The 213,324-nt window shown below is 44.0% G+C and overlaps 4 protein-coding genes, 1 long non-coding RNA gene and 1 other non-coding gene across 17 annotated transcripts; 4 read left to right on the plus strand and 2 right to left on the minus strand.

Annotated features, from left to right (window-relative positions):
- Window positions 1-7,312: 7,312 nt before the first annotated feature.
- CF2H8orf76 (chromosome F2 C8orf76 homolog) lies at window positions 7,313-33,187 on the plus strand. Of its 4 annotated transcripts, none has more exons than XM_030304123.1 (6): window positions 7,313-7,491; window positions 10,855-10,950; window positions 11,682-11,825; window positions 17,755-18,212; window positions 22,075-22,207; window positions 33,030-33,187. In XM_030304123.1, exons 1-6 carry the CDS (start codon window positions 7,375-7,377, stop codon window positions 33,078-33,080), a joined length of 999 nt encoding a protein of 332 aa, XP_030159983.1. In that variant the 5' UTR covers window positions 7,313-7,374; the 3' UTR covers window positions 33,081-33,187. The 4 variants fall into 4 exon arrangements, with proteins under 4 accessions (XP_030159983.1, XP_030159981.1, XP_030159987.1 ...); XM_030304121.1 differs by lacking the exon at window positions 33,030-33,187 and adding an exon at window positions 28,001-28,334; XM_030304127.1 differs by lacking the exon at window positions 33,030-33,187 and adding an exon at window positions 27,638-27,994.
- A 5,982-nt stretch (window positions 33,188-39,169) lies between these two features.
- Window positions 39,170-57,693, minus strand: FAM83A (family with sequence similarity 83 member A). Its single transcript, XM_030304120.1, has 4 exons — window positions 57,214-57,693; window positions 49,357-49,524; window positions 47,045-47,169; window positions 39,170-39,956 (listed from the first exon to the last, which is right to left on the minus strand). The coding sequence occupies exons 1-4, from the start codon at window positions 57,691-57,693 to the stop codon at window positions 39,422-39,424; spliced, it is 1,308 nt and encodes a 435-aa protein (XP_030159980.1). The 3' UTR covers window positions 39,170-39,421.
- Window positions 57,694-75,062: 17,369 nt separating this feature from the next.
- LOC115506166 lies at window positions 75,063-85,864 on the plus strand. The gene is made up of 3 exons (XR_003966260.1): window positions 75,063-75,175; window positions 75,973-76,130; window positions 85,834-85,864. It is a non-coding gene; the product is annotated as an uncharacterized LOC115506166 (long non-coding RNA).
- TRNAM-CAU lies at window positions 76,974-77,046 on the plus strand. Its single transcript has one exon. It is a non-coding gene; the product is annotated as a tRNA-Met (tRNA).
- TBC1D31 (TBC1 domain family member 31) lies at window positions 82,416-158,358 on the minus strand. Of its 6 annotated transcripts, XM_030304033.1 has the most exons (22): window positions 158,181-158,356; window positions 153,657-153,803; window positions 148,957-149,072; window positions 144,860-145,038; window positions 135,414-135,565; window positions 130,996-131,155; window positions 127,588-127,788; window positions 123,054-123,230; window positions 119,749-119,828; window positions 119,524-119,670; window positions 117,225-117,358; window positions 111,294-111,427; window positions 110,774-110,953; window positions 109,544-109,776; window positions 108,720-108,872; window positions 107,302-107,437; window positions 102,230-102,322; window positions 96,439-96,579; window positions 94,646-94,840; window positions 92,461-92,599; window positions 85,596-85,688; window positions 82,416-82,761 (listed from the first exon to the last, which is right to left on the minus strand). In XM_030304033.1, the coding sequence occupies exons 1-22, from the start codon at window positions 158,255-158,257 to the stop codon at window positions 82,628-82,630; spliced, it is 3,201 nt and encodes a 1,066-aa protein (XP_030159893.1). In that variant the 5' UTR covers window positions 158,258-158,356; the 3' UTR covers window positions 82,416-82,627. The 6 variants fall into 6 exon arrangements, with proteins under 6 accessions (XP_030159893.1, XP_030159895.1, XP_030159894.1 ...); XM_030304035.1 differs by lacking the exon at window positions 96,439-96,579 and having other exon boundaries at window positions 158,181-158,357; XM_030304034.1 differs by lacking the exon at window positions 85,596-85,688 and having other exon boundaries at window positions 158,181-158,357.
- A 23,538-nt stretch (window positions 158,359-181,896) lies between these two features.
- Window positions 181,897-209,775, plus strand: DERL1 (derlin 1). Of its 4 annotated transcripts, none has more exons than XM_030303834.1 (8): window positions 181,899-182,252; window positions 192,705-192,816; window positions 198,033-198,097; window positions 199,145-199,171; window positions 199,989-200,084; window positions 201,239-201,291; window positions 203,064-203,174; window positions 207,507-209,775. In XM_030303834.1, exons 1-8 carry the CDS (start codon window positions 182,100-182,102, stop codon window positions 207,643-207,645), a joined length of 756 nt encoding a protein of 251 aa, XP_030159694.1. In that variant the 5' UTR covers window positions 181,899-182,099; the 3' UTR covers window positions 207,646-209,775. The 4 variants fall into 4 exon arrangements, with proteins under 4 accessions (XP_030159695.1, XP_030159694.1, XP_030159696.1 ...); XM_030303836.1 differs by lacking the exon at window positions 181,899-182,252 and adding an exon at window positions 185,569-186,247; XM_030303837.1 differs by lacking the exons at window positions 181,899-182,252; window positions 192,705-192,816 and adding an exon at window positions 193,279-193,303.
- Window positions 209,776-213,324: the final 3,549 nt, after the last annotated feature.

A 213,324-nucleotide genomic window follows, 5' to 3' on the forward strand; every position in this document is an offset into this window, starting at 1 on the left:
AAGGTGTCTTTAAACAAAAGCACATGAAACAAGGTTATGTATTGACCAGTTTATGAAAAGGTTATGATCAGAAGCTCCCAGGTTCTTACCCCTAGGAGCATTTGTTCAGTATTCACTAATTCAGTGTTCATGGTGACTTTATAGAACATAACTAACTATTGTAGGAGAAACGAGAATTGCCTATATTTTCTCCCTTCTGTAGATTGTATTTTCACTTTCTTGATAGTGTCCTTTGATGCACAGAACATTTTCAGTTTTGGTGAAGTTCAGTTTATTATTATTATTGTTGTTGCTCATGCTTTTGATGTTGCTTAAGCCCCACATTGGGCATAAAGATTACCTAATAAGAAAAATTCCATTGCCAAATCCAAGGTCATGAAGATTTACTCCTACATTTTCTTCTAAGGGTTTTATGGTTACAGCTCTTGTATTTAGGTCATTAATCCATTTTTTTTAATGATTATTTTTGAGAGAGAGAGAGAGAGAGGGAGGGGCACTGGGAGAAGGGGAAGAGGATCCGAAAGGGGCTCTGTGCTGAAAGCAGAGAGCCTAATGTGGGGCTTGAACTCATGAACTATGAGATCATAACCTGAACCAAAATCGGCTAGTAACTGACCGAGCCACCCAATCACCCTGGTCATTAATCCATTTTGAGTAAATTTTTGTGTATGATGAGACAGAGGTTGAACTTCATTCTTTTGCATGTGGTAATCCAGTTATCCCAGCACCATCTGTTCAAACAACTATCCTTCCCTCATTGAATGGACTTAGCACCCTTGTCAAAAATCAGTTGGCTAGGGGCTCCTGGGTGGCTCAGTTGGTTAAGTACCTGACTCTTGATTTCAGCTCAGGTCATGATCTCCCAATTCATGGGATTGAGCCCTGTGTTAGGCTCTGCACTGACAGCACGGAGCCTGCTTGGGCTTCACTCCCTCCCTCTGCCCCTCCTCCACTCATTCTCTCTCTCCCTCTCTCTCTGAAAATAAACTTAAAAAAAACCAGTTGGCTGTATATGTGAAGGTTTATTTCTGGACTCTCACTTATATTCCCTTGGTCTGTATATCTATCCTTTTGCCCATGCCACACTATTTTGATTCTTTTAGATTTCCCGTAAGTTTTCAAATCAGGAGTATGAGTCCTTAACTTTCTTCTTTTTCAAGATTGTTTTGTCTCTTTGGGGCGCCTTGCAATTCCAAATGAATTTGAGGATTGGCTTTTCCATTTCTGAAAAAGTTATTGGAAGTTTGAATTATGAACTATGGAAGCAATTATGCTGAATCTTTAGATTGTTTTGGGTAGTGTTGACATCTTGACAATATTGTATATTCCTATCTATGAACATGAGATTCCTTTCCATTTATTTATGTCTTATTTAATTTCTTTCAGCAAGTTTTATACTTTTCAGTGTACAAGATATTCTTTTAGATGCCATTGTTATTGGAATTGCTTTTTAAAAAATTTTTTTAAATGTTTATTTACTTTGGAGAAAGACAGAAAGAGCACAAGCAGGGGAGGGCAGAGAGGGAGGGAAACACAGAATCTGAAGCAGGCTCCAGACTCTGAGCTGTCAGCACAGAGTCCAACACGGGGCTCAAACCCCCAAACCATGAATGAGATCATGACCTGAACCGAAGTCAGATGCTTAACTGAGCCACCCAGAGGCCCCTGGAATTGCTTCCTTAATTTGTTCTTCAGATTGTTTATTGCTGGTATATAGAAACAACTATTGTTTTTTAAGTTTTATTTATTTATTTTGAGAGAGAGTGGGGAAGAGAGAGCACAAGCAGGGGAAGGGCAGAGAGAGAGGGAGAGAGACAATCCCAAGCAGGCTCTGCACCAGCAGCACAGAGCCCGACACAGGGCTCAAACTCACAAACCATGAGATCGTGGCCTGGGCCGAAACCAAGAGTCAGACTGAGCCACCCAGGTGCCCCACAGAAACAACTAATTTTTGTTTGTTGATCTTGTAAACTGAAATTTTGCTGAATTCATTCATTAGCTCTAGTAGTTTTCTTGTGGAATCTTTAGGATTTTCTATATATGGGATCATGTCCTCCTTAAAGAGTTATAGTTTTACTCTCTTTCAATTTGGATGCCTAGTGTTCTCGTTCTCATCTAATTACTCTGGCTAGAACTTCTAATACTGTGTTGAATAACCTGGTGAGAGAGGGCATCCTTGTCTTGTTCCTGATCATAAAGCTTTCAGTCTTGCCATCAAATATTATCTGGGGGTTTTTCATGAATGTCTTTTTATCATGTTGAGGAAGTTGTAGTCTTAGTGTTCTGACAGGTTTTATCGTAAGAGGGTGTTGGATTTTGTCAAAGGTCTTTTCTGGCGTCAGTTGGGATGATTGTTTGGCTTTTTTCCCCTTCATTCTGTTAACATGATGTATTACGTTGATTAATTTTCTTATGTTGAACCACTCGTATTCCTAGGATAAATCCCACTTGGTTATAGTGGGAGGGCCCTGGGAGGGGCTTTCCTGACGAAGGAAATGGTGAGCTGAGACCTGGGAGGGGCAGGGAAGGTTGCAGCATGAAGGAAGGACTTGAGGGGAGAGGCGGGGAGGCCCATTCTGGAGAGGACCAGCCTGGTTGCAGAGCAGGATTCAATTGAAGCAATGAGGTAGGGGAGGGATAAAACCTTTAGAGGTGATGGATGTGTTCATCACCTCGAGTAGAGGGTAAGTTTCACAGAATATATACTTAGGTCGAAATTCATTTTAAATGTGTGCAGTTAATTGTCCAGTATACCTCAATGAAGTTGTAGAAACAAAAACACTAAAAAATAAATACATACATAAAAGAGTATGAGTTGGTTTGGTAACAAACTGTAGATGGTTTTGAATGCTTGAGTAAGGATGTGTAGTTAGTAAGGTGTCAGGCTTTTTCAAAGCACCTCCAACATCTCCATTGGGCCAGGAAGGAAAGTGGTAACCTCAGACATGCATCTTGGAGTGCTGGATAAAACTTTCTCTGGCTTCACAGAACGTCTGCATTTCTGGGTAATTCTGAAAACAATTTGAAAACAACCGGTCTCCTCATCTTTGGTTGAAACCTGTGGTCAAAGACAATATTTTGGTGTTCTGGACGGGAGTATCTCTGAGAGGTAGAAATAGAAATTGAGCAGGGCTCAAGACTGAGAGGGGTGTGGAGGTGTGTAATTTCTAAGTACAGTGAGAAAAGTCTTGTACTCTGGAAGCACCCCTGGGTCTGCAGGATGATGTATGCAAGAGGCTAGACCCTAGACCAGGGTTTCCAGACAAGACCAAAGCAAAGACCCCACACTGCCTGGCACAGTGACTGCAAATCCCACAGACTACACATATATGTCAAGTTTGCTCCCTGCCACCTCCCGGTCCCACAGCCACCCCTGAGCCACCAGCAGAGCACCAGAATCTTCAGCCTTCAGCTCTTTGAAACAGCGAGGGCTTCTCACTCTTTGGCCAGTAGGGTCTCTTGGCAGGTGACCTGGAATTGGACACATAGTGATGCTTCTGGGGGCTTGAATTGCCCAGGTTTCAGAGGTCATGTTGGAATGTGCACAAGCAGGGCAGAGAAAGCCATTCTGCAGAGACACACAAAGAAATGAAGAGTCCCCAAGCCTCCAGAACATGAGGCAGGCAGAGCCAGCCAGTGACAGATTCAGTTCTCCAGGTCTTTCTGAAACCCTGCTATTTTGGTTTCGGGAGATAGTTCAGAACACAGACTTTGATGTCAGATAAAGTTGATTTTTAATCCGGTTTCTTTTACTCAGTATCTGAGACTCTGGGCAAGTTACCTGTCAGGTCCTATTTCCTTGTCTACAAAAAATGGAAATAGTAATGTCTAATTCTGAGGGAGATATTTTGAGAGTTAATTACAAGGAAGTTAATAGAGTGTTCATAGCACAACCTAGTGCATAATAGATGCTCATAAATGTTGGCTCCTTCCCTCCCCCTCAGAAAGGACCTGACTATGTGACTTAGAACTGAGAAGTGGGCGCCTGGGTGGTTCAGTCAGTTAAGTGTCCGACTTCAGCTCAGGTCATGATCCCGAGGTTCCTGAGTTCGAGCCTCGCATCATCTGTGCTACCGGCACAGAACCCACTTCGGATCCTCTGTCTCCCTTTCTCTTCCCCAACTTGCTCTCTTTAAACAATTAAACAAATTTTAAAAAGAAAAAAAAAAGCAAGCTGAGAAATGCTTCTGTCTGCTCCTTCTGCTATTTCCCGTCCATTCAACAAGCATTGATTGAGCAGCCCTGGGCCAAACCCTGTCTGAGGGCCGAGTTTCCAAGAGTGAAAAAGACACCATCTCTAACCTCCAACAGTCCACAGCGTCATAAATGCCACAACGGATAAAAGCATGGAGGAATTACAGGAAAGAGGAAGGACGGCTGCCTGGAGTAAGTGATCTCTACCTTGCAGTGGGGAACTCAATCACGCCCTCAGTCAAAAATCAGATTTTTAGGGGCGCCTGGGTGGCGCAGTCGGTTAAGCGTCCGACATCAGCCAGGTCACGATCTCGCGGTCCGTGAGTTCGAGCCCTGCGTCGGGCTCTGGGCTGATGGCTCGGAGCCTGGAGCCTGTTTCCGATTCTGTGTCTCCCTCTCTCTCTGCCCCTCCCCCGTTCATGCTCTGTCTCTCTCTGTCCCAAAAATAAAAAAAAAAAAACGTTAAAAAAAATCAGATTTTTATAAATAAAAATCTATAAACACAGATTTTTATCGCAACCCACACAATCTTAAACTCTTGCAAAATTCCCTTTTACTCCCTAACAGTGCCTAACATCTGGCATTTCCTAAGTATGTAAATTGTATTCAATAGTTACAAAGTGCCCTTCTCTCTTCCTGGTTTACTCTCCTCTTTTTATTTATTTTTATTTTTTTCAAGTAGGCTCCACACCCAATGTGGGGCTTGAACGCACAACTCTGAGATCAAGAGTCACGTGCTTTACCCACTGAGCTAGTCATGTGCCCCTCTCCTCTTTTTAAAAATGACATTATCCAGGGGCACCTGGCTGGCTCTGTCAGTAGAACATGTGACTCGATCTCAGAGTTGTGAGTTCAAGCCCCACGTCGAGTGTAGAGGTCACTTTAAAAAATTAAATTAAAAAAATCTTTACGGGGTGCCTGGGTGGCTCAGTCCGTTGAGTGTCCAACTCTTGATTTAGGCTCAGGTCATGATCCCAGAGTTCTGGGATCAAGCCCACTTTGGACTGGGAATCATAAAGCCCCCTGCTTACGATTCTCTCTCTCTCTCTCCCTCTGCACATTCCCCTGTGCTCTCTCTTCTAAAAGATAAATAAATAAAAAAAATCCTCTCTATCAGTGAGGCAGTGGTTTAAAATTGGGGTCCAGATACTGAGTCCTCAATAGTGATAGGGGCCTTTGTGCTGTTTTCATTGTTAACAAAGGCCCGATGTTAATCATGTTTAACCTTTCACCAGGCCTTCTGCAGTCCCTCACTGCTACTTCTTTCCTTTCAACTAAAATCCTAACTCACAATGAGGCAATGCCAGTAGGCTCAGGCTGGGCAGAGGCTTGTATTGGCTGTTATATAGGAACTTGGATTCAAATTTTTAAAGGAAAACAAAGCAATTACTAATTAACGCAGTTTTATTGTGTGCACAAATCCTCCACAACTTTGAGGAAAAATAACTGAAAGGGTTCTTAGTGGTGAAAATGCTGGAATCCCCTGAGCTCAGAAATCTTGAGTTCAAAGGGCAAAGAACTCTCTCTTACTCATAAGCAGCAATTCTGTGGCTTCTTTACCATTGCAGCAGAAGATTTAGCTCAGGTGGTTGTTGGGCCAGGAGGAGGCGGGGGCAGGGTGGGGATGTGGGGGGTGTGAACTGGGGGCACAGAAACCAAGAGGATTGGATGTGCCAAAACTAAATAGCCTTTAAAAAGAAAAGGCTGAAAAAAATGATCTCTGCCTGCCTTTGCTTTGTTCTTACTTTGCTCCTGAAACAGGAATTTTGAATGAATGTGTATTACTCATTTGCTATCTGATAGGCACTTTACATGCATTATTTTAATCAATGCCCATTTGACAAATTGGGTCACACTGCTAGTGAATAACTGAACCAGGATCATGAGCGCAGAGAAATCTGGTGTATGAGGCTGTTTCAACACTATGCTGTATTGCTTATTCTGCTAGAACAGGACTTATTAACATTAGGACAAATACGCTTACCTTTTTTAGACTCTCCATTGCCTCTGGATGATGATATTATGGGTATCTTTTTTTCTGCTATTTTTCTATAATTTCCAAATTTTTCCTAATTAGTACTATAACATCTCTGATAAGAAAACATTTTCTTCTTCTTCTTCTTTTTTTTTTTAACAGCCCTTCTATGGATGAATACATCAGTAGCTAATGTCTGCAGCCTGTCCTGATAAAGCCTTCCACTCAAGGTTGTTGGATATATGGACTGACTCTAGATTTGAGGACTGATCAGCAGAGAGATGGATTTTGAAACCTTGGGGAGTGGATTAGGTTCCCCCAGGTTAAGTTTGTGGAATAGGAAATTGGGTTGAAGATAGAACCTTGTAAGACAAATGGTGGAAGAGGAACAGGTGAGTGGGGAGAAATAGGAAAACTTGCTGTGTAATATGTCACAGTAATACTGAGCTGTAGCATATTGGCCAGTATTTTGTCAGTAATTTTGATTTTCTAGTCTCAAGGAGTATCTTGAAAGTATAAGAACTCTAGTAAATGTTAGTTTTATACTTCTGGGATTTGGTGTTTTTTCTCCAGATAAAATTAATGGTCCTTGATCGAGCATCGAGTAAACTTCTGTCCTCCATTCTATAAATGCGTGAATTACTCTGGTCTTTGTTATTGGTGGTGTCCCTTTTCTGGAAACATGGGGACTAGAGGTTCCTTTCTGTCTTTCCCAGCTCTTAGCCACGTAAAAATTGATCCTAAGCAACTTCTCTCTAAGCCCCAACAGCTTCATTTGCAAAGTGGGAATCATTGCGCCTTTCGTAAGTTGTTAAGAGAGGATGTAAAGTGCAAAAACTGTGCTTAACACAGTGCCACAAATATCTTGAGTGGTGAAAAAAATACTACCTTTGAATTTTAAAAAGCTACCCTGGAGCCTGCTTTTTGATGCGTGCAGATGAGGATCTCTGTCCATCTCCTGAAACGGATAAGTCAAACACTCCGTTCCCGACTTCGGTCAGTTTGTGAGTCAGATAAAAATCCTAGTTCCACCGGGACTCCATGCCAGCAGCGGGCCAATTCCCGCTTTGGGCCCCTCCTCCTCCAGAGACTACAAGCCCCAGCATGCCGCTCTCTGGCCTCTGGCGGCTCCGCCCCTTCCGCATTGGCCCGCACGTGGGCGCCGCTCTAGACTCCTACTCCCGAAACCCGGCGGCTGGCGAGGGATGGAGACTGGGTGCTGGTTGCTGGGGGGCGAGTTCGAGGACTCGGTGTTCGAAGAGAGGCGGGAGCGGCGGCCTGGACTGCCGGCGTCCTATCGCGCCAAGCGCTGCGAGCCGCAGGTGAGAAGGCGGGGCCTGCTGGCCTCTGTCCGGTCCGCCGGCCTCGGCCTCCGCGGGTGCCAGGCGGGGAGCTCCTGGCAGCAGTAACGCCCTCCGCCTCGCCGGGCCTCCCCTCCCGCTGCGCTGCCCCTGTCCTCACGAGACCGGTGCGTTTCCCGAGCCCCACCGGTGGGCTCGGTCCGGCGGCCCCGCGCTGGCAGCGATTATCTCGTACCGGGCGTTTAGCGGGTCTCTCCAAAGGCTCGCTGATCTCACGTCGCCCCTTGCCCTGAAATCTTCAGGAACTCCGTGTGCCCACACTGATTCTGCAGCCGGGACCCTCAGAATCCCGTTCCCGCCCACTTTCCAAAACTGAACTCTTGGCCGCTCTGCAAACGGCGACGTCCCGCCCACCGGCCTGCCCATGGTCAGTGAATTCCTCCAGCCCGCGTCAGCCTCGCTCGCAGGGTCAAATCGCTCAATTATAGCCATTTCTTAGAGTGCACCTTGAATGCTGCCTCTTCCAGGAAGTCTTTTCTGATTTCCTCCTTCCAAGGAAATACGTTTGCCTTTGACTACTTTCCCCCTCCATTCAGTTTGTGTTACATCCCTTGTCAGGAGCGTCAAGCTCTTGGAGTGCTAAATGATCTCAGCAGAGTGGGTGCTTGACTTTGTGTCCTCTACAGTGCCTGGCAGTTTTTGTTCATAATAGCAACTCCGTGAATGTTTTGACTTCGTAGAATATTACTTTGTGTTACTCAATGGGTGTAAATCTCACCTCACGTATAAGAACTACTGTACTATTTATCAAAAACTTAACCTGTTCCCGGCACTGTGCTAGGTTCCTTTATATGTATTGTCTTCATTTTTCTTTGAAACCGTTGTAGAGATCTCAGGCGCTCAGTAATTACGGAAATATGTTTGTTTTATTTCACTTTCCTTTTCTCCTTATCTGTACATTCTTTCAGCGTTACCTGTAGTAGTTGATCGCAGTGTAGACTGAAAACAGGAACGGGCTTGGGAAGTCATAGTGGTGCAGCATCAAAAGCTACATACGGATAGTTATGAGATAGGATCCTGAATTCCAGCCTGGGCTTTACCACTTGCCTTTCAAGGTGTCGGTTCCTTTGTCATTTGGGGAAAATGTCATTTGCTGGCTCCCAGGGCTGTTGTGGAGTGAAGGGGGCGAGAGACCGGCAGGTGTGATGTGCTGTATGCTTAGAAAAGTCAAAACCAGGGGCGCCTGGGTGGCTCAGTCGGTTGAGCGTCCGACTTCGGCTCAGGTCACGATCTCGCGGTCCGTGAGTTAGAGCCCCGCGTCAGGCTCTGGGCTGATGGCTCGGAGCCTGGATCCTGCTTCCGATTCTGTGTCTCCCTCTCTCTCTGCCCCTCCCCCATTCATGCTCTGTCTCTCTCTGTCTCAAAAATAAATAAACGTAAAAAAAAAGAAGTTGAAAAAAAAAAAAAAAAGAAAAGTCAAAACCAAAAATCGCTGGTCTTTAGGACTTGTTTGGTACGTGATACTGCTCGTGAAGCCAGAAAGGCCTTCCTCAAGTCTTGTTGGTTTCTTTGGGTGTAACACCAGGAATTTGGGTTAGAGGATTTGTTGTCCCTGCTCAGGTTCGGTGTGGGACGGAGGTGGGACGGAGGTGGGCCGCATCCAGCGCTTCACCTCTTAGGGCCACCCTTGTTCACAGATCTCCCTTCCTTCCTCTCACCAGAAAAGGGTGTTTGAAGCCATCCCTGTTGTGAATTGTTGCGGGCCTGCAGGTTACGGGGGAGCATAAAGACAATCATTTGAAAGCCAGTTTTTGCGTGATCGTTTCCCAGTGGGATCATGAAAATTGGATGAAGGTTTGCAGTGAGGCAGTTGGGATTGGCGCTGTGACTGGAGAGCAGCAGAGCGCAGAGGAATTGTGGGTTCAGTACACGGACTGTTGTTGACTTTCGCAGCCCTCCGGGGACAACAGAAAAACAGCAGTTGCCAGCTTTCTTCGCTGTGATGGGTGAGGCTAAGGAGAGAAACGATTTTACTGAGATAATAGGAGGGCAGGGATACCCCGGGCAACTCTTTTAGAAATGGAACCAAGTGGGGCGCCTGGGTGGCGCAGTCGGTTAAGCGTCCGACTCCAGCCAGGTCACGATCTCGAGGTCCAGGAGTTTGAGCCCCGCGTCAGGCTCTGGGCTGATGGCTCAGAGCCTGGAGCCTGTTTCCGATTCTGTGTCTCCCTCTCTCTCTGCCCCTCCCCCGTTCATGCTCTGTCTCTCTCTGTCCCAAAAATAAATAAACGTTGAAAAAAAAAAATTTTTTTTAAAAAGAAATGGAACCAAGCAATTTGGACGTGATGGTAGAACCATCACAAATGCAGTTGGCGTTTTAATAGCACTTACCTGGGGATAGACTACATTCAGACTCGGTATGTTTTTCTGTGAGGAAAAGGGAGGTTGACTTACTGCCTTGGAGCTGGAAAAACTGGCATACAGACTGCTTTTTGTTACACCTGTTTTCTCATCTTCATGTTCTTGATTCACTAACCAAAAATTCCCAGTTCACTTTCCTTCCTCTCCGTAAGGTTTAAATCAGTAGAAAAGGGAATAAAATATGCCAGATGGGCATTTACTCAGACTTCCTTTCTACAGGTCTTTGGCATTTGATTGCATGGAAACCTACTTTCAGCCTTAATTTCTGTCTCTTTGGTTAGATTCTACCTTCTGCTTTTACAACATTTTCAAAATAAGTACTATAAAGATAATTCTTCTTCCCTATGTCCTTTCCATAAAGAGTTGTCAATACCTGTTCTGACCACTCTAAAAATGTCTCTACAGAGAAACATGTCAGCCTAAAGAAGCATTCAAGGGACACCTGGATGGCTCAGTCAACTTAAGCGTCTGACTCTTGATTTTGACTCAGGCCATGATCTCATGGTTTGTGAGTTCAAGCCTGGCGTAGGGCTCTGTGCTGACAGTGTGGAGCCAGCTTGGGATTCTCTCTCTTTCTCTCTCTCTATTTCTTTCTCTCAAAATAAGTAAATAAACTTAAAAAAACAACAACAACATTTGAACTGTCCTAATTAAAATGTAGCTTCCCAGGCACCATAACCCCACTTTGAAATGCTATAGATACAACCAAATAGGCCTGTGCTTCTTTTTCAGTTGAGAGGTTCCATGTGATGAGTACGTTTGTTACTTAATGATAAGTTTAATAAAAACTGAGCCATCACTAAAATCGTCGTTCTCGTCATAGGTTTTCCTGTGAGTCTCATCCTAAAAAAGGATCTTTTTTTGAGGTCTAATCAATAATATATGGGAAATTACTTCTACTTGAGTATGAGGTGGAAAAGTATCACTTAATTCTCTGTAATGTGCTATTTTCACAATTTCTAGTGGTTTTATGAAGAAACGGGGAGCAGTGATGAAGTTGAAGCTCTAACTCTGAAGAAATTCAAAGGGGACCTCGCCTACAGACGGCAAGAGTATCAGGTAGAATTGAACATATCTAAGGTTGCACTGCCTGAAATAGGTTCTTGTTCTATCAGTTATAGCATATCAGTTATGAGTGTGTTGTTTGTGAGGATGAATTTAGTCTTTTGTGGTAAGGGTCTGTAATCTCAGAATCCCAAATTTCTGTCCTTTTCTACATGGCTCTCTGCCATTTGTTTTGTTTCCTGTAACTACAATATAGGGATCTTCTTGGGATCCTTGCAGGTCTGTTTCCCCAGGCTGTGTGTCTCCTCATTCTGTGACCCTCTAGTGCAGATGCCTCATGGGGTCAGAGGAGCAAAGCACCCCAAAATGTGTAAGAAAAAGAAAGAACTAACAGGTCCCAGCTTGCTTTACATATAAAATCTCATTTCTTCTTCACAAGAGTCCCTTTGTTATTTTGCTGATGAGAAAAGGAAGGCTATATAGCAAGTTAGTGGCAGAACCAGGATTCAAACCCTGGTCTGTTTGGCCCCAGAATGCTTTCCAACCATACGGTGATATTTTCCATGGTAGTAGTGGTTATATTCTCCAGCCATCTCTTTTCTACTTCTTAGAAAATAGTACTGACAAATGCTCAAGCCCTCCTTAGTTCATTGTAGAGTCCATTATAATATTACCTTCTGCCAAGAAAAAAATCATCCCTATAACTAAATCCTTTTTTCTACTATAGTTTCACCTCTTTTTTCATCCCTTCTTTTCATTTCCTTTATTTAACAAATAATATGCAGAAAGCACTGCAGGAGTACTTGAGTATCTCTGAAAAACTGCCATCTACAAATTTTGCCATGAAAAGGGATGTCCAGGAAGGCCAGGCGCGGTGTCTGGTTCACCTGGGAAGGCACACAGAAGCCCTGGAGATCGCTGCAAACTTGGTAAGTGGTTTCATTGCTTATTTTCCATTTGTTGTCCGCGGATTGTTGAATAGTTTATTTTCTAAAAAACAAAACAAAAAACAACTTCTTGCTTGCAGCAAAATCTTTGGGTTTGGATAAGTAGATGAAAATTGTCAATGGTGTAAGAACTTTATGATGATGAACAGTTCAGAGCTCTAGACAATCACTTTCTTGTAATATTTTTTCTTCCTGTGTTAGGCTCAAAATTCTTCATTGCCTGAAAATCTCATTTGTAAAGGTTTTACTCTTGTTAGGAGTAAATATTCAGAGTAGAGGGATCATCAGTGACTTTTTTTCAGTTTTTTTTTTAGATTTTATTTCTCAAAATTTTTACAATGAACATGGATTACTTTTGTAAACAGGAAAAAAAGTTACCAAAAAAACCTAAATATAAACTGAGCCAAGCCTAACAGCCTTTTTTATTCTTTTTTTTTTTTTTTTTTTTTTGCAGCCTTTTAGAATCCCTTTTTAAGGGATAAAGAAAAGCAGTTATTTGCAGTTCTAGATTCTGCTTGTTTTTGTTTTCAGGTGATGGCATTTTTGGTTTACTTCTGTTTTGTGTGGGTGTGTAAATTTTATATGGGATTGGTCTAAGTTGACCAATCTTAGTTTATAGATGGCCAGTTTACCTCCTCAGAGGGAATTAATGAGGCACTAGGGCACTGATCTTGAACCCTGTGGATCAAGCCAAACAGAGGTCAGCCTAAAGTATGCACGAAATTGAGCTCGTCTCTTCCATGTCATTAACTAAGAGAAATCCCTAAATTTGCTTGCCGATGGGGTTCATTGCCTAGTACTTCAGCCTCTTGCGGTGAGAGGAAACCTTGAAAATTGTGTGTAGAATGTGGAAAACAGCTGTCTTGCTCTTCTGTTCTCCTAAGTGTGGGTTAATTCTGAAGCTGGAAGGTAAAATTACCTCGTTGAGGAAGTAGACGGCACAGTGAGCTTGGTGGAATTTAACAGTGTTCATTCTCAGTCTCCCGGGTCTACAAATTAACAACAGCTTTGGCCCTTTTAGTACTTTTTCTAGACATCAGTCACCCGTCCTTCATTCCTGTTCCGTGCTCTCCTGTCACCTCTCTCTTCCTGACATCTCCTGCACATTTCTGTTGTGCTTGTTGTCCCCGCCTAACCCACTGAAGGCAGTGGCGGTGGCTTTAGCGTCTGGGTTATTTTTGTGGTTCCCTCCAGCTTAGTTAGTCTGTTTCTGTGGCTCAGAGAAAGATCTTTTGCCAGTCAGCAGATGCAAGGTCTCCGGAGCTTGGGATGTTACCGGGCAGGGGAAAGGACCAGGCAGAAGACCTTCAGGTCTCCTGCCAGGACTTTGGGAACTATTCATCAGGCTTCTGGGCATCCTGTTGGGGAAGGAACCAGCAGTGCAGGCCAGGGGCCTTACCCTTCCTTTGGGTCTCTTCACATGATCTCAGTGGACCCTACCGATTCATATAGTTTCTCATTTCCTGGTACCTTGTATTTTATTTTTTAAATTTCTTCCCTATTTATAGACCCTTCTCTTTTGCTATTAACTCTGGTCTATTTCTGTTTGTGTCTTGGTGGCTGTTGTCCTTTCCTGTTCTGTAGGGGAACAGGCCAGAATACAGCATTGAACAAAGTAGACAGCTAGTCTTGGAGTGCCCATCAGGATATGAACATTTTATGCTCACAACTTTTTTTTTTTAATGTTTATTTATTTTTGAGAGAGAGAGAGAGAGAGAGAGAGAGAGAATGTCAGAGCGCAAGCTGGGGAGGGGCAGAGAGAAAGGGAGACACAGAGTCTGAAGTCAGGCTCCAGGCTCTGAGCTGTCAACACAGAGCCCGACACAGGGCTCAAACTCATGAACCATGAGATCATGACCTGAGCCGAAGTTGGATGCTTAAGCAACTGAGCCACCTAGGCGCCCTTCATGCTCACAACTTCTAATTCACTTCTCTTCTTAATGATTTTTGGACGGAATTTGTAATGGATTTTATTTATATTTTCTTATTTCTTATTTAAATAATTTAAACATTTTAGAATAGCTGATGTACTCATGTGATAAGCTGTGGTAAGGACATTGCTTTCTGATGGTAAATGACTCTTTTTAAAATTTATGCACTCTTGGGCACCTGGGTGGCTTAGTCAGTTAAGTGTCCAACTTCGGCTCAGGTCATGACCTCACAACTTGGAGTTCGAGTCTCATGTCAGGCTCTGTGCTGACAGTGCAGAGCTTGGAGCCTGCTTCCAATTCTGTGTCTCCCATTCTCTCTGCCCCTCCCCTGCTCATGCTATCTCTTTTTCAAAAATGACTAAACATTAAAAATAAATAAATAAATTTCTGCACTCTACAAACATGTATTTCAGTCCCACCCTGTGCCCGGCTCTAGGTTCAATGCTAAGGTGACAGATGGAGCATATAAATACCTTGTACATATACTGTTCACCAAGTAAACACATGTCTGCTCTTGGAAAGTACCCTTGAGGCACCTGGGTGGCTTAGTCAGTTAAACATCCAACTCTTGATCCAGCTCAGGTCTTGATCTCAGGGTCGTGAGCTCAAGCCTTGCATTGGGCTCCATGCTGGGCATGAAGTCTACTTTAGATAAATAGAAAGAGAGAGGGAAAGGGCCCTTTATTCTGTGACTTCTAGTGTGACTTGTAGCTCTGCTGCTTACTAGCTGGGTGACTTCAGGTAGGTTCTCTAACTTTTCTGTTGGGACTCAGTTGCCTCATCTATAAAATGGGGATAATAATGGAATCTATTTATTTAAAATTTTTTTTTGCAACGTTTATTTATTTTTGGGACAGAGAGAGACAGAGCATGAACGGGGGAGGGGCAGAGAGAGAGGGAGACACAAAATCGGAAACAGGCTCCAGGCTCTGAGCCATCAGCCCAGAGCCTGACTCGGGGCTCGAACTCACAGATCGTGAGATAGTGACCTGGCTGAAGTCGGACGCTTAACCGACTGCACCACCCAGGCACCCCTAATGGAATGTATTTTAAAGGATCATCATGTGGGGCGCCTGGGTGGCTCATTCAGTTGAGCATCCGACTTTGGCTCAGGTCATGATCTCGCGGTTTGTGAGTTCGGGCCCCGCGTTGGGCTCTGTGCTGACAGCTCGGAGCCTGGAGCCCGCTTCGGATTCTGTGTCTCCTTCTCTCTCTGCCTCTCTCCTGTTCATACTCTGCCTCTCTCTGTCTCTCAAAAATAAATAAATGTTAAAAAAAAAAAATTTAAAGGATCATCATGAGGATTAAATGACTAAAGCACTTAGAATAGTACCTGGTACATGTTAGGACTCAATAAATATTAACTGTCTTCATCATTATTGCATTTCAGAAGGAGTTGCATAATTCTGGAAAAATCACACAAAGTCATTTATTTTTATTTAATTAATTAATTAATTAATTTAAAGCAGGTTTCACGCCCAGGTGGGCCTGGGCAGCCCAGTCAAACATCCAACTCTTGATTTCGGCTGAGATCATGATCTCGCGGTTTGTGAGATCGAGCCCTGAGTCAGTCTCCATGCTGAGTGTGGAGCTTGCTTGGGATCCTCTCTTACTGTGTGTCTCTCTCTCTCTAAAAAAAAAAAAAAAAAATAGACTTTATACCCAGCTTGTATGGAGCCCAGTGTGGGGCTCAGGACCCTGAAATCAAGACCTGAGCTGACAGGGCACCTGAGTGGCTTAGTCAGTTAAGCGTCTGACTTCAGATCAGGTCACAATTTCATAGTTTGTGAGTTCAAGCCCCACATCGGGCTCTGTTCTGACAGCTCAGAGCCTGGAGTCTGCTTCGGATTCTGTGTCTCCCTCTCTCTTTGCCCCTCCCCTGCTCTCGCTCTCTCGTGTTCTCTCTCAAAAATAAATAAACATTTAAAAAAATAAATAAACATTTAAAAAAAAAAAAAAAGGACCTGAGTTGAGATGAAAAGTTGGACACTTAACCGACTGAGCCACGCAGGTACCCCCATACAGTCATTTAAATGGAATTTAATTTCCAGAGAGTTATTTACTACCTGTGCTATAAAAACTCTCCTATCAAAATCATGGTTTGTATGTAACAGCCTCTACCCCAACATACATTCTTTTTTTTTAAAAAAAAAATTTTTTTTTCAACGTTTTTTATTTATTTTTGGGACAGAGAGAGACAGAGCATGAACGGGGGAGGGGCAGAGAGAGAGGGAGACACAGAATCGGAAACAGGCTCCAGGCTCTGAGCCATCAGCCCAGAGCCTGACTCGGGGCTCGAACTCACGGACCGCGAGATCATGACCTGGCTGATTTAATGTTATTAAACAGCATAAAGCACTTAGACTACTTGTAGAAGAAAGGTAGCTTCTCTCAAAGTCTGTTGCTCTCCTTATACATAGAAGACATGAAGACGTATTACTTAGTTAAAACATCTGTTAGTTCCGAGGTGCTATGTTCTCTGTTAGGAATTCAGCATTGAACACTAAAACCTTTTGGGGGAGAAAAAAAGAGTCAAAACAAAAACCAGACTCTTAATTATAGAGAACAATCTGATAGTTATCAGAGGGGAGGGGTGGGTGATGGGTGAGATAGATGAAGGGGATTAAGGAATGCACTTGTGATGAGCACAGGGTGATGTACTCCTGAAACTAATACAACACTGTATGTTAACCAACTGGAATTAAAATAAAGCTTACAGTAAAAAAAGGCAAAGAAAATTGTAGAAGCTTCTGAAGGAAAAACTTTAGGAAAGAATTTTATGTGTGGTCAGGACTAAGGTTGAAATAGATGAGTTTTAAAAAGTAAAAAAAAAAAAATGGAACCTAATGTTTAGGAAGGACAGAATACTAAACAATGGTAATAAAACCAGATGTATTCTGTCATCGAGAAGGTGCAGTATCACTAAATACGTTGCATGGAGCTTTATTTTCTATATTCTCACATAATGTGTAAATATTTGGAATCCTCCCGAAGCTTTCCCTCTCTGGCCTGTTTCTTCAGTCTGCATACTGGGTAGTTTTACTTGTATTTCTTGCTCAGTGTAATTCTTTGCAGGAGCTTGATCCGGAGGCTAGTAGGACCAGGTTTTCTTTAGACTTAAAGTTAACTGAAAGGTAATTTTAGTCTGCCATCTGCTCTTTATAGACTTTAACTTAGAAAAAGAAGCCTGTTTTCCCTAACCCACAGGGCTTTTGCCATATGGCAAGTTAGGCAAGAGGTGGTAACTCTGGTTAAAGAGACTTGAAAAGGATTTTCTGATCAGAAGGAAACCAAGCAACCCCTTCTGGCCAAAAATAATTGACCTTCGTAATAGTTACCAGGGACGGCATTTGGATTCAATTATGACGCATCATGAAGCACTGAGAGCTTCAGGGCTATCCTGTTTAAGATGTCTAAGCCAAGTCAGATTTGGAAATGGAATCCATTCGAATCCTCAAGGAAATTACCATTTGGAGTTTTAGAAAGCCTGGAATATTAAAATGGAACCATTAGCCCAGGGTACAAAAAAGTTGGCTTGGGTCTTTCAGCTACCTGGCTGAAGACAATAAAGATTACAATAAAACTGGAAGATCAACTGACATTTATGTTTTTGATGCTGAATTTTGTCAGGACATTGTCCTGGGAATTATGTTATGGTTATGACAAGAATGTTTGGGAATTTCTCATGGTTATTGGTAGGTAGTATATGTTTCTCTACGTTTACAACCTCAAACTTCGTTCTCTCTCCTTCTGTAGCTGCTGAAAGATAATTCTGATTTATAACATATGCACCTTGGGTTTTTAGGCATCTCCATTTTCACATGGAAAAGATTCTGCTGTTTCAAGTTTTTAACTTTGGGGGCACCTGGCTGGCTCAGTCAGTGGAGCTTGTGGTTCGGGCCTCACATGGGGTGTAGAGATTACTTAAAAATAGAATGTTAAAAAAATAATAAAGTTTTTAACTTTTTTTTTCTCCCTAGGAAAATAAAGCAACTAATACAGACCATTTAACCACTGTGCTCTACCTCCAATTTGCTATTTGTTCAAGTCTGCAGAACTTGGAGAAAACAATCCTCTGCCTACAGAAACTGATTTCTTTGCATCCTTTTGATCCTTGGAACTGGGGCAAATTGGCGGAGGCTTACCTGAGTCTGGGGCCAGCTCTGTCAACATTGTGTGCGTCATCTCAAAAACAGAACAGTTTTACCTCCAGTGACAAAACCATCAAATCCTCCTTTACACACTCAGGAAAAGACTGTCTTTTGTGTTTTCCTGAAACGTTGCCTGAGAGCCCTGTGTTTTCTGTGGAAGCAAGCAGCAGTAATAACCAGAAGAATGAGAAAGCTATGAAAAATATTCAGAATTGTGTGGCAGAAAAGAGAGAAGCAGTGTTGCTAGAGACTCAGATGAAAGCGTGTGCCTCCTTTATACGAACCAGGTAAAGGAAGAATAGATTAAACACCACATGGTACTAAGCCTAGAGTAAAGGTATTATTTTTTTAATTTTAAGCTTCAGAAAGTTCTAGGCGGGGCATTTGGTAGATTTTTGAGATTTTTTTCCTATAGTCTAGGTGAATCTTTTGAACTTGTCCTTTTAGTATGTAAGATTTAGATACAAACCTATATTTGCTCGAGAATATGATTTGTATCATTACTCAAGATAAAATGTTAAAGCTATAAAACAGTAAAATTAAGAAAAGAAAATTAAATGTATAAAACATTGACAAAGGGGAAGAGGTCTTTTAAACCAGGAATTTTTCACCGGTAGGTTCCACAGAAATCTGCAGACAAAAAAATCTGCTCTAGTGTTTGAATCACTATTAATAATATGAATAAACAATATTTAACTCATTCTACAGAGAATTCCCATGGTTTAGGTACTCTGAACACTTTAAATCCATAGTAATAAGAAAAAGAGAAAGGGGAGCATACACTTTACCAATTCTGTAATTTATGAGAGAAACAGATTTGCTGAAGTCTCAAACGGTGCCAAAAAACAGAGTGGTGTGGTTGTTGTTGTTATTTTTAACTCTGGAGAATTCAAGAAATACTGATTAACAGTGAGGCTTACTGAGAAGTGTATCTGTTTGGCAGATTTTAAACTTTATTCAGCAGATTTATGGTCTTGACTATGTTACTTTTAATTCAGAAGTGCATTGAATGGCAGTGGTGTGCCAGGCACCTGCCTGAGTCTGGGCTCATAAAGATTGTTAAAGAAAGAGGCCCTTTCTTTCCACCACTCGCTGTGTGCTGTGCTGAGGGAAACACTGTATCGTCAGTGACAGGTGGCACAGGCGCTGACGGGGTGTCAGTAGTGTGAGCAGAACCTTGCGGGCCGGTGACGGGAGCGGTTCGGTGTAGCAGGAAGAAGGAAGCCTTTGCAGGGGCAGTGACGCCTCTGCTGAATGTTTCTGGGCACCTCGGTCAGCTGTACAGAGAAATGGGTACCACGTGGTTCGCATACGCCGTTTCCCGTCCGTGCGCACCACTGCCCAGGGTGGGTATTGGATTCCCACCCTGGAGACTAGGAGACTAACGTAGAATTCTGCCCAGAGTGGCACAGCTATGAAGTGCTGCCGTGACCTTGACCCAGGCCTCTGACCCCAGAGCTTGTGTTCTTTCCAGGGTATCTTGCCGACTCCGTGCAATATTCCCCAGCTGAGAAGAGGCACGCTGGGTAAAGAGAAAGAAAGGGGGGTCCATGGGGTGGAAGCACTGTGTGGCACAGTGTGGTCACGCGGTCTGCTGCGGTGACAGAGCATTGATGGTGGAGCCAGAGAGGCAGGCTGGAGACCGCGAGCCCGGGATGGCATAGTGAGGAGGGGGAGGAGGAGGAGGAGGAGGAGGAGGGGTTTTGGGGGCAGAGCTCATTGTAAGGACCTAATAAATTGTTACTGAGTGAACGAATCTGGACTCCTCTACTTGTTAGCTGTCTGACCTTGCACAAATTAAACTCTCGAACCTCCGGTTTCTTCATCTTCACCTTCGTGGAGAAATGGGGAAATGCCTTCTTCGTTGTGAGAAGTGAGTGTCTGAAGGACTTGGTATAGTGCACACTGTGTGGTGAGCATTTGGTAAAGGCTGTACTTCTACTGGCATAAGATGTTAAATGTCATCTTAAAGAATTTGGTTCTTAAGCTGAAGGCCTGAGTAGTATTTGAAAGTTTTAAATGTCCCAAGTGGTGTGACAAGAGCTGTGATTTCAAGAGCGAATCTGGTGGCTGGAGGATGTATTAGAAGAAGGAGTTGGGATCCTGGGATGCCATGAAGGAGCTGTGGCGTCATCAGTGGGTGGCAGTGAGGACCTGACCTGGGACAGTACAGTGGTAAGAAGAGGAAATGAGCATCACTGCAGGAAGGAATAGACAGGACTTGGGGACCAGCTGAGGCTGTGGGAAAGACAGGGAGGGAAGAGGGGAGCGGAGGAGTCCAAGACGAGTCAAGACTCTACCTTGGGTAGATGGGTAGGTGGTGGCACCTTCTGCTGAGACATAACACACAGGAGGAAGAGCAGAGCAGACTGAGGGTGGAATTAAGATTTTGGTTTAATGTGCTGAGATTCAGGTGCCCGTAGGACACCCAACTGGAGCTTTTCGCCAGGAGGAGTTGAGCTCAGAAGAAGGGAGCTAGAGATGAAGGAGATTAGCAACCGGATGATGGTGAGGAGTCAGGTCTGAATGCCTCTAAGGAGATTTGACACTGAGGAGGTCATTTGTGGCCTTTGAGAAGGCAGCTTCAGTAGTGATGGGTGACAAGGCAGATGGCAGGGGGCTAAACAAACATGACACGAAGGAGCGAACGTAAGTTGTGTTTTCGAGTACTTTCAGGCGCAAGAGGGAGAAAGCAAGTACATAAGAGATCAAAGGAGTCACAAACGTCCATGCTTCCAGAGGCCAGTAAGCAGGTTTGAGTGAGTCAGGGGAATGTCGGTCAAGGCATGCTCTTTACCACACTCTCCAGTGACCTCCTGCTGCACCTACGTAAATGCTGTGGTGCTTTCCACGGGCTGCGAAATGTTATGGAATTGGCCTTGCCTTTCTTCTCCTCATTCACTAGTTTTCTTCTCTCTGGTCTAGCCACGGTGATCTCCAAGGTTTTCAAACATGTCAAGCTAATGCATGTGTCAGGGCTCCTTCCCCCAGATATTCTTGTGGCTGGCTCATTATTTGGGTCTTAGCTTGAGTGGTAACTCAGAAAAGCCTTCCTTCACTGCCTAAAATCGTCTTATTTATTTGTGATCTCTCGTCTTCCATTCCATGGAACGGGCACCTGTCCGTCTGTTGTGCTCACCAATTTCTCCTAATGCTTAGAGTAGTGAGCGGTCCATTCTTTAAGACATGAAATGAACAAACAGGAGAGCTGAATGCTTCTGGGAATAGCAGTAGGGACCAGTCAGGCTTGAGGGGAACTGGAAAAATCTACACATTCAATATTTAAAAAAAACAATGAAGCGGGGCGCCTGGGTGGCTCAGTGGAGCCTGGCTCTTGATTTTGGCTCAGGTCATGATCTCTCAGTTCGTGAGATCAGGCTCTGCTTTAGGCTCTGTGCTGACAGTGTAGAACCTGCTTGGGATTCTGTCTCTTTCTCTCTCTCTCTTTGTCTCTCTCTGCTCCTCCCCTGCTTGTGCTCTCTTTCTCTCAAAATAAGTAATAAACATAAAAGCAATTTTTTAAAGAAGAGGAGATATGTTGTCTAAAAAAATTTAAATAAATAAATAATAAAAAACAATGAAGAGAAGGGGCCACGTGAGAGGACAGGAGGGAGGAGGAAAGAGAAGACCAGGTTATGATCATGATGGGAAAGTTAGCAGTGAGACAGTTGCAAAGTGGTCACCAGAGGCTCATCAGAGATTTGACCCTGCTTTGGGTAATTGAAGTACACTGGAGAATCTAATTAGTCCTTGAGGTCAAGTTGCTGTGGGTTCTGGGAGATTGAAGGGTCACAGAACACTGACTTCAAAGGAACACATCCCAGCACTTTGTGGGGAGGAGCCTTTGATTGGGAAGCTTGTCCTTTTCACTCCAAATTGTTTGTGCTTTCAATCACTTGACTCCTACAGGAAGCCCTTTGAGGTTTTGCTTTCTAAAGATTTCTTTGAGAAGCTTTAGTCTGTGAATTTTAGAAAAGATGACTCTCCAAGGCAGTTTGCTCAAGTAAGAAGCTTTAGGGATTCAAATGAAGGCGAGTGCATTCCAAGCCTGGTAGGACTCCCATCCAGCAGCATGCCTGTGCTCCCTGGGAACATTCCCTCACTGCTTTCCCTTACCTGTGCCCACACGTTGGGACTTCTGTTTTTCAGGCTTTTGCTTCAGCTCACCCAGTCTCAGCAAACCTCGTTTGCTTTGGAGAGGAATTTAAGGACTCAGCAGGAAATTGCAGATAAAATGAAAGAGTTCGGCTTCAAAGAAGACACTTTGCTGTTGATAGCTGAGGTGAGTGTTCGCATAAACCCCTAGGGCTTTATGTGAACCGAGGCATCAGAGGTATTTTTCCTGGCTCTGGTACCGTTTTTCAAAAAAACAGCCAAATCTCATCTACTAAAAGGACCCTTTCTCCCTGCTTTACATGCCGTTTGATCACTTAATCCCCGAAAGCGGCCTCTTCGTCATCTTTCTCCTGCAGCATGCTAGAAGCAAGGGCTCAGTTTCATTTTCTTGTTGGTGCTTGTTAGTACATGCCTGCCTGAACACCATAAATGCCCCCAAATTGTTTTTTGAGTGCTGTTTAAACGAATGAATATTGACATTCTTGCAGCATTTCTGCGCATTTTTACCTCCGTTTGTTCTCCTGACACTCTTAACGGCTTATGGGACAGGTGGAGCTGGGAGTGACACCTGTTGGGACAGGTTGGGACCTGCCTAAGGCCAGATTTTAAGCGGCAGAGCTAGACTGAAACCCATCCGGCTACAGGTCCATTTTCTTTCTGCTCCACCTTCCTACTACCTCGATGGTTGAGAAATTCAAATGTCAGGGTTGTTTTTTTTTTTTTTAACCTTCATTAGCTTTTTAAAAATATGATGTTGAAATTTCTTAAGATAGAATTTGGAGATTATCTGTGTTTGTATTCAAGTTATTCACACTAGTTCCCTTTAGTATGAAATTGAAATTGACAGTTCAGGTACGTATCCCATGAAAGACCTTCTATCCATATCCATCCTAATGTCTTTCTTTCAAGAAACACTTACTGCATATCTAGATTGCCAGGCTCCCTCCTTCTCCAAGCTAAGCCCCCACTTGGACCCTGTTTTCCCTCTGGTGGGACCACGCCCCTCCATCTGTTCTCTCTGAGCCTTTTTCAACCTTTCCCCTTCCATGGGCCCTTTTCCTTGAGTCCACAGATGTGTGCAGACAGCCTGTCCCTCCTAAGTTTACTGTAGCCTTTCCTTGCTCTTTGTTTTCCTTCATCTTTCTGGGGTATTTATACCTACTGACCACTCACTTTTTGTTCCCTCTTCTCTTTACTTCCAGAGGCCACACCAGTCTGGTTTTCTCCTGAATTCTTGATATTCCTCTGCCTCTTGGGACTTCTGGTTTCCTTTGTGTCTTAAGTAACAACATTCTCTGAGGTTCCACTTAGGTTCTCTTTCCTCTCTGCCTGTCTCCCACAGAAGTCCTAACCCCACTCACGGTTTTAGCTGTCGCCTCCTGGTTGATTACCCTCCACTCTGTCCCTGGTCCCATCTTAAACACTCAGACTAGTTACCTACTGAGTATTAATCTGAAATTGCTGATATCCTCCTGTCATTTCAAGTACAAAGTGTCTAAAGTGGAGCTGCTCATCAAAACACTTTCCAGTCAGTCTTCTGTCAGTACCAAGCAGAGAGGAGTTGGAGAGAACCATGTCTGCGTTCTAGACTTCATTCTTTTCATCAGTCCTGTCTGTCATTCTTCTTTTACCCAGACCTGGGACCTCACCAGCTGTGGGCCTCGTCTTCTCCAGTCTCATCTCTAGGGGGCACTCAGCCCACCCTTCCTTCAGGTCACCTTTCATTTCTCTGGCACCGCCAGCACCCTCATCCTTGTCACCTCATGCTTGGCTCGCAGTGACCTCCTGGTTCATCCCTCCTCGCTTCTTTGCTTTCTCCCCTCAGATCTGTCTTAAACGTTGCTGCCACCAGGTTTATCTCACAGCATTGCTTCGAACGTGTTACCAGATGCCCCAAAACTAAAGTTGTCTCCACCATCACCTCAGAGGTCAGGTCTAATTTAGGCACCTTCCAGAGAGTAGCCCCAAACTTAGGATCTAGTAATTCCTTACGCAGATCTCGTACATCCTTTAGACTGATCTGCACATCTAACAAACTTGTCATGGGTGTTCTCATCTCCACCAATTTACTATATTCCCATCCTCAAAGACCCCACCGAAGTCCCGCATCCTCTAGGAAGCTTTCCCTGAATGTCCCTGTCTGTGGCAATGGCTCCCTCTGAGCTCAGGTAGAGTGAATCCTTGAATAGATAGCTCTTTGCCCCCCTCCCCCCCAAAAAAACCAAACAAGAATATATCTTATCTTTTCAACTAGGTTTTAGATTTCCTTATAAGGAAAAATATAAGGCATCTTTACAAGATGTCTTAAACATCTTCATATTCTTTGCGGTGCTTGATGTATCTGTGGACTGAGTGGAATGGTCGTTCTCCATCTGCACAACGCATATGAAGTATCTGTGGAGCTTTTTAAAAAAGACAAGTGTCTGGGCTCTCATTGGGATTATAATGTACATTTCACTATGTGCCTTTTAATTTTACTTTGTGACATGAGTAGGATCCTGTGTCCTTAAATGTCCTTTCATTTCATACTTTTTTCTCCTTTTTAGAGTTGTTTTATTTGAATTAGGATCCATATAAGGTCCACAGACTGTATTTGGTCTTCTGTCTCTTATGTCTCTTTCGTTCTGTAGTAGCTCCCCTTCTCTGCTTTTTTAAGATAAAAAAAATATACGTGACCTAAAATTTACCATCTTAATCATTGTTTAGTATACAATTCAGTACTTACATGCACAGTGTTGTGCAACCATCACCACTATTTCCAAAACTTTTTCGTCATTCCAAAGAGAAATTCTGTAACCATTGAGCAGGAATTCCCATTCCCCCTCCCTTCGACAGCTGGTGACCTCTAATCTACTTTCTGTGTCTATGATTTGCCTGTTCTAGATGTTTCAAATAGTGGAATCATATAATATTTGCCCTTTTATATCTGGCTTATTTCACTTAACATAATGTTTTCAAGGTTCATCCATTCGTAGCAGGTGTCAGAACTTCATTCCTTTTTGTGGCTGAATCATACTCCATTGTGTGCACATATGTGCCATGTTTTGTTTATCCGTTCAGCTGTTGATGGGCATTTGCATCATTTCCACCTTTTGGCTCTTGTGAATAATACTGCCATGAACATTGGCATACAAGTATCTGTTTGAGTTCCTGACTTAAAATCTTTTGGATATATACCTAGGAGTGGAATTTGCTAAGTCATGTGGTGATTCTGTGTTTAACTTTTTGAGGAACTGCCAAACTGTACTTTTCACTTTATATTCTGTTATTTTTACCTAACATTGTGACATAATCATGACCCCGTGTCTGTAAATACTGTTTGAGTATGTACTTTTTGATGGCCGGATAGTAGTCTAACTAGCTTTTGATGAGCTATCATTTATTTAAGTCCTCTATATTGAGCATTTTTAACAAATATCAAGTACCTATTTTAATAAGTCTTAGCAAAATAAATCATTGTATGTATTTGTCCCTTTTAGAATAGATTACTGGAAACAGAATCACTAGGCTAAAGTATAGTTTAAAGACTTGAAGCTCATTTCCAAATTGTGATTCAGAAAGGTTAGTTCACTTTATATATCCTGTATGAGAATACTGATTTCCCTTCTCCAGTCCTAGATACTAGGTTGCACCATGTGAGATTGTCAGTAGTTGATCCTTTATACCTCTAAAGACAATTCTGTAGCATTTATTACTTTTTGAAATTTTCAATTTGGTAAAAATGGCATGTTTTAGTATTACTTGTTTGATTACTATTTTTTTGTTTTTAACGTTTTATTTATTTTTGAGAGAGAAACCGAGCATGAGCCGGGGAAGGGCAGAGGGAGAGGGAGACACAGAATCTGAAGCAGGCTCCAGGCTCTGAGCTGTTAGCACAGAGCCCGATGCGGGGCTTGAACCCATGATCCATGAGATCATGACCTGAGCCGAAGTCGATGTTTAACCGACTGAGCCACCAGGTGCCCCTCTTGTTTGATTACTATTAAGATAAACAGTTTTTCATATGTTTCATATGTTTGGCCATTTCTATTTTGTGAAATACCAGTCATGCTTTTTCTTCATTATTCTACTTCTGTGTTTCTGTTTTTCTTACTAATTTTTAAGAGCTCGCTCTCTATCCTAGGCTTACTACATTTTATATGTTGCAGTATTTTCTTTTCTTTTTTAGTGTTTATTTATTTATTTTGAGAGAGAGCGTATGAGTAGGGGAGGGACAGAGAGGGAGAGAGAATCCCAAGCAGGCTCTGCACAAACCCCAAAGCAGGGCTTGGTCCCATGAATCATGAGATCACAACCTGAGCTGAAATCAAGAGTCAGATGCTTAACTGACTGAGCCACCCAGGTGCCCCTTTTGCAGTATTTTCTGAAGTGTATGATGTTTTTCTGGTATATAGAAGTTTAAATTTTTTTATATGGTCAAATATTTTTAAAAAAATTTTTTTTAACGTTTATTTATTTTTGAGACAGAGAGAGACAGAGCATGAATGGGGGAGGGGCAGAGAGGGAGACACAGAATCGGAAGCAGGCTCCAGGCTCTGAGCCATCAGCCCAGGGGCTCGAACTCACGGACCACGAGATCGTGACCTGAGCTGAAGTCGGACGCTTAACCGACTGAGCCACCCAGGCGCCCCTGGTCAAATATTTTTGCAGATATTTTGAACCTGTGAATGATGTACCTGCTAATCCCTTTTTTTTTGGAATATTGCACATTTGGGTATTACTATTATTCAAATCTCTTTTTTTTTAATTAAAAAAAAAAAGATGTTTGGTGTTATATCCCAGATTTTAAAGTTCTACGTTTCGTTGAGTCCAAGAAGTCACCAATTGTAAGCCACATTGTTGACGGGTCACCAAAAGAAAAGCAAGATGCCGCTTATACTATGACACACCTGTGTTTTAAGATACCTCTTGATGTCAGAAACGTTAAAATACAAAAACAGAAATTGTCTTAGAATGAATGAAAATATCATGCTTTAATAAATGTGGACAGTTGCCTGGTTAAACTGTTCATCTCATTAGCTCTTGCCTCAAATAATAAGTAGCCCTTGAAGATTTAAAGCCAGAGGAAACGATTCTTTGAATGTGCTTCTAATCCATTGTAATTTGCGTTATTCATCAACACACTGGGTCTCAGGGTTTACAGGAAACTTAGTCATCATCTAGTCCAAATCCCAAGTGACTTAAATTCCTTCTGTAGCATCCCTGCCAGGTGGCTCCCCAGCCTGTTATGCCACTGGTATGAAATGTATTGGGACATAGTTTTAGTTCACTGTCCTTACTGAAGATGGGCTGATCACTTAGTGGGTTCAGGTGCCGGCTTTCCACAACTTTTGCTTGTCTTACCGGAGAAGCGAACACCAGATCTGGGCCTGACTCTGACCAGTAGGGAGCAGTATTGTGCCTTCAGAGGGCATGTGCAGCAATTCCAGAGGGTTGAGTCTTTCTGGGTCAGGAAAGGGTAGGCCCAGCTGCTTGCTACTTGACTGTTCACAGTCTTTGACTTTTTTGGACAACTTCTAAGAGGAAGAGTCTGTGCCCTCACCCCACCCCCAGCAGCTGTATTCTGCCCCAGCTCTGTTTTCTGGTTATTTTACAGTGAGGGAGAAGGACTTGCAGATGCGGTCTTGCCAACAGAAGATGCTCTTTGATTTAAGAAGGTTGACCGGGCGCTCTCTCTAGGCTGATAGCTGCCACATCAGTAGTTCAGTGATTTGTTCACCCGGGAAGACAAGAGGAGAAATACAGGGTATTTTACACATGTGGTCCTTGGATCACTACTTCTAAACAAACAGCTTTTCAATATGTTGGAATTGTTGGAATTGTCCCCTGGCTGCTAAAGTATCCTGCTTTTTTTGGTATGAAATCCTTTACTCTTGACGAATAGCATAGTCTTCCATTCTGCGCACGCTGCTCCTTTTATTGGGACAGGTTTTTGTTTTTTTTTTCCCTCCTGCTACAGGTTATGGGAGAAGATATCGTCCCAGAAAAAATAAAAGATGAGGTTCACACAGAGGTGAAGTGTGTTGGCCCTACAGCCCTGACTGCCTTGGTGATTGCATCTTCGAAAGAATTTGAAGACAAATGGTTCAGAAAGATCAAAGACCACTTCTGTCCCTTTGAAAATCAGTTCCATACAGAGATACAAATCTTGGTTTAGTGGTCCCTTTAAAAAAAAAAATCCTGTACTGTTTTAATTGTTCTTGTTTATTTCAGATAGAATGCACTGCCATTCATTGAATATAATGGATTTGAAATAATTATTTGTTTTATAAAAACAGCTTCTCTTCAGATTATTTCTTCTGTGTTCAGTTTCTTGATTTTTTGTTTTCTTTGTAGATTTTTGCCATTCACTTATCTTAGACCTACTACCCCTTTAGAAGATATCTGTTGGAAGTGTATAAAAGAGCCTTTTAGGTATTACAGTCTTTTAAAAACAGGAACTGTGTTATAATCAGCAGTAAAAGTGGCCACATTGTTTAGGTAAATTCAGGAAAGAACAAGAATGTTGAGATGTAGCAGTAAACCGTTTCTAAGAAGGGTGTGTCAAGATCTGCGATTTTGCGTGTGGGCCTAAACAAAAGAGTACACATGGGGTGGGCTGTATTACAGGGGAAGAGCCCTGAGCTGAGGAAACACAGGTCTTCTCTAACAGGCAGTAGTCAGCATGCTTGCCTCCCGCTCCAGAGGACGATACGGTCTCTTTTGTAAGGCTGTTTGCTTTGCAGACATCATTGAAAAGATGGTCTGGAATGAAGGGCATTTGGTGCCTTGCTCATGAGATGGCACAGAATCACGAGGCCCACAGAGCACCGTCTCGCAGGGTGATGGTCCTGTCCTTCCAGCCACACGGATTACAGTCACAGTCTCTAACATCTTCGATACATCTTACCCGAATCATCTGAGATACAAGAGCTCCCTTATGAGGAGTGGAATTTAATAGGAAACCAAAACATCATCAAATGTTGTCCCGCACAACTTTTTATTCTCAGCAGAGGGAAAAGAATCCCAGCCCTGGGTCAAGAGGTGGAGTCATCAGGATTTCCCTTCCACCTGCTGCTTCTCCCCTTTCCAGGCCCCTTTCCAAAACAGACAAACATCTCATTGTGTTTCTATTTTGGCTGCTCTTTTAGTAGGTACAATAGCCTGACTAGCAACTGCAAGTGGTCATTTTTCTCTAGTGTGAGACCAAAGATTGGTATGATTAGTAGACATTTCGATTTTTAGGAACCATTAGAAAGTATGGAAACCTCTCAGCAGCTCCCCACTGGCCTCCATCTATTCGTGGAGTCATGAACCATCACTGTGTTATGTGTTACGTGACAATCATGCTAAGGTTGCCGTGGAGACCCTGGCTTTCAGGGAGTTAGCGGTCTAGCTGTGACCGGCCCTCCGGATAGAGCCCAAGCTGAGCTGTGGTTTGGCAAACCCTTCATCATAGTCTTTGGCTCCCAGGCTCCCTCCTTCCTTGCTCCCCAGCTGTGCCTTAGCTTTCGCCTTTAGGCCTTCACGCTGGCAGTTTGGTCTGGTACCCCTCCACACCCCCCATCATGGGGCTACTTCTGTTCACCTTTCAGGTCTCCACCTCCTTACAGCTTCCCAGGACTCTTGACCGCCAGGTGGCTGTAGGTTTCCCTCTTTCCTGCTCCTTTACTGTTTCACTCCCATACTGATTCTTCCTGCTCTGTTGTCACGATAGACTTCAGGACTGTCTTTTTTACATTGATATCCTCAGGGCAGAATACCCGGCATTTCATTAAATATTGGTTGAATTTCTGAATTAACTGGAGAGCATCTTACTTTGTTTGCACCCCAAAGATCCAGCACAGTGCTGAGGCCGTCAGAGCACCCTGCCTGTTTCTCTCAATGGAGCTAAACGCCTTCCTCCTGTTAGTCTGGGCCTCCTAGAGATGCCCTTTTCGGGGCGCCTGAGTGGTTCAGTCAGTTAAGCGTCTGACTCTTGATTTCGGCTCAGGTCCTGATCTCATGGCTCATGGGATCTGTGCTGACAACATGAAACCTACTTGGGATTCTCTCTCCCTCTGTGCCCCTCCCCCTCCCTCAAATAAACTTCTTTTTTTTATTGCCCTCTTCCCTGCCTGGCTTGGCTTCCTGTTTCCATCCTAGTGTCCTTCTAACTCTGTCCATGCTGTTAGCTTTCAGCCCTCTGGCTGTCCTCCCAGATCCACTGTCTGTGCTGTTCTGAACTGCCTGAGTGGTCTTCGTGAATCCGCCCACATTCTCACTCCTGCCTCACCTCACGTGCCCGGCAGCAACATGGTGATGTGTGTGAGAAGCCAGCTTCCCGCACTATGATGCTTGGCTGTAATACAGGGCAGGAAAGGGCAATACCGGCCACCTCAGAGTTTCATCACGCCCCAGTCATCTTGATCATTTCCAGCACAGATGGTGAAGGGTAGGGTTAACTGAGCAACGATTGTGCTAAAGAAAAATCTCAGGCCTGCCTATTTAGACACCCCACCCTCTTGTCAGTGAATGAATCACTCGGAAGGTGAGCAAATGTGAACCACAGAGGTGACTGCACTCCAGGTGGGTGGGGTGGGACCCAATGGTGATTCTTGTCTCCTGTGATTCCCAAAAGGCCTGTCTTCAACATTTTCTCCCAAGGGGGGGGTTTATACCTGGTATTCGAGCTGGTGAGAGTCCTTTATCCTTGACACTCTTAACACCTCTGCAGTCTTCATACAGAGCCAAAGGATCTTATAAAGATTGTTTTCAGTCATCCAGTGATTTCCCAACTGCTTCACAAAGCCCGTGTGTGAGGCTCTGTGTGGTCTGGCCTGGCCCACTTCGCCCTGGCTCACTGGTTTTTCTCATGTCCTTGGACTCTTCAAGCATCTTCGCACCCAAGCCCTATGTCATCCAGTTATCTCCACTTGGAACATTCTTCCCTGCAATCTCGTAACCCTGCCATAAGCTTCCCCTTCCTACAGATCTCAGCTCGGGTCCTTCTCTGGCCAGATGGTCCCGATCCCAGACTTGCTCAGGTTCCTTTAAACGTCATGGTACCTGTGCTTTCCCCCCGCAGAGTGTTTAATAGGATTATAATTGAATTTTTGTTGTCTGAAACTTTGCTGGGTCATAAGCTCTAGCACTGTGTCTCTGGTTTGCCCATTTATGGCAGAGCCCAGCTTACCGGACACCGTGACTTCTGCCCATTGCTGCCTCGCTGGAGGCCCAGGCCTTGCAGAGGCCACCAAAGGCCTGGGGAGCCAGAAGCCCGTGTGGCCCATTCCCACTGAGATCCACTGTCAGCGCCACAGGCCCCCTGCCTGCCAGCACGGTACTGCATTTCAACAAAGATGTGCCTCATGTTAGAAAATCTTGGGTAGAAATGTCTATGAAACAAACGCAAGGCCGCTATTTACAAAAACAGATTGTTTTAAATTGCAGTTTTCTAATACTTCTGCAATTTCATCTGTAAAAGTAGTTTATACACTGATTTCCAAGGTCTTAATCACAAAAACAATACACAAACAAGCACAAACCAAGGAGGATTGTACAAAACCACCAAAGCTTGTGAAACAAGTCCTGATGAGGGGCAGACGAGGCCTGGCTCCAATCTAATCTGAGTGTGTCCACCGGGAGGCATTGGTAAAGAGGTCAGGAAAAACAGAGGGCAGGCGTTTGTCTATTTGGGGCTCACACTTGTCCTTTTCTCCCTCCTTGGCAGAGTGGCTTCATCACCTAAAGCTTCAGTGTTGTGTCTGCTCAGCCCTTGAGCTAACAACCACCCCGCCCCCTGTCTCTGGGAAGTGCCCTCTCACCCACACCGGTGGCAGCCATATTTATACTCAATGACCCTAACTAATTGGAGAGAGGAAGGAGGGTTTACCTGATTGAAGCTGGACCAATCAGACTCTCAAGAGATTTAGAAATGAAAGATTCTTCTCCTGCGTCTGAAACCAGTAAGGGCAAAACCTGGGGCTGGTTTTGTTCTTCCAAGTGGACTGAGGAGCAGAGAGCAAGTCTACAGAGAAAAGGAGGAAAATGAAGGAGATGCCCAACTATTTCCTCATTGCAAACCCTTCCTGTTCTCTAGCCCTAGCCACATTCTTGGCCAAGGTCTCCATGAAACACCTGGAGTGTGGTAGGCAGAATAATGGCTCCCCAAAGATATACACGCCTTAAATCCCGGAAACTGTGAATACGTTAGGTTACGTGGCAAAGGGGAATTAAGGTTGCTAATCAGCTGACTTTAAAATAGGGAGAATATCCTGGATTATCCAGGTGGACCCAGTGTAATCACTGGAATGTTTCCAAATGGAAGACGGAGTATATTAGGGCTCTCCAGAGAAGCAGAACTAACAGGAGATAGGTAGGTAGGTAGATAGATAGATAGATAGATAGATAGATAGATAGATAATATGCAGATATGTAGATGTATGTGGGTATTGTGTACGTATGTATATGTATATTTGTGTATGTATGTATATGTGTATATACACACATAGAGATTTATTATGGGGGTTGGTTCATATGGTTATGGAGGCTGAGAAGTCTAATGGCCTGAAAATCAGGGGGCCAATGGTGTATGTCCTGATCTGAGTCCAAAGCCAGAGAATCAGGAGTGCCAATCTCCAAGGGCACAATATGAATGTCCTAGCTCAAGCAGAGAGAGCAAATTTGCCCCCTCTGCCTTTTTTTTCCATTCGGGCTTTCATGAGGATAGATGATGCCCATCTGCATTGGGGAGGGTGATCTTCTTTACCCAGTTTGTCAGTTCAAATGCTAATCTCTACCAGAAACTCTCAAGACACACCCAGAATAATGTTCTACCAGCCATCTGGGCATCCCCTAGTCCAGTCAAGTTGACACATAAAATTAGCTATCATCTGGAGGCAGAAGAAGTGGGTGAGGGTCAGAAAGATGCTATACTACTGGCTTTGAGGATGGAGAACAGAGCCATGAGCCAAGGAATGTGGGTGGCATATGGAAACTAGAAAAGATAAGAAAATATTCTCTCCTAGGGTGTCCAGGAAGGAACACACCCCGCTGACACCTTGACTTTAGCCCAGTGAGACCTGTGTTGGAGTTCTAACTAGAGAACCATAAGGTAATACATTTGTGTTGTTTTAAGCGATGATGTTTGTGGTCCTAAGTTGGCTGCTTAAGCTAGTTTCAGCTTCTGTTATTGTAACCAAAGAATCCTAACAGAGGCCACTTGGGCCCTTTCTTTTTTTTTTTTTTTTTTTTTTACTTTTTTTTTTTATTACTTGGGCCCTTTCAGTCATGGTTGTACTGTAAGATTTTGTTTCTCAGAAGACTTTCTTTTACACAGGAATTTGTTTTGTGAAAGCTTGATAGAGATTATTGTAGATCTCAAAGGCGCCGCACCTGATTTTGGGATCTTCCATTCTCCAGCAGAGGTGATAGGACATCCACATCAGTAGTAAATAAGGGGTAGGAGGGAGGTCTGGACATGGCAGAAGTGCAGAGGAAGGCTGGGCTCTCAAATAAATTTCATGAAGGGAGCGCCTGGGTGGCTCAGTCAGTTAAGCGTCCAACTCTTGGTTTCAGATTAAGTCATGATCTCACAGTTGTGAGTTCGAGCCCCGCATCGGGTTCTGTGCTGACAGTGCAAAGCCTGCTTGGGATTCTCTTTCTCTCTCTCTCTCTCTCAAAATAAATAAATAAACTTTAAAAATGTTTTTAAAAATTAATTTAAAAAATAAGTGAAAGAAGTTTCATGAAGGTGGTAACATCTGAGTTGGACCTTGGGAAGGGGAGAGTTTGTAGCAGGCTCTGTGGAGAATGAAAGGCAGGCATGTTGGGTTTCTCAGCAGCGGGATGAAAGGAGCCACCACGTGGAGGACATGAAGACTGGTTGTCCAGGTTAGTGGGCATGAAGGGATGTGGGTGATGAGACAGGGCAGGTAACCCAGCATCAAATTATGGAGGGTTGTCAATGCTGGGGTAAGAAGGTTGACTGTAGGGACGCCTGGGTGGCTCAGTCGGTTTTTTTAAGCCTCCAACTCTTGATTTCAACTCAGATCATGGTCTCATGTTTTGTAAGTTCGAACCCCGCGATAGACTCAGCACTTGCAGAGCCTGCTTGGGATCCTCTGTCCTCCCCCCTCTCTCTCTCTCTGCCTCTTCCCCACTCTTGCTCTCTCTCAAAAATAAATAAACGTTATGGGGCGCCTGGGTGGCGCAGTCGGTTAAGCGTCCGACTTCAGCCAGGTCACGATCTCGCGGTCCGTGAGTTCGAGCCCCGCGTCGGGCTCTGGGCTGATGGCTCAGAGCCTGGAGCCTGTTTCCGATTCTGTGTCTCCCTCTCTCTCTGCCCCTCCCCCGTTCATGCTCTGTCTCTCTCTGTCCCAAAAATAAATAAATGTTGGAAAAAAAAAAATTAAAAAAAAAAAAAAAAAGAAGAAGAAAAAAAAATAAATAAACGTTAAAAAAAAAAAAAAGGCTTTGAGCTTCAGGCAGTATGTGTTTTCTGGGTCTAGGAAAGCCCCAGATATTCGCACTAACATGGAGGGTGGAGGTGGGCTCAAGACACCCAAGGCGTCCGAGCACCTTACGGAATTTACATTATCGTAGTCTGTTACTCCCCAGGGCTTCCCGTTACACTTAGAATAAGGCAGACTCCAGCCAGCCTTTGCCTGCTGTCCTGCACACTCTTCCTGCCTCTTGCATGGCTGACTGCTTCTCGTGTTCCAGTCTCCGCTCCTGTCTCCCCTCACACGGGCCTTCCCTGCCCCCTGTCACTCTCAGACCCAACAAACCGCCCATTAGCAAGGAGCAAACCCCGGAGGCAGGGAGGCTCTTGATGCTGTGATGTAAACTGGGAGCACATCTGCTTCCATCTGTATTGACCACCCAGCTCTTGGCACACGGGTTGGGGCGGGAGGCGAATGTGTGATTAGATACACGAGTCCAGGCCCTTTTGGCGTGGAAGCCAAGACTGGCCTCGCAGGGCCTGGGATAGAGTAATTCCTCAAGGAGACGTGAACTGGACGTTTCTTCACGCTGTGCCTGAGGGGAGGGTTCCCAGAACAGCAGTGCTGGGCTTGCCCCTCAACAGCAGGCTGCGCTGCCTGCCGAGGCCTCTGCGAGGAGCAGACACGTGTGTATGTCTGGAAGAAAAGTCAGGAAGTGCCGTTCTCGAAGAGCGGCCGCCAGAAGCAAGCCTCTGACCCTGCTGGCCAAGAAACACAGTTTGAAGGGAGAACAGCCATTTCCAGACACTGGCTGAACTGACTCAGCTGTTGGGTGTTCCACAGCAAAGCAGGCGACGAATGTCGTGGGGACAGAGGGAGAGCGAGCAGCGGGGGTCGAAGGAGCAGCCCAGATGTACAGACCGGGCCCCTTCGGCCACGTGGACCCACAGGGGAGGCCTGCCTGTCAGGGCTGGACTATGTCTCCCCACTGAGAAATTGCCTGTTGAAACCCTAACCCAGAATGGGACTCTATTTGGGGATAAGGCCTTTAAGAAAGGTTTTTTTTTTTTTTTTAATGTTTATTTATTTTTGAAAGAGAGAGAGAGAGAGAGAGAGACAGAGAGTGAGCAGGAGAAGGGCAGAGAGAGAGGGAGACACAGAATCGGAAGCAGGCTCCAGGCTCTGGGCTGTCAGCACAGGGTCCGACACGGGGCTCGAAGCCACGAACTGTGAGATCATGACCTGAGCCGAAGTCAGACGTCTAACCCACTGAGCCACTCAGGCGCCCCTGGAGATAAGGCCTTTAACCTCCTGGCACCAAAATCTGTATCGGTCAGGATTCTCTAGAGCAACAGGACCAGTAGGATGTGCATATCTACACCTGTATCTCTATCTACAGCTCTAACTATCTGTCTAACAGAGAGAGATTTATTACATGGGTTGGCTTAGGTGATTATAGAAGCTGACAAGATCCACAGGGCGAGCTGGCAAGCTAGAGACCCGGAGAGCCCATGGTGTGGTTCCAGCCCAAAGGCCAACAGGCTGAAGACCCAGGGAAAACCGCTGTTTCAGTTGGGAGTCTGATGGCAGGAAAAGCCTATGGCCCAGTTCAAAGGCAGCGAGGCAGGAGGAATACTGTCTGACTCAGGGGAGGGTCAGCCTTTTCGTTCTCTTCAGGCTGTCCAGTCAGCATGACACAGCACCGTGGGGACACCCTCACTCGCCACACCCTGCCGAGGGAAGAAGGACGGAGCACCTCCGGAAGCCACATGTCTGGCTCGGTCAAAACACAGGGAACAACGAGAAAAAGGAGTTTGTGTTTATGCTCGTACATGTGTGTCTGCGATATTTATATACCCTGGTAACAGTTTTTCTGACACACATACGCTCTTCAGGAAGAAGCTGAGAAAGTGAATGACAGTTTCTCTGTGTCCCAACACTTCTTGGACCAAGTCCAGAAAATGAAGCATTTGGAGATGCGGCTCTGGCATCTCTGTGACGGGCCAGCAGGGCAAGCAGGGAGGAGGCAGGGAGCCCAGGTCAAGGTGAGAGCAGGAACGGGAAGAGTACAAGTCGTCCTGCAGTGTCTGAGTGTTCGTGTCCCCTGCAGGAGCAGAGAGAGCTCTTTGACCAGCCAGTCGGCACTCATAGTGCACTGGGACCAGCCAAGGCACTCAGGTTAGGGTCCCTTGGGCCTGCAAAGACACCCTTGGCCTCTGGGCTCTTACAGTGCAGATAGGAGGATCAGTGTCTGGTGAGGACCAAATGAATAGTACAGATAATTCCTAGGGGAGGCTTGGGGAACCAACACTTCCGGTCCTGGCTGATAATGGTACAGGTGGATAATGTGACCCCTAATCCCTGGTATGGGGTGTGCATGTGGCCATAAGTGGACCCCCCCCCATCTCTGCCATGCCCCCTGGATGAACACTATTGAACTATTTCTCTCATTCTCTCATGTTCTTCATGGTGGTGGTTCATGTAGGTGCCACCTCTCAGCTGACTTGGGAGTTCTCCAGGACAGATGTGAGTCTGAGTCTCTGCCTGGCACCAGAATGGTGCCCGGCACACCCACGGGGGGTGCTCCATTGCTGGGGTTGAGTTTCGCGCTGCAGTAGAGACGCCATGTTTGGGACGGCCCGCAGCAAGCAGGCCTGCAAGGCAGGTGCAGGTGTGATTCTAGTCCAGAGCAGAATTAAAGATGGGGCAAAGTGAGCTCGGGAGCATTGGAAACTCCAATAAGGGTTTATTTTGATCTTCGGCCATGCCCTTGCCATGGGTGTAAAACCCTCCCAGTCTCTGGTGGAAATAGTGTCTCGGAATGAGAGCTCAGGGCTGGGGGCCCTTGGAAATGCAGTCCCACAAAGGAAAGGCCCGGCCTCACGTGAGTGGGTCCCAACCTTGTATCAGGCTAGGCTGGATCATGGTGCAGGAAGAAATAACCCTCAATCTCAGTGGCTTACACACAAAGGTTTATTTCTGGCTCACGCTGCTTATCCACTGAGGGTCGGGTAGGAGTGGGAGGTCCTGCTCACCAGGGTCTCAGGAATCTGGGCTGGCGGGGGCGGGGGGGGGGGCTCCATCTGAGGCGTGCTCGTGCATAGCCAGCTGCACCCAGGCTCTTCAAACTTCTGCCGGGAAGTGATCCTCAACATTTCTCGTATTGCGCCAGCCACGGCTAATTTCCCAGCAGGCAGGGGTCACACGTGGCAAAGGTGTCCAGAGGAGGAGAAACAATATTTGTGAACCCCTAAGATGACAGGCCGGTGGAGAGTGACGGGGGGCAAGAGGGTTTGCTCCTCTCCACTCAGGCCAAGCCAGACACAGACAGAGGCAGGAGCGGTCCTTTGGGGCTGTTGGCCCCCAGAAGTCTTTACCTTCCTGAAACTTCCTCAGCAGACTGTGGAACTCACTTTAGAACCTTCTGCAGCCCCTGATTGTTCTAGCCTCGTCACCGCGGTCAGTAGGAAGACAGCACATCGGGACTGGGGTTTAAAGAAACTTAAGGAACCAAAGGGGTTTTGGGTTGGACTTTCAGGGAACTAAGGAGAAAAAAAGTAAAATGAGGACAGGAATGCTATTTAAAAGAAAACAGAAGCAAAGGTGCCTTTGCCAGGAGTACTGGACAAACAGGGATGGGCTGAAGGGGGGTTCTCTCTGTGGAGCGTAACTTGGGGCGCCATGAGCTGTCGGGGTTCAGGAGCCAGCGGGAGGAAGGGCTCTGTCCTCCCAGCCCTCCACGACAAAAGCAAAGCTTCTGAGCCAGAAACAGGCAACAGCAAGACATTTGCTGAGATGAGCTGGTGGCAGGAGGGCGTGGAAACAGGAAGTTGCCTGCGCGTCTCTGTGGCTGCTTCTGTCAGGCTAGAATAGCCTGGGTTCCATCCCTCCCCCCAGCTATAACACCCTTGTTCATTGGGTCTCGTTACCTGTCACCTCCCTCCCACGTGTCCCCTGAGGTCCCCAAAGTGGGCTGCCTGGCCCTCCCAGTGCTCCCTCAGCTTGCTGTATGTATTCTTTGTACCCCAGCTAGGCTGTGCCCTCGAGATCTGGTACCACCTCAGGAACAAAGGACGTGCTGTGACTCTGATAATGAATGAACGATGGGGTTTGTGAGGGCCCAGCACCCTTTCTCAAGATGTCAATGAGCCAGACAGAGGCTCCTGGGTCTGTCTGTGAGGGGGCTGCAGGATCAATGCTGAGCCCTCCATGGTTGCTCAAGGCCATGCTGGACACTGACAACTCAAGCCCCAGGGACTGGCCCGGACCGGGGGGACTCTAGGCCAGCCCAAGGCTCCCTGATGCCAGAAGCTGAGCTGCAGAACTTCATCCCCTCGTCACCTTGGCTCACCCCATCCCTGGTGGCTACAGTTTCAGCTGGCCCCACACTGCTTACAGCCGCACGTTCTGGGGCCTAATTCATCGGGCCAGGGATACTTTCCCAGAAACATTCAGAATGTTCCCATACCTGTGGAATCTCTGTAGAGTGGGCCATTCCCGAGCACTGGGAAACAGGAGTACCTTGGTCCCACCCTCAGCATACCTTTAGTGCCTCAGTTTACCCCTATGTCAAACTGGGGCTGCATCCGCCCCTTCTTACGTCTCAGAGATTCAGGAAACATTATTATTAAAGGACTGGCTGCTCTCTGGAGGAAAAGGACTCTATTTTCATGATTTTGTTCTCTAGCTCCCCACCCCACCCCCCAACCCGGAACTTTCTGGAATGTGCTCCACAGGCCAAACTAGAGAGGGAAGCCCAGGATCTGGTGGGTGTCGGCCAGTGAATGGTCTCAGGCCTGGGAACATTCAAACACAGAGGACAATGTTGTCTAAGCACTTTCAGCTCAAAGGGATGCACGTTCAAAGCTGCTAGTATTGAGGTGGGGTCCTTGGGCCAGACAGCCCAGGAATGCCCGGCCCCGGCCCTGGGTGGCGGCGTGTGGGGGGGAGGGTGTGCTGCTGGAGGAAGCGACCCTTCAGAAATGAGGGGAGGCCTGTAGAAACGGCCTCCAGATGTGGGCCGCCCTGGGCACCAAGCCCAGCTGCTCGAGCTGCAGCCGAGTGGGCCTGTAGGCGTTGAGGTTGCTGTAGGGAGCCGGCGTGCTGTCGTGGGGCCTCGGGCAGAAGTGGGTCTGTGGGCTCGGGGCCCCCCAGGGGCCGTGGTGGGGCTGAGGCCTGGGGGGCGGAGGTGGGTTTGGAGCCAGGGGACTGCCTGGCCCCGACGACGCCGACAGAGTCCGGTTCTGGGGGTTGCTGCCCGTCGAGGGGCTGCTGAAGGGGTTGGAGGACGTGTGGTCGCTGGCGGAGCAGCTACCGCCACTGAGGCAGCCGGGCGGGGGGCTGTGGCCGGCTCTGGGCTGGAGGGGGGCCGTCAGCCTGGGAGACTTTGGGCCCATCACGGGCTTGGAGGAGGCGTAGAGGTGGCGGAACTCCTCGTCAAACAGCTCCACCGCCGGGCCCGTGAACTTGGAGAGGATGTTCCGGTGGACGTGGCCACAGAGCCAGGTGAAGCTGCAGGGGAAGAGGAGCGTGAGGGGTGGGAGTGGGAAGGTGGGCTGACCGCCGGGCTGTGGGAAGGACCCCATTTCATCCTGGCAGCACCCGTGCAGGGTGGCCGTAGGAGCCCCCTCACCGACGGCAAGACCGAAGCTCAGAAACCAGCAAACGTTTGCAGGTGAACGGTAAAGACACCAGGTTGAATCCCGGTGCTCAGATGCTGGCCATCCCTGCAGAAGCACAAAAGGGCTAACAGCGGAGTCTCAGTGTCCCCAGCTCTGTGCCGATGAGTCGGTCCCCTAGCTGCTGAGGCCACTTGTGAAATGTGGGAACGCCTGCCTCTTCTGAACGAAGAGGCGTCTGGGGAAGGCACCGCAAGAAAGCGGCCGCTCCTTAGAAGGCAGGGGCTGTGTTCTCTTGAAAGCCTTAAGGGTGTGGGCCCCGCTCAAGCACCTGGACCCAAAGGGGTGGGAGGGGAGGGAGGATCACATGCTGTTCAGGAGGTGGGAGGTGGAAGGGAGAACACAAGGCGGGCCCACAAGCACCAGAATGACACAACTTGGGCACGCTTCGCCCGGACCCCCAGGGAGGACACCCTCCAGCAGGGACCGTGGCCCTCCCTCTGTGTACTGGTATTAAATGAAAATAAAATTCTGAAGGCATTTATGGATTACTTTTCACGATCCCGTGATTGAACCAAATTCCTTTTTATCTCTGATGGAAAAGCCCCCACATTATCTCTCCCTGCCCCACATCCACACCCCCTTCTGTGCCTGGTGACAGCACAGAAGACCCACCAGAAGGGTCAGGTTAGAGATTTCTGGGTCCCTAATAATGGGAACCCAGGTGTGGGGAGCAAAGGTGGCAGGATGGTCACAGGGAGACATGGTTGCTGGGGGGGGGGGACAGGATTGACCCCCACCAATGGTCTCAGCCACCCCCCCACCAGCCTAGCCCAGCCTGCAGAGTCCCTTCCCGGTGAGGCAGGGCAGGGCCCAAGCGGGCTGCAGCAATCCTGGGAGGAACAAGGAGGCTTTGTTTAAACCCCGCCTCCCACCGGGGAGGGGCCTCCCACACACCCCAGAGAGGTGAGCAGCTGATGCTGGGCTAGGGCCAGCCAGGTGACAGGGAAGGCGGCAAATATGGGGACAGGGGACCCTTGGCTATGCTAAGAAATCAACCGCCCTGTGTAGTTTGAAATCAGACTAGATTAGGCCAAGCTACTGCATGCTTTACGCAACAAAACACGTGCAAAGGTGCCTTAGCAACTCTTCGGACCCCCACGGCCCCTGCACCCCACACTCAGGTCCCTTGTGGGTCGCTGTAGCCCCTGCGTGCCTGCGCACTGTGCTGGGGTCCCCCTCCCGCACACCCCACATGGCCATTCGTCCTGTGCTCTAGTTTTTACTCTTTTCCTATCACCACCCATGGTAAGAAATACACTTCATTTCTATTGCTTTTTGGCACTTCATACATGGAAATGACTTTCACAATCTTTGGCTCAAGAGCAACTCTCATGACTGGTCTATTCTTGGCCCATTTTAATTTATGTGGCTATTTACTTGGTTATTTTAAATAATGTAATAAGCACCAACGAACCCACCACCTAAAATAAAAAGCTAGCATCTTGGCAACAACCAGCATCTAATCATAAGGGTCCCTCCCAGCAACCCATTTTCCAGGGCCCCCCAAAAGAAGGAATCATCATCCTGAATCCTGTGGCATAGCTCCTATACTTTCTTTTCTCTATTACAAAAAACAAAAAAAGTTTTATGTGTTCTGGAAAGAAAATGTCTTAGTTGTTTTTAAAGTATATGTAATATTTGGGGATTTTTTTCACTTAATATTATATTGCTAAGATTTAGCCATGTTATCTGTTTCAGTACTCCATTCATTTTTGATTGCTGTATAATATTCCACTAGTGGCTAGATGATGGTTTATTTCTCCATTCTCCCACTGACAGGCATTTGGATTGCTTCTGCTATATTTCTGTTGTGACCGGTGCTCTAATGAACATTCTTACATATGTCTTTTACTGTACCATGGGCTCATTCTCTTGGAAACATACCTAGGAGGAATTGCTGGATTATAAACCAGGTGAATAGTCAGCTTTAGGAGAAAACTCCTAACTCTGTTGAAAGTCACTGTCTAGATTTACAGTCCCATCAGCAATGTAGAAAAGATCCTGTACATCCAGCATTTGGTATTGTCGGTCTTATCTTTTTTGCTTGTTGAAAAGGAATAAAATGGCAACTCATTCTAGCCTTGATTTGCACTTTCCTGGTCACTGATGATGCGGAACACCTCATCATGTTTTCACACATGTTTGCTCCTGGCCGAAACGCCCGCTCATGCCTCTTGCCCACTTTTCCTTGCCCTGCTCTGCTCTTGTGATTCCTAGGAGTTCTTTGTGGTTCTCGACACAAATCTTCTCAGGGCATCGTGAAAACCTGCTCTCACTTTGTAATCTGACTTTTCACTTTCCTCCAGATATCTTTCAATGAACCAAAGTTCTTGATTGTAATATAGTCCGATTTAGCAATCTTTTATAGGCAAGGCTCTTTTGTGTTCTGCTTAACACAAAAGAGGGGTGTCTGTATTAAAATACTTAATCTTTGGGGGCACCTGGGTGGCTCAGTTGGGTAAGCGTCTGACTTCAGCTCAAGTCATAATCTCGCAGTTCGTGGGGATGAGCCCTGCATTGGGCTCTGTGCTGACAGCTCAGAGCCTGGAGCCTGCTTCAGATTCTGTCTCCCTCTCTCTAACCCTCCCCCGCTTGTGCTTTGTCTCTCTCTCTCTCTTCATGCTTTGTCTCTCTCTGTCTCAAAAATGAGTAAACATTAAAACTTTTTTTAAATAAAATTAAAAAAAAAAGACACGTAATCCTTATCCTAAGGGCTAAATGATATTCACGTATTCTTTTCTACTAAGAGTTTTAAAGTTTGTTTTTGACATTTAAGGCCTTTTAATCTATTGGAGGGTGATTTTTTTTTTTTTTTGTATATGTGTTTGGTATATATACTTTCTGTATGGAGATTTTTTTTCCTTTCCCCATGCCCTGACATGCCCCATCATGTGCAGGTCTCTCTCTGGGCTTTCTGCTCTGTTCCACTTGTCAGTCTGCTCCTCCAGAGTCACATCGTCTTCATCACTCGAGCTCCATGACAAGTGTTGATCTCTGGCAGGGCAAGTCCTCCCTGCCTCTCCTTCAGACTTATCTCAGCTAATCTTGGAGAAATACATTTTACGTCATGACCTACTCACGCATACAAACACATACATGCCCCTGCAACAGTTTCCAGAACATCCCTTACCTTGGTCTGCTCTCATTATGTTTATTCTATCCTATTTCACTATTAAGAAAATTTCCAGGCATCCTCCACTAAACTGACTTCCTATCCTGCTAATGGATTGATGATGCACACAGTTTGAAAAACTTTGTTCCTCTAGCTACACTGGATGACCAGGACCTAATGTGGACATTCATTCGTTCATTCGTTCAACAGATATTTATGGTCATATATGAAACTCAGGCACCTGATTAACTGTACTTCACACCAGGAATGCGATTGAGAAGAAAACAGACCCAATCCAGGTTCTGACATCATGTTTCCATCTTGGCTAAACAAGCCCACAGAGAAGCTCTCTAGGGGATGATCTGGAAGCTATAAGATAAAGAATTAGCAGGATAAAGACAGCAGGAATGACCTCTCCAGCAGAGTAAATAATCAGCAAGTGCAAAGGCCCTGAGGTGTGAAAGAGCATGAAAGACCTGGAGGAAAACAGTGTGGCCACAGCACAGTGGAGGGGAAGGAAAATCCTGCTGAGACAGAGGCCATGGTAAGAATGAATTTTTTTTTTTTTTTCATTTCTAGGAGCAGTGACAAGTCTGGAAGGATTTTCAGGATGCAAGTGATTTGATCTGGTTTGAATTTATTTTTTTTTTTCAACGTTTTTTTTTTTTTGTTTGTTTGTTTTTTTTTTATTTTGGGACAGAGAGAGACAGAGCATGAACGGGGGAGGGGCAGAGAGAGAGGGAGACACAGAATCGGAAACAGGCTCCAGGCTCCGAGCCATCAGCCCAGAGCCTGACGCGGGGCTTGAACTCACGGACCGCGAGATCGTGACCTGGCTGAAGTCGGACGCTTAACCGACTGCGCCACCCAGGCGCCCCGATCTGGTTTGAATTTAAAAATCTTTCTGTTCCTGGTGAAGAAAGTCCAGAGGTGGAAGGGCGGCTCGGGGCAGGAATGGAATCAGGGCCAGTTAGGTTCTCATGCTGTGCCCACCAAGGCCCCACCCCTGGACCTGCCATTAGGAAGTGGGAGCTTCCTCCTGGTTGACCCCCCGAGCACCTTCTTAGCTCATGCTGATCTTACAGCACATATCACACCGCTCTACAGCCATTTATCCATATTTTTTGATGACAGAGAAGAGCTCTGTGTCCCCAGACCTGGCACAGTGCCTGTGCTGGGGTAAGACTTTCTACAAGAGCTTAAATGTTGAAATACATACGAGCCCCCCAACCTCACCCCCACCCCTCGGCTGAAGATGCGGACAGAGCTCTTCAGTTTGAACTGGGTGCAACCAGGGCCAAAATATCTGAAGTCCAGGGATAGCTGGATTGAAAGAATGAAATAGAGACTGCTTTAACTGTGTTTTAACTGGAGACAACTCTGAGAGTCCCAAGGAAAAGGATTTTCGGAAAGCCTGGCAAAGAGGTCCCCCTTGAGAGCTGAGTGCAAAACAAGTGATAGTTGCCGCCCTGCACTCTCCCCAGATTCTTCAGTTCTCAGGAACGGCCTTGCATGTCTTCAAGCCCACTGCCACCCTCCTCCTGACACCTCCCGTATCCGGAGGACAAGCCCAGTAGCAGAGAGGACAAGCTCTCTCTAGGAGAGCCAGAGATCCTAGCCAAGGAAACTGGTGACCCTGGGCCAATCACCCACCCTCTCTGTGCCTCAGCTCCCCCATCTGTCAACTGGAGGAATAATGCCTCCTTCAAAGGCTTGTCAATCCTTACGAAATGTCTGACCACACCTGGCCAAGGGTCTGGCACAAAGCTCAACAAGGTTGGCTCTGCTTCCTTCTGCCCCTACCAAGGGCAAGGGCCGCCCCTGCGTGCTGAGCCCTGTGAGAGCAAATACAAATGAAAACAGGCTTAACTCTCCCTATTTAGAATAAGAGGAGAGACTTTTCCTCCTCTTCATTTTCTCTTTCAGAATTTCTTTCTCTGTCCCTGAAGTCAGCAGAAGAATCGAATGAAGAGGCCTTTTGCTACATTTCCCCAGTAACTACCTGGAGCTTTATACCCTTTTGTTCTACCACAATTTCCACGACTTTCCAGGACTTTCTACTCTTCATCAAACCTCATATAAAAAATGCTCAGGCTCAACCATGTCTTAGGATCATTTCTTTATGGAGGCTACATATGCCACATAAAACTTATAAACAAGTCCATATGCTTTTCTCTTATTACCTTATCTTGTTTAATTTACAGGCCCCAGGCAAAAAACCTAGAAGGGTAATAGGAAAAAGAAGTTTTTCCTCCCCATATAGTGGGTATGGGTTTTTTCTGGAGGTGATAACAATATTTTGGAACTAGACAATGGTAATGGTTGCACACACAGTGAATGTACTAAATGCCACTGAATTACACATTTAAAGTGGCTAATTTTATGTTATGTGAATTTCCCTGTAAAAAAAAAAAAAAAAAGAGGGAGGGAGGGAGAGAGAGAGAAAACTCCTCAGCTATGGTGGGCCCCTGCTTCCAGGCTTGGCTCCTTGGGTCTGGGGCAGCTGCCCAGATAGAGATCTGACCCTTCCCATCCGGGTGGCAAAACAGGTCTAGTGGCAGCTTGGTCAAGGTCAGAGGCCAAGGTCAGAAGCCTCAAGTCCTGATGTGGGGTGTGAGGCCAAACTGGGTCCCAGCCAGAGCTTTATGCCTTGATGGACAAAAGCTGCGAAGCTGGTTTTGGCCACTTGGGGAGGGTAGCTCAGCCCCACCTCAGCCTCTTAGGGAACAACCGAGTGCCGGATGCAGGGCCCAAGGATCAGAAGCAGGTGGCCTTCCTTTTGCACAATGCGCCGCGGAGAGAAGCTGTGGGTAGAAATGCCCTTGGGGCTCAGTGACCCCCGGACGCTGGAGGTGGTCCCTGAGGACTGCCTCTCGTCAGAGCCCTTCCCGGTATAGAAGCCATGAAACAACCACGTCCCCCTGCAGACGGACCACACTGCATTCAGCTCCGGTGCTGCACGGCTGAGGAAAACAAGACCCAGAAAAGGTGGAGAGAGAGAGGCCCAGAGGAGAGCAAAGGGGAACCTCAGCCCACCCCAGCCACCTCTTCCCAGGCTCCCATCACTCTCTATGTGCTGCTTTTTTTTTTTTTTTTTTAAGTAATTTCTATGCCTAACATGGGGCTTGAACTTACAACCCCAAGATCAAGAGGCACATGCTCTACTGACTGAGCCAGTCTGGTGCCTCTGATCTGGCTGTTGTTTATCTCCTTGGGGTTACTGGGAGCTCCAGAAGGGTACCCCAGCCCGGAGCGTGCCTGGTATGTACCCAGGAGGGCTTTACGTAGCTGTCCGATGAATGAAGGAACAGAGCGGTGTGGTGCCTTGCCCAAGGTCACCCAGCCAGGAAGCTACAAAGCTGGGAATTGAACCTCTGTCGTCTGACTTCCAGTCCGGGCTGCTGCCACTCCCTGTCCCTAGCACCAGCCTTAGATCCCATGGAATTTGGACACACTTCTGAAAATAAACTAGGACACACACACATACACACAGCTCAAAGCAAATTGCATAGTTTTACAATCGTGCCTGAGAGAGCTGAGGAGGCAAAAAGAAAATTCTATGTCCTATGGCAATCCGAAGGGAAACTGGAAGTGCCTCTGGAGCCTGAAGCTCCACCAGGAAGCGTCCAGATTTCCCTCTTCTGCCCAGACTGGTACTGCCTCCCGCCTCATGTATGTGATAAAGTCCCAGTCCTGCCGGGCACAGGACTGGTAGGGGTGTGTGGGCCCGAGTGGCAGGGGCTGCCGTGTATCGCGCTCAGCCTGGGCCTCCTCCAAGCCTTCGATAGGTGAAACCCAGCACGCACCTGTACGATCCAGACAGCACGTATCTCCAGTCCGAGATGATAAACTTCTCCTGGATTTGGCCGGCGAACTTCCGGCCTGATTTGGCACAGTATACCTCTCCTTCCACACTCCGGATGGAAATGTTCTGTCACAAGGAGAATCAAGCTGTCATTCACTATGTATACATACATGTTTCTCTAGGAAAACATCTGGAAGGATGCTCACTAAGACATCAACAGGAGGGGTTATCTTTAATCGGTAGGATCATAGGCCATTTTTATTTTTCCCTTGGCTGAATTTTCTAAATTCTTTTCATTGTCCTGATATTATGTGAGTAATGGGAAAGACAAAAAAAAAAAAAAAAAAAAAGGAAAGGGGAGATGGTAGAATTTAAACAAAGCAGAAAATAGAAGAAAGATGAGGGCCTAATGCCCATACAACCCTTAGTCTAGGCTCCTATGGACTCCAGAGGCCTGGCAAGCCCAGCCTTGCCTTGTAAGTGACATGAGTCCCCGACCCCAAGCTAGTCAGAGGGAAGTGCAGCCAGAAGGGGTGGCTCTGTTTGTCCCTTTCTCCCCCAGGAACACCTGCTCCCCCGGCCATCAGCCAGAACCCTTGGGAGGCTGGAGTAATGAAAAGACGGGCAAATCACAGGGGTCTCCAAGGAAGGTGGGATACTGGTGGGGTCCCATGAATGTCTTTAGTGGCTGTGCGGGCTCTGGGAAGGGGATGCCTAATGCCTCCAACAGTGACTCCCAGCCTCTCCGTAAGCTCTATGACATGTTGACGGGAGGACCACATCCCACTGTCCCTTGGTGGTCAGAGGACTGTTACGTGTAGCTGATGTGGGCCATGGAGGCAAGGCCTGTGCTGACTCTCTAGGCCTGTTTTGATGACCTCATGTCGAGGAGGTGTGATCCAGGTAACGTCAAGCAGACGCAGTAATCAGAGGACCCTGAGGCCTGCTGGTCCAGGAGGTGGCTGAACTCAGCAGCATCCCAGGTAGTGAGGAGGGGAGGTGAGGAGAGCAGGGTCTCTCTCCCGGAGGCTGGCCTTGCCTGAGCTAGAGGAGAGTCGCCAGAGGAACTACCCATGTGCTGCTGTTCAGCTGGGTCTGCTTATAAAAACTGGGTGGTTTTACATTTGACCTTGAATTTACATTTGGCCTTAATATGGGCCGCAATGTCCTTCTCTATGTTTTTTGTGTTTTTTTTCTTCACTTCTCCAACAGATTTATTTTTGAAAGGAATGGATTTTGAGGAGGAAAAACATGGGGTAGAGATATGGAATAGAAAATAAATACAAATGGAAGCTGTTTTGCTAATTGTTTTATAACCACAACAAATTCGTACAGAGAATGCCCTGTACAAAACAACACAATAAAGGTTCAAAGATCGAGGTGTTCCCCTAGGCAAGGCTGAAGATTTCAGTCTCTGGTATTTGGAATTTGGGCTGCAGTCCTTGTTTTTGGATGGATCACTGGGTGTGTGACACAGTCCATGCGATTAACCAGATATGAACAGAAGAATGGCCACTTGGCCCAGGTAGAAGTAGATGAAGCCCTAAATGTGACATGACTAAATGAACTCTCATCTCTGGGTTTCTTTTCTGATTGCCAGAAGAAGGAAGTGGGGAGTTGGGTTCAGTCCAAGAGGATCAGCTTTCTGGTGGGGCTGGGGAGTCCTAGACATGCACCAAGCAGGACTGGATGTTGTCGCCCTGGCCTATGACGTGTGGCCACTGGGTGTCAGCCAAGGGGAGAAAAAGCATCTGCAGAGATTGCTGCCCACGGGATATCCATGGGCTCCTTGCAGTTCCCAGCCCCCGTGTATCTGTGTGAGTTCAAAGGGCTATATGTGGGAGTGATGGAGTCCGTTCGCGGTCAAGTGCTGCGGGGGTCCTCCTGTTCTCTCTCTCCTTGTCGCTGCCATCTTGGAGGCCAGGTATTCCTTATGGCGTAGCTACAAGATGGGGAGGGCGGTCTGTCCTACACTGGACTTTGAGCAAGAAATAAACCTTTATTACGTTAAGCCATTGAGATGGGGGGATCTGTTAGCGTGGCATAAGCTATACTATCCCTTTTTTAAAAAATTTTAATGTTTATTTATATTTGAGGTGGGGGAGGGGCAGAGAGAGAGCCGGAGGCAGAATCCGAAGCCGACTCCAGGCTCTGAGCTGTCAGCACAGAGCCCCTTGCGGTGGTCAAACTCACCAGCTGTGAGATCATGACCTGAGCCAAAGTCAGGCACTTAACCGACCAAGCCACCCAGGCACCCCCAGCTATACTACCCCAATACAAAATACCTTTTGGATTCTCATTGGGAGCCCCTACCTTGAGGTGGCTGTCAGAGATCTGGACTTTGTCACACATCTCTTGGAAGAGCTTTACACCTCCCTGGTCCAGCAGCACACAGACAAACACCCCGCGCTTGTTTGCAGCCTCTAGAATGTCACAGAAGATCTCTACATCCGTGAACACATCCATCAGGATGGCCAAGACCTGGGCCAGGGCGGAAAGGTGGAAACAAAAAGAGTCAGGGGCCCCGTGCTAAATGGTTGCAGCCAAACTTCCTGAATCCCAGTGGGGCTAAGAGAGCCCTTCTCACTTCTGTGGGGCTGCAGGAAAAAGAAACAGGGACGGGGGGGGGGGGGGGATGCTCTGCCAGGGCAGCATTCAAGGGAAAGAGCCGTTGTGGAGGCCTCTGTGCTAATTCCATCTCTCCAGTCCAACCACACACCCTGTGGCCACTTGGTCCACTGTTGGTGCAGCAGGCACAGGAGGAAGGAGAGAAAGGTAGAGACCGAACGCAAGGAGGGGACGAGAAGAACAAGAGGAGGCGGCCAGGCAGGTTTTGGGCAGAGAGATAGATTTAACGACATGGTTGCTCAGTCATGTGGAGCTCGAAGGCGCTCCAAGGCCACTGGCCTTCAAATGGCGGTAAGCCACACAATCCTCGCCTCAAACAAAATCCCCGTGGAGACCCTATTATAGACTAGACTAGGCTGAGCTGCCCCAGTAGGATGAAGAAGGGAGTCCTGCTCAGCCAGCAGTTTACTGCCTCCTCTGTCATAACGGAATCCTGGGGAGGAGGGAGCTCGAGACATCCAGCAAAGCGGGGGACACGAGTGTGTGCCTGCCGGGCCAAGCAACCATTCCTCCTCCAGCCAGCAGGACCGAACCTTCGCTTTAAGGAATCCCCTCTGCTCCACAAGCAATGTGGTTTGGGTGGGGCCATTGCCTTGCGCTGGATTGGGCACAGGGAGGGCACATCACCAAGGCCAGACCAGTGAGAGCACTGCATCCCCTGCTGGCCACAGTGATTGGCCCGGGGCCGCTCACATGATCTAAGTTATTCTAAGAAGAGCCGGTTCAGGACTTCAGGACTTCTGGGGGAAAGGAGGCGTTCTTGCTACTGGGTGGCTCGGCTAACCGATTCTGAGCTAGATTCTGAGCTACTGCTGCTAGCGGCCAGCTCGCCATCACGTGGGAACAGTCTGCCCGAAAATGAAGCCAGTCCTACCCTTCACTTTCCCACCGTAGATGTCAGTACATGTTCCCTTCTTAAACTTGCTTGGGGTTGTTTTCCACAGTAATGTGATTTATAAAAAGAAATGTATGGTCTCTGACCCTGTTTCTGGCACCAGAAACACTTGGAATTTCCTAAGTGGTGAGAGCTGAAGGAGAGAGATCCTTTGTTCTGTTAATGAGGTGGCTTTTGGATGGGAACTGGTTGCCAGGGGAACCAACTCAGTGATTAGAGGGTTGGAGTTTTCTGTCCCTCCCACCACCCTCCCCCCAGGGAAAGAGAGAGGGGCTGGAGGTTGAATCAACCCCCAATGCCGATGATGCAATCAATTATGCCTGTGTAATGAAGCCCACTAAACACCCCAAAAGGACAGGTTTAGAGAGTTTCTGGGTTGGTGATTTGGGCAGAGCAGAGTGCTCAGAGAAGGCATGGAAGTTCTGTGCCCTTCCCCATACCTTGCCCTGTATCTTCCATCTGACTGTACCTGAGTTCTATCCATTATAATAAACTGGTAGTCTAGAAAGTGAAAAGTTTCTTTGTTTTGAGCCACTCTAGCCTGCTGATCAAGTCCAAGGAGGGGGTTGTTGGAGTGTCCAGTCTGAGCTGATTGGTCAGAATGGTCAGAAGCACAGATGACAATCTTGGCTCGGGACTGGTGTGTGCTGGGTTGCAAGACACCCAGCTGGTGTCAGAGAATTGCTGAATGATGGGAGAGTCCCCCACAGTGGGACTGGAGCAGAATCAGATGTCTGTCACCCTATTAAAAGTCTGTCCCAATACCCAAATCATGGCATATTGACAAGTGGGTCATTAGGCAGCCATTAAAAATGATAATTATAATGGTTACACGAAAACTGTAAGACAGGGTGAAATGCGGAGGTAAAACTTGCTGTGTAATCCATGCTCAACACGTGTATTGGCAAATAATTAATTCAGTTAAAAAAGGAAAACAGAGAACAAAATGATAGTATGTCCAGTAGGATTGCCAGTGAGGGACAGTAGTATGTAGACACATCAGCCAGCACAAAGCCAAAACTACCAGTCAAGTTTGGACTGGGCACTAGGGCAGTTTTCAGCATTACCTGTAATAACGTTCCACCATTTTTCTAATAATATATATAGTATATTATTATATATTAATGTATAATAATATGCTATATAGTATATATGCTATATATAGTGTATATATAGTATACTCTAGATATATAGAGAGTATACTCTGTGTCTCTCTATAGTATATATAGAGATATAGAGATTTGTTGGCCATCAACATCTGGGAAGTAGTAAGGACAAGAAGAAGGTCACTGAAACAGGTGAAGGAGATGTCTGGTACCACTTGGAGCTGACTTCCTGCTCAGATGATGTGGGTCTCTGGACAGGGGAAGGAACTGCCCAGGTTAGAAATCAGAAAAGATGCTCTAATAGGGAGGCCACACTCCTTTAGAGCCATGGATGGCCCCGTTATCATAGGATTGTCTGTACATATTTAAACTTATGGTACCAAGGACAACTGAGACCCTCTCTGCCAAAAGATAAATGCCTCCTCCTTGAGGGACGTATTGACAAAAGGGACAGTTCTCTCTCCCCAGGAGATCAGTAAATCCTCCCATTGTGTTCCAGTGAGCCCTTGTTTCCCAGAGATGAGGTTGGTGACAGATTGAATAGAGAAGGGAGCAGCTTTGCAAATAACCCCACGTAGTGATTTAAGGGATGCTTGGAAATACAGGCTCACAACATCTAGGTTTATCCTGTTTGCCTCCTGTTGGGATTGTTTCCCAGCTGGATTGATTCAAGGCCAATACCCTCTTCAGTCCCCTGCGTGGATGTGCTACCTTACATGGCATAGCAGGATGAATGAGGAACTCCAGAAAGATATGTCCACATCCTAACCACCAGAACCTATGGACGTGACCTCACTTGGAAGAAGTCTTCGCGGGTGCAATTAAGACTCTCAAGATTAGATCATCCAGGATATCTAGTAGGTCCTAAATCCAGTGGCACATGTCCTTATAAAAGACACCCAGGAGAGAGACAGAGAGAAGAGGAGGAGTCCAGGTGAAAATGGAGGCGGACGCTGGAGTGAAGTGGCCACAAGCTGAGGAATGCCTGCAGCCACCAGAAGCTGGGAGAGGAAGGCAGGACCCTCCCTTAGAGACTTCAGAGGAAGTAGGGCCCAAGTGACAGCTTCATTTATGTATGTATGTATGTATGTATGTATGTTTATTTATTTTGAGAGAGAGAGAGAGTTGGGAGAGGGGCAGAGAGAGAAGAGAGAGAATCCGAAGCAGGCTCTGTGCTGCCCTACCTCATGACCTTGAGATCATAACCTGAGCCAAAATCGAAGAGTCAGATGCTTAACGGACTGAACCAGCCAGACGCCCCTGACAGCTCCCGTCCTACTGGAGATGAGGTGACTGCTTTGGACAAGCCACATACCCTCTCTGGGCCTCAGTTTCTTTACTGATAAAACGCTGCTCAAAAATAGAGCATCAGCTATCATTCAAGGTGCATCCAACCCTAAGCCCAGATAATAGAAATGAAACCATGTGCAAAAAGCATAGGTTTTTATTCTAGCTTATAGTTTAAATATGACTATGATTTTTATATGCATTCTGAGCAAGTATGAATACTGTTAGAATAACATGCAAAAACGTTTTAGTCCAGATTATGGGAGAGGATTAAAATTAGTGCCTACACCTCTACGGACATAAAAAAGAAATAAAGTAGGCCAATCAGCTGGACCAGCACATCGGGGTGTGGTTGGCTGAGAAGAAGGAAGCACTTTGATGACATCTTGTAAGGGAGGAAGTGCCGTGTGGCAGGCCAGCTCTGGGTATCTGAGCCGCAGTGAGACCAAGGAACCCCACCAGGGGGCTGCTGGGCTGCTGGGGCAATACCCACACGCAAGGGTCATCCTGCGGGGACCTCAAATCCTGGCTGAGAATCTCTCACAACCTGCCAGACAGATGTGAGCTCCTCCTGGGCTGAAAATCCTGATGCTTCGGGAAGGGCAGGGTGTAGACCGGGAAATGGGATTTGGGTCCTGGCGGCGCCCAGGCATGTTGGGGACAGTTGTTGGGAACACTTACCCCCCCCCCCCCCCCACTCAATGCTTCTGTTTCTATTCTTTCCTCTTTCTCTTCTATCTGCTGATGCTCCTTTGTTTTCCAAAAACAACAACAGCCACACGCAGCGAGCGGAGTGGCATTCCTTTACAGTTTTGCAAGTCTCTGTGGTATCTGACTTAATGGAAGACAGCTGGCTTCTCGTATCTGCTTCTGCAGCAATCTGTTGTGCTGTGTTGTGTGGGTGGAAGCATATGAAGATAATCTGGCCTCACACGGATAAGTGATTAGAGAGGGCATGGCCTCCCAGGCCCACTGACAGGATCTTGGAACCCTCAGGGATCCTGACCACACTTGGAGGATGTATTATTAATCACGGTTTTTCCAGGGCGCCTGGGTGGCTCAGTTGGTTAAGTGTCCGACCTTGGCTTAGGTCATGATCTCAAGGGTGGCTCAGTCTGTTAAGTGTCTGACTTCAGCTCTTGCAATCTCATGGGTGGCTCAGCCGGTTAACTGTCCAACTTTGGCTAAGGTCTTGATGTCAGGGTTCATGAGTTCAAGCCCCACGTAGGGCTCTCTGCTGTCAGCCCAGAGCTTGCATCAGATCCTCTGTCCTCCTCTCTCTCTGCCCTTTCCCTGTTCGTGTTCTCTCTCTCTCTCAAAAATAAATAAACATTTTTTTTAAAATCATGCTTTTTCCATATTTTATGATGCTTTGCCATCCAGGGTTAATTGATTCCTGAAGACTAGCAAAAACACCTTGCCTAGGAGCCTTTGAAACCCACACCAAGCAACCCCAACCCCCTCCTTTACCTAACACACACCAAGCCAACAGTCCCCCTGCCTTACGTGACCCCAGGGCTGGGTCCCGGACAGCGAGGGACCACCTGCAGCCCAGAGCCCACTGAGATGGCCCCAGCTACACTGCCTGCCCACCCCTTTCTTGCAGAAGCACAGTAAGGGCCTGTGCCCATGCATTCCCCTGGCTCTGTCTGCCTCCCGACGGACCCGGGTGCTTCCTGTGGGGTCCTGCGTGGCGTCCTGCTCCTAGGGAACTGTGAGTAAAAACTTCTTGATTCGTGCCGGTCATTTCTGTGCCTGCGTGCCTTCCCACCCCTGGGACACCCAACCCCTCCCCACTCCCGACCTTTGCCCGGAATCCTTTCCCCTTCCCTCTCTGCCTGACGACTCCTTACTCAGCCTCTGAGACTCAACTCAGAGGTCACCTCTTCCGTGAAGCTTGCCTTAGTCACCCTCCCAGCCCCTCCCGGGCACAGAGGGCTGCTCACACCAATGTCTTCTCCTCTAGCGGGCAGGCAGAGGCAGGAAGGCCTCTTGTTCTGCTCTGCCAACTGGTTGCAGGGCCTGGCCGTGAATTAGGCTTCATGGGATAAAGGAGTGTGAGCATGGAGGGAAAGGGGGATGGTTCCCTCTAGTTGGTGCAAACTGGTCTGGAAAACACAGAGCGGGCTCTGTCTGTTCTTTCAGAAGGCTGAAACCACAGGAGGAGAATGCAAACCCGACCACCTCCAGTTCTGAGCGGCGAGGCAGGGGGCACAGCCTGTGACTGGGTTCCAGGCCCCCTGGGCTCTCTGTGGGCCCAGGACAGCCCCGAGCCTGTGTGTGTGTGTGTGTGTGTGTGTGTGTGTGTTGATGGGCAACAAAATGGGTGAAGCTCATGAAGGCCATGAGCGTAGCCTGGGACAAGAGGGTGTGGTGGGGACTGTGGCAAAGGGAACTCACCCAAAGAGGTGGCTGCCACTTAGCACCACAGAGCCAGCCCTTCCCACGAGCTAAGTGGAGGTGGAAAGTCTTACTTTCAGGTGACATCTTCAGATTGTTAAGTGTTGTCTTAAATGCATAACATGCTATATTGGTGAAACAAAGGACATCAGGAGCCTCAGGGCCACAGGGGAGGGAAGCCTTGCTGGGTGGGGAGGAGGGGGAAGAAGAGGGACTCAGCCAGGGGATTGCTTCACAAGCCCTAACCTGGCTTCTTTCCAGGGAGCCTCACTCCCTAGAGCTGTGGTTGACAATCTCCCTAATACCACTGGTCCCCATGCACCAGGAGGGCACTGAACTTCACACGCAGAGAGACCAGAGCTAGCGCACTTAGGAACAGGCCCTGGGAGCTAGAAGAGACCTTAGTCCAGCCTGGAATCTGAAGCCTGGGGAGGTCAAGGGACTTGCCCTAGGTCACACAGCCAGCCCCAGGCCGTGTCAGACCTCCTGGCTGCCTGCCTGGGCCCATCTGTCAATTTCTAATGCTGACATGTCACTGAAACATGAAATACTGCTCTGAAGCAGCATTGCGACTTGAAAAGCCGATGCTCCACCCACTGTAACCTTACTTAACTTTTCAGAACTCCACTCCCTCCCTCCCCCATCCACCCACAGCCTCTCCACGTTATGTGGGCTTTTTCCCAACCCCCCCCCCCCCCGGAGCCTTCAGATCTCACACAGTACTGAACTTCAGAGGGGATTCAGTCATGAGACTGGGGATCCTAGCAGAAAATGAGCTTAAATATCAGCTTGTTCTTTTTTGAGCCTATTCTTGCCCCTCTGCAGCTTCAGGAGGGAGGGGTGGGCATCTGAAGCTCTATTCAGAATGGTTATTTTACACACCGTAGAATGAGTTACTGTCCATTCCCCAGCTGCAGCAGATAGCCAGTGTGGCCTGTGATTCTGGGGCATAGGGAGAACTGACCACATGCCAGTCACCGTGCCTGAAATTCTATCAGCCAACCTCTGGTCTTGAAATATTTTTTCTTCTTCTAAAGTCACGCATTAAAATGTAAATACCCTGGGGAGAGAGAAGCCTTCTCTCTGCCTATTCGGTCCCCTATCTGACCACCAGCTGGATTCAGGTGCTGCACAGTCCTTTGTGGGCAGGCAGGTCTAATAGGGGACAGGGGACAAGTGTATGCTGCAGTGGACGGGCCCCTTCATTCGGAAGCACAGAGGGGAGGCACCTGGCCCAGCCGGGGGAGTTCAGGAGAGCCTTCCTGAGAAAAGGACTTGGGTGCTGAGTCCTGAGGAAGGAGTAGGCATCAGCTGGGTGACAAGCAGGGAAGGTGAGAGGGTCCCAGGCAGAGGGAACAGCACATGCAACGCCCTGGAGACAGAGCACCTTGGGCTGGAGAATCTGCGTGTCCCTCAGTTTTGAGCGGCAAGAGCTGGGAGAGGAGCTGGAGAGGGTTGTGAGCTATAAGGAGCTTGCTCTTCTCACTCTGGGCAACTGGGAGCCATGGAGGGCTCTAAGCAGGGAAGGGACCAAGTTAGACTTGAAGTATAGAAAAAGTGCTCTACTGCCACATGGCGACTGGGTGGGTGGTTGGGGGGAGTCAAGATGGAAGAGGAGGGGCAGGCGGGAATCTATCACAGGAGTTCCAGTGATGGGTGGTGGTGGCCTGGACCCAGACTGTGACAGGTGGGATCAGAAAGTCAGTGATCCGGGGTGAGACAGAGAACAACATCCCTGACTCCATCCTAAACCCCAGTCTTCTGAACTCCATCCCTTAAAGCAGGAGGCACCCCTCTTCCCTTCTTCCAGAACCCACCCCATGGCCACGGAGACTCAGGCCCCACCACCGATACCTGGCTGGTCCGGGTGATGCAGCGGCGAATGAGGTCTCTGATGTTGTTGTGCTTGTCCGTCTGGAAATACACGGTGGCGCTGGACTTTTCCTTCAGGTAGGGCTTCTGGGCTGAGGTCCAGCTGTGCAACAGGGTCGGCTCGCTGCCCTCGGAGGCCACGGGGAAGTAGGTACCGGACTGCAGGGAGCAGGAGTCGAGTCCCTTGGGACCCGCCTCTGCCCCTCCTGGGGGCTCCGGGGCACAAGGAGGCTGCTTGGCCTGGGCCTGAATGTACTGGGCCTCCACCGAGGACAAGAAGTCTACCTCACCTTCCCGGCCCAGTGCCTGCCAGTAGGCCTCGGGACCCCCATCCAGGAGGGCGTCTGTGGCCAGCCGGGCACTCTCATTGTCGCTGAAGTCAGCCCTGGCCGGCCGGACCCACTGGCTCTTGACATCTTCCAGGCGTTTCCGGATCTTGCCCACATGCCTTGACCGGCTCATGCTGCCCTGTCCCTGGGCCGTGGTGGGGAGGCCGGCGCCTGAGCTCCTCCTGATGGCAGGGCTCGTGAGCCACGGAGCGGGGTTGGGGAGCCCTCAGCACTCCTGGGAAGCACCTAGCATCCACCTGCCACCCCTCACACCCGCTCCGAGGAAGTGATTTAACGTTGTCCTGAGTAACACTTCACAGCCAGGCCTTGGCTTATCTCTGGGCGACTCCGCCCTGCCCGCGGGCTGCAGGGCCGGCTCAGTCACGCCCTGGCACACTCAGCCCTGGGAGCCGGCCTCTCCTTCCAGCAGCCTGCCTCCGCTCATTGCACAACGCTCCAGATCCCCCGGCCGGCCGCTGGTGCAGAGCGGGGAGGCTCTCCCTGCACCCCTGGGCCTCGGCTCCTCCCGTGCTCTCGGTTCAAATGCCATTGGTTCAAGACGAGAACTCCCCTGTGCGGCAAGATGCTGCCCCTGAGATTGCGCCAGCGTGGGGAGGGAGGCTGGACGCGGGCCACCAGAACTGTCCCCCAGGCACTTCTCTCTCCCAGTGACACCCGAGTCCCCAGCCTCCGGTCCTCTGAAAAAAAGCTTTTCTCTGCTTCCTCCCTCCCCTATTGTCTGTCAAAGTCATGTTTGAACAGATCGCCCAGAGAAGCTCCAGTCTGGGGGCCAGCACTGACCTGCTGCACGACCCGCTTGGAGTACCGCCTGGAGAGGAGGCTGCGGCTGAGTCTGGGCCGATGGGACTGGCCGTCTGTGAGCTGGAGCGGCAGGTGCGGCAGGTGCAGCAGGTGTGTTTGAAGTGTAGGAACAGCTAAGGGAGAAGCCACATTTTCTTTCCAGGTCAGGTCACGGTCAAGTCCATGTCGATGGCATGCAACGTACGTCTTTGGGTTCTGCCAGAAACAGACTGAGACAGGATTGGAGTACAAGTACGAGGGGGCCGCCACGGGCACGTTAACGAGGGACATCTGGGGTCAGTCCTGCCGGGCCCCCTGGGAGATGGTATCCAATACATCTTGGAGGTTTCCTACGCAAAGGGTGAGAATTTATCTACCAACCTCCATTTGTCACTGGCGGAGGGCTGCTCCTGGGCCCACATTAAGCCCCCTGTGGCCGGCCTGCCCTGTGCGCTCACCAGGCACAGCCCTGAAGTCAGAGGAGGCACGTGGTCAGACTCTCAGGTGCACGGTCAGAGATTCACGGGAGTGGTGAGTGCTGACGGTCGGGAGTAGGACCCTGACAATGTCTGCTCAGGGAACTAAAAAACTGGGACTGTGTGGTCTCACAGCTGGCAGATAGGGAGAGCCAGAAGCCTGTGGCATATCTATTCTTTGGAGGAGAATTGCTGTTACATCTGTAACCCACCAAAGCTGTGGCCCAAGTGGCTCAGTCCAGTAGGAGAATAGTATTTTTTTTTTAATGTTTATTTATTTTTCAGAGAGACAGAGACAGAGCATGAGCGGGGGAGGGGCAGAGAGAGAGAGAGAGAGGGAGGGAAACACAGAATCTGAAGCTCCAGGCTCCAGCTGTCAGCACAGAGCCTGATGTGGGGCTTGAACCCACAACCTGAGAGATCATGACCTGAGCCGAAGTCGGACACTTAACCAACTGAGCCACCCGGGTGCCCCAGGAGAATAGTATTTTTGAAAGCACAGTCCAGGGGGACCTGGGTGGCTCAGTCGGTTAAGTGTCCGACTTCGGCTCAGGTCATGATCTCGCGGTTTGTGAGTTTGAACCCCACATCAGGCTCGCTGCTGTCAGCACAGAGCCTGCTTCGGATCCTCTGCCCCTTCTCTTTCTGCCCCTCCCCCACTTGCACTCTCTCAAAAATAAAACATTTAAAAAATAATAATAAAAGCATAGTCCAAAGAAGACAAAAAGAAATTTCCTCTCTACTTTTGAAGGTTGTTGAAAAAAATCCAATTCATGCCCTCAGGCAGCCCTCCCTTTATTAGACTTTATCTCTCCCCCCTCAATCCCTGGAACGTTGAGGACAAAAAAACCCAACAAACTCTCCCCCTATTGCCTTTGTGCCTCCGTGCCCTTCTTCCTCTCTGTTTGGCCAACTCTTGCTTGTGCACATTGACTTAACCTCTTTCCCACATTCTCCTCTGAGCTTGTCTCCTCTCTGGCCCTCCTCAGTGCCTTCTCTCATTGCCTAAGTCCAGTGACCAGTCTGGCTAGACCAACCTGGGGAGGGAAGTACTAATCCCTGGGATTTGTTCTGGTTCACGCCAGGGCTCAATAGTTGTCTGCAACTCTCCATTGTCCGCCATGTTGAGTACCCATTCCTGAGTCTCGAGTTTGAGGTCCTGCATGTTTGGGACCTGTGTGAACATTCCATTCCTCTCCTATACTTGGCCATAATTGAGTGCTCACTGCATGCTGGCCATCTGTGCTGAGGGAGACACAGATTAGTGGACTTCATTACACAGATGAGGAAACTAAGGCTCAGAGAGGTTGAGTGACTTGTCCAAGGTCACACAGCGAGTGAGTGGCATAGCCTGGGCACTGTTGCCCTAAAGCCCATGTGTTTTCCACTCTGCCAAGTGTCACCCTTTCCCTTCCCCTCCCCTTTCCCCTCTATCCTCAGAGCAATCCCCATCATCTTATGAGTTCCAGAATGTATACAGGAGAGAATGGAAGAAGTGGGTGGACATGATGGGGTTCTCTTCTCACCCAGGCCCAATTCTCTTTGTTAGATTAGTCAATGACTGAGGGACGCCTGAAGCAGTGGTAGGTCTCCAGGGCCGGTAAGGACTATTTTTTTTTTTAATGTTTTTTTTTTTTTTTTTTTTTTTTTTGGGGGGGCGGGGGGGGGGGGCGGGGGGTGGATGGCATAGAGAGAGAGAGGGAATCCAAAGCCCAATGTGGGGCTCGAACTCATGAACCATGAGATCATGACCTGAGCTAAAATGGGATGCCTAATTGACAGCTTGGAGCCTGGAGCCTGCCTCGGATTCTGTGTCTCCCTCTCTCTTTGCCCCTTCCTTGCTCTCTCTCTCTCAAAAATAAATAAATGTTAAAAAAAAATGAAAGAATAACACAGACATGTCAAAAATATGAAGAAACCAGCTTGGAGTTCCCACTGGCTAAACTTGGCACAATTTGAGTATCAAAATAATGGTAAAAAAGGATTGTCATACATGAAATAAAGTAGAAAACCATGAGTCCATACGAACAAAAATATACATACTGAAGTTTGAGCAAGAACAAATGTTTGTTTTTTCTTAAGATTTTATTTTTCTAAAGTAATCTCTACACTCAACGTGGGGCTCAAACTCACAACCCTGAGATCAAGAGTCACATGCTCCACCAACGAAGTCAGCCAGGTGCCCCAAGAACAGGTATTTAAACAGTTTCAAATAAATTCTCCATGAAATACTTAGTAAGTACAAAGAGGGAATAAGAAACTTTGTGGCAACAGACCCCATCAGCCACACCCTAACCACGTGATCAAAGTGACTCTCATCAATAATGGGACAAATCAAAACCTGGAACCAGTTGATAGGATGCAGTGAGAAAAACCCAGCATCGCTCTCATGATATTCTTGCCAAAAATACATCACCTGAATTTTGGCTGGGTTTTTAAAAATGTGTTTATGTGAGGGGCACCTGGGTGGCTCAGTCAGTTAACCTTCCGACTCAATGTCGGCTCAGGTCATGATCTCGCTGTTTATGAGATCGAGCCCTATGTCAGGCTCTGTGTGGAGCCTGCTTGGGATTCTCTCTTTCTCTCTCTCTCTGCCCCTCCCCTGCTTGTGCTCTCTCTCTCAAAATAAATAAACATTAAAAAAATGTGTTTAGGTGATCCCGCAAGGAGGAAACAATCAGATAAATCCAGACCATGAAGCATTCTAGGAGACCAGCAGGTGGGAGAATGGGGGAGAGGACTGGGACCTGGGGAAGGGGGTGTGGAGAGTCCTGTCACATACATAGTAAATTGCCCAATGGCCCAACAGCAGAGCCTCCAAAGCCCTTGCTCCAATCTGCAGCCGGATTCTGTAATTACTGGTTTAGGTGAGGCTCTCCTCCTTTAGGCTGTGAGCAATTGTGGGTGGGGGACGGGGGTCTAGCAAGGCCTGACTTAGCTTCTTGGCACCCCCGGTGCCTATGCCCCTTGGGGGCTGGCACATAGTAGGCATTTAATAAATGCCTATTAGGCAAATGAGTGGCTCAGTGCTCCTGGGACAGAGGCCGGTCACTCAGGATGTCACAAAGAGGATTCCAGAACTTGTCTCGGAGAGGCCCGGGGCTGAGAGCCTGGGCCTTGGGCCCAGGACCCGGGAGGAACAGGATGCCTGTTTGACCTTAAGGAGCAGCTGCCGCCTTCTCTCCAACACCTCTCCATCAAGGCCTGCAGCAGCATGAAAACTGTACGGTCTCATTACCCAGTGACCCAAGAAGTGCAATTAAGTTGAAAAGTAGTTGGCATAATTAATTAGACGGGTAAATAGCTCCCTGTCAACACCAATCAATCCATTCTGCATCTAATCAGCCCCGAGAAGGCAGGCTGGGAGCCCTGGCAGCTGTGCCTTCCGCTGGCAGGCAAGGGCCTGGGGCAGGAGCAGAAACGGGCAGAGTATCCAGCCGGGCACCCCAAACCCCACGCACATGCCCTTCTACATTCACTTTTCGTGGGAGCGGCCTCTCCGGGGCTGTCTTCAGGGATTCCATCCTGGGCACCCAGCAAAAGCACAGCTTAACTCCCAGGGACCCTCAGCTGCACAGTCCCTTCGCCTCCTTCAGGGTCCTATTGGAGTTTGAGTTCTCAGTTTGGGGCTCGAGATTTCCGATGTGCATTAAAACCATTACAAACGTGCATAAAAACTGTGGGAGCTCCCAGTTTTGGAGCTAGTAAATTTGCAGATGCTTTTGTTTTTAAATTAAGGTATAACTGAGAGGCAGTAAAATTTGCCCTTGTTAGTGTTCGCCTCTATGAATTTTGAGAAATGCACACAATCATATAACCACACCACAGCCAAGATCTAGAACATTTCTATCACCCACACTCTCCTGTAGTCAACTGCTCCCCACACCCAACCCCTGGCAACCACTGATCAATGATCTCTCCCAAAAGCTTTGCCTATTCCAGAATTTCCTATGAATGGAATCATACAGGGTGAGCCTTTTGGGTGTGGCTTGTTTTCACTTAGCATAATGCATTTGGGATTGATCCATATTGGGCATGTGTCTCAGTGGTTAGCTACTTTTTAAAAAAAATTTTTTTTAACGTTTATTATTGAGAGACAGCATGAGCAGGGGAGGGGTAGAGAGAGGCGGAAACACAGAATCCGGAAGTAGGCTCCAGGCTCTGAGCTGTCAGCACAGAGCCCAACACAGGGCTCGAACTCACAAACTGTGAGATCATGACCCAAGTCGAAGTCGGTTGCTCAACCAACTGAGCCACCCAGGCGCCCCAGTGGTTAGCTACTTTTTATTGCTGAGTAGTGTCTTATAATACAGATGTACCAGTGTATCTGTTTCTCAGGTGAAGGACATGGGGTTGTTTCTAGTTACGAGTGTTTATGAATAAAGCCACTATAAATATACATCGATAAGCTTTTTAAAAAATGTTTTTTTTGAGTGATAGAGTGCGAGGTGGGGAGAGGCAGAGAGAAAAGGAGACACAGAATCTGAAGCAGGCTCCAGGCTCTGAGCTGTCAGCATAGAGCCCAACATGGGGCTTGAACCCATGAACCGCTAGATCATGACCTGAACTGAAGTTGGATGCTTAACCAAGTGAGCCACCCAGGCACTCCTATCTATAAGCTTTTGAATGAACTTAAGTTTTCACTCACTTAAATACCTAGGGGTGAGGTTGCTGGGTCTTATAAATTATAAATTTCTTATAAATTTCTTTATAAGAAATTGCCAAACTCTTTCCTAAAGTCCTGTACCATTTTGCGTCCCACCAGCAATGTATGAGACTTTCAGGAACTTTGCATTTATGCCAGGGTATAGACTTCAAAAAACAATCATATCCCATTGCTGCTGACAGCAAGGCCAGCCATATAACTTTTCGGGGCCCCGTGCAAAATGAAAACATGGGGTCTCGCGGAGCCAAACAAAAGGAAAAAACTGCCATTAATGGCATTAAAATAGAAAGATTTTTCCTTTCTACCACAGAGTCTTTCTCTCTCGACTTCTCGTGGTGTTTTTTTTAACTTGCTATTTCATGTTTTAAGTAAAGAAATACTAAAATTCAAAATTATTAGCATGAATTTTACCTTTCATCTTCATATGGTGCAATGCCTTTATGTACGTATGTATGTATGTATTTATTTATTGTTTAATTTACATCCAAGTTAGTTAGCGTATGGTGCAACAATGATTTCAGGAGTAGATTCCTTAAGCCCCTTACCCATTTAGCCCATCCCACCCCCGATCCCTGGTGCAATGCCATTTTAAATGCAACTACGACAGCATTTACCGTGTATGTAGAATCACTGAAATTATACAATGCGTATTTTGTTTGTGCATGCGTATGTATTTTCTTCTTCCCAGAGAGTGGAAATGCTGCAGAAAATGAGCTCACCTGTTTTTATTTCACTTCTTGCTATGTGCATATTCTACTAACAGTCTCTACCTCTGGCTTACCGGTGAATATGGAAGGGCAGAAAGAAGGAAGTATTTCTTTCTCTTCCCTTCCGTAAGCATATGTAAAATCCCTTGGTTGTTTTTTGGGACATGATTGCCCTTTGCTGCATTCGACGCAAATTCTGGTTCCAACAGAAAGCGTGACCTCTCGGGTCTCGTCTTGCCTCTCTCAGTCACAGATGTAAGGCATGTACCCGGTCTTCACTGGGAGTCTCACTGACTTCCCACGCGTCATGGACCCACCGGAGTTCAGTGCTCACGGGGCACTGTGAATGCTCTGTGCCAGTGGGTCAGCAAGGAACTGCAGGCAAGCACAGTACACACGTCTGTTCTGCTCACTCCGCCATTGGACTTGACTTACAACCCCCCAGCTCAGGGGTGCCTGGGTGGCTCGGACAGTTAAGTGTCTGACTCTCGGTTTTGTCTCAGGTCACGATCTCGTGGTTCATGGATTTGAACCCCCCATCGGGCTTGCCACTGGTAGCGTGGAGCCTGCTTGGGATTCTCTCTCTCCCCCTCTCTCTCTGCTCTCCCCTGTTTGCGTGCTCTCTCTCAAAATAAATCACTTAAAAAAATAAATTAACAAAAAACCCACAGCTCAATGATAAAATTATTAAGAATTTCAGGATGGTGACGGCAGAGTATTAAACCGAGTGCAGGGTCCTTCTGAGCCTGGGACCTGTGTGAGCAAATTAAATATTTGTGATACCACTAAAATACTTTTATAATATTAAAAAAAAATCAATCCCTGAGATTCTAGCTAATTACATTATTTGGGGTATTATGCTTTGTTTCTCTAGTGAAATTGTTCCTTTTTCTAGAATAAAGAACACAACTTCTGGGGGCGCCTGGGTGGCTCAGTTCGTTAAGTATCCGACTTCGGCTCAGGTCATGATTTCATGGTTCGTGGGTTCAAACCCCTCGTCAGGCAGCTCAGAGTCTGGAGCCTGCTTCAGATTCTGTGTCTCCCTCTCTCTCTCTGCCCCTCCCCCGCTCATGTTCTCTCTCTCTCTCTCTCTCTCTCTCTCAAAAATAAACATTAAAAAAAAAAAAAAAAGAACACAACTTCTGCTCTTTCGTTACAGCACAGCCCCTGGCCTGGCCAGGACTCCTATGGGCACTCAGAAAGTTCTAGCTGGTTTTCAGAGAAACCCACTGCAGTGGATAAGCTCCGGCACCACTCTGGCTCTGTGTGGAAGCAGGAGTGGGGACGAGCACCGAGGCTCCCCCGTTACTCCCCTCTACACACGGCTGGGAGTGGCTGCGGTAGGAAGGTTGGGGATATCAGATGGTAAAGGAAGGAATGTATGAGTAGGTCAGCCCAGCAGCATCTCAATGACTTCGAAATGATTATCAGGAATTTCACATAGTGCCTGGTGCAGGTCAGCAAATGGTCAGAACCTGCCCAAGGTGCCCATCGGCCTGGTGTGGGTTGTCAGAGGGACCCTCCCTCCAAGCTGGGCGGGGAAACTCTCTGGGACTCCACCCTGTCTCTTTGCTTTGGAAAATAATTCTGGTGGCTTTGCCCTTTGTTTTGTGAATATTACATGTTCATTATAAAAGTTTGTGAAAAAACCGTGGCGCCTGGGTGGCTCGGTCGGTTGCACGTTTGATTCTTGATTTCAGCTCAGGTCATGATCCTAGGGTCGTGGGATGGAGCCCCGAGTCGGGCTCAGTGCTGAGCTTGGAGCCTATTTAAGATTCTCTCTCTCTCTCTCTCTCTCTCTCTCTCTCTCTCTTTCCCTCTGCCCCCTCACCCATTCTTGTGGTGCTCTCTCTCTAGAATAAAAAATTTAATTAAAGAAATAAAAAATTGGTGAAAAAACAGGCAAAAATAAGTAAAATGCATTAAAATGAAACAAACAAACAAACACCCTATTTTCCATAGCCACGTCACTGACATACTTTTTAACATTTGTTGTGTGTGTGACAACAGTGTAGATTAGACCTCTCAGGATCCACTGCAAACTCCCTCTAGTGTGTGCATCTCCCTTTTTCCCCAGGCCTCCCAAAAGCCAGAGCTCTGCATGGGACCCAAGCTCTGTGGGACAGGGGCCATCCTCCTGGGACAGGAGCACCCTCATGGGACAGGGCCATCCTCACGGGACTTGGAAGGCGCTAGTGAGCAAATCGGAGCCACCAGGACCATGCTGGGGGTTCGGCTCTTCTGCAGCTGCAGCTGAGGCAGGAATGAGTGCAGGCTCCAGTCCGGTGTCAGAGGTGGAGAGCGCCGGTACCGAATTTCCACTGGAACCATCCGTGGTGTGGCCGGGCATCTTCCTGGGGTTGCCCTTGCCTCTGTAGCGTCCAAGCATGGTTCCCCAGCCCTCCTGGAAATTCTGTAATGAGCTAACTCTGCAACAAATACCCTCCTGCTTAACCAGCTAGAGTAGATTCTGTCGTCAGCAGTGAAGAACTCTCTCCTGGGGTCTCAGCTTCACTCTGCCCAACCTCCTTCAGAGCACTTACCATAAAATGGAATGGCCTTGTGTATGTATTCCTTTACCACTTAATGTGTCTTCATGAGGGAGGAACCAGTTCTGTCTCATTCACCACTTGGATCCCAGTGGCTGTCTCAGGGCAGCGCTTGGTTAGTATCTGTCCGGTGAAATATTTGGTCACCTTCCAGCAGCACTTAGCCCAGCACCAGCCACTCCTGTGGATCAAGTCAGGGGGTATTCTTTCTACATGTGTTCCCTCCCCGCCAACATTTGCTGACTGCCTCTTCTGCAGAGAAAAGCAATGAATTGGAAGATACCAACTTGCACCCCTCTGAGTCTAGTGACTTAAGGTTGGACAGATGAATGAGCTCACTGTGGCCAATTCCTTGCGTTCCTTCAATGAGCAAAGACCTGCTCTGTGATGAGCATGTGTGTGTCTGCAGGTGTTAAGTGGGGACAGATTTTCTGAATAAAAAGACCCACAGACTCAGAATACCAAATTCATTCATTCACTCACTCATTCATTCATTCATTCATTCCACAAACACTGATTGAGGGTCTGCTCTGATGTATGTATGCATGAAGTGCAGAAGGAGGCCTGGACCTCCCAGTCAAATCCACTTTGTAATCAGACTTTCTCCCTTTGGCTATCAGACTGTCACCTAAATCACTTCCAGCCTCTAAGCCTTAAATTAAGAGCCAGATGATGCAACCTTTCCATTATGTGGTTGTGCAATTTCAGGCACAAACTCTATGTTTGAAATACAGGTGCGGGAGTAGATTTTAGTGATATGCTTTGAAAGCATCAATATTTGAGCAGGCCAGTCCCTGGATACCTACTGCAGGTAGGAGCCATGACACCCATTGGCCCTGTGACGAAGGTGGCTTCATGCCTGTGTGTCTCAGGGCTGTGCCAGGACACACAGTGTGACCTCTGTCATTGCCATTGTATCTGTTGGAACCATAGGCAAAACCATTGTCTTCTTCCAGGTCTGAACCTGGAAGGGGCAGGCCCACCTCCTTGGGGCCCCAGGGCTGCTGGAACCACACCCATCACCACCTGTCTCACCTGAGGAGTGGGGAGGCCCTGAGAAGTGAGTGCTGTAACCCTTTCCTCTCCTCTGGCTAAGGGACCTCGCTGTCCTCTCCGCCCCGTATGTGAAGTGGGCAATGGATCTTCGAGTCCATTCCTGGCCAGGTCATGGAAAGGCCTACTTGGTTATTAAATCAGATCCTGCACGTGTTTGGAACTAACAAATGGGTTTTTGATCAGACTAAAATTTGGGGATATAGAAATGAACCAACAGCAGTCCCTGCTCTCCAGGAAAGACAAGCAATTACAGTAGAATATGAGAAGCTTCCTCTCCTAAGCAAACGTTGGAAGGTCCACCATGGGTTCTACAGAGCCTACAGCAGACCCCTGTTGTGGTGGTGCCTACCTTTCCACGGGAAAGACGGCAAATGAACAGTCACAACATCTGCTCATTTGAAGTGTTAAGGTCAGGGGAGCTAAGAGAGAGAGCTATGTTCTCTGCAGAACAGAGAGGCCTGACCCAGCCCCAGCCAGGAGGCCTCTCTCAGGTCATGACACGTAGGCCGTGACCAGCAGGGTGCTAGGAATGAGCTGGGAGAGGTGGGAGGGAATGGGCACCCCCTTCCCATTGTGTCAAGGTTGTGCAGAGGGTGGTGGGGGGAGGGTGGGGAAGAGATGAACTCCAAAGCTCAGGCCTCTGAGGGCACAGAATGACTTCCCACAGAGGAAGTCTGAGGAAAAGCCCCCTCTGGCCCGATGTTCTGCCTCTCGCAGTCTCTCCTCGACCTGCCCAGCTGGCTGTGCCCTCGCTCCTGGCCTGTCACAGCCAGAATAATGAGATGGGACACGTGGGCCTGCAGCCAGTTACCAAGTCCTGGCTGGGAAGGGACCAGGCCTGGGAAGTCCCTGCTGCTTCCCAAAGTGCCGCAGGCGAACTTACACCATAAATGGGGCCTTTCTCCCCAACCCCTTCCCTTCCCCGATAGCCCTTCCCCTCGCTCAGCCCTCTATATTTCATTTTTGTTAATATGTGTACATTAAATGTAGTATATATAATTATATGGTATATAATTATAAAATATAATTTTACATGTATATATATGATATATTATATGTATATATAAAGCAGAGAGAGCTGGAAAGGAGATGAGAATCGCAGTGAGCTTGGGCCCCACGACCTGCTCACCCGGACTTCTGCCCAACTAGATCAGTGACAGCAGGGAGCTGTTTGAGGAAAGACAGGCTGTGGGCTGTGGTCAGGTCAGATGCGGCCCACAGCGTGGTGGTGACCCTGCCAGGCAGATGGAGTCAGCGGCCCCGTGGGTGGGCTGGAAGTGCAGGGAGAGGTCAGGGTGGAAAGCGAAGTCCCAGCTCTTCACAGCTGGGAATGCCTCCACACAGACAAATCCTGGAGCTTCTGGTCTTCGCCTTCAGGTACGTGGAAAATTCTGTACGTGCTCCCTTGGGAGCGAAACAGCAAATCCACCAGAAGCCAGGACAGAACAAATGTTTTGGCGGTCCCTCCACAAGTGTGTCAAACACAGGCACAAGAATGGTTCGCGGCAGCATTGGTTACTGACTGGGAAGAATGAGATGTTCCAGAATCAGAAGACCCAGGGCAGCTGGGGCTGTCACAACAAAGCGCCACAGACTGGGTGGCTGAAACAACGGAAACGCATCCTCTCACAGTGCTGGAGGCTGCAAGTCTGAGAGCAAGGTATTGGCAGAGTACGTCTCTGAGGCCTCTCTCCTCTGCTGGTAGGTGGCCATCTTCTCCTGTGTCCTCATACAGTCTCCCCCTTGTGGGTGCATGGCCTGATCCTCTCTTCTCTGCTGTGGTTACAAAGAACAGGAAGATCTATATGTATTGGCAGAAAAAGAGTTCCAAGCTTACTATTAGTGGACAAAGTCAGTCACAGAACAATAGGATACTGGTATCAATGGTTCCCTCTGGAAGGGAACAGATTAGGGGCCAGGATGGGACAAGGGGGATTTTATTTACTTCTGTATGTAGGTATGTATGTATGTGACAGACTGAATGATTGTTCTCACCTCTTCACTCCCTCCCTTGCCCTGGTTTTGCGCCTCTCTGGCTGGGAGCTGAGTATATTTCCCTATCCCATGGATGTTGAGCTTGGCCAGGTGACTTGGTTTGCCCAGTGGAATTTTGATGGATGCACCCAGAGCAGAGGCCTTAAATGTGCTTGCTTGGCATAGCTTGGCCTCTTGGGCTGCCATGACCTTCAGTGAGAAGAATATACCCCCAGGGAAAGGCTGGTGTCAGGAGAAGGTGGGGACAACAATGAGCAGAGCTGAATTCAACCTCAGCCTAGAGCAAGCCCAGCAACCCACATACCTGCGAGCAAGAAAAATACATCCTTACCTTGAAAATGTTATGCTGAGTGAAATAAGCCAGACACAGAGGGACAAATATTGTATGATTCCATGTACATGAACTATCTCGAATAGGCAAATCCATTCAGACTAGATGAGAGGCTACCGGGAACAAGGGGGTGGGGGAAAGAGGGAGTTATTGTTTAATGGGTACGGTTTCTGCTTGGGGTGACACGAAGGTTTTGGAAATTGATAGTTCTAACAGTTGCCTGACATTGTAAATGTACCTGGTGCCATTGAATTGCTCACTTAAAATGGTTAAAATAGTAAATTTGGTGTATCTATCTTCTGCCACAATTAAAAAAAATAATGTAGGGGCGCCTCTGTGGCTCAATCAGTTAAGCATCCGACTTCAGCTCAGGTCACGATCTCGTGGTTCGTGGGTTTGAACCCCACATCCAGCTCTGTACTGACAGCCCAGAGCCTGGAGCCTGCTTCAGATTCTGTGTCTCCCCACCCCCCTCTCTGCCCCTCTTCCACTTGTGCACACACTCTCTTTCTCTGGAAGAAAGCAAGCAAGCAAGCAAGCCAGCAAGCAAGCAAGCAAAATCGTTGAATTTAGCACAATGGGTAGTGAATTGGATGGTGTGTGAATTACATTTCAATAAAGCTATTTTTGAAAAAGAAAAATACATGCTTGCCATTTAAGCCATTGAGTTTTGAAGAATTTGTTAAGTAGTACTAATAAGGCAATTTTAGATGGAGAGAGTAGGTGTGTAGGTATGTAGTCTATAATGAGCATGTCTTATTTGTGTAATATAAAATATGCAAAGTCAGCATCTATTGGGTTCCCCTAACCAGGCCCCTCTTTCTTGTTTTCCTGCCTGTTGATGGCACCAGGACTTTTCTGGACATTGTTCATCCTAATTTCGAGTGCCTCTTGGCTTCTCTCTCTATCCTTGGCAGTTAGCCAGACCCCAAGTCCTGGCTGTTCCTAGAGTACGTGTCTCCACTGGCTCCCTAATCTTAGTCTCCATAGCCATCCCCTGGTAGGGCTTTTGTCGCCCTGGGCCTGGATTGTGTCGTGGGTTTCCCGGGTGGCCTCTCTGCCTGGGTCCATCCAGGCCCGGGGAGAGCAATAATTTGAATATGTTTCCATGAAGTGGAACCCTGTTCAGCTGGCCCTGAGGCCTTCTCTCAAAACACACGCACTCAAGCACACACACTTTCCACTCTGTAAAATGGATTCACAACAGTCTCTGTTGCCTGTCAGTACACCCATGGGTATATGAGGAGGTCCTAAAATTGATCAGCTGGATGGTGGGGGGCAGGGGTGGGTTAGGCCACTGCTCCTTCTCCATCCCTTGTTTCCCATCTGCTCTTACTGCACTTTTGGGGTTGTAACATATGGGTGTGGAAGCCTCTGGCACCTCCAGTAAGGGGACTGTTCGATTCAACATTACTTAGAAGTTGAGAAAACTAGGGGCACCTGGGTGGCTCAGTTGGTTAAGCTCCGCTCACGATCTCATGGCTCATGGGTTGGAGCCCCTTATCAGGCTCTGTGCTGACAGCTCAGAGCCGGGAGCCTGCTTCAGATTCTGTGTTTCTCTGTCTGCCCCTCCCCCAGTCATGCTCTGTCTCCCTCTCTCTCAACAGTAAATAAAAAACATTAAAAAAAGAAAAGTTGAGAGAGCTAAAGATTCTAATGACTAATTATTGTGGCTTTCAATTCAAAACTGAAAGAGGACCAACCAAGCTGCTAAATGGATGAAAATGATTTTTGAAGTATTTGTTAGGCTATAACTTGAAACATGCTTAAGGAATTGAGTTTTAGTGCTGAAATGAAACCCTTTCCACCTTTTTTCCTTCTTTATGTGAACAGTTTGTATGGATTCCATACAAACAATAAGCTGTTTTATTAATTTTTTAAAAAGAGGTGGGGTTTTTTTTGTTTGTGATATGAAAAACAGGAATAAAATTAATGTTGAAACCCATCTTATTCTGGCAAAAAGTAAGAGTCATACACTCTATGAACTACAGAGGATTAGAATGTTGCATCCATCTCTTGGATATTTGTTTTGGATTAAGTTTTACACTTTTTTTCATTTAATAATTATTCTTCAAATCTAGATATTTTTTTGATTCACCGGTACTAATAAAAATAGCAATATGTCAATTTAGAAGAAATTTTTGGCCCTTAGAGCCTTACGGTCATGAAGAAACAAGAAGACTGCAGTTTATGTACCTATTTTTGTTGCTGAGAGACATGTTAAGGCGATCGACTACAGTTATTAATCAGAATATGTATTATATGGGGTCAAAACTCTAGGAGGCAGGGAATAAAATGGAAATAGAAGTTAGGGGCAGGGAGGTGAAATAAATGCAAACTTAACCAGCGCTAAAAGGGAGCTTGTCCATATGTATTTAAAATAGACTATGGGGGGCAGAGTGCACCCGGGTGGTTAGTGGGTTGAGCGTCCAACTCTTAGTTTTCAGCTCAGGTCACGATCCCAGGGTCGTGGGATGGACACCCGCCTCGGGCTTGTGCTCCGTGTGGAGCATGGAGATTTTCTCTCTCTTTCTCTCCTTCTGCTCCTCCCCTCACTCTTTCTTTCTCTAAAATTAAAAACAAAAAAACAAAAAAACCCCACCTCTTAAAAAGAAAACAAAATAGCTTATTATTTGTATGGAATTCATATGATATTTTGATTTCACTGGATATATGTTTAAAAAACAGTATTATTTTTAGAAAATTTGCATACACTGAAAATTACATCTTTCGTGACTGCAATTACAATGAAAAAGTTTAGACATCAACATTCTTCAAGGAGGTGCCTGAATGTTTCCAATTTATTTTAGGGGGCGCACGTGAAGAAACACGTTCGCCAGTTGCTGCTGGGGGTGGGGGGAGAGAGGCCCAGCGTTGTCTGACGCCTTGCCCCCGCCCGGGCCCTGCTACCAGCGGTTCCAACTTAAGCCGGTCGTCTAATCGCCTTGAATTTGAGTTTGCGCACCTGTAGCTGCAGAACAGGGGTGGTGCTGACCCCTTCAGGTTGTTCCCGGAGTAAATGCGCCGCCTCAGGAAAAGTGTTCGCTGGGAGGAAGAAGCGCTAGAATCCACCCAAGGGAGCGGCGCAGGGAGCGGGGGAAGAAACAGATGGGCAAGGAAAGGGGGGATCAGATTTTTGCAGAGGGAGTGACTTTTTGCTTGGCTGAAGAAAGGCAAGGAAGAGGTCCCTGTCACAAGGTGCTTGACGGTGGGAAAAGCATGCGAGCCTGGAGAACAGCCCGTCTAAGGGCCAGGAGGTGGAAAGGGCTTGTTTGGGGGTTCCCCCCCACCCCCACCTCCACCTCCGGCGCTGGCACAACCTGAGGTCCTGCCAGGCCTCCGCCATCTGTCACCCACTACCAGCCAGGCCTGGGCGGGCTGAGTCTGCGACCCTGGTGGGCAGGTGACACTGACCACCCCTTCCTCCGGACTCAATCAGAACACAGCCGGTGGCATCCAAGAGGTGCCAAGTGGGGACCCGGCGCCTGCCCAGGTTCTGCAAGAGCGTGGGCCTTGTGGAGGCAGGGAGGAAGCACGTGTGTGTCTCAGTACAGGGACTCGCTCGGAAAAGTCTTTGAGAACTGGTGACACACGTATTTGAAAGATGGAGACACTTTTTTTAGTGGAATATTTGTACCTCCTCCCCCCGCCCCGCCCAACTCCTGCGATCTACTATCCGTAAGTACGTTTGGGTGATGATGTGGGGTCCCCTGTGTAGGGGCCTAGCCTGGTTCCCCGCACGCAGTCGTGGCGCAGTGTCCCCAGCAAGATCGAGTGGCCGCACCCCCAGACCATCCCCGCGTCCGCTCCCCTTTCCCCGCCCCTGTGCCCCGGCCAAGGGCCCGAAGAAGTTCTAGAACCAAACGGACCGCCCCGCCTCCCTTATCCCGCCTTCCGGCGCGAGGCAAACCGAAGCCCCGCTGGGTGAGGGCGGAGAGGGTTGGGCAAAGCTCCCCCTCGCGGCCATCGGGCTCGGCCAAGACTGGGTGCCCCGTGCAAACACGCCCCCCACCCCAGGCCTCCCCTCCTTCTTTTCTCCCTCCTTTCTCTCCTCTTCACCTTGTCGCCCCCCCACCTCCCGCCTTCCTTTCCTCTTTCCCTTCTCCTTCTCCCTCTTTCCCCTCCCTCCTCCTCCTGCCTTCTCCTCCTCCTCCTTCCTAGTTCCTGCAGTTTGGGTCTCTTTTAGGTTTGTTGATTCATAATTTTAAATAGGCAATAGATTAACACACTTCAAGTATTTTATTTTCAACTATTCAAAGGTATACAGTGAAAAGCCTTCACCCCAGAAGAACATCAGACAAGTCCCCTAACTGAGGAACCATCTACAAAGTATCTGACCAGTCCTCAAAACTGTCAAGGCCACCAAAAACAAGGCAAGACTGAGAAACTGCCACAGCCAGGAGGAGCCTGAGGAGACATGACCATTAACTGTGATATGGGAGCCTGCATGGGATCCTGGAACAGAAAAAGGACATTTGGGGAAAACTAAGGAAATCCGAGGCAAGATGGACTTCAGGCAATAATATATCAATGCTGGTTCATTAACTGTAACCAAAGTACCACACTAACGTAAGATGTTGGTAATAGGGGAAACTGGGGGTGGGCTTTATGGGAACTCTGCTAATTTCTCCATAAATCTAAAACTGTTAAAAAGTAACAGTTTACTTAAAAAAAAAAAGTCTTTATCCTATCCTTGCCTCTAACCATCATTTCCACCCACCCCCAATACATAAAAATCATTGATCTTAGTTTTCTGTGTATCCGTTCAGAGATGTAGGGTGCAAATACTAGCAAATATGAATATTCTTACCCCCACTTCATACTGTAACGACGGCACACCCCACACCCAGTTCTGCCCTTGCTTTCTTCACCTGTTTCGTATCAGGCATAGAGCGTTCTGTGTTCTTGTTTTCAGCCTGGAAAGACCCTCATTCCTGTGGCCAGTTCCCTGTTCATGGACTTGGGCTCTGCGATGTCTTGCAGTCCTAACACGACTTGAGGACAAACCGAGGGCATAACCCTGGCAAACAGTGGGTGAGTTTATCTGTTGGCCTGCGGGACCCAGGAGCGACTCAGTTTGTAACAGTGGTAGACAGGGACCCCACAAGGGTTCCTATGAGGGTGTGTGTTGGGGGTTTCCCTCTCCAGTCACTCTGCCCCCGGCCTCGAGCTCCTGCACCCGCGGGTTGGGGGGTGGGGGGAGAGGGGTTGTGCAGCGATCTCACCTCGAGCACCGCCCCTGTGTTGGATCCCCCCACTCCCACGGAGCGTGGGTGGTAGAGCTGCCCCGAGGATTGGGTAGTCGTGGGGCTCCCACCCGCCACAGTGAGTGTGGGGAACTCCCCTAGGATTGGGTGGAACCCCTCCGCGAGTCCTGGGTCCAGACTGCCTGCACGACCCGCGACTCCCCCTAAAGAGACTCGATGCCCTTAAGAGCCCACCCCTGTCCCCCGGCCTCATCTGCCCTGGAGCTCGCTCGCAGTCTTTCCCCGTGTGGGTCTCGCTGATCTCCCGCACTCCAGGGGTCTCTCTCCAAAATATAGAGATCTGCCACCCACCCCACCCCCGACTCTCTTTCCCCCAACTCTCAGGAGTTCTGGTGCCTGGTCTGAAGACGAAAGTATTTTCTCCACCTCCTCACACCCACCTTGCCATTCGCGCCCCTAACATCCCACGTATCTCCCAAATTCTGGGTGATTAAAAAAAAAACTCCTCCCGCAACATTTTATAATGACAAGTTTCAGAAAAATAGAAAACCTTGAAAGACTTGTAGAGTGAGTGTCAGTATGCCCACCACCAAGATCTACATTAACATCCCTCTGCTCCAGCAGACTTCGAATCTCTACCTCGCTGTCCTTGAAGTTGGCCCGCCAGCAAACTGCCTGAGTTTTTGAAGCACTTCAAACTTCCAACCGTCAGTGCATGCCCCCAAAGCCCTTCTGCACGCCGGTCGTCGGCTGGAGTTCATTCTTAATTTACGTTTTTAAAGGTAAAATTCACATACAGCGAAATATACAGATTTTAAGTGTGCCGTAATGGTAAGTGTGCCAGATGGTACATGGAAAAGTATTTACTAGTTTAATAGTTATGTATTTATTTTAAAGTGTATTAAAAAAAAAACAGTCGCTTTCCATGTATGATAGGGACATAGTTTCCTTTAACAATGAATATAGTATGTAAAGGGCTAGGGGGAGGGGAGGGCAAAGGAAGAGAGGGGACTTCCAAGAAGCTGAGGCTGTGGCGAGGTGTCGTTTCCTGAGCTACTGTCGCTTCTAAGAGTGGCGCAGCCGGCGAGCTCCGGGCCGCGGTGCAATCCTGGGGCGCCTGGAGGGGCTGGGCAGGCTGGATCGGGGATCTGCGGTGGGGCCGGAAAGGTGTGCATGTGTGCTTGCCTGTAAGTGTGTGTTTTCAAATCGTTATGCATCTGCGCTTCCACTCCCAAGTTTGAGGCTGGGAGTCCCTATGAACGCAGCACTCAGCACAGGGCCGGGAATACAGTAGGTGCCCAGTAAGTGTTTCACTTGATCACAAGTGTGCAAACACTTTGTAAGCACTGTACAAAAATAAGGTAGTACAGCAGCAGGAAGAATCCCACTCCTTCGTGTCCTCACTACTCAGCGCAGTGGGGTGTTTGTTGATTGACAAACAGCGGAGCAGGCGGAGGAAAACTCAGCGCGGGTGGTTGGTTGCCAAGGACGCGGGTCTGGCGCCAGCGTCGGCTGTGGGGTCTCACAACCCATTGCAGACAGAAATAAAGCCACAACTTTCTGGGCATGCGCGCCCCGTCCCCGCACTAGCCTCATTACCCTACGGCCGCGAACAGCCTGTAGGTGCCTCGTTAGCGCAGTAGGTAGCGCGTCAGTCTCATAATCTGAAGGTCGTGAGTTCGATCCTCACACGGGGCACAATACTTTTGTTCTCTTCCCGTCTCCACTCCTGCCAGCACGAAGGGTTTTATTTGCTTGTCTGAGGACAGAAAGACCCCCGGCGTCCGCGCTTTTCCGCAAAGAGGTCTCCAGTGTGTCGTTAGGCTCGGTCTTGCCTCCCCGAAGTACCGGCGCAGGGACGCTGTGTTAAGTGCAAAGCCTCCCTTCTCTGTTCGGGTCCGGGACCGAGGACGGGAAGGCGGAGGCACGATGACCCGGGGGCACCCTAGTAGACTGGTCCGCGCCGGGTGGGCCGAGACCTCGTAAGCCCTGGAGAAAGAACCGCACCCCTCCGCCCCCTGTGCGCGGCGGCGCGGAGGGGCCCCCGGAGGCAGCGTCCCAGCCGTGCCACTCTCCCCCGTCCTCCTGTCCTGGCCCCGGAGCACCCGCAGTCGCCGGCGGGGCGCACGGTCTGGGGTTCGGCGGCACCGGTGCTCGGGGTCCAGCAGCGCGTTGCGGGCGCCGCGGGCGCAAGGCTCGCTCGGGGAGGCGCCGGAACAGGTGGTCCCGGGAGGGGGCTGGTCCTTTTCGCTCGACAGCAGGGAAGGGTGGGCCTGTGAGCTGGCCAGCCTGCGCGGGGCACCGAGCACCGCCGTGCAGTGTGGGCTGCGGAGCTGGGAGGGGGCAGCGCCCGAGAGGGGAGGGAGAGGGGTCTTAGGGAGTTGGTGCCGGTGGCCGCTGCAGTGGCGTAGCGGGACGGGGGCCGTGTTGCGACTGCGTCCGAAACACGTGCTACAATCGCAGCCGTCACCAGCTAAGTTTCTGATAACTCTGTCGTGCCGCACAGGTCAAATAGCCACTTAGATGGAGATGTGATAGCTGGTATCTCCCCTTCACCTTTCAAGTTTTTGACGGCGGCACTAACCTCCTGCAATTTCCCCCATCAGGGATGTGGTAATACTTTTGGTTTACTATCCTGAGAGGAAGCACCTTCCAGAGGCTTTCACTTAGCTCTTTTTACCGTAAGGACCCTTGGTCAGCGAGTCGTAGTGCCACTGCGGAGATTCTGCCATTTGTAGAATGTGTTTATTCCGAGTATGCATTCAGGTACTCAGAAAAGAACCACAGTTGGCTTCATGGCCCTACTGCCTCCGCTGGGATTCAAGACTTGTCCCAAGACCCTATCACCTGCCACCATTAGCTCTAACTTTGGTGGACACAGGAATTGGTGTCAATTTAGAGCCAATGTCTAGGGACCCCTGAAAGGGCTGGGTGCTTTCTTTTCCCTACTACCAATCCTTCAAGTAAATGGCAACAGGCCCCTTTGGAAAAGCTTGGGGGGTTATTTATAGCATAATATGTGGCCCTCACTCCTGCAGGACTCTTCCTCAAGGGGGCCTGCCCCACCCCCCTTCAGTCAGATGGCTTTGGATCTGGAAATGAGTGTAGGTCTGGAAAGGGTGACAGGCATGGGTCTCCACTGTGACGGCTCAAGTCAGGTTTTCAGACACCAGGTCTGAAGTTTCCCTGTTACATATATCAAGCAAGCAACATTTTCGTAGGCTGGCAACTATTTCATTCTTCTTTGGCAACTATTTCATTCTTTTTTTTAATTTTTGTTTTTAGTGTTTGAGAAAGAGACAGAGTGTGAGTGGGGGGGAGGGACAGAATGTGAGTAGGGGAGGAGCAGAGAGAGAGGGAGACACAGAAGCCAAAGCAGGCTCCAGGCTCTGAGCTGTCAGCACAGAGCCCGATGCAGGCCTCCAACTCATGAACCTGGAGATCATGACCTGAACCGAAGTCAGGCGTTTAACTTACTGAGCCACCTAGGTGCCCCGATGTTTATTTATTTTTGAGAGAGAGAGAGAGAGAAAGAGAGAGAGAGAGAATGAAGGGGAAGGGGCAGACAGAGAGGGAGACACAGAATCCAAAGCAGGCTCCAGGCTCTGAGCTGTAAGCACAGAGCCCGATGCAGGCTCGAACTCACGAACTGAGAGATCATGACCAGAGCTGAAGTCGGGGGCTTCCCGACTGAGCCACCCAGGCGCCCCGCAACTATTTCCTTCTTAGGGACAAGGGAATCCATTACCAAGAGCCCAAATCCGCTATCACTGCAGCTTCTGTGCTGCCCACTGCTCTAAATGGTTGCCTCTGGTAGCTGAATGCCGCCACTTAGCCTCTGCTACTACGGAATCCCGTCACCTGCACTGAAATCAGGGAGCATATCAACAATGGCATCTCTCACCCTCCCCCATCACCCACAGAATGCCACCACAGAGCTTTTCAAGTTCACAGATACTCCCTTCACTCGGTGCCTTAACGAAGGGAGCGTCTTCGGGGCTGAGCATGTGGTTGGGCAGTGAGCCGGAAGTTCGTATGTAATAAATCCACTCCTACATTCCTACCTTCCTGAGCTTTTGGATTCTGCCGTCCACATCATGCCAGGCAAACCCTGGCATCTTAATTTGATTTAAAAAAGGCAAACATTGAGTCCACATTGCTGTCAACCAATGAAGTCAAGTGTGAGAACCACTTTTAATTGCATGGGAATGCCAGTTACCAGTTTATCGCCTCTCAGCTCCAGCGTCACCCTTCCTTACCTGCCCTGCAATAACCCCCTGGATTCCAGCCCTTCTACAGCGTGCGTGCAGGACAGCAAGCTGTCGGCAGGGGGTGCTGGAGGAAGTGGCAGGAGGAATGGGCCTCCTTTTAGTTCCCAGGTGCTGTGCTGCTTATTCTTGCCCCGCTTCTCATAACCAGTGAGAGTGTGTGGGAATGGCCGGGGTACTCCGCCACAGCCGTGTGCCCTGAATGCACAATCTCCCAGTGACTCCAGGGCCTCGGCCCGATGACCACTTTGCCACAATCCTCCCAACACGGAGAGGGCCTGTTCCAGGTCTGGAGCCAGAAAGCAGCCCCTGACACGCTCTCGGCACTTGCCTTCCAGCCTCGGTTTGCTGTGTCCCGGAGGGTGGTTTCCCGTGGCCCTCTCAACATGCACAGTGCAGAGGGGGCACACCCCCCCCCCCCCAGACAACACTCCAGGGAGTAAGAGGAGCCTCCTTTCCGAGTTAGTCCTTCATTTACTCTCCCCTGATCAGTCCTGGGTACCCTTTACATCTATACATCTTTAAGTTAGCTACTCGCTTATAGTTTAATAACTCATTGTATCTTAAAGTTTTCCTGTTAAGATCACCATGCCGTGTGTCTCCTAACTGGGTCCAGATAGTAACTCCAGAAGCTGTGCCGGATGCACTCCTACTAATAAATCAACCTGCTCGCAGTCCTTATAGTGGCTCTTGCTGCTGTGACGGTCGGGGGCGGTGGTGACTGTGCAAGGGCCTTTAGCAAATGCTCAAGTCTTGCTCAACATCAGAGAGCTCGTACTAGACAAGAACCATATGAATGTAATAAACGTTAAACGGGTTAATTTATTTGACACCACTGAATTCATATTGCAGAGAAGTGCTTAAGTGTAGCGTATGTGGAGAATTTAGCTGAAGCCCCGAATTTATCCAACACTGAACCATTTACACCAGAGAGAAACCTTATGAATGTAATAAATATGAAAAGGCCTTTAGAAACTGCTCTGCTTTCACAAATTCAAGGATTCAAGGGAGTACCAGAGAGAAGATACCAGGAGTGGGAAGAATTTTTGCTAAGCTCAACCTTTATTCAATTCCCAGAGAATTTACATTATAAAGAATCTGGGGGTAAGTTGAAGCTATGCCAAGAAGCAGAAAGAGATAATCAGAAATGTGTTTATGTATTTTATGAAGTGTGATAGCCTTTGAAATGCCAACCAAGCACATATGACCGGAGAGTCAAGCAAATATCTGAAATCTGCTAAGGCAGTGACGTTAGCAAGAGTATTACTGGGAGAACTGTAGATTCAGAGAAAATTAAGAATGTGGTAAGAACTTCATTTGGGTGTTAGTATGCATAACTCACTTTCACTGGATAAAGGGAAGTTTTTTTTAAATGAAATACTGTAATACTATAAAAGAGATGTGGGTAGTTGCAAAACCAGTCTGAGTAGGTTTAAGTTTTCACAGAAGGGGACCTGAAATAGAGGTAAAAATGGGCCTTATACAGCTGATTCTGGCTGGCAGGATCGGGAATATTCAAAAATTTCTTAATGTTTATTTTTGAGAGAGAGCGAGAGAGACAGCACAAACAGGGGAGGGGTAGAGAGAGAGGGAGACACAGAATCTGCAGCAGGCTCCAGGCTCTGGGCTTGTCAGCACAGGGCCTGATGAGGGGCTCAAACTCACAACTGTGAGATCATGACCTGAGCCAAAGTCGGACGCTTAATGACTGAGCCACGCAGGCGCCCCAGGATTGGGAATATTTTAGAATTTGAATGCTTTTAAGTGACCAATTTCTAGTTCACCCAAGTTCCCATCATTATACATTTTATATTCTGTGACTTCCCTATTGCCAAACACACACCAGCCTGGCCCTTGAAGGCACGTTTGTGATGACCTGCAAATGAACAAAAAAGTAGACTGAAGAAAGTGCTCTTGGGAAACCAATGCCTTGCCTCAGGACCTTGCCTATTAGCCAAGAGAGCATTTTGCTTACTGAAGTATTTGGTTTACTATAAGATTATGCTTTATGACCACAGAAACAAGAATTACTATTACGTATTACATGCTTACTATATGTCAAGCACAATACCAGAACTTTACATTATCTTAATCCTCACCTCAAGTCCCTGAGCTATTTCTATCTTTCCTTTTATTTTTTTAAGATTTTAAGTAATCTCTACACCCAACATGGGGCTTGAATTCACAACCCCAATATTAAGAGTCACATGCTCTACCAACTGAGCAGGGCAGGTGCCCCTTTACCTTCCTTTTATAAAGGGGTTCACGGGGGCACCTGGCTGGCTCAGTCGGTTAAGTATTTGATTTTGGCTCAAGTTATGATCCCAAGGTTGTGGGATTGAGCCTTGGGATTCTCGTTCCCTCTCCCTCTGCCCCTCCCAACTTGCACACGCACATGCACTCTCTCAGAATAAATAAACTTTAAAAAAAAGAAAAAGAAATGGTTCAGGGAAGGTTCCAGAAGTAATCTGCCCTAGATGATGAAGTTGTGAGGAGCCCTGTTATGGAGCTTAGGGCCCAAGTGAGAGAGCGGCCAGTGCTGTCCGGAGAAGGAGAGACGGAGACCCCAGGGTGGGCTCGCTAGCAAAGAGGAGACCCCCGCCGCCGGGGGACAGCACGCTGTGGTGCACACTGTCGGTGCCCTAAATTTCCTGCTGCCTTCCCCCTCAGTTCTGGTCGGACAGTTGTTGAGATGGTTTCCTGTTCTTTACTTTTCTGTTTATCTTTAAAATAAACTCTCATCAACTAAAGTTAGAGGTTTATGCTGGTCCTTGTGACCTGAAAGATCCTAATACGAGCTTTAATAGCCTCACAAATTTTATTATGAAAAGTACAAGAAGACATTTACAAGCCCAAAAGCATCAGAATGAAATAGTCCACATAATTTTTATACATACATTTTTCTATACAAAAAGTTGATTTCTGTAGGGATATAAAATAAATAATGTAAAAATCAGTGCCACTGATTGCCAAGTAGGTATCTCTCTCTCCACCTCAAGGTGACCAGCCTCCTACGTGGCCAAAAGATGAGGTGTTCGGCATCTGTTACGAGCCTGGGCCGTGAGCCTCTGGCGAAGATTTCTCACTCTCTCCATAAGATCCTGTTCCATGGTGTCCCACTGTACTCTTCTTTGATTTAAAGAAACTTGAAAACAAAATTTTAAGATAACAATAGTTTAATGTTCTGATATTAGCAACGATACAGCATGGATTTTAAAGGTAAACATGTTGCAAAAAATCAGTAATGAAATGATATTTGAAAAACCAAATTTCTTTAACAAAAAACTTAATGTGTTGTTCCCTATACTGTTCCATTTACAAGCCAAGTATTTATTTGTTGAATTGAATGAATGTTATCAGAGAAAGAGAACTCATCTACTTTTGGTTATTTACCATTTGTTTTTTATTTGGGGGAGATAGACAATCTTTATTAACAATAATTTTTTTAGTATTTTTTAATTTTTAATTATTTAATATATTTTAATTATTTAATAATATAAATAATTTTATTTTTGAGACAGAGAGCGGGGGAGGGACAGCGAGAGGGAGACACAGAATCCCAAGCAGGTTCCAGGCTCTGGGCCATCAGCACAGAGCCCGATGCAGGGCTTAAACCTGAGCCGAAGTTGGATGCTTAACCGACTGAGCCACCCAGGCACCCCGTCAATCTTTTAAATTAGGAACAAATCTTGTCCAAGAGAGGATGAGTGAGTTCTTTGCAACAGTAAGTTTCCTCACTATGATGCTTAATGGTATTGAAACAAAGCATTCTGAGTTGCCAAAATTAATATTTAGAAATGTATACCAAGACTACTTTCCCAATGACTAAATACAAATAAATCAAATGGTTTTAATAGTGGCCAACACAGGGAGAGTCAAATTAAAATATTACAGTGTGTCTAACCAAGTGTAACAGCCATTTCATACTGAGTTGGGGCGGCGGCTAGTAAACACTGGAATCTGAAGAAAAAAAAAAGCCCCTTAAAAATACACTTCTCTCAGGGTACCTGGGTGGCACGGTGGGTTAAGTGTCTGACTTCGGCTCAGGTCATGATCCCATGGTTCATGGGTTTGAGTCCCACGTGGGCTCTGTGCTGACAGTGTGGAGCCTGCTTGGGATTCTCTCTCTCCTCTCTGACCCTCCCCCACATGCATGCTCTCGCTCTCAAAATAAATAAACTTAAAAAAAAAACCCACTTCTCTTAAATGTAGTTACATATTCAGTCAGCTCCAATTCCAGAAAACTATATTTTCCTCCAAAGGAATACAATGTTTATGGTCTTATTTTGCTGCTAAATAACCTAAACTTACCAAATGTCTTGAACTTGATTTTCTAATTTAGAATTATCTAACTAAAAATTTAAGTTCTGACATGTCAGCATAGAGAACAATTGAGAATCTCGTGTACTTTCATTTGACTGATGCATGGCTTTTCTGACACAGAATTTACAGATACAGGTAAAGTATGAGTTAACAAAAATATACAGTACTAGAGTCTCATGACTTGTTATTTATTAGGTATATTTCTTATAAAGCTTGTTTGTCTTTAGAGGGCACTGTATAAAAATCTGTTCTTTTTTTTTTAACGTTTATTTTTGAGAGACACAGAGAGACACAGAGCGTGAGTGAGGGAAGGGCAGAGAGAGAGGGAGACACAGAATCCAAAGCAGGCTCCAGGCTCTGAACTGTCAGCACAGAGCCCAACACTGGGCTCGAACTCACAGACTGCGAGATCATGACCCGAACCGAAGTCGGATGCCCAACCGACTGAACCACTCAGGTGCCCCTAAAAATCTGTTCTTCTAAAAGAACTCAAAAGATCTTGTTAAATTCTGCTTCTTCTATATGACAGTTTTATTGAAAAAGTCGGTGGAAATCAAAGTCTAACAGAGTTTCTTGTTCCTTCCCCCATTTTAAAAAGAAATCAAATACTTTATTGGGAAAACTGTCAGCTCCTTTATGAGTTAATGACCATATTTCTGACCCACCCTGTCCCTTCCAAAAATAAAAACTTCAGTGGATCAAGTGGAGGGATCAAAGGTTGGCTAATCAGGGCGCCTGGGTGACTCCTGACTTCCGCTCAGGTCATGATCTCACAGTTCAGGAGTTTGAGCCCCATATCGGGATCTGTGCTGATGGTGCAGAGCCTGCCTGGGATGCTCTCTCTCCCTCTCTCTCTGCCCTTCCCCTGCTCCTCTTCTCACTTGCTCTCAACAAAAGAGTTCAGCTCATCAGCATGAAGCCGATGGTCTCCAGCAGTTCCAACACCAGTGGCCTCAGCGGTCCATCACGGTGCCGAGAGCAAATAACACATTTTCAGTGGCTGCTGGATGGAGCCCAGCCCAGAAGAAGAGAGTCAGAAAATTTCAAATACGTAATAGCTTTGAAAACTAATGCTCAGATTTTCTTTCCAGAAGGATGTAAAAAACAGTTACGAATGTCATTAATGTACTGAGTAACAGACTTCTGTAGCAGCCCGCAACCGTTTCTGGACAATGAAATTCATTCTGGTGCTAATGAAATCGCATCGATATCTGGCAAACCCTCCTGACTTGGTTTCGGTCTGATCTCTTTTTAACTCCCCATTAGAAATTTGAGAATTTTGCTCCCTCCATTTCAGGATTGCCATTATCCATGCCCTGGGAAAATGGCGTCAATATGCTGTACATATAATTCAAGCCACAATCTTGCTTAAATTAATGCTAAATTTTAAATGGCAGAAGAGGGGCACCTGGGTGGCCCAGTAGGCTGGGCGTCCAACTCTTGATCTCAGCTCAGGTCATGATGTCACGGTTCACGAGATCGAGCCCGGAGTTGGGCTCTGTGCTGACAGCAAGGAGCCTGCTTGGGATTCTCTCCCTTTCTCTCTGCCCCTCCCCAGCTCATGTGATCTTTCTCTCTCTCAAATAATAAAACTTTAAATAAATAAGTGAATGAATGATAAATGATAGAAGAAATATTTATTGCTTATCAACTTACTGTGTGTTGAGGAATCCACTTCAGAACTGTCCTTTAATTGTGAGGTTCTAGGCACATAGCCTGAGGCAGCCTGTCCACTTTGGCATCTGGGCACTGTCACAGCAGTGAGGAGATAGAGAAGACATGTGGGAGCGAGTAGGAAGCCTTTCTTTTTTATTTATTTATTTATTTATTTATTTATTTATTTATTTATTTATTATTTTTTTTTTTCTTCAACGTTTATTTATTTTTGGGACAGAGAGAGACAGAGCATGAACAGGGGAGGGGCAGAGAGAGAGGGAGACACAGAATTGGAAACAGGCTCCAGGCTCCGAGCCATCAGCCCAGAGCCCGAGGCGGGGCTCGAACTCACGGACCGCGAGATCGTGACCTGGCCGAAGTCGGACGCTTAACCGACTGCGCCACCCAGGCGCCCAGGAAGCCTTTCTTTTTTTTTAATTTTATTTTATTTTTGGGACAGAGAGAGACAGAGCATGAACCGGGGGAGGGGCAGAGAGAGAGGGAGACACAGAATCGGAAACAGGCTCCAGGCTCTGGGCCATCAGCCCAGAGCCCGACGCGGGGCTCGAACTCCCGGACCGCGAGATCGTGACCTGGCCGAAGTCGGACGCTTAACCGACTGCGCCACCCAGGCGCCCCAGGAAGCCTTTCTTATTTGCAAACGGTCCCTAGGAAATTACAACTGCCAAGGATGAAAGCCCCTAATGTTTCTATCGAGAGGAGCCGCCATCACCATCCTGGAGGCAGGGTAAGTGCCGCGAAGGCTGAAGTTCTGGGGACGTATTTTACTTATTTATTTTTAATTGATTTATTCTTTTTTTTTTTAAATTTTTTTTTCAACGTTTTTATTTATTATTGGGACAGAGAGAGACAGAGCATGAACGGGGGAGGGGCAGAGAGAGAGGGAGACACAGAATCGGAAACAGGCTCCAGGCTCCGAGCCATCAGCCCAGAGCCTGACGCGGGGCTCGAACTCACTGAGCGCGAGATCGTGACCTGGCTGAAGTCGGACGCTTAACCGACTGCGCCACCCAGGCGCCCCATTTAATTGATTTATTCTTGAGAGAGGGAGAGAGCACATAAGCAGGAGAGGGGCAGAGACAGAGGAAGAGAGAGAGAGAGAATCCCACTGGCACGGCAGCTAGGCGCCGCTAGCTAAAGGTGTTTTTAAAATATGTCCCCAAGGGGCACCTGGGTGGCTCAGTCTGTTAAGCGTCCGACGCTTGATTTCAGCTCCGGTCATGATCTCGCGGGTTGTGGGCTCGAGCCCCTGTTGGGCTCTGCTTGCACAGGGCCTGCTTGGGATTCTCCCTCTGCCCCTCCCCCACTCTCTCAAAATAAATACATTAAAAAAACCTCCACCTTTAGCTAAAACAAAAAGCCAACAAACAATTCAAAAGTAGCGACGTTAGGACAGAGATCCCAAACATTTCTTGGAAAAGATCATCAACTGTGATGAGCAAGCCCTCCCCGAGGACTACTGGGAGCCCACCTCTGGCAGCTTCCTGCACGCGGGGCCTAATCTCAGCAGCAGAGAGCAAACGAGAAGCTGCGAGAGGCAGGCGCCCCTGAGACCTTCCGGAGCAGCTGGCACAGCAGTGTTCCAGAACCGATCTGGGGCCTCCCCTGGTTTGAATCACTCTCATCTCAAAAGTTATACTTGCCCCTCAGCTGTGTCTTCTCTGTTCTCCAACTCCTACAGCCTTTCATCCAGTAAGACACCAAGGTCTTTTTTTGATTTTTCATCCTCACAAGAGTCATGACTGTTCCTTCCTTTCTACTCCCATTACTAGGGTCCAAGCTTCCAGGAGTCAGGCCCACTGGAGTTACACTGACTCATTAAGATGCCTGCCTTTTACCCGGTCTCAAGGGCTTTAGCTAATGGTTCAATGAGTCATTAAGACTATTTGGGGCTAATTATCAAATGACTAATTTGAACTGGTGTGGGGAAATGGAATGTAAGCCTCGTCTTCAAAATATCTGAAGGGCTGTCATGTGGCAGAGGTAATAGATGTAATCTGCATTTGCTCCAAAGAACGGTTTCTGATGAGAGAATTTACTAACACACACACACACACACACACACACACACACCCCTATTCAACTTTACAGAAGGAAGACATAGCTTTTAAATAAAATACTGGCAGAAATAGAATCAGGTAGTGAGCTCGCCAGCTCCGTAATATTCTGGCATAAGCTAGGTACGCACTATTCGCTACCGTAGTGTCGCAGAGAGGATTCACACGGCAGGCCCTGGTTCTTCAGATCCTTCCATGTCTGAGACCCCACTGTGCCTTGTCTCGCATCCGTCCTCTAAAACCCATCGTGCCCATGGCTGTTTACGTCCCCTTCACAAAGGGCCACGGTGTAAACATGAGGTACCTGTTCCAGTGCCGAATGGTCCCCTCTGCCTACAGCCATGTTTCACACACTGCTGAGCAGATTCACCTATGAAATTGTACAACAAAAATCCAGCTTTCTAGCTTCTATCCCAATTCTCCCTAATTCAATCACTGTAGGTGAGGTCCTGAGTATGTATTTTTTTAATCTGTAATTTACCAAAAAAAAAAAAAAAAGAAAAGAAAAAAAAAGCTAATTATAACAAATTTGAACGTATAAAGTAAAAAGCCAAAAAGTTCCTTTCATCTACTTTTTGTACAATTTATTCTTTTTCTTCACTTAATGTAATATATTTTAAAGCCCCAAAGGTGATTCATATTAGTTTAAATCAGTATTTATGTACTGATTTTGTATTATGAGTATCACAAAATCCAAAAGGAATAAAAGGTACGTACTACAATTCCTTCCTTTTCGTAACCCTGCGCACCAAGTTCCTTCCCCAGGAGGTAAGCCCTACACTAGTGTTTCCAGGTCATTCTGCTGTGTATCCAGGTTGGCAAACAGGATGTGGCCCGATTCCTGAGCCTGGCACTGATGGTCCCTGTCTTCTTCAGTGGTCTCGATAACTACTCTGCTCCAGCTGGTCTAACTTCTGTCACCACCACAGGCAACTTTCTCCAATGGATTCATTGCATCCAACATGTTCTATCATGTATGAGTGGAGTTCATGGAGGCTTTGGTTGGTGAATCCACAAAAATTATAAGGGAAGACACTCTGTGTGTGTGTGCGCATGTTCCTGGGAAGATTCTCAGAGGGGCCTATGGACCGTACATGGTTTTGCCATAGACAATGGTGTACCGCCATGCTAGAGCCGTAACAAAATGGAAGATCACCCAGTCTCTACGTTCTCATTTTACAAATGAGCAAAGTGAAGACCAGTCAACATTTCTGAACAAATCCAAATGAAGAAACACAAGTGGCTAAATAAACTGCCCCGAGGTCTACAGCTTAGTGACTCCGGCCAAGTTTCACGGACCATAAAGCTGGGACTAGGAACCAGTGCGCCTGCCGCCCAGGCCGGGGTCTTGCGCCACACGGTGAAACCCTCCCTCTGAGTGTGTTCCTGTGGCACCAGGCCTGTCCTCTTTTTAAAGGCCCACTAATTTAAAACCTGGTCAAACGGCCCCACCTGTTACCACCTGGGAACAGCACTTACTAACGTCTTTTTTGAAAATAACGGTTCACTGACATATAATCCACATACCAGAAAATTGATCCTGGTGAAGTGTACGATTCAGCGTTCTTTGTATATTCCCAGAGTTGTACAACCATTAGTTGTACAACCATCACCACTAATCTAGAACATTTTCATCATCCCAACTCCCCGCAGCCATTTGTGGTCACCCTCCCGATCCCCCTGAAACCACCAATCGACTTTCTGTCTCTATGGATCTGCCTGTTCTAAACATTTCACATGAATAAAATCATAGGATATGTGTACTTCCGTGTCTGGCTCCTTAAACATAGCATAAGGTTTTTAAGGTTCACCCACATTTTTATTGCTATGGAAGTTTCCATCGTATGGATATACTATATTCTGTTGGCCGATTCCTGGTCTGATGGATATCCAGGTTGTTTATACTTTTTGGCTATTATGAATAATGATGCTATGCACATTCACGTACAGGTTTTTGTGTGGACGTGTTTCCGAATCTCCCGGGCACATGCCTACGAATGGAACTGCCGCATCACACAGCTACCCTACACTTACCCCTCCGAGAAGCTGCCAGACTGTCTCCCAAAGTACACCACGTTACATCCCCTCTAGCACTGTTCCAATTATTCTCTGACCCTCGTCAGCACGTGTGATTATTGTCTAATTACGGTCATGCTAATGGGTGTGAAATAGTATCTCACTGTGTTTTGTATTTAAAAAATGTTTTCCTCATGTGGTTTTGGTTTGTATTTCCCTGATGACTAATGAAGTTAAACAGCTTTTCATGTGTGTATTGTGGTCATGTGTATCTTCTTTGGAGAACTGTAAATTCGTATCTTTTGCCCGCTTAAAACTCTGGACTAAAAAAAAATAAAAATAAAAAAATAAAACTCTGGACTAATACGGTTTTACAGGACGTGCCTATTCAGCTACAATGTAAGTTTATGGACCTGGGATTTTAGGGGTAGCAAGGGCCATTCACATTGTCCAGAAGGTTGTGTTTTCTAGAAAATAATAAGAATTTCCTCCCCCACTGCTAATAAAGATTTGACACTAAGCAAAAATTTGAAATAAATGACCCGTCACTGGCACACTCTTATCTGGTTCCTACTGCATACTCCTCTATTCTAGGCCCTGAGTGACAGACCAATGCTGAGCGCCTCCAATCAAAATGCCATTTTCCTAATTACAGCTGATTATCTTCCAGTGTTAAGATCAAATGACTGATTTCATTTATACACCCTGATTAAGAAAATGACAAATCCTTACACATTTGCCTTTTGAAAAATGGATGATTCTTAACCAAATGGTCTCTCGTTGGTGAAATTTAGGCAAGTTCAAAAAAAGTTAGGTAGCATGGCGGGAAGAGCCCACGGAGGCAGAGGGGCCAATACGCAAGACTACTGATTTCTGATGAGGGAAGCGGAAGAAGCTCTTTACAGTTTCTTCCTTTTTTGTACTTCTAAATCCATAGCTTCTCTAAAAGCCACATGAATTGTCTCTTCCTAGAGGAGGGGTGAGTGTGAGAGGGTTAGTGACAGGTCGCGGCTCCACTGGTTACTGTCTTCTGTAGGCCGGTTGTAAATATTTACTTTTTTTTTTTAATTTTTTTTTTAACGTTTATTCATATTTTGAGAGACAGAGCATGAGTGGGGGAGGGGCAGAGAGAGGGGGAGACAGAATCCGAAGAAGGCTCCAGCCTCTGAACTGACAGCACAGAGCCCGACGCGGGGCTCAAACTCACAGACTGTGAGATCATGACCTGAGATGAAGTCAGACGCTTAACCAACTGAGCCACCTAGCCCTGTAAATATTTACTTTGTGCAACGAGTGACACTCTTCTCTCCCTGCTTCTTCATGGGCTGGGGTGCTATCTGGGACCTAAATCTAAAGTATGACAGCTTGGGTGCCTGGGTGGCTCAGTCAGTTGAGCATCCAACTCTTGATTTTGGCTCAGGTCATGATCTCATGGTTGTGGGATGGAGTCCCACATTGGGCTGTGCTGACAGCACAAGCCTACTTTACATTCTCTCTCTCCCCCTGCCCCCCTCCGCCCCATGCTCATTCGCATTCTCTCTCAAAATAAATACACACGAAAAAAAGTACGAGGGCTAATGAGGAGTTTTAAAAGTAGGCATAATTAGATGATGATGCACCTGACCTACATTTCTACTTTTCAAATTTGTGAATTTTAAAAGTTGCACACATAGTGACATTATTCATAAAAGCCAAGAAGTGGACACAATCTAAATGGATAAATGAAGTGTGGAATACCTACACAACGCAATACAGGCCATAAAAAGGAATGAAATCCTAATGCATGCTGCAACATGGCTGAACCTTAAAACATTATGCGAAGTGAAAGAAGTCAGACACAAAAGACCATAGATCACTGGACTCCATTTATATGAAGCTTCCTAAACAGACAAATCTATGGTGGAACAGGAAGTTTATTAGTGGGAGCTAGGGGCTGGGCGGGGAGTGAGGGGAAATGGGCCGTGAATGCAAATGGGTACAGGGCTTATTTGGGGGCACCAAAAAAAAAAAAAAAAAAAAAAAAAATATATATATATATATATATATATATATATATTTTAATGTTTATTATTGAGAGAGAGAGAGAAAGACAGCGAGTGCACAAGTGGGGTGGGGCAGAGAGAGGGAAACAGAATCTGAAGCAGGCCCCAGGCACTGAGCTGTCAGCACAGAGCCCGATGTGAGGTTTGAACTCAGGAGCTGTGAGATGTGAGATCATGACCTGAGCCGAAGTCCAATGCTCAACTGACAACCGACTGAGCCACCCAGGCGCCCCTACTTTAGAATTCTAAGTACAGTAATTTAGCTTTTCAGTTGATGCCACTGCAAGCCTGTAAACCCAAACCTAACGTTTGGTTTTAACAAGTTTCCTTGTGCTACTTTACTACACTGTTGTTCTGAGGACCGGCTATTGGCAAAGCACAATTTCTACCAAAATAAACTAGAAATAGCATTTTGGGAACAAATCATATCCTGACAGATGAAGGGGATACCAAGGACCATGAAACCATGGAATAAAACAGAATTCTACAGGACGGTTGAGAGATTTTTCTTGACTGGAGCTGGGTTTTTTTGTTTGTTTGCCTGTTTTGTTTGTTTTAATAAGCCCCAGCAACCCCCAAAATGATGACTAGTGATCACCTGTTAGTTGAGCAATCATTTGAATAAAGTGCCAAAATACAGCTCAGGGATTTGCTCACGACAGCAAACAGCCTACCTGTGATGGATGAATGTGTACTGTCATGAAGAGAAAGGCACTCATGGACACGCACCTGTATTATACGGATGTTCAGCATGTTCTAAAGCATCATCTAGCTCTTTCTCCAGAAACCACTTTCGAGATGCATCTGAGAGAGCCGAAGCTTTCTTTTCTGACTTCAGATGAAAGTCTTTTTCTTTAGCTTCTTCCCACTACATGCAAATAAATGAAAGAAAACAAAAATCACCTAAAAATTGAGGTAATGTCAGTTCCTACAGTGGAATAACTCCCTTCTGTCTCCTCTATTCCACTTCCTTCGGGATTCCCATGGTGCGTGGGATCTGTTTGGTTTTAGGGTAATTTGGGTGCCAGTCTTGGCCCAAGGCTGCTGAGGAAACTTCAAGGTGCAGGCACGTGTGATGTACCACTCAGTACCTCCAAGTGCTACAAGCACACACACAGGTGCCCACTGTCTTTGCAATAACAAGTCGTTTCAACACATTTCACATGTCAAACCTTGCAGGATGTAGTTTTCAGAATTAATGATAATTTTCTTATTTAATTTGCATGCTATCGCTTAATAGTAAGATCTGCAAAGTTCAGAGAATGAATTCTTTGCCCAGCTCTGCCGTGGAAGTCAAGGAATTTCTATTAACCCCTACTTTCTTCTTCCTACAGTGAGAAAACAATTATCTTAAAATTAGCTCAAGGGTAACTAAAAATAACACGTTTAAGATATTCTACAACTCCTAAAGTTCATCAATGTTCTATGCTGTAGCGTTTATATGCAAACATATAGTTTTTTAAATTTAAACCCAGTTAGTTAACATATAGTATAATTTGTTATAGAAATGCTAATGCATTAAATATGTGTGAAATGACACAATTTTAAGGAATCATTAGGGGCCAAGAAATCCAGGCCTTTCCCATTACTGATAAGGAGGCCGAGTTTTAGTGATTTCCCAAGGCCTCTCAGTAATCAGGCTGGCTTTAGAAGCCAGCACACCAGATACAAAGGAGGAAAGCCCTTACAGTGATCCCGAGTCTACCCTCAAACACTCTGTTTCACCCAAACTACAGCAGCACCTAACAGTGTGCAGTCCAGCGCTAAGGTCAGCAATCCTCGAAGACGTGGGCTCCCACCATAACGTTCCTGAGAACAGCCTCAGTGGGCATCATTCCCGCCCCTCCCTGTCCTTGACCGAAAGTGTTCTCACACAGGGCCACGTTATATGGGGTAGGAGGAAAATGAATAGGAACAGTCACTTGAAGGAAATACATTATGAAAAGCTTTCAGAATAGACATCACGACAGAGCAGCATGAAGAGGAGTGAACTACAGCCAGCCCTCTGGTTCCTGACCTCTCCCTAGCTCCGCAGTGCCCTCGGGGAAGTCCGCTCTGTCTGCGATAATATCGACAGAGCACGGGTGCCAGAGCTGCTGGTGGGATCCACCAAAGGATTCGTCTGTGTGACATGCTCTTCGTTGCCTCCTTGAAATCCATTCTCTGACTCTTCTTGAGGAATAGAATTCTACTTTTATTTCGGATGATAATGCTCCCTGCTAAAAATGCTACATGTCCCAACATCCTCTGCAGACAAATGTGGCCAGAATGTGATGTGGGACTTCTAGAAAGGAGTTACAGAGTTGTCTCAGCCGGGAGTGGGCCCTTTTCTACTTCTGCCCTACCTTCTTCCTGCTGTCTGGAATGTATATGTGATGGCTGGAAAGCCAGCAGTCATCTTGGGTGGTAAGCTGTCCCCAAGAACGAAAGCCATGCACCAAGAAGTAGCACAGAAAGACTGAAGGAGGCACTTTCCCTAATGACCTTGGAGCCAGGAAACCAGCCCTGGGTTTCCTACCCCTGGACTTCTTTCACATGAAAAAGAAAAACACTTACATCTTGCTCATTGTCACTATTATTTCAGGTTTTGTTAGTAGTAGCTACATATAATTCCTAACCGTTTAAAGCTGTCTACATTGTAAGAATCAAAAATTAGGTAAAATTAAATAGTAATATTATCCAATCAGCCAGAACAAACCCAATCCAGGAAGCTGAGAACTTGAGAGGCACTAATGTCATTGAGAAAGATGCCTTGTCATTTTTAGGTATTGTATTAGATTCCTTCTCTGTATATACCTATTAAAATTAGATTCGCTTTTCCAAGAGGAATTATCTGGTTTGATGCTTCTGTTGTTTGATTATATTTCAAAATTTATACGATGAATAACAAAAAAATCTGTAACCCCATTCTTACCTTTTTAGCTCCCTCCCCCACCATTGCATTCAATACTTCTGTTTCTTTCCTTCTGTTTTCCCGAAGGAGTTTGGCCACTTCCTGGTAACATGCGTTCCGCTGTAGATCATCACATCTTTGTTTATGTAAAGCTTGAATTCGCCAGTCGGCATTTAGACATGCTTGTTCAGCTTCTGCCAAATTTTCTTCAATTAACTAAGAAATATTTGTAAATTTCAGAAACAAGGTCAGACTATATATAAAATATGGTATATCTGTTCAATGTAACCAAGTTTCGAGGGTAGCTGTTTGTAACCTAACGGTGTTTACTTTCACTTTTTATTTTATTTTTTTTTACATTTATTTATTTTGGAGAGACAGAGTGAGACAGAGTACAAGCAGCGGAGGGGCAGAGAAAGAGGGAGACACAGAATCTGAAGCAGGCTCCAGGCTCCGAGCAAGCGTTCAGTACAGAGCCCGATGTGGGGCTCGAACCCACGAACCGTGAGATCATGACCTCCGCTGAAGTCGGTCACTTAACCGACTGAGCCACCCAACCCAGGCGCCCCAACCTAACGGTATTTAAAACAAACTGGTGTCCAGGACCCAGCACAAACCAATTACATCAGCTTCTGGGGTGGCGAGATGTTGGAACTTTTACAAAGGTGATTCTAATACATAGCCAAGTCTGAGAATTTCTAGGCTCAGGAATGGGTAGGATTAAACAATTTCCATATTTCAACCCGTGAAAAGGAGTCAGAAGAGCCCATTCTTACAGACTGAACAAAAGCCTATACGGAAAAATCAATGGTGGGCTATGCTGATGGGATCCGCTAAGGGATGGTTGTTGAACAGAAGACAGGGAAGTCTTATATCGTTGCTGGCTTTTGGACCAGGGCCAGGCCTGGCCACAGACCTACTCAGCATTTTGTTGACTGGATGATACAGAAAGTTCTTTCTTGAAGTTCTCAAATTCTATTTCAATTCACTTGAGCCAGCATTTCTGAAAGGGTACTCCACAGAAATTGTACAAAATAAGTTTGGAAAATTTTCTTAAAGCCTCACAATGTACCATATCCTCAAATTTGGCATGAAAAATCCTAACTTCTTTTTTTAAAGTTTATTTATTCAGAGAGAGAGAGAGAGAGAGAGAGAGAGAGAGAGAGAAAGAGCAAGGGAGAAACAAAGAGGGAGAGAGAGAATCCCAAGCAGGCTCAGCACTGTCAACACGGATACAGCCCAATGTGGGACTTACTCCCACGAACCGTGAGATCATGACCTGAGAAAATCAAGAGTCAGATGCTAAACTGACCGAGCCACCCAGGTGCCCTGAAAAATCCCAACTTTAAACAGCACTTCCAATACTTAGTTGCCACATATTTTACTGAATAATAGTTACGAATATTCTACAGAATATACTTTGGAAACCCTGGCTTATATACCAGGCAAAGACCTGATGTTTTGCAACTAATCTGCTCAGGGATAACTTCTGAGACATAAGACAGTAGGTTAGTATTTATGAAGTTATTATTTCCCTTGTATCTTCTAGATCTTAAAATTCTCAAAATATAAAAGATACTTGTATATGTCTGGCAGTGAAGTAAGTAGCCTATAAATAAAATAATGTGAGATTCTAAGAGCTGTGATAACTGAAGCAAAGAAATGAATTAACTCCTTTGCAGAGTTCAATTTTGAATTTTCTCCTTTGAGAGGATGACAGATGGGGGAGGCAGGGCAGGAAAAATAAACACAGAAAAGGATGACAGATGGAAACTTCCCCCTCTCTATGTGCACTAAGTTTACCATATTTTTACCTTCTGAGTTTTTTGGTTCTGAGTTTGACCTGCTTCTATCAGTTTATGGAACATGTGTTCTTCAAGATCCACTTTTCGTCTATAGGTATCTGAATCTTCTCTCATTTCTTTTGCAACAGCTTCCTGATTTCTAATAAGATTCTGTTAAAAAAATTTTTGTAAAAAAAAAAAAAGAGAGAAAACACAAATCTATATAGTAATGCTAGAACACAAAATGACTCCCCCCCCCCCCCCCCAATACTAGCACACAAATAAGAATTGTGGTCATCTAATTTTCAAAGTAGAAAGCAAATAGCAGTGACATCAGTGAAAATAAAAGTAGGGACCTGTGAAAATACTCTCATCCAAAAAAGCACTGAGAACACTTGCAAAACCAACTCTTTCAGAACTCTGGAAATTAACCAAAGGCTTGAAGCAATTTGAGGATCATTTACTCATAAAAATGGCTCCATCTTGGTAAGAACAGAAAGCATTAGGGCATTTTTAACTTGCCTCATCTCTAGTCCCACCCTACCCTTAAGCTCTGCATTAGCCTTTAAGACCAGCAACCTGGCAGCCAAAGGAGGGGGCAGAATGGAGGTGGGACTCCTGCAAACTCCCACTGTCCAGTAACGGTCCCCATTGACCAATACGGTGGTTCTGGAAGAACGTACTCCCAAAGCTGTCTTTATTTGCCATGACTCAGAACTCACTACCTTGAACCGCCTTTTCCCTGGGGACATTTGCTGAAATACATGAGAGGACCCTGGTGAATATCTTGGCTGCTGGAGAGAGCCTATTGCAGTGCAAACCACAAGCTAACCAAAAAGTATTCACAGAAAACAATGAAGAATTAGATGTCTGCAGGGCACTTTGAAAAGCTGATAGATTCCCGGAGACCTAAAAGTCCATGTGCACGTGGAAAGCTGTACACATGCGCAGGGCTATGTGAATGCTCAGATCTGAGGAAGCGCAGGGCTCTTAAGTCTGGTGAATGGGGGTTCTGCATAGTCAGGAAGGGAACTCTGGAGTTGTAAGCTGCGAAGCGAAGCGTTGAAGGCAGGCCCCAACACGATGCACACAGAGCCTCTGGGCAAAGACCTAGAGGCTTTACTGGTACAAGGCCACTTAAGGAAATCGCTGTCCAGTCGCTAAACCCAAGTGAAGACTTTAATTTAGTTCTCTGTAAATTCAACTTTACCAAATCAACTCAGTGAAGTCACCAAGAAACAAGAAATGCTGAGGAGGGAGGAGAATCTGATTTTCAGAACTGTCATATCACATGATTTAAAATATCTAATTTTCTTTCTTTTTTTAATGTTTGTTTATTTTTGAGAGAGAGAGACAGAGCACGAGCGGGGCAGGGGCAGAGAGAGAGGGAGACACAGAATCAGAAGCAGGCTCCAGGCTCTGAGCTGTCAGCACAGAGCCCAATGCAGGGCTTGAACCCACAAACTGTGAGATGACCTGAGCTGAAGGTGGGCGCTCAACAGACCGAGCCACCTAGGCACCCCTAAAATATCTAGTTTTCAATAAAAATGACAGGAGATATTAAAAACCAAAAGCATGGCTGTGCGGACTCTGAATAGACATTAGCCACACGTTCTCCAGAGAAGATATAAAAATGGCCAATATACACATGAAAAGATGCCCAGAATCACCAGTCCTTGGAAAAATGAAAATCCAAACTGCAAGACACCACTTCATACCCACTGGTGAGGCTAGAATCAAGAGGACGGATGGTAACAACTGTTCACAAGAATGTAGAGAAAGGAGAACTCTACACTCCTGGGTATAGATCTAAGGGAACTGAAAATACATGTTCGAACAAAAAGCTGTACATGAATTTTCAGAGCAGCACTACTCATCACAGCCCAAAGCAGAAACAACCCAAATATCCACCAATTGACAAATGGATAAACATTTATCATACAACGGAATATTATTCAGCCATAAAAAGGAATGGAGTACTAACTCACACCACAACGTGAACAAACCTTGAAAACTTTTGTGTGAAAGAAGCCAGTCACAAAAGACTATACATTGTATGGTTTCACTTGTATGAAATGTCACAACAGGCAAATCTATAGAGACAGAAAGTAAATAAGTGCCTGCCAGGGTCAGGGGGCTGGGGAGGGAGTGCTAACAAGTAGTGCTGGGAAGGACAGCAAACAGAATTCATGAAGATTTAAGTTAAAAAGACGTGTAATAGCAACTGTATGTACCAAATAATCTCACTTATCCTTACTGATGATATTAGCAGTTATTTCCTAATTCAGGAATTTATTCCTGCTTTTCTAATTATCCACTGGCAACACAATTACCTTCATAATTAAAAATAAAAATGTGGGGCACCTGGGTGGCTCAGTTGGTTAAGCATTTGACTTCGGCTCAGGTCATGATCTCACAGTCTGTGAGTTCGAGCCCTGTGTCAGGCTCTGTGCTGATAGCTCAGACCCTGGAGCCTGCTTCGGATTCTGTGTCTCCCTCTCGCTCTGACCCCCCCCCCCCCATTCATCTTTTGTATCTCTCTGTCTCAAAAATAAACGTTAAAAAAAATTAAAAATAAATAAATAAAAATAAAAATGTTTTCCAATTATATGCAGAGAAGATATATGTATGAAGAAGTTTATTGCCAAAATTGTAAACCACTTAAACATCCAACAACAGAAAAAAAGTTATTTTTTTATTTAGCTTATTTAAAGTTATTTAAAACTTATTCGAAGTTATGGTTCATCACTATGACAAATGACAATATGAAGATATGCAGTCATTTAGAAAAAGGATTTTAGTAAGTAAAAATGAAAAGCAGAATATAGAATCTTAGATACTCCATAAAGAAGCAAAACAATGTATGTGTAGAGACTAGGGATTAGGAGGAAAACAACAGCAAAGAGGAAAGACGACAGGGTGGTGGTTTAAAGAAGCAGGTGGGGGAAGAACGCTGTCAATTCATTTTGTAAAATGAGCATTTTAGGCCAGGGGGAATGAGGGGAAACTAATACCTACCCGGCATGTGCCAATATCAGACACTGAGCAGTAAAGGGTGACTCAGAAGCCTGAGCTATTCAAATTCTACACACTCCGAAGCAAAGATTAACCCTTGACCAGCTCTAAACCCCTGGAATATGGTGCCTGAAGAGTGTGTCTGTATACCTGGGGCCTTGGGCTCCCCCAGACAGTTTATGCTAATAATGGTGCATGGCAGCAGCCTTGGGACACACTAGATCAGCCTGAGCTCTGCAGAGTAAGTATCCAGGTTCAGCCACATGACGCTCCATGCCTATGTGACTGACTCCCAGTAAAACCCTGGATATCAAGACTCGAGTGAGCTTGCCTGTTGGCAGTACTCTACATGTGTTGTCATACATCTTTGCTGGCAAAATTAAGCACTGTCTGTATGACTCCACTGGCAGAGGATGACTGGAAGCATGTGCCTGGTCTCTCCCGGACTCTACACTGTGTGCCTTTTACTTTTGCTGAGGTTTTTGTTTTTTTTTTTAAGTAATCTCGACACCCAATGTGGGGCTCAAACTGATGACGACCCTGAGATCAAGAGTTGCATGCTCCATCAACTGAGCCAGCCAGGCATCTCCTACCTTTGCTGAGTTTCATCTGTATCCTTCCACTGTAATAAACCATGATTACGAGTGTAACAACTTTTCCAAGTTCTGTGAGTCCCTCTAGCAAATCACTGAACCTGAGGTAGTCTTGGAGACTCCTATCGCTGACATCTAGATATAACTCATTTCATCATCACAGCAATGTTGACAAGGGTGGGCCTATGCCAAGGAGAAGGTACATATGCATGAGAAAGAGACCACGGCAGAGGCAGAAAATGGATTTGACGTAACAAGGTCCTAAGAGATGAAGGGGACGGAATCTGGATCAGAGGTCAGTATTCATTTGTTTGTGCTTTTATTCTTCTGTTAAAAAATTTTTTATTCAAAGTAGATATATATGGAATATTGAGCATGAATTTTCCAGCAGAGGGCAACACAATATTGTCTGTTTTCTAGGATAGAATTGGTTTAGAAATACACATAGCTAATCTGAATGTCTGAATCTAACGGACCAGATAAAATTCAAGATACAGTTTTGATGAGTAGGTTCAGTATTTTCTAACTCTATTAATAGTTTGCTTAATAAATACTTCCTTCAAAAGAGGGCAGAAATGGTATGGATACGTTGATGTGGGGAAAGAAACTCAGCATCATTTCTGAGGCATTCCTGCCAAAAGTGTGTAAGTTGAACCTTGGATGAGGAAGCAACAAACAATAATTGAGGGACATTCTATAAAATATCTGGTCAAATGCTTCAAAAACATCATTGCTATAAAATATAAAGAAGTAAAGAAGAACTCAGGAATGGTGCCGTAGGAGACTAATGAGACAGGACAACTGAAAAAATGGATTATCTTAGATTTTCTTTTGCTCTAAAGGACATTTTTTTTTAATGGTTATTTTTGAGTGACAGAGCATGAGTGGGGGAGGGGCAGAGACAGAGGGAGACACAGAATCTGAAGCGGCCTCCGGGCTCTGAGCTGTCTGCACAGAACCCGACGTGGGGCTCGAATTCATGAACCACGAGGTCATGACCTGAGCTGAAGTCAGGACACTCAACTGACTGAGCAACCCAGGTGCCCCTGCTCTAAAGGACATTTTTAGGATGATTGATAAAATCTGAATAAGGCTTATACAACAGATAATGATATGTTCATTTCCCGATTTTGATAAGTGTTCTGTGGTCATGTATTAAGGATTCCTTGGTTTTAGGAAATAATACGCTGAAGTATTTAAGGGTGAAAGGGCATCATGTTTGCAACTTTCTCTTAAAAAGTTTAGAAAAAAAAATGTATCTACGTGTGTATTAGTATACAGATAGAAAGAGAAGGATAATACCAACTTAGCAAAATGTTAATATTTGAGAATGAGAGAAACAGACTTGGAAATTCTTAGTGTTTTACTTGCAAATTTTCTGTTAATTCAGAAATCATGCCCCCGTGGTGTCATCACCACTTCCCCCAAAGGAAAGACAGTAAAAAGTAAATTTAGGTTTGGTCCAAATGAATTCAAAATCATAGGAGACTCAGCCAAAGTGTGAATCCCAGGCTCAGTTCTAGAAGTAGTTCAGTGTGGTAATTAAAAGTGTTGCAGATATGAATGGATGCCATATGTTTTAAATCTTATTTAATGTGAATAACAGTCAATTTACCTGTTACATATTTGCAGTTATCACTAATTTCAAACTCAAAGTCTCACTTTAAGAGGCTGAGGGAAGTGAAAACTTATGGTTTCAACATTAAATAAATGAATAACAAAATGCTTTTCCCAAATGATAAATATTTATATTAACAAAATTCCTTTTTCCAGTGTCGTGGAAACTAAATTATATACTCTAAGTAGATACTTGACAATTTGATTCCAGAAGATTCAAATTTAAAGTACTGTACAGCTCTTGTCTGATTTACCTCGTAAAACCCTTGTGAAGCACCAGGATAATTCTGTAGTCACTATTATACAGATAGAGGGAAACTCAGTACATCGATAGAAAATCCTGAGGCAAAATCTGGGGCTTACATCTGGTGCTTCAGACCCTAGACTAAGTTGCTAAGAGAAAGGTGAATTAAAGAATTACAACAAACTGTACATTCAGACATTCTGGCTACAGACATTCTGGCTATCTTAACAATCCTGGGTGACATTATATTCTGCTTAAAAAAAAACAATAAACATTAAAAAATCATGAATAAATACAATCTAAAAAGAGTATAAACCCTGCTGCTCTTACGGTGAAAACAGATGATTTATACCTTCTCATAAAGTCTTTTCTGTGATTCCAGTTCCAGATGTCTCATTTCTAGGTCTTTCGCTGTAGTAGCAATTTCTTGATCTCTCATATGTACCTATGGCCAAACAACAAACTGAACACCAAAAGGAATTTACAAGATAATTTCTGTTTAACAGACCTGGTAATCTTGAAATCCAAACAACCCATTAAACGTATTTACAATAAGAAGTACTGGGCTTTTGATACCAGAGTAATTGACAGTATATTAACACTCACTGTAGAGTCTAGGAATAATGTTTGAGTTAAAGTTAAGCTTAATTTTCTAAAAAGCAAAGTACAATTACCATATGCTCATCTACCCAGACTGGGAGAACAGATGGGAGCTCTTACCATATTATATCAGCCAATATTATGTGTTAGAAAAACTTGAGCAATATAAATTTGCGGTGGCTAAAAATATAGAATGTTTAATCTTATTAAATATAATATTATTTAATGTTCTTTTTGATTAAATGTCTATACTTTTGTAAATTCACTTTGGAACTCCAAGTTTAAATGTGCCCTGCTTGGACTTAGTTAATTTTTTTTTTCATGTTTGTTTATTTTTGAGAGAGAGAGAGAGACAGATAGTGTGAGCAGGAGAGGGGCAGAGACAGAGACACAGAATCCAAAACAGCTGTCCAGGCTCTGAGCTGCCAGCACCGAGCCCGATGTGGAGCTCGAACCCACGAACCATGAGATAATGACCTGAGCTGAAGTCTGATGCTTCACTGACTGAGCCACCCAGGTGCCCCTTGGACTTAGTTAATTTTAAGTTTACCTTTCCCCAAATTTTGATTACTTGGAAGCTTTTCACTCCTCTACACTAGAGGGTTTGAATAAGGCCTTCTTGAGGTAGACAGAGAAACTGAGGAGCTCTCTTAATACAATACTTGGCTTCCCAAAGTCCCCATTTCTTAGGCATGACACATGTTTCAGAAAGAAAACCAAACAAACTACCCATCAGTCATCTCAGCCCACTCATTTATTCAGTAAACATTTAATGACCGCATCACTAGTTGTATCCCTGAGTTTTAGACATTGGAAAGATAAAAGACACACCATCAAATACCTCTCATCGGAGAAACAAAGGGTAAAAATGAAAATATGGTGGGGTGTACAAGAAGGATATACACCTGAGAAGCAAATAAACCACTGACTGGCAAGCAGTTCAACTTAAGGAGGTTCCTGAGAAAACAGCTGGCTCAAAGGTGGAGATGCTTGAGTTTATGAAACAAGAGTAGTAAAAATGCCAATAGGTGGAGGAGAGGTTTGGCACAGTTAATAATGCCTTTTAGGACTTTCAATTAGAAAAGCTCTTCTGTTTATGAATTTTTAGACACACACCTAGCTCTGTGCCAGAGCAAACGCACATCCACTCTGCTTACTGCTAACGAACGTGCAGTCACTTGTACGTGTCGCACTGGACCCAGTCTTCCTCCTGGTGCCTGAACTCTGAGTAGGAAAGTTCTGGCAGGTTAGCAGGGTCAGAGCTTGCTATCGGAATAAGGAGATGAGGGACAGAAGGCTGGAAGGGTGGGCAGAGGCCAGATCATGCAACCTGAAAGAACTTTCCAGGATTCTTTGACAAAAAATTGCCTTCACCATCTCAAAGAGTTTGGAATAAAGAAGGCAGAGTTTTAAGCCTGTATTACTTTTGGAGAACATAGACACTTTTAGAATAATGTATATCAACCTCATTTGCTAGATGAGATAAAAGGAATGATAGCTTTCAAAAACCAATTTAAAATTAATTGGCTTTAAACAAAACAAAAACTATCTGATGCTATAAAAAAAGAGATGACAGATTTCTAATATATGAATCCAAATATTTTCAGAGGCATGTGAGTGGCTCAGTTGGTTAAGCGCCCGATTCTTGATTTTGGCTCAGGTAATGATCTCCTGGTTCATGGGACTTAGCCCCGCGTTGGAGTCTGTGCTGACAGCATGGAGCCTGCTTGGGATTCTCTCTCTCTCTCTCTCTCTCTCTCTCTCTGCCACCCCCGCTCATGCTCTCTCTCTCTCTCTCTCTCTCTGCCACCCCCGCTCATGCTCTCTCTCTCTCTCTCTCTCTCTCTCAAAAATAAATAAAAAAAAATACTTTCAAAGACTGGAAAATATTTAGTATTTTACTAAAATTAGGTTTAAAACTCCCTAAATCAGTCTATACATTCAACGCAATCCTAATAAAAATGCTGTTAGGATCAGGGGAGGTAAGGATTCAGAAAGAAAGAGTGGTAAAATTCTCAAAGTCTATTTGAAATGATACACATTTGAGAATATGGAAGAAAACTATGAAAAGGCAGACTAATAGTGGGAATTAGGTCCGCTAGTCAGAAAAACGTTATAAAGCTGCCATTCAGTGTGGTGTTGGAGGGGATAAAGCGCGTGCGGGGATAGAACATTTAGTAACCATCCGCTGGCAAGTGACTCTGCTAATCAAAGAGTGGGTGTGACTGTGTGCCAAGAAAACTGTATTTGGGGATACTGAAGTATCAATTTCATTGTTTTTAAGATGTCATATAATTTTCATGTCAAGAAATTATTATTTACTTGAGTTCTTTTAACCATTTAAAAAGTTAAAACCATTCTTACTCAGGGTCCTTACAAAATAGGTAGCAGGCCAGATTAGTTGGTGCTTTATAATTTGCTGACCTTTGTGACACATCAAAGATCAAAACCAACAAACAAACCCACCACAGAGGGGTGCCTGGGTGGCTCAGTCGGTTAAGCGTCTGACTTCAGCTCAGGTCATGATCTCGCAGTTCATGGGTTCGAGGCCCGTGTTGGGCTCTGTGCTGACAGCTCGGAGCCTGAAGCCTGCTTCAGATTCTCTGTCTCCCTCTCTCTCTGCCCTGTCCCCCACCTGGCTCACGCTCTGCCTCTCTCCCTCAAAATGAATAAACATTTAAAAAAACCCAAAAAACAAAAAATGTAAAATTTGAAAAAATATGAATAAATGGTAATGTAATCTTAGAATGGCAAGGCCTTTCTAAATAGGACACAGGGGGTGCCTGGCTGACTTAGTCAGTAGAGCATCCAACTCTTGATCCCAGGGTCATGAGTTCAAGCCCCACACTGGGCATGGAGCCTACTTAAAAAAATAAAAATAAGTAAGTAAATAAATAAATAGGACATGAAACCTAGAAATCATAAAAATTAATAAAAAGTTATTCAAAAATTAAAGTATTTTGCATGATTAAAAAAAGACATGATAGCCACTCTTAAGAGACAAGCAACACTGACGTGAGGAAAACATTTGCAATGAACAAAAGGGTTACTGTCCTAACTCTAAGCTGTATGCAGCCATTAGTTACATATGTCTGTTGAGCGCTAAAATGTGACCAGTCCAAATTGAGGTGTCCTATAAGCTGACTACTGGATTTCAAAGATTTAGTTAAAAAAATTTTTTTAGTGTTTATTTTGCGAGAGAGAGACAGAGAGTGAGCAGGGGAGGGGCAGAGAGAGAAGGAGACACAGAATCGGAAGCAGCCTTCAGGCTCTGAGCTGTCAGCACAGAGCCACCCAACATGGGCTTGAACCCACGAACTGTGTGGTCATGACCTGAACTGAAGCTGGACACTTAACCAACTGAGCCACCCAGGCACCCCTCAAAGATAAAGTAAAACAGCTCATTAACCATGTCTTTATACTAATTACATATTAAAATAATTTGCAAATATCTGGAGTTAAATAAAGTGTTGTTAAAATTAATTTCATCTGTTTCTTCTTACTTTTTTAATGTGGCTATTAGAAAACAAAATTGCCGATGTGGCTCACATTGTATTTCTACTGCATAGTGCTGCCCCAAATGGCACAAACAGCCCATGTAAATTGATAAGAGAAAACTTGATAGAAAAGTGGACAAATGATAATGGATATACAATTTATATTTCTTCCACAAATGGAAGACAAGTAACTGGAGAGATATTTAACCTCACTAGCAAGAAAAAAGAGGCAAATTAGAATATATAATTTCCACCCAGCAGATTGGCAAATGTTAAGACTGATGCACTCCAAATTGACTAGGGTATAGGCACTCTTACATATACACTTAAAATAACAGAGGTGGGTTCATTTTTGGAGGATAATTTGGTATGCCTTGGAATTTACTCAACAAAACTGTATCTGCAACTCAAGGTTTGTACTGAGAACATACAACCTAGCACCATCTTGGAGAGCAAAGCACTGCAAACAATATCAATGTCCAATAGCAAAGGATTAGTTAAATAAATTATGACGGTCACACAATGGAATACTATGCAACCATAAAAAAGGGAAAAGATAAGGGGTGCCTGGCTGGCTCAGTCAGTGGAGTATGAGACTCTTGGTCTCAGGGTTTGTGAGTCTGAGCTCCGTGTTGGGTATAGCGATTACTTAAAAATAAAATTTTGGGGCGCCTGGATGGCTCAGTTGATTGGGTGTCTGACTTCGGCTCAGGTCATGATCTCACTACTCGGGAGTTTGAGCCCCATATCAGATTCTGTGCTGACAGCTCAGAGCCTGGAGCCTGCTTCAGATTTTGTCTCTGTCCTCCTCTGCCCCTCTCTTTCTCGCTGTTTCTGTCTCTCTCTCTCTCAAATATAAAAAATAAAACATAAAAAAAAAAATTAAAAAAAAATCTTTAAAAGAAAAAGATATATATCCATTTTCTCATTTTATTTCTGGGGACAAAATGAGAGAAAGTAGGAAAGGTCTATTTTTGACTCCATGTATTTAATAATGGAAATTTTCTTATACTGGCCATGTGTACATTTTTATATTAAAAAAGAGTACTTCCCCTACTTCAGTTAGTGGTTAACTGATTCTTCTATTTTTAGAGAAAGAGTCATCAAGGACACCAGTCAAATTGACTAATTTTCTTGACATTTCTGAAAACTTAAACCATTAATGAAAGAGATCAGGAAAAGCTGAGGGAAAAAGTAAATAAAACCAAAGGGTCTATTTAGTATTCATTGTGGATCCTGGCAATAACCTTTAACTTGAAGGTGGTCATGACATTTGAGTGAGAGTGAATGGAGATCATATGTGGGTACTAAGAGAAGAATCATGAACCTTTCTCTCGATTTCATCGTTCAGTCTTCTTAGTTCCATTTCACACTGATCTTGCTGAAGCTTCAGAAAGCGCCTTCTTGTAGCATCTTGTAAGTGCATTTCCTTCGCTCTCAGCTCTCTTTTCACAGAAGCTAGTCTTAAACACAAAATACGTCAAGAGGAAAGCATGAAAACATTTCCCAATGTGGATTTAAATGGAAAAATGCTACGTTTTGCAACAATGAAAGGCCTGGCCCACATCCCCAGCTTAGCTGCTGTTGTACCACACACAGCTGTAGGAGTAACACACACACACACACACACACACACACACACACACACACACACACACAGAACGAACGACGCCCGTGTCTGCATTTGTGAAAATGACAAGCGGTCCAAACACAACTGGTTATTCTTTTCATATTTAAAAGTTCCTAACAGGTCTACTCAGATCATCTCAATATAATCGATATCCTTTATCTGAAGGAAGAATGCCAAAAAACGCTCCAGTGTTACCAAAGATTATGTATGCTTATTCTTTCAGAATTTTAGGAACAGGTTACTGCTCAGTTCAGTCATTCTTTTTAACCCACACGTGAAATCGGTTTCATGAAGTCCCAATCAAAAGTAAAAATAAGTAAACACTTACAGAAGTGAGTTTCCCCACAATTTGGCATAGTCTTAATGCTCATCCCATAATCTTAATTTGAACATTTTGTTTTATGAATATACTTTTGAATAAGCATTTAATACATCTTCCTCTGGCCTCCAACGCATGAAATGCATAATGAGATAATCCTTTTATGTTCCAATTTTTTTTTTTTTTTAAAGATTTTTTTTTTTTTTTCAACGTTTATTTATTTTTGGGACAGAGAGAGACAGAGCATGAACGGGGGAGGGGCAGAGAGAGAGAGGGAGACACAGAATCGGAAACAGGCTCCAGGCTCTGAGCCATCAGCCCAGAGCCTGACGCGGGGCTCGAACTCACGGACCGCGAGATCGTGACCTGGCTGAAGTCGGACGCTTAACCGACTGCGCCACCCAGGCGCCCCTATGTTCCAATTTTCAAGTCACACAGATATGTTTAAAACATAATTTTCAAAATTATACTCCCCTAAAGGTGATTTATCCAGCGCTGTATTACAAAGCATTTCTGCGTACAGTACAATGATGTTTCTAATAATGTCCTCCAAGGAACATTAGATCTTGTATTACTTCTGAATAATCAGTGCAAAGTTATATTCAATGTAGTTTTAGAATTACATTTCACTATATGCCAATTTTTTGCAATGTGGTATATGCAGATATCTTTTTACTAACTTAAATATTTGCTTACTGGGCATGCCATGGCTGGGTAATGTTGTATATAGAAAAAAGAAAGTAAAAATCATCCAACTGACTCACATGTCCAGAGTTTTTCGAAATGATCAACACACCTCTGTCTCTGCTGTGCCATCTTCTCCTCCTCCTGTAAGAGCATTTCTCTCCTTGTCTCCTCAGCTTTACGAAGTAGTTCTTGTTTTTGGTACCAAGCTTCATCTTCAACTCTTTGCTGGTCTACTTCAGCTTGCATATCTTCAACCATCTGCCTTAAATAGATAATATTATTATATCAAGATGCAAACAAGACCCCAATATGCATGTGTGGTTATGAAAGGGTAAATTACTATTTCCCTTTGAGACCTTGAATTACTGCCTTTCACTTTTACAAATAAAATTTTACCTCATTAAAGTAGTAGAAAACATGGAAAAGGGGGCGCCTGGGTGGCTCGACTGGCTGATTGACTCTTGATTTCGGCTCAGGTCATGATCTCACAGTTTATGAGTTCGAGCCTCACATCAGGCTCCACGCTGACAGAGCAGAGCCTGCTTGGGATTCTCTCTTCCTCTCTCCCTGCCCTTCCCCTACTCTCTCTTGCATGCATACACGCTCTCTCTCTCTCAAAATAAATAAACTTAAAAAAAAAAAAGCATTGAAAAGGATGCCCTACACAAGTCTCACAAAAAAATGCAAACAAAGAAAACTGAGTAACTTAAAATCCAAGAACAACTAAAACACAAAATGTATACCAGATCAAAATGTCATTATTTTACTTCTATATGCAAGAATTAAATATCTTTAAAGATATTTCTAGCCTTCAAACTCTGATTTTACACAAATACTTAATAATTTACCTGTGTTTCTTACAAAAAATTTTCTTGTCTGTATTTTTAACAGATTTTGCTTCTATCACACAAAGAACAACTGTTCTATGATTACCTCTCCCTTAAGAAGTCCAACTCATCATTCCTTATTCGTTCTCGCTCCTGTGTCTGATAGTCCACAATAAACTTTGGATACTGGTTAAATACTGGATATTGCCCTTTCGTCAACGCCACAAAAGCATCAAGCTTGTCGTTCGGATGAATATCGGTAGGAGTGGTATCCATGAGATGATAAACTTCTCTAATCACAACACTTATATCCAGGTTATTCCGATGATGAAAAAAATACTGTAAGAAAATTTTGTGTTTAAGTTGAGATTTACCTAACACAGCCATTATGAGGTAGAATTAAAACCAGAGTTTAAAAAGTAAATGTGAATTTATCTTTAGGAGGATTTCCTCCTTCCTCCCTTCCTACTGCCTTTCTTTCTTTTTTGGCAAATTCACTGAAGCTTTTCTTAACCTAAGTTTTAAAATGAAGATCCAATTTCATATTTTCAAAGTCAAATAAAATTTCAAAACCAAACATCTGAAATAATACTTTGAAAATGTGAACTCAAACCAAAGGCTTCCTTTGTATCAGAAGAAGAATGCTTCACCCAACAATGGAATAAACTTTTCTGCTTGCATTCTTTTCCCTTCAAAATCCAAAATAAATAAAACTGAAAATAAATTAGCTTGATTCATTAAACACATCTGAACTGTTTCCACATTAACTTGTTCTGCTGGCAGGTCCGAACTCATACATATATGGATGTATCCTGCGAACATTAAGTAAAAATAAAGTTTGACGGGAACCATAAAATAAGTAACAAACAAACCCAATTCATCCCGTCTACCAAAAAAACCTCCCCCTTTAAAAACCTCCTCTAATGCTGTCAAGTAACTTTCCGGCCAAGTCTCAGAATTCTCCTAGTTACCACTTTGTATGTGTGTGTAATAAGCATGCAGATTGTCACGGACCAGATGGATCGCTGATAAAACCACGCACAGAATTAACAACGACCCAACTGTTAAACATCCTTTCCGTAGGCAACAAGCACTAAATTCCAGTGTTACCAAGTTTGTTTTCTAAAGGGATGATTTTAAGACAGTTAGTCTGCTGTAACTGTCTGTTGAATTATCTACCAACGACGTCAGGGTAAGGATGTGATCTAACTTGCTCTCCACTGTTTACCACGTTCCACGGGCGCCGGACGTGCAACAGGTACTCAATAAGCGAATGGAGTTTTCAACTGAAATACATGAAAGTTGAGAACTGCTCCTTGAGAACAAGGATATTTACCTCAAAATCATCTCTGAGACTGCAGTTGAGCAGAGGAGCCCTGGAACATGTGTTGTAGGCCACGACAGTCATCAGGAGGAATGAAGGATGGTTGGAAAAGACATTATCAAATAATTTTAGCCACTCCTCTCTTGTTAGTACTTCTGAAAAAACGGTTTCAAGAAGAGGCCATGCATACAGCTACAATCAATAAGGAAAAATTGATCAGTCTTCTACAGAAAAGCCGTAAGTCATTCATTGCTAATACTCTCTTACATTTGATGTAGCTATTAAAATCGTTATATCAAAAACAATTATGAAAAGAACTACCTCACTATGGACCCTTCTTTATAGATTTTTAGGAGAGCAGTTTAATGGAGAAAAAGAATGGAATACTTTTTATTCCATTCTTTATTCCAAAATATAAAAGGTGACCGGTCTTTTATTATATACTTTCAAGAAAATACTGCTATATTTATATCAGAACCAATGTGAGCTTCCAAAATAAGTCATGTTATTCTAAAAACCTTTTACTTCTTACCTGGGAAGTTATATCATGATCTATGAAATGCTGCAGTAGTTCTTTGTCGTGAAATGCCAGAACATTTTCTATCAGACTGAGAATATTGATAGGAGGATTAGGAAAATATTCAAACCAGTGTTGACACCAATTGACTATGAAGAAAAAAATGGGAAATTTATCTTTACCATTCTGTATTATCAAAGGACTTTGTAATTCTTAAATGTATCCACTCTTTATGTCCTTAATATGCCCATTCATAAAGAAAACATGATAACTCTTTAAATTCTAGAATAATCGATTTTAAAGTTCCATCATGTTAACTTAGTATTTTAGGTCTGTAGAACTGGCCAATTTCTCCAAATGAGAGCGGTCAATGACAAAGTGTCCATTAAAACAAACAAAACTTCCCAAAGTATTCCTGATCCTCACCGCAGGGCACTCTGCTTCCTGCTTCTCCTGGTTAACAAAATGACCCTTCGAAGAAAGGTTCCTTTTTAAGTCTTCATTAAATGTGATGAATGTTAAGTGCTAATCTCCTGAAATCTACTCAAGTTCATACCTAATGAAAATTAGAAAAGTTCACGGGAAATGTTAAAAATTACATTCTTATGCATCAGTAGCAATACATTAAAAAAATGGGCATGTATCAAATCCCTATTCTTGAAATGTTATAGGAGAATAAACACGTCTCCATTACTAGGACAAGAATGACTGTTCCACAGCCATGGTAACAAGTAACCACCAGAATTGTTTTCATTTTTATATTTTAATTAAAAAAAATTTTTTTTAATGTTTATTTATTTTTGAGAAAGAGAGAGAGACAGAGACAGAGAGAGAGTCAGGGAGCAGCAGAGAGAGAGAGAGGGAGACACACAAACTGAAGAAGGTTCCAGTCTCTGAGCTGTCAGCACAGTGCTTGACACAGGGCTCGAACCCACAAACTGTGAGATCATGACCTAAGCTGAAGTCGGAGGCTTAACCGACTGAGCCACCCAGGCGCACCACAGCCCCCAGCATTGTTCTTAAATCTATGTCATCAATGACAACCTATTCAGTTGACCTATCTTTGAAAACCAAACAGTGACAGCGGTATCCTCTGAAAGTCAGCCAGTGGAAAGCATTCTGCTAAAGATGCTTCTAAAGCTGACTTTAGGGGCACCTGGGTGGCTCAGTCGGTTGAGCGGCCGACTTTGGCTCAGGTCATGATCTCGCGGTCCGTGAGTTCAAGCCCCGCATCGGGCTCTGTGCTGACAGCTCAGAGCCTGGAGCCTGCTTCTGATTCTGTGTCTCCCTCTCTCTGACCCTCACCTGTTCATGCTCTGTCTCTCCCTCTCTCAAAAATAAATAAAACGTGGGGCGCCTGGGTGGCGCAGTCGGTTAAGCGTCCGACTTCAGCCAGGTCACGATCTCGCGGTCCGTGAGTTCGAGCCCCGCGTCAGGCTCTGGGCTGATGGCTCGGAGCCTGGAGCCTGTTTCCGATTCTGTGTCTCCCTCTCTCTCTGCCCCTCCCCCGTTCATGCTCTGTCTCTCTCTGTCCCAAAAATAAATAAACGTTGAAAAAAAAAAAAAAATTTAAAAAAAAAAAAAAAATAAATAAAACGTTAAAAAAAAAAAAAAACTAACATAAAGCTGACTTTAACTCACTGAGTAACCACTGCAACCCCCAAAACATTCTCCTCAAAAACCCTGGTAAGATCAGTATGTTTCACTCAGTGAACTGTATCTAACCACCACAGTGCTCCTTAATTATTAAATTCAGATTTTTTTACTTTAAGCATTGAGTTGGGATTTCATCCTATGATGATAAGATCTCCTTCTTATATTAGCAAAAGAAGGCTTCGATCAGCAGAATTTTGGATACATATGGTTTATAAAGGGCTCACTAATGCCAGAAGTCAATTATTTATTAGAAAGTAAATTTGAGTTAATAATTAAGGCATTAATAAACTCTTGCAAAGACTAAACTTTAAAAGACATTATTTCAACTTCTTTAACTGCTGCTTTTAAGTTAACTTTAAAAGAAAAATCCAGTTCAGGGGCGCCTGGGTGGCTCAGTAGGTTAAGCGTCCAACTCTGGATTTTGGCTCAGGTCACGATCCCACGATTTGTGGGCTCAAACCCCGTGCTGTTAGTGTAGAGCCTGCTTGGGGTTCTTTCTCCCTCTCTCCTCCTCCCCTGCTCATGAGCTCTCTCTCTCCCTCATAAATAAATTTAAAAAAAAAAGAAAAAAATGCAGTTCAGCAACATGTACTAAGTACCTACCATGTCTCAGACACTGCTAGTGCTAGGAATTTTAACACACACACACACACACACACACACACACACACACACACAGCCCTGATTCCTGTATCTAAATCTTCATCAACAGAACAGTGTTCTCATTTAGGCATGAGGGAAACCCCGCTTTACACGGAAACTGTTTGCCTTCTCTTCTTTCATTCTGCTCGGTGTCACCACAACAGAGTGTGCGTAGAGGACCCGGTGACAGAACGGGGAGCAGGATAAAGAGAAATACCTGCGTGGAGATCCCTGACCAAACCACAACAACTTTCTCTTGGTCATAAAAGACCATAAAGAATGCCTACAGAAGACTCATAAACATTCCAAATTCTACATCAAAGTGACCGTGTTCCATCAAACTTTCCCCTAGGTCCCAAGTAGACTGTGAACCTAAAAAGCCAGAACAACGGCATATTGCAAGCAGCACTAACATTTAGTTGGAGCTCAGTAAATGTTTACTTGCAAGAAAGTTAGTTTGAAACCCTTGATGAAAAGTCACAGCTACTCATGCTGATCATGATGGATCTTCTAGATTTAGATTTCAGGTTTAGAAGAGAAAATCAATTTCCCTAGCACACAATCATACTCCAGGGATGTAACAAGATTTTACTGGAAATATAAATTAGTTTTGCACGCTTACCTAGATATAATAAGCCTTTCTTATGGTAAAACATAATGTGCCACTTTAACCATTTTTAAGTGCACGATTCAGTGCCATCAACTATATTCACAGTGCTGTGTAACCATCACTATTTGCAAAATCCTTTTCCAAAAAGAAACTGTACCTATTCAGCACTAACTTCCTATTTCCACCTCCCACAGCCCCTGGTAAGCTCTAATCTACTTTCTACGTCTATAAATTTTCCTATTTGAGATATTTCACATAAATTTGTCCTTTTATGCCTAGCTTATTTCACTAAGCATAATGCTTTCAAGGTTCATCCATGTTGTACCATGTATCAGAATTTCATTCCTTTAGATGATGGAATAATATTCCATTGACTATAGATAGATAGATAGATAGATAGAAAGATATAGTTTATCCATTCATCTGTTAACAACAATGATGTTAACATGATGAGGATGGTGATGGTGACACTCAGGCTGTTTCTATCTTTTGGCTGTTTGGAATAATGCTGCCATGAACATTCACATACAAGTATCTGCTCGGGGCTCTGTTTCCAGTTTGTTTGGGTATATCCCTAAGAGTGCAATTGTTGGGTTATATGGTAGTTTCATGTTTAACTTTCTGAAGAACTGCCAATTTTCCACAGTGAACGTACATTTTACATTTCCAGCAGTGTATGAAGGTTCCAATTTTTCTCCATTCTCGCCAACACTTGTGCTTTTTTCTGTTTTCTAATTATAGCCATCCTAGTAGGTATAAAGTGGTATCCTGGTGTAGAGGATCCTTTCATGTACTCGTTAGCCATTTGTGTATCTTCTAAGGAGAAATGTTTAATCAAGTCCTTTGCCCATATAAAAATTGGATTGTCTTTTTGTTGTTGAGTTGCTTCTTTTCCTTTTAAAACTCTAAGTGTTATTGCCAGAGTAAACTAGGAAAACCCTTCTGAGGAATCAGTTGGAATACTCATATTTTATGACCTAATAATACCAATTGTAGGAATCTGACCAAGAGAAAATACTGTAAATATTTATATGTGAAGATCATTATAACACTGCTTCTTTAACTAGGTAAAAATTAAAAATAACCTAAATGTTCAACAACAGATCAGGCTAGTACACTCACATTAGAGAATATTATAATCATGTGGGAAAAAAAAAGAATATTACAGTCACTAAAATATTTATAAAGTTTATAAAAAGAAATATACATATTAAATAAAATAGCATAATTGTAAAAATATAAAAATTAAAAACCTGCTTTTAAGTATGGAAAAATTATCAGAAAAACTAAAAGTCTAGCACAGTTGGCACTAAACTATGATATACCTGTATAATGAAATATTACATTATGCAGGGAATAAACTATGTTTTTCAAGAATATTTAATGATTTGGGGGAAATGCTCTTACAAGAAATTCATCAAGGGGTGCCTGGGTGGCTCGTCATTTGAGCTCCAGCTCTTGATTTCAGCTCAGGTCATGATCTCATGGTTTGTGAGATTGAGCCCTGCATTTGGCTGTGCTGACAGGGTAGAGCCTGCTTGGGATTATCTCTCTCTCTCTCTCTCTCTCTCTTTCTCTCTGCCTCTTCCCTGCTTGTACTCTGTCTCTCTCAAAAATAAATTAAAAACTTAAAAAAATTCATCAGTGTATGGGGGTGCCTGCCTGGGTGGCTCAGTCAGTTAAGCGTCCGGCTTTGGCCCAGGTCATGATCTTGTGGTCTGTGAGTTTGAGCCCTGCGTCGGGCTCTGTGCTGACAGCTCAGAGCCTGGAGCCTGCTTTGGATTCTGTGTCTCCCTCTCTCTCTCTGCCCTCCCTCTCCTGCTCATGCTCTGTCTCTCAAAAATAAATAAAACATTAAAAAGAAATTCATCAATGTATTATCAAAGATTATACATGGGGAGGAGGAACACTGGTGAATTTTCTTTTGTATATTTTCCTATATTTTCTCCAATGATCAGGAAAAAGTTATCAAATCAAATGCAATGTAATTAAATGAACAAAAAACCATAAAGTATACTAAAATATTCACAATATATATGCTTGAATCTTTTTATTTCTACTCTTCAGAATTTTACTGTTATAGTTAAGTGCTTATCTCCTTTGTACAAGAAAACCTTTTTAAATAATTTAAAATACAAATGAAACTGGTGATTTTTGTTAAACCAATGTAAATTGGATCTGGTTTATCAACTGTTTAGCTGACCCAATTATATTAAGATGAAGAAAGGATTCAGTTTTCAGTGTAGACGAGCTGGTAACACAATGGTTGGGAGCACAGGCTAGAGTCTGACTGCCTGGGTTCACATCCCTGTTCTGCTACTAACCTACCCTGGGGAACTTAAGCTATCTGTGCCTCAGTTTCCTCAACTATAAGAAGGATATAATAACACCTACCTCATAGGACTGTTGCAAGATTTAAAGAAGTTAATAAAGGCAAAATAATAAGAATGCTACCTGTTAAAGAGAAAGTTCTCAATAAATGCGCACTACGAATAATGAGAATGAGGATAGCAGCCAGAACTTGCCACATTAGGCACTGTGTGCTAAATGCTTTACGTTCTCACTAAAATCCTATGAATAATAACTGACTTTCAGTAAGTGAAGCACCTGCTTCCTTCTGACCACCAAAATCTGGCCTATAACATTATCTTCTAAAATGCAACTATCCTGAGTCCCCTCAGTGGCTCAAACAGTTGAGCATCTGACTCTTGATTTTGGCTCAGGTCATGAACACAGGGTCATAAGATTGAGGCCCGCGTCAGGCTCCACATTCACTGTGGAGCCTGCTTGGGATTCTCTCTTTCCTTCTGTCCCCCTGCTCCTCCCTGCCAATAAAAAATAAAATGTAACTATCCAAATTCTCTTGTAAATTAAAAAAAAAAAAAAAGGTTTATGTATAAATGTCCAAACCGTCCATTTTGTGCTCTAAGTCTGTTTGCTTCCCACTAGAATTGTTGAATGTTGCAAAGTGGCAAAGACATCAGAAAAACACACAGGAATCCACTCTTGGTTTCATTATTACATACTTATTTACTTACTTATGAGAGTAGCAACAACTTCAAAACAGATGAGTTGGTTGTTCTGGAATAATTTTACAAATGGAAATGCCAAGAGTGGAAGATACGGTGTGTCGCTAAAGATGGCAGACCAGTGAGCTAATGCGGAGAGCGTTCTGTGGATCAGAAAAGAAATACAGGCCAGGAAACAGTTTGCTACTAAAATTCATCTATGTAATATATTAACATGATAAAAAATTGGATACAGGGGCGCCTGGGTGGCTCAGTCGGTTGAGCGTCCGACTTCCGCTCAGGTCATGATCTCGCGGTCCATGGGTTCGAGCCCCGCGTCGGGCTCTGTGCTAACAGCTCAGAGCCTGGAGTCTGTTTCAGATTCTGTGTCTCCCTCTCTCTCTGACCCTCCTCCATTCATGCTCTGTCTCTCTCTGTCTCAAAAATAAATAAACGTTAAAAAAAAATTAAAAAAAAAATTGGATACAGAAGGGATATTTGGTGAAAGTTCTCCCTCCTACTTTTATCATCTAGTTTACCTCCCCAGAACCACTGTTAAAAGTATAGTGATTTTACTTTACAAAAAGTATAGTGATTTTACTTTACAAAAAAATATTGTGATTTTAAAAATCACAAACGTAAATGTTGTTTTGCACCTTGCATTTTTTGCTTAAATAGTATCTTGGAAATAGTTCATTATCAGTATATGTGGAGCTTTGATACACAAGACAGTTCTGTATAAATATACCCTAATTTCTTTAACGTGGCCTTACTGGGCATTTGTTTCTAATCCTTTATAACCAATGCCATGCTTACTGTTGTATTTACATCATTCTTAATGTGGGAATATAGATTTGGATAAATTCCTAGAAATGGAATTGCTGAGTCAAAGGACATGTGCATTAATTTCAATAGCCAGTGCCAAATTATTCTCTGCAAAAATAGTGTCAGTTCACATTCTCATTAGCAGAGTTAAGGGGATGCCCATTCTCTCACTCTAGCCAACATGTTTTATTATCAACCTACTTTTTATACCTTTAGTCTAGACGCAAAATGGTATTTCAATATGGTTGTATATATATATATATATATACACACACACACACACACATACATATACATACATATATATATATATACACATATACACATTTTTTCCAATGTAATTTTACTTTTGTTAAAAAAATTTTTTTTGTAATGTTTATTTATTATTGAGAGACAGAGAGAGACAGAGCATGAGCATGGGAGGGGCACAGAGAGGAGGAGGAATCTGAAGCAGGCTCCAGGCTCTGAGCTGTTAGGCTTGAACTCACAAACCACGAGATCATGACCTGAGCCAAAGTTAGATGCTTAACCGACTGAGCCACCCAGGCATCCCTCCAATGTAATTTTGATTAGCATTTATTATAAGGGAGGTATAGCATCTTTACATGTTTAAGAACCATATCCCCAGCTATGAACTATACATTCAATCCTTTTTGTTTTTTATTGGTTGGTCCTTTCCATGTTCATTTACACGAATACATCGTATAGAAATTAGCCTTTCATTTATCTGATGTTTTGTATATATACGTATTTTCTCGGCTTCATATATGTCTCTGGGGAGTTTTTTTACATGTAGAGATTTCTGTTCATATCAAGCTCTTCTAGATATGTCATGCTCAAAAAAGGCCTGCCTTACTCTATGACTGCAATTCTCCCATATTTACTTCTGATACTTTTAAAGTTTGTCTGTCTTTTTTTTTTTTTTTTAAACCTTTCATTTTGAAATAGTTTCAGGTTTATGAAAAGTTGCAGAAACAGTAGAGCGTTCCTGTATATCTCACTCAAATTCTTCTCATGTTAACATCCTGCATAAACACAGTAGTTATCAACACTTAGGATTTAACATCGGTACTATGCTAGTAACTAAATCAGACTCATTCAGATTTTATCATTGTTCCCATTTTCCTGTGTGCTGGGTTTTCACCTCGCCAGTCTAGGATATAACACTGCATTCATTCGCTAAGTCACCATAGGTTCTTCCAGTGCGGGAGCTCCCCAGTCTCTTATTTTTTGGACACTGACATTGTTGAGGAATACCAGTTATTTTATAGATTGGCCCCCAACGTTTTCTCATGATTTGGACGGACGTTATAAATGTTTGGCAAGAATATCAAGAAAGTTATGGGCAACATACTGATGTGTGTTACTACTGGTGACTTTAAATTTGACTACTTGGCTAAGGTGGTACCTGCTGAGTTTCTCTACTATAAAATTACTATCTTCCCTTTGTAATTAATAAATATCTCGAGGAAGATTCCATATTGCTGCAATATACTGAGCATACCTCTGTAATACTCTGAGTAGTTTCCTGCTTTTGATGGGGTATTTCTTCTGAAGGTTGAGAAATGCCACGTGAACACCTTTATCCACCAGGCTACTAAATGCAGTATGATTTTCAGGCAGTTGTAGCAGAGAGCGCCAAATGAACATTCTGAAATAAAAATAGAATTTTAACCAAGAGAAGTTTGGGGGGTGCAACTGATTTAACATAAAAGAATATAAATTTTACCTGTATTTCGTTGGATATTCACCATAGCCTTTTAATAAGATTTGTAAACGCTTTTTGTTTAATCCATCTGACGCCTCATTCTTAAAGAAAAAAAATAATGTCGATAAATGACGTAATCACAAAACTGAAAAGGTAACACAGCCCACAGTGGCTTTCCAACTTCAGAACACAACACACAGTAAAAAAAATGTTTTTTACATCTGAGACTTTCTATTCTCTCTCTCTCCAGTGTGCGTACCGTGTGCAGATAAAGTTCCTGACATATTACCCTAGGTCCAATTCTGACAAACTTTTCTGTAAATGGTCAGTCGATTTCTTCCCTCTCCCTCTTTTTTTCCATCTTCTTGCTTTTTTTTTTTTTTAATGGAAATCTGAAGGTCTTTTTTAAAGTTTATTTATTTTGAAACAGAGCGTGAGCAGGAGAGGGGCAGAGAGAGAGAGAGAGAGAGAGAGAGAGAGAGTATCCCAAGGAGGCTCCACATTGTCAGCATAAAGTCTGACACAGGGCTCGATCCCATGAACCATGAAATTATGACCTGAGCTGAAATCAAGAGTCAGACACTCAATTGACTGAGCCATCCAGGTGCCCCTCCCCGCCTTACTTTTAAGTCAATTTTTATCTTGATGGAAAAATACTTCATAAATTTTTGGATTATAAAGCCAGTTTCACAGATTACTTCATTTGATACTAACAACTCAATGAAACGGATGGGATGCTGTTTTCTTTTCTTTGAGAAAATGGGAAGGTCAGCGCTCAGTGCCAGGAACCTGTGAGTTCAGGTCACTAACTTGCTGAATAAGTCTCAGCTAAAGACTCAAAGCCAGGTTTTCTGACTTAGTTCAATGCCAGTGTGAGAGGCGTGAAGGGAAAACCCAAGATGATAGCGAATGAAGATCCTCATTTGAGAGCCATGCACCAGACACTGAGGGCAACTGGGCGAGACTGGGGCAGTGTGATCTATGAAACAGATATATTCATTTTTGTCATCTGCAGGACACCTGGTGCCACTGCAACCTCTTTTTAAACAAAGATAAAATGCCCGGGTGAGTTTGGCCTGAGTTTGATCTGTTCTCATCTGGACCATCTATGGGTAAAGATCCCACTTCCCCTTCCAGGTCCTGACACTGATCGTTGAAGAGATGCATCTCACCGTGCACAAGGGCTCTCCTTCGCCCTACTCTTAGCGCTGGCTGAGGGTTGCTCAGAAGCAGACTGCTCCCTGATGTATTTCTGTGGGATTTCCAAATTTCACTAATACTAGAGCTCTGCCAGATGCCCTGACTGTGATGTCTCTTTTATTTCCCAGAAGTCAACTGGGATCATGGCCACAGTTTTCCCAGAAAAGGCTCCTGTAAATTCTCAGGAAAGCTGTAGTCAGACCACGTCTCAGAGCTCACATTCAGCTTATTCTCTCATTAGAGCATCAACTAATAGGAACAACATTGTCCAATCTTTACACAGCTAGATTTGTGCCTGCTACTTAGCATTTTAAAACTAAACCCTGGGGCACTTGGGTGGTTCAGTCGGTTAAGTGTCCAACTGTGGCAGGTTTGAGCTCTGCATCGGGCTCAGTGCTGACAGCTCAGAGCCTGGAGCCTGCTTCGGATTCTGTGTCTCCCTCTCTCTGCCCCTTCCCTGCTCATGCTCTGTCTCTCTCTCTCTCAAAAATAAATCAACATTAAAAAAATTTTTTTAAGTAAAAAAAATAACAAATAAACCCTAAACAATATTTTGTTTAGGGTTACAGGTAGAGATGATAAAACTATAAAGATAATCAAGGACATAATTAGCACAAAAGCAAGGACAATAGTTACATCTCTGGGACAGGGAGAGAGATACGGGTGGGGATAAGCACACAGGAGCTTCAAAGCCATGGGTAACATGCTCTTAATGAGGATCTGGGTATGCCCAGAAAAGTGTTAACATGTCAGGTCTGAGAATGCTACCCTTAGAAAGGCATACTTACAAGGTTTGGCCTTGTCTAGTGCCTAGAAACCTGGATTTTGAGAAAGTTCCCACTATCCCCAGAACCAGTAAGAGCGGCTCACTGTGCCTGAATTGTTTGTATGCTATGATGTATGCTGAATACCTAATTTCCATGTAGACTCTGGGATTTTGACATGTACTAAACAGAGAATGCCTACATAGCCAGCCTCCACTAAAAGCTCCAGGCACTGGCTCTCTAATGAATTTCCCTGTAGACAACACATTATATTTTTTACACGAGTTTCACAATTTTCAAATGCTCAGAGAAAAAAAGGGGTTATTAAAATTAACGTGAAAAATGTCAAGTGCTGATGAGACCATGGAGCACCGGAGTTCTCAAATACTAGAGCTCTTGGTGGGAATACGCATGGTTTCAATCAACTTCTTGGGAAAACTGACAACTTACTACAGATGAATAAGCGCATTGCTAATAAGCCAGTAATTCCATTGCTAGGTTTATATCCGGCATAAATGTGTCCTATGTCACAGACAGAGATGTAGTAGAATGTACTAGAATAGTGGCAGCCCTATTTCTAATAGCACAAAAAAATTAGAAAACTACCCGAATGCTTACTGACTACAGAATGGATAAAATATGGTTTATTCACATGATGGAATTTTGCACAGCTACAAGTGAATGATTTACAACTACACGGATTTCTCAAACATAAATCGAACTTAGTGTTGAATGAAGGAAGCCAGACGCAAAAGAGTACAAACTGAATGACCTGATTTATGTAAGTACAAAAAAGGCAGAACTGACCTATGGTGTTACAAGTCAGAAGAGTAGTGATCCTTGGGGTAAGGGGGGCAAAGGTCTGGAGGGGAGAAGAAGGGGGTCTTCTGGGGGTGCTGGTAATAGTCTATTTAAAAAAAATGTTTTTTAAATGTTTATTTACTTTTGAGAGAGAGAGAGAGAGAGAGAGAGAGACAGAGCACGAGCAGGGGAGGGGCAGAGAGAGAGGGAGACACAGAATCCAAAGCAGGCTCCAGGCTCTGAGCTGTCAGCACGGAGCGCGATGCGGGGCTTCAACTCGTGAACCACAAGATCATGACCGGAACTGAAGTCGGATGCTTAGCTGACTAAGCCACCCAGGCGCCCCTGTATTGTTTGACTTTTTTCAAAACCATAAACATGTACTAACTGTATCCTTAAAAGTTTAGAAAGCACATTATAATTTCAGTTATTCAGTTCTTCTCTTCATATCTTTCTTAAAAACTTCTAAGAGAGGGAAGAGTGATGATGGCCTAAGTATCATAAATCTTGTCCCCAAGCAGAGTCATGACAAACAAAAACATAATTATAACATATTCTTACCTCTTTATTTTCAAAATTACCAGTCAGGTCTTGTTTTAATATTCTGGCTTGTATTTTGTTTTCCCTTGATTTTGCTGGCCGCTGAACTCTTCCTGATGTGACTTTCATCTTAAGGCCACCAGAATTCAGTTTACTCTTAGGCAAATCTTCAATCACTTTCACTAAGGGAGGAGGTGGCTAAAAGGGGGAAAAAATAAAATCCAGTGGCTATCCTTGGAAAACAGACCTGTTCACATAGGATTTCCAAGACATGTTTTGAACAGTTTCATAATGTGCCTTAACATACATCCTTATTCTTCAAGCAAAAGTGTAAATAAAATATTCAAGAAATGCTTCCTGGTTGTCAAATCCAATTTCTGCGAAATTCCTTAGAAGAACACAATAAAGATACACAATTAATAGCAACAATAAATAGAATTTAATTATCCCTTGAAAACTGGCCTTAAATCGTAGTATATCAGTCCATTCTTTGCATGATAAAGTTAGTAGTTTGGTGCATGATAAAGTTAGTAGTTTGCATGATAAAGTTCTTTGCATGATAAAGTTAGTAGTTTGGTGATAACTTGTAGCAGAGAAGCCACAGTTAGACACAGGGCCCTCTAGAATGCTGAGAGAAGCACCCTAATATTCTTCGGGCTCAAGTGAACTTTCTCTGAAGGAGCTGTCAAATGACTTCCCTCTGGAAGCCTGGGACACCTGCCTCTCTGTCCTTGGTTACATTTTTTAATCTGCAGAGAGATGGCTGTTAGTCCCCTACCGCGTCCACAGCTTGCGAGGCAGTTCAGACAGCACAACTTAAATTCTAAACCTTCATTTTTATGGGAAAATAAACCCCAATAACTTCAATTTACTTAGGGGAAAATGATTCACTGAAACAGTTTCTCTATGAATAATACCTGTTTGTAATCAAAAGATCTTCCCTGAGTTCAAAGGAAATGAGGAGATACGATAACTCAGCTTCCTGAGATCATTTAAATGTTTGAGGTGAGGGCACCTGGGCGGCTCTGTCAGATAAGCATCTGACTCTTGGTTTTGCCTCAGGTCACGGTCTCATGGGTTCATGAGTTCAAGCCCCACATCGGGCTCTATGCTGATGGTACAGAGCCTGCTTGGGATTCTCTCTCTATGCCTCTCTGCCCCTCCCCCATTCAGCTTGCTCTCTCTCTCTCTCTCTCTCCCAAAATAAATAAATAAGCTTAAAAAAAATAAATGCTTGAGGCCATTATTGCTAAAGACAAGGTGGATTTGTGATTTTAAAAATGTTTTTCTGGAAGCCAAAGTGCCAATTCCTTTCATATGAGAACAGAGAACAAGAACACAGGGAATACCCCACATGTTCAAATGAACACATTAGATTTCAGAAAAACACAATTTATACACATTAGCTTGCGTTTAAACTGTCATGAAGGCCAGAACAGTGTTCTTCCAAGATCATGTATAATGAAAATGAAGCATCACTCCTCAAGAAAGCTCTTTGAAGAGGAAACCAAACTTTTAAAAATATTTACTTACTTACCTGAGAGAGAGAGAGAGAGCGCGCACAAGCAGGGGAGAGGGGGAGAAAGAGAGAATCCTAAGTAGGTTCCACTCTCAGCATGGAGTCCAATGCAGGGCTCAATCCCATGACCCTGGAATCATGACCTGAGCTGAAATCAAGAGTCGGACGCTAAACTGACTGAGCTACCCAGGTGCCCTGAGGAAATCAAACTTTTTGACCTCCTCCCCTCTCATCTCTGAAAGAAAAAAACAGAATAAAGCAAACATCTTGACCCTTTTTTATAACATAGACGACTAAAAGACCGCTTTGAGGTTTCAAAGATTTTTCTCATTTTATCTTCATACGTTTAGGACTTCTGCTTTTGAAACCTGCAGCCTACTGTAAGTGTCCAAAAAATTTTTCCCTATTGTCAGCTGCAGTATGATGAATACATAACACTGTGAAATGTGTCGAGTAGGTAATGAAATGATGTACATGTATGTATAGATACAGCATTTTTGTCCTAAAATTATTATAAGAAACTTTTAAAGTTGTCACTGTATCTATAAGGCTTTTTAAATAGTATTTTTCTAGGATACCTTGTTATTTATTCACATCTATAAAGAATACAAGGGTAATACAAAATGTAACAATAGCTCTGCTAAAAAAAAAAAAAGTAAAATGGCCACCTATTCTATGACTTAATTTTTCAATTCTTTCTCTATGAAATATAATTAAAAATAGTCTGGGGGTACCTGGGTGGCTCAGCTGGTTAAACGTTGAACTCTTGACCTCAACTCAGGTCATGATCTCACAGTTGGAGAGATCAAGCCCTATAATCAAGCTCTGTGCTGTCAGCACAGAGCCTGCTTGGGATTCTTTCTCTCTCCCTCTCTCTCTGCCTCTTCCCTGCTTAGGTGCTCTCTCTCTCAAAATAAATAAATAAACTTAAAAAAAAAACTGTCTGACTTCTGGGGTGCCTGGGTGGCTCAGTCAGTTAAGCATCTGACTCTTGATTTTGGCTCATGATCTCAGTCGAGAGATTGAACCCCACGTTGGGCTTTGCACTGGGCTTGAAGCCTGCTTAGGATTCTTTCTCCCTCTCTCTCTGCATCTCTCCCTTGCTTGTGCTCTCTCAAAAAAAGAAAAAAAATTTGAAAAGGTCTCACTTCGGAATATTGCCCATCTTTAATATCCTTGAATGATCTTCTCTCTAACCTCAACCCATTCTTCCAAATCTTTATTAACATTGTTATTCTAGTGCCACATTTTCTCCTTTTGAACTCCATGTGCTTCCACGAAATACAGTCTCCTGAAGGTTAGAGCCTGAGATATGACCTGAATTGCCATACCATAGTAGTGTTCAAACTTCAACACATTAAGTAGGAATTAGAGTACTTATTAGAATAATACTGGAAATTCTCCAGTGCCCAATAAACAGGACTTGAAGGAATGGGACGTGGGTGGGGTTTATAGAGACCACAGACTGGAGCGTTTGTGTAAGCCTAGAATAGCCATAAAGACACTAGTGGTGTTGGTAATGTGTCAAAAAAAAAAAAAAAAAAAAAAAAAAAAAAGAAAGATTTCCTACTTCTATTATAGGTTAGTTTTCTGGTCAATATGATCTTAATTGAATGCTTAACAAATACCAGAGAGGAAGTCAATGACTTATTCTGATTTTTCTCAGATCTTTCCCTGCTTCCATTAGTAACATTTCCCTAGCTTTTGTAAAGTTCAGCTAAGCTAAAAACTCTAAGAGCAAATAATATGTTATTAAAATGTTTAAAGTTTACAAGAACAGTAGAGTGTAACTCCATATGGTTGAAGAAAATGTATGCGTGTCATATGCGTGCACACACACGTACACACACACACACACACACACACACACACACAGAGTAGATCCTCACTATTCATGGTAGTTCTGTTCTATAAAGAAGCTGCAAATACCAAGTTAGTGAATACTGAATCATTGCTCCTAGGAGAAATAGTTAGGTCCCTGTGAGCCAGAGATCACAATATGTCAACCAATCAACATATAACTATGTTTAGTGTGTGTTTCTGTTTAGCAACACTTTTTAAAAAATATTTATTTTTAGGAGAGCGCAAGCAGGGGAGGGACACAGAGAGGGGGACAGAGGATCCTAAGCGGGCTCCACGCTGACAAGTTGACAGTAGTGAGCCTGACATGGGGCTTGAACTCATGAACTGCGAGATCATGACCTGAGCCAGAGTCAGATGCTCAACCAACTGAGCCACCCAGGTGCCCATTTAAAAACACTTATTTCATCTATATTGTTGATTCACTAATATTGAACTCATGCCAACAGCACTATAACTTGTACCTGAATTAGGTTTATCACAACCTTCTTATGCTTAGGAATGTTAGACAGCACTTGAGCATTATGTCTGGGGGCCATTTAAAAGAGCAAAATCAACAACAAAAAGCACAAAACTAAAGAATGCAGCACTAACTAGACCACGGAAAGGACACTTGTCACGGGAGCTGAAGTAAGAAGGCCACGCGCTGCCCTGTCTGGCCTCAGCTGGGAGCCTGCACGACGGGCAGCCCACGGTTTGCACTGCTATGCACATACGAATCCCTGTGAATAGGCACCAAGTACGGATTCGAGTTGCAAGTATATTTTTAGCAGTGGCAAGTTCACATTTAAAGAATCCATGAATAATGAGGATTATAAATCCAGGATAATCTGGATTTAAAAAATTAAAAAAAAAAAAAAAAGATACAGATAAGCAAACAGTTGAGAATCAGTCTCTTTTCTCAGATGATTCTGAAGTGTGTATTTTCCCAGTCTTTTTTTCTGTTTGTAAATGTATAGAGTCAATCCTCATTATTCATGTATGTATACATATATGTATGTATATATGTGTGTGTGTGTGTGTGTGTGTATACACACACACACATACATACCCAGAAGTATGAATAAGCAATCCAGGATAATCTGAATTTAGAAAACTGGAGCATAAAGATTTTATTTTTGATGATACAACATTTAAATCTTGAAAAAACTTGATGTTCTTTACTTGAAAACATACCTTATTTATTTCTTGTGTTAGAGCTTGAACTGAATATATGTTCAGACTTCCATTTTCCATAATGGATGCAATGTACCGTCCATGTGGGCTAATTACTGATGAGCTAATTCCTTCATCAAGGCTCCCAATTTCAAAGAGAAGTTTGCAAGTCTGTATATTAACAAATCTCATGATACCATCTTGACTTAGCACTCCAAGAACCTAAGAGTAGAGAGAAATAATATGAGTTCCAAAAACATACTTATTTTAACCTCCCTCCCTCCCTCCCTGCCTCCCTGCCTTCCTTCCTAAGAGAGAAAGAGAGAATGCCCAAGCAGGGTAGAGAAGCAGAGGGAGAAAGAGAATCTTAAGTAGGCTGCACGCTCAGTGCAGAGCTAGACATGGTGCTCCATCCCCTGACTCGGGATCATGACCTGAGCCGAAATCAAGAGTCAGATGCTCAAATGACTGAGTCATGCAGGCCCCCCAAAACACATTTAAAAGTCAAATGTCTCTTGGGGCACCTGGGTGGCTCAGTTGGTTAAGCATCCAACTCTTGATTTTGGCTCAGGTCATGATCTCGTGGTTGTGGGATCGAGCCCTGAATCAGGCTCTGTTCTGACGGCGTGGAGCCTGCTTGGGATTCTCTCTCTCCCTCTCTTTGCCCCTACCCCACTTGCTCTCTCTCGGTCTCTCTCTCATAATAAATAAAAAACACTTAAAAAAGTCAAATGTCTCAGATGTTAACTAGACTTATTATAGAGATCATTTCACAATCGAAATGATCGAATATCGCAATTTCACAATCAAAATATCGAATCATCATGGGGCGCCTGGGTGGCTCAGTCGGTTGAGCGGCCGACTTCGGCTCAGGTCATGATCTCGCGGTCTGTGAGTTCGAGCCCCGCGTCGGGCTCTGTGCTGACAGCTTGGAGCCTGAAGCCTGCTTTCGGATTCTGTGTCTCCCTCTCTCTGACCCTCCCCCATTCATGCTCTGTCTCTCTGTCTCAAAAATAAATAAACATTAAAGGAGTATACAAAGTATACTTATAAAAAAAAAATATCGAATCATCATGAAGCTAATCTTTTATGCCAATTATACATCAATTTTTTAAAAAGTCAACTCTCTGAAAGTCAAACTATACACACTTACATGTACACATATGTATGTATTTATATACGGGGTTTGGTTATTTTTGTTTTGAGGGGAGGACAGTCAGAGATTATATTCACAAAGGGCCATGATATATATCAAAATTGCTAATTATGGCTCATGTAGATTTGCCCTATTCAGGTCCAGGTAAGCCTGGCTCTGACCAAAACCAGTAAGGTGCCCGTGCTGGGAGACTATGGCAAATGATCAGCCAGGCCTTCACCTGGACCCCCACACTGGTTGTCAGAGGCAAGGAGGGGAGGGCTTGCTCTCGCTCACCACACCCACAGCTTGATGAGAACTGGCATCTGTCCCTCATGCACCCAGCTCTGGGCAGTGGTAACAAACATTTGGGGGAAGAAAGAAAGTCTGTGGGCTGCACAGACAGTAGAAGGGTAAGAAGGAAACTAGTCTTTTAAGGGGAAAAATTTAGTCTTAAGTCACACAATTTGAAAAATTAAAAACATGTATTAAAAAAGCATAAACAAATACACAATAAACTCCTCTACTGCCTGATCTATGCACAGGCTCTTTTCCCAGTGCCGCTGGCTGGTAAGCAGTGCCACCATGTGACTACATGAAATGCTCATGTCACTTGTTATATGGAAGATGACAGTAGCTGGAGACGGTTTGAAGGTGACAATCTCTTCTGTTGGGTCAGGTTGTGGGAAACCCCCTCATTCACAGCTGATGCAACCTCTCTGGGGGGCAATTTGGCAAGATCTCTCAAAGTTACAGATGTACCTGAGTCTGAGAACCACTGCTTCAGCTCTGGGATTTTATCCTACAGACAGGATGTATGAAATGGTACATGCAAAAAGTTATTCAGTTATTCTATTTATTTACTCACTCACTAACTCAGGCAATCTTTATACCCAATGTGGGGCTTGAACTCATGACCTTGAGGCCAACAGTAGCACGCTCTTCCAACTGAGCCAGCCCCAGGCAACCCTGGTGCAGCGTTATTTGTAATAAAGAAGGACTAAAAACAAGTTAGGTGCCCAATAACAAAGGACTGGTTAAAAACCTATAAAATACTATGCAGCTGTTAAAAAAAAAAAAAAAAAGAAGCTCTGTACTGACATAGAATAAACCATCTTCGAGGGCAGTGAAGAAAACAAAAACAAAAAAACAACAAAAGTGAAGAAAAGCAATGTGCAAAGCTGCATTTTTTATATGGCAGAGGGGCAGTTCATGAGATTGAGCCCTGCGTCCTCTGTGTGGACAGTGCAGAGCCCATTTGGTTTCTGTCTCTTTCTCTCCCTGCTTGTGCTCGCTTGCTCTCTCTCAAAATAAATAAATAAACTTTAGGAAAAAAAGTGGCAGAAACAGTGGACTATTATAACAGTAGCAGTTATGGAGAATAACTGGACAAATGGAAAAGAAGAGATTTCACTTTACTGTCTTTTTTTTTATGTTTTCCACCTTGGGAATGCATTATCTATTCAAAAACTTAAGTTGGAGGCAGCCACCTGGCTCAGTCAGTAGAGCATGCAACTCTGAATCGCAGGGTCATGAGTTATATATAACTTGTTAAAGTACAAGACTCAAAATAGTCAATTTACAATAAGAACGTTAAGGTTTAACTACTCAACCATTAAAAAGAAAAATGGTGTGGGGGCATCTGGCTGGTTCAGGCAGTAGAGCATGTGATACTTGATCTCAGGGTCATGAGTTCAAGCCCTATGTTGGGCATGGAGCCTACTTAAAAAAAAAGATGAAAAAGATAAAATAAAATACATAAGCAAAGAAAAAAAATTTTTAAATGGTGTGTAGAGGGGGAAGTACTTTGCAAATTAAGGCAAGATACAAAGAAAACACGTTTCCTAAAACTAAGGCAACCAGTTATGGTAGGTAGAACACAGTACAACAAGGAGAAAAATTTTAATCTTAGCTCCCCCTTTTTAATCCTTACAATCAATAGGAATGTTGACAAGTCCCTTAATGTTTCTAAGCTTTAATGTCAGTCTATGTAACGGAGAGAGTACCTTCCATGCCTGTGTGCAAATAGAAAATAATATGTTAAAACACCCTGTAAGTCATAAAGTATGACATAAATTTAAAGTATATAGATTTTAGAAAAAGGTTAAATTGTCAGTAATACACAAAACCTAATATTTTAAAACTTTTTCAATTTTAGACTCTTCGCAATATCAGCAATTTCAAGTCTTTGTAACAACGAGGGTACAAGTTAACTAGGAGAGCTAATATAGTTCAGAAATTGATATGCTCTTTCTCAGAAAGTATAATGTCCTACATTTATTTATATTACTAACCTGATTAGAACCAGCATCAAAACTATCAGGAAGAAATTCTAGATGGCGAATGGCTCGAACTTTAGTAGGCATCTGAATAATTCTAAATAGCTGTTTAGCTTCCAAGCACCACAAGTGAAGGTGATTTGATTTACCCCCAGCAGCCAGGATTCGACCATCTCTGTATAACAAAAGGTGAGAAATTAGGACTACGTGAATAGTTTTTAAATTTTTTTTAATATTTATTTCTGAGAGAGAGAGAGAGAGAGAGAGAGAGAGAGAGAGAGAGAGAGACAGTAAGCAGGAGAGGGGCACAGAGAGAGAGAGAGACATAGTATCCGAAGTAGGCTCCAGGCTCTGAGCTGTCAGCACAGAGCCCAACCTGGGGCTGGAACTCACGAACCGTGAGATCATGACCTGAGCCAAAATCACACGCCTAACCGACTGAGGCACCCAGGCACCCCTAACGTGAATTGCCTATGGTAGCAATGTCCAGTATGATCCAACATGATAGAAATATTCTGTATCTATACTGCTCAATATGGTCACTACTGGCCACATGTGAATGAGAACTTGAAATGTAGCTAATGCTTCTGAAGAAATAAATTCTTAATTTTATTTACTTATTTTTTAAAGTTTATTTATTTTGAGAGGGAGACTGACAGAGCACAAGCAGGGGAGGGGCAGAAAGAGAGGGAAAGAGAGACTCCCAAGCAGGCTCTGGGCTGTCAGTGCAGGGCCAGTTGCAGGGCTTGATCTCACAAACCATGAGATCATGACCTAAGCCGAGATGAAGAGTCAGAGGTTTAACTGACTGAGCCACCCAGGTACCCCATATTTAATTTTTATGAACTAGTTCATGCACCCAGTAGCTACCACATAGGAAAGCTCAGGTTTATAGCATATATTTTTTTTACCTATTGTATTAAGACACCAGCTTAACATGTTTGTTCGATGACTTGATTGAGAATTTCTGAGTAACATTTATCTTTTATAGCATAATCTCAAAGTTAACACCCTCCAACTTCCTATATTTCACACATGACTATACTGAACTGGTACAACACTGCTACACGAAAACTCAAGAAGCCCAAACTTTTTTTCCTGCTCAAAGAAAGCTACTTTTAGAAAGGTACAAAAAGAATAAGCTGTATTAACTTGCAAGGCTGTTGCCCATTCATTCACCAAGGACTTGTAGTGTCTAATACAAGCCAGGTATCATTTCAGGCACCAGGGACACAATGGTGAACAAGGCAGGGAAGATTCCTGCTCTTGGGGATTTTCAGTTGAAAGAAAGGCAAACAAATAAATGAACTTGATCTCAGCTGATAAGTTCTATAAAGAACTATACAATGAGATGGGAGTTACAGAGCTGGGAAAGGAGAAAGGTCTACTCCCTAAAAAATGAATGAGCCAGGGGCACCTGGGTGGCTCAGCTGGTTAAACGTCTGACTTCGACTTAGATCATGAGATCAAGGTTCATGAGTTTGAGCCGTGCATTGGGCTCTCTGCTGTGAGCACAGAGCCCACTTCAGATCCTCTGTCCTGCTCTCTCTCTGCCCCTCTCCTGCTTATGCTCTCTCAAAACTAAATAAACATTAAAAAAACATTTTAAAAAATGTGAATGAGCCAGTCACGGGATGATTTGGAGGAAGAATTCCATGCTGGTCGGTATTCCAGACTGCAGTGCACAGTGTGAGAAAGGAATAAGGTTGTACCTAAGGAAGAGTGAGAAGCCTCACTCAAGTGTGGTCCTAACCATGTTAGGGAAAGGAAATAGGACAAAGGAGAGGGAGACGAAGGCCAGAAAACAGAGGTCTCAGGAATATTATGGGAAGTTTGGATTTTATTCTAAATATCAGGGAAAGCCTTTCAAGGGAGTTCAACAGGGAAATGACATGATTTGACTTATTTGACTAATGGTTTAAAAAGACCACTCTATCTGCTATGTAGAGACAGACTTTAGGAAATGAAATTGAAAACATTGAGACCAAATAAGGAGACTATTACAGGAACCTGAAAGAGACTAGGATAGTTGGAGGTAGGTGATACTGTGCAAAACACAAAAGATCAGACCAATTCAAGATATAATTTGGTGGAATTGATGGGATTTACTCATGACTTAGAAGTGGGTAAGAGCAAATGAGGAAATAATATGTATTTTCTAGCACTTTCCACTGAAAAGGCCTAGAGACATTGACCAAATCAGTCACAAGGAGTGTCCCCTAGCATCCAGATTGGGTCTTGAAATATCATTACCCACACAAATGAAACCAGGTTTGGGGCACCTGGGTGGCTTTGTGGGTTAGGGGTTGGACTCGATTTCAGCACAGGTCATCATCTCATGGTTTGTGCGATCGAGCCCCACATGGGGCTCTGCACTCACAGCCCAGAGCCGGCTTTGGATTCTCTCTCCCTCCCTCCCTCCCCCCCCCCTCCCCTGCTCATGCTCTCTCTCAAAATAAATAAATAAACTTAAGAAAAAAACAAAAACAAACCCAGGCTCTTTAGAAAAGTGGCTGATACCAGGTTTGGGACAGAAAATATACAAGATAAGCCTGGAACATTTTGTTAGATTAGAAACAATGAGAGCTTTCAAAACAAACAACTGCAGTTGTATCAAAAGGGTTCAAAGCCAACTTGAAGAGGATCCCAGTGGTCGACAATGAGAGAACTGCAGCATCACTAAGAGTAATGTTAATGGATTAGATCACGTTGACTATTTAAATCCATTCATTCACAAAGATTAAGGGCAAAAGCCTTCACTGGCTACCCTGGGAAGATGCCAATGAACAATTCATTATTTTTCATAACAATTTTTTTTAAAAGAAGGGAAATTAAGCATTTATCCTGCGTTTCATTAAAACCTATAAAGTAACCAGAGAGTTAATGAGAGGAAGTTTTTTCTTTAGAAAGATTCTGGTTAATAAGGGAAGAAGGAATGACAGAATGAGCATAGCACCATTTTGCTAACCTCAAATGCAATACTGGATCTAGGTCATGACCATCGATGGCCACTAATATCACAAGAGAAACGTTCCTCCTGATGAAAGTACACAAACCACCTATCATACTTCTTGCCCCCAAATCAAGTCTGAATCAGACCAAGCCTCCAATTTACAAAAAATATAGGTGTAAGCAATTTACAGGAAATACAGATGAGAGAGAGTCACATTCAAACACCACCACAGGGATGCAAAAAGCAAATCTGGAAATACAGAAAATGCTATAGGACAAATGACCAGTTCCTTAAATTAGCTGCAAAGAAAAAATTTAAAAAGGGATATATTAACCAAGACACTGTGTGAACCTTGATTCCTGATTTGAACAAAGATTAGATACGTGAGACTATTAAGAAATTATTCATTTTTAAAAGTGTGGTAATAGGTTAACTAACTGAAATTTAAATAAAAACTTGGGGGAGAAAAGTGGTAATAGTACTGCGGTTATGTTCGAAAAGGACTCTTTCCTTTAGAGATACACACTGGAATACTACGGATAAAATGATATGCATGGGCTTTGCTTTAAGGCAACGAGGTAGGTAGCAGGAGGCAGTAATGGGTGGAGTTACAGATAAAATAGAGGTGGCTATTAGTTGATTATTACAACTAATAAGAATACTCTAGTTAGGGGGGCACCTGGGTGGCTCAGTCGGTTAAGCGTCTGACTTCGGCTCAGGTCATGATCTCACAGTCTGTGAGTTCGAGCCCCGCGTCGGACTCTGTGCTGACAGCTCAGAGCCTGGAGCCTGCTTCCGATTCTGTGTTTCCCTCTCTCTCTGTCCCTTCCCCACTTGTGCTCTGTCTCTCTCAAAAATAAATAAACATTAAAAAAAATTTTTTTAAATAAAAAATATAAAAAGAATAATTAGGGCTTCATGTATTTTTATATTTTTCTGTAGATTTGAAATTTGCCACAATACAGTAAAAAGTTTTACAGATCATATGTCAGTTTGAAGGAAACTTTTCTCATATGACCGTAAGATAATGAAAACGGAATGAAAATTTGTAAAATTTTACTGGAAGCTAGATTTCTTAAAAATTCTCAGTGTTGGGGCGCCTGGGTGGCTCAGTCGGTTAAGCGACCGACTTCAGCTCAGGTCATGATCTCACAGTCCATGAGTTCAAGCCCCGCGTCAGGCTCTGGGCTGATGGCTCAGAGCCTGGAACCTGCTTCAGATTCTGTGTCTCCCTCTCTCTCTGACCCTCCCTCATTCGTGCTCTGTCTCTCTCTGTCTCAAGAATAAACAAACATTAAAAAAAATTTAAAAAAAAAATTCTCAGTGTTGTGGGGGAGGAGGAGCTAAGTCAAAGGAGCGTGTGACTCTTTATTTCAGGGTCATGAGTTTGAGCTCCATGTTGGGTGTAGAGATTACAAAAACAAAAAAACAAACAAAAAAACCCCCAAAAAACTTAATAAAAAGGTAAAATGCACATTACCTGGTCACGGCAAACACTTTGTATAATACACTAGAGCTTTCAGGTGGAGCTGGCAGTTGATATTTGCAAGAAAGAGTATCACATTCCCAGGCGAAGATGGAATTATCTTTAAAACAGCTGAGGATGGTATTACTTAATGGTAAAAAGAAAACCTAAAGAAGGAGAAAAACAATTATTGTTCACATAATGATCATATAGCCCACAGCCCTCTTTAAATTTAAAATTATCCAAGTTGGGGCGCCTGGGTGGCTCAGTCGGTTAAGCGTCCGACTTCAGCCAGGTCACGATCTCGCGGTCCGTGAGTTCGAGCCCCGCGTCGGGCTCTGGGCTGATGGCTCAGAGCCTGGAGCCTGTTTCCGATTCTGTGTCTCCCTCTCTCTCTGCCCCTCCCCCGTTCGTGCTCTGTCTCTCTCTGCCTCAAGAATAAATAAAACGTTAAAAAAAATTTTTTTTTTAAATTAAAAAAAATAAAACTATCCAAGTTGTCGGGGCTTCTGGGTGGCTCAGTCAGTTGAGCATCCGACTCTTGAATTCTGTTCAGTTCGTAATCCCAGGGTTGTGGGACCGAGCCCCGTGTCTGGCTCCACACTGTGAAGCCTGCTTAAGCTTCTTTCTCTCTCTCTCTCTCTCTCTCCCCCTCTTTCCCTCCTGCATGCTCTCTCTCTCTGTAAAAATAAGATAAAATAAAGTAATACAAGTAGTCAATTTTTCTTTTAAAAAGTTACTTTTTCTTGGGGTGCCTGGGTGGCTCATTTGGTTAAGCGTCTGACTTCGACTCAGGTCACGATCTCACCATTCATGAGTTCGAGCCCCACATAGTGCTCTCAGTGCAGAGCCCACTTTGGATCCTCTGTCCCGCCTCTCTCTCAAAAATAAATGAACATTAAAAAAAATTGTTTTTAAGATTCTTTTTTTAGTGTTTATTTATTTTTGAGAGAGAGAGCGAGAGAGTGAGTAAGCAGGGGAGGGGTGGATAGAGACAGAGACATAGAATCCAAAGTGGGCTCCTGGCTCTAAGCTGTCAGCACAGAGCCCAACACAGGGTTCGAACCCATGAGCTATGAGATCATGACCTGGGCCGAAGTTGGGCACTCATCCGATTGAGCCACCCAGGTGCCCCTAAAAAAAAAAAAAAAAAAAAAAAAAAAAAAAAAAAAAACCTTAAAAAAAAAGTTACTTTTCCTTAAACTGGAAAAAAAATACATTTACAACATATGATGGGATAATACTGATATCTCATATACTATCATAAACTAAAAGGAAAAGTTTCTTAAATAAAAAATAGGGGACTAAAATAACTAGGCAATTCATAAAATACTAAGTAAAAATTTTAAAACATTTAACCTTACAAAAGATTGAAATGAAAACAATGATAGCATTTTATGAGTATCAAATTTACTATAAAAATAACACACACATATACATGCACACAAACTACATATGCTAACATATGTATTTTATTTACAAACTATATGCCAATATAAACACAATGAAATACTGGCTACTCATAAATGTTAAAAATACTAAACGTTGGTGACAGTATAGGAAACAGGCACTGTTATACATGGCTGCTGGTAATAAAAATTGGTTACAGATATTGTACAACACATTTCAACAGCCTTGAAAATACACATCACTCCTAAACTAGTCAGTCGGCTTCTAAAAGTTAATCCTTTGGAAAAAAAAATCAGCAAAGTGCTTTGAGATAAATGTACATAAATGTTTGTTGAGCATTATTTATAAAAGTAAAAAGTTGAAAACAAAAACATGGTATTTTATTCATGACTATTTAATGGACAATTGAGATTGAACTTAATAGCAAATCTGAAAATACCATTTATTGCTAGTTTCTATACATAAACACTAAATGATGCTTACTTTTTAAAAAAATTTCTTTACTGTTTGTTTATTTTTGAGAGAGAGAGAGAGAGAGACAGAGAGACAGAGAATGAGCAGGAGAGGGAAGAGAGAGATGGAGACACAGAATCCAAAGCAGGCTCTAGGCTCTGAGCTGTCAGAGCCCGACACGGGGCTTGAACTCATGAATGATGAGATCATGACCGAAGCTGAAGTCAGACACCCAACGGAATGAGCCACCCAGGTGCCCCAACACTGCTTAATTTTGATAATATAAAATTTTAGTTAAAATTCACCATTTTCTCATAAGACTTTCAATGGCCTCTAATAAAATTTTGTGTCATTTGTGTAAAGCACACAAAGGGAGGGAGGGAGGGAAGGAAGGAAAAGAAAGAAGTAAAGAAAATGGAAGAAACCAATACCTTAAGAACAAAATATTCCTGCCCATCTTCTCAAAATACATCTCCTCAAATAGCCTGAGATATTTCCCATGGTTTAATCCTTAGCTACATCTCTAGCTCTTTATTCTTTCATTCCCATCTAGAATAGACTTCACTACATCCAAGCTTATTGTAATACTTTGTATTTGAACATAGGATTTGTTCTTGTGTTGGACAGGAACAGGGATTCACCGAGAAGGCAGAACCCCTTGGACAATCTGTAGACTCTTTTCTGACCCCTGATTTGTCACACACCTTCAGAATTTACTAGTGTCAGAGGGAGGCCTATTTTCTCTTGAAATGCTACATTCTTCGGGGAGGAAGCACTCAACGTTTTTAACGCTGGATTGGAGTGTCTCTTGAGTATTTACAATCAGGATATGGCTGTCATCACAATAATGAGAGGGAGCAGGCCAAAAAGGTCCAGGGGAAAAGCAGGGTCAACGTCACATCTACTGTGGCTGTTTCCAGTGTTACAAAAATAACAAATCAATAAGGCACCTGTATGAAATACTTCTGCAACTTTCCATGTAATTTATGTTTTCACCTAAGCTATTATATATACACAGTTAAGAAATGATTCTAATAGTTAATGATATTACTATAAAAATTTCAGGGAATGGAAACCTGTTATTTTTATAACAATAGTTGAAGGCTGTTATCATGAACTGTTCTGTCTGATATACATATAATAGTATCTTTTTTCAAAAGCAAATAGTGATAAAAAAACACAGCCCTTACACACATACATACATAGTACACTACGGGACATACTGGTTAATTAAAACAATCTACTCAGTGTTAATGCTAATAAGACACAATAAAAAATGCTAATTTGATTGCTGCCCTTGCCTGATTCAACCCTCACTTTAGTCCTTGGCCCACTTTATCAAAGACAATCACTGGTACATCATTCGCCAACAGATTCAGGAAGATTTATAACTGGAAGTTCTTACTGAAAGCATGTGCACTGAATACCCTGTGATCAGTAATGAAGGCTGAGACACTGTTTCAAAACCAATGTGGAAAAAAGTAACTTAAGATTTTTATTATAATTAGCAATATTTTTCTAGAAAAGTAATAAAGTTTATTCCTTCTGGGAGAAGCAAAAGCTTTAAAGTTAATGAGCACCAACTGCTATTTTAGGGGAAGAGCTGTGATAGATTATTGCCTACATGATTATTCATTACTAGATTTGTGATTTTAATTGCCAGATTTTAATGATTATAAAATTGTTCCTAATGAATCATGTCATTATTTAGATAGTGTCATGTCTTGACAATCATAAAAAGCTTAGAAAAAACTTCAAAAGGACTAGCAAAACATAGTTTTTGGAGGGTTGGGCATCAGGGCGGGGCTGCAGTTTTCCTTGTAAAATAGGAAAATCCAGGCTTTCCAACTCACTTTTGAATTAAAAAAATTTTTTTAATGTTTATTTATTTTTGAGAGAGAGAGGGAGAGAGAGTGCGAGTGGCAGGGCGGTGGGGGGGGAGGGGCGATGAACAGAGAGAGAGGGAGACACAGAATCCAAAGTGGGCTCTGGGCTCCAAGCTGTCAGCACAGAGCCCGATGCGGGGCTCGAACCCACGTCCAACTCACTTTTGAGAGGCCTGTGAGCTCTTTTGAAAGTTAAGAGTTCAGGATGGTAATAAGAGCAAATGTACAATTAAGTCAAACGTACAATTGAGGAAAAATTTAGCAAGCGCCAACTGTGCACAAAAAGTGAATTAAGTTTGGCAACACATTCTTTGTCAAATGTTTTCTTACATCCATCAGAAAACATTCTCTGACATATACTGAACCACAGTAATCAGAAATCCTAGGATTTATTCAAAAATCCCAAACTAAATATTTAATTTAAATATTCTACCTCAAACATCAACAAAATAATCAAAATCTACTAATAGGAAGAGGTATGACTGGCTTACCTGAGAGGCAGTATGGTATCCTGGAATGACTTTGGGGTAAGACGGGCCTACAGTCAAACCACGCGTCTTTGGTAAGCTATGTGACCCAGGGCACATTACTTCGTGTTTCTGAACTTCCGATTCCCCATTTGTAAAATGAGAATGGTATCTACTTTTAGAATTATTTAAGTTTAAAAATAACTAAATGAAGTGTAAGGTACACAGTGAATACTCAACAATGGGTTATCTATTGTTATTGGTATTGATTACTTCTACTGCCAGGTACAAAAACCCAGTGGAAAGATGTTGGAATGACAGGTTCTATCTATCTATCTACTTATTTATTTATTTTGAAGTTTATTTACTTATTTTGAGAGACAAAGAGAGCTAGCGGGGGAGGGGCAGAGAGAGACAGAGAGAAAGGCAGAGAGAATCCCAAGTGGGCTCTGTACTGACAGCAGAGGTTCGAACCCACGAACCGTTAGATCATGACCCAAACCAAAACCAAGAGTTGGACGCTCAGCTGATGGAGCCACCTGGGTGCCCCAGAATGACAGGTTCTTTAAAAACATTTTGAAATCAAAGGTCCACGGTTATTTATCTGAAACCCTTGGTGCCAGATATGTTCCAGAATTCAGAATTACTTCCACTTTAAGAAAGGTAATATGATGCGTATTTTGTAACATTACGTGTGGAACCCCTGGGTGACCTGGGGCAATACTCCATACTCAAACATATTAATATTTCAGCCTCATGTCAATTCAGTTCAGATTTTGCTGCCAAATGAATTTATGCAAGATCGGATTTTGCTGCCAAGTAAGTTATTTAAAAACTTTCGGGTTTCTGAGTTGCTGATGAGGTATCGTTCATCCATTTCATGTAGTTCGAAAGAAATACAACACAGTTACCTTGCGGCTTTATAAACAGGCATCTGATTGGACTGAGATAATCCCGTAACAGAACCAGATAACGGGTAAGAATAACAGACAACAGAAACAGCAGCAGCTGCAGCTGACTTGTACTGTGCTCTGTGTGCACCATCCCCCTCCCTCCTGAAGCCAACACTAAGGCGAATGCTGCTACTGTTTGCATCCTACTCGTAAGGTTAGTGGCTCGGCTCATTGAAAATGTTGAACATGAATCTAGTCAAGCCTTTAGTTTACAAGAAATACAAATGAGAGAATAAGTTAAATGAAATAATGAAGAAGAGTGAAAACAAATCCAGAATTTGGGGCATTTTCCAGGACAGCTGTCCTGGTTGCTCTCAAAATAAATAAATGAGAGGTGTCCGGGTGGCTCAGTCGGTTGAGCATCCGACTTCGGCTCAGGTCATGATCTCACGGTCCAGGGGTTCAAGCACCGCATCAGGCTCTGTGTGGACTGCTCAGAGCCTGAAGCCTGCTTGGGATTGTGTCTCCCTCTCTCTCTGCCCCTCCCCAACTTGCACTCTGTCTCCGTCTCTCAAAAATAAATAAACGTTAAAATAAATAAATAAATCGGGGCACCTGGGTGGCTCAGTCGGTTAAGCATCCGACTTCGGCTCAGGTCATGACTTCGCAGTTGGGGAGTTCGAGCCCTGTGTCGGGCTCTGTGCTGACAGCTTGGAGCCTGGAGCATGCTTCCGATTCTGTGCCTCCCACTCTCTCTGCCCCTCCTCCTCCCCTGCTCATGCTGTTTCTCTCTCCTTCAAAAATAAATAAACATGAAAAAAAATTTTTTAAACAAATAAATAATAATAATGTCATAGGACAAAAATGGCAGAAGGCTATTTTAGATTAAAAAGAGCCATCAGGGGCGCCTGGGTGGCGCAGTCGGTTAAGCGTCCGACTTCAGCCAGGTCACTATCTCGCGGTCCGTGAGTTCGAGCCCTGCTTCAGGCTCTGGGCTGACGGCTCAGAGCCTGGAGCCTGTTTCCGATTCTGTGTCTCCCTCTCTCTCTGCCCCTCCCCCGTTCATGCTCTGTCTCTCTCTGTCTCAAAAATAAATAAAAACGTTGGAAAAAAAAAAAAATTTAAAAAAAATTTAAAAAAGAGCCATCATAGGGGTGCCTGGGTGGCTCAGTCAGTTGAGTGTCCAATTCCTGATTTCAGCTTGGGTCATGATCTCACAGTCTGCAGGTTCAAGCCTTGAGTTGGGCTCTGCATGACAGCTCGGAGCCTGCTTGGGACTCTCTATCTCCTCTCTCTGCCCTGCTCACATGCTCTTCTCTCTCTCTCTCTCTCTCTCTCTCTCTCTCTCTCTCTCAAAGACAAATAAACATTAAGAAAAAAAAAAGGGCCATCATAAAATGAAACTCACAGCATCATTTGTCACCATGTATCACCAAAAAAAAAAGCCACAAAAGTTCTACTTATTTATTTACTTTTGAGAGAGGGAGAGCACACATGCACTCCTAAGACAGTCTTAAGCAGGTTCCACACCCAGCACAGAGCCTGACTCAGGGCTTGGCCTCATGACTGTGAGATCATGACCTGAGCCGAAATCAAGAGTTGGAAGCTTAACTGACTGAGCCACCCAGGCACCCCAAAAGTTGTTCTATTTGAAATACAGAATCAGAAACTGGAATAAATACATAGACTTAGTAAACACTTGGTAAGAATAAAAGTTTTACTTTTTTTTTTCTTAATTTATTTACTTATTTTGAGAGTGAGTGAAAGAGCAGGGGAGAGGCAGAAAGAGAGAAAGAGAGAGAGAGAGAGAGAGAGAGAGAGAGAGAGAATGAATCCCAAGCAGGTTCTGCGCTGTCAGCACAGAGCCTGATGTGGGGCTCGAACTCACGAACCATGAGATCATGACCTGAACGGAAACCAAGAGTAGACGCTTAACCAGCTGAGCCACCCGCTTAACCAGCTGAGCCACCCGGGTGCCCCTAAAAGTTTTACTTTAAGATTAGCTTACAACTACTTCCTGTTTTCAACAGAATAAGCCAGGAGTGGCAACAATCGGGCCCTCCTTCGGTTCTTGTTTTGGACCTAAGAATGTTTCTTTTTTACCTTTTAAAAATTATTTCACTGTAGGCAGTCATGTAAATATATACATAATATCTTCAATTTTGCTCTTGGTCTGCAGAATCAAAAATATTTACTATCTGGTCCTTTGAGAAAACGTTTGCAGGTAACATATAGACTATAATGTCCTATTATTTTAGAACAATACTTACATGCATACTGCATATTATACGTATGTTTTCTAAATCTTATTCTCCTATCACTAACTTCTGGAGTCCTATCTGTTAAACTAAAATATCTAAATGACAATGCAAGGTTAGAATTGGCAACTATCCAGCATCTACTAGTTTTAATTTCATGGTAAAAAGAACAGATGGTTTTTGTGTCATTGTTTCATAACTGTTTCCATTGTGGGTTCGATTCCAAGGCACTCTTCTTTAGAATTTAAAATTCAAGTTAAGCACTAAAGCAATTAAACAAGAAAAGACCTACTAAGATATTTGGCCTAAATCCCTGATGAATAAGCTGGCTACAACTTTTATCTTTTTTTAATTATTAAAGGCAATCTAAAGAACTCTGACATGTCCAGGGAGACTACAAAATAAATTTCTGGTTGACATGCCCTGCTAGCTGTTCATGTTAATGACCAAGAAATTAAAAGCAATATTGCACATATAATATAACCTAAAGCAATCTCATAGGAGACTCAGACAATCTTGAAAATAGTATTTAGCTAATCAAATGGGGGAAAAAAAATTAAGTCATAAAAGCAAAAGAATTGGATATTCTTTTAAAAAGTGATTTATGCATAGAAAGGAATACTGATCAACAATAAAAAGGAATGGGGCACCTGGGTGGCTCAGTCGGTTGAGCGTCCAACTCTTGATTTCAGCTCAAGTCATGATCTCACGGTTCGTGGGACTGAGCCCCACATTGGGCTCTGAGCTGACAGCTTAGAGCCTGCTTGGAAATTCTCTCTCTCCCTCTCTCTGCACCTGCCCTGCATGTGCTCTGCCCTCTCTCCCCAAATAAATAAATACACTAAAAATAAATAAGTAAATACATAAACAGGAATGAACTGCTGGTACATACAACAACATGGGTGAATCTCAAAATCATGCTGAAGAAGAAAAGCTTCATACATACCAACAGTGACTGGTTGTAATATTTATTTGAAATTTTATTTTAGGGGCGCCTGGGTGGCGCAGTCGGTTAAGCGTCCGACTTCAGCCAGGTCACGATCTCGCGGTCCGTGAGTTCGAGCCCCGCGTCAGGCTCTGGGCTGATGGCTCAGAGCCTGGAGCCTGTTTCCGATTCTGTGTCTCCCTCTCTCTCTGCCCCTCCCCTGTTCATGCTCTGTCTCTCTCTGTCCCAAAAATAAATAAACGTTGAAAAAAAAAATGAAATTTTATTTTATTATTTTTTAGAGAGAGAGAGAGAGAGCATGAGCAGGGGAGAGGAACAGAGGGAGACAGAGAATCTCAAGCAGGCTCCACGCTCAGCATGGAGACTGATGGCAGGGCTTGATCCCACAACCCTGGGGGTCATGACCTGAGCAGAAATCAAGAGTCGGACGCTCAACTGAGTCATCCAGGCGCCCCTTATTTGAAATTTTAGAACAGACAAAACTAATCTACGGTAAAAAAACATTAGAATAGTGCTTACCCGGGAAGGGATATATGGGAACTTTCTGGGATGATGGTAATAATAGGATTACACAGGTTACAAAGGTATATGTATTTGACAAAACTTAACAAATGAATACAAACATCTGTGCATTTCATTATATGTAAGTTTCACATCAACAGATACTGAGCCATAGTCAATTAAATTCAGTCTTAAGTATTTACAGGCAAATACATTAATGTCTGCAACTCACTTTAAAATGAAAAGCAAGAAAAGAATGAACAGTGGGACAGAAAGATGGATAGAACCTTAATACGGTGTTATAACAACATAATAACGTAATAACGAAAGTACAGTACAGGATAGTATAGGAACATGTTAACCGTAGAATCTACATGGTGTTCGTACATGTATTCACTGTGAAATTCTTACAAATCTGCTCCGTGTTTGAACTTTTTCAAAAACAAAAACCCAGTAAGTTAGAAATTGTAGCCACAAGTAACATCTTTCATCGCATGGGCCACTCTGCTTCAGTTGTTGCTGACTTATAAGAACACGGCTATGTGGGACAAAGTACATCGTTCCTCTCACATCATCTATAAATCCTGCTAACCGAGAAACGAGTCAGAGAAGCACGACAGACCAAGATGTGCCCCGCACTCACTGACCTTCTGTATTCCCACAGACTGTAGAATATTCAGCTTTCTTTTTCTCTGAAAGGTGTCCAAGTCCCACAGCTGTGCCGTATCAGAAGAAGTAGTGATGGCATATCTCCCTGATGCGTGCACAGAGATTGAAAATACTGATGATTCGTGTCCTCTCATCCAGCTAACTAGCTCCTTGGTAACTGTGGTAAAAAGTAAAAGAGTCATACAGGGAAAACACTATGTATCATCCAAGGACTGATTCAACTGATAGGTGGGTATTTATACGAGACACCTTCGTTAACACCTACAACAATGGAAGCTGGCCAGTTGATAAAATGCACAATGGAACAGGTTAGTAACGCAAACATCATGGACATGTGAGGAGATGAGGCCAAATGAAAAAGAGTTTAAGAACAGCTTTAGATGTGGTGGTAGGGAGTTTGGGCTTTCTCTTGTAATAGTTTTACACAGAAGAGTATCATATCTGTTGTGTATTTCAGAGAGAGCACTCTGAAGATACATGAGAGATACGGTGGAAAGAAGGAAGAGACTAGACAACTAATTTATCTGCTGCTATAATAATCCGAGGAGGCGATAAGGAAGGTTTAAAATACAAATGTGGCAATGGAGAAAGGAAGAAAGTCAAGAGTTATGAAGGAGAAATTCAAAGGGCTTTGTGATCAACTAGATGTATTGAAATAAAAGACGAGTTAAGACTTCAACGGTGCTAGTTTAGTTATATAACTAGATGGCGATACTATTAGCTGATTTAAGAAACACATAAGGAGAAACAGATTTACAAGTGTGGGAAGAAGAGATCATGAATTTGATTTTTTTTTTTAATTTTTTTTTTTTTCAACGTTTATTTATTTTTGGGACAGAGAGAGACAGAGCATGAACGGGGGAGGGGCAGAGAGAGAGGGAGACACAGAATCGGAAACAGGCTCCAGGCTCTGAGCCATCAGCCCAGAGCCCGACGCGGGGCTCGAACTCACGGACCGCGAGATCGTGACCTGGCTGAAGTCGGACGCTTAACCGACTGCGCCACCCAGGCGCCCCGCTGAATTTGATTTTTAAAATGGATCCTGAGGTGCGTGTGTGCATGTGAGAGAAGCACAGAAAACAGCCCGGCAGAGAAAATACCAAAAACTTCATTACAATTATCACTGGGTCATAGAATTATAAGTGATTTTTATGTTCTCTCTTACATTTTCCTGTGTTTCCAGTTTGCTGCGGTGAACATATTTTACTGTTATGAACAGAATTTTTTCTTTCAGAAAGATGAAACTGAGGAGAATAATCAGAAAGCAAGATGTAAATCTGGGAAGCATTAAGACACAAAGTAGGTCAAAACTGAAAACAGAGGAACAGAGGAACAGAGAAACCCTTGGGGAGAGAGTAGTAGTTTCCAAACACCGGTCTGAAGTCTGGCATTAGTTAATGATCAATTTTTCATTGGTCTTCAGTGAAATGAGAAAAATAAGGACAATGACATGAGTTTTTCATAAAGCTAAACTGAAAGTACTACCTTTTAATCTAGCATTCTATCCTTCTAAGTTTCTTTATGTTAAAAACAATTTCTCGTTTTATGAAATGAAGTTCTATCGTTTTTTTTCCTATGTCTTTTAAAAGTTGACAACCCATGTGGGTTGTTGTTCCTCTACTTTCTTTTTAATTGGGTAAAAACTCCCTAAGTCTAGGGACCACTGAAAGAACACAGGAAAGACTACTGAGAAGCAGTCAGAATGGTAGGAGGAAAACCAAGAGAGAGAAGAGTATGAAAACTAAGGTCTTAATGTAAAGCAAAGTGTTAAATGCTACTGAGGGGTAGGGTGAAAATTATAAAGAGAGCTTAAACAAACAGAGGTTATTGGGGCACCTGGGTGGCTCAGTCAGGTAAGCGTCCAACTCTTGGTTTTGGCTCAGGTCATGATCCCAGGGTCGTGGGATCGAGCCCTATGTCAGGCTCTTTGCTGAGTGTGGAGCCTGCTTGGGATTCTTTCTCTTCCTCTTTTTCTGCCCCTTTCCCACTCGTGCACGCACACACTCTCCCCCTCTCTCAAAATAAAGAAAACATTTAAACAATCAGAGGTTACTAATGGCCTTAGAGAAGTCTCAACAGCGTGGAGTGGGGAAAGCAAAAATCAGAATCCACCAACGGGTGCCGTGAAGAAGCAAGATTTAGCAGTGAAAAGGGAGGTAGCTGGGGAGGTGGAGAAAACATCTTAAAGAAGGGGCTTCATTGGTAGGGGTGGGGCGTTCAACAGACAGAACAGATTGTAAACAGATGGAACTAAGAGAGAAGAAGAGAATGGGTGGAATCCAAGGGAAGCAATCACAGATGAGTATAAACATTTGGTTTTTTAGAACTTCTGTGACAGTAGTGTTTTTTTAACACCAAAAATTGGAGACAGTTTAAAGGCCACTGACAGGTAACAGGTTTAATAATTATGGTGCTGCAAACATCTGTAGAGTAGAATATTCTGTACTGATTTTAAAATTCTGTATGAATATTTTTAATGAAGTAAAGGAAATGACTCCACACGACAGTAGAGATAGGATCATATATTTGTTAGAACGGAAAAGAGGCATATGTAGAGAAAACAGACTAGAAAGAGAAGTCCCTGCTGTACAAACACAGACTGTGTCTGGGCATCACTGAAGGACGACTGGTTTGTCTTCGCACGTGCACAGTGACAGTGTAGTAGTGATTAAGAGCAGGGACCCTGGAGCTAGGCTTCCAGGTTAGGAATTCTGGCTCCACTGCTTACAAGCCGTGAGAGACCTTGGTTAAGTTACTTCTGTGCCTCAGCTTCCTCATCTGTAAATGGAGTTAACAATATCGATGTCTGTGGGTTTTATGATGATTAAAGTTAACATACATAAAGTCATAGAACAGTACCTGGCAAAGAGTAAACACTATGTGTTAACTATCACTGTTATTACTATTGTTATTACTATCTTTTAAAATATTCTATCAATTACTTTATTTACTTTTTTAATGTTTATTTATTTTTGAGAGAGAGAGCATGAGTCGGGGAGGGGCAGAGATAAGGGAGTACAAAGGATACAAAGAGAGCTCTGTGTAAAGAGCCCGATCCGGAACTCGAACTCCCGAACCGCAAGATCATGACCTGAGCCCAAGTTGGACACTCAACCGAGCCACCCAGCTGTCCTTCTATCAAGAAAAAAACAATACAGTTGAGATATCTTTTCTCTTAATAAGAGGTTCAGTTTACAGAACTCTAAATGTTCTAAAAATACACAATGTAGTATAAAACACATAGGTTATATTAAGAAAGTTATTATTCTTGTTCCTACATAGTAAGGAGTTGGGGCTTCAAAGAGAGGTATGGCCTTTGTCTAGGTTCCTGGGAGACAATCTATAAATCCCTTAAATTTCCCCAGTGATAGGGTGTCTCTGTTATTCACGGCAGGTCCCTCAGACAACACCCGATGGCTTATCTAAGAAGAGAACCTCAGAGACTGGGCTGGCCACGCGGGAAAGATCAATCATGTGAGTGACTAAAAGGTTAGGGCGTTCAGCCACGTGATATCCGCCCAACCTCCAGAGAGAGGAGGAAGGCTGGAAATTTGAGTTCAAACAGGTGGGCAATAACCCAATCGGTCATAAATCTGTGTAACGGAGCCTCAATAAAAGTCCTGGACATCAAAGCTTAGGTATATGTTTGGTTTGGCAATACTCAGTGCGGAGGGCCACATATTGATGCTGGGAGGGGACTACGTCCCTAGGGATAACCGCAGCTTCTCCTTTCGGAGCCTCCCACTTTCTACCCTGTGTGTCCCACCTTTGGCTGGTTCTAATTTATATCCTTCCGCTGCATTAAACTATTATCATAAGTGGAGTGTGTTCCTGAGTTCTGTTGAGTCATTCTAGTGAATATCAAACCCGAAGGTAGCTGTGGGGAACCCTGAATTTGTAGCCAGCTGATCTGATGTGAGGGTGGTCCCGGGACCCCCAAACTTGTTGCTAATGTCTGAGGTGAGTGCTGTCTTGTGGGGACTACCCCCTCAGATGATACAGATTGGCAAATTCCTTGCAGTGCTTCAGTCTAAATTCTACTCATATTCAGAAGATAAACAGGAGGATTTCTTACCTGAATCAAAACATTTAATAGAGTAATCAGCTAACGCCACAAGGAACTCAGACTTCCTACGGAGATTAAAGGCCAGAGCTGTGCAAGCTTGTGCCGTTCGCTGAACAAGATTAAACCTATTAAGAGATTACTGCATTAGTATCAGAAATTCCTCCAACAATCATAAATTTTACGCTGGAGGAGTCCTTAGAGATGAAGAAAATGAAATGCAGAAAAATGAATGCCCATTGTGGTAGGCCAAAAATAGATTATGAAGAGTGCTGTATGCATGTAAAGGAATCTGGATTTTACTTACCAGGTTTTAAGCATAGCAGAATTATGACGAGATATGTCTTTTAGGAAGAGGATTCTGGCAGCAATGGCAAATGGATAGAGGGACAAGAAGAGACCATGAAGAAAGTTACTAAGGAGGCGCCTGGGTGGCTCAGTCGGTTGAACGTTGGACTCTTGGTTTCAGACCGTGATCTCACAGTTCGTGAGTTCAAGCCCCAACTGACAGTGTGCAGCCTGCTCGGGATTGTCTCTCCCTCTCTCTGCCCCTCTTGCATACTCTCTCTCTCTCCAAATAAAGAAATAAACTTTACAATAGAATAAAATAAAAACAAAAAAGAAGGAAGCCACTACAGAGCATCTCAATCGGAGTTACGGGTATAAATGGAAAGGACAAACAGGACAAGTGTCAGGTGTTAAGCGGGAGAGAGGCTTGGTGATGCAGCAAACATGAGGTGAAGAGGAAGGAATCAGGAATTCCTCACGTGCAAAATGAGGGTGAGAAAAGACATCTCATAAGCTTGTTGTGATGATTAAGTGAGAGAATATGTTGATTGAATGAAATAACATATGCTAAGTGCCTAGCAGAGTACTTGGCACATAGCTAGAGTTTAATTTACTAAAAAAAATCAAGTTTTCAAGATTGAGCAAAAGAGGGACAAGTCTGGGGGTAGGAAATAGGCCTGGTTTTAAATATGTCGAGTTTAAGGCCTTTGCAAAACATTTAGAGCTGTGCTGTCCAAGAAATGTAATGCAGGCCATTTAGGTGTAACTTAGAATGTTCTAGGAGCCACAGTGAAAAAGGTGGAAAAAGGTAAAGTTAATCTTCATAACATATTTTATTTAATTAATATATAATTATCATATCAACATTTAATCAATAAAAATTATTGAGATATTTTACGTTATTTTTTTCATACTAACAATACATCTCAGTTTGAACTGGCCAATTTTCTTTTATCTTTTTAATGTTTATTTAGTTATTTTGAGAGAGAGACAGGGGTGAGGGGCAGAGAGAGGGGGAGAGAGAATTACAAGCAGGCTCCCTGATGTCCGCGCAGAGCCTGACACAGGGCTCGATCTCACGAACTGTGAGATCGTGAATTGAGCCTAAATCAAGAGTCGGACGCTTAACTGACCGAGCCACCCAAGTGCCCCCGGAGTAGCCAACTTTCAAGGGCTCCAGGGCTCGATGCAGCTCGTGGCTCCTGCACGCGACAGCCTAACATAGAAGACATCCAGCAGGTAGTAGAAGCAGATCTGGGTTAACAGTATTTGCACAGCAGCTGAAAGCTTAGGCGTGCTGCTGATGAGATTATGAATGAGAATATGGGGAACATGGAAGGGAGCAGCCCAAGGACAGATGCCTGAGCAGCACAATTAAGGGGTAGGCACTGGCAGAAGAGTCAGCAAAACCAGGGGAAAAATGATCAGACGAGTAGAAAAATCAGGAAAGAGCTGTACCTTGAAGCAAAAGAAAAAAATTCCAGGGAGGAGGGGAAAATGAGTATTTAGTAAGATGAGAGGGGCGCCTGGCTGGTGACTCTTGATTTCAGGGTCATGAGTTTGAGCCCCATGCTGGGTGTAGAAATTACTTAAAAATAAAGTCTTAAAAAAAAAGTACATAGTATGATGAAAATTGAAAAGAGACCAGTAGATTAGGCAAGTAAGATTTCTGAGGGAACCCCACGTAGTGGGTGTTAGAATCAGACAAGCCCGATTTCAAGTCTCAGTTCTACCACTTAACCTCTCTGCTTTATAGACGGAGAGAAAAGGGACAGTGAACAAAATAAAAGAGAGGAACACTCATGGTGCAAAGTCTCAGGGTCGGCTATAGAAGATCAAGATTAGCACTGGAAGAAGTTAGGATCACTTATTTTTATGAATAAACTGACAAAGAGATATGGATGGTTATATATCTGAGGCTGCTCTGGGGAGGAGGAAAGGAAGCTTAAAAGTGTCTGTTTTCTAATGAGTAGGAGGCCACGTAGTTAAGTAAGAGTGGGGTCAAACACAAGGAGACAAGGAAGCAGGCAAAGGTTTGGAATGCTGGAGGAGAGTGGGAGAAGTAATAACTATTGATGAGCAAATGAAATGAAAGCATCATTAACGTTGAAGTCCATTATTCTGTAACGGCATCAATCAACAGTTATTTTTGTTTTCTTTAACAGTGGGAGCAAAGAAGAGACAGTTGTATTGATTTAAGATTGAGAATTGGCAGGGTAGGTAGGTTAGGCAAGAGTAAAGGGTGAGAGAATTGTGACTGTTACTTTTTTGGTAAAGAGCAGAAACAATGATTAACAGATTTCTACCTAATAAATCACAGATAAATTAATTATATAAGACCTCTTCCTTTCCTGAACGATTTGAGAGTAAGTTACCATGATCATGTTTCCTACAAACAAGGAAATTCTCCCATATAATCACAATACAACTGTACGAAAATTACATTTATATGTTACCACCACCCAATCCTCAGACCCCATTCAATTTTGCCAGTTGTCCCCAGTAATGTCCTTAACAGCAAAAGGATCAGTCCAGATTCACGCCTTTACTTGTCATGTCTCTAGTCTCTCCCAGACTGGAACAATCTTCTGGTCTTTCTACAACTTTCATGACCTTGACCCTTGGGAAGATTATAGGCCATCTTGTTACACACTCCCTTAATTTAGCTTTGTCTGACTCCACTGATTAGATGCAGGTTACACTTCTTCGGCAGGAATACCACAGAAGTGAGACTGTTGTTTTCCCCGCGCCCCATCAGTGATTGGTCCCTCCACTCATTGACTTTAATCATTTGATACTAGTGTGGTGTTTGCTAGACTTCTTCAGTGTAAAATTAATCTTTTTCTCCTCTATAATTAGTAAGCATTTTGTGGGGAGGTGCTTTGTGACTATGTGAATATCCCCTCTCATGAAACAGTTTATTGATTACAGCATGAATTTATAGATTTCTATTTTACTCAATGGGTTATGTCCCATTACTATCATTTTTTATTTTGATACTCAAAGTGTCTCCAATATGGAAAGAAGGAGCTCTTTTAAGCTGACATTTATGTCCTTTTGATACTTTTTCTTTAAATAATTCCTTCTTTCTGGCTACATAACGTTCCAGGCTCACCTTGTACTTTCCCTGCCTCCATCCTGAAACTGGCCATTTCTGCAAGGATCCAATTACTTTGAGCAGAAAGTGATATTTAGAAAACAAATGGGCACTGGGTACATTCATTGCTACCAGGGTGCTGTTGCTCCCAGGTCCTATAAGCAGGCAAAGCTAGGAAAGAGCTATAATCCATTCACTCTTGGGGTGCTGAGTGGCTCAGTCAGTTAAGCATCTGACTCTTGATTTTGGCTCAGGTCATGATCTCATGGTCCTGGGATCAAGCCCCTCATCTGGCTCCATGCTCAGCATGAATTCTCTCTCTTGCTCACTCTATAGGCCCCCCTCCCATCTCTCAAAAAACATATTAAAGAAATAATAATAATGCAGGGGCGCCTGGGTGGCTCAGTCAGTTAAGCGTCCAATTCTTGCTTTCATCTCTGGTCACAATCTCACAGTTTGTGAGCTCAAGTCCCAGGTCGGGTTCTGTGCTGACAGCATGGAGCCTGCTTGGGATTCTCTCTCTCCTCTCTATGCCCCTCCCTCACACACATCCCTCCCCTCAAAAAAAGAAAATTCCTTCACTCTCTCATATACATTTCTATTTATTTCTATGTCTATATATTCAAAACCAGCAGTACAGACAGATACATCCAATATCAATCCAGTGCCATGGCGTTCATTCTAGTTTTCTACTTTTCCATATTTGTAACTCCCCTTTCCGATTGTTAGAAACCCGGCCCCGTTATCCTCAACATATTTACTCACTCCGTCAAAGCCCTCTGCCTAAGCCCTCTGCCTTGCCCGTGATTGCCCCAACCCCCATGCAGGTACCTTCTGACTCTGGCCAGGCAGACAGGTCTCCCTCCCACCTACCCCCCTTGCAGGGATGACTCCCTCCATCAATCGCACCTAACTGCTTCTGTACTAAATTGTTCAGCAAAGGAAGAGGCAGAAGAGTGAGGAACACTTCTTTAAAACTGCTACACGTGTAAACTGTGACAATAACGTACAAAGTAAAGTTCTTTCTAAATTGCCCAATAAAGTACCAGATGTTGATAAGTTAGCAACAGTAAATTTTTAAACTTAAGGAAACACATGCTACTAGAGATACTGTTCCAACCGGAACTTTAATTCTCTAAAAAAAATCTAAACATATTTCCCATGCCTTCCCACTTTCTCCTGTCAGCACTTGTGACAGTGTTTTACAAGTTACCTGAAATACAGTCAGAACTTAATGAATCTTGCTGAATGAATAATTAATAGCAGGTACTAAAACTGGCAGTGAATAACTTGTTAAATAAAGTATATATCAAAAGTATCTGCTCACCTGTTTCCATACAAGTCAAAAACATAGATATTTCCTTGATGGTCCCCGGCAATTAAGCAATCACCTGAGCTATCAAAAGCCACGTTCAAAAATCGCAAGACTTTGGGCAGGTGATCAGAAGAGCTGTGAATGATGTTCACTATAATTCTGTCAAAAACAAACAGACATTTAATTCTATGTCAAGCATTACTTGTTACTATGAAAAATACGGGTTTTATAATATACTTCACTGACTTTGAAGTTTCCTGCCTACCCGCTCTTCCCTCTCCTCCCGCTGCTCTCCTAGAAGCAATCCGACAGTGATTTCTTTTTTTAAATTTTTTTTTTAACATTTATTTATTTTTGAGACAGAGCATGAACGGGGGAGGGGCAGAGAGAGAGGGAGACACAGAATCGGAAGCAGGCTCCAGGCTCTGAGCCATCAGCCCAGAGCCTGACGCGGGGCTCGAACTCACAGACTGCAAGATCGTGGCCTGAGCTGAAGTCGGACGCTCAACCGACTGAGCCACCCAGGCGCACCCCGACAGTGATTTCTAAAAGCAGTTCAGAAAGTTATTTGTTATCAAAATGGCTGCTGTTCATATATTCATCAAATACTTGGAAATTCACTATGTGTCAGACATTGAACAAGCCGGGACCTAAAAGTAGTTGATGGACATGGGCCCTGCCCTCATGGAGCTTTTGGTTTAGAAGTAAAAAAAATTTCAGGGGCGCCTGGGTGGCTCAGTCAGTTCAGCGTTCGACTGCGGTTCAGGTCATGATCTCACGGTTCACGGGTTCAAACTCTGTGCTGACAGCTCACAGCCTGGAGCCTGCTTCAGATTTTGTGTCTCCCTCTCCCTCTACCCTTCCCCTGCTTGTGCTCTGTCTCTCTGCCTCTCAAAAATGAATAAATGATAAATTAAAAAAAAATTTTTAGGGGCACCTGGGCGGCTCAGTCGGTTAAGCGGCCGACTTCAGCTCAGGTCATGATCTCTCGGTCCGTGAGTTCGAGCCCCGCGTCGGGCTCTGTGCTGACAGCTCGGAGCCTGGAGCCTGTTTTGGATTCTGTGTCTCCCTCTCTCTGGCCCTCCCCCGTTCATGCTCTGTCTCTCTCTGTCTCAAAAAAAAATTTTTTTTTAAATAAGCACACTTATGAACAGATTCATAAATCGTGATTAACTGACAGACAATAACAAGATATAAGACACTGTATTTTTGATTGAATAGTCAATTGTTACATTAAGCAATAAACACATGTAATGCAATCATGTAATTAGCGAAAGGTAGTTTCATATAAATCACAAGCTACCACATGTAAGAAAAATTTCAATATCTTAAAGATATCTTAATGAGATTGTTTCTGTACTATAAAGTGAAGTGTTCCAAAGTGAATTAAGCATAAATGAGTTTTATTTTCAGCTATATTTGTTTATTTTTGAGACAGAGAGAGACAGAATATGAACGGGGGAGGGTCAGAGAGAGAGGGAGACACTCAGGGGCACTCCTCCATCTGTGTGCTTCCTTGTAAAATCTAATTTTAGCAAGAATCCTGCTCAGCCCATTTAATTAGAACCCCTGGGCGCGCCTGGGTGGCTTAGTCAGTTAAGCGACCAACTTCAGCTCAGGTCATGATCTCAAGGTTTGTTGAGTTCGAGCCCTGCGTTGGGCTCTGTGCTGACAGCTCAGAGCCTGGAGCCTGCTTTACATTCTGTGTCTCCCTCTCTCTCTCTGCCCCTCTCCCACTTGTACTCTCTGTCAAAAATAAATAAAATGTAAAAAAAAAAAAAAAAAAAAAATTAGAACCCCTGACCCTTTGGGGTGCTTGGGTGGTTCAGTAGTTGGGCGTCTGACTGGATTTCAGCCCAGGTCACAATCTTGTGGTTCATGGATTTGAGCTCATCAGGCTCTGTGCTGACAGTGCAGAGCAGGCTTGGGATTCTCTCTCCCCCTCTCTCTGCCCCTTCCCTCATTACATTCTCTCTTAAAATAAAATAAAATAACCCCTGACCCTCAAAACCTGATCATCCTTGATAACTGATCAATCTGATCACCCTGGCCTATCTTCATCAAGAATCTCCTTAGAGGCTGGTTTAGGCAGAAACCCATTATCCTAGATGTTTCATCTTAATAATTTTCTACCCACTGACTCCCACCCTGCTCCTTGGCTGTACATTCTCACTTGCCCAGGCTGTATTCAGAGCTGAGACCATTTCTATACTGAGGTCTCCTCTCTTCTATTGCAATAGTTCCTGAATAAAATCTGTTTTTACCACTTTAACTACTGTCCAGATTTGGTTTTCCTTTGACATCCCCAAAGGGGAGAGGGGGAGAATAAATGTGTAATAACATCAAAATGTTCCCCAGCAATTAAAATCAGACAGAGCCAACGACTTTTCCCTCCACTCTTTTTTCTGTAACATTTTATTATGGGTTGGGATCACAAAGTTACAGGATCATTGTTCAAAATAAGGAAGGTAAAGAAAAACACTAATAAATAAATAAATCTGATTATAACCCTACCACCTAGATATAATCATAATTAATAGCAACATTCTGCCCTTTTGGATTTTCATATAACTCAAGCATTTATTTTGGAACAACTGCCTTTCAATTGCTCATAGGTTGCCTGACAGGTTCTCAGTCCTTAAACATAATTAAAAAATCAAATATTTACCAAACACCAAGATGCTTGAGATACTACTTTAAAGTCTTTATAACGTGCTAAGACAACCCTGTCTGGTAGGCATTATTAGCTTCACTTAAAGTCTTAGTGATTAACCTGCCCAAGGTCACAGAGTTAGTAAATGGACATTTACTTCAACTAAAGTCCATCTGACTCCATGCGATAACAATGAGCTTTAATGAACAAAAAGAAAGCTACATTTTCATGGAAGCAGCAAATAACATTTGCATAAAACTTGTTTCTTTTCTGTTTTTGAATCTTGCATGTATATCCAGATATTTTTTTAACAGCAAGAAATAGAATTACTGTGGGCTGGCAATAACTTTCAGACCATTTAGAAAATATCAGAAGAAGGGGAGTATTTATACAAACTCCATGTTTGGAAATGAAAATCCCTGCTGAAGAATCCCTACTCTAAACAAAAATTTTTATTCAATTTTTATTCAGAGTTGATGGGAAAGCAGCATTGCTAGGAGGCTGACAGCAATTGGAAACCAAACAAGCAGCCAGTGGGACGTCCAGCACCAGGCTTTGAGCAAACATAGCTGGCACTTAAAGTCTGTTGATTTGTTGAGGAGCAACCAAAGGGTCGACAGCAAAGTTACTAGAACAAGAAACATGAATCCAAGGGATGCAATAAAGGCTATGAAATTCTGGGAAATTAAAAGCAATAAGATCAATCTGTGTGCCACCATTGGAACCAAGATGGCACCACTTGGGGCAAAGGTTTCCATTAAAGTCACACCGGAGTGGCTAAGACTCAAACAGTTTAAGTATCTGGGACCAAAATGAAAAGAAAAGCTGAGGAGGGAGGGAAAAACAGGCAGAGCAGAGGATTTTTAGGGCAGTGAAAATACTTTCTGTGATTCTATAATGGTAGAGACAGGTCCTTGTACAGTTGCCCAAACCCATAGAAATACAACACCAGGAGTGAATCCTAGCATAAACTGTGGCCTTTGGGTGATAATGATGTGTCAACCTAGGTTCATCCACTGCAACATATATACGTCTCTGATGGGGGATATGGATAATGGGGGAGACTATGCATGTGTGAGTGCAGAGGGTATACGGGAAATCTCTGTCCCTTCCTCTCAATTTGGCTGTGAACCTAAAACTGTCCTAAGAAAATGAAAGTCTATTAAAAAACAAACAAAAACCCAGCAGCAGGGCTGGCCGTACTAGGAGGCCACCTTGCACTGGTAGTTTGTAACCCCCTGTCATCCCTGCCATACACACTAACGTGTAAGCTCCAGAAAACCGGAAGTTTGTTTTGTTCCCATGCCGTCCCCCAGAGCTTCCAAGCTTGGGAGAGAGTTGGTGCTCAACAAATAGCTGATGGATGCATGGCTGTCTGAATACATACAATGATACAAGATGGGTAACTTGGGGCACTTGGAAGGGGTCGAAGTGCACTGTTCCCCTTCCCCTGCATCATTCCTCGTGAGTTCTTTTCCAGCTGCAATAGTTAACAAATATTTACTGAGCATCTACAGCGCACCGGGAATACTACAGGGCCATTATGGTAATTAGGCAGAGTCCTGGCACAAAGTCTCGCCCACATCACCAACCACCTGCCTCCTGCCCCACGCTAATCTTGTCCAGACCCCCGCCCCCAGGACCGGGAAGAGATCTCTGATGAGACCTCGGCTTCCGGGGCACAGCGAGACTCAAGCTACCAGCCTTTCAACAGATCACCCAGGCCAGGGATCTGGGGCAGGGTCAGAGGCAGAACCCGCCCTTCTACCCGGCGCCATACCCCCCTTCCGAAGACCATCCCCAACAGCTCCTCCAACGCCTCTCCAAGGACGCGGACCCGCCCCTCGCGGCCTCCAGGCCCCTCCGCAGCCCATCGCCTTTACCCGTCCCGAGCGGCCGGGGAGGGCTTGCGGTGCCACAACTTGCCGCTCTCCTTGTTGCCCAGGTCTGTGCTCTGCATGGCGAAGCCCCCCGCGGCCGCCGCCGCCCGCCTGATACACAACCGACCCGGCGCCTTCCCAGCAGGCCCCGCGCTCCGGGCCCGGGAAATTTGAGCTCGGGCCCTGGCGTCCTGGATCCCCGCCACCCGACCAACCGAGCGCTAAACACCGCCCTTTTTATTCCCAGCCAATATGGAGGCGCGTTTCCTCCCAACTCCGCCCAAGCGACCCCTGCCGCTCTGGACGATGGAACCGGCCAACGACCTTCTCTTAGATTCCACCCCTTTTAGAGGTTCACCCCACCAGCCCCGGGGCCCAAAGCCTTCTGGGAATTGTAGTTTTCTGCGTGTGGAACCGGGGTATCAGCGATCGGCTTGAGAACTCTGCACTCCGAGGGCGCCGTGGGGTTTTAGGCTCCCGGTGGAAGCAATAAAAATGGTTTTCTCCTGTGGTCTGTACATTCCTTTCTACACTGCGTTTAGGGATTAAGGGGTTGTAGAGACAACTAAAGAGAAGGATCCAAATACATTGAGACTTGAAGTGTTTCTCTTATAGAGTGTTCCTTTGAAAAGAACCTCTATAGTGTACGTTCTTGGCCTTTTCACCATCGTCGTGATTAGTTTTTCAATTCCGTAATCTAACAAGGTGCACCAGTATCATGGAATCCAGCCCACCAGTCACGGACCAGAAAAGCGATGTCATCAACAATCAGCTGCATTGACGCCAGAGTTCTTTTTTGTAAAAACTCAGCACTTCTATCGTGCCTGCGAGGTATCAAGCATTCTTCTAAGTGCTCATTTAATCCTCATAGCAAACCTACAATGCTGGTAGTACTATTCCCATTTTTTTGTGCTCTGTGAGTTAATGTATTGGTTTTCTGAGGCTGCAGTAATAAATTACCACAAATTAGTTTTTTTTTAAAAAAAAAGGTACTCTCTCATGGTTCTGGAGGCCACAGTCAGAAATCAAGGTGTAGGCAGAACGCTCAATCCAGCGGATCCAGGGAAGATTCCATTCCCTTCCAGCTACTGGTTTCCTTGACTTGGGACCACATTGTTCCATTTCATCCCTCCATTCTCTGCCTCCATTTTCACATTGCCTTATCTTTTCCCCCTCAGTCTCCAATCTCTCTTGCTTTTCTCTTACAAGAACACCTGTCATTGGATTTAGGGCCCACCCAGATAATCCAGGATGATTTCCTCATTCCAAGATCCTTAATTTTACCTACAGAGACTGTTTTCCCGAATAAGGTAACATTCACATTTTCTGGGGATTAGGTCATAGATATGTATTTTGGGGGCCCACTGTTCAAACCTACTACAGGTAGGTGCTTCTTGTATCTCTGTTTTGCAGACAAGGAAATTGAGTTCATAGGAGAGCCAGGATTAGATTTTTAGTCTTTTCATTCTTGGTCCCAACAGAAAAATAAATTTTTACAAAATTATATGACCATCATATTTGAAAAGCTCAAACTTTACCAGAAAAGCAAAACTCTCACAAAAATTTTCCAATGCAGATTTTAAAACTTTTTGTGTTGTTACTAAGGGGTGGCTCTGAGAGACCACACAACTTAAAAAAATTTTTTTTGTTAATGTTTATTTATTTTTGATAGACACACACACACACACACACACACAGCATGAGTTGGGGAGGGGCAGACAGAGACAGAGACACAGAATCCAAAGCAGGCTCCAGGCTCTGAGCTGTCAGCACAGAGCCTGACCCAGGGCTTGAACTCACAAACTGTGAGATCATGACCTGAGCTGAAGTGGGATGCTTAAGTGACTGAGCCACCCACGTGCCCTAAGACCATACAACTTTTAATAACCTTTTGCAGAAGAGACAATCACATTCCTCATTTTTATTTATTGGATTTGAGATGATAATAAGTTATGTGTATGAATGTTTGCATTATTATTCAAGAAACTTAGGGTGCTAAACTTATGGGTGCTTAACTTGAAATAAAGGTTTTTTTCTATCCCATGCAGGTAGCCAAGCAACATTTTTATCAGTAGCAGAGACAAATGTGCTGAATGATTTCCTGAACTACTTTGGTTTAACCTGTCTGCAGTCAAGCTCATATCGGCTGTCACAGCCCATGCGACCATCCTACTCAATTTCAGGTATGTGACAAAGAGGTTTCTATATTACAGATCTTCTGCACTCCCACTTTGCACTTGTCTTTGGATTTAGTTGAGCCAAATCTGAAGGTCAGGCTGGCAACTGAAGAAACATGCACCCATAGCTGCCAACCTTCTACTTACTGTAATTTCCCAATGTTTATAACCCAAGTTGGCAGACCATTTGGTAGTTCCTTCCTGAATCATTACTCAGTCAATAACTGATGCATTCTATACATATATTTTTCAGCTAAATTGAGGTGTAATTGACATTTAATAAACTGTACATATTTAAGTTGTATAATTTTATGATTTGACATAAATAGACTCCTATGAAACCATCATCATAATCAAGATAATGAACATAGCCATCACCCCCCCAAAGTTTCCCCTTGCCTGTTTGGAATTCAATTTCTTTTTATCCCCACCCACCTTGCCTACAGGCAACCACTAATCAGCTTTCTGTATCTTAGTTAATATTTTCTAGAAATTGATGTAAATAGGTCCTAAACTATGTACTCCTTTTTTTTTTCTTTTGGCCTGGCTTCTTTCAATTAGCATAATTATTTTCAGAATCAACTATGTTGTTGGGTATATCAACAGTTCGTATGTTTTTATCATTGATATTCTATGGTATTGATATACCACAATTAATGTATCCAGTCACCTTTGATGAACATTTGGATTGTTTCCAGTTTGGGGCTATTACAAAGACAGCTGTTATGAACGTTCCTGTACAAGTCTTTGTGTAAACATATGTTCTCAGTTCTGTTGGGTAAATTCTTAGAAGTGGAATGACTGGGCCATATGGTAGGTGTAGGCTTAACTTTTTAAGAAAGCATCAAATGTTTTCAGAGTAGTTGTGCCATTTTACATTCTCACCAACAATGTAGGATAGTTCCAGGTGTTCCACATCTATGATGAGTCTTTGTGATTACAGCCGTACTAGGAGTATTGTGGTACCCTCCTGGTGATTTCAATTTCCCTTTCTGGAATGACAAATGATATGTCCAGCATCTTTTCTTGTGATTATTTGCCTTCTGCATATATCTTTGGTGAAGTATATGTTCAAATATTTTATCCATTGTTTAACTGGTCTTTTTTTTTATTGAGTTTTGAGAGTTCTTTACATATTGTGGATACAAGCCGTTTATCATACATGCACTTTGCATGTATTTTCTCCCAGTTTGTGGCTTGTTTTTTCATTCTCTTAACAATGTCTTTCGATGAGTAGATGATGTTAGTGTTCAAGATCAACCCAACAGTGTTTTGGAGTTTTTGGTGTGATATCTAAGAAATCTTTACCTAACTGAAGGTCACAAAGATTTCTTCCGGTTTTCTTCTTTGTATGTATTTCAACTACTTTCTCAAAGGAATGGAAAGTTGTGCATGTCCAAGGGATTTTTGGGTTTTGCTTTACAAAGTCCTTCCTCTTTGTCCTCTTGCCTATCCCACTTCCATTGTTGAAGGAAGCCTTCTTTTTTGCTGTGATAATATATAATCTAGAAAGAGAAGAACTTCCACTGTGTCTACTTTTTTTTTTAAGTTTATTTATTTATTTGGAGAGAGACAGAGACAGCGTGAGCAGGGGAGGGGCAGAGACAAGGGGAGGATTCCAAGGAGGCTCTGAGCATGGTAAGCACAGAGTCTGATGTGGGGCTCAAACCCATGAAACTGTGGGATCATGACCTGAGCCTAGATCAAGAGTTGGACACTCAACTGAGCCACCCAGGCGCCCTCACTTCATCTGCCTTGCTAGAGGGAATTTAGTGGACATTTGGAATGCTCAACATCTGAAAACCTTTTCTGTTTGGGAAAAATCCCAAGATATTTAGAAGGTGAGGGGCAGCTATTCTCTTTCCCAATTTCTTGGCAACCAGTTCTCTAATATGCCCAAACCTAAGCCAGTCAAGGAGTGAGCAAGCAAATCAAACCAGGATGATAACCAAGAACAACTGAAAATAGGGGCGCCTGGGTGCCTGGGTGGCTCAGTCGGTAAAGCGGCCGACTTCGGCTCAGGTCACGATCTCGCGGTCTGTGAGTTCGAGCCCCGCGTCGGGCTCTGTGCTGACAGCTCAGAGCCTGGAGCCTGTTTCGGATTCTGTGTCTCCCTCTCTCTGACCCTCCCCCGTTCATGCTCTGTCTCTCTCTGTCTCAAAAATAAATAAACGTTAAAAAAAAATTAAAAAAAAAAAAGAACAACTGAAAATACAATTCAAACATTTATTGCAATTTCTCAAAGAGCACCAAGTAGAAAGCAATAGATAACCTTTAGCAAAGTTCTTCAAATACCCTTTCTCACCTCACTCAGTTAGGTTAGATTAAGTTATGCCACAGTAGCTAGCCACTCCAAAAGTCAGTGGCTTAAAACAACTCAGTGGTGTGTTTAGCTCATATTGTCTCTAAGGGAGCTAGGCCGATGGAGTAGCCACCATTACAAAAGTTTAGGTTGCTGTCCAGGGGGTGGAAAGAGAGTTCTAGAGGGTCTCATACCACCAATTGAATGCTCTAGCCCAGAAATGTCACTATAACCTTTACTCTCAACTCACTACCAGAACTGTGGCTTCATCCAAACACAAGGGGCCGGAAGTGCAATCCTATTAAGTTAGTTATCTGTAGCTGCAATGATGCTGTGAAAAAGCAACCACCAAAACTCGGTGGCATGCAACAATAAACATTTACTGCTCACTCATCTGGGATCGGCCAGGCTGTTAACTGCAGCATAAAGTTAACTAATAGAGTTAGTTAATGGTTCAGAACCATTGGTGTGGTTCTGAATTCTTCCAAAAGACCTATTGCATGCACCAGAAAATAATTTATTGCTAGCTTGGGTTAAAAAACTCTGGGAACTGGGGCGCCTGGGTGGCTCAGTCGGTTAAGCGTCCGACTTCAGCTCAGGTCACGTTCTCGCGGTCCGTGAGTTCGAGCCCCGCGTTGGGCTCTGGGCTGATGGCTCAGAGCCTGGAGCCTGCTTCAGATTCTGTGTCTCCCTCTCTCTCTGCCCCTCCCCCGTTCATGCTCTGTCTCTCTCTGTCTCAAAAATAAAACAAAAACATTAAAAAAAACCCCAAAACTCTGGGAACTATTATAACAAGATTCTGTTTTATCTCCTTGGAAAAAGGGTTTATTTGCACATTAAAAGGAGTGTTGGTAAACAAAGATGTTGACAGCACTTAAAAAACAATAAAGTACTGAGTGGGGTTGGGGAAGGGTACGGTAAGACTGTAGACATGGATATCCATGTCTATCCAGCACTGTCCCTACCCCTGTCCCCCACCGCCTCCAAGCTCCTCAAATGCAGTATGACACACACTTCTGAGAAATGCTTCTAGCCCACCCCTCACTGGTCAAATGATTGGCTCAGGGGTGGGGCCTGACTCAGCTGAGCCAACCAGAGCCCTTTTGGGGGGGGGTTTAAAGTTGAGACCAAGGCCAGCAAGTTTCCTCCCTCTCTGGTAGACTGGGAGCTGCCAGAGACAGTACCTCCAACTTTGTGGTGAGAGCCAGTCTCAGAGAGAGGGTAGCTAAAACTCAAAAAAAAAAAAAAAGGGGGGGGGGGAGGGGCAAGAAAACCAGAAATAGTAAAAGAACATTCTGGCAGCATTTATGTCCCTTGTTCTAACTGTCCCAGAAGCTAATCTGGACTCCTGTCCTTCCTATACTCTGGTTATTTGAGCAAAAACATTGCCTTCTATTTTCTAAAGTAGAGGTAATTGGAAGAAAAACAAGTCAGGGAAGGCTTCAGGAGGTGGTGATACTTGAGCTGAGTCTGGAAGAATAAATAGGGGTTATAAGGCAGAGAAGTTAGGGAAGGAAACAGCATCTGCAGAAAGGCAGGGGCATTTGTGAAACAACATGGAACCTTCCAGAAACTAGAAATGCTGAGTGCAATCAAAGCACAGATGCACAAGGAGTTATTATGCATGTAACATGCTTAGCACCTACAAAGCTCTCAATAATAATAGCAATAACTATTATTATAATTATAATTATAATAATAATAATAATTATTATTATTATTATTGTGGGGGTGAGAGGCAGAAGACTGAGACACATGTAAAACTAAGAATATAAAAGTCCCATATTGCCATGCTAAGGAGGTTGGATCTTATTCTAAAAGGTTCTAGGGAAACTGGTGGTTTCTAGACATATCCCTCTGTAGTAGAAAGATCATTTAAGAGTTTAAAGCTTGAGGGGCACCTGGGTGGCTTAGTCTGTTAAGCATCTTACTTTGGCTCAGGTCATGATCTCGCAGTTCATGGATTCAAACCCCACATTGGGCTCTGTGCTGACAGCTCAGAGCCTGGAGCCTGCTTCAGATTCTGCGATTCCCTTTCTCTCTGTCCCTCCCCCACTCACACTCTGTCTCTCTCTCTCTCTCTGTCTCTCTCTCTCTCTCAAAAATAAATAAACATAAAAAAAAAGAATTTGAAGCTTGAGGCAGAAGGAGGGTGAGACAAAAGTGATGAAGGGTTGACCAAGGCAGCCACCGTAAAAGGAATCCAAGCAGGCAATAGTTAAATGACAAGGGTACATTGACATATTGTGTGGGTAAGCTGACACTGCAAAGAAAGAGTTCTGTTTCATCGGTAACACAGGGATGCGTGTCATACTGCTAACTGATGCAAACCCAGGCAATGTTTTCCATTTCCCAGACGGCTCAGCTGTTTGGCGTGGTAGGGATGGGGGGTGGGGGCGGGCAGTAAGGCAAAAACCATAACAGGTTAGCTACGACATGGTGCACCTGCCCCACCCTTTTAACATGACTCAGAACAGAAGAAGAAAATCAAAGAGACATGCTCCAAGTTGCTTAAATAAATATTCATGTCTAGGTGTCCTCATAAAACATACATGAAAGCAACCAAGGGCAGTGTTTCATGTGTAATCAAAAGGATTTGACAACTACAGCTGGAATTGTATAGTATCAAAGTGTGTGGGGGGGGTGTGGTGTTGATTTTGACAGGCAGCAAGATCATTCCCACGTACGATGAGAAACTGCTGCCATAGACTGTGGTTTTTTTAAAAGACCTCCTGCAAGCCAAAGGAAGGAGGAGACCATAACATGACAGAATGGGCAGTGGCTGCAAGTTTCCAGTCTTTGCAGCCTTTCCACGTGGCCAGGAGAGGAGGAGCGTGTGGAAATCTCGGCCCCCATCATGTCCACAACTGTCCTAAGAAGGACAGCCTATAGCTACCTCTGTCTTAGCGACAACTGCATGATATCCCACCTTATGGACGTGTGGTGTGGCATGAGTTTATAATCCCTCTGTTGTTGACAGTTGGGTTTAAAAAATTGTTTGCAAACTTGATGCTAGAGAAATTAATACCTCAGCGTGCTATTGCAAACTTTATGGTGGAGAAATTAATACCTAAGTGCACTATTGTACTCTTGTAGGCGCTAGTTTAAGGTCGGTTGGAAAGGTTCTATTGGAAGCTTAAACCTTTCAAATTATGCTCTGTCAGTGGTGGCCTGTTCCAAAGGCCTCCCTGGGCAGAGGACTGTGGAGTCAGGGAATGCTGGGAATATCTCCCACAGGACTGAATAACAGCTTTGATTCACAGGCTCCTAAAAACATTTATGGGCTCAGAGGACAGGCTATCAATCAAGTGTGACAGGACGCCATAAACCGTGAGTAAAATACCTCTAATTGCTGTAAGGGAGGAAGGCAGACTGAGCAAAGCATTTATTGTCCATTTAAGTATTCGAGGGCAGCGTGGCTTCTTTTGTCCAGTGCCCACTCTGGGTAGCATGTGGAAAGAGGCCATAGAGCCGAGTGAGGATGACTGGTAAGGAATCCACACCTAACAGACCAGGCACTTCGGTCTCTTCTGGTTTTTATGTGGCCTTACTGAATAGTAAAAACCATCTCCCCTAAATATATTTTTTTAAGGAATTTTTTTTTTTTAGGGGAGCGTGGGTGGCTCAGTAGGTTAAGCGTCTGACTTCAGCTCAGGTCATGATCTCGTGGTTTGAGCCCCACATCGGGCTCCGTGCTGACAGCATGGAGACTGGAGCCTGCTTCAGATTCTGTCTCTCTTGCTCTCTGCCCCTCCCCCACTCGCAGTCTGTGTGTGTGTGTGTGTGTGTGTGTGTGTGTGTCTCTCTCTCTCAAAAAAAAAAATTTAAAAAAATTAAAGAATTTTTTTAGAGCAGTTTTAAGATCACAGAAAAATTAAAGGAAAGGTATAGAGATTTCCCCACATACCTCCTGCCCCCACCCGTGCACAGCCTCCCCATTATCAGCATCCCCACCAGAGTGATACCTTTGTTACAACTGATGAACCTACATGGACACATCATAATTTCCCAGAGCCCCTGGTTCACACTATGGTTCACTCTTGGTGTTGTACATTCTGTGGCTTTGGACATTATAATATCATCCAGAGTACTTTCTTTGCCCTAAAAATCCTCTGTGCTCTGCTCATCCATCCCTCCCTTCTCCCCTTTACCCAAGTAGTTTGGGTTTTATTATATTGATGGCTTTGAAAAATACTGCAAGCAACTTTCTTTCTTTAAAAATTTTTTTCCCAAAGATTTTATTTTTAAGTAATCTCTACACCCTATGTGGGGCTCAGACTCACAACCCCAAGATCAAGAATCATATGTTCTACCAGCCGAGCCAGCCAAGCATCCCTGTGCAAGCAATTTTCTACATGAGCAAAGAGAAAGATAAGATAGGGTATGCACAATGGGATTACCACCTTCACCTGTAGACCTTAGAAGGGTGTTACTCTGCCCAAACAGGCCTATTACAAAGGCCTTGCTGGGCAGAGGGCTGTGGAGTCAGAGAATGCTGGGAATATCTCCCATAGGAGTAAATAAATTTGACTCTAACTCATGAGTACTGTGAACACGGAGTCCTAATTTCACATATTCCACCCTGTTCTCCCCATAAGTATGTTGCCTGAGTCCACTGCTTACTAGTACTCTAACCCTGGGCATAATATTGAACTTCTCCGTGCCTTGATTTCTCCATCTGTAAAATTGGGATAAAAATAGGAGCAACCCCAAAATTGTTTAGAGTTTAGAACAACTTTGGCACACAGAAGTCCTCAGTGAATGCTAGCTGTTATTACTACTATTATTATTTCTTGTATCTTTCTTTATTAAACCGTCCAGAATGCCAGACTTTGCTGATTTTTACCCACAGACAAGAAATAGGCAACCACATTATGCTTTTCTCACTGGCAGCACAGCACACAGCAATTACTTGGAAGGCTCCATGACCATCACTTAACGCTGTAGATATACAAAAAAACAATAGTCCAGTAAAAACTTGTACGCCCAGAATGTCTCTGGTGCTGCCTTCATCTGTATTCTCATAGCATATCCTGCTAAGCTATGAAGGGAATTCATTATTTGCATGATAATCCTGTTTATTCCCCATTAACACACCACACACACACACACACACACACACCCTAAATATTGTATTATTGCTATTATTTAAGCCCCTCTAAGGAGAGTACCAGTGATGTGCTGATAAATTTAACAACTGGCTCTCTGGACAAAAATAAAGCCCTGGTTTGTAGCATTTGGTAATTTCTGTGGTATAAGTACTCCTACTATTCAAGGCCAATTTCAAGCTACCAATGTGATGCCATTGGAAAGAGGTGAGCAATAGTACACTATTACATAGTATGTTCACCATACAGATACGATGGACATAGAAAACCTCAAGAGCATCAATAATAGTAAAATATGGTATAGGAATTAACAAATGATATGTTTTATTTTTCATTTTTTAAAATGTTTTATTTATTTTTGACAGAGAGAGAGACAGAGCATGAGCAGGGGAGGGGCAGAGAGAGAGGGAGACACAGAATCCGAAGCAGGCTCCAGGCTCTGAGCTGTCAGCACAGAGCCCGACGCGGGGCTCGAACTCACAGACTGCGAGATCATGACCTGAGCCGAAGTCGGACGCTCAACTGACTGAGCCACCCAGGCGCCCCAAATGATATGTTTTTCAAGAAATGATATGTTTTGAGTATTTGAGTATTTCCTTTGAGTATTTCCTTGAGTAATAAAATATAATTTATTTCCATCTAAGTTTATATAATTCAATTTTTGATAAAGGCTGTATTTAATTATCGTCTCAGAAAATCCTGAAAATTTAACAGTTGGCTCTTGCGAGCTAATACGAGCCTGCTCTAGCACTGCACCGCTTCCTTCTCATTTCAACGACTTAGACATTTGATGTTTCAGTTGTATGTTGCTGTGTAAAAATTACCTCAAAATTTATTGGCTTCAAGCAAACATGATTTCCTAAATTTCACCATTCTGTGAGTTGACTGGGCCCAGCTGATATACCACGATATAGCCTGACTCACCACGATACAGCCGTGGTCACTCGTGGTTGCGTGCAGCTGAAGGCTCACCTGGGGCTGAAACATCCAAGATGGCTTCTCACCTACCTGTGCCTCTGTCCACGAGGCCTCTCATCATTCAGTAGTCTAGCTTGAGCTTCTTTACATGGCCCTGGGCTCTTAGAAAGGAATGTTTCAGTAGGACAAGCCTGAGTGTGGAAGTGTTTCACAAGCTGTTGCATGCATCACCATGCCAGCCAATGTCCCATTGGCTAACGCAAGTCACATGGTCAAGTCTAGCCTCAATATAGAACGGAACTAGACACTGTCATGACCTTAAGAGATGTGTTTTGTTAGAGGCTTCTAATGTCATGGTTGACCACGGATGACCTCAGGAAGTCCCAGAGGCACATTCGGTGGGAGAACATATAGGAATAAATCATCCTTTGAGGAGAGGGAGGTGGGAGGGTTGTTTCACTGTGTGTGTGTGTGTGTGTGTGTGTGTGTGTGTGTGTTGGGGGCATAAGGGGGAGTTGCCAAGGAAGGAGGGGGAGTGGACAAGCATCACATGTAACTCAGTGGTTCTCAACCAAGGGTGACTGCCCCCAGAGGACTTTTGGCCATGTCTGCAGATGTTTTTGGTTTGGGTGCTACTGTCACATGGTACCAAAGATGCTGATAATCATCCTCCCACACACAGGGAAGCCCCTCACCAACAAATAACTGTTTGAGCTGAAGTGTCTACAGTGCCGAAGCTGTGACCCCTGCATGTAACCTAATGCACGCACGAACTCGGCTGGTTAGTATGTACTGTCCCTTGCCAACACATTTTTTTCCTACTGCCTTTGACAGCACGTACCAGATATAAAATGCTTTCAGAGCTCTCTAAACGCATGTTCAGCCTACTTGGACTGGCTTCAGACAAGCGTGACAGCTGTAGCTTTTTTGGCTCCAATGCCTTGCCAGTCAAGCATATGCATGTTTGCACATTACATCTGCGGCATCAGCAATCACATCCCGTGATCAAAAGAGGTTGTATATCCAACTTTCACTAAAACATTTGAATTACTTTTCCTCCAAGTCTTCCAGCTCTCAGGTGCTTTGCTATGTCTCTTTGCTTTCTCCAGGTAAGCTATTCTGTTCTATTCCTCATTATATTAAGATTGCATTTGTCCTCTCTCTGCAAAGGAGATCCTCATTTGCTAGTTCAATAAATGTCAGTGGAGCTCCTGTGTGGGAAAGGGTTGTTCCGGGTGCTGGGGAATGGCAGTGAACAAGACAAAATTGCCCTTTCCTGGAACTTGCATTCTAGTTGGGAAGACAGACAATGACTAAGAAAATAAATAAAGTATATCGTGTCAGGTAATGAAAAATGAAGAAAAATTTAAGCAGGGTAAAGGAATGAGCAGGATGGGCGGGTGATACCTGGATTAAGGTGTTCGGGGAAGGCACTGCTGGCAGGTATTATCTGAGAAGAGATCTGGGCACTGTGCAGGAAGGAGGCACAAAGACAGGTTTTCAACAGTGTCTTCATTGTGCTATGTAAGACATTTATATTGGTTTCCCAGAGACGCGGTAACAAAGTATTGCAAACTGGGTGGCTTAAAATAGTGAAATTCATTCTCTCATGGTTCCAGGGGTCAGAAGTCTGAAATCAAAGTCTGGAGGCTTTGAGGGAGAGTCTGTCATGCTTCTCTCCTAGTTCCTGGTACCGGTCGGCAATCCTTGGCTTAGAGATGCATCACTCTGATCTCTGCCCTTGTCTTTGCATGGCCTTCTCCCCCTGTGTCTGTGTCTACATTTTCTCCTTTTATAAGTATATCAAGTCACTGTTAATCCAATGGACTAGCTCACCCTAATCAACTATGACCTCATTTAAGCTTGATTACATCTGCAAATACTGTTTTCAAATAACATCACATTCACCGGGACCAGGGGTTAGGATTTTAATATATCTATTTGGGGAACACAATTCAACTCATAACATGATTGTTTTGGGTTATCACAATAACTAAGGGCACAACAGGAATTTAGGAAAGGGGGTCAGGGATGTTAGGCAGACATCCTACAATGTATAAAATGGTCCCGCATCCTTTTGAACATTTCCAATACATTCCTGTAAGTAAAAATCCCATTTGTAATAGCTGAACTAGTACCTAATTCTGTTTTACATATAAACATGAAGAATATTTACAGGGATTTAATATACTCTAAATTTTCCTGGAATGTAGCTACTGTATTAATTGAGACATGATTGTACTTGTTTTTTTGTTTGACTTGGTTTTTTAATTTAAATACATTTGACATATATCATTGTGGAAATTTAAGGTGTATATACTTACTGTTTCTTTAAAATTTTTTTTAATTTTAAAATTTTAAATTTTTTAAAAATTTAAAAATTTTAATTTTTTTTAGGGGCGCCTGTTGGTTAAGCATCCCACTTCAGCTCAGGTCATGATCTCACAGTTTGTGAATTCGAGCCCCGCGTTGGACTCTTTGCTGACAGCTCAGAGCCTGAAGCCTGCTTCGGTTTCTATGTCTCCCTTTCTCTCTCTCTCTGCCCCTCCCCCACTCTGGCGCGCTCTCTCTCTCTCTCTCTCTCTCTCTCTCTCTCTCAAGAATAAATAAACATAAAACAAAAGCAAAAACAGCGCAAGACTGGGGAGGGGCAGAGAGAGAGGGAGACACCGAATCTGAAGCAGGCTCCAGGCTCTGAGCTGTCAGCAAAGAGTCCAATGCGGGGCTAGAACTCACAAACTGTGAGATCATGACCTGAGCTGAAACCGAGTTGCACGCTTAACCAACTGAGCCACCCAGTCACCCCTCCCCTCATTTCTAAGAAAGTTAGGCAAGAGCCTTGGAAGTGCCCAAGTAAGCGAGGACCCCTGTAGCCTAAATCTGACTAGCCAGTCTCTGGGAGTGATAGTAATAAAGATGCTCACATCCTTTCACGTCAGAATCCCCCTCCTGGAAATCTGTTCAGTAGAATTATTATTATTTTTTAAAAGATTTATTTATTTTTGTTGTTTTTTTTTTTTTTAATTTTTTTTTTCAACGTTTATTTATTTTTGGGACAGAGAGAGACAGAGCATGAACGGGGGAGGGGCAGAGAGAGAGGGAGACACAGAATCGGAAACAGGCTCCAGGCTCTGAGCCATCAGCCCAGAGCCCGACGCGGGGCTCGAACTCACGGACCGCGAGATCGTGACCTGGCTGAAGTCGGACTGCGCCACACAGGCGCCCCTATTTTTGAGAGAGAGAGAGAGAGCGCGCGCAAGTGGGGAAGGGGCAGAGACTCGGGGGACAGAAGATCTGAAGCAGGCTCTGCACTAACAGCAGTGAGCCCGATGTGGGGCTCAAACTCATGAACTGTGAGATCATGATCTGAGCTGAAGTCGGATGCTCGACCGACTGAGCCACCCAGGCGCCCCTGTCCAGTAGAATTATTGAGAGGCAATGTGGTGGAGTGGTTAAGAGCAGAATAGAGGCGCCTGGCTGGCTCAGTCAGTGGAGCATGTGACTCTTGATCTCAGGGTTGTGAGTTCAAGCCCTAAGTTGGGTGTAGAGATGACTTAAAAATAAAATCTTTAAAAAAAAAAAAAGAACGGAATAGAATGCAACGTCCTTTCCGTAACCTACAATGTCCTGCCTGATTCTAAGTACCCCTCCTTCCTTGCTCTCTCTGACCACCCCCCGCCCCCGACTTTCTCCACTCAGCCACGTTGGGCTTGGCGCTGTGAGGCCTCCCTGCCAGGCACGCTTCCACTCAGGGCCTTTGCCAGCCCTGCTGCCTGAATGGTTCTGGCCCAGCTGTCCGCATTGCTTGCTCTTTCACCTCCTTAAGATCTTTACTCAAGCGTCCCTTGAGATCACAGTGAGGCCTTCCCTGACCAACCCAAATCTCCTTCGCTTTATTTTGGCTCCAGGCACGTGTCAAGGGTTCATCTACTGTGCATCTAACTTCTGCCCCTTTCGATAGTCTTCCTGCCTCCTCTAGAATGTAAGCTCTAAGAGGCCACGGATATTCGTCAGTTTGGTTCACTGCTGCATCCACATTGCCAGGAAGAGTACCTGGTACCTCACAAGTTGCTGTGGGCTGATTGTGTCTCCCCAAATTCTCCCCACAATGTCAAAATCCTAACGCCTAATGTGATGGTATCAGGAGGTGGGGCCTTGGGGAGGCTCTGCCCTAATGAATGAAGTTAATGCCCTTATAAGAGAGACCTGAAAGACCACTCTTCTCCCTTCTACCGTGTGAGGATAGAAATGCAAGATGGAAGGGGACACTCACCAGAGCCTGACCGTGCTGGTGCCCTGATCTTGCACTTCTAGTCTCCAGACCTGCGAGAAATAAATTTCTGTTGTTTATAAACCACCCAGACTATGGTACTTTGTTGGATGACTGAATTAGAGAGTACCACCTTTGGCTCTAGACAGACCTGGGTTTGAGTCTTACCTTTGCACTTACTAGCAAGTGGCAAGTGACTTAACTTTTCTGAGGCTGTTTCTTCAATTATAAATAAAAATAAAAGTACCTCATAGGGTTGAAGTGTTCTTGTGAAGACTTATTAAGACCATACCCACAAAGTTTCAATTTATTAATATTCAACACGTATTATTAGTAAAAAGAAGCTAGCTATCCATATACAAAAATGTATACACATGAAGATGTTCAAGCTGTATTAGGTATTGCAAAACAGGCATCCGAAATAGGAAAATGGTCAAAGGATTATGCTATATCGCTAGTAGAATATTATTTAGTCAACAGAATGATAATTATGAAAACTTTGTAGAAACAGGGAAAGCCTCTTTTTTCTTTTTAAATTGTATTTTATTTTTTATTTTTATTTTTTAAAATTTTTTTTTCAACGTTTTTATTTATTTTTGGGACAGAGAGAGACAGAGCATGAACGGGCGAGGGGCAGAGAGAGAGGGAGACACAGAATCGGAAACAGGCTCCAGGCTCTGAGCCATCAGCCCAGAGCCCGACGCGGGGCTCGAACTCACGGACCGCGAGATCGTGACCTGGCTGAAGTCGGACGCTTAACCGACTGCACCACCCAGGCGCCCCAATTGTATTTTATTTTTAAGTAATCTCTATACTCATCGTGAGGCTCAAACTCATGACCCTGAGATCAAGAGTCATATGCTCTACCGATCGAGCCAGCCTGGCAACCCAGGAAAGACTCTTTTTGTGAAAAGGTAAATGAAGGGGCGCCTGGGTGGCTCAGTCGGTTAAGCGTCTGACTTCGGCTCAGGTCACGATCTTGCAGTCTATGAGTTCAAGCCCCACGTCGGGCTCTGTGCTGACTTCTCAGAGCCTGGAGCCTGTTTCAGATTCTGTGTCTCCCTCTCTCTCTGCCCCTCCCCTGTTCATGCTCTGTCTCTCTCTGTCTCAAAAATAAAATAAAAACGTTAAAAAAAAATTAAAAAAAAAGTAAATGAGAAGAACAGTATGATATGGAAAAAAAACAAACTAGAAGATAGTAAATTTTTATATCTCCCCCCTTCTTTTATTTTTTTAAAGCTTATTTATTTATTTTGAGAGAGAGTGGGGGAGGAGAAGAAAGAGGGAGAAAGAATCCCAAGATGGCTCCAATGGTCCACACAGAGTGCGACGTGGGGCTTGAACTCAGAAACTGTGAGGTCATGACATGAGCTGATATCAAGAGTCCCATGCTTAACTGACTGAGCCACCCAGGCGCCTCTCTCTCTCTTTTTTCAATAAGCATCCTCCCTCCCCTACCTCCTGTTCTACTTACTCTATTCTTTCCTAGTAAAACAACCTACCCTTAAAATTTTTAGTTGCAAAACTCATAGTCTTAGTTACATTTTGGTTAACAGCTGCATGATACTGTGGTACAATGGGAAACATCTATTTGTTTTTTGTCCCTGTTCCTGGCACAGAACTTCATTTCCTGAGTGCTAGGATGCAAGGAGCACCTTTTGTTATCCATAATCATTTTCTATCAGACCTGAGTTTATGCTATTGTGGTGACTCTAGGAGGATGGGGGCCTGGTTGCAGAACCTACCTGTGGTTGGAGGGAACTTTCTTTTTTTTTTTTTTTTTGTTTTTGAGGATGGGGGCCTGGTTGCAGAACCTACCTGTGGTTGGAGGGAACTTTCTTTTTTTTTTTTTTTTTTTTTTTTTTTAATTTTTTTTTTAATGTTTATTTATTTTTGAGACAGAGAGAGACAGAGCATGAATGGGGGGAGGGGCAGAGAGAGAGGGAGACACAGAATCAGAAACAGGCTCCAGGCTCTGAGCCATCAGCCCAGAGCCTGACGCGGGGCTCGAACTCACGGACCGCGAGATCGTGACCTGGCTGAAGTCGGACGCTTAACCAACTGCGCCACCCAGGCGCCCCTTGGAGGGAACTTTCAGCCACACCCCTCTGACCTTCCAGGGAGGAGGAAGGGGCTGGGAATTTAGTTCATCACCAATGGCTAATGATTTAATCAATCCGGCCTAGGTAATGGAACATCCATAAAAACCCAAGACGAAGGGATTCCGAGAGCGTCCAGGTTGGTGAACACACCAAGGTGCTGGGGGGGTGGTGCACCCAGAGAAGGCATGGGGGCTCTGAATACTTTCTCCCTTCCTTGCCCTGTGCATTTCTTCCATTTGGCTTTTCTTGAGTTGTGTCCTTTATAACAAACTGGTAATAAGCTGTTTCCTGATAGTGATGGAAACAGGCCTCAAGTCTTTGCAATAGCTCAGGATTCTGGTTAATATGCCTTTCTCTGGATGTGTCTCCAATTAAAGGCTTTTGGGAGTTTTGCTTGAGTCTTAATTCTAGTGGAATGTCTACACCATGGGTGATGACTTGGATCCAAAGCCAACTGATAAGAATCCTGTATTTAAATATTACTCACATTCTAACACGGACATTAGCTTGAGGAGTTTTTTCTTTGATTTAGAAGGAAGGTATGTCAGATCCTTGAAGGCCTTCCCCAAGGCATATCTTGAATGAGTATCATTTACTATTGTTCTGATTATGAATATAAACTATGACTGATGAATATAAGTTATCAATAGCTGTAATCATTGCTTGGATTACTGTTCTCTGATGATTTTGGCATGTGGAGTTGTTACTTAAGAGAAGTCTGATATTAAAGGGATTATTTTATTCCAAATACTTCTTGCATAAACTTTGGTTCAGCCAGCCTGCTTTACTCATCTATACAACATTAATTGCCTCCCATGTGCTGGTCCTTTGTGTTAGTTACTAGAGTAAAACTAGTATCTGTGAGATGCTTTGGAGTTTATAAGGAACTTTTACATTTGTCACAGAGGTAGAGCAGAGCAGTTAAAAGATGGACTCAGGTCAGACAGCCCTGGATTGGAATCACCACTTACAGTTATGGGACCTTGGATGAGTTAGATGATAATCTGTTTCTCAGTGTCCATAATAATGATAATGATAATAATAATAATAATAATAATAATAATTCTGTACCTATCTATGGGGGTTAGTGTGCCCATTAAGGGCATGCATGGAAACTTCAAGCCCAGAGCTTGGTTAACAGCAGGCTGTCAGTTCAAACGGACAACAAACAACTTTGCTGTAGTGTCAGGTAATATTGTTATTGTTTTTAGTGACCTGCCCATGGTCACATACAATCAGCAAAGGTCACACAATCAGCAAAAGACAGAGGCAAGCCTGGAATCCAGATTCGTTCCTTATGGTATGTAAAAGGCTGACTTTATTTTTATGTATTTATTTTCTACTTTTTTATTTTAAGAGAGAGAGAGAACGAATAAGCAGGGGAGAGGCAGAAAGAGAGGACAGAAGATCCAAAGCAGGCTCTGTGCTGACAGCAGACAGCCCAACAAGGTGTTTGAACCCACAAACTGTGAGATCATGATCTGAGCTGAAGGTGGGCGCTTAACCGAATGAGCCACCCAAGCGCCCCTAAGGCTGACTTTTTAGTACACACACACACACACACACACACACACACGCACGCATCAAAATAACAAATGGGGAATAATCTATCCAGTGTTTAGTAACTGCCTTGTTTCCCAGCCCAGTGTGCCAAAATCTTTAAAATTTCCCAGACTTAGGACTAAAAATATAGGACAGGTTCTGCCAGGCATGACAAAAGAGAAATTATTATTCTTGCCATAGCTTCACCTGCATGATGGGGCTAATGAAACTGCCTACTAGTTAATGTAAGAATTAATTACATCTTTGCAATGTGCTTTGAATTTCTGAAGATGCCACTTATGTGGCAGGCAACCCATTAGGATGGTGTTCCTGCATGACTGTTGTGACAGATGATATTTGAGTCGTCAGCCCCCCCCCCCCCCCCCCCAACGTCTGTCAGCATTACTCTGAGGCGCAGTGCCAATTTTCAGCGCTATAGGCAATATTGTGCTCTCAATGGCGGTCTCTCCCAAGCGCCCCGCCCCCCCCCCCCCCCACCGTTTCCTTAACATCCTTTTTTAACAGAAACAATAGGAGATATACATCAATATGGCAGGAAAGACAGAGTTAAGGTCTTTTCTAACTATCTTTCTAAAGTTTTTGGCATTGAACCTGTTCCTTTCTGAACAAACCGCCTTTCTACATATTTTGAAAATTAATTTTAGAATATGTAGTACACATAGTTGGGACAAAATTTAAAAGGATAAAAGAACATGTAATAACATGTCTCCTTCCCACTCCTGTCTCCCATCCTCTGAGTTTCCATTTCCAGAGACAACCACTATTTCAAGCAAATATTGTGTGTGTGTTTGTGTGTGTGCTTTCTGTACAACTGTATAATAGCATAGTGTGAACTTTGTACTGTAACTCTTGTGTCCTTGATGCTATATGTTATTAGCATTCTATTTTATAGTGTACAAAGTTATTTTTTTCTAATGAAGGTTGATAGTATTTGACCATATGGATAAGCCATCGTTTAATCAGTTTCATATTGATACTTATTCAGCTATTTCCAATCTCTTGCTATTTAAAAAAATGTGGCAATGACTCTCCTTGTGCATTTTTAAAAAGTTGGAGTCTATCTAAAGCTTAAATTCCTACAAATGTATTTGAATATTACCAAATTGCTTGCTGGAGAGGTTGTACCGATGTATATTCTTGTCAATAATTCATGAGATCACCTATTTCCCCTACACCTCCACAATTTTTCCTAGAACTTAGCCCAATCATTACCTGCATGTTTTAAATGATGACGAGTGTTGATGGCAGTAACACAGGGACTTCCTTACAAGCCAAGCAATTAAATTCTAGAGCAAGCTATTTGGGAGCATTGGGGGAAGTCCTCTATTGAAGATGGCTAAGAATAAGCCACCTTTGTGTTTTATGCCCAGAATAATTTATCACAATATATAGTGATTTTATAAAGATAAACAGAAAAATCCTGAATGTCCATCTAGTCTGATGGTTCTCAAAGAATGGTCGGCAGATAACTTGGATCAGAATCACATGGTGGGAGGGATAGGGTTTGTTGAAAATCCAGATTTCTATTTCTAAAAGCGATATGCTTTCATTGTAAAACATTTCAAAAAGAGAAGCAAAAAGAGAAGAGTAATAATGCTGATGCTGCTTTAAGTGCTAAACCTGAATTTATCTGATTTAAATCTTCACAATCCTCTGAAAGCAGTTTTGCTGTTACTTTTTCCTCTCACATTTTATAGGTGAAGAAACTGAGGCACCATGAGGTTGTCATTTTTACAACATGATAGTGCTAATAAGTGGTGTAACCACAACTTAAACTTTAGTATTTCTAAAGCCTGAAGTTGAATTCCAGAGCATGCACTCTGAATTTTATTTTATTTTATTTATTTATTTTTTAAAGAAATAGAAAACTTTTCTTCGATGATAAATATTTTCTGTTCCAAAAATAAATTAATCTAAAAAGGCAACATTTTGGTTGGTAAGACATTGAGACCGTTAACAAATCCGTGAGTCAAATGGATACGCGGAGCAGTTTCCTTCTGTACTTTTGACAGTTAGTTTGATTTCATTTAGATTTTTGACTTCTCCTAGGATTACCGCTTCATAAGTCAAACTCAGGGAAACCAATCCACCTAGTCTAAAATAAAATGACGTTAATTCTCAATTTTTCTAAGAACTTCATTCCTTCTCACATCTTTTCTTTGTCAGCCCCAGGACTGTTAGCCAATGCTCATTGAAAGGAAATTTTTATCATTTATGGCTGGCAGTATCTGTCTCTCTTTATTGGGTTATAACAAATCAACCTGGCTACAGTTTTGCATTGGGATTCTTTAAAAGATAATACACACGTACTTTTTCATCCAAATTTAGAAATTACATTTGATCAATTAGAACAAAATCTGTAGACAAAGTTGATACCATAATGCTTTTGTTTGCATTAAACTAGAGCAAGACCCCAGCATCCAGAAAGTTTCTGGTCAGTGATAAAGTAGAGCACTGTACCTTGGAACCAGAGAAAATTGATGTCCCAAGTATACAGCTGACCCAAGGCCCTTCCAAATACTTCCCCATTTGGAATTTTCTCCTCTGGTCTCTCTTCCCAGCTCTGCTCATGAAGGTACTGTCTGTTCCTGACAGTCCCATGTAGACATGATTCCTAGGGAGTCTTTTGTTCAGCCGATGGCAATCCTTCTGTGGACTTCTATTACTTGTGTTGGCCCTTCTGTGTTATTTGCCTAGCATTCAGTTCTCTCAAGCTTGTGCACTCTGAATTTTAGAGCACAACCTAGAAATAAATATTGCCAAACATTATGTGTTGTTTTGTTCTTGGTAGATTTTTTTTTGGGGGGGGGGCAGAACCTGTACTTAGTTTCATCAGAGAAACCTTCCTTAGCTTTCCACCTAAACTAGATAACACATTTCCTCTTATTGTATCTTGGATATAATGTGTAGTGGGTACAAGAAGATAGGGAGATGCAGAGAATGGAGCTCAGGCAATATCTCCAAATATTATGTTATTTATACAATGCTCTAGCTTTTAATTAATTAATTAACTAATTAATTAATTAAATTTTTTAAATGTTTATTTATTTTTGAGAGAGACAGAGACAGAATGCGAGTGGGTTAGGGGCAGAGAGACAGGGAGACACAGAATCCAAAGCAGGCTCCAGGCTCTGAGCTGTCAGCACAGAGCCCGATGCAGGGATCGAACTCGTGAAGTGTGAGATCATGACCTGAGCTGTAGTCAGAAGCTCAACCGACTGAGCCACCCAGGCGCCCCTATTTTATTTTTAAATCTTCATTTATTTATTTTGAGTGAGAGAGAGAGAGAGAAAGAAATGGGTGGGAGAGAAAGGGAGAGAGAGAGAGAATACCAAGCAGGCTCCGTACTGTCAGCACAGAGCCCAACTCAGGGCTCAAACTCACAAACCATGAGATCATGACCTGAGCCGAAATCAAGAGTCAGTCGCTTAACTGACTGAGCCACCCAGGGGCCCCTCTAGCTTTTATATCAATATTATTTTATAAGGTTGTACTAATTTATATTCCCACCAGCTTTGTATGAATGAGGGGTTTCTTTATATATTCTTTATGCCTGATACTGATTAGGTCTCCAAATGTATACTTTTATCAGTCTGTGGAATACTTAGTGCCTTTTTATTCTGTAAATACGGTTTCTGTTAATGAACATCAGGGATGTTGTGCTGAAAAATCTTCTTTAAAATAATACATTGTTGTACACACTTCACGGTTTGAAATTTTTTTTTGGTGTGGATGGAAAATCCCATTCTTGCCTGAAGGATCTGAGCTATATGGGTCATCCTGACACACGATTTTCAATCTAGTTGCAAAACTTTAAATAAGGAGTTTTCAGACCCAACATTCCACGTCTAACCTAAATTTGAGATTTCAAAGGGAAGAGGACCCTGAACTTGCTTCTAAGCTCAGGCCTAGGCTTTTTTTTTTTTTTTTTTTTTAACTGGAATTTAACCTAAGCCTATTTTTTTTTTTTTTATATTTATTTTTCGAGAGAGCGCTAGCAGGGGAGGGGCAGCAAGAGGGGGACGGAGGATCTGAAGTGGGCTCTGCACAGACAGGCTGACACCAGTGAGCCCAATGTGGGGCTCGAACTCACAAACTGCGAGATCATGACCTGAGTGGAAGTTGGAGGCTCAACTTACTGAGCCACCCAGGTGCCCCTCAGGCCTAGGCTTGATGTTAACACTTTTACACACAGCATTGCTTTGCTTTGAGCCTATCAAAACACTGCTTCATTTAAATTTCACCAAAATTTTACTTCACCTTTCCTCGCAATCCAATAATGACCCTATTCTTTTTTTGCTTGATGAGATGGTCCAGGTTCCTCTGGAGTCCAGTATCCCTTGCTGCAGAAAGTAAATAAAACTAACTCTGGGCTACAGGCTTGTTTCTAGTGGTCTTTACTGGATGGCTTAATCAATCTTTTTTTTTTTCCCCCTTTTGGCTTAATCAGTCTTAAACTGCAGGACTTACATCTGAAAATAACAGGAACAGTTTTATCTCCCTTTTTACAGATTAAGAATAAGGTGGATTCTCATCTACTTGTAATTAAATCCTGCTTGAGGAATTATATTCATAGTTAAGAATATAACTTTTCTTTCAGTTCCTCTAACATTCCAAGCTAACAGGAGTGGCTGTTTTCTCTGCAAGGAAAACTCCCCAGTTCTTGCCTGGGGGGTGGGGGTAGTTCAGCTCAAAGGACACTTCATCCAGGTTCTCCTTGACCATTCTCATGTAAAGTAGTCATCTTTCCCCACGTTTCCCCGCTCCCACCCCGTCACTCTACTGCATCATCCTATTTTATATTCCTTTTTTTCCCCACTCTCTGAAATTATCTTTCGCACTTATTAGTAGTTGTCTAACCCCTCAGAATGTAAGCTCTAGGAGAGAAGGTACCACAACAGCTCTGATAGTCGCAGGATCCTCGGTGTCTAGAACCCTACCTAGAACCCTGGCACTTAGCCCTCAACAAACATTTGTCAAATGAAAGAACAGATGAGGAACTATGTACTTTATTTTCCTCCTTCCTTTTTAAACACCATCCAAGAGCACCCACCTGGATTACAACTCCGGCTTGAACTAGGTAGTAGGCGTTAAGCCTCGCCATTGGCTGGAGTATTTGCCGTTGTCCCTGGCAACCACTGTTTCCCACCAGTTGTGCCTTCGCCCCGCTTGGCCCCGCCCCGTACCGTCCTTCCCCCGTACCGCGGAGCCGCGGCCCTGTGGTAAAATCGGTACTTGCCCTTTAAGCGGCGGGACTTCTGGTCAACGTCTTCCGCGGCCGCCGGAAGGGGAAGTTTCGCCGCCGAACGCTCCCTCGCTCGTCCGAATTCGGTGGCGCCACGTCCGCCGATCTCCGCCTTCTTATCGGCGGCTTGGGCGGCTTCCGCCTCGACACCTTCCACTCGCTGAACGGGCCGTGTCGTGAGGGGCCAGGGACTGGGAGTCGGCGGCTGTGCGCATCCTGGCCACCTAAAAGGTGAAGATGTCGGACATCGGGGACTGGTTCAGAAGCATCCCGGCCATCACTCGCTACTGGTTCGCCGCCACTGTCGCGGTGCCCTTGGTCGGCAAACTCGGTCTCATCAGCCCGGCCTACTTCTTCCTCTGGCCTGAAGCCTTCCTCTATCGCTTCCAGGTACTGACCAGCGCGGAGGGGCGTGGAGACTACAGGTCCCAGGAGGCCCGGCGGTGGCGGAGCGTAGACCGGCATGTCGTGGGCGCGCGGTGCCTGGTGGGATTTGTAGTGCGACGGCTCCGGCGGTTTAGGGCGAGGTCCTGTGGTTTGGGGGCGGGGTGGAGGCTAAAAGGGTCTGGAGCTAGGGCACGTATGGTTGGAGAAGTGGCTTTGGCCCATTGGGAAGGGACTGATTTTGCTCTTCTATTAAGATTATGCTCCCTGCCCTCTGCATTCAGAGAAGGAGCCAGTGGGAAGGTAATTCTGTGATCGTCCACCTTTTGGACGCCGGTGATTAGCACCCTGGTTCTACCCGGAGCAGGTGCCCTCTGACCTTCCTCTGCCACTCACGTGGGTGCCATGAGGATGTCGATTTACTCAACATTCAGCCGAGTATTTCTTATGTTAATAGAGGCTTTTTTTTTTTTTTTTCTTTGCGGGAATGGTTGGTGGTCAGATGCAAAGAGTGGGTTTGTTTATCTGCGTTCCACCTAGCCCCGACCTAGTATGTGACATGTAGTAGTAAAATGTATGAAGGGACGAGTAAAGAGGAAATTGTTCCCAAAATAGAAGGCCTTGCTATTTAAGCATGAAGGAAACTTTCCAGGGTATTTCTGGCAAGGGAATATTAGTTTCCCGGAGATGATCTTTATTCACTGGATTCTGTGATTTAGATCTTTACTCAGTGGCAGGTCAGGTACTAAGATTTGACATTAATTTGAGCACATTAATTGGCATGTGGATAACCTGCCTTGTCTCCCCCCAATTTACTGTTTCTTAGTCTCTGCTGCTTGTTCCTCATCATCCTGACCTTTAAATGTTGTGATGTGCCCCAGGGATCAGTTATAGGCCCTTTTCTCTACCGGTCCCCAGCTATAGGAGATCTCATTTAGCTTCATGAGTTTAAATACTTTCTATAAACTGAGGACTCTCAAATACAAATATACATATTTTCAGTCCAGATCTGTCTCCTGATATCCAACTGTCTGTTTGAAATTACCACTCGGATGACTAATAGGCATCTCACATTTAACATGTCCCAAACTGGTTACCCTTTTCCTTTGCCCTAGAAGTAAAGAGCAATTTCATTATTGCAGGAGCTCAAGCTACCAGTTATGGAGTCATCGTCGACTTGTCTTTCTCCCACATCCCATAATTTGCCAGCTACTAGTTTGCTCTACTTTAGACATACGTCCAGAGTAACAGGTCCCTTTTCATTCTCCATTGCAAGCCATTATCATTCCAGCTCAGGTCCTTTCCGTCTTTTCTGTAGACAGCTGGAGTGATCCTTTTGAAATATAAATCAAGCCTGTCTGTCCTCTATCCTGAACCTTCCGTGTCTTCTCAAATAGATGTATAAAATGCAAGTCCTTCTAGTGGCCTGCAAAGCCCCCTACTGCCACTCTGGCCTTAACTGCTGCTCCTGTCCACCTTGCACCTTAGGCTCCGCAGTGGAATCCTTGCTCTTCCCTCAGCAGCTGACGCCCTCTCCTCAGGTTGCTAGCATGTGTTGTTTCTCTGTTTGAGGACGATAACCTTGATTTACCTCCTTACCTTCTTCAAGTCTCTTCCCGGTGCCACCTTATTGGCAAGGTGTTATGGATTGCCCTTCATGAATTAATACCCCTCCTTCACTCCATCTCCTTTATGCTTAATTTTACTTGCTACATATCACCTGTTGGCATTGGTTAGTCAGCTTCCCTTCAGAAAAGAAGGCGCCACGAGAACCAGATCCCTGACTTGTTTACCACCGTCTTTGTTACCTAGAATAGGGCCTGGCACATAGCAGGTGCTTTCATGTTGGTTGAATGCATGGAAATAGTTGGCACTTGCCAGTGCTGGGCACTGGAGCTACAATAGTGAATAGGACAGAAAGTCCCAGCTCCCATGAAGAAAATAAGAGAGAGGCATATGATCGAGGGTGACTTAAGGCATATAACATTGGATAGAGTGTTCCAGAAAGGCTTCGGAGAAGATGCCTGAACTGAAATCCGAATGCCGAGGCGCCAGCTTTGGGAAGATCCGGCTCTGGGGACAGCCTTCTAAGAACAAGGGTTAGCAAGAGGAAGGCTGGGAGGCAGGCCCCAGAAACGGAAGGAAGACCGGATAGGTGGTTACAAGTCAGCTGTAGGGATGAGGATTGGCAGATGCAGACAGAGATAACCAGGGGTGAGTACGAAAAAGCACGGATGGAAAGGTGGGCTGGGCTTGGGTTGTACAGGACTTTGTGCTTTGAACTTTATTTATTTACTAAAGAATTTTTTTTAATGTTTTATCTATTTTTTGGGAGAGAGAGAGAGCATGTGAATGGGTGAGGGGCAGAGAGAGGAGAGCAAGATCCGAAGCGGGCCCTGTGCTGACAGGCTGACAGCAGCTAGCCCCTTGTGGGGCTTGAACTCACAAACTGTGAGATCATGACCTGAGCCAGAGTCAGACGCTCAACTGACTAAGCCATCCAGGTGCCTCTGACCTTTATTTTGAAGACACCAGGAAGGCTTTGGAGCATTTTGAACAGAGAACTGGCAAGATTGCTTGACCGCTCTGTGGGACGGACTTAGCACCCGGGATGGGGGAGAGAGAGAAATCCAGTTAGAAGGCAAGAGAGATGATGTTTTGGGTCAGGGTGACTGCAGAGGTAGAAGTAGGTAGATTTTGGAGTAGCGTGGACAAGGTTGCTGCTGAATGAATGTGGCAGGGGAGTAGCCGAAGGAAGCAGGACTCAAAGATGCCGCTGTTTCCACAGTGGATGGTGGAGTCCTTTACCAAGTGGGAAATGTCTAGGATGTTGCAGGTTTGGGGGCCAGGGGAGGGTGTGGATGAAGAGTTTCTGTGTTGGCCATGTTACGTCTAGAGATGTTTCTTAGGCATCTGAGTGCAGAAGTTAAGCAGGCAGTTGGAGATTAGAAAATGATGTGGGCCTGCTGCCAGCTCTGGTTATTATTTGTGACCTAGTGGCTGTTGTGCACTTTGTGCCTGGTGGGCGGCATGCTGGGTAATATGTGTGCGGGAGGAGCGGTGGTTGTAAGTCATTTTGTGAGAAGGATCTGGTCGAAACTGGCTCTTTGACCCTCCTTGCAAAATCTTGCTCACTTGTGTTGTCAGACTGGTAAAATAAGAAAGCCTTTCTAATAGACTGCAGGTGAATGCTGACAGATGTGCCTTGATTAGAAGAGTCATCATTCGTGTCCCCCCTCCCGTGCTTTTCCCATCTTCCTTACATTGTTTCATCGTCCTGAGAGCTGGGAGAAGCAGTGGGGGGCAGGACAGTGCGCTGGTTGTCCAGATGGGAAAAGGCCAGTATCTAGACCTTCTCTCTGCTACTCTGGCTCGTGCCCATTCTGGACAAATTTAGCTTTCAGACCCACCTAGAGGAACTCATTTGCAAATGAAGCAGCTGAAAGAAAACCTGCATCTGAGAGGTCGGGTGTGTGACAAACAGCATACGGTGTGCTTTCTGCTGGAGGCTCATCTTTTCCTTCGAAGCTGAGCCTTGAACAGCTTAAAAAAAATTGGGGATGATTGATTTAGAATTGCGGATTCATGTTGGAAGAGATGAAAGTCCCTTTTCCTCCTTATCTTTAGGCTTCATCTGACTAGCTTGTTGGTTTGGAACTGCAGAGTTTAAAGTGTTATTTTTCTTAGTTTGGATGGGATGTTAAGACTCACTGTGCCGTTATCCAAAGTTCCTAGTCCCTCACGTTCAACACGCATTGATCAGATAGCTACTTCATAATGATGAAATAAATGTCTTCCTGCTGGTCCTTGATGACCTAGTCCTGCAGCCCTCGTGCTTTCTGAGCTCGTGTCTCCCAGGGCTGTCTATTTCTCTGGACAGAGGCACCGCACCTCCTTGCATCTCTGTTGTACTTCCACGCCACCTCATTCAGCTCCCACGGGCATCCTGAGACCAGTATCATTCCAGTTTGTAATCATCTCCAGTTCCGGTTTCTACTTTGGTGAGTCAGATAGTTTTGAGCTGCCTCTGTCAACTCCTTCACATCGTATCTACCAAAACACACAGTTAAGTGTTCAGCAGACATTTTTGAGGGTGATTTCTTCCAAGTCAGTTATCTACTTTCTCTTAAAATAGAAAGACCAGGGGATTTCAAGGAGTTGAGTCATGGTTCCCCAAGACCTGGCTCAGCCCCGTACTCATTATATTATATGCCCTCAGGCAAGTTACTTAGTACTCTTTCTGAGCCTCAGTTTCGTTACCTAAAAGTGGGGGTCATTTAATACCGTATGAACTCTGATCTAACTCCATAGATTATAAGATGCACCATCAATTTAATACAACTTTTTGGAGGGGAGGGAGAGTAGAAATTCCATTAAATGAATGTATTGGATTGTAAGCCACGTACTAATTTTAGAAACACAAAAATGAGTATCTTCAAATTGAAGAAGTATGTTATCTATTCCATGCCTCTGTCATGTAAAATTCATAGCAAAATGTAAAGTTCCCAGTATATAGTCTGGTAATAAGCTATGCAAAAATAGTGAATATTTTTTATTATTTTCTAGTGAATAGTAATTCCTTCCATTACTGCCTTTTCTCTCTGGGCAGTAAGAGTCTAATTTTTTTTATTTTTTAGTAAAAAAATTCTTTTAGTGTTTATTTATTTTTGAGAGAGAGAGAGAGACAGAGACAGAGTGTGAGTGGGAGGGGTAGGGGTAGAGAGGGAGGGAGACCTAGAGTCCAAAGCAGGCTCCAGACTCTGAGCTGTCAGCACAGAGCCCAATGCGGGGCTCAAACTCACAAACCGTGAGATCATGACCTGAGCTGAAGTCGGACACTTAACCGACTGAGCCATCCAGGGGCCCCAAGATTCTAATTTTAATTTGTAACTGAAATTGAAATGTGACTGCTGGATGATCATACTGTATTTTGCCCCCTTAAAAGCATCCTGACTTCAAGTGGGAAGAGATGAACTCTCAATTTCCCTCATTTGTTTTCAGGAATCAGAAGAAATGGCACCCGCCAAATCTGTGATTTGGGCCTTGTGCTTGTATTTGCCAAGGTTTTGCTTTATGTCATTTACCTTTAACCCGATGATAGCAACCCTAGCAGATTGAATTAAGAGTGTATCGGGGAAGGGGCACCTGGGTGGCTCAGTTGGTTAAGTGTCGACTCTTGATTTTGGCTCAGGTCATGATCTCACGGTTTGTGAGATTGGGCCCTGCCCTGGGCTCTGTGCTGGCAGCAGGGAGCTTGCTTGGGATTCTCTCTCTCCCTCTCTTTGCCCCTCCCCCGCTCACATTTGTTCACTCTCTCTCTTTCTCTCAAAATAAATAAACTTAAAAAAAAAAAAGCACACTGGGGAAGAGAAACCTATACATTGCATAACCAGAAGGGAGATGAACTTGGTCTCTAGGCTGAGCATGGAAGTAGCCTCAAGGTTTGGATTAGAACTTTAGTGGCTAGTGTTTTGGTATGTGTAGCTTTAATGTCTTTCCTTAGCAGTCCTGTCCACTTCAGTCCGCTTTATACATTTACAAGTTGTTGAATTTTTAAAAACTGAATACCTGTGTATAACCAGCACCCAGATCAAGAAGCAGAACATACCAGTAAACCTTCCTGTAGCTCCCTTCTGGTAACTGCCCCCTCCAAGGGTAACTACTATCTTACCTTTTAGTATCATAGATTGCGTTTGCCAATTAGTTTACTTTCTATGAATGAAATCTTACGGTATGTATTCTATTGTGTCTGGTCTCTTTTTAACAGTGCACTTGAGTCACTAGTACTGTTGCTCATGGGTATAGATTGTTCCTCCTCATATTGGTCCATCGTGTGACTAGATCACCATCTCTTTACCCCATTCTGCTGATGATGGGTCTTTTGGATAGTGTCTGGTTTTGGCTGTAATGAATAGTGCTGTGAACATTCTGGTACATGTCTTGGTGAACACAGGTATGCGTTTCTGTTGAGTACATACCCAGGGGTAGGATAGATGGCTTCCAATAGCTCTTTTACAGTCCACAGTTGAGCCTCGGTGCCTTTCATTTTTCATTCGTTTTTCTTGCCTACCTAGGATGTCAAAAAAAAAAGAAAAGAAAAAGCCACACTTTGCTAACATCAGCATTTGGCACATGGATGCTCCTCTGCTTTCTTGTTTGGTGACCTGTGTAGAGTTTCTTACTTCCAAAGCAATCAATTTGTACCGTTTCAGAAAAAAAAAAGTCTGTTTTTGGTACTTTAAAACTCCCCCCACTTTAGACTCTGGGTGGCGTTTGTCATTATTTCAGCAGCAGATTGTTTGGGAGAATTTTAGTTCAAGGCTGGCTGCCACCCACTCTCTCAGCAGAAGCTGTGGGACTAGTAAGTAAAGAACGATGTCTTACCCCTTTTCAGAGGCCTTAGATGCCAGTGCAGATGTGGGCCTCCTTCTAAGTGAGGGACTCTGTGCAGATCACCTAAACTCTCATGAGGGCCCAGCTTTCCTCAAGAAAAAGCTGGGGGTGATGATGGTTCCTACCTTGGGAGGCTGTGGGGATAAAATGAGCTGCTCCCCTCCCCTCCCCTCTGCCTGCCGGTCCTGTGCCCTCGGTGCTGCACCTGGCTCCCCATTGTGGGGTGGGGGCAGGCTCCCCAGGGCGGAAAGCATGTCTGCACTCCCAGCCCTGAAAATCCATTTTCTTATTCTAACTATTTGCGTGTCAGAGGAAAGGAGGGAATTTAGCTGGGCCCCTTCATTGGGGATTCCAGAAAGACATTACATTGTGTTTTTCTGAAGAGATAAGTTCTCTCCTGGTGTTTTCAAATTATCATTTTAAAGTAATACAAAAATAATATCAAGTCTCTTAGATCAATGAGAGCCAAGTATAACTCAAGGGTAAGCTTAATGAACGGGGAAAAGAAGTGAGATATTTTGACAGACACTGATTTCCAAAGCACAGGTGCACACAGGGGCTAAAAATAGCATGGTGGCGTCAGCGTTAGGGGAAAATGTAGTCGGAAAAAAACAGGGTTTCTTTTCCAAAATCAGGTCCTGAGTAATTTGCAGGGATATGGAGGTAGCTTAAAATGGGAATTTGTAAAAACTATGTCAGTGTGTGTCTTCTAAGAGATTGTAATCATCATACACCTACACGTACAATTTTTTTTTTCAAAGCACCTTTGTAATCCGTTTTCTTAATTCCAACGTTTTATAAAATCTGTGAGCTAAGGAGGGCAGAGTCATAGGACAGACATCACCGGGTAGATGAAGATATACACTCAGAGGTCTAGACTTTTCCAAGGCCCTGCGGCTACTTAAGAGCCAAGGCCAGGGCTAGCTTGCTTCTGGTCTTTGCCCCCAGTGCTTTTCGTAAGCAGGGAGAATCAGGATTATACAAGTATAGGAGGACTTAAAATTTTTACTAGTTGTAATTATAGCTCATAGTAATGATGCCACTTGTGAGAGACATTGTAAAAACAGGGGTTTTGTGTCATAAACTCTGGAGTCAAGCTGTCTGGGATAAAATTCTACCTCCCCCACCTGCTAGCTATTATTTAACCTTTTCTCATTTCTGTTCTTCATCTGTAAAATCCGCCCCCTGAGTCAGTGCATGTAAATGAGCAGAATAGCACACTTTTTTTTTTTTAAACCACCCATCAGAATAGGGCAAGTATTAGTCTATCATTCCCCTTTTACAGATGGAAATTGAGGCCCGGAAGTGATAGCTTGTAAGCCCAAACACTTAACATCTTGGTGTTCTCAAATCACTTCTGGTGAGAACTCACTCACAGTCCTCAAATCTTTTCTGTTAAATGATGTGTCTATGTTAAAAGTTGTAAATAAATCCACATGAGTTTTAACTTACTTTGTTTTACTGGTTTAATAGAGGGTTCTTGCAAAGTCACTCTTCTGGGTGTTTTTATAAAGCGCGTTTTCTTCCGCAGGGAACGGAGCCTTGAGGGCTACATTCCTGTACTCGGAGGATGTAACGTGGCAGCTCTGTGTCCGGCCAGGCGCCACCGCCAGTGTCCCCCATTCCAGCCACACCCACACTGTCAGCAGTACCTGTTCAGTGCTCTTGTAGTTCTCTCGGACTTTAGTCGTTTTCCCAAGACCAGACCACCCCTCCCTCGTGCTCACTCTTTGCTTCTTCACATGACCCACTACCGAGAACATCTGGATGCTGGGGGGGGGGGGGTCTTACATGCTTGCCAAGCGAGACGCACAGCTCTCCAGGCAAAAGCCAGCATTATGCTGGCATTTCCGAAGGACTGGGAAGGTCGTCTACTTCAACCACTATTATTATTTAAGGTTGTTTGGGGGGTACTAGCCAGTGAATTAGACCAGAATGGAATGAGATACAAAATTTTATTTACAGATAGAGTTGTATACTTTGAAAGCCCAAGAGGCTCAGTTTTCAAATCTATTACAAACAAGAAAGTAATCCAGTTAATACTACAAACAGTAAGGTAATTCGGCTTTGGTGGTTTGGTATTAGAGCTAGAAAGCATAGCTCAATAGAAAACTTCTAAAAGCTGTGAAAGACTTCTTCCTGGCTGGGAATGGTTATCACATTGATATAATAAAGATGCTGATTCTAGTTCTTTTGAGAAAATGAAATGTTGAGACCAGCAGAGAAAAACATGACAAATGTGGAAGAAAAACAGGAGGGGGATTATTTAAATCATATCACTTTACCAGATATTGTTACATATTATAAAACTAGACATTAAAATAGCTTGATATTGATAGGGGAATTCAGTTCCAAACAGGATAGCATTTTAATATAATAATAGATTTTAATATAAAAGGAAATAAATAGATAATGAAAATAGCTTTTCGGAACACCTGGGTGGCTCGATTGGTTAAGTGTCTGACTTCAGCTTAAGGTCATAATCTCGTGGTTCACGATTTCGAGCCCCATGTCAGGCTCTGTGCTGACAGCTCCGAGCCTGGAGCCTGCTTCGGATTCTGTGTCTCCCTCTCTCTCTACCCCTGCCTGGCTCGCACTCTGTCTCTCTCTCAAAAATAAACATTAAAAAATATTTAAAAAAAAACAAGAAAGAAAGTAGCGTTTCAAATGAATGGAGAAAGTATGGGTTACTCTGTAAATGGGATTGGGAAAGCTGAGTGAGCACCTAGAAAAATAAGTAGGTTATCTTCCTTACTCCTGAGACGAACATGAACGTGCCACGAACATGAATGTGCCACGGTAGGACTGTGAACATTTTGATACTCTTAAGTGGAGACGTAGCTTGTGAGCTACATGAGCATCCAAGTACACCCAACGGATACATTTGCCTACCTTAAATTACACTTTTACATGTCAAAATATGGCAAGCATACCGTAAAAGCATAGATGAATGGCCAGAAAATATTTGCAACAATGAGAAAGGGGAATTTCCATAATATATAAAGAAATGCAAATCTGGCAGGAAAATGAAGAAAGGAAGTGCTAAAGTTTTAAAAACAGTTCGTAAATACACACTAAATGGTGACGGCGTGGAGAGAAGACGGGCATTAATGTACATTTTAGGAGTAAGTATAGGAGTTGGTTAAACATTTTTGTAGGCATTTGGCAATGTCTACCAAAATTAAATGCAGAAGTCTGTTAATTAGCAGATTAACTCACAGGATTTGATCCTATATGTAAGTGTATAAAGAGGATATTCGAGAATATTCAACCGTGGCCTTGTAACGGTTTAAACAAATTTTGGACCTTCACATAAAAGGAATACTTTACAGCCAATAAAAATATTTTGTCAAGGGACTTAAACAAGGCATGGAACCATGCAATACAAGGTAGGATGAAAAAGAATGAACAGTAGTAACACATAATGTTATTGAAAGAAATACAAGAAACTGATTGTTGTTGATGGAAAGGGAATCAGGAGATGAAGGTCAGGCGAAGACTTCCTTCTCATTGTAGACTTTTTGGTAAGTGTGTGTGTGTGTGTGTGTGTGTGTGTGTGTGTGTTGAGGGGATGGGACAGTTGTAAATTCATATATCCATATTGCCTAAATAGCACAGTGATTTGAATAAAAACATTTCTATTTTACTTCTACCTTTTGAAAATGACATTTTTTGGTAAGGTTTGTCACCCCTTCTTTCTCCCACAAGGAGATATTACTGTGCTGTTGGAGCCTGTCTTTATAATTCATTTTTGACAGGCTTCACTATGGCCCTTCTCCCAGTAAAGACTAACCATATATTTCCTTAGTATTGATTTTTTTCAACTTGATTAGGAATATTTATTGCTTATATTACATGATTTTATTCCATCGCTTTGCAGATTGGTATGATGGTAGCTGATGAGAGCTTTTCTTCAGTGTTCTTGAATTATATTGGTGGTATCCCTTTGGTTGCTTTCATCACAGAGGAGAATGTTTTGCAAGGGTGAATTTTGTTGAGTTAAAAAAAAAAAAAATTAACCAGGCTTGGAGAAACTAACCACTGTGTCTGTTTTGATCTGGACAGATTTGGAGGCCAATCACTGCCACCTTTTATTTCCCTGTGGGTCCAGGAACTGGATTTCTTTATTTGGTCAATTTATATTTCTTATATCAGTATTCTACGCGTCTTGAAACAGGTATGTTGTCCATAGTTGTCTTAAGATTTGTTTCTAATTCACCAGTTCTAATTTACCAGTTACTTACTGGAAGAATTCTGAGGGCAGTTAGCTTGTAAGGAAATGGCATAATGATAGTCAGTGCTCAGTAGTAACTGTGCCAGGACTGTACTAGGCGCTTAGTTTATTTGATTTTTAATCCTCACGACATCATCATGAAGCATAAGTAACAGTGTCACCATTTTATAGGTGAAAAAAAATGAAAGACCAGAGCTTAATACATCTTGTCCCTACCTTGTCCTTAGTGGCTGACTTGTGTGCCTCTCACTTAAATTTGACTTCTCACCCGTTTCTGTCACATGGTACTCATTTGTCCTTTATTTTATTTATTTTTTAAGTTGACTTCACACTCCGTTTGGAGCCCACTGTGGGGCTTGAACTCACAACTCTGAGATCAAGACCTGAGCTGAGATCAAGAGTCGGACATTTAACTGACTGAGTGACCCAGGTGCCCCAGTCCTTGTCCTTAAATGTCAACTGGGCTGAAGTGTATATATCTCCCAGACTGGGGTTGAAAAACACTTCTTCATGCTATGAAAGCCTTAAGTTATTCTCTGTGATTGAATTACTCACTTTTGAAATATATAACTGGGATTTAATAATATGGTAGTTTATTAGATAGGACTGCCAATATGGTGTTATGGGTAAGTTTTTTTGTTTGGTTTTTTACAAAAATCTTTTCTTAAAAGTTTCTCAGTATTGTTATTTCCTTTGTACAATACCTCGTGTGCTGTTCTGAGTTGCTTATCCTGAGAGCAGTAAATTGATGCTGCTGGGTCAAAATGTGAACAAAGTTTTATTAAGCCTAAATGATTTTGAAAAGGTTGGCTGACTCCAGAGACCTTATAAACCTGCTGGCTGTTAGCTCAGGGTAGAGAATTCTGAACCACCCTTAAATCTAAGTCAGTTTGAGAATTGAGAATCAGTCTCATAACTCTAGGGAAGTAGAAGGATGGGCATTGGTGTCAAATGTGTTTTCCTTAAATTGGCATTTGCACAAGGTGCTTTTTAAAAACAAATCACTACATTAAGTGTCAGGTCATCGACTCTTACCACCGGAAGAGACCTAGCCCATCCCCTTAGTTTTACAGAGGAAAAAGAGGAGATTCAGGGAAGGAAAGTGGCTTGGCGGAGGTGAAACTGACCCACAGTCTCGCGACCACAGCAGGGGGCTTGGACCTAAAGCCCCCAGCATATGTGATTTTTATTCTCCCCTGTCCCAGTTGAACTTGCTAGTAATGCTGTAGCATTCTACCCCCTGGTGTAATTTCATTGAGGATTGAGCTATTGGAGTAGTATTATTTTATATCAGTAGGAAATTCTAAGTGTGGATGATCCCTGACTAGTTTTTCAAAATTTTGTTACAGAAAAACCTCAAATGTACACAAAAGTAGTGAGAAAGGTTAATGAACCTTTGTTTTCCTTTTTGTTGAGATGAAATTCACAGAACGTAAAAGTGACTGTTTTAACCGTTACAAAAAAATTTTTTTTAAGCATTTGTTCATTGTCTACGAGAGAGAGCACGAGTGGGGGAGGGACAGAGAGAGAGGGAGACACAGAATCAGAAGCAGGCTCCAGGCTCTGAGCTGTTGGCGCAGAGCCTGACGGGGGGGCTCGAACTCATGAACGGTGGGATCATGACCTGAGCCGAAGCCAGATGCTTAACCCACTGAGCCCCCCCAGGCGCCCCTGTTTTAGCCATTTTAAAGTGTACAGTTCTGTGGCTCTGGTCTCGTTACTCAGCCACTACCAACCACTGTCTAATTCAGTACATCTTCATTGCCCCCGAAACCCAAAGCAGTTACTCTCTATCTCCCATCCCCCCCTTTCTCTAAGCTCCTGGCCAGCACTGAGCTACTTTCTGTGCATACGGATTTGCCTATTTGGGACACTTTATGAGTCCTTCTGTGACAGGCTTCTTTCACTTAGAATGTTCTCAAGTCTGACCCGTGTTGTAGTATGTGTCCACCTGCCTGCAAGAACCCCTTTGTAACTGCTCCTCACCTTGAACTGTTATCTCCTAGCTGATCTTATTTGATCTCTATTCATGTCTGTCCTCCCACCCCTGATTATTTGAAACAAATGATACCAGACATGATATCATTTCATCTGTAAATTTTCTAATATTTATCTCTGAAATTCAAGGACTTAAAAATAATCCTAATGCCGTTATGAAGCCTAAATTGCAATAATGCCACGACCGTATTTTATTTGTAAGTTGTTTTCTCTCCATTACTTGAGGCCCTGGAACCCACTTACCCACCCCTCCTATCTAGTCAGGTAATATAACTAATTTATAATACCTGAATAACACTGAAGATCAATCTGTAGGATTATTAGCCCATTGATCTCTTTTATTTGCTTTAATTCTTTTAAGCTTCCCCCATTCCTTACTATCCAGTCACAGAGCATTTTGAAATTCTAGAGCTGAGAGGTACTATTTAAAATTTTATTGATATATAATTCAAATACTATACAGTTCCACCCATTTAAAGTGTACAATTTAGTGGGTATTCATAGATTTGTGCAATCATCACTATAATTAACTTGAGAATATGTCGTCACCACAAGAAGAAACCCTGTGCCCATTAACGGCCATTCCCCATTTCCATTCAACCTGGTCGTCCCCTTAAGCTTTTAGGCAACCACTGATCTACTTTCTGCCTTTTTAGATTTGCCCATTCTCTACATTTCTTATAGGCAGCATCATACAATAGGTGATCTTTTGTAACTGGCTTCTTTCACTTAGTGTTTTCCAGATTCTTCCATGTGCATGTGTTAGTACCTCATTCCTTTTTATTGCCAAATGAGATTCCCTTATATGGTTATTTTTCCATTTTTTTTTTTTAAGTTTATTTGTTTTGAGAGATAGTGCGAGTCAGGGAGAAGCAGAGAGAGAATCACTGTGCTGTCAGTGCAGAGTCTGACGTGGGGCTTGAACTCACAAAACTGAGATCATGACCTGAGCCGAAACCAAGAGTAGGATGCTTAACCCACGGAGCCACCCACGTGCCCCGTGTTTTTCCACTCATCAGTTGATGGACATTTGACTTGTATTCGTTTTTCACTGTTATGAATAATGCGGTTCTGAACCCTCATGTTGAGAGGAACTTTTGAGACCTGCCCATTTAAAATAAGATTGCACAACGAGAAAACAATGGTCTGGAGAGGTGGTGACATGTCCCAAAGGTCACAAAGCTATTTGAGATAACATGTCTGGGACTGGAGCCCTGATTCATTGATTCCAGTCTTCCCTCTGCCATACAGCCTCACGGTAACAGCCTGACAATGTGTTTGCCACCTGCATATTTTCCTACCTGAGTCAATGAAATATACAGCAGTGTTGGCTTACTTATAAGGTTTCTGATTTGAACTGGAAGACTGCAGTTTGAGACCACTAACTTTATAAATTCCCAGTTGCACACTTGCCAAATAATATAGTATTGTAATTTATGTGATTACAATAGCTTAAGTATTCAATCCGAAGAATGCTTCCGAATCACAAAGTCAACAGGAGCACCTGGCTGGCTCAGTTGGTAGAGCATGCGACTCTTGGTCTTGGGATCACGGGTTCAAGCTCCACACTGGACGTGGAGCCTACTTAAAAAAGAAAAAAAGAAAAGCAAATTTTACTAAAATTCAGAAATTAGCTTTGATTCATCATAGGGATCCCCATCATTGAGCTTCCTTAACACTGTGGCTAAAGCGTGCCTTTGAGACACCAGGGGAGAAATTAGGGAAAGAAGGAGAGACTTTTGCTGGAAACTTTTTTTCTTTTAGATAGAATTTTTTCCCTGTCTTTTGGAGACTTGTTAGGATTAAAAAAAAAAACAAAACTTTTTTTAATGTTTTTATTTATTTTTGAGACAGAGAGAGACAGAGCACGAGCAGGGGAGGGGCAGAGAGAGAGGGAGACACGGAATCTAAGGCAGGCTCCAGGCCCTGAGCTGTCAGCACAGAGCCTGACGCAGGGCTCGGACTCACGAACTGTGAGATCATGACCTGAACTGAAGTCGGATGCTTAACCGACTGAGCCACTCAGGAGCCCCCCCTCCTTTAAAAAAATTTTTTTTTAATGTTTTTATTTATTTTTGAGACAGAGAGAGACAGAGAATTTTGTTTTTTAACTGACTACATATCATGCGATTATGAGGGGGTGTGGAGGGGAGGGAAGGTAGCTGTTTGAGCTAGAATGACCTTACAGTCATTTGTGTGTGGTCTCTGCCTCTCTTCTGGTCTCCCACCTGAAGGCATGAGGGCTCACCCTTAGAAGGGAGAGCAGGGCCAGTGTTGATTGTTCGGTCCAGGAATAAGACGGAGCCTGGCGTTTGGTGTGGTGACAAGGGCACTGGACTAGTAATTACATTTCACCCTGCTTCTAAGAAGCCATGTGATCCAGGTCATGTAACTTTATTTCCTCGTCGGTAAAAAGGGGGTATAGGTCTTTCCCTTCTACCTCCCGGATGTGGTCTGAAGGTGAAGAGTCAGAGTCTATGGGAAGGTTTGGCCGTGCCCTCACTCTTCCCCTCCGCCAGCATTGTTTTCCCTTGCTAGAATGTAAGCCAGAAGAAGGAGACTGAATCTTCTCAAGAAAGCCCAGTGTCAGACTAAGTGAGAGTGTGTGAGTGTGTGTGTGTGTGTGTGTGCATCTAATAATAACAACAACAGTAACATTCTCCCAGCATAGTCTTGCTGGAGACACAGTGGCAGGCCAGACAGATGGGGTCCCTCCAGTATCAGAGCTTATGGTCTCACAGAGGGAGGAGGGAGACAAGTGATCACAGATGTGTCATCGGGCCACGAGGAGAGCCAGGAAGGAGAGGCCGACTAGTTGTGAAGCCTTCAGGGGATGGGGGCTCACTGGCCGTGGAACCGACTGCCCTCCCTGCGGGTCTTACAGCACTTGTGGTAGTTGGAGGATGGTACTTACTGGAATTCGGTTAGGAGAACACAGATTAGCCTCACTCAGTTGACTGTAGTTCAGGGCTTTATTGGAAGACATGGCTTTAGGTATTTTAAAAATTTTCCTTTTTTTTTTTTTTTTTTTACTTGTGAGGAGAAGTTTAAAAATATTCTCATTTTGGCTTTCTCTAGAATTTTTTGAAGCATTTCTCTACATAGAAATCACTTTGTTCTGAAATTCTGGACCGTGACATTTGGCTTATTTTTGTTTCTAGGAGCTTTCGATGGGAGGCCTGCAGACTATTTATTCATGCTCCTTTTTAACTGGATTTGCATCGTGGTATCCTTTAGTCTGTGACTTTGGGCCAGAAAGAAACCATTTTATTTTCAGGTTTGGGAAAGTAGATGGTATTGTGTACAGCAGTTCAAATGATAGCATTTGCATCTTTGTTTACTACAGTTCATAATTAAGAATAATTAAAGTTCGCTTTGAGAGCCGTAGTCAATCATACGGCCCTTGAGTGGTGCATTCTTTTGCCATTGCCTTGGTGGGGTTTTCCACATTTGGTTCAATCGTATTGCTGTCCCTCTTGTTCCCAGTTCTCTGTGTTCTCACGTGTGACAGCTCGTTGACTGCAGCAGAGAGATTCCGTGCCATGAGACAGCTTTTGGAATCTGCGCTCCTTATCAGAAAGTTAATTTATAGCCAGCAGCCTTTTCTGATTTCGTTGCCGTTCTCGTCTTCGGGGCCTACATAGTCATTCAGTCCATCCAGGGGGAGCCGGCTCTGGGAAGGGCCACAGCATGTCTCTGCTGCATTTCAACCCCCGCTGCCAGCAGCCTTCCAGCTGCGGACCTTTACAGATGGTGAGAGCAGCAGAAAGGGCACGATGGCTCAGTCTGTGCGGAGCTGGTGAGCTCAGAATTGCTTTGGGGCTTAGCTGCCATTGAAGCTTGGCCGGGAGCCAGGACATGTGGCACTTTGGGTGCCCTTTCCCCTCCTTTAAGGGAAGAAAAAAAAATTGTTTTGGACCTCAGCCATGCTGTGGAGCCCTGAATGTGAGTAGAATCATTATTTGTTTCAGGGCACAGGTATCGTCATCTTCCCGCTGGAGAAGAGGTGCTAAAATGCAGGGCAAGGCAAAGAGGATGCAAGAGGGCCAACTGAGTCGTGGGCCAAAGCAGTTAAATTCTCACATTTCCGTGACATCCTATAGTCTAATAGAATATTCATAATGGAGAGTATTTGATAACTTGGGATTCTGGAATGTTTTAAACAGTTTGAACTATAAGAAAAGTGTTTTCTTTCAGAACACAGGAATGAAATGAACTTATACTAGGTGCGAATTGCTTTGTTTGTATCTGATCTTTAACTTTATAAACCAAGATTACTGGCTTAGCAATGGACATGCAGGTAAGTGTCCCTTGAAACTGCCCTTTTACATGTTTCAGATTTACTTATTCATGGCCTTTGAGAGAAACTTAAATTGCATTTTGCAGTTCTAGAATTAGAATTTCTTTGAAGGTCTTACATGAATTATCTAAACCATTACTTTCCTTGCTCATTTCTGGGTTCTTTATTATGTTTGTGCATTGAGAATGATGGTTTTCCAGTATTTTCTATGCATTATATGGATATGTACTTATTAAGTTGAGAATATACAGTAAGTAAAGCTTTACTGCCTTCTTTTTTTTTTTTTAATGTTTATTTTTGAGACAGAGGGACAGTGCACAAGCGGGGAAGGGGCAGACACACACACACACACACACACACACACACACACACACGCAGAATCTGAAGAGGCTTCAGGTTCCGAAATGTCAGCACAGAGCCTGACGTGGGGGCTCGAACTCACCAACTGTAAGATCATGACCTGAGCTGAAGTCCGACGCTTAACCGACTGAGCCACCCAGGCGTCCCTACTGCCTCCTTTTCTCAAGTACCCGAGCTTGATCCTGATATTTCTGAATCCATCTCAAATAATTTTGTTGGATTTTATTCCAGGATTTTGTAGAATGCTTGGTATAATTGATTAACTAAAAGGATCAATTTGTAATTCTGATGATTGAATTTATTTTTGGTTTTTGAATAGCCATGTGAGAATTTGTTTGGAGGGGAGAGGTTAAAAAAAAAACAAAAACAAAAACAAAAAAACCCAACCTGGTAGATTCACGGTAAGCCTCTGAAGTGCCTCTGGAGCCTTGTGTTTACACGTTGACTTCTTTTGCAGTTGCTGATGATTCCTCTGATCATGTCCGTACTTTATGTCTGGGCCCAGCTGAACAGAGACATGATTGTATCATTTTGGTTTGGAACACGATTTAAGGTACTTTGACCTAGTTGGAAAAGTTTCCTTTTCGTTCGTCTCCACAGAAATCCCTCTTCATCCGAGAGGTGCACTTTCTGACTCGTCCAGAAGAGGTCACTGCAGAGCAACATACCATAGGCAAGCCCCCCTCCCCTGCTCAGTCCCCTGGTCAGTGCCCTGCGTTTCTTTAGCCCACCTGGAATCCTTCCTTTGCTGACTGTTACTTCTTGGCCCCTTAGGCATGTGTCACTGAACAGTCTTGTGTCTGCGTGTATGATAGAGGGAAGGAAAGATACTCATGGGGAGCATTTCCTTTTAAAGTCTGTTATCATTCCCTGTTAATGTATTTTACACTTCAGCTAAAACAGATTTGTTTTTCTCCCCAGACACTTCCCGTTAGTTCCTTCTCTCACACTTTTCCACCCGTAACATCTTTGATTTTCTTCCTCTTGTAAATCCTACCTGTTCTTCATTTGAGTTGGGACTGAACATACTCCTGGGTTTCCTGCCTGGAATTAGTCTTGCCTTGGGGCTCTCCAGTACTTTATGTTCCAGAATATTTACCACATTCTGCCTTCAAGTTATTTATGTAGAACCCTTTCTTTACTAGTTTGTGAAGTTCCTTGTAGCTCCCTTAGCTCTTGGTATGATGTGTTGAATCTGGACAGAGGCTCGGATGTTGAATTCAACTGGGGAGCTTTCTCATTTGGGAGAGTATTAGTTCAGGGTATCCGTGTATAATGAGATAAAAATCCCAAGTAATTTTGTGAAGTATGTAAGAGAAGAACCTAAAAAGGTGGGATGTTTTTAGTTCATTGGCAACAGTTTGCTAGTTGGAGTCTTAATGTGGTTCTATTATGGGTCATGTTTTCATGAGTGTCCATAGGACACCCAGCTCCTTTGTGAAGTTGTTTGTTAGTATTCATTCAGCAGGGCAGGTATTGTATCTGATCCATGGGCATAGTACTCTGTCCCTCCAGTTACTAATATACGAATTTTAGATTGGAAGTTTTAAGTTACAGTACTGATGGATTGGTCTGAGAAATTTTGGGGGTGACTTTCCATAGGATTTATATAAAGCTCTTACCAGTATATCCTTACCCGTTCCAGCCCCCTGGCACCTGCGTCCTTCTTAGGGGTGGTTATTCATGTTTGTGTTTACGTTTTCCTAGGCCTGTTATTTACCTTGGGTGATCCTTGGATTCAACTATATCATCGGAGGCTCGTAAGTAAATACTCGATTTATTTAATTGGAAACAAATCCTTAAAAGACTTCCATTATTCTTTGTCTTCTCTAGTCTTTCTGAAACTTTAAAGAAGTTCAGCGTCGACGCATTGGAACCTCAGACTTATGAAATACAGTTGACCTTGAACAACGGGGATTAGGAGTATCAACCTCCTGCATAGTTGGAAATCTGTGTATATTTTTTAACTCCCCCAAAAGTTGACTGTTCCTAGTCTCCTGTTGACCAAAGCCTTGCTGCTAGCATAAGCGGTCGATTAATGCATGTTTTAGGTTGTAACGTATTATATGTATCATATACTGTATTCTTACAATAAAGTAAGTTAGGGAAAAGAAAATGTTATTCAGAAAATCATAAGAAGAGAACATACATTTACAGAACTGTACTGTATACATGAAAAAACCCACATACAAGTGGACCCACGCAGTTCAAATCTGTGTTGTTCAAGGGTCCACTGTAATTTCATTTTGATGTAATTGATTACATCGTGGGACTTTAAGCACATTTAGCACTGAACGATTGTTATTTTGTTAGCTCATCGTTAGGCACAGTATACTTCCATGTATGTGCTTTTGAAAAATATTTCTGGATTCACTGTCCAGATTGAGCAAACCAGAAACTACTTTGTGTCTAGGCTGACTCCTCTAAGAACTATGCGTGAAATTACTATGTTTTTTATTCTTGAGGCATTTCCAGAATGCCTTGAAAACTGCTCACCAGTCATCAAAATGCAGATTCTCAGATGGGAAGTAGTTTTGCAAGCGGTTTGATAGTACAGAAATTATAGCCAAATAGGGTCAAATTTCCAGCCTGGAATTCGAACTGAGAGGAAAACCTTCAATGTATCCAGTCAGAATTTTAAAAGGAAGATCTCAAGATGCAACTGTTCTGTGAACTCCCACTTATACTACAAAGTATTTTCCATTTTTAACAGATTTTGAGGGTCCTTGTTCTTAATATGTCTGACATACCCGCTCTGTGTGGTCCTGATGTCTGCAGCGTATTGACAGAAATGAGTGAATTAAGCAGACCGACGCTGTTTAGAACCTAGCAAGTTCTGAGCGTGCTGAAGCTGCCAAGGGCAGAGCCCAGGAGTGGCTGCAGATGTTGATTTGTCCCTGACAGGAATCATGTGGCCGCAGAGGACAACTCAGGGTATTTGATAGTAGGAGTGGATCTATAGAACCTTCGAGGGCCTGTACGTAAGCCAGGAAAAACCGAAGGCAGTGTGTGTTTTAGGATTACAAGGTCAGCCACGCAAAGTGATCTTTGTGATGTCTTACATTCAAGGACACAGGAGGCGAGGGGCAAGTGCGGTGGCTCCAGGAATGTGCGAACAGGCCTGCACCGTCCCCCCACCTTCCCCACGCTTCTCTCTCGCTGGCCTTCCCATTTGCCCATGGTTTGCAAATATAGTACTTATGGCTGAAGCATTCAGAAGCTTTGCAGCTTGCAACTCTGGAGGCAAGGAAGTAGCATAAACAAGATTTTGAGGATGAGACGGGGCTTGAAAGAGATGTCGGAGGGCAGCTGCCCTTGGAGAGCACAGACCCCAGCAGGACTGGTTCCCCTTCCCCTCAGAATGCATTTGCCACGCAGACCACGAAAGGGCTCCCTGTAGAGCCACCACGGGCTGCCCGGGACCAGAAATGGGCCGCCAAGAAGGCTGTTTTCCCTTGCTGTTAGTTAAAACCGGCCACATCTCACTTCACTGCTTGAATGTCTTGAAACTAATTTGCCTCTTTGTTTACAGGGTGATCAATGAGCTAATTGGAAATCTTGTCGGACATCTTTATTTCTTCCTAATGTTCAGATACCCGATGGACTTGGGAGGAAGGAATTTCCTGTCTACACCTCAGTTTCTGTAAGTATTTTTCTCTCTCATGTCACAGTCATTTATTTCACCACCCGTGTCTTAGGCATCCTAATCAAACTCCACGAGGGGTCGGATTTACCTCTGCGGCTGATGGAGAAATGTGAACCAGCAGACTTGTCCTGGTCCCACAGTCACAGGAAGTCAGGGATCAAAGCCACAGCCTTGTCTTCTCCTTGGAGCCCTTCTAGCTAGGGGCTGCTGCTGACTCCAGTCAGGCATCACAGGGAACATTCTAGCTCTGCTGAACAGGTGTGGCCCCATGTGCAGCTCCAGCGCGGCCCACAGTGTGCCAGGGGGCTGGGCACAGTAACAGGACAACAGTATATGCTCTGAGAGCATCAATTTTACACAAGATTTGGCCAGAGAAGAGGTAGGGGGATAAAGCTACCTCACTGGTTGGCAGTTTCAAACTAACTAACTAACTTCCTTCCTTCCTTCCTTCCTTCCTTCCTTCCTTCCTTCCATTCTCCTTCCTTCCTTCCTTCTCTTCCTTCCATTCTCCTTCCTTCCTTCCTCCTTCCTTTCTTCCTTTCTCCTTCCTTCCTTCCTTCCTTCTCTTCCTTCCTTCCTTCCTTCCTTCCTTCCTTCCTTTCTTTCTCCTTCCTTCCTTCCTTCCTTCCTTCCTTCCTTCCTTCCTTCCTTCTCTTCCTTCCATTTTCCTTCCTTCCTTTCTCCTTCCTTCCTTCCTTCCTTCTCTTCCTTCCATTCTCCTTCCTTCCTTTCCCCGGCCGGAAGGACGCGCGGAATGAAGGACTTCGGAAGGAGGAAGGAGCCGGAAGGCTTCCTTCCTTCCTTCCATCTCCTTCCGTCCTTCCTTCTGCTTCCGTTCCCTGTCTCCTTCCTTTTCCTTCCTCCTTCCTTTCTTTCCTTCATTTGCTTACGCTTCCTGTTCCGCTCTTCCTCCTTATCGCCTTGAACGGTCCCCATCCGTCCCTTCCTTCCTCCCTCCCTCCCTCCTTCCCTTGTAATCACCACACCTAACATAGGGCATGTTGAACCCTGAGATCAAGAGTTGCATGCTCTTCAAGTGAGCCAGCCAGGCGCCCCAAACATTTTTTCTATCAGATATTATAGAATGGAAAATTTCTGGAACTTTTCAAAGTGAAAGTGAGAAACTTGAGGTTTGTAGAGTGTAGGCACCATGGGAATGTGTGCTGGTTCTTTCTCTGCCGCTCCTAGGGTTTACTCAGGTGAGGAAGCTGAGGGCACAGCTTTGGTTTTGAGACAGACTTGGGTTGGAATCCCGTTCCCCTCATTCATCAGTTTTGATAATTGGGGAAGTTGCTTAATAAAACCTCCGAGCTTCAACTTGCAAGCCTATACGCTGGGGGGGAAGCCGGGTCTTGTCGGGCTGCGGGTGGTAAGGCAGGCTATTGGCTGCACAGTAGTGGGTGTTCGGTAAATACAAGCTCTTAGCCTTGTCCCTAGGGGGGATTTCACGAGCCAGAAGAGATGCTGACACACTTAAGCATGTCAGGAGTGGGACCATTCTGTCAGTGAGGCAAAAGGCTGTTGAAGAAGGGACCAGTGAAATCACCATCTGGGTGTCACAGCCTGCCCGACAATCACACCTAATCTCCAGTCTGGGATATGCAATAATAGCTTGCATTTAAAAGCTTTAAAGAAGGAAAACCCTTTCTCATCTTGCTCATTTTAATGTTTTGTGATTCATCATTCTTCCAAGGGGTCAGTGAGCAGTAAAACTTGAGGCCCCTTCACCCTGCTCCCCCTTTGTAATTTAGGGGTAGGGTTTTAAAAGCCTTCTTTTGTGACGTATTATATACAGAGAAGTACACTTTTGTTGTATGCTTTTTTTTTTAAAGAGCATGAAAGGAAACTTGTTTGTCTTCTGAGCCTTGAGTTGCCTTCAGGCTAAAAAAACAAATGACCAATCTGCTTTCTGATTATCAAAGGACACGATAGCAGCGGGTTTGGATTTTTGGTCTAGGTTTATCAAGTCAGATGGCGGATGAATTGATTAAAACACAACTTGGTCATTTGGTGGGCGGCCAACAGTTCTCTTACTTTCAGGGGCCGTGTTCTGACTTCACGGCTTGGAGATAGTTCTCAGTTGTAGGCAACAAAGCATGTGAGATTCTAGTGGCAAAAATCAGTGGCATGCCAAAGCCTGCCTTCCATTTGAGCGCTCTCTGTTGGTGGAAAAGCCCTTCTGTTAAATTTTGCATACAGATCAGATGACAAAATGCAGCTCCTTGCAAAAGCACTAACTGCTTTGAAATTACCATAAATTTTTGTTGATTATGTATAATTGGGTGTCTTTTTGTACTAATTACTTGCATTTAATTTCACTATCCGTCTAAGCAGTGGCGATGGCTCCCATATTGTCTTACAGTGAGAAGCAAAGCAAGGCAGCCCTTTTTAAGTGTTCTGTTTCATTATACACTTTGGAGGAATATTATTGTACCAGAACATCGTGGATGTGGAGAAGTCAGGAGTTGGACAGACGTTTTGACTTGAAAACAAAGCCGTATTTGTTTAAAAGGGAAGATGGGGAGTTGTAGAATTCTAAGATCTATCACTGTTCTGCATTGCATTTCGAAAAGTAGATTGTCTTCTGCACGTAGTTATTTTTCTGTGTGAAAGGGGTTCGTTGTCTGGTTTCGGCAGGAATACAGAGGCGTCAGGGATGATGTGAACAAATGAGGACTCCAGTCCCTAACTGCGGTCACCTAAATCGCACCCCGTGTGTCCCGTCTGTAGCACAAAGCCTGTAGTCCAGTAAGTGGTACAGGCACACACTCTGGAACCAGGCTGCCTGGGTTGGAATCTGGACACTCGCTTTTTAGAAGGGTTTTATTTAGTCTTGCCTTGGTTTTCTCATTTACAAGATGGGGTAATAGTAGTGCCTGGCTCATAGGGTTGTGGTAAAGACGAGGTGAATTTATGCAGCACCTGGTGGAAGCAAAACGTTCTATGATACGGACGTGCTGTGCAAGCTTTTTGCTGTGGACATGTTACCACTCACGGTCTGCTCTTGGTGCCGTGAGGGTTTTGAACAGGGCTGTCAGATGACGGCCTCTGCCTTCTCACAAAATTTTAAACACTAGGATCTAAGTGGAATAGGTTTAAACACATTCTTGGGGCGCCTGGGTGACTCAGGCGGTTAAGCATCCGACTCTTGATTTCTGCTCAGGTCGTGATCTCGTGGTTTGTGAGCTCGAGCCCTGCATTGGGCTCTGTGCTGACAACGCAGAGCCTCCTTGGGATTCTGTGTCTACTCCTATCCCACTTGATCTTTAACTCTCTCTCAAAATAAATAAACATTAAACAACAACAACAACAACAACAACAAAACACGTTCTCAGTTTACTAATAGACAAGGAAGGGAAAGACTATGGAGAACACAGACCTGGGTTTAAGTTTTCTTAGCTGCTCTGGGACTCTTAGGTCATTAATCTGTAAGGTGGGAAGTCAGGTAAGCTTTTTGGACTTCAGCTTTCCTACCATCTTTGAGATGGAAAGAAGGCTGTCAGAAGACAGATTAGGAAGGAACATTTAAAAAACACCCCAGGGGCGCCTGGGTGGCTCAGTCGGTTAAGCGGTTAAACGTCTGACTTCGGCTCGGGTCATGATCTTGTGGTTTGTGAGTTCGAGCCCCGCGGCGGGCTCTGTGCTGACAGTTCAGAGCCTGGAGCCTGCTTCGGATTCTGTGTCTCCCTCTCTCTCTGCCCCTCCCCCACTTGTGCGTGTGTGCTCTCTCTCTCTCACTCTATCTCTCTCTGTCTCTCAAAAATGAATAAATGCAAAAATTAAAAAACACCCCAGATTCCAAGACAAAGTGGGCATCTCCAGTCCCCCTTGACGGCCGTGGGGCCCAGGTGTGGGCGGAGGTGCCGTGTGGGCCTCAACGTGCAGGCTGCAGATTGGTCCTTTGCAAGTGAATTTCTGTTACCTCCTTTGATCCAGGTTGATCCATATTTAGGTCCATCAAAATGCTATGTATAGGTGGTTCTTTCTGGTCGTTGGGCTTGTGGGAGTAATATTTTTGTTTCTATACTGTTCCGTATGAATTGCTTTTGTAATCAGAAAACGATTTTTTTTAGAGTGTGAATTTGGCTGGAGACGTAGTAAATTTAAGAAATCCGAAAAGTGAGCACAGTCTGTGGTCCGGGCATCGAGCTAAGTGCTGAAAAGGCAGAGTTAAGTAAGACATTGTCTTCCATTGGCCAGACTAATATAATTCAGTGTGACAGATGCCATGGGGATGCAGGAAAGGGAGACGTGCTGAATGGTCAGATCACCGTGCGGAAGTGATCATCTCGTCTTCTCTCCTTTGTTTCCCCCCTACCCCCGCTCCAGGTACCGCTGGCTGCCCAGCAGGAGAGGAGGGGTGTCAGGATTCGGTGTGCCCCCCGCCAGCATGAGGCGGGCTGCTGATCAGAATGGCGGAGGTGGGAGACACAACTGGGGACAGGGCTTTCGGCTTGGAGACCAGTGAAGGAGCGGCCTCTGGCCTGCCCACCAGCCACTCTGCTCAGATGAAGTCTCCTCCCAGTGCTGGGCGTGCTTAACCACCGAGTTCTAGCAAACGCTGTTGGACCTGACCCACACTGAATGTAGTCTTTCAGTACAAGACACAATTTTTTAAGACCTGAAGAAAAATATAAGTGTTCCTCGAGTTTCGTGATTCTCATTCAAGTCCTTACTGCTACGAAGAACAAATATCAACTGTGCAAATTTCAGAACTGACTCTCTTTTTTGGTGTCTTCTCTTCCTTTTCTGTCTCAATAACGGGTTTTGGCAGGTCCTGGTCTGCTGGCACCAAACTGGGAATCTGGGGTTGGGTCACTAAACCCTGGGCAAAGGGACTCTTACCTCTTTCTTGCACACCTGCCTCCCTCCTTCTTTTTCCAACCCCCACGTTTGCAGCTGGGGGAGGTTGCCCCTGAGATGGTTCTGCCTTTGACAAGCTCTCTTATTTATTGACTTTTGCCAAGGCTTGGGCTCAAAGAACTTGTCCACCATTTTCTCCCCTTGGTGGCAGAACTATAACAATAGGGGAAAAGACTGGACCAGCGGTTGGAGAGCTTTCTCTTTTGAATTGCTGGGACCCGATGTCGGTTGTGACCATTTGCCACTGCTACAGATGTTTTTTATTAAAAAAAAACAGCACCGCTAGGCCGTGAGGACACAGATTGGTGTTAATGAGGCATAGGTTGTTGCTAGGCGTTTTCTTCCTTAAGCGAGGGGATCACAACTTCAGTGGAGCTGTGTCTTGCACGGGGCCTAGGTGCAAACTGTGCGAGGGATAGTCCCTTTGCATCTCATGTAGGGCATGCTGGCTTTGCGTGTCCCCGGAGTAGTGGGGTGTGTTGTGCTAGGAAATTCCAAATCACACGTGCCCCGGGGAGTCGCTCTCTTTGAGAGGCACCTGGGCATCGGTTCCATTTCATTCTCATTCTGGATATATGTTTATTGAATAGTGTGGAGTGAGAACCTTATACCCTATTTAAATTGTCTTTTTTTTTTTTTTTTTTTTTTTTTTTTGCCTCTCTCGCCACCTTGAATGGCCACATGCTTCAGTTAATGGTGAGGACACAGTTCCTCTGTACATAGGTCATATTATAAGAGCTAATATAAGCACATCTAAGTGAATCACATAATTTTGGGTTGTAATGGCTTTAGAATCACTTGTGTTTGAGGGTCTTTATTTTGAGCCATGAATGTAGAAGTCATGAATGTACATCAGACCAGCTTAAATACCCACAACTTTTTTTTTTTTTCCCCCGTAGGGGCTTTTTCCATCAGAGCTAGGCTTATCCCCCAATAAAGTTTTTTGAAGGCTATGGTGTTTCACAGTTTCTTATTTTCTGTTTTTATTCTGAAAGCAGACTGCTAGGCCTAGGAGCAGTGTTGAGTGGTTTGGCTTTGAACATTTTGATTGGTTTCTTCTCAGGAAACACTGTGCTCTACCAGTGTGACCGTGCTTTGCCCCACCCTTAAAACAGTGACGTGTGTGACACTAGGAAGTGGGGACCTGAAAGCAGCTTGATTTTAATAAAATTTGTGTGTACCTCTCCTTATTTAATTTACACGATAAAGGAGGCAGAGAGACTCTGAACCTTAACTGTCGTGTGTTTGTGCTGTTGACCTGTGGCCACAATAAAATTTACTTGTAAACTTTAAAAGCCATTATTCCTGTTATGTCACATGTGCCCTCATTGTACAGGAGTGGAAACTCATTGTAAGCGTAAGAAGATTCTCATGACGAGTGAGCTCGAGGCCCTTGTATATGCTCTCTTAGCAATTCAGCTGCCTGAGAGCAGTCGTTTCGGTAAAGGTTACAAGTATTCTTTAGAATACCTTCGTTCAAGGCAGAATGTTCATTAAATTCTTCTTAAACACGTGTAAGGAGCTGATGATTTTATGAATCTTGTCTGGATTACCTATCTTTTTGGAATAATTCAGCTAAGCAAGCTAGTTGAGATTTGATTTGGCCAGGCAGGACATACAGTGGATTCTCTTTATGAGTGGGGGAAAAAAAATCCTTATTTTGTATAGAGAACTTCCCCTTTTGTAACTAATTCTTTTTATTGGTAAAAATTGTAAATTAAAATGTACAACTTGACGGTTGTCTGTCTGAAGTTTCCGTATACCTACCCTGCTGCCTCTTTTAGACACTACCTAATTTACGTGACCAGGCATTTCTCGGGCCTGTAGGAGAGTCCAGGGTTTTTTGCAATCACAGCAATGCAACGTGTTTTAGGGGACCAGCTCATGTGTTGGGACTAGCTGTAGGATTCATTCCCGGAAGCACAGTTTCTGGGTTTTGGTTGGAATGAAGCAGCGTGCTTCCGAACACTGAGTTGGGCGCCCCATCCAGTTGTGGTGTGCCTTACGGCATTTCTGTAGCCTGCAGGTCTGACTCCTGGAACCCTACAGAATTAACCAGATAAGAACCTAGAGCCTGGAAGGCAGAGGCCATGATGTTACTGAGCTTTTTTTTTCTTGAGCTTGAACCAGCCAGGCCTTTTAGGTAGGCCCTCATCATTCATCACCAGGTGGGGTGACAGGAAGGAGGAGCGCTGCCCCCCTCTTCTGGCATTGGAGAAATAGCAGAAAGCTAGAAAGGAATGATCCTGCTTTTTAAAAGAAAAAAAAATCTTTTTTAAACATTCATTTTTGAGAGACCGCACAAGCAGGGTGGGGCAGAGAGAGAGAAAGAGAGGGAGACACAGAATTCGAAGCAGGCTCCAGGCTCTGAGCTGTCAGCACAGAGCCCGATGCAGGGCTCGAACTCACAGACCCCGAGATCATGGCCTGAGCTGAAGTCAGATGCTTAACCGACTGAGCCACCCAGGCACCCTGATCCTGCTTATTTCGGGGGGACAGCATATCGCCAGTATCCCCGTGTTCTGAGCTGCTTTGAGGAACACTGACTGAACAGGTGATGTGGTTGCCAACCCTTCATTCATTACAACTCTATTTCTGAGGTCCCTTCCCCTTTAACATTTCCAGCATTAACTAAATAACAAAGCTTAACCTTGGGAAACATCTAATCCTCTGTTTGGACTTCATACCGTTAGTATCTCCAAAGGCTGGGCTGAGAAAACAAGTGCTTCCTGGCAGTTTACTTGTTTGCTTTTTACTCCGAGTGGCTCTGGTGATTGCAACTGCGATTTAGGGGAGAGTATCCTGCCATGCAATTCCTTCCATGTATGGCGAAAGCCCAGAATGACTCTCCATGTGCTCCCCTTATCCTCACAACTCCGTTAGGGTAGAACCCTATTTCCAGAAACACAACCGGCTGCTGAATGTGACTGGATCACGTTTACTTTCTGGATCATTTAATGTAAGCCTCCCATCTATGGTTTCCAATGTGGCTGTACCGGAGAATCACTTGGGATTTTTAAGGATGCAGATTTCTTGCATTGCTTCCATTCTGTATGTTTTTAAAGTTCCCAATGATTGTGTATTTCGGTTGGGCTTGGGAACAACCTTGTGAAATAGCATTATTCCCATTTCTCAGGTAAGGAAACTTAAGACTCAGCGTGGTTAAGTCACTTAAGACCAAGCAGCTACAAGGCACCAAAAACAAGGCATGAACCCAGCTCTGAGTTAAGATCTCGGCTGCTGCGTTGCAGTTGAGGAAGCCAAAGGTCAGAATCTGGCATTAAGTGGCAAAAAAGATTGTTTTCTTGCCAGGCTAAAGGCAGGCCAGAACGTTTGGAAACTTCAGTTGAAGGTATAAATTAGCTTTCTATCATCCCTGGGGGGATTGCCTTGTGGCTTGGAAAGGGGAAAAATTATATATATATATATATATATATATATATACCCATACATACACATACATATATACACATATGTATGTGTATATATATATATAATTACAAATATCTATGTAAATGTATAAAGTCTACATATATATTATAAAAACTAGGTGTCTATTGAGTAGTGCTTGGGCAGATGCACTTAGGACCAGCTGTCTGTCTTCAGGGTGTGTGCTCTCTACTGGAATGGGTAATGGATTGGGTAGGAATTTGGTCTGTTTAGGGAGAGAGCCGATGGCCTGGTCTCTTGGGAGTCTTAAAGGACTTCTTGTTCATAGAGCGGAATCCTGGTTCCCTGAAAGAGGATATTAGAAGAGGTTTGAGATCCTGGGAAGACTGGATTCAAAACTGAAGTACTTTTAAAAAGCAGCTAAGCAGCTTCTATCTATAATGGCTAATTATCTGCTAATAGGTGTGATCCTAGTGGTTGGGGCAAAAGGAGACTCCGTATAGACTGAAGGCGGGCAAGAACACTGGAAGATTAATTGAAGGTATAAATTTAGCTTTCTCTCCCCTGAGGAATTCCCCTGTGGCCTGTATGAATGCATGGGCACAATGGAGGAGAAGGCCCTGCCTTGTCACCAGGGCCAGAAAGACCCACAGTAAGTGCAGAACTGAATTCAGGTGCAAGGTTTAAGGATCAGTCAGGAATGTTTATTAAGCTCAAGTTTTCATCGGAAGCCTTTATCTGACCTAGATGAATTTGATCCCTCTCTCTTCTCTGGCATCGTGTTGGCCTTTTTCTAAGGGCTGGCACTGATACGCTGAGTGTCCTTGTTAATTAAGGGCAATCACTGTTAGCTTAAGGGAGACTTTAGATTTTGGTCGAAACTGTCCTGAGAGAAAAGTCACAAACCCAGCTCTGAGGATGTGAGATGCATCTGTCACCACAGCATGCCCTCATCCCCTGCAGGTGCCCAGACCTCTTACTGGGTAGGAGGGCTTGGGACTTTTCTCGATCACTTCGATCAGTTAGGCTTCTCTGATTACAGGTACCCAAAAAGGACTCTGGTTGACTTTAGCAAAAGAAAATTTATTGGAAGGATATAGAGTAGGTCACAGATTCCAAGGGGCCACGGAGACACCAGATATGGAAGGGGTACCAGGGATTCGGGGAACGGGAACTAATCTTGACTGCAGCTGCTGGGCTAAATCAGCTCCCACTTTTTATTCTATGCTTGCGTTTCTCCTTTTAGGGTTCATCTCCCAAGTCTTACTGGCCTAGCTTGGCCCTTGTGACCCTCTTGTGACTAGGAATTGAGGGAAAAACACTTGACTCACAGTCCCATTAAGACTGCAAAGGGGGAGAAGTAGTTATTTAAAAGCAAATCAAAGTGCTCTTGCTTCATGAGAAGGGGGAAGTAGATGCTGGATGTGCCTAAAAAGCCCCAGTTGGCCCACTAGCGCATGGAAACCACATGTGGCCTTTTGGAGGGGCCTCTGGCTTTGCCTCATTCCAACCCAGGAACGAGACTCTATATCCTCCCATCTCCTCCCGCAAGTTCATCTCCAGAGCATTTAGCAAGCATTGTGGATTTTGCTGAAGATTTGGGGAAAAGAAGGTGGAAGTGTTGGCATTGAACCTCACAGGGATAAGTGACTGCCCACACTTCTTGAGGCGAGACTGTGTGTGTGTTCACTGTCATATCCCCAGCACCTAGTGCAAAGGCTGGCATACACAGCCTTGTTGAGATAAATATTTGTTGAAGGAATGGATCCATTTCATAATCTAAATTCTTAGCATGGTCACCTGGCTTCCTGCCTTCTCTCCATCCTTTCTCCACATAGCTCTTCCAGTCCTGTCTGTCTTGGTCAATTTAGCTCCGGCTCCCAAACTCCATACT

This window comes from Lynx canadensis, chromosome F2 (assembly GCF_007474595.2).
Source record: "Lynx canadensis isolate LIC74 chromosome F2, mLynCan4.pri.v2, whole genome shotgun sequence".
NCBI classification, from domain to species: Eukaryota; Metazoa; Chordata; class Mammalia; order Carnivora; family Felidae; genus Lynx; species Lynx canadensis.

Excerpts from the sequence above, each read along its gene's own strand:
- CF2H8orf76 (XM_030304121.1), top strand. The coding sequence starts at position 7,375 with ATGGAGACTGGGTGCTGGTTGCTGGGGGGCGAGTTCGAGGACTCGGTG. Across the intron at positions 7,492-10,854 it reads CCAAGCGCTGCGAGCCGCAG|TGGTTTTATGAAGAAACGGG; the intron begins GTGAGAAGGCGG and ends CACAATTTCTAG. Across the intron at positions 10,951-11,681 it reads ACAGACGGCAAGAGTATCAG|AAAGCACTGCAGGAGTACTT; the intron begins GTAGAATTGAAC and ends AATAATATGCAG.
- FAM83A (XM_030304120.1), bottom strand. The coding sequence starts at position 57,693 with ATGAGCCGGTCAAGGCATGTGGGCAAGATCCGGAAACGCCTGGAAGAT. Across the intron at positions 49,525-57,213 it reads GCATCACCCGGACCAGCCAG|GTCTTGGCCATCCTGATGGA; the intron begins GTATCGGTGGTG and ends GCCCTGGCCCAG. Across the intron at positions 39,957-47,044 it reads GTGCTGTCTGGATCGTACAG|CTTCACCTGGCTCTGTGGCC; the intron begins GTGCGTGCTGGG and ends CTTCCCCTGCAG.
- TBC1D31 (XM_030304033.1), bottom strand. The coding sequence starts at position 158,257 with ATGCAGAGCACAGACCTGGGCAACAAGGAGAGCGGCAAGTTGTGGCAC. Across the intron at positions 149,073-153,656 it reads TTTGACTTGTATGGAAACAG|GTTTAATCTTGTTCAGCGAA; the intron begins GTGAGCAGATAC and ends ATCTCTTAATAG. Across the intron at positions 96,580-102,229 it reads AGAAAAGACTTTATGAGAAG|AATCTTATTAGAAATCAGGA; the intron begins GTATAAATCATC and ends TTTTTTTAACAG.
- DERL1 (XM_030303834.1), top strand. The coding sequence starts at position 182,100 with ATGTCGGACATCGGGGACTGGTTCAGAAGCATCCCGGCCATCACTCGC. Across the intron at positions 192,817-198,032 it reads TTCTACGCGTCTTGAAACAG|GAGCTTTCGATGGGAGGCCT; the intron begins GTATGTTGTCCA and ends TTTTGTTTCTAG. Across the intron at positions 198,098-199,144 it reads TTAACTGGATTTGCATCGTG|ATTACTGGCTTAGCAATGGA; the intron begins GTATCCTTTAGT and ends TTATAAACCAAG.